The sequence below is a fragment of the Pelodiscus sinensis genome, chromosome 15, assembly GCF_049634645.1.
Source record: "Pelodiscus sinensis isolate JC-2024 chromosome 15, ASM4963464v1, whole genome shotgun sequence".
Lineage (NCBI taxonomy): Eukaryota > Metazoa > Chordata > Testudines > Trionychidae > Pelodiscus > Pelodiscus sinensis.
Window position 1 is genome coordinate 34,916,942 of NC_134725.1, and position 250,789 is coordinate 35,167,730.

The following is a 250,789-nucleotide window of genomic DNA, read 5'->3' on the forward strand; positions in this document are numbered from 1 at the left end:
GGGTGCTGCCTGGTTGGTCCAGTAGCACCGAGGGGCAGCGCTGCAAGGCCAACCCAGCAGCACCTCAGCTGTTCTGGCCCAGGCATGTCCGATTCGGCCGCTGCTGGTCAGTTTCAACAGCGGCTGAATCTGGACGCCAGTTCCGACTTACATACAAATTCAACTTAAGAACAAACCTACAGTCCCTATCTTGTACGTAACCCGGGGACTGCCTGTACTACAATACAAGTGTAGTAGTTAAAGAGACTTTCAGGCTTGTTTCAGGTTGAATTGAGAAGAATTGTGTTTATTGATGCATGCACCAACATGCCCCAAAATGTAAAGGAAATGACAATATCCACTTAAAGGAAGTAAAATTGAGTTAACATGATTTCATTATCTTTGCATATTACTTTCATTTTAATTCTAGAAAAATATTTTAAGAGCATACTGTAAATTTGGTACACAGGTACGAAACAGTTACTATTTAATCCAGAAACAAAACTAGAAAGAAAATATCAGTAGCATGATCTGGCATGCATAATATTGACAGAATGACAGTTCTTGCATTTCAGAGATGGTGAAAAGAATGCATTTGACTGCATTGCCATAGGCTGCTTCCAAGAGATTTTGTCTGAATGTAATGTAACCCCCCTTTTTCTCCCTGGGTTACTCGGGAGAAGGTCACACTCACATGTGTCTGGGCACCTGATGTTTTTAACATAAAGGAGATCCTGAGTACCCCAGTGGTGATGTTGTTTAGTTGGGGATTACCTATCCAGTCCCTTGCTCCTAAAGAATATACGGTAGCGGTACCTCCACCTGGCTAGCCCTATACACACTTAAGGGTGTGCCTTGAGAGCCTCCACAAATAAAATTACTTCAGCAATAATCTGGATCTAACTCCAAGACAAAAATTATAAATAATATATACCTAACTGATTAAATTAGAATTAACACACCTTTACTTAACAACTTAAAGAAACAGGGTTTAACAGATTAAAGTGAATAAAATCAATTAAAGTACACGGAAATAAAAGGAACTTATTTATCTGGCATTTGTACTGCCACCATTTATCCCACTCCAGAGTGTGCACTCCTCCAGACTCAAGAGTCCCAGACGTTTGCATGGGCAAGCTTGAAGGTCTGCAGCGGGAGTGGAAACAGCATTGTGCAGGTCCTGTGTGTGTACGAGTCCAATGTGAGCAGCCAACCACAAAATCTCTCTGCCACTGGAGCAGGCTCCACCAAATGCCAGCAGCTCTGGTTCACTGGGCTGGTCACACTACCTCTCTTTGGACCCAGAGTTAGTCAATATCTTTGAGGTCTGTCCCAAGCAGCACTTTCCCAAAGAGCCCAGTTACTCTCAGTTTCCTCCTGCATGCAGGTTTATGTAGCCTCTCAGCCACAGACACATCCAGAGTCTCTCCCCTCTAGGGATAATCATCAGCCTGCTACATCCAAGGTTTTCTGGCCCATGCTCTAGCCTGCAACACAACAGTTCCTAAACTGAACAAAGGCTCCCCCAGAGTAGCCTGGTTCCTCTCTCTCAAAAGAGAACCTCTCTCTCCCAAAATGCCTGGATGAGCCCCCGTTTCCTCCTTTTTCCTCAAGGGCTCATGGGAGTTGTACTTTCTAGGGCTAGATTGCAGTACAAAGGATCTTCCCAGAAAAAGTCAGAGGCCTCTTTAGTAAGGGGACTACAATAGCTATTTTAAAACATTTTCTGTAACAGTTTGGGTTAGTATATAAACAGTCTGTTAACATCCAGGTTGCTATCCCGAGCATTAAGTGATTGAGGTCCACTACAATTCCTCAGTGACTGCTCTTAAGGATATCGGACCCATAATAAGTGGTTCTCAGCTTTCTTACGAGAGAGATACTTCCTCTTAATCCCATACCTTCCTGCCAACTTCTAGTGCTTAATACATTATTTTTATTATGTTCTGCCTGTCCCTCTTGTATGATGTTTGTTTCCTCTCCTCTCACTTTGCAGTGTAGCTCTGTTGATCTCTGGCTACGTCTGGACTACATCCCTTTTTCGTAAAAGGGATGTAAATTAGACGTATCGCAATTGCTACTGAAACGGGGATTTAAATTTCCCCCGCTTCATTAGCATAAAAATGGCTGCCGCTTTTTTTCGGCACGGAGCTTTGCCAGAAAAAAGTGCCAGTCTAGACGCGGATCTTGCGGAAAATAAAGCTTTTTCCGAAAGATCCTTTATCCCTTATTTCACAGAGGGATCTTTCGGAAAAGGCTTTATTTTCCGCAAGATCCGCGTCTAGACAGGTACTTTTTTCCAGCAAAACTCCGTGCCAAAAAAAAGCGGCAGCCATTTTTATGCTAATGAAGCGGGGGAAATTTAAATCCCCGTTTCAGTAGCAATTGCGATACGTCTAATTTACATCCGTGTACTTTAATTAATTTACATCCCTTTTACAAAAAAGGTATGTAGTCTAGATGTAGCCCAGGAATATGATCCCTGCCAAACCTGAGTAAAATACCTACACAATAATGAACAAAAACAAAGCCATTTCTAAAACATAGCTGGTGAAGGAAACTGCTTACTTTTGACTTTTGTTGGTGAGAGACAAGCTTCCCACCCCTAGGGCAAGGTACTCCTAGGCTTTGTCTACACTGCTGGCTTTTGCTGGCAGAGAGTATGCAAATGAAGTGCTGGTTAGCATTTTGTCATGCTCCATTTGCATAATCTATTCAAGCCGGGGAGGCATAAGAATACTACGCAAAAAGGGGTTTTTTTGGACAAAAAGGAAACATCTACACTGCTTGTTTTTGCGCAAAAATTCCTTATGCAAAAATGGTTCATAGATTATACAAATAAGGAGCAACAAAATGCTAATCAGCACTTCATTTGCATACTCTGCCAGCAAAAGCTGGCAGTGTAAGCCTAGCCCTAGAGCAGAGGAAGATGTGAGGCTGTATGGTCCCATAAAAGGTATTACATCATCCATCTTGTTTCTCCAATATTCTGGGACTGATGCAATTGCACTGCATATGTATCTTTGACTCCTTTGTTCTTTTCTCCCTGACTAGGGATGTAAAATTTCAATTATTTGGCGAATCAAATACTCAATGCAATTTGCATCGACTATTTGATTAGTCGATAGGGCGCTTCCACCCTTGAAGTGTAGCAACAACCCCAGAGCTGTTGCCATATTTCAAAGGCAAATGTCCCCTACTGACCCCGTGCTCCCTGCAGCGTTCAAAGCGGCAGTGCCACATGGAACACAGGGTCAGCTGGGGACTCTTATACCACTCCTCATTCTTTTTTACCAGGCTGGGACAAGGGGTTGGGACACAGGCTCTGGTCTTGGGCCAAGGGATTTGGAGTATGGGAGAGGCTCTGGGCTGAACCTGGGGCAGGGAGTTGGGATGCTGAAGAGGATTCAGGGCTGGGGCAAGGGTTAAGGATATGGGCACTGCTTATTCAGGTGGCAATGCAGTGGGACTAAGGCATGCCAGGCTCACCCCCACCTTGGCTCTGCACTGCTCCTGAAAGCAGCAATTATGTCCAACAATGGCTCTAGGGGGAGAGGGACATTAACACCCCTTCCTTTACCTATCCCACCCTACACAGCAAGTAAGGGACCGCTCCAAGCAGAGAGCAGGAGCAGAATGGTGGGGGGAGGGGTGGGAACTGAAGTGCTGACTCCAGTCAGGTTCACCTTCTCAGAGGCTTCAGGATCCGCCAGGAGATCCTGATCTCCTGATTGGTGACCACTGCCATACAGTATCTCCTCCTTGGTTGGAATTCCATAAATTGTATACCAACTGCCACAGAGCACATCTATGTTAATGTTTTTGTAATTACGGATCAGTGGTGCAGTCCTATTAATAATAGGAAATGGTGGAAGTACTCATGTGGACCAGCCACCAGCATTTTCAGCCACCATAATGTCATCTAACTCCAAGGGTATGTAGATGTCAGAGTAAAGTGCCAGTGGTTGTCTAAACCAGCATTTTAACCATTACTGGCAGTACTGGGAGATTTTAAGAAAAATGCTCCTGGAGGTAAGGTCTTGGACAAAAACTACAGCGATCAAACAAGATTATTTTGCTGGTGACAACCACCACCTTTTTTATTACAGTTAATCTCAGAAATTTAAATAAGAATGTTTTCTAGGAGAAAATTGTGGTCCAGTAGGGAGACCACTAAGAATCTGATCTGATTGTCATTGGAAAAAATGTGGGAAAACTTCCATTAAATGTAGCACAAATTGAATTGGGTATAGGACTACAAATCAAGAAACCTTGCTTCTACTCCCAACTTTGCCAAGCAATTTACTGTTCTTCTTTAGACTTGTAACTTCACCATTATATGTCCGTCTTCATTAAAGCATTTGTGTTAGGGTTGCTAGATGGTTTCAACAAAAATGCTAGACACACTTGACATTACATCACAATCTACATTCCATCTTATTTAGAAAATACCAGACGTTTATATTTTCTCAATTTGTTTCCTGAATAGAAAGCTCAAACACTGGACTGTCCAGTTCAAAACTGGACACCAGGCAATGGTATTTTTTATTAGCTACAGATAGAAAAATCTCAAATATTACTACTAGACAGGGCTCCTAAAGTGTGCTCTGTGGAACCCTGAGGCTCCATGCAATGGGCCCAGGGGCTCCACGAGAAAATAGTGACCATTGTTTGGCCCTGTTATTTTGTTACTAATTTTATGAATTTTCTTGGAAAAAATAAATTAAGAAGTATACAAGAAATAAAAACAGAATTCCAAAACTTTGTCTATTTGGGTACCTATTGAATTAAAAGCCATGATATTTTAAGAGCATCACAAAAATTTCAAAATCCCATAGGGGCTCCATGGCTGAAAACGTTCAGGAAATCCAGCCATAAGCTATAGAAGCAGCCTACATCAATGGAGGGAGTTTTTCTGCTGGTGTAGGAACAGCACTTTTATGAGCAGCAGTAGCTCAGTTGATGAAGCATTCTGCTGACAGGGCTACTTCTGTCCTGAGGTTTAGACTGTCGTAGATACAGCTTTTGGCAGAGGATGGATTTTTCCACACCCTGACTGATGTAACTACATCAGCCTGAATTGTATGTGTAGGTCAGGCCATTTATACCCCTCTTCCATCTTTGCAGCCAGTTTATCCATCACCAGAATCAAATTACTGCTTTAGAAGCAAGGAGTTCACTCAATGGAGAACAAGGTTGTATTTAAACAGATGACGGGTGAAACTCCTCATACAAGCAAAGCTAAGGAAGGTATTCAGTACAGGGTATCCATTTGTCAGGTGGGTTGCAATATGGTTTTCATTGATGCTCTTTCTGGGTCTGCTGGTTTCCTCTTAATTTGCTCTCTGACAGTTCTCTTGGTTTCCCTATTACAGTTTCCTTGCTAACTGTTCTGATCCCAAAGTGGATTTTCTATTGGCCTTTCTTAAGACTCAAATTAGCTGCCATACATGCTTTTGGTTCCACCATTCCATCCCTTGACATGTTGTTTGATGTCAGAAGTGCACATAAAACAGGATATGGTGGTGCATATAGCTATGAAATTTGTGGCGGATTGTTTGCTTTTCCACAGTTTTACATTTTGAAACGTTTCCTTTGAGTGGGTTTCAGCAGCCACTTTGCTCTTAGTTGCTACAGCTTGTTACAAAGTGACACACATCATGCTTTCTTGTTCATTCTTGTCCTTTTCATTAATCTAAAAGAAAAGTCCTCAGACAAAAAGGTAAGGCCCTGCTCTGTACAGCGTAACAATCTCCTGCCATATAACCACTTTTCCATTCCCTCCTACAGTACTTTCCTCAAGGGAAGGATTCTTTCATCCCTACTTATTCTATAAACTCTTTCCTTTTGGTCTTAGTCTGTCCTTCTTCAGAATGCCAGGTTTCTCCTACATTTCCTGGGGGTAGCATCTTCATTAATCATTGTCAGACATTCATGTCCCCCAGGATTGCTCTTCTCCCAAGCAGTTATGTTTCAGGAAATTGTCAAGGATATTTCTATATGCAGAGATGATGTAGCCCTGTTGGTCTCAGGATATGAGACAAGTTGGGACAGGTAATATCTTTTACTAGATCAATTTATATTAGACAAGTTTTGAGCTATACAGGATATAAAGAGTTCTGTGTAAAATGGAAAATTTGTCTCTCTCTCTCACCAACAAAAGTTGGTCCAGTAAAATATATAACCTCACCCACTGTTGTAAGGATATTTGTCTCAAGCACAGCGCTTGAAACATTCTGTACCTTAGAAGAGTGCCTTATAATCCCCCTTTTCCTTGTATTCATTTAACCAGATCATGCTGCCTCACTGAACGGCATAGACCCATTTTGGATTTCTCAGAATGACCTCAAATGGGGTGGAACAACTAACATGCATGTGACAGGGAAGCAGTCATGTCATTTGAGGTCTCCTTGTTACAGAGACAGTCCTATGCTATTTACTTCCATTTGCAGAGTGAAAATCTCTGGGAAGGTTACATTGAGAGACTTCACATTAACAGTCAGTTCAGCCAGCAGGTAGGCTGTTCATTTTGGTTTGTCACCATGTCAACAGTCAGTCACATGTATCACATCTCAGATGGCCTATTAGAAGTCACCTCCTCAAGAGGGATCCCATTTTGACAATAAGGGATTCATACATCCCTCCACACGCACATTAAGATATTAACCCTGGCTTCAGTATTTTTGGGTTCATCTGTCCTGGACCATCCACTGGGATGTTATTCTAAAAATTAGTCTAATCACATTTACCTCATTAGGCATTTTTGCCACATTTTGTCTTACATTTCTGAAATGCTACATTCTTTACCTTGCTTTCTTAAAGAATGCCTTCAAATCATATTTCAGATTTTTTTGCCTAAATTATTACTACTGAAATGATTTAATAAGATTTACTTGTTAGCATGGCTGGGTGTTGAGTCAAAGTAGGGCTGGAGGAGGCAAGCCCACAGCCCCACCCCTTTTGTCCAGACCCTGCCGCACATAGGGATGTGGGACAGTGCTTGGCCCCAGCCTCTCCAGCACCAGAGCATCGGAAGAGCAGGTGATGTGTAGCCCCAGAGCACAGAGAGGGCAGGCATTCTGGGGGCAGAGTCTGGGGGAAGCCAAGCTGGCAGTGTGGGAGAGCAATGCCTTCCCTCGCCTAACATACCAGCTGCAGCTGCTTGTTATTCATCTTCTCAAAATAATCCAAACTGATCAGTTTCATTTTCTAGCTACCATCAGTTTTTACAGGATGAATAACTCCTCATTGTATTCCTTTTATTGTTAGAAGCCTGTTGCATCTCATCTTAAATTAATTTCCTGCAGACACTTATCCCACATACTGGACTAAGATTGTACTTAGTTCCCCATGGACTGCAGTAAGACTCATGTGCTTTAAGCTAAGAATATACCTAAGGGTTTTTTCTGAAAGCGCTTTGGAGGCGGTACCTTTTAACCTATGTTCATATAGCACCTACCAAAAAATCCTGATCCAGAATAGGCCATTGGAGGATTGCTTCAGTTACATGTATTTTTATCTTCTTCTCCAGACATGATCCTGGTGGTACTTGACAATCCCACTTTGTACTGCTTCTCAGCTGCTTTAGTCAGTGCAACAGTCTGTCCCCCACTTTGCCACTGCAGATTTGTGCCCACAACTCATTCTTGTAAGGGTGACATAGGTTTTTGCCCTTAAGGTACTTTTTGCACTGTAAAGGTTCTGTGGCATATTCAATATTCCAGCTACAGATTTCTATTTTACATTGTGATGGGAGCGAAGAATGGAAGGAAGAAAAGAAGCTTAATGTGTAGAAATCCCAAATTTAGTCTAAGATTACCAGGTGTACTTTTTATGATGTTTCAAACTAGAGACTAGAGGATTTCTCAAACACAGGAGTGTCTCATGATCCTGAAACTCTGCTGTTGCATTGGGCAATAGATCAAGTTTAATGATTCAATAGCCTCACATACAAACAGCACAGGGTTATGTGTAGGTTGCCAAGAACTGTCCAATCTTTGCATTCAGAAACACAAAGCATTGCCTGTGTGCGTAGGGGCATCAACAGCAGGGGGGCCCAGTTGCTAGGCTGCATACTTTCCAGAGCAGTAACACAATGAACATTCAGAGACAGCCCAACCACTGAACATTATGGATCAGGACAGTTCCTGATCAGGAACCACTGACAAGTCATCTCTCTGGCAACAAATACAGAACTCGCTTAGCAGGGAAACCAGTCTCTTGTTCTCAGGGAAGCAATTTAAGCCCGTATTCACAATGACTGCTGATGAACAGAGATGTTAACTCTGCTTTAACAGAGACCGATTCAGCTGATTTGTTTAAAAAAAACCGCACAAACACAAAAATATCCTGCTAGAAAGGAATTTGAGAGATCATCAAATCCAGTCCATGTTCTTAAGCAGGATCAAGTAAACCTAGACCATTCCTGACAAGTGTTTGTCTGACCCAGGGGTAAGCAATAAGCAGTCCATGGGCCAGATGTGCTTCAACAGAGTTAGTCCCTCACCGGCTCTCAGATAGATGCTTTATTTACCTGGGCATTCACAAGTATGGCCATTAGCAGCTCCTGTTGGTCACAATTCACCACTCTTGGCTAATGGGATCTTCAGGAAATGGGGGCCCCAGCCTGTACAAGAGCTAATCTTGGAGAATTGCATCTGGCCCATGGGTGGCATATTGCCCATCCCTATTCTACCTAAGGACTTATGCTTATCAGATAGTCGACTAATCAACTAGTCGATTTCCCCCTACCCTTGCTGCCTCTATCAGATAAAGGCAGCAAAGAGGTAGGGAAGAAAGGGTACTTCAAAGTGGCTGTGCTGTACAGCTGAGCCAGGGATCAGCTGTGTGGGGCTGTCCCAGAGGCATCCTGTGACTACAGATGGACTCAGCCGCTGCCTAGGGCACCACTGCTCGGGGTGCCCAATGGTGACGTCATGGGGGCGCCCGATGTTGACGTAAGTGCATTGACAGCCCTGCAGGCGAGGGCGCAGATTGTGTAGTCCACCTGGGGCAGCAGCTGCCGCAGCCAGCCTCAGACCACTCCTAGGCTGTTCCTTTAAAACGCCCAAGTGCCATGGAGCCTGAGGTCAGCTGAGGTCACCACGTGGCATTCAGCTGGTGCGTCAGTGAGGAACTCTGAGTTCCCTACTGACCCCCAGCTCCATGGCTTTGAAATGCACAAGAGCCCCAGTTGAGGAGTCTTGTACATTTCAAAGCAGGCACACACGTGCAGCCCTGAGTCAGCTGGACTTCCCACTAACCCCTGCTGCACCTGGAGTTCCGCATGCCAGTAGGGGCTCTTGTACATTTCAAAGGAGGAATCCAGAAGTGCCTATTGACTACTCAACTAGTAAATTAACGGCAATTTAACATCCTTAACTCTAACAGGTTCTTAGAGTGACAGCAAAATGCAGGACAATGTAGCACTTTAAAGACTAACAAGATGGTTTATTAGATGATGAGCTTTCGTGGGCCAGACCCACTTCCTCAGATCAAATAATGGAAGAAAACAGTCACAACCATATATACCAAAGGATACAATTTAAAAAAAATGAACACACATGAAAAGGACAAATCACATTACAGAACAGAAGGGGGATGGGGGGGGAGGGGGAAGGAAGGTGAATGCCAGTGAGTTAATGATATTAGAGGTGGGGAAGGGGAAATGTCAGGAGTTAGAGTGACAGGACTTCCATACTTAACTGTTCTTAAATTGGAAAGATTTTCTGAATATCTAACCCCCCCGTTGCTGCAGATTAAGGTAATTTTGTTGTTGTTCTTTCTGCAGTGGTCACAGAAGAGCAGATCACCATCCTCTTTATAACAGCCATTAGGACATCTTTATGACTTTGAGCACTTAGCAGGTTCTCCTTTTTCCTGGCATCTGAACATGTTCAGTTTTTTAAAACCTTGCCCTATAAGTCTGTAACCCACACATCTAGTGGGTGTGATTCACTGTCCCATGTAGTAGCACTTAGACCACATACACTGAAAGATAAGAATGAGTGAGCTCTACAGCCTCAGCTGAGAGCCAGATGGCTTAGATTGTAGATCAAGCTATAGAGGCTCCTACACTAAGCTCCAGAGATTCCCATGTTCAAATCTTCCTGCTGACGGTTAAAAATCAGATTTTTTTAAAACCTCTGATTGCTTTTTTCTCTCCTTTCTGGACTGTCTCTCATTTGTCCGTTTCTTTCCTAAAGCGTGGCATCCAAAACTGGACACAAAACACCAGCAGAGGCCTCACCACTGCCAAGCAGTGTGGGACAACTAGGTCTTGTATCTCACATACAAGAGGCCTGTGAATACAGCCCAGAATATAGAGCTTCCCACCCCACACCAACAGCATCACATGGTTGGTTCAGTTCCATATAGCAATTGAATGGAGTGCTTCTCTAGCAGTATTCACTAGTGTCAAATTGTTCCCTCCACATTATCTCTATATATTGGGCTACCTCGGACACAAACAATAGAATCAAACCTTTTCCTTGAGCAGATTCAGTAGCATTCAAGGTGTTAAAATGGTATCTTAGCAAGTCAGCCAAAAAACATCCCAATTAAGTAGGCTCAGCTGTACTAGTAGTAGTAGCCAGCATTAAAAATAAATTAACTTTTTGTGCAAGATCCCCAGATAAAGAACAAGAGGTTTCTTATTTAACAAAGAGTTACAAATAAGCACTTTCCCTATCATTCATTTATCACATTCTGAAATCAGGAATCAATACAACCTGCAGTATAGTAATATTCCATAACAGTAATGAAACTACTACACCCTTGAATTAATGCAAGAGAGTCAAATAAACCCTCAAATAGCATAGCCACTGCATGTCTTGCAGAATAACTACATTCCATGACACAAATAAAATCATTGCTGTGCATTAATCCTACCATAGGTAACAGAAGAAAACCTCTCTCTGCTACAGCACCTCTATTTCATAGGGCAACAACTCATTGATCTGTTGCAGCTTTATAGTATATCATCCCTGGGAGGGGTTCAACAAGGATTAACTTCCTAATGTGGGAATAAACATTCTTTTTCCTTCATGTGTTTGGCTATTTTTAATGATTGGATGTAGAAGAAATTCCATTGGCCAACGAGTTGCCTAAAAGTTGGTGGTAAATAATAAATGGTTAATAATAAATGCTTTGATGTTTGTTTTCTAAATTAATTACCAATCACTTCCAGGCTACCATGGGGCAACATTACAAAAGTTTCCCTGTTCTATCAGTAGAAGCACAGGTACAGCTGTGCTTAACTGAAAGCAAGAGGTGGCTGGGAAGAGTGTCTAAAATATAACACTGTAGCTTGATTAGCCTGTAGATAGGAAAATAAGGATCACAATCACAATCACTTCACTTTAGAGTTTAGAGCAAAATCACAATCACTTTAGAGTTTCACTGTTGTCACCATGCTCAACACAATGGCTGCTCAGAATTCTGTGGTGACAGAGACTCAAAGTATCTTGCTCTGCAAACACAAGCCCCTTCCATTTGAGTGAAAGGAAAGCTTCCATCATTTATCAGAAATGTGGGCTTATGGTATACAGTTGAACAACAGAGGGCAGTGATATTCTGCACAGAAGTTAGGTACTAGAAGAATACTTAAACATTTTTTATTTATAGACCTTTAACCCAAACTTGAATGTAATTAAATAATCACATTATTTTAAGCTAGATTTACCCCATATTGCTTAGGACCTTAACTCAATTAAGTTTTATTTTCCTTCATTTAAATCATTGTTCTGGAGTGGGCCTGGGGAAGAGGGGCTCACTATGCAGGCTGCCCTGGGAAGACAAGACAACCCCAGCCCTCTCTCTCACTGCAGCAGCTTAAGGCCAGGTGAGAAGTACCAGTCCAAGGCCACGGCAGCAGTCACAGCCAGGTGTGGGGTGCAGGTAGTAGACACACATACAAACTTTTAAATATATAGTAGATAGCTGTCCCTTTTTACACCCCTGTCCTATGCTCAGTGGATTTATAGCTGTCCCGGTCCCCATCTCTGGCTCCTTGTTATCTCTCTGTGGTCATTCTGTAGTATAACTTTTTCCTGTCAGAATCCTCCCTTTTCATTCTATGAGAAACAATAACATTTCAGGCACATCCCATTATCCTGGCACAACCAAACCCTAACCTTGTTTTAAGGTATAAGAGGAAGCTGCATTCCAAATTTGGTGATCCTCGTTCTTACCCTTTAGTTTAGGAGGAGTTCTTGAACAAACAAATTCACTGACAGACAGAGACAGGAACACATTTCTAAAATATATTGTAAGATTACAATATGGTGCACATATTCTCAAGTAGGGAGTCAGATTAGAAAATCGGGATAGTTTCCTCAGATATACCTTTACCCCAGCTCTTTCCATATTAACTGGATGTTAATGACCAGTAGTAAAATAGTTAAGGGTATTAAGGTTTTTGGTTTAAGAGTTAACCCAAACTGAGTTGTGCAATGGCAAATCATGCTATTGGTTGTCTTTCTGCAGGTTCAGGAAGGTAACACTGCATCAGGTCATGTTTGGAAGATTTCTTCACAATCTCGGGATTGGAATTTTTGTGAAACTCAAAGCTTAAATTCTGCAAAAACTAACTGATCCACTAGAGCAGTGCTCTTATTATGACTGACCCATCTATTGTTCTTTTGAGGTTGCAGTTGCTGTTCAATGTCATCTGGAGAACAGAGGCAGACTGGCAAAAAGGTATTATTTTTCCACTTTGGAAATGTGAAGGCAGAGAACTAGACTGTTCTAACTAGTGCAGCAGTACTCTTCTGACTGTCACGGGGAAGGGTTTTGTTTCCATCTTCTTATCCCAAACTTAAAAAGCAAGAGAAGATAACAAGAGGGCTTCACTCCTACAGTGGAGCAAAACTTCACGGTGCACCAGCTCATTGAGTAGGCATGAGAATTGAAGTGACTGGTTCGCATTGCAGTGGGGGATTCTCGGAGCTGCAGTTAACTCTCTTAACAAAGAATTGCTTTGGCTGATCTTGAAACCTACCACATCTCAGATAAGCTCTGTGGAATGCCCCATCTCCTATATGATAACTCCACAAGCTCATTTATGGGAGAAGAATCACCTTCTTACCAATTAAGTCAAGCATTCAACAAGGAAGAGCTGCCAGGCCAGAATTTTTCAGTGGCATCAGATTAGCTCAACCCAACAGTAAGTAAATGCATTTTGGACATTGGCCTTAATGACGAGAACTTCACCATTGTCCATTTTGATGATGACATTCTGCTGGTGATTGAATCTATGGCTGAGCCTGCTGCATCATTTAAAGCTCTGGAAAGCTCAGCAGCAAAAGTTGGTTTGAAAATTAATGGGTGATCAACTTGAAATTTCATCCAATCAGTGATTTTCATCATGTTGAGGGCTCTAGCATCTTAATGGACAAACCTCCAGTGTCGAGATTCAGGTATTTTACCCTCTTTTGCTCTGTTGTTGACAACAGAGGTGGTATTGAGAGAGAAATTGAAGCTTGTCCTGAGAAAGCCTCATCAGCAATGGAGCACCCCTTCAAGAATGTATTTAGCAAGCTGTAGAGATTGGCAGAGAGTTGAAGCAAATGATTCATCTAGCTTCAGTAGTCAGGAAGATGATCCTTGGGAATGAAATGTGGTTGCTCAAAGTGAAGATTGAAAAGAAATTGGACAACAGTCAGCTGAAGCCTCTTTGATGGAAAAGATAAAATACTATGAATTAAAGTCCAATTAAGAGAGCCATTTAATTAACAGGACTGGCTCTTTCAAACATTGGCCAATGCTCTTTGGCTGAAGATGCATTTGATGGCTTCTGTTCTGTCCTTGTGACAACATAAAAATTGACCAACTAACTAGCACCTAACCAGTATGATTCCAATCTCAGCTGGGTTGAATGGGTTAAGGATGGCGGGTATTGTGACACAAATTTCCTAGAGGCTCCAAGCCCATTTTGAAGATGCCTGAGCATTCAACCTTGCTGGGAAATAGCAAAGAAAACTTCTGATGCCTGCTCAGTTATTTATGGAATGTCTGCAGGTCATGCTGTTTGTTTGTTTCATGATACCTTCAGGTTGCATAATGTTTCCAGAGAAGATACAGATTGGATGTCTGTCTATCAGATGGCTAAAGGAAAATTTTACTGAGGTACTGGAAGCTGAGTCAGCCCCAGAGGAGAAAAAAGAGATTATGATACTACTATTAATGAGAATCTAAAACAGTTTTCAAGAAAATAGTGACATATTTGGGAGCACTTTGGAGATTATATTAATGGTTGACTATGGCCCACTAGGATCAAGACAATCACAGTCCAGAAAAATTGCATAGTTTGGATATTCTATCTTAACAACCATTACATCTTGTTTTCTCTCTCTCACACATTGATGGTGAATGCACGAAGTGAAACAGCCAGATTAGGAGCAAGGTAACTCTTCTGCTAGGTCTCCTTCACCCGACTCCCAGCATGATATGAGATAGATAAACAGTAAGTTTTGGGGAACTGGATGGCTAAGAGGCTTGCTAGTGGGCTAGAGAATAGTTCACATCTAGCATATCACTTCAAATTCTCAGCCACATTCATAGTGACTGATCACTGGGAAAATTTGCTGGCTCTTTGGTGGACCTGAAGACTAAACTCAGCCCTTAGCTTCCCACCAGCTCCAGTTTGACAGGCCACGCTGGCGCAGCTTGTGCAATTCAACATCCCGAACAGTCAGACTAACTTGACATTTACAGAAGGAACCAGGAGTTGTGTTTTAGTCCTTTGTTGGCTTTTCATGTCCCTGCCCAATGATCACTGCTAATCCACCCATGGGAAACAAACCTCAACATTAAAAATGCATATCCAATTGTGGACAACATCCGCTAGTATCTCTAGGAGTTGTAATGCTGAAGGTACGTTTGCTTTTCTTTGGGAAGTGATTTTGAACCCTTGTGGTCATTGTACAAAACACATGAAGTCTGAAAATGCTAAACTAACAGGATGTTTTTGACTAAAAGAAACTCTCAGCAAATTAGACCATGGGAAACTGGGTTGAGTTTACAGCCCTTTCTTCATCTTACAACTGCACAATCAGTACTTTGCATCTTAGTTTACAGCTCTCTTCCCTAGAAGGCTCAAGGTCTTGGGTCTTACAGGCATCTCCAGGAACGGTGTAGCATGTTAGATAACTGCACATCTTCTATTGCCATTTGCCCTTTCATGACTGTTTATTTGTATATAAGCACCAGCCATGTGTCCATCTGGATGTCCAGGAAGATTTTTCTACATTTTCCATTGTTTTCATGCTGTGTAGAAATAGGTGGACCTATAGTCAACTTTTAGATGTAGATTGAATAGAACTCTTCAGATTTGCTACTACATTTCTGTGAGCTAATAGGTTTAATTGGCTTGTTGGTTTTGTGTGCCCAGCCATACAAGTTCTTTTATGGTTTCCTTTTTGGAATGCACCAAAAGGTAATCCTAATATGGTGACTGAGGCTTTAATCTATTAGTAAGTTAAAATTAGAAACATATCTGCCCAAATTTCTGTAGTTGGGGGGCAGACAGAATTGCTGTGACCCTGGGCAAGATGAGGGGAGCTGGCTCTGTGCTCCCTGAAGGTGCAGGGCCTCAGGAGGAAGGGGCAGGGCTGAGGCTAGCCTCTCCCTCCCCATCCAGAATGCATCATCCAAGGCTACAGCTGCAATTTAAAGGACCCGGGGCTGCAGCCATGTTGCTGTCACAGTAGTGGTAGTGAGAGCAGGGGTCCTTATGAACCACTAGGCCCTGGGACAGGTGTCCCTTTGCTCCTGCCCCATCTGCAGGTCTGACCCTGATAGTATCTGAGCTCGTCGCTGTCATGCACCCTCACAACAGCCCTGTATGGTAGGGTAGTGATATTATTCACACTGGACAGATGGGGAACCAAGACAGCAGTTGAAGCTTAGATGCTGAAAGGTATCTAAGAGCCTTTAACTCAGTTTAAAATCCATGGGGGTTAAGTATCTAACATTTTACCTTTGGGATCTGAGTTTCCTACCTTCTCTAATGAACCTGGTTATGCAAAGTACTAGCCAAGAACCCCAACCAATAGATTAGCAGCTTCATGTCTAGCTAAAATGGTTTTTTACTAAAACATTTCCCAAGTTTTACAAAAAGTATTATTTTGTTTTCTCTGATTTTCACCCTACTTTTACATCATTCAAAAGTTTATAAAGTAACTTATTTTATTAAGACAATATAATATAGTGACTGAGACAGATGTATTTTGGTAATTCACGAGTCTGTGTGTATATGCAAAGCTGCCAGTTTAAGTAAGGCTTTCAATTAGTCTGGAAGAGACGCACAATGAGCAAATAAGCACACATGCAAGCTTTCAAGTGAGTGCATACACTGAACATACTGATAAATCTCACACCCACCACACAACCATTTCAAGCTGCCAGCAGATATTGGTTCAAAGATTTGACACAGTAAAATGGAAATAAACTGAACATTTGTATCAGAACACATTTAAGAACTATTAGAAAATTTAAAAAGGAATATTAAAAAATATTTTAAAAGAAAAAGGAGACAAGGAGTGTATGCGCTGTGTTGTGTAGTCCATTTATTAAATGTAAATATTAATAGACTAATAGTTCTAAGTTGACAACAGTAAACTTTATTCAAATGAAAGGTTTTATTTGGGAATTAGAGAGATACTGTTTTCTTAAACTCAGCACTGGCATTATGATTTGCATTCTGCTTTTGTTCTGCAATAAGCCATACTGAAGAGCAGAATTCAGAGAATTAATCTATTGAATACTTTGTTCCCGTCTTTCTTTCTACCAAAATAAACCCCAAAATTATTATTTTTTTGTGCACTCGTTTTCAGCTGGTTTTGTTGTTCTAGTAATAAAAACTGATACATTCCCAGGAAAAAATAAATAAAATAAAAACTGAAAACAAAGAGATCTACCTATAGACCATCCTGCCATTCTAGGTACCTGAGTAAATGGTAGATTACAGGAGGGTCTACAGAAATGGCTAACCCAAAATAGCTCATTATAGCTTGAGATTAGACCTTTCAAAGGGGTCTAAGACAAATTTTCCCTTTTGGAAAATTCTAGTTCTGATCACCAAGTGAAGGAGAAATTTCCCGTGTGGTAAGAGCTAACCAACACCAGCACACCTTCCATCACACAACTTATCACTGTGATAGAGTGTCCACAACTAATGAAAAGGGAATACCAAGGTACTTTTTTCCCCCTCAGTTGTAGGATTATGGGGCTATTTACCAATGTGTTTAAACAAAGGGAGAGCAAGTTGAGTTGAGATGTAGCAAAAAGAATGACTCTAGGAATATGTATTTTAGACACACAGTAGCCAAGAAAATCTAGCCAGTCCTTTAATGGAAGCATATGTGAGGACTTTTAATTATCAAAATGTTCAGCAGTAGATGCTGCAGAATTAGGAGTTATAGAATTTTATGTACATAATTCATTCCAATGAACAGCACTCACAACCTCCTAAATTATATGTGTAAGAAAGCATTGCCAAGTGACATCCATCTTACTTGTGAAGAGATTATGGAAACCCGTCAAAGAGCTTGGCTATACTAAAACTTTATATTCAATCTCTCAATCCCATTTCCTTGCACTTTGCTTTTTTCTACACTAAGGCTATGTCTATATTTACACAGAATTTAGATTTAAGATACACAACTTCAGCTACGTTGAGTCAACATACCTTAATTCAAACTTTGGTGGTGTCTCCACAGTGGGAGGTAGATGGGAGCAAAACCTCCTGTTGCCTTCCTTTACTCCTTATGATTCTGGAGTACTGGTGTCAATGGGGTCACCCTCAGTGTTTGATTTAGCAGGTCTTTACTAGACATGCTAAATCAAACTCTGGAAGATTGATTCTCAGAGTGTTGATCTTCTGGAAAGTGAAGACATAGCCAAAGCCTCATTTGTGTAATCTTCCATTTCATGAAAATCATGTTATACCTTTCACTGTTCCCAGTTTTTTGCTATTATCTCTCTGCTTTTTATGGGCTCCGATTACTAACAGTCCAAGCCTTTGCAGATGTGAACAGTATTACATTATATTCTTTCCTTTGACAAATTCCTGCCTCATGATGGAGCATGTCTCTCACTGCTCAACTGTAGAAGTAGCTGCAGTGCAGTACCCAGTTGGAGATGTGCAGAGCATGGTCACTTGCTAACTCCCAAATCCCTTTTTCATTTGTTTCTGGGTTATGGGAACATAGAATCATAGAACCATAAGGCTGGAAGACACCTCAGAAGGACATCAAGTCCAGCACCCTGCCCAAGGCAGGATCAATCTCAATTAAATCAACCCAGCCAGGGCTTTGTGTTTAAGTCTCGGCTTGACCTCTGGGGATAGAGAGACTCCACTACTTCCCTAGGTAACCCTTTCCAGTGCTTTACCACCCTCCTAGTGAAATAGTTTTTCCTAATATCCAACCTGGACCTCTCCCACCACAACTTGAGACTATTGCTTCTTGTTCTGCCATCCATCACTACTGTGAATAGCCTTTCTCCAGCCTATTTGGAACCTCTCTTAAGAAAGTTGAAGACTGCTATCAAATCCCCCCTCACTCTTCTCTTCCACAGACTAAATAGACCCAACTTCCTCAGCCTCTCTTTGTAGGTCATATGCTTCAGCCCCCTAGTCATTTTGGTCGTCCTCCGCTGGACCGTCTCCAATGCAACCACATCCCTCCTATAATTGGGGGCCCAGAACTGAACACAATACTCCAGATGGGGCCTCACCAGAGCCAGATAAAGAAGAATAATCACACCTTTGGATCTACTGGCAGTGCTCCTCTTAATGCAACCTAATATGCCATTAGCCTTCTTGGCTACAAGGGCACCCTGTTGACTCATATCTAGCTTCTCATCCACTGTAATCCCCAGGTCCTTTTCTGCAGAACTGCTACCTAGTCAGTTGGTCCCCAGCCTGTAACAATGCTTGGGATTCTTTCGTCCCAAGTGCAGGACTCTACACTTGTCCTTGTTGAACCTCATCAGATTTCTTGTGGCTCAATCCTCCAATTTGTCTAAGTCACTCTGGATTTATCCCTGCCCTCCAGCATATCTATCTCTCCCCCTAGCTGAGTGTCATCTGCAAACTTGCTGAGGGTGCTATCCATCCCCTCATCATTAATAAAGATGTTGAACAAAACCAGTTCCAGAACTGACCCTTGGGGCATTCCACTAGAAACAGACTGTCATCAAGCCGTTGATCACTAGCCGCTGGGCTCGACCTTCCAGCCAGCTTTCTAGCCATCTTACTGTCCATTTATCCAATCCACATTCCCTTAACTTGCTGGCAAGAATATTGTGGGAGACCATATCAAAAGACTTCTTAAAGTCTAAGTATATTACATCCACTGACAGCAGCAGGATGTTTCAAGAAAGGAAAATGAGAACCTCTTTCAGAAGCATCACTGGATCATTCAGGCAGCACCTTTCCAGTTTTCTTGGGCTTAGAGGACAGATGCTTGTGTGGTTAAAGGAACTGGACTTGGACTGCTATTCATTATAATACTATTGATTTCCTCATACTACTCTCTTATCTGTTCATACTTTAAGCCACTGGTGGGCAACCTGTGGCCTATTAGAATTCTGCATGCAGCCTGGGAGACATTTTATTTACTGTTGCCCACGTGCAGGCTTGCCAAATTCTGTTAGTTTCCTTCTATATAGTTTTTTTTTCCTTACTGTTATTGCTACAGTGACATGCACCTAAAGCAAAGGCATATGAAGTGAGGTGCACACGGATTGAACACAGCATGGACTGTGAGAGCCCTGTTCTCCCTCTGTATCCAGTCACAGTGCTGCTACAGTCCAATCAGTGCCCCCTTGCAAATTCTAAGCAGGCAAGAGCAATAAGCAAAGCTACTCTCTCACAGGAGACCATCTAGTTACAACAGTTTTGCAGATCACTGAAATAAAAGAAGGCCACATGAGTGGCCCCTCACTAGCCTAGGTTACCCATAACTTCTGTAAGCTCTTTGGTGCAGGGACAGTCTCTTACCATGTAAAGGTGATAGTGGGCCGTGTGTTACAACAGTATTACAAGTAGCAGGGATTGGGGAGTCTGTGTGATTTTATACAAATCATTTAACTTCTGTCCTGCATTTTGCTAGTCAATAAATCAGGGTCCTATCACAGATAATACGGGATATAATGAATCTTTGTAAAGGGCCTTCCCTGTTGTGGCATGAAGACTGACAGCTTCCAGCATGTCAGGGAACAGCATGCATGAAACACTAGAGGATAAAATAAGTTAAACAAAGATTACAGGGCAAGTGCAACTAATGAGCCAACTTTTGTCTTCAGCTGTGGCCCTAGCTCTAACCCAGGGTTTCTCAACTTTTTTTAAAAAAATAAAGTACCCCTTTAAAAACAAAACAAAAAAACAGTACCTACAGTTTTCAGAATTTTTTTTTTTCTACCAACACATTTGTTTAAACAACTTGATGAAATTTTTGGGTGTAAAAAGTACAAAATAAAATGCTGTAAAACTTAAAAATGCAGTTCTCAACATTCCAGTTGTGTTGCCATACCTTCCAGGCTTCTCTTAAGTATCCCAAGGGCCCTCATACTGCCGATTGAGACACACTGCTCTGACCCACCCCAATGCAAAGACTGTACTTAGTGCCACAATGGATCCAATCAGCAGTGGAGGACTCATAACAGTGAATTATATGAGGGGTGGTGTAAGAGGGGGGGCCCCCCCCAATATAAACAGCAGGCATGAAGTTAGAACTCCTGGCTGATTTGTTTACTTCAGCAATGACAGGGCTATTCAGTATCATCATTCCCATTTTTCTAGGAGACTTTCTATGGGAGCTGTTTTATCCCTCAAGAGGAGGGATGGAAAGGGTTGGGAATTTAGAAACAGGTCTCCCTCTCTATAGGACTTGAGTTGGTAGATGTCAACCACCACTAAAGGTCGGGGGGCGGGGAGAGAGAAGAGGGACAGCAACACTCACTACCTCTGTCACTCTCTATGTATTTATAGTGTGGTCAACTTACGGGAATATTACTTCTTCCAGGAAAGAAGATGTAGACCATTGTTAAGATTTCCCACAAGGCACCTAAATATTAAACTAGATCAGGACATCCATCTAAGACACTTTAGCAGGAGGCTGCCGGAAAAACCAATATAAGTGCTACAGATAAGTAACCTAACAAACACCTGGTGGTAATTACAGGACAGAGGCTTATATGCAGGCTCCAGCCCAAAGTAACAGATGTTGGGATAAGATTGCAAAACTGGAGGCCAAAGGGACACAACAGCAAAAAGGAATCTGGAGGGAGTACTAGGATTGTGTTTCTGGGGAGAGTAGACGGAGGAGAGAGATATACACAGGCCTTGCACAAGTATCTGAAGCAGTTTCCATGGATGGGTAAAATTTGGGGATGTTACACATGCTTCTTGATTGCTTTGCTTTCAAGAGACATTCCAGTTACCAGATACTACCATCATTCATCCCAGCAGGAAACAAACCACAGACCAGTTGATGGTACTCAGGGACTGCAACGTGGGCCCCATCTGGGAGTGGAAGAACCACACCTCTAGAGAGGTGATGGCCCAAGACAGGCTGGGGTGGGCAGCATGAACCACTATTAAAGGCCAGAAGGGGGCAGTTAGGCCAGTAACTGAAACAAACACACACCTAGGCTATGTCTACACTTGCAGCTTCTTGCGCAAGAATTTGCAGAGCATCCACATTGTCCACCTGCTCTTGTCCACCTGCTCTTGCACGAGGAAATTTATAGTACAGCATGGTAAGACAGGGCTCCTTGCACAAGAGTTACACTTTTAAAATCAGGTGTAAGCCCTCTTGTGCAGGAGCTTTTGCGCACGGCCATCAGAGCTTTCTTGCACAAGAACCCTTGCGGAAGATGTTCTTGTGCAAGAAGCAGCCAGTGGAGACATAGCCCTAAGGTATAACATGGCCTCTGGCTACAAAAGACTGAAAAAGGCAATTGAAATAAACCTGGACTCTGCTTCCAGGTTAAATTAGTGACAAAAAGAGACAGATAAGAGGAATCCCCTCCCTTCAGCTTCATTTAGTTCCTTCAGGCCACATTAAAAGATTTTTCTGGAACATTAGCTCGATACCACTCCACAGTTACATCTTGAACAAATGCAGAGAGACCATTCACCCGAGTTCCAGCACTTTTATTTTTCTCTTCAGAACATAAAAATCTTTTGTTTCAGATATTACAGGACAGAATCAGTCTTAGTAAGAACTACATCAAAGGCTGTATCTCACAACTATTAAAATGCAAAGATGAGGGATTCTAATTTATTCATTTACAAAGGCTCATCTCATTCTGTGCAAACACTTGGCAAACTACCTTAAAATGACTGAGTGCCTCTGAAAGGTGCTATTCCTTGTTAGCTATAGAAATAGAATAGAGTGAGCAGTAACATGCAAGCTTCCCATCTCCCTATTAGCTGCCAGCATGCTTGTAGATAGCTGGAACATGGTTAGGACAAAGAATAGTTTAGCCCCTACTTCTATTACAAGAATGTTAATTCAATTGCTGGCCTTGCAACTTAGACTTGGAGAGAGGTGATTGTCAGATACAGATATCTAGCCAGTGATATCAACTAGTTTCATAAAGGCTCCTGCACAAGTCTTAGATACAAGCTAGAATTAAGTTGATTTTCTTATCTTTTACTTTACTAATGCCATTTCCTTAGACAGTTTTACTGCCAACACCATTCTGTTTCATAGTTCTTTTGCTCAGGTTTCCCCAACCAACTCCTCCTTCCTTGATTAGAGATTTTCCCCCTCAATAGTGTGATCAGCTACAAAAGAAAAAACAAAAACACTGCACACTTAAAATTAAGTCATTTTCTAAAAAAGAATGCGAGGATACAGTGTTCTACACACAGCAAGCTTTCAGCAATAGGTAAGAGGATCCTAGCTGGTGTAAAAATATATTTTAAATAAAATAGATTTTCTATAGGAGAGTAAGCTACATTGTAGGTCTCTAATCCTTTAGGACTATTTTACAGCAGCCAGAGGTGCGAGTGTACAGTTTATATCCCACAGAAAGGTTCATTTACATCATGCTTCAGAAGACAGGGTCAAGTCTATAGAGCAAAGAACTGGATGCATCTGGTACATCAACAAAGAGTCACTTATTTTACATGTAAGAAAAATGTAACCTTCTTCCTAAAATTAAGCCTGACAATTAGTAAAGGCATGAAGCAGATTTAATGGAATTCTAACCTTACTCCTATGGACATGGCTACTATAACTCACTCATTTCTGAGCTGACCAAAAGAACAATTTAGCTTCATAAAAACCTAATGTTAGTTTCATTTTTTGGTTCTGCTTAGCAACTGGATAAGTCCCAGCTTCAGTTGCATTGGTTTTGGCCTAAACTGGTGAAAGAGCTGTAGCTGAATGCTGAACAGGAGCTTATCCAATGGCGAGGACAGCGTCACAAGATCCCCCTTACACAATCCAAGAAGGAGTAAGTCAGCATTTTTAAATGCTCCCGACAAGTCATCGGACATATTCAGGTCTTCATTTAAGGGAGACATTGTGAAGTATCAAGTTTAGTGTGTTCTAGAACAAAAAAAGCCAGATTTGAACCACCGCTTCCCTAAGGTTGCTTGCATATAGATGGCTGTAGGGCAAACTGGTTTCAATCCTTACTCACCAAAAACAAGAGGGATGTTAAAGGAAACTAAGCTATCCTAGGAAACGCGGGCAGGAGGTGCACCCAGTGTGGAGAGCTTATACTACATCATGACACCTCTCTGTACAGACTGCCTGTGGAGTGTTAGCAGCTCCTGAAGTGTACAGCAGCCTTAAGTGGTAGCAAGCTGGCAACTAGCCTGAAAGCTGCGAGTATTTGGGCCATCTATGAGAAGTGACAGTTTTCAGAGAGGGGGATGTGAACATGTGGCTTTCACACAACACACATCATTCTGCCTCACTCTGGGGACTCAGGTTCCTAGTGCCTGCACGACTGAAATATGCAGAGGGCAAATGTATAATGCATCTTATTCTGCGAGCAGAATAGGGTGACAGTGTTAATTTGAAACAGATACTAGTCTGTGCTATATTGTTGCTACTTAATTAGGAGGAATGCTTATAAATAATTATGGAGACAAGGGGGTGTGAGAAATTTTATTGGACCCACTTCTGTTGGCAAGACAGGCTTTCAAGTTTACCAATGCCTGAGGAAGAGCTCTGTGTAAGCTCAAAAGCTTGTCTGTCAGCAATAGAAGCTGGTCCAATAAAAGGTATTTACTGCCCCCATCTTGTGGCTCTAGTCACCTGGGGCCAACACGTCCATAACACTGCACATAAATAACTATGTTCAATTATTTCTATAGCATACTACTGTCACATTTCCTTGTACTTTTAAGCAGTTAGCACTGCACAAGACCACCTTCAAAGAGGACCGCATGTTAACTGTTTAACGTGTACTCCCTTATAGCAGTGGGCACCACATTAATTCTCACTACCATTTACATGGTTTATTATTTTTAAATACTTCAGTCTGTTTCATTGTCCATTCTAACTTCTCTATTACTACCCTAATTCTGCACTGGCAAAATGCTGCAGTATTTAAGTTGTACACAGTAAGTGGGATGGGGATGTTTACCTCTGAATCAAACTTGCCATTTAAATAAAAACTCTTTAAGAACATTTAACATCTTGGTTAGTAGGAAGAGGCTTAAAAAAAAAACCTTAAAAACTTTGGGTCACGACCCTTTAAGGATAAGATTCATTTTGTGTTTCAGATGTGTCTAAAACTGAACATAATCTAAGGAGAAAATAATGTGTAAAGTGGAATTTAGAGAAGGTAGGAAGGCAAAATGGTGTTTAAAGTCTGCCTATGATTAGCTATCTAATGCCGTGAAATGCTTTTAAAATACTGTAATTTCCCCATAACTGGCAGCTAGCTTTATGAATAGCTCAGAAAACAACTTCTAGCTGAGCCTCACAGGACTTGATATTTAGTGTTGAATCTAACATTCAGCTTGAGTCCCAAAACATGTGCTCGGTCACTCAGAAGTGGCATCAGTTGCAGTGAGGATGATCCACTTGTCTCAGCCTTCACTTGCCCCTTTTGCTCCGGCCTCTCCGAGGCGGCTTTCCTGTGCTGCCCGCTGGGGAACTTGCAGAAGATGCCACTGCAATGTTGATCTGTCCTCCCTGAATTTCCTGCCTGGTCTCAGCTGGGAGGTGGTTGATTTTCTGTTGTGTTTCTAAGTAGAACATGACATCCCGCAGCTGCTCCTGTATTTCTGTGATCTGCAGGTCCTTCTGCTCACAAGTTTCCTTGAGCACCTTCTCTTCCTCCTTTAGTTTGTTCTGCAGCAAGACCTGGTTGGCTCGCAAACATTTGTTCATTTCCTGCTCCTCCTCAAGTTCATTGGAGAGCTTGGCCACCTTGTTATTCAGCTGCATGCACCTTCCACACAAGAGAAGTGATTAGGACAAAGCAAATCAGACCATGCTAAAAAAAGGGAATAATGCTCACATAGTTACTTTACTTTCTACCAGTTCTGGAAGCATGCGAGCTGTCCTGAATTCACAGACCTTTCCTTGTACCACCACCACCCAGCACCTATCAATGCACACTGGCAGCAGGCTTGGGTCTTGGCAGCAAGCATGGCCAAGAGGTGGTGTTGCTTAAGCCAGGTCTACACTAGTGGGGGGAGGTTAAATTTAAGATATGCAACTCAAACTACACTAATTACAGCAGGAGGCAGATGGGAACACTTCTGTTGGCTTCCCTTACTCCTCAGAGAAGCAGGAGTATCAGCATCAAGGGGGCATCCTCTGAGTTTGATTTAATGGGTCTTCACTAGACCCACTAAATTGAATGCCAGAAGATCGATTGCAGCAGTATTAATCTTTCACTTAGTGAAGACATGGCCTAAGAGAAGAAGTGAAGTTCTGATGAGCAGCCACAATGGACTAATTATCAGAGGAATTAAGCTATTAGTGGTATTATATGAAAGTTTACAGAATCTCAGAAGTGTAGAGCTGGAAGAGGCCCAAGAAGGCAAGTCAAATCCTCTGTGCTGAAACAGGACCAAGTAAACCTAGCCCATTCCTGACAAGTGATCTCAAACACCTCAAAACCTGTTCCAGAGCTTCATTAGCTTTAGCATTAGAAAGTTGGATAGTTGGAAGCAAAGTCTCCCTTACCACAAATAAAGTCCATTATTTCTTGTCCTTGTCCAGTGGGCACAAAACAATTCATCAACTGCCTCTTTGACAGCCCTTAGAGTTGAAGGCACAGAAATCAGATCCCTGCTAAGACTTCTCATAACTAAAGGTGCCCAGTTTATTTACTCACAGATCAGGTTTTCTACATCTCTCATTTTTCTTGCCCTCTTCTGGACATTTGCCAATTTATCTATAACTTTCCTGAAGTGCAGTGCCCAAACTTGGGCACAGTATCAGCTGAGGGACCCTCACCAGTATTAAGGAGATCAGGACAATTACTGTTTATATTTTACATATGGTACTTTTGTTAATAAACTCTAGAATGATATTAGCCCTCTTCTCAGTTGCATCACATTCCTCTACAATCCCCACATCCCTCTTCACCACTACCGAGCCAGTTATTCCCCATTTTGTAGCAGTAGATTTGATTCTTTCTTCCTACGTGAAGTATTTTGCGTTGGTTTCATTGAATTGCATCTTGTTGGTTTCAGATCAGTTCCCCAATGTATCATTTTGAATTTTAATTGTCTTCTGAAGTGTTTGCAGCTGCCCCCTCCCTGGCTTGATATCATCAGTAAATGTTATAAGCATACTCTCCATGCCATTATCTAAGTCATTAACCTGAATATTGACCAGTAATGCAGCAGACAGCTTAATTTTTCCAGATTTCTTTTCCTTTATTTCTATATGGCAGGAAAATACTCTTGGGTTAAAACTGAGATCTAGGCATTAACTAGATGTTAGATACAACTGATATCCTGGCAGCAAGCTGTAGTGCAGAATAGAAGCTTCACGGGTTAACAATCTTGTCACATAGGTTTTCCCATCCAGCCTATAGTTTACTGGCAATGGGATCACCCATTTGTCTATAGAAACACATTATGGTACAGTGGCTGGAGCAGGACTCCAGCTTTGATACTGACTTCCAGGATTATTATGGGATAATCACAACCTTTGTGCCACAATTTAAATCAAGTGTGTATGACAAGGGTAATGCTTGTCTAACTTCCATGGATGACTGGCGCTGTGCAAGAGTGCCAGGGATCGCTACTGAGGAAGACACTGCTAGACATTAACTTAGGTGCTTCACAGTTTGTTTGAATAATGCATTGTTCAAGTGGAATGACTCCTTGCAACTGACTTCCTTCCTTCACAGGTTGTATTCCTGCTGTCTGCACAGCTGTCTGGCTTCCACTTAGGAGTGGGCTTGGAAGAAGAAAGGTTTAATGAACACTAAGCAGGCAAACTATGTGGAAAGAGCAGAAGCTTGAAAGCTGCTTTCAATGCTACAGCCACTTCAGCTATTTAAGACACCCACAGAGATGGGACATAGGATTTTTAAAGTTAGGGTCCTTACCATACCAGTTGAGGATATTGAATATTCATATTCAAGAAGTACTGAAAGCCTGATGAAAAGGGTTTTATAGGTCAGCTACAATTTGAGTCTTAAAGTTGCATGTATAAAAGAGTTAGGATACTTGTTAAAAATTACTTTTGTTTAGAGACAAACATACTTTCTTTCCAAGGATTGTTTCTCTTTAAGTAAGTTGTTCAGCTTGTGCTCCAAACTATCACATTTCTCAATGGTTTCTTTAAATTTAGTCTTCATGTTGTTAATCTGTAAAAACAAACAAGACATTTCAAACAGATCAAAGTCCTGTGCACTTTCATTATGAGAGTCACATTTTCTAGGGCATTTACTAAACTTTGACCAATTACTGAAATTGGGTGAGCAAAGAGTTCTAAAGCTTTAAACTAGCAGAAAAAAGCCTCATCCTCCTTTAAAAAAAAGAAAAAAAAAGAAAAAAAAAATCCCCCTATGTCAGTGATGGGCAACCTAGGCTAGTGAGTTGGCCACATGAATGGCCCTCCCATCTCAACAGGCCACCAGACCGTCATAAGCAAGATGTTCTCCCAGGATAGGGTAGTTTTGCTAACTGTGTTTGTGTACCTAAAATTTGTGGGGTGGCTGATTGAACAGCAGAAGCACTTTGGGTGGCTGATTGAACAGCAGAAGCACTTTGATTGGATGTAGAGGGAGTACATGGTTCTCTCAATGTTGTGTGCAATCAGCACGTACCTCACTTCATGTACTCTTGCATTAAAAGCATGTCACTAATACTGGTAGGAAAAAAAACTTACACAAATGAAAGCAAGCAGACTACCATCATACAAAATTGCCAATACTAAACAAAATGTCTTGTGGGCCACACATGGACAGCCTGAGGGCTGCATGCCCAACACTGCAGTAAATGCTGCTTGCCAGAAAAAAAATATAAGAATGAACAAAAACACTGACAAGAAGCTATGGCATTTGCTTTTAGAAAACCATGACTAAGCTTGTAGATAGCGTGGGGACACCACCAGTGGACACTAAATAAGCCTGTATCAAATCCCTAACTTGCTGGCTTCCCTTTTTGCTTTAAGTTTAGATTTAGAAAGCAAGTTAGCTTAGCGATTCACACTCAGCTGTTGATTTTGGCAGCTATTAGATTTTAAATAGATATAAAATTAAGATTTAAACCTACATCTTTAACTACAGTGGCAAAAAACTTTGAGATCTACCAACAGGAATAGAAAAAAAACCCAAAAAAAACCACGTACTGAAAGCTTGACGTGGTTTAGAATTATTTCCTGCCTGATCAGAATTTGAAGACAGACACACATTGGGATAGTTCCATTTCAGTATTTACTAAGCAGCTGCAGACCTCTGACATACAACAGTGGCCTCCTGACATTATCTCCCAATCAAACATAATACAACATTCTGAGTCTGGGTATAGGCCAGGGCAAGGATCTCAGAGCCAATTCTCCTGTCAAGAAGAAAAGGACCTCTCCCTCATACATCAGTGCAGTTCTCCAACACTAAAAGCACAGTAATGGCCTGGTTTTTCCAAGGTGCTGAGCAACTGCAACTCCTTCTAGAGTCAATGGGACCATGGGCATTCAGCACATTGAGAATCAGGTCAAGTGTTCAATTAAGATCAGAGAAGAAAAAGAAGCTTACTTCTTCAGCTGTATCCTTTTCTATTCGAACTATCTTGTTTTCCCAGTAGATGCGCTGAGATTCCAGCTGGCTTGTAAGCAAATACGAGTACTACAATCATAAGAGATGGGGAAAAAAAAAAAGCAGCATAGTTATGGCAGATTACCATCATTTCAAAGATGCCAATAAACCCAAAGGGCTCCAGAGGTCTAGGAGGCACTCTAAGCATTTCACAGAAGGGTACAAACTGCAGATTCAGTGCACAGACGATGGGGGTGGAGGGGGGGGGGGAATAAATTGTGAAGTCTTTACCGCACACTCATGGGGTTACCCCTGAGTTTTAGATGAGACATCACAATAGTATTTATCACACAGGAAAAGGACAGTAAAAGGGTAAGCCTTTAGCTTTTACCTTCAACAGGAACATGCACTTACCAATCACACCCATTATTTGCATTTGATCTCCTGAGGCAGCAGCTCAGCAGCCACGGACTGCAGCAGTTGCCAAAGCTTAAGTCAGCTGTTTACAGCAGCTCAGCTCTGGCAGCCATGATGGCTGATGCACAGCAGGAGGCGGCAGAGCAGGAGAGGCCTCCCTCCCTACACTAGGCTCAGGGAGGAAGGAGGTGCAAACAAGGAGGGTGCATGTACACTGTGAATGGCTGCTCCCCCTGCCCCCGTAATCACTCTTGCGAGGGTGGTACTAGGGCTGAGGCAGCACCTCCCCCTACCTTTCTCCCTCAATGGCAGCCAGACGGGGCTCTGTACTCTGTCCACGTGGCTACTTTTGCTGCCAGTGGCGCTGAGGCAGTGGCAGAAGGTGGTGCTTCACCCCCTTCGTAATGGTGGCCATGTGAGGGTGCAAGACACAATTGGGTAAAGAGGGGGTGCAAAGGAGGAGGGAGCACACATGCTGCCAACAGCCACTCCCCCTGTTCATGCAGCAATAATATCCATGCTCCCCAGGGGGGCAGCCTCATTCTGCGGAGTGATGGGGTGGGGGGGGGGGTCAGGGAGTGTTGGGATCACAGGGCAAGAAGGTGTTGGCATGGGCTGTAGGAGTCAGAGGTTAAAGGGTCAAAGGGCATAGGGCATAGGAATGGGAGGGGAGGGTTCAAAGGATGTTAGGCACTATGGTCCAAAGGCTGGGTTGGGGCTAGGCAGTCAAGTAACTTTGTATCTGAATACATGAATATTCTGAATTTACATAATGAATATGCAAATGAAATGTTGCCATTCCATCAAAAGAGTTTGGGAATGGGTTTGCCGGCATAAAAAAAGTTTGGGAACCATGTACTGAAAGATCCCTGAGTCAGTTGCTGTGTTTTCCATTTTCAGGTTTAACTCTACAATTGAAGAGGCATTTAAAACTCTAAAAAAAAGGATGAAGTGCAAATCTCATATGATCTGTATCTTTGGGGGAAGAACTGATCTTCAGAGATCAATAAATATCAGCCCAAAATACCTGAGTTCTGACCAGGAATGCTTATTACCAATGCTATTTTGGTGCTTAAACAAGGACTTACTGCTTTACATCTCATCTTTTCCTATTTGACTGTCTAGTAAATTTATAAACAAAGAGTCTGGTAGCATTTTAAAGACTAACAAAACATGCAGATGGTATCATGAGCTTTATAAATTTATAACGAGGATCTGCAAAATAATCTGATCATTTGCTTAGCTACACACTCACAAACCCCAAATTAGGATATAAAGTGCAGGATGAAGCAGGAAGACAAAACCCTTAAACATTTTTAATAATATCCAAGAGACTTTTTAGTCCTGTTTAGAGTTGATGTTTACATAGCCCATCACAAGTGTCTCTGAAGGAAGCTAAAATATTTACCTCTAGCTGTAAGGAATCGATCTTTTCCTCCTGACACATATCCCCCTCACACTCATATTGAACTATCTTCCCATCAGTTTTACTTGCAACCAGTCGATGGACGTAATTATCTAAAGAGAAAAAAGCAACAAAATCAAAAAGTTCCAATTTGAGAAGTCTCAGGTGTTACAACTTGACTGGAACTACAGGAAACACTTTAGACAGCACAGTTAATCATGCAATTTAATACCACAGAGTAATACCGAGGCAAAGAGGTTAGTAATTACTTCATGTATTACCCACATTTCACAGAATCTGCACCAACGCTAGCTAAGATAGTTATAAAAGTTCAGTCATGAGTCAGGGTGAAATGATCAGCAGACAGGAAGTTCTCAATTTCACCAACGCTACAGAGCTGCCCCATGGCATTATGGGTTTATGGCCTCTCTGATGCATCTGCAATGGCTTTACTAGAGAAGAGAGATGGTCCTGGAAGATGAGATATTAGCACTGTAACAACTCTCTTCATGTTAAGTTTATGACTAGGACAGAGTTAAAAATGCCACAGCAGAAAGATTCAGAGAATGATGTCCAAGCAAGCAAGGTTACTAGGAAGAGCAGAAGGGAGAGGTTTACCTCCAGCATAATCCCAAACTCTGTGGTTGGTTAACTGCATTGCATAAGTGTGTTGAGTCTCCTCAAAGTGCTTGTAAGCGTGCCGGCTCACATAGCGGCCACATCCAATGTGCCCACATATTAAACAAATCCAAAGGTTCTGTCAACAGAAAGAGATTTTGCACATATGTAAAAGTACCACTTGTCAACATGAAAAGGGTGCAAATGTAGCTTCAGAGGTTGGAGAAAGCACGTAGCAAGGACAACTGCTGGCATCCTCCCTCAACAGCACACTCTACTGCTTGTATTTCCAACCACCTACCTACAAAATCAAAAGACCAGAGGAGATTTTAACAGGTCATCTAATCAAGTACCCTGCACTCATGGCAGGACTGAGCTCCACCTAGATCAGGGCTGGGCAAGATGTGGCCCAAGGGACAGATCTGGCCTAACACTTTGATCTGGCCCTTGACTGCATCTGGCTGCTTTTTATTTATATCCTGCTGCCCATGCCACCAAATTTCCAGGCAAGGTGGGATCCTATTTAAATGGCTGCTGCCTCCAAGTTACAGTGCTACCCCAGCAGGGGCCTGAACCATGACCTTTTTAAATAGCTGTAGCAACTCTAGGCCAGCTGCAGTGCCAGGAGCTGTGAGCCTTTTGCTCTGTGTTTACTTTGAAAGCCTCCAGCCCCAGAGAACTGTGGGGGCAGGCTAGTTCCCAACCCCACCCCTTCCTCCCCAGGCCCAGCCCTTTCTGGGAGGGAGGGGATGGTTGTGAGCTGGCCCATGACCATATACCAAAATTCATTAAGTGGCCCCCTGTGAAAATTATTGCCCACCCCTGACCTAGATAAATCCTAGTATGTTTTTGTCTAACCTACTCTCAATCTCCAATGGTGGAGATTCCACAACCTCTCTAGGCAATTGATTCTAGTGTTTAATCACCCTGACAGCTAAGAAGCTTTTCTAATGTCCAACCTAAAATCTCACTTGCTGCAATTTAAGCCCATTGCTTCTTGTCCTATTTAACCGGTTAACTGATTAAACAAGATTTCTAACCCGCTAATTGCTCAGGGATATGGGGTGAAGGGCCGCTTAAGCTGGCTGGGACAGTGGTTAATGGGCAAGCATCACCCAGTAAGAATGATAATTAACAGTTAATCACTGGCATCCTGTGTCATATCCTCAAAAGTTAAGAACAATTCTTTTCTCTCCTCCTTGTAACAATCTTTTATTTGCTTGAAAGCTATTATTGTGCCCGCTCTCAGGCTTCCCTTTCCCAGACTAAACAAACCCAATTCTGTCAATCTTCTTATTTTTTTACTCTTCTCTGGACTTTCAGTTTGTTCACATCTTTCCTGAAATGAGATGCCCAGAACAGGACACCGAACTCCAGGTAAGGCCTAATTAGCCCATAATAGAGTGGAAAAATTCCTTCTTGTATCTTGCAACACTCTTGCTAATGCATTCCAGAATGATGCTTGCTCTTTTTGAAAGTGTCACGCTGGTAACTCATTTATCTTGTGGTCCACTATGACCCCTAGACCCATTTCTGCAGTACTCCTTCCTAGACAGTCACTTCCCATTTTGTATGGCTGTCTAGACTACAGGGTTTTTTCATAAAAAGTGTTTTTTCGAAAAAACTTCACCTCTGTCTAGACTGCTGCCGTGTTTTCTAAATTAAATCAAGAGAATACGGCGGTTTTTCTGACAACAACAACCTCTTTTTACAAGGAAGAATGCCTTTTTTCCCCCCAAAAAGGGCTCTTTTGAAAAAAAAAAAAAAAAAAAAAAAAAGCATTCTTGACAGCAAACAGGGTTGTTTTTTTTTTTTTTTTTTTTTTGGAAATAGTGAATCCAGACTGACTGGGTGCTTTCTTTTGAAAAAGCAGATCACTTTTTTGAAAAAAGTTGCGGCTCTCTAGACCAGTGGTTTCCAACCTTTTTACACCCAAGATCACTTTTTAAATGACAGAACAAGCCAAGATCTACCGCCCCACCCTCTATTCACCTCCTCTCCATCACTTGCTATCCCCAACCCTTACACTGCTGCTTCCCTCCCCCCCGCCCCAATTCTTCTGTAGGAAGAAGTTTTTCCAACCTTTGGCTTGTCTAGACTTGACCAAATGTCAGAAAACCCCCTTCTTTTGGAAGCCCTCTTATTCCTCGTGGAAAGAGGAATATAGGGGTTACCGAAAGAGCATGTTTGCTCTTCCACGAAAAGAAGCAGAAGAACAAACGCATCCCTGGATGCAGAAGAGTTTTTCTTGGGTATCTCCGGAATCCTGAAAAACTCCTGGGCTGCATCCAGACTGGCATGATTTTGCTCAAAAGTGGCTGCTTTTGCGCAAAATCTTGCTACCTATCTAGACTGGCCACGAGTATTTGCGCAAGAACACTGACTTTGTACAGTATAAAATCAGTGGTTCTTGCGCAAATACTCCAACGCTCCTGCTCAGGGATAAGCCCTCTTGAGCAAGTATTCTTGTGCAAGAGGGCCAGTGTAGACAGACAGGTTGATTTTTTGCGCAAGAAAGTGTCTACACTGGCGCGGATGCTTTTGCGCAAAATCGTCTGTGCCAGAAGAGATGCTCTCTTGCGCAAATACTTTTAACAGAAAAACTTCTCTGTTAAAAGTGTTTGCACAAAATCATGCCAGTCTAGACACAGTCCTGCAGTCTAGACGTAGCCTCGCTGGGTTGAGACAGGATGTGTAGGCTCCGGGGTGGGAATGAGGGATTTGGGTGTGGGAAGGGGTGAGAGGTGCAAGCTCTGGGAGGAAATCTGGATGCAGGAGGAAGTGGATAAGGGAATGCTGACTTGGGGAGGGAGTTCCAGGCTGGGCAGTGTTGGGCTCAGATGTAGGGTTAAGGTACTAAGTAGGCCACAGACTTCTTGATGTGAGGGTTCAGGAATTTGGGTTGGGGTATGTGAGGGGCTCAAGGGCAGGGGGTTCTGGTGTAGGATAGGCTGAGATGTAGAGTCTGGGAGAAAGGGGAGTGCAGGAGTGTCACAATGCTGTGGCTGGATGGGGGCTTGGCCCCAATTGGGGGTTTGTTGGTCAGGCTTCCTTTTCAAATAAAATACTATGTCAAACACAAAAAGTTTCTGCATTGTCTTTATTTATGAGATGGGCAGGGAACCTGTTTGGACAGGGTACCAGGGGGACAGGTTTCTGTGGCTGGGGATGGGAGAGGGGACAGGGAGCTGGAGAGAGGGGATAGGAAAGGGGGGAGGGGAGGAGTGGCGACAGAGGGTCTCCTGCTATCGCCTCCTCCCAGGATTCTCCCCCGCACGCCCCTGAGGAAGCCGGCACGTGCCTCCTGCAGCGCAGCCAAACCCCCGCAGGCGCCTGCCCCAGGGCCAAACTGCCTCTCCCGTGGCCAAGCCAACACCCCTCCCTTCCCCACCCGCAGCATGGCCAAAACCCTGTGGGTGCCTGCCCCAGGCCAAACCCCGGGGCTGACCCCCACTCCCACAGCGCAGGGAAACCCCTGCACTCAACTCACCCCTCCAGCACCAGGGAAGCTGCCGCACTCCTCCAGGCCCGATGCCCCCTCCCCCAGCACGCAACAGAACTGTAGTAGGGGAGCAGCCCACGCACTTCTGGAACCCTCGGAAGTGACGTGGGCTTCAGACAGGACCACCCCGCAGGAAGCCAGCACTACACTAGATGCAGTTAGTGGGGCTTCTCGAGGGTAGGAGGAAAATGGGGAGTGAGGGGGTGCCCGAATGCTTCACGGTCAATGGGTTTGTGACCACGGCTCTAGACAATCTTTTGAAAGAACCTTTCAAAAACTTTAGAAAAAAAGCGTGTAATCTAGATGTACCCAAAGTGTAAAACTGATTGTTCCTTCTTAAGTGGAATACTTTGCATTTGTCCTCACTAAATTTCATCCTATTTCAGTCCAATTCTACAGGTCATCCAGATCATTTTGAAAGTGTATGGTATGCATGTTGTGAACCACCTTGAAGGCTAATGGCAAAACAGCAGAAATACAGTATAAGCCTACTGAAAGAGGTCTCAATAAATCAGATGCAAGGGCAGCCAGAAGAGTGATCTTTAAACACAAGTGAGAATATGGAAAGCAATCTCTGAACATCTGCTATGCTTCTTAAAGGCCCTGGGAAGATTTTTCACACATTGGGATATCTTTGTGGGACAACATCCCATCACAATGCAAAGTGTGTGCATTAATCCAGCCAGAAGATGGATTAACAGCAGCATTAGGGATTTAGGAAATGACAAAAAGCACCATTGAGATGAAAAATAATACATCTGGATCCATCTCCCAGCCCACCAACTTACCTCTTGAACTCCACATTCAAAGCATTTATTTTCTTCCACAGGCTCGGGTGTTTGGCAGTACCTGCAGACAGGACACCTATAACCATAAAAATCAAGCAAACACTGTTAGATTCATGGAACTTGATGGTTACTGCTAAAACTGAGGAGTTTGTTGCTAACTAGACATGAAGACAGATGTGGCACCCTGGGATTTTGTGGGGTAGTCCCTCCAAAAAACCCCACAAGCCTTCTTTTGGCTTTTTCCTCACTAGTCTGACCTAAATTTGCTTCCCTCCTACACAAGCCAGCAATTCTCGCATTATTTATTCCTGTAAAATAGAATTCTTAAACTGAACTCAAGTCTTTTCCATGGAAAATGCAATACAAATTAACAAATGTCTGACATTTGTCCTCAACATTAAAAGAAAAATCATCCAACACCACACTTCTGGACAGTTATTTTGAACTGGTTATAACAATCCAGTTATTTTGGACTGGCTTATTTAGTACTTCCTTCAATTGATCATCATGATGATTTTGATCTCTGAAGAGAGCTGGAAAACACAAGGCTAGCACTTTCACACACCAGGAGTGGGGCTAGCCCCCTAGATCATCCATCTCACATTTCATGTTTAAATTTGTAATGCATCTTGATTTAGGTCTGTATCCCGCCTGTGGCTCTTGCGAGAATCAAGAACTATGTCAATAACTAGGTTATCACTAGTGGTCTGTGACAGTCTGGAAGATGGGCCATGGGCTTGGAACTCGTCCTCCCTGCAGTGGGGAGCTTGTGCAGATGCTCTAGCCCTGAGCACCCCCACTCTGCTGCAAGGTTGTTGGACCAGCACCGGCTTGCTGCTGTAGGGACGGTGGGAGGCGTGAGCTGGGGAAGTCGGGCCAGTCGAAGGAATGGCAGCTCATGGAACTGATTGCCTGGGATCTCCCCTGCTGCTCCCATTAGCTGAAATCAGGGCCAATGGGAGCAGCAGTGGGAGATGCATGGGAGCAGTGGAAGGCACAAAGCCAGGCAAGCGCCTTCTATCCCCCTCATCCCCAGAAACCTTTTCATCCCATCCCCCTCAGACTCCATACCCACAGTCCTCTCCCCGCACCTTCCGTTGCACCTGGACTCTCCACCTCACTCCTACATTCAACCTCCCTCCCAGTCAGATCCCCACACCCTCACCCCACTCTTACACCATCCCTCCTGGTCAGAACCTCCCAGCCTCCTCCTGCATCCTCCCTCCCAGCTAGATCCCTACCCCACTCCCTCCTATACCCATTTTGTCATCATGGGTTGGCTGGTGGTTTGAGAACCACTGATAGAGTGAGAAGCAACCTCCTGGTTGGAGGCCTGTCTCAGAATCACCTGGTTGGTTACATGTAGAATTTTCATTTCAAGGAAAGAAAAAGCTACCCTTCTCCCTACAGGCACTTCCTAGTTAGATACTCAATTTGAGACAGAACATAGATTGCCTTAAAACCTGCAACAGGGTTCCATGGAGAGTTGCACATTCTCATGGGAGGATCCTATGAGTATGCATTACTGAAGATATTCTAGTCTAGCAAAACAATGTAGTCAGAAAAAATAATAATGAAAGAGTATTAGTTTTACTGATGAGATGTTTTATGCTTTGATACTGTGCCAGGTTTTGGTTAAAAAGGAGCCAAGAGACGTGGATTAGTCAGTTTTTGGCAAAATCCCCTTTCTTTAAAATTTAAAGATTTTGTGATTGATGAGGCACCCAGCTATTTTTATAGACTAGTTATTAATTCAGTCTTGATGAAATTCTGTAAAGAATTCACTTTTGGACAAGACCAACCAACTCTGCTGAAACATGACCTGCAAAAAAAGGGTATGTGTGAAATGTTAACTGTAACAAAGGAACTATGCCTTTCTTTTCTGTAACATTTCAGGCAATCCCAGTTATTGCAACAAATGGCAACTAATTACTAGGAGGAATGCAAAATATGTATGATATATAAAAGTACTTTGTTCTCATTGGGAGATTCTCTGAAGAATTTGACTGCATTATCTAAATGGAATGCATAGAACAAATAAGAGCAAAAATACTCTAAAGGATTAAGGTTAAGTAATTAAAGGCAAGAATGCACAAGCTTTAAGATCTTTGGAAATCTTCAACAGCACACATTTATAATAATAAATGGCAGTTATGAACTACTTCACTCTTTAGTGAAAATCTAATAAATTTGGCACTTAATTTTGGGTGCAAGATTCCCTGCAAAGCCTCAAATGCTACGCCAGCATAAGTAACTGTAAAGGAATACAATTATGACTCGCTCCATCTCCGATTACTGCCTGGGCATATCACAGCCTCAGCCTCCACTGGATTGAGCAACAAAGGAGTGGCCAATATTCTGTCATGATCTTATGCTTCTATTCTTAGGTCCTACTCTCCCCTCACACTTTGTGTTTAGAAACTGGTAAGTAAGGGGTTCAGCTACAGTCAGCTGAGTACAACTTTAGTTCACACACAAAGTCTCTAGAAAAAACAATGTGGTAAAACCCAGCGATTATTATATGGTGGAACTGATGGCAGCTAGCCGTGCTGCATGCAAGGGATTGGTCTGAGTCTGAAGCTTGGTCCTGTACTCCCCAGTTAGAAACATGAGTGCATACCCTCTTGGTCTCAGTCTAGGCCATGATTTTTCCAGCTTGGTGCTATGACTGAAGCAGCCTCCTATTTCCCATTTGCCAGGAAACCTTATCGGCTTGAGACCCCTTTGCTTAGCATTACAGCAAAGAACTCTCTTTGGACTCTCTTTAGAGAGCAGGCCCAATTCTTTGTTGTTACTGTAATGTCTAATTTAGATTGCAATGGCCTGAGAGCAGAGTATTGGAAACATCAAAGATAGACATCTATGGCACAACACTTCTCCTACAGCCTCAAGTTATCCACATGTCACCAGAGCGGACACTGGTCAAATGTAGATAAGAAGCTGAGCCATATAAAAGTGAACAAACTATGGGGCCTCTGTGTCTGAAACAGTGATAACTGACATCTCTGTCCTAAGTATTTTTAGTTCTTCCGGATGCTCTGCAACAAGCTCAGGCCTTGAGGAGCCAGAGGGAGCTTTATCCAACTGTCCTAGCCAAGGACAGTTATCTTCTGCAACTCCTAACAGAGAAGGTGAAGATCACTTGAAGCAGCTCTCATCCCCTCATTAGAGACAACGAGCTGGTCCCATCAATATAGACAAGAGCTCGACCACACCTTCTTAAACACACCACTTTGAATCAGGGGAATAAAAAGCCTCTTACGTGGTGTCTTCCCAGCGCTGCAGACACTGGCTGTGAAAACTGTGGTTACACACCGTAGTAAGGATCCCGTTCACAGACTCATCCATTCTTTCCAGGCACACTGTGCACTTTGGAAGCTCCGTCAGATCCATTACGGGAAGGCTGGCTCCCTTCACAAGAAGAGGTGCACAAGCTTATTGCTGCACACACCATATTCTTCAGGTAAGTTATATTTTGCTACACAACTTCTTACTCCCTAGCCCCAGCAGTAGGGTAAATAAACTGTTTAATATTCCAGTAAGATGAAATGCAGACAAAAAAATTAACAGTGGTTAATCTCATTCACTATTTTTGATTATTCGTCTTACCCATGACAGTGCAAAACTAATACCCAGTTAGATGCAGGGCAGGACATTTCAATGACTTCTAAACATCTGAGACAAGCTATGCCAGAGATATGACTAGGAGCGAGGCCCTCAGTTCTACTCCCAGTTCTGGTACAGTCTGTGATCATGCACAAGTCACTTAATGATCCCTAGGGGGAAGCTAAAGCAGAGCAATTAACTTGTAACACCTCTCTGTGTTGGAATAAGGATGAGGGTGAAGCATCACTGTAAAGATACCAGTTTATAAATACGAAAAGAAATTAATTAGTTTGGGGAAATCCTTTGCTTAGCTCTAGTAGGCCCAACATTGATTCCAACTGCCTCAAAAGCACAGACGTGACATGGTAAATTTATCTGCACTAGGCCCAATTTTGGGAATCAGTAATATCTACTGCAAGAATGAAAAGTTTGGATCTGGAGAATTTTCAGTGATTGCTTATTAGGACTAAGCCCCATTAGTTCAACAATCAAAGGCAGAATTGGGTTAATGCAAGTAAGTATCCTCCAGGCCCACAGACCTACCTGCCCTGTCCACTCCCAGATAATCCTATTAAACCACTTGTAAAAATATCAGAAAAGGAAACTCACATCTTCTGATTTGAAGACTTCAGCCCTCTCCACATACACCAGCTGGCATACATCTTCCTCTATCGAGTTGAATTGTCGACCATTGCAAGCCATGTAAAAGCTATCAGCATCAGCCTATGCACAAACCAAAGGAAGACAGTTGAAGAGGATTTTCAAAGTACCATTATGCTACCAAAAATAAAGATATTTCAAACTCTCTCCTGCTAGTCAGGAACCTTTCATTTCCACATTGGTTTCAGCAGAATAGTTTTCTGCTTGAATTGTCAGGACAAACTGAAGTGCATTGAGGACAGCTATTAAGATTTTAATATTCAACAGCAAAAGACAATTTCTCTCTCTAGCATCAGTTTTGTCCCCAGATCCCAATTTCAGAATAGGTAGGAAGCAAATATTGTATCTTTACAAAAAGATGAAGGAAGAGGCTTGATGAAGATAGTGCTATTCAAAAACATACAACAGTCATGTAAGTGAAAAAGATGGCATGTAACTTAACTACTGAATTCATTTCACTCAAAAGCAGCTCAGACATTTGAGCCACTAATGCCAGAGTAGAAAGAGGCACTCCGAGACCTCAGGCCCAAAACTGTACCTGCCTTTGAATGACTAGCTAAGCCACTTTCTCAATGGCAACACCAGCGGGTGTTAAGATTTTAACATGCTGAAATATTCCAGTGAGTGATCCTAACATCAAGTGAGGTGAGCTAGATTTCTTTATCCCTCAGTGCTATGAATGATAAAATATAAAGTTATTCTTTCCAGTCTGTCCATGTGACTATTTCAAGTCACTTCATATATACAAGTCATACAGCTCCATAGAACAAAATTACGTAGTATAATTCAAATGTGCTTTTGCTGCATGCAGCAATTGCCTCTGAGGGCCTACTGAAGCAGAAATCAGCAGGTTGATAGACAAATGAGAAGTTGCCAAGTCAATTGATTCTAGACCTTTCTGCTAAATTAGTGCAAGGTTGCTCAGAAAACGTCTAGTGCAAACAAAGAAAGTGGATATCAAGTGGGTTTTTCTGCCTTTCTGGGTACATCTATAACATGTACACAATACATATAGGGATTTTATCCATGTGACAGGCATGGAGGAGAACTACAGTATTTGGTCAACTAGTGCACCTCACCCAGTTTTGAGAGAAGGAAAGCTTAATAGACAGTGTATGTTTAGGGGTCCTGTGGATCTTGACAAACACCCCACTCATGAGAACAGTGGACTAGATGTATTAAAGGGTGTTCTCAATTCTTAATTTATATTAAACTACTACTGCCACATTAATCAGGCTCTTTCTGCTGTGATCATGAAGATATCAGAGTAGTTTTATAGGCATGCTATGCACTTCTCCTCCATCCTTGTCTATTTACTAGAAGTACAACCATTTTTGAAGCACCAGCAATTTCACAACACTGTCTGCTGTGATGAAGTCAGGATAGAGAGACGCTTGCATAGCAACCATTCAAGATGCAGGCCTAATTCCAGGCCTGTTAGCCCCAGAGACACTTTAAAGGAAGCATGAATAAGATATTTCAATTTACACAAGAGCATAAGTTGTGTATGATTTCAGGCAACAAAGTAGACTACTAAAGCTGGATAACACCTTCAAATAGTATCTACAGAGCAGTATGCAAGCCAATTCTAAAGTACTTCCTACTAAGGCACAGGAGTCTCATATCTTAGGTTTTACCTGTGTACTAAACTTTATCAGCACCATATACTGATTTGGAGTGGAATCTCTGATGATTTTCATATGTTCTATTACTTCATAGAATGAGGCCACAAACTTCATAAGGTCATGACTGGTCATTGTAGCAGGGACTGTGAGAATACACAGCATAGCACTACGCCTTACATCTTCTTTTAAGGAAGTCATCTTACTAAGAAGACAATAATTAGACTGTCAAGCTGAGGTCAAGTTAGACATCCTATTATAAGACAATACCATTTTACAAAGACGTCAAAAGATAAGTCAGTGCTTCTTGGTTCAAATGGTTCTATTAACATTATTTTAAACACTAACCTCACTGCTTTGTAGCTATTTGCAAGCATTTAAGAATTAAGAGGTTGTGGTAACACGTATACATATGTCCAGGCAAGTTTTGTCATCTTCAGCAAACAGTTCATATGTGCAGCTCTGAAGAGACACACGAGCCCTTTAAAGGTACACCTGTAGTTCCAGGAAAGTAGTTGGAACTTGAAACCACAAATGCTCAAAATATTCCTAAGAACAAGTGAGCAACTGTTATCACTAAAAATGGAAAACGCATACAACATGTCATTGTGTCCTGGTAACTTTCACAATGAATACTGAGACTGAAATTTTCATTCTGCTTCCCAATGTATACAGTAGTGCTCTCTCAAAAACAAAAACCCAATACATTTGGAATGAACAGGTTTCCTATTTTCGCTGTAGCAATTTAAATCCTGGGATATCCTTCAACAAAGTCTTCTCAAACCCAGTCTTTGGCAGCCACTATTTTTAATTTCTCATCACTTCTAACTAGGTATGCTGACAGGAACTCCAGGCCCCAGGACAACACATTAAAGAGCCCCCTTCCCCCCCACACCCTTCACCTTCCTTGGCAGGGCACAAGCCAGCCCTCTCCTTGTCCAGAGAAAGAGGGTTGGTGGCAGAGCACCGCCACTCAAGAGTACCCTCTGGTCGGCCACTGTCCCATTTCTCACCTGCTTGGATGTGCCCCCTTCTCCTCTCTAACCCCCTCTCCCTCAACAGTCCTATGCCTCCCCGCCAGCTTCTCTTCCTACTCCTGCCTGCATCTTTCTGCACTTTTGCCTTCTCAGGCTGGTTCTCCCCCCCGCCCCCAGCCCTTACTCTTTGGAGTCCCATCTGTGGCTCTACCTCCAGAGCTTGGCTTCCTCACTCTTCCCAGTCCAGCTCTCCCCTCCCCACTTCTCCTAGCCTTGCTGCTCCACAGATCTGGGCAAGGGTTCAAAGCAGCAAGGAGCTCCTGCCCTCTCCTCCTGGTGGCTGCGCTGCCACCAACCCCATTCTGCTGACCTGATCAGAGCTTAAAGCAGCAGGGAGTTCCTGCTGCTCTTCCCCTGCATTGCCACCACCCCTCTGCTGATCTGAACCCGGGACTTAATTCAGCCAGGATCTCTGGGGGCTCACTACCTGGCTGCTGAATGGATCTGAGCTCCCCTCAAGTAAGGATTGCCGAGCGGCAGCCCCAAGTTCCCTTTAATTCCACTGGGCCCCTGTGCAATTGTGCCCTTTGCGCTGCCCCGCCCCCCCCACTCGCTTCTAACCTTGGCACAAACAAGCACTACCAGAAGTGACCTTACCCCATGGCTGAAAGTCCTGGACCTGCCTCAGATTCTACCATTACTACAGCTATAAAATTCAGATGGCACTTCAATTTTTTCTGGATGCGAGTATATTACACTACCAGGCTGTCACTGCTCTGCCAGTCCAAAGAGCAGCAGCTCCAATGGTTACTGGCTCACCCTTCTGGATGGCAGCTTAATTCAGTGGCACTGTTCCCACTAAGTTTATAATTAGTTAACCATGTCTTACTTTGTTTTGTACAGGTGCATAATGCCATGAACTATTTCAACTGATGGGTTCCCACTGAAGAAAGAAATCTGGTCAGGAAGTTGCTTAGATGGCGAGTCTGGAGCAGCTTCAACGCATTCTTTAGTTTGCCCATCACATTTACTTTTATCATCAACAGGTGAAGCCTCTGGAGTTTTTCTTCCTTCCATTGCAGCTTGTGTCTCATCTTTTTCAAATCAAAAGCTTTCAGATTACATGTCACGCAACAGAAAATGTAACCGTCATCTTAATGTACAACAGAGCCAGACATCAAATAGTTTCCCTCAAAACAGAATTAGACAATGTCTACAGAAAACAGCATTAGACAAGACTTTGCGCAGCTAAAAATACCCCCACCCACCACATGTTATAGAATAAAACTATGTCGTCAGGACAATTTTCCTTGGGAATTGTTTTGATATAGAATTTACCACAACCTAGTTTTCATATTTTTCCTCTATTCTGAAGTCAAATTTTCCCCAAGCTATAGAATTTTATATTAAACAATTGAGAGTTTCAGTACTGCCTACTAATCGCAGCAAGTAGGCAGTCGCTCAAGTGACTATAGGGAACACTGGTAAGCACAAGGATAGGGTATTCTGAGGCGCATGCACAACAGGTGTATTCTTTGCATTTACTGCCAAGAGGCTGGCCTGCTTTGCCTTGGCTTGCCTTGCCATGCCAAATAGGTTTGCCTACTGTCCCCAAAAAAGCTGGTTTAATATTTCATGCCCTTATTTATTACACAGTAGATTTTGGTCAGTGGACATTCCTGCATGCCCAGCAGTTGGGAAAGTCAGCCCAGTTATACATACTTCTGAGACACAACTTAAGCAACAAGGTGTAGCATAGCCACACAGATGTACCAGAGAAATAAACAGGTCTGAAATCCTCCTTTGAACGTTATGGAATAGGTACCTGGATTGGATTTTATGGTCTCTATGATTATATCTGTCATCTCTCTGCGACCAATATGCTGGTGAATAATTGCTGCTTTTTCCATAGGTGCCTTTCCTTCCAAGCAGGCTGCAGCTGAAGCCAATGACTTATCTTTGATTTCCTCATCAGACATTTCAGTGGCTAAGTGGAAACAATGATTAATGTAATTGCAATAGCTGCCCAGAAGCAGAAAAACAACTCTACCCAAGCAAGGGCAAAACAGACCTGTGTATCAACAGCAATTAGGGCATTATTAGCTTATTAAATTAATTATTGAAACTGCTTTTATTACTTCTTCTGGCCAGCAAAAACATGAATCAGAAAAGTATTGTTGAGAGTGTACTTTATTTCCAATACAATAAACATGTGGTCTGTCACTCTTTAAAGCAGGGCTACTCAACTTTGGAAGCCTCAAGGGCCACAGTGATACTCACAGCATATGCCAAGGGCCGCAACTTAAGTGTGATTGCATATGCATGCAAATAGCTTCTTTTACACTGGTGGACATGAATACAAAAATTAAGGCAAGACTACAAAACACACAGGCCCCATTTAAATCAGTTCTGCTGATATTAATACAATGCAATATTTATCTGATTTCCACCCATATGACAGCACTTTTAATGAGCAATGACAGTCCAGGAATTTAACTACTAAAAAGCATCTGAATAGAAAGCCATTATATTAACTACTTTTTTGTTTTGGCTTCACAACTGTCCAAGAATTTAACAGTCCATATCAACCTAACCTGCACTATAAACCCAAAATGCACCATGGGCAGCATGAAGCCTGAGGGCCAAGTGTTGAGTAGCCCTGATTTAACAGAATTTCTGTATCTACTTAAAGTTAAACAGATGTGAAGCTAAAAAAAGGTCAAAATAGGGTTAGATATCAGGAAGCATTAATTATGCCCCCATTGTACTTTAACTCTGGAGTCATATAACTGCCATCACTGCATATACATTACTGGCAGCATATCCAGATCAGATTTCACAAGAGATTTTAACTGGTAACAAAGGGAGTCTTGATTTATTATCTTTTATACAGGAAAATGGTTCCTTTTTAGATGACTTCATTTATCTGCCTTCACCCCCATGCACTGGGAAAATACTTTTAATAACTGTAGTAGGTGCCTGCTCTAAGAATCACTGAGGAGATGAGTATGGAGAGGGGCACCCCCCCCAACACACGGAGAGGGGCACCCCCCCACCCTCACACCCATTTGCAGCTACCTCAAATTTTAGTTTCTTCTGAGCAAAGTTTTGTTTTAGAAACTGCAAAACAAAGTGAAGCAGCTTTAAAAGCACGTGCAAATGCCCCTCCCTCGAAGGGCAGCGAGGCACCTGCTTTTGCACCCACCCCACCACCCTTCAGAGACGGGCCGACACCCCGCTCCCTCGCTCCACCCACCCAGACCGACACACGGGAGGGGGCGGGCGCCCTGCTCCCCGCCCCGCCCCGCCCAGCCCGACACACGGGAGGGGGCGGGCGCCCTGCTCCCCTCCCCGCCCCGCCCAGCCCGACACACGGGAGGGGGCGGGCGCCCTGCTCCCCGCCCCGCCCAGCCCGACACACGGGAGGGGGGGCGGGCTGGCGCCCCCCCCCCCAGGCCTCCTCGCTCCCCAGAAGGCGGCGCGGGGCCCCCCAGGCCTCCCTCCGGACTCACCGGCCGCGCTGTAGGGGAGGCCGGCGGGCGGCGCGGAGTGCTCGGCCAGCTCCAGGCGGATCACCACCAGGGACACGCTCATAGGGGCCAAGGGCCGGGCCGGCGGGGCCCGCGCGGGACCGTGCCGGGCGCAGCGCAACGCCGGGGATTATGAGCCGCTCGCTTCCGCCCCGAGACCTTTGCCCTCTGACGTGAAGGGGTCACGCAGGCGTACGCGGGAGGGGGCTGGTCACGTGAGACTCAAGCCGACGGCCCGCTGCCTGCTGGCGCCGCAGGTCAGAGGTCACCGGGGGTTTGGTACCTGCGCTCGCGGGCCTAGGCGCGTAGGGGGGGCGGGTAATGGGGGGCGGGGCGTTGGGAGGAGGCTGGGGGCAGGGCTGGTCGGGGGGGTGTTCGGGGGGCAGGGCGTTGGGGGGAGGCTGGGGGCAGGGCTGGTCGGGGGGGTGTTCGGGGGGCGGGGCGTTGGGGGGAGGCTGGGGGCAGGGCTGGTCGGGGGGGTGTTCGGGGGGCGGGGCATTGGGGGGAGGCTGGGGGCAGGGCTGGTCGGGGGGGTGTTCGGGGGGCAGGGCGTTGGGGGGAGGCTGGGGGCAGGGCTGGTCGGGGGGGTGTTCGGGGGGTGGGGCGTTGGGGGGAGGCTGGGGGCAGGGCTGGTCGGGGGGGTGAGGCTGGGGGCAGGGCTGGTCGGGGGGGTGTTCGGGGGGCGGGGCGTTGGGGTGAGGCTGGGGGCAGGGCTGGTCGGGGGGGGTGAGGCTGGGGGCAGGGCTGGTCGGGGGGGTGTTCGGGGGGCGGGGCGTTGGGGGGAGGCTGGGGGCAGGGCTGGTCGGGGGGGGTGTTCGGGGGGCGGGGCATTGGGGGGAGGCTGGGGGCAGGGCTGGTCGGGGGGGTGTTCGGGGGGTGGGGCGTTGGGGGGAGGCTGGGGGCAGGGCTGGTCGGGGGGGTGTTCGGGGGGCAGGGCGTTGGGGGGAGGCTGGGGGCAGGGCTGGTCGGGGGGGTGTTCGGGGGGCGGGGCGTTGGGGGGAGGCTGGGGGCAGGCCTGGTCGGGGGGGTGTTCGGGGGCAAGTCGGGAACAAGCCTGGGTTCCCTGGTGGGATGCTGGGTGCAAGGCGGGGCAGGGAGTGGAGAGGTCTTCCGTAGCGGGAGGAGCCCAGGGTTAACTTCTTGCCTGGGTTTAGCCTGGGCAAGGGCAGGACCAATCAGCATGACCGAGAGATGCTCAGACTAGGGATGTAATAGTGTAGTCGATTAACTGGTAAGCAGAAACGTACTGGTTAATGCTATAGGCTACACGCATTCCCTCCCCGCCTTCCCTAACCAGGACATTTTTTAGTGGGCTGGCCAGCAGCCCAGCTTGGACCTGGCTCATGTCAGGTCCCAGATCTAACCTGCTGTAGCTCTGCATTTAAAGTGTCTTAGGAGCTAGGCAGGCAACCAGTCTCAGTTCCAGCTTGCACCATGTCTGGTACCTAACTCCACTGCAGCTCTGCATTTAAAGTGTAATAGGTGCAAAAGGGCAGGCAGCCTGGCTCAGTTTCCCTCCCCCCTGGATAGGGGCTGCTGCCTCTATTAGAGGCAGCTGTGTGGGGCGACAGGCAGCCAGTCCATGGTGGGGGCTGGTTTTTAAACTGGCTCCTCATGGACTTGCTCCCATGTGGCACTCTGTGTTGCTGCTTCTGATACAGAGGTGGCAGATGGCTCCTCTGGAGTGGGGCCAGAATACACTGTCTGCCGTCCCCACCTCTGAGGATTATAAAATAGTCGAGTAACTGATAAGAATTCATGAGGTTAATTGACTATTCAGTTAACTGATATTTAACATCGATAGCTGAGACTATACAATGAAGGGGAAATTGTATCTACTGTTGCATCCCATTGATGGGGGGAAGGGGGTCTCTTGCTTGATTGAGATTCCTTCTCACATCTCCCATCTGTTTCCCATTGGTTAGAGCTGAAGGGCAATATGGTTTTCTGTCGGGCACCTATATGTTATATGTGCTCAGTGTTGTACAGGGTGCCTTTGAAAAGTGCACAATAAAACTGATATTAATAAAACTCAGTCCAGAGTGAAAGTCATGTTCTGCAAAGAGCTTAGTACAAATACTTATAATCCAAAGAAGAAGCCAGAGATCCCTAAATATGTACATCTAAAACATATTCCCTTCTTCACAGAGTTTTGCAGAATGGGCCTTAGGAGATTTATCCAAGTTTCTTATTTCCGATGTGCCAGAACATCAGGAATTCTAAAGCATGTACGATACAAGCCTCCAAGTTTGGTACAGTGGAGGCATTCTGGATCATGTCTCTATAAAGCTGTGATCTTTGACATGGGAGGAGTTCTTCTCCCTTCCCCTTACAGAGTGGCTGTAGGTGAGTATTTTTGACTGCACATATTGACTGGAGTAGCTGATCAGTGACCTCCTTGTGCATTTAATACAAGTATATTTCACATGTGTTTTATCATTCTCGCGGGTGGTTCCAATTCCCAGTGAACACTTATATACATTATAAAAATTAGTAGAATTGAAATAGTTTGCAGGTGGGAGGTCCGGGTTTGAATGGGGGTGAAAATTAAACTGTCCTGGATAGGGATGTGAAGAGGTGGGTAATTGACTGACTAATCATGTGGTAGATAATTTGTATCGACTACATGATTAGTCAATAAGGGAAGGTGCTCTGTCCTAGCTTGCGCCGGTCCAGGAGCTACCCCTGCTGTGGCTCTTCAGTTTAAATGTAGTAGGAACTGGGCATGCAGGCAGTCTAGATTCTACTACATTTAAACTGCAGAGCCATAGTGGGGGTAGCTCACGGATCCAGGACTGTCCAGTCCTGGATTGCGTTGGTCCAGGAATGCTGGAGCTCTGCATTTTAAATGCGGCGAGGAGTCCTGTGGCACCTTATAGACTAACTGAACTAACTTTCAGTTAGTCTATAAGGTGCCACAGGACTCCTCGCTGCTTTTGCAGATTCAGACTAACACGGCTACCCCTCTGATACTTGCATTTTAAATATAGTAAGAGCTGGGCAGCTTTGCGGCTGCCTTCCCTACCTCCTCACTGCTGCTGCTGCTTCTGACTTTTAAGCCAGATACCCCTGCATCAGCTCCTGTTTCCCCCCTTGCTGCCTCTTACCCAACTACCCAATAAGCCAGCAGTAGGCAAAAGCTTTGGACTTTGATCCGACTGCATTGGGCTTTGATCTGGCCCACGAGGCAACTACAACTCAGCCCCGCCCCTCCACACAGCTGCTGGAAAGGAGACACCACTGGGGATGAGGCTCCTTAACAGGAGTGCCTCCAGCCTCTGGGGCTGGCCCCAGACTGTATAGCTACAGTAGCGGCGCCTCCAGAGCCAGCCCTGGGCCAAGTGCCCACGGTAGCAGCACCTCCCAAGTCCAGCTCTGGGCTGCATGGCTGCGGTAGCGATGCCTTTGGGGCAGGTACCAGGCTGCATGACTGTGGTAGCAGTGCCTTTGGGGCCAGCCCCAGGCTGCCTAGCCGCAGTAGTGGCATCTCTGTGGCCAGCCCCAGGCTGTGGTAGCGATGCCTCCAGGGCTGGCACCAGTCTGCTTGACTGCGGTAGCGGCGCCTCTAAGGTTGGCACCGGGCTGCGGTAACGGCGCCTCCGGGGGTGGCACCAAGCCAAGCCATGTGGTCATGGCGGCTCCAGGGTGGCCTGTGGCTACAGTGTCTTCAGGGCCTGCCCCAAGCCACATATCTATGGCAGTGGCGCCTCCGGGGTAGCCTGTGGCTGTAGTACCTTGAGGCCAGCCCCAGGCCGTGTGGCTGCGGCAGTGATGCCTCTGAGGTGGCCTGTGGCCGCTGTGCCTTGGGACCAGCCCCAGACCATATGGCCGCGGCAGCTGTGTCTCCGGCCTCCAGGATCGTGTGGCCACGGCAGTGGGGCCTCTCGCTGGGGTGGCCGGGACAACATGGCTCCAGTCATTACTGCAAGAGGGCATGAAGCCAGGTTGGTTCCCCTCATGCCCAGAACCCCCACTCTGTGAGGCTTGGGCACCAGAGAAATGAAGTGTCTCAGTTGGGGGCCACATTAGTGAGTGTTGCGGGGTTTTGGAGGAGTTTTTTTGCTTCTCACTTGTGTGGTCCCCAACGTTTTTTAGTGGGTGAGTGACTGCTGACCCAAAAGGGGTTCCCCACCCCTGACATAAAGAAAACTTTTAAATCTTTTGTGTTGGACATAATTTTATTTTATTTAAAATGAAGTTTTATAAACTAAATGAGAAAGTTAAAATGCTTAATCTGTTTCATGATTTAAATTAAACTGTTCTTACTAGCTGCAGCTGGTTCAGAAAATATGGTCACTGTACCCAGCAGGGTAGTTCTCAACCCTGCCTCTTCTGCCCAAGACCCCACCCCTTCTGGGTTGGCTCGCGGCCACATCTGAAATTTGTGAAGTTTCCCCCCTTCCAAAATTATTGCCCAGCCCTGCGATAAGGCTAGGCTTATTGGGTAGTTGAATATTTGACTCATTGCTTACATTACTAGTCCTGTAGCACTTCCTACTACAATATAAATATGAACTAATTCTCTAGTGTAGAATTGAGGCACACTGGCAGGATGGCTGCAGGAAAGCTGTTACTGTATCTCTTCTGTGGGTGCAGAGGACGTCTGTTAGTTGGTCTGTCGGTTCAGCATCTTTTAAGAATGCTAATATTACCTCTTTTGTACTATAGTTCATAGTAATGCTAACTGGTGCTGAGGTATTTCAGTTCAACCAGTAAGGCTCAGATTTAGTCTCAGATATTTTAGTAGAAGTCATGGATAGATCACAAGAAATAAAAATTAATATCTCATGACGTGCCCATGACTTTTATTTTAGTCCAGGACCCCTGACTAAATTTAGCAGCTCCTGAGGTCCCTAGGTGCCACTGTCACGAGTGGCCTGGGGCTGATGACTTGCCTCTGCACTGGCCCTGGGGGCTGATTGCCCCAAGCCACCCACTGCTCCATAGCCCTTAGGACTTCTGCTTGGGTGCTTCCCAGAATCAGACACCTGAACAGTGTCTGGTGTGGCTAGCCCTGCCTGGACTGCTGCGTGGGTGCTCCATGGGGCCAGACACCTGGGGTCACCTGAGCTGCAGGTCGCCCTAGGGCCACAGCCAACAATGCTTGGATGCTCCCCAGGGCTAGCCACATTGGCTGCTGCCTGAGCATCCCGGGCACCTGGACTTTGGGCTACTTTAGTAGCAGTCAGTGCGGCTGACTGTAATGCCTTGGAGCTAGCTGCTCTGGTGGCCCTGACATCAGCTGCATCAAGTACTATAACTGCAAAAGTCAAAAAGTTACAGAAAATCACAGAATTTGTGACTTCCATGACACAATCACAGCCGTATCCATTAGAACTTTCCCATTCTTGACAACATTATAAGTACTGTCTCCTCACTCTGTTACCTTCTTTTATTTAGAATGGGAGGTGCGGAATCGTATTCCACCTGGCACTATCAAACAGGCCTTCATATCTGGAGGGATGAACAGGCCCTGGATGAGGTACATGAGAGGGGAACTGACATCTGCAGAGTTTTTGCAAGAATTTGGACAGCAGTGCTCTGAGATTGTAAGCGAAGCTTCCAGCTTTCCTACTTGATTCTTGCTGACCCCTCACAGGAGAACTGGGTCTCATTAAACTGCATAGAAATATAGTGCTAACAAAAGCGCAATTTTTAAAAGAGCCCTCTCTGTAGAAGGTTCTGTTACTGCTTCCACTGTTGCTTTATGTGCAGGGTTGCGGTGGGTGTGGATTTTCCTAAACCGACTTCTCATGCATTTAAGAGCCATAGGTGTTTGCTTTATCTGCCTATTTAGATTTTTACATTGCAGTCATTATTCTCATACTTTACTGGAGTACATTTTATTATGTGTACCAAGGCAAATGCAGATGTGCACCACCAGTAGAAACACCAACAGGCAGTGGGTGCTCTGCTGATCAGCTGGGCAGCATTTGAATCTCTCATGGTGGCTGCCCAAGTGCCCAGCTTAAAGGGAATACAGGTCGCCTTCCTTTAATCTTTTCCATCCACATGTAGACTTTTTTCCATCCATATGTGGAACAATTTTTTCTATGTGCTCCTAGGCATGTGCAAATGTGTACTACCAGTAGAAACAAAACCTGTCTGTGGGCATTTTGTTAATCAGCTGGGCATCATTTGAATCTCTCCTGGGTGGCCACACAAGCACGCAGCTTACAGGGAACCACTGGACCCTTCTGCTTTATTTATTTAAGTTTTTCTACTTTTCTACTTCCACTTCCATGAGAATTATTGCAGATATGTGGTATCTGTGTCTGATGAAAGGTCAGCAGGGAGAGAAAAGCATAAAAGTTTCACATTTGCTTCCATTTGCTAATGATGATCATTACTGGGTTTTCTCTCATTTCTTAGGCAAACTTCTCTGTTCCAGTGGACTCTTTTCTCTCTGAATTAACCAGCAGTCAGATGTCAAAACAGCTCCCCATTATGACTGAAGCATTAGCGTGTATCCGGGCAGAGGGTCTTAAGACAGCTGTTCTAAGCAACAACTTCTACCTTAACAGTGGGATGAGCTTTTTCCCCCTAGACCGAAACCAGTTTGATGTGGTAAGCCTAAACAGATTAAAAATGTGTTTGTGTAGCTAGATTTATAAAAAAAAACAACTCAGCAGAGTTCTGTAAGTGCAGGTACAAATTAAAGACTGCAAAACAGCAATAAATATACTGTGAGGTAGTGTAACACATGGTGTGACTTCAGCTACATATCTCTGTAGTGACTAGTCCATAGCAAGGTTCAGAGTGTGTTGCAGTCACTTGTGCATTTTGTGGATTCATTACAAACGGGCCCACAGTTAGCATACATTACATATATAATGCCTGTAAAAGACTTAGGAGATTGAAGACCCAATACACATTATTTTTAAAAGCCCCAAAGTTCATTTCATTTCAAAGGGGCCCAGAGAGCACTTCACACATAGCCCCACTGAAATGCTGTCATATCTAGGGACGTGGATAGCAGCCAACCAGGTACCCATCTCAGCAAGGAGGGAGGGAATATTAGCCAGGAGCACTGGGCAAGCCTTTGGTCTTATCAGAGGTTGAACAAGGCAAGCTGGTGCTGATTCAGCAACATATTTATTTGTATTTATTATATGTTTTTATTTTTTTATTGTATTTAGTTTAAGATGCTGCCACTTGGTGCTTTAGAATCTAAGCTTAAAATAGTGGGGAAGTTCTTGCTCTGCCACGGACTTACCAAGAAGGATGGATTTTAATACAAAGCATTTTAATTATTTTTGATGAATGTTCTCTCTCCTGTTCTATAAACTAACACAGATGCTAAGTGTGAGCAAGGAATGTGGACAGCGCTATGAAGTCTGAGCCCTCTGATATTAGATGTTAAATCTGTTCTATATGACATAATTAACCTTTTCTCTGCTATTGAGTAGTTGGTGGAATATTCAGTCATTGAATATTCCAGACAGAATAGCTTCATTTTCAGCTCTCAGATACACATTTTCTTATCATATACATAATTGGCTATTTACTTTGGGACTTTTCTTTTAAAATATAAGTAAATTATCAGATGTTTTGCTAATCTATTTTTAAATGTGGCTGAGTTTTCAGCAGATTCGAAACTATACAGTAAACAGTATACTCCCAGTTTCCTTGCATTTGCTTTAGTTACCAGGTGTCTCTTTGTTTTGCATATTAAGTGTGCAACAGTCATTGCTGCAGCCAGACTTAGAAACAATGCCAGTTTAAGTTGTACAAGATTTCACAAAATCTACCGTGAATAGAACTCTTTATATGTATATATTGAATCCTAACCACAGTGTTGATGTATATGGAGACCCAGATTATGAAACTGACTTCATAAACAGATAAATATAGTGTCCCTAGCCTGCCTGAGTGACACGCAACACTGAAGCAAATAGGATAGAGGAAAAGGAACTCTAAACTGTACAATTCTCTGGCTTTCAGTCCTCTAAGATGTTGTTTTATAAATAAGGAATTTCTTTTTAAAAATTTTCTGTTTAACAATACACTTTTCTCTATGTGCCAACTCACATTTTTGGACTGACAAGTCCAGAAATTCACTCATGACTTAGGCTTGTTGTGTAGACCTTACTGAGGAAGGAAAAAAAAATCATACATGAAAATAATCAGATTAATGTTTTTAAAAGTTATGGCTATTTAAAATCATTTTGTTAAAATCTGGATATTAAATAATTTTCTATTTACTTTTCCTTGTATGTGTTTTACTAGCAAAACTGGACTCTTTTAAGATACCTTTACTGTTACAATAATATATTATTTTGCTAAAGTGCCTTTCATCTCAAAGCATTCTCAAAACATTTTAATAGCAATATACCCTCTATATAGGATACACCTAGCTGTGAAATGTCACCCCCTCTGGAATGTGGTTGCTATTTAACAATGCATAGCACTATGAAGCAATAATTTAGGTCAGAAAATGAAGGAAAATGTCTGTGTATGTTGAAAGTACCCATCAGTGTGGTAGCTAAACTACTACTGTATCCTGTTGTAAGTGAAATATTTATGTAAAGTGTTTGACCTTGTCAAAATTAGAATTTGGTCAGGATATTGGGGTTAACATCTATACTGTTGTGAAAATTGACTTGAGTTTGATGATGAGCATAACAATCAAGACCTCAGTTTTGCATTTCAGCTGCAAGAAGAAACCTCCAGCAATTCAGCCTCACCTGCCTTTAGCACAATATCAAGCTATTGGGCTAGTATCGACTAGGAAAAGAGTATCACCTATGGAGCCACCTGTACCATGAGTATTCCCTGAAAGCCGCCCATCCAAGTACTGATGTGACCACGCTTAACTTGGTTGATCTGAGAAGATCACAGCTGAGGCACTATGTTTGCATAGGGGGAGGGATAGCTCAGTAGTTTGGGGTAGATGGAAGGGTAAGGAAGAAGAGAAGAGTGGCTAGTCCCATAGATAAAGGGGAAGACTTAATGGAGACAACACCAATAATGAGCATTAGGATTACAAGGGAAAATAGGAATGGTAAGGACTTGCAGCCAGAGGAAGCTAGAGATAGACCAGAGAATTGCACTATCACTAGGAAAAGGCAGGTCTATGTGATTGGGGACTCCTTATTGAGAAGAATAGATAGGCCTGTAACCAGAGCTGATCCAGAGAATAGAAGGGTGTGCTGTCTGCCAGGTGCTAAGATAAAAGATGTGGAACTGAGGTTGAAGAGAATTATTAAGGGAGCAGGAAGGAATCCATTGATCATCCTTCATGAAGGAACAAATGATACGGCTAGATTCTCGCTGGAACGAATTAAGGGAGATTATGCTAGGCTGGGGAGGATGCTCAAGGAAATTGAGGCTCAGGTGATCTTTAGTGGAATTCTGCCTGTTCCTAGAGAAGGGCAACTAAGATGTGACAGGATTTTGATGATCAATAGATGGCTTAGGCAGTGGTGCTATAAGGAGGGCTTTGGGATGTATGGTCACTGGGAGGCATTTATGGACAGAGGACTGTTCTCTAGAGATGGACTTCACCTTAGTAGGGAGGGAAATAGACTTCTAGGATGCAGGCTGGCTCAATTTATTAAGAGAGCTTTAAACTAGGAATTTGGGGGAGACGCCCAGGTAATCTCTGTGCCAGATTTTAACACTGAGAGGGAGGAAAACGAAGTAAGAAAGGATGTAGCTGGGGGTAGGAGAATGAACATGAGGAAGGGTGGGGTGGATACTAGTCTAATAGGTCATATTGGAGGTATAACATCTGTGCCAAATTGGGTAAAGAATGTGAATGAGGCCAAACAGCAAAAATTAAGATGTTTGTACAACAATGCGAGGAGCCTAGATAACAAAAAGGAGGAACTAGAGCTATTGGTCCAGGAAGTGAAACCAGATATTATAGGAATAACAGAAACATGGTAGAATACTAGGCATGACTGGAGTACAGGTATTGAAGGGTATGTGCTGTTTAGGAAAGACAGAAATAAGGGTAAAGGTGGTGGAGTCGCATTGTATATCAAAGATGAGGTAGATTGTAAAGAAATAAAAAGTGATGGAATGGAGAAGACAGAGTCTGTTTGGGCAAAAATCACATTGGGGAAGAAAACTATCAGATCCTCCCCTGGGATAGTGCTTGGGGAGAGTTATAGACCACCAGGATCCAATTTGGATATGGATAGAGACCTCTTTAATGTTTTTAATGAAGTAAATACTCATGGAAACTGTGTAATCATGGGAGATTTCAACTTTCCAGATATAGACTGGAGAACAAGTGCTAGTAATAATAATAGGGCTCAGATTTTCCTAGATGTGATAGCTGATGAATTCCTGCATCAAGTAGTTGCTGAACCAACAAGGGGGGATGCTATTTTAGATTTGGTTTTGGTGAGTAGCGAGGACCTCATAGATGAAATGGTTGTAGGAGACAACCTTGGCTCGAGTGATCATGAGCTAATTCAGTTTAAATTAAATGGAAGGATAAACAAAAATAAATCTGAGACTAGGGTTTTTTATTTCAAAAGGGCTAACTTTAGTAAATTAAGGAAATTAGTTAGGGAAGTTGATTGGACTAAAGAAATTATGGATCTTAAAGTGGAGGAGGCCTGGAATTATTTTAAGTTAAAGTTGCAGAAGCTGTCAGAAGCCTGTATCCCTAGAAAAGGGAAAAAATTTATAGGCAGGTGTGTTAGACCAAGCTGGATGAGCAAGCATCTCAGAGAGGTGATTAAGAAAAAGCAGAAAGCATATAAGGAGTGGAAAGTGGGAGGGATCAGTAAAGAAAGCTACCTTATTGAGGTTAGAGCATGTAGGGATAAAGTGAGAGAGGCTAAAATTCAGGTAGAGTTGGACCTTGCAAAGGGAATTAAAACCAATAGTAAAAGGTTTTATAGCCATATAAATAGGAAAAAAAAAAACAAAAAAAAGAAGTAGGGCCGCTAATTACTAAGAATGGAGTGGAGGTTAAGGATAATCTAGGAATGGCCCAATATTTGAACAAATACTTTGCTTCAGTCTTTAATGAGGCTAATGAAGAGCTTAGGGATAATGGTAAGTTAACAAATGGGACTAAAGATAAGGAGGTAGATATTACCATATCCGAGGTAAAAGCCAAACTTGAACAGCTTGATGGGAGTAAATTGGGGGGGCCCAGATAATCTTCATCCAAGAATATTAAAGGAACTGGCACATGAACTTGCAAGTCCATTAGGAATTTTTTTTAATAAATCTCTAAACTCAGGGGTTGTACCATTTGACTGGAGAATTGCTAATATAGTTCCGATTTTTAAGAAAGGGAAAAAAAGCGACCCGGGTAACTTTTGGCCTGTTAGTTTGACATCTGTAGTATGTAAGGTCCTGGAAAAATTTTTGAAGGAGAAAGTAGTTAGAGACATTGAGGCTAATGGCAATTGGGACAAATTACAACATGGTTTTGCAAAAGGTAGATCATGCCAAACCAACCTGATCTCCTTTTTTGAGAAAGTAACAGATTTTTTAGATAAAGGAAATGCAGTGGATCTAATGTACCTCGACTTTAGTAAGGCATTTGATACAGTACCACATGGGGAATTATTGGTTAAATTGGAAAAGATAGGGATTAATATGAAAGTTGAGAGGTGGATAAGCAACTGGTTAAAGGGGAGACTACAGCGGGTCATATTGAAAGGTGAACTGTCAGGTTGGAGGAAGGTTAATAGCGGAGTTCCTCAGGGATCAGTTTTGGGGCCAATTTTATTTAATCTTTTTATTGCTGATCTTGGCACCAAAAGTGGAAGTGTCCTAATAAAATTTGCGGATGACACAAAGTTGGGAGCTATTGCCAATTCAGAAAAGGATCGGGATATCATACAGGAAGATCTGGATGATCTTGTAAATTGGAGTGATAACAATAGGATGAAATTTAATAGTGAGAAGTGTAATGTTATGCATTTAGGGATTAATAACAAGAATTTTAGTTATAAGCTGGGGACACATCAGTTGGAAGTAACGGAGGAGGAGAAGGACCTCGGAGTCCTGGTTGATTATAGAATGACTATGAGCCGCCATTGTGACATGGCCGTGAAAAAGGCTAATATGATCTTGGGATGTATTAGGCAAGGTATTTCCAGTAGGGATAAGGAGGTGTTAGTGCCATTATACAAGGCATTGGTGAGACCCCATTTGGAATACTGTGTGCAGTTCTGGTCTCCCATGTTTAAGAAGGATGAATTCAAACTGGAACAGGTACAAAGAAGGGCCACTAGGATGATCCGAGGAATGGAAAACCTGTCTTATGAAAGGAGACTCAAGGAGCTTGGCTTGTTTACTTTAACCAAAAGAAGGCTGAGGAGAGACATGATTGCACTTTTTAAATATATTAGAGGGATAAATACCAGGGAGGGAGAGGAATTATTTAAGTTTAATAGCAATGTGGACACAAGAACAAATGGATATAAGCTGGCAAGTAGGAAGTTTAGACTTGAGATTAGACGAAGGTTTCTAACCATTAGAGGAGTGAGGTTCTGGAACGGCCTTCCAAGGGAAGTAGTGGGGGCAAAAGATCTATCTGGTTTCAAGATTAAACTAGATGGGTTTATGAAGGGGATGGTTTGATGAGATAACATGATCTTGGTAACTAATTGACCATTCATTATCAGTGGGAAATAGGTCAATGGAGGGATGATAGGAGTTACTATAGAGAACTTTCTGGGTGTCTGGCTGATGAGTCTTGCCCACATGCTCAGGGTTTAGCTGATCGCCATATTTGGGGTCGGGAAGGAATTTTCCTCCAGGGTAGATTGGCAGAGGCCCTGGAGGTTTTTCGCCTTCCTCTGTAGCATGGGGCACAGATCACAGCTGGAGGATTCTCTGCATCTTGGGGTCTTCAAAGTATTTGAAGGCTTCAATATCTGAGATATAGGTGAGAGGATTATTCTAGGAGGGGTGGGTGAGATTCTGTGGCCTGCACTGTGCAGGGGGTCAGACTAGATGATCATAATGGTCCCTTCTGACCTTAAAGTCTATGAGTCTATGAGTTTGAGCATTGGCCTGCCAAACCCAGGGTTGTGAGTTCAGTCCTTGCGGAGACCATTTAGGGATTTGGGGCAAAAATTGTCAGGGATGGTACTTGGTCCTGCTGTGATGGCAGGGGACTGGACTCGATGACCTTCAAGGTCCCTTCCAGTTCTAGGAGATAGGCAATCTCCATTAAATGATTTGTCAGGTCAGGTCATATCCTGTCTACCAGCACAGCTCTACCACTGTTGGGATCACAGAATCATAGATTGTGCATTAAACATTTAAATGTAATCACTGACCTCACTGTCATACATAGAATCATAGAACACTAGAACTGAAAAGGACCTCAAGAGGTCATTGAGTCCAGGACCAAGCACCATCTAGAATGATCATCCTTGATAGATGGCTATCCATCCTTTTTCTTAAATTTCTCCAGTGATGGAGATTCCATAACCTCCTTAGGCAATTTTTTCCAGTGCTTAACCACCCTGACAGGAAGTTATGTCCCACCTAACCCTCCCTTGCTGCAGTTTAAGCCTATTGCTTCTTTTCATCAGAAGCCAAAGAGAACAATTTTTCTCCCTCTTCCTTATAACACCTTTATAGATACTAGAAAACTGCTGTCATGTCCCCTCTAAGTCTTCTCTTTTCTAAATTAAACAAGCCCAATTATTTTAGTCTTCCCTCATAGGTCATGTTTTCTAGACCTTTAATCATTTTTGTTCATCTTCTCTGGACCTTCTCCAGTTTCTCCACATGTTTCTTGAAATGTGATGCCCGGAACTGGACACAGTACTCCAACTGAGACCTAATCACCACAGAGAAGAGCAGAAGAATGACTTCTCGTGTCTTGTTCACAACACTCCTATTAATGCATCCCCCAGACTCAAGTTTGCATTTTTTGCAACGGTGTCACACTGCTGACTAATATTTAGTTTGTGGTCCATTCTGACCCCTAGATCCCTGTCTGCAGTACTCCTTCCTAGACAGTCGCTTTCCATTCTGTATGTGTGAAATGGATTTTCCTTCCCAAGTGGAGTACTTGCATTTGTCCTTATTAAACTTCATCCTATTTACCTCAGACCACTTCTCCAGTTTGTCCAGATCATTTTGAATTATGACCCAATCCTCCAAAGCAATTGCAACCCATCCCAGGTTGGTATCATCTGCAGACATAATAAGCGTACCCTCTAAGCCATCATCTAAATCAGCAGTTCCCAACCACTGGTCCACAGACTGCTGCTGGTCCATGACCCACTGCTTGTTAGGCCACAGTGGCTGCCAAAGCTCAAGCCGGCTGTTCACAGCAGCTCAGCTCCAGCAGCCATGGTGGCTGAGGCATGGCAGGAGGGGATGCCTTCCTCCCTCCTCAGTAATGGTGGCCCAGCCAAGGCTCTGGACTCCCTCACCACACCCATGGGGTCACAAGATGCGCTTGGGGAGGGAGGCTGTGCATCGTCAATGGCTGCTCCCCTTTTCTGTGCAGCAGTTACAGCCATGCTCCCTAGGAGGCCAGCCTCACTCTGAGGAGTGTTGGGGGGGGCAAGGGTATTTTGAGTGAGAGCGTGGTAGGTTAATGGGGCAAGAGGCTGTTGGCATGAGCTATAGGGGTCAGAAGTTAAAGGGCATGTGGCGTAGAGGTGGGGGTCAAAGGGTGTTAGACTCTGAGGAGCAAGTGGCTGGATAGGGTAAGGCAGTCAGATAACATTTCATTTGCATGTTCTTCATTTGCATAATGAATATACAAATAAAATGTTAAAGGTCTGCCAAAGTCTGTGAATGGGTTTGCCAGTCCCCGGCATAAAAAAGGTTGGGAACCACTGATCTAAATCATTATATAAGAACATAAAAATGACCATACAGGTCAATCTAGCTCAGTATCTTGTGGCCAGTACCAGATGCCCCAGAAGGAGGAAACACAGCAGGTAATCCTCACGTGATCTGTCTCCTATCACCCATTTCCAGACAGAGCCTAGGGACACCATTCCTACCCATCCTGGCTAATAGCCATTGATGGACTTAACCTTCATTAATCTGTCTAGCTCTTTTTTGAACCCTGTTAAAGTCCTAGTCTTCACCACATCCTCTGGCAAAGAGTTCTACAAGTTGACTATGTGCTGAGTGAAGAAAAACTTCCTTTTCTTTGTATTAAACCTGCTGCTTATTAATTTCATTTGGTGACCGCTAGTTCTTATATTGTGGGAATAAGTAAAAAACTTTGCCTTATTTACTTTTTCTATACCAGTCATGATTTTATAGACCTCTATCATATCCCCCCTTACTCTCCTCTTTTCTAAGATGAAAAGTTAGTCTTTTTAATCTCTCTTCATATAGAACCCATTCCAAATCCCTAATCATTTTTGTTGCCCTTTTCTGAACCTTTTCTAATGCCAATGTATATTTTTTGAGAAGAGACCACATCTGTATACAGTATTCAAGATGTGGGCGTGCCATGGTTTTATATAGTGGCAATAAGATATTCTCTGTCTTATTCTCTATCCCTTTTTAAATGATTTCTAACATTGTTTGCTTTTTTGACAGCCGCTGAACACTGAGTGGATGTTTTCAGAGAACTATCCACAATGACTCCCAAGATCTCTCTCATGAGTAGTTGTAACTAAATTAGTCTCCATTATACTGTACATGTAGTTGGGATTATTTTTTCCAATGTACATTACTTTACATTTATCAACATTAAATTTTATTTGCCGTGTTGTTGCCAATCACTAAGTTTGGTGAGATATTTTTGAGGCTCTTCACAGTCTGCTTTGGTCTTAATTATCTTGAGCAGTTTGGTATTGTCTGCAAATTTTGCCACCTCACTCTACTCCTTTCTGTAGATCATTTATAAATAAGTTGAATAGGATTGGTGCCAGCACAGACCCTTGGGGGACACCATTGATTACCTCTCTCCACTCTGAAAACTTACCACTTATTCCTACCCTTTGTTTCCTGCCTTTTAACCAGTTATCAATACATGAAATGACCTTCCCTCTTATTCCATGACAACTTAATTTACTTAAGAGCCTTTGGTGAGGGACCTTTTTAAAAGCTTTCTGGAAATCTAAGTACAGGCAGTCCCCGGGTTACGAAAATCTGACTTAAGTCGGACCCCTAGTTACGAACGGGGGGGGGGAGGGCGCAGCTAGTGCGGGGTGCCTCCCCCACTGTCGCTGCCTCCGGCGGCACGGGGGGCCTTCCCCCCAGAAGACCAGGGAGACGCTGAGCTAGCCCCCCCCTCCAGCAGACCAGGGAGACGTGGAGCGGCTTTTCTCGCTGCGGAGAACGTGGGCGGCGGGACCGCGATGCGTCTCGGCGGTCTCGCCGCCCGCGTCCTCCGTGGCGAGAAAAGCCGCTCTGTGTATCCCTGGTCTGCTGGGGGGGGGGGGGGGCGCAGCTAGTGCCCCCTCCCTCGCCCCCCCCCCCCCCCCAGCAGACCAGGCTTTTTTTGCCGCTGGTCAGTTTCAGCAGCGGCTGAATCAGGACGCCTGGGGTAGAGCAGCTGGGGGGCTGCTGGGTTGGTCCCACAGCGCCGAGGTGCGGCGCTACTGACCTACTCAGCAGCGCCCCAGCTGCTCTGTCCCAGGCGTCCAGATTCAGCCGCTGTTGAAACTGATCAGCGGCTGATTCCAGGAAGCCCGGGGCAGAGGAGCTCTGCCTCGGGCTTCCTGTAGTCAGCCGCTGGTCAGTTTCAGCAGCGGCTGACTTGGGAACACTTGGGGCAGAGCAGCTGGGGTGCTGCTGGGTTGGTCCCGCCGTGCCAAGGGTCGGCGCTACCAGACCAACCCAGCAGCACTCCAGCTGCTCTGCCCCAGGCGTGTCCGATTCAGCCGCTGCTGCTCAGTTTCAACAGCGGCTGAATCTGGACGCCAGTTCCGACTTACATACAAATTCAACTTAAGAACAAACCTACGGTCCCTATCTTGTACGTAACCTGGGGACTGCCTGTATACTATATCTACTGGACCCCCCTTTTCCACACGTTTGTTGACCCCTTCAAAGAATTCGAGTAGATGAGTAAGGCATGATTTCCCTTTACAGAAACCATGTTGACTTTCCTCCAAAAAATTATGTTCATCTATGTGTCTGATGATTTTCTTCATTACTATAGTTTCAACTAATTTGCCCAGTACTGACGTTACATACACCGGTCTGTAATTGCCAGGATCCCTTCTAGAGTCCTTTTTAAATATTGTCGTCACATTAGGTGTCTTCTAGTCATTAGGTACGGAAGCTGATTTAAAGGATAGATTACAAACCCTAGTTAATAGTTTTGCAATTTCACATTTGAGTTCTTTCAGCACTCTTGGGTGAAAGCCATCTGGCCCTGGTGACTTGTTACTGTTAAGTTTATCAGTTTGTTCCAAAACCACCTCTAATGACACCTCAATCTGGTACAATGCCTCAGATTTGTCACCTAAAAAAAATGGCTCAGGTTTGGGAATCTCCCCAAAATCCTCAGCCATGAAGACCGAATCAAAGAATTCATTTAGCTTCCGTGCAATGTCTGATTGCTCCTTCAGCAAAGGGCCCCTTCATTGTTGAAGAAGATATTGAACAGAAATGTCACAAAACAGTCCCCTGTGCAACCCCACTTCTTATGCCCTTGCAGAATGACTGTGAACCATTAAGAACTACTCTCTGAGTATACTTGGATCTGGACTTTTTATACTCCGGTCATCTGAAGAAGTGGGTTGCGCCCACGAAAGCTCATGATATCATCTACGTGTTTTGTTAGTCTTTAAAGTGCTACTAGTCTATTTGTTGTTTTTTAGATTTTTCTCTGAGAATGGTTATCCAGCCAGTTATGCACCCACCTTATAGTAGCCCCATCTAGGTTGTACTTGCCTAGTTTATGGGAGACTGGAATGTATGCAGCAGATTCATGGTCCTTTGTTTCATTGATTGCACTTCATGCCAGTTACATGCTCATTCATACTTGTGTCCTCCATGTCCAAAACTTTGCTGATGTTCATGAATGAGAATTACAAGGGCTTTGTGCTTTTCATGTTGTCATAGGTAATTGAATCTTGCCGGGAAGGGATATGCAAACCAGACCCTCGTATCTATATGCTATGTTTGGAACGCTTGGGTGTTCAGCCAAATGAATCCATCTTCCTTGATGATATTGGGGAGAACTTGAAAGCAGCTGCCCAGCTTGGCATTGAGACTGTGAAGGTACAAAGCAGAACCCTCAGGGTTGAATGGGGACAGTTGTTGGTAAAACATTTATTGTCTGATTTATTTTGAGTTTTTAAAATCCAAATTCTGCATTTAATGTGAATGTGCTTAGTATTTTCACATAGCGGCATTAGATACAGATTGCCATGCTTCAGACATTGAACATGTCCATTGTCCTGTCTGACACCAGTAACCCAAATAATCACAGGGTTAATGCAGGGGGAATTGTGGATGCCAAGATTGCAGGGTTCCATGTTCAGACCTGCCACCAGCTCCTTGTAAGCTTTGGGCAAGTCACTCCTCCCAGTGCACTTCAGTTCTCCGTCTGCTAAACAGCAGTAATGTCATCTTCCAGACATGGGATTGTGAGGTTTCATTAACCAGCCCCGTGGAAGTTAGATAAACCTCATGTACATGTCTCCTGGGGGTTGTCTAACTTCCAAACCCCAGGGAGGAGGAGGCAGGGTAGAAGGTTAAGGACAGGACTCATTGATGGACTGAGTCCTGACCTCCTTCTGCCTGTCCCCGTGGGAAATCCCACAGTCATCACAGCCTGGGCTTGCAGTATGATCGTCCTCTCACCATTGGAATTGCTTCCCCTTCCCCTTGGACAGAAACCAGACAAAATGTAGGGGCTTAGTTCAGGGGAGAGAGGGCAGTGTTGGTGCTACCTTCAGTGTAGTGTCGTGGCAGATGTCACTTGAGTGTTGCATGGATGCGCCTGAAGAGCCCTGTCTCTGCCAGGAGATCAGGACCTTATTAGCTATTTACTGTACAACTTTTTCTCCCTGGTATCAGGTTGATGACCCAGAAACAGCTCTCAAAGAATTAGAAACCTACTTGGGCTTCCCTTTGCGGGGATTTGTTCCGCACACTAGCTTAGTGAGACCAACAATGGAAATCCCAAAAGATCCCCTACAGCAGTACCTTGAGGAGGTCCTAGGTGGCCCGAAAACAGGTATTTAAGCTTTTATACTTTACAACTTTAAAGGACACTTGTTCTGGGTCAGTTGGCTTTTCCTAGCATAAGATTGTAGCAGGGTGCTAGTGCAAGAGCACCTACTTAGGCCTTGCCCTGTCAGCTCCAATCAAAGGAAACAGATTGAGGCTGATGGAAAGGCCTGAGATTGGCAATACCTGCAGCCGGATGAGCCAAGGGCGATATAGGCTGGGAAAGAGATAGAAGTGGGGGTTGTCAGTAAGGGAGAGGTTAGTGAGGGAACTGGAGTCCTTCTAGCTGAGGACTGACTTGCTGCATAAGAGAGAAACAAAATCCTGTTAAAGACTGTAGATAGTTTGGTACTTGTGGTGGGACAAACTTGGGTGAATAGAGACATAGGTGTTGCATAACACTTGAGGCCTTTCTCAACCTAATTTGAGAGGGCAACCAGCACCTAAGTGGGGGAGAGGACTGGTCATGCATCCTGTTACAAAGACACATGGATTTTAAACAATATCAATAGTATTTACTTCTGCAAAGCCACTCGCACAACATCAGTGTCTTTCCAAGCTCTTTGTGAAAAGCTGAGCTGTTTAAAACATTATTAGCATTTACCTGGATAGTTAGAGGGAAAACCTACTCTATGACTGTCCTGCATACTGTGTGCATGCATCTACCTATACAGTGACTAGCTGTATTGTGTAATATTGTGCTCCCTAATCAAAAACTTTTAGGTATTGCATCTCTCTTAAGAGGCATCTGTTGTTTATATATGGTGGTTCTTCTCCAACACTTGTAAATTTGGTAATAGCAGGAGGCCACTTCTCTGCTAGAGGTTTCCAGCTGCTGCCTCAGCCACACAAGTATGACATTGCCATTTAGGAGTACAATATGAATACCTCATTAGATTAAGTTTTAAAGCAGCCATGTCAACGTTTAAGTCATGTTTTAATACAAGCAGTTATCTTAGCTGGACTATTAATGACTATTAAAATTATTTGAAGAGTAAGAATTAAATGTATCTGCTTTCCTTTTCATTATTCGTGCTTTCTATTTACTTGCATACTTTGTTCTGCTTAGACAGTGAAAATAGATCAGTTAACTTTGCTTTGATTTCTAGTCAGTTTCTTTTCTCTGTTTTCTTGCACTTTGTGGTTCTTTTTCTTGTGCAACTTTTGGCATTGCATGGGTAATGTTTAAGTACAGGCAGTCCCCGGGTTACGTACAAGATAGGGACTGTAGGTTTGTTCTTAAGTTGAATCTGTATGTAAGTCGGAACTGGCGTCCAGATTCAGCCGCTGCTGAAACTGATCAGTTTCAACAGCGGCTGAATCTGGACGCCAGTTCCGACTTACATACAGATTCAACTTAAGAACCCCAGGCATCCCCAAGTCAGCTGCTGCTGAAACTGATCAGCGGCTGATTCTAGGAAGCCCGGGGCAGGGGCTTCCTGTAGTCAGCCACTGGTCAGTTTCAGCAGCGGCTGACTTGGGGATGCCTGGGGCAGAGCAGCTGGGGTGCTGCTGGGTTGGTCCAGTAGCGCCGCCGCTCCTCGGCGCTACTGGACCAACCCAGCAGCACCCAGGCTGCTCTGCCCCAGGCGTCCTGATTCAGCCACTGCTGAAACTGACCAGCAGTGGCTGAATCAGGACGCCTGGGGCAGAGCAGCTGGGGTGCTGCTGGGTTGGTCCCGTAGCGCCCAGAGCGGCGCTACGGGACCAACCGGCAGCGCCCCAGCTGCTGTACCACAGGCGTCTGGAGCAAAGCCGCGGAGCACGGGGGCAGCGGGACAGCCCAGACACGTCTGGGCTGTCCGCTGCCCGCGTGCTCCGCCACTTTGCTTCCTCTCCGTGGTCTGCTGGAGACCAGGGAGACGGGCCCCATTCGTAACTGCAGATCCGACGTAAGTCGGATCCGCGTAACTCTGGGACTGCCTGTACATTTATAAAAAAAAACACCAAACCCTCTTTAAATTAAAAAAACATGAAAACGTTTCCTTTGACATTGGTCTGGAAAAACTTTATATATTGAATTTCTGCTTCCTGACAACCTTTTGAGTACCGCTTGGCACATCATTTTACAGAAACCCAGAATCCATTTGCGTGTCTAAACCAAGCCTGATATTTTTTTAAAGCTTCGTATTGATTTGGATTTTAAAAAGCAGTATTTTTAAAACCTTAAGATAGTGCCTGTTCATTGAGTCAACTTGCAACTAGTGCATAACTAATATTCTACTTTGCTTCTTCCTTCTACCATTCGTTTTCCAGAAACTCCCCTCTGTTTCAAGCCAGCAGAGGGCTATATTGTTAAATTAATGGTATCATTGACTTAGAGGCCATGCAGGTCATACTATGTATAATATATTGTATGAATCCAACAAAGACAGCATTGTTATTAAAATTTTACCGAGGTGCTTTTTATATGGTATTTTGAAACATGAGTCTCAAAGACTGAAGATCACATGTGAACAGTTTGTAAGAAAAAGGGATGATTTTCTAACTGCAATCAGACCCTGAAATCAAAGCATCAAATGGGTCTTTCCAGCATGTGTATTATCACCTTTAATAAAGATGTTGAAAATAGATACTAGTGAACAATTCTGTTGATTGAGACAACATAGAATGCCTCTTACGTGTTGGCTCTGCAGGAATAAAATGCAGTAAAAAATTATTTTTGTCACTAAAATCAGCAGCTGTGACTCTGAAAATGCACAAGGAGCAGATTTGCTGAGCCAGAAGGGACCATTTTTACACATTTTTTGAGCTGAAAATTGAGAAGAATTTGGGCTGTCAGTTATTACTGTAGTTTACAAACTCAGATTAATCAGATGACTGCTAATTAGTAGTTAAAATGATAGTGGAGTGTGTTAGTGAATAAAAGCCAAATGTGCTGCTAAGAGACAGGATCAGAGTTCATGAGCAAGCTTACACCTCTGTACTGAGGCCCATCTCTTGTGAGACAGGAATGGTGCAAAGCTGTGTGGAGTCCCCAGCTGACCCCAGATTCTGGGCATATGCCACAGCTGGAGTTCCCAGCTGACCCTAGGCTCTGCGTGGCATTTCAAAGCAGCAGCACAGCATGGAGCCTGGGATCAGCAGGGGATTTAGAATCCCCACTGACGCTAGGTTCCATGTGGGTGCTTCCGCTTTGAAATGCACAAGAGCCCCCACTAGGGACTCCTGTACATTTCAAAACTAGCAGGCCTGCATGCAGCCTGGAGTCAGTGGGACTTCCCGCTAGCCCCAGGCAGCACATGGAGTTCTGCATTCCTCCAGCAGGGGCTCTTATACATTTCAAAGGAGGAATGCGGAAGTGCCTATTGACTAGTTGAGTAGTCAACGGAAATTCCATCAACTACTTGATTAGTAAATTACTCGATTTTTAACATCCTTAGCCTGGTGATTTAGAATAATAGCTCCTATCCCTTGCTTTGGGAAACAATCTTTGTATAGAACTTTCTGATTGGGGAGGGGTGAGAGAAAGAGGAATACTGGGCAAAAAATATAGAGCAAAGGTCAAGCAGATTTCTGGCCCTCTGCCATCCTGGAGTGACCGTGATCACTGATCCCAGAACAATGGAGCAATGCTCAGGCTTCTGCTGAGGCAAAGGATAGTGTCTAGCTTTGTCCATTTTAGAGTGAAATTAAGCATGGAAAAGAGATGAGAAATAATTTTGGTTTCTGTTCTTTTCTCTACTTCCAACTTTAAGGTCCTCTGATAGTACGGCAGTTCAGTCATGGACAATCTAACCCAACTTACTATATCAAATTTGGGGATCGTCACTTAGTCCTGAGGAAGAAACCTCCTGGCAAACTACTTCCATCTGCTCATGCTGTGGAGAGGGAATACAGGTGAAAAGGCACAGTGTGCTATAGCAGCATTGCCAGTTCTGGCTGGTGTTTTCTGATTATTATAACATAGTTCCAAAGGAAAGGTGCACAACATATGGACAGTGCTGTTTTCCGGTCTCACCTTTCCTATTCTGAACCCTGCTGCATGAGAGTAGCTGTCAGTAGGAACCTGGAAGGCTTAGGACACAGGAAGGAGGGGAGGGGGCGCATATTTCTCTTATCACATTTAAGGAAGTGCTGCATGTGCTTCAAGAGGTGACCAGGTTCAATATCAGTTAATACCGCATCATGACTCAGCATGGCATTACAAGGCACTGTGTGGCAGGAGTTGTTCCCTTTGGATGATGCATAAATCTAAGCTCCACTAATTAGAGCCGTCATAGTGCATATTGCAAGCATTGGAGGGCGGTAACCTCTTTGAGTTAGTCTGCTTCCATCAAGGATCATTACATTCTGTTTTGTTAAACTCATTCTGCAACTGCAGTAGGACATAAGATGTCTTCACTTCATGATAATTCTGTGGATGTGTAGATTTCACAGTCATCAAGAAGCTGCCAGCTTCTTATTTACAGCATCATCTGAAAGTGAGAACAGATATTCACATGGCACTTTTGTATTAATTGCAATTATTTTTTTAATTTAATTGTGTGACTTTACTGCAATTAATCTACAGCCCTAATAGAAAGGGAACCATGCTAACATTTAGCATTCATCCCCACTTTATTACTGGCTTCCCTGCATACAGCACCTTTCACCTTGCAGGATCTCAATGCACTTTAGCATACACATATAGAAGAAATACTTCATCCCCCATTGAAATTCAGCCACCTCTGGAGTGGAACATAGCTCTTTAACAGCACAGAACATTACCTAACCAATATACTATAATTCTCTGTCTAAATGGTTAAGTGTATATGTGTTCCTCTTCCCCTCTGCTAGACTTGTCAGACTTGCATCTGAGTTTAAGGATTGAGTGAACTTGTAGACTCTAAAGTTTTACATTGTTTTGTTTTTGAATGCATTTATTTTTTGTACATAAGTCTACATTAATAAGTTCAACTTCTGTGATAAAGAGATTGCACTATAGTACTGTATTAAAATGCTATTTTATTTTTACATTGCAAATATAAAATAAACACTGTTCATTTTGTATTCTGTGTTATACTAGAAATCAATATATTTGAAAAGGTGATAAGCATTCAAAAATATATGAATGGTATTCTATTATTGTTTAACACTGGGGTTCCCAACCTTTTTCGGTCCCTGTACCTTCTTGGCTTTTAGTAAACCTTCCCGTACCCCCTATTCAATATGAAAGGAAATAAATTTTAGACTCTAGAATCCACAATTTTTTCCACTAACACTACTATTTTCGGAATATTTCAGTTAGGACAATCAAGTTATTTACCACATATTCCCCGTACCCTCTTGACAAGCTTCTCATACCCCCTGGGGGTACACGTACCACAGGTTGGGAACCCCTGGTTTAACAGCATGATTAATCTCAGTTAATCTTTTGAATCACTTGACAGCTCTCCTTTCTATGTGTCCATCTAGCTTGCTACATGTGTATGTTAGTGATTGATTGAAGGGAGCGTATTTTTTTGAAATCACAATATGGCAGGCAAAAGTTACCCATCTTTTACTTTCCTGACAAATTCTCTCTGGATTGTTTGTCCTGGCAGGATATTGAAGGCTCTTGCTGAGGCCGGAGTTCCTGTTCCTAAAGTACTTGCCCTATGTGAAGATTCAAGGTAACGTTTTTCCTCCAGTTTTCATCAAAAGTATGTAACAGTTGTTGGTAGATACTTCCACTCCCAGTTTAGAGCAGAGCAGAAGAGAAGGCAGCTCTCACACTCAAAGGTCACAGAAGCTGTGGAAGAACATAGCTAGATAGAACTGTTAATGTGGAAAGGAGCACCAAAGGTGCAGTAACTTCAATGATTGCATAATACCTGCATAGAAGTATTGAAATTAACCCAAAAAGAAAGAGCCCTGTCTTGGCTATTTGAGGAGGAGACATATAAAAGGCACAGTTTGTGGTGGTCGGTGGAGAATGTTTGATCTTACTACAGATATGCTGAAATATGGGGCATTTGTGTTTTAGATGGCCCTGCCTGCTTGTGGCCTCAAATGATTCACTAGCACTTTTTGCAGGAAAAGTGTTAACTAAGTGTTCTGACCAACTTTCCATTCAGCCTAGCAGTTGGGTATGTGTGAGACAGGGTTTGGTCACAGATGACCCTTTGGGGGTGCTTCCCGGGATGCTGACATGACCACTGCCACTCACCTTCCTGCTCTCTGGGGCTTCTCACCACCTGGTCCTGCTGGGCCAGTTCTGTTGGTCTCCCCCAGCCAAGGCCCCAAGCTGAGATCCCTGCCCCTCCACCCCCTGATAAGCAGTACAGACACTGAACCTCTTCAGGTCCAAGGAGAGTGCAGTTTAGGACCCAGCTTGCTGGGATACCACTCCCCCAGTGGAATCAGACCCCAAAGAATTAGGTAAGCCACTTTTATCAATGAAAGGTGGAATGTATACACAGGTTGTCCCCCCAGGTAACAATTACTTTCACTGGGTTTGATTAAAAAATAAAAATGATGTTATTAAGTTGAAGCAGTAGGATTTAAGTTGTAATAAGTGAAAACAGGCAGAGCAAAGAAGATTACAAATCAAAAGAAACAAAAATGCTTGGCTAATTCTACACTGAAACCTCAGAACACTCTTTAAACTCACCTTAAACCTCTTTTCCAGCTGCTTCTTCACACCAGGGCTGTCTCCTCACCCTGGGGTCTTCGGCTCCTTTCCTTCAGGTGCCGCCCAGCCAAAAGACCAAGTCCTCTGCTTTTCTATTCTTTTTGTTAAGGAATTAAGACTACCCCCTTCCAACCACTGCTCAGACTTAAAGACAAAAGAGATGGTTTAACAATCAAAGATAACACCTTCCGTGTCTCTCATTCATACGTTTGAAACCCACAAAGTATTCCCCACTCCATATGTCTAACTTTACACATAAAAATGATACACACAGCAAAGTAAGATAAACAGCACCAGCGGATCGTGACATGAAGATTGATGGGTTATATGAAATAATTTGCTCAAAGCACCTTTGAGTTATGTATATTCATGTCCATAAGTCCATTTCATAAAGCATTGGGGGAGGGTGTCCCATCACAGCATGGATTTGGTTTCCTACTCTAAACTGTAGCATTGCTCTGTGTTGGTTAAACAGTTGCCATTATGTGCTCTGGATCTTGCTGCAGTTCAGTGATGGATAATGCTTTACCTGTGCATTGCTTGCTCATACATCACTAATGCCTTTTGAAGATTAACTAATCATTATTGTGAAGCACTTTGAATTCTCCAGATGAAAGAGGGTTTAGAAGTGCAAAGCACCATAACATATTATTATTCAGCTTAGTTTGGGTGTGTCTTTATTATTTAATTTTTTCAGGTAGTTAAAATTGCTCTTAGGCTCTGAAAAGAAACTGTACAAGTACTGGAGCTCCCTGTATGATTCCCTTGGATGGTCCCAGATCAAATATGCTCAGATTCCAAGTAATAAGATTATTTTTCTAGCTGCCAGGCCTGCAAATTCACCCTGAGAGCTAAAGCTAAGTTCTTGTGGGCTTTCTCATGATCATCAACAAAGATTCTACAACTGGAACTTGGTTAACAATTCTTACAGGTTCTTGCATGAGAAGGAATAGAATCTCTTTTCCTTGACTTGGCTGACTTTGAAGGATTAATTGGTGTCAACAGTAAAACAAACTGGCTTCTGATCCTAAAACCAGCTCCTCTGTTGAGAAAGGTGTTATTCTTACATAATCCTGTTTCATTTTAATCTTAACTGTACTTTTGTTCTGTATTGATATTTACATACAGGAATATTCCACTGATCTGAGCAGGGCTGGCTCAAGCCATTCCTGCGCCCCGGGCAGCAGGCGCACGACGCATGCGCAGCTCCGCTCCTGGGTGCATGGCGCATGCGTGGCCCCGGCGCACTGCGCACCTTACAGCTGCCATCAGACGCCCCCCCATAGGTTGGCGCCCCGGGCAGCTGCCCGGCTAGCCTCCCTCTTAATCCAGCCCTGGATCTGAGATCTGTCTCTGAAATATCTGCTGTTTCAATCCCATCATTCTAGTATCATTGGCACCCCATTCTACCTGATGGAGTACTGTACTGGCCACATCTACAAGGACCCCTCTCTTCCTGGGCTGGAGCCTGGCCAGCGGAGGGCTATTTACATTGCTATGAACAAAGTCCTCTGTAAAATCCATAGCGTAGACCTCAAAGCGGCTGGACTGGAGGATTACGGGAAGCATGGTGAGAAGGAAATCTACTGTCATGCTCTTCCTGTGTGTTAGTTTTTAAAGGGACATGGTAGCATAAATTCTTAAAGCAGTAGTGGGAAAGGGGAGCTGTCCAACAGCATGATGGCTCCTCAGGCCAGACAAGGTTGCATAGAACAGATTTTAGGGATCTTCCAGAGGTCAGTGTTTTTGGAAATATTCTCTAGAGCAGTGATTCCCAACCTTTTTCGCATGGAGGAACCCCTAAAATAATTTTTCATATCCCGAGGAACCCCTACCTATGAAAACGTTTGCTTGGCCAGAAAAAGTTGACAGCGGGGAGCGCAATTCAATTACTGCTAAATTATTGTCAAGAAAATGTATGTGTAAAGAGCTGTTATATATGTGTATATATATACGTCAGCTTACATTGTAAGACTTTTTTTTTAATGTATTTATTCCACGATTTCTTGCGGAACCCCTGACGATGGTCTGCCCTGGTTGGGAAACACTGCTCTAGAGCTTCATTTCTTTGGCTCTACCTGCAGTCCTTTCTGCCAGTAACTTGTTTGCTACCGTCATGATTGGTCTTCCTTAGATCCTGTCCCACAGAGGTTCAACAGTACCCCCGGCAGAGTCGCTTTGGGGGGCCAAGGTGTCCTTGTGCAGCTGCACCAGGATTTGGCCTTTGTTGGAATTAGATTTTCGTTTAGAATCCCGATTATCTGTAACTAATCAGAATATCTAATCCACTCCCCTGCAAGGAAACAATAAGTGCCCAGCTAGAGAATTTATTGGGTCCTTAACCCATACCACAGGCATATCACTAGTACAGGAGGAGACTCCCTTCTTGAGACAGCAATAAAACATTACCTGAGTGACCATCTTATCATAAGCCACTACCATGATGCTCTCCTTATCTGCTCCTCCTAAAAGCTGCTAGCTGTAAGAAGAGGTGATATATTTCTGCTTCAACAGATTTACAGGACCAAAGGCAGCCTGAGCAGAACCAGGCAAATCTCCTGGGCCGCTGGGAATTCTGCCCAGTTATTCTGGGTCTGAATGTGGCCCAGGGCTGTAGCAAAGTGCTCTTTTAGAGAAGCATATGTATGTCTGGTTGGGTGGAAACAGGCTTTATTTTTGGCTGTTAGACCATTTTCGGATGCAGCTGTTTTGTGGTTATTTTCAAAGGCCTCCTTGTATTTGTAACTGTACCCCTGCTTTAGGTAACTATGTTCAACGGCAAGTTCAAACTTGGACCAAGCAGTATCGAGCCACGGAAACTCACGCTATTCCTGCCATGGAGAGACTCATTGAGTGGCTCCCATTGCATCTCCCCACAAGCCAGAAGACCACAGTTGTGCATGGAGATTTCAGGTACAGAAAACGTGCGATAATCCGGCACCTTTAGGACCCAGGGAGTGCCGGATTATCAGATATGCCAGACTATCGGAAGGGGGGGCTATCAGAGCTCTGGGATGGGGTGGAGGGGTTGCCACCCCAGACTCCTCATAGCCCCTCTTCCGATAGTCCAGCCCTGCCCCAGTCGTCCCTGATTCAGCTGCTGCTGGTCAGTTTCAGCAGCGGCTGAATCAGGGACGCCTGCAGCAGAGCAGCTGGAGTGCTGCCGGGTTGGTCTGGTAGCACCGACCCTTGGCGCTGCGAGACCAACCCGGCAGCACCCCAGCTGCTCTTGGGGATGCTTGGGGCAGAGCAGCTGGGGTGCTGCCTCAGCGCTACTGGACCAACCTGGCAGCACCCCAGCTGCTCTGCCCCAGGCGTCCCCAAGTCAGCCACTGCTGAAACTGATCAGCGGCTGACTCCAGGAAGCCCGAGGCAGAGCTGATCTGCCCCGGGCTTCCTGGAGTCAACCGCTGGTCAGTTTCAACAGCAGCTGAATCGGGACGCCTGGGACAGAGCAGCTGGGGCGCTGCCGGGTTGGTCCCCGCAGTGCTGCACCTCGGCGCTGAGGGGACCAACTCGGCAGCACCCCAGCTGCTCTGCTCCAGGTGTCCCCAAGTCAGCTGCTGCTGAAACTGATCAGGGGCTGATTCCAGGAAGCCGGGGCAGAGCAGCTCTGCCTTCCTGGAGTCAGCCGCTGGTCAGTTTCAGCAGCGGCTGAATCGGGGACAGCTGGGGTGCTGTCGGGCTGGTCCCGCATCCCCGAGGGGCAGCGCTTCGGGAGCCTACCCGGCGTCACTCCAGCTGCTCTGCCCCCGGCTTCTCCGATTCAGCCGCTGGTCAGTTTTAGCAGTGGCTGAATCAGGGAAGCTGGGGGGCAGAGCAGCTCCAATGGTCCGGCTGCCCAGAGCACTTCCGGGTTCCTGATGGTGCCGGACCATCAGGAGTGCCGGACCATCAAATGCCGGACCATCGGAGTTTTACTGTACTAGTGAGCTGCCAGTACTCATTTGGAAAAGTCTTAGAGAAGAAAAAAGGGGAATCACAGAAAAGCCCCCAGCACTATGGATAAATGCTTTTTAAAAGGAAGTTACAGCACTACTCTGCTCAGCACCCTGAGAGCTCACAAGAACCATGTTGTTGGGAGAAAGTCAAAATGGTTTCTGTAAAGGGAAATCATGCCTTACTAATCCACTAGAGTTTTTTGAAAGGGTCAACAAACATGTGGACAAGAGGGGGTCCAATGGATATAGTGTACTTAGATTTCCAAAAAGTCTTTGACAAGGTCCCTCACCCAAGGCTCCTAAGTAAAGTAAGTTGTCATGGGATAAGAAGGAAGATCCTTTCATGGATTGTTAACTGGTTAAAAGACTGGAAGTACATGGTGGGAATTAGTGATAAATTTTCAGAGTGGAGAGTAGTAATCAATGGGGTCCCCTAAAGGTCTGTCCTGGAACCAATCCAATGCAGCTTATTTATAGATGATCGAGAGAAAGGGGTAAACAGTGAGGTGGCTAAATTTGCAGACAATATCAAACTGCTCAAGATAATTAAGACCAAATCTGACTCTGAAGAGCTTCAAAAAGATCTCACCAAACTAAGTGATTGGACAACAAATGGCAAATGAAATTTAACGTTGATAAATTTCAAGTAAAGCACACTGGAAAAAATAATCCCAACTATACGTACAGTATGATGAGGACTAATTTAACAGCTACTACTCAAAAGAGAGATCTTGGAGTCATTGTGGATAGTTGTCTGAAAACATCCACTCAGTGTGCAGCGGCTGTCAAAAAATACAAATAGAATGTTAAAGCAAAATGCAGGACAATGTAGCACTTTAAAGACTAACAAGATGGTTTATTAGATGATGAGCTTTCGTGGGCCAGACCCACTTCCTCAGATCAAATAGTGGAAGAAAATAGTCGCAACCATATATACCAAAGGATACAATTAAAAAAAAGTGAACACATATGAAAAGGACAAATCACATTGCAGAACAGGAGGGAGATGTAGGGGGGGGGAAGGAAGGAAGGTAAGTGTCTGTGAATTGATGATATTAGAGGTGGGGAGAGTGGGATGTCTGTGAGCTAATGGTATTAGAGGTGATAATTGGGGAAGCTATCTTGGTAATGGGTAATGCCCACAAAACAGATATCAGACAAGATCACAAAGAAAAAACAGTTTCTTGCCATTTTAACCAGAAAGGACACTCTCTCAATGACTTAACCACCTGCATTCTGCTACAAAGACCTTTTACATCTGCACTTGAAAGGGAATCCTCTGAACTGTCATTCATGTTAAAATTCGACACTCTCCGGGAAGGAATGAACAAACACTCAAACTATCTTACCCATTACCAAGATAGCTTCCCCAATTATCACCTCTAATACCATTAGCTCACAGACAGAAAAGTTATTTACGTATTCCCACAATAAAAGCACTAGGGATCACCAAATGAAATTAATAGGCAGCAGGTTTAAAACAAACAAAAGGAATTTTTTCTTTACTCAGTCAACCTGTGGAACTCCTTGCCAGAGGATGTTCTGAAGGCTTTGCCTTAACAAGGTTAAAAAAAAAAAGCAGACAGATTAATGAAGGTTAAGTCCATCAGTGGCTATTAGCCAGGATGGGTAGAAATGGTGTCCCTAGCCTCTCTTTGTCTGGAAATGTGTGACAGGGCAGGGATCATGTGAGAATTACCTGTTGTGTTTGTTCTCTCTGGGGCATCTGGTATTGGCCACTGTGGGCAGACACGATACTGGGCTAGATGGTCCGTTGGTCTGATCCAGTATGGCCGTTCTTATGATCACATGCAGCTTTTCACTCCCCATTTCATCTGCCTAGTGCATCTGTAGCCATTTAAACCAGTGTGCAGTTTAGTGCAGAGGAATTTTAATCCAGTAGTCAGAGTAGGAAACTGGAAGTCAGGACACCTGTATTTTAGTCATAGCTTTGCTTTTGAAACAGCGGCTTGCATTCTCTTGGGCACAGCCACATTGCTGATCTCAGCTGAATTGAGACCTAACATTGTGGATTATAAAAGATTTTCTGATCCACTCTTAGCAGTTAGAGAAAGAACCTTGGGATGTGAAGTTTAAAACAGTGAGGCTGTGTCTACATTGGCATCCCTTTCCGGAAAAGGGATGCTAATGAGACACTTCGGAATTGCAAATCCGTGGGGGATTTAAATATCCCCCGCGGCATTTGCATTTACATGGCTGCCGCTTTTTTCCGGCTCGGGGTTTTTGCCGGAGAAAGGCGCCAGTGTAGACGCGATTCTCCGGAAAATAAGCCCTTTTCCGGAGGATCCCTTATTCCTACTTGAATAAGTTACTTGAAGGGATCCTCCGGAAAAGGGCTTATTTTCCGGAGAATCGCGTCTACACTGGCGCTTTTCTCCGGCAAAAACCCCGAGCCGGAAAAAAGCGGCAGCCATATAAATGCAAATGCCGCGGGAGATATTTAAATCCCCCACGGATTTGCAATTCCGAAGTGTCTCATTAGCATCCCTTTTCAGGAAAGGGATGCCAATGTAGACACAGCCTGAGTGTTTAACTAGATCTGTGTTTTTGATGGAGCCTTGCCTGACAGTGGCATTTAGTTTACCTGCTACCAGTATTACAAAGTAATTACCTTCAGTAATACCTTGGCTGCATGTGGGGAGGTCAAAATCCTGAGGGGTGAGAATTATTTTTATCCTGACCTAAAAACTGTGCATGGAGGAAGAACTTCATTTGTCTCATGGGTGGTAGACAAGCTTGCAGATAGGTGACAGGGGAGTGTTCATGTGAGGATTACGTGTTGTGTTCCCTCCTTCTGGAGCATCTGGCATTGGCTACTGTGGGCAGACAGGATACTGGGATAGACGGACTATTGATCTGACCTAGCATGGCCGTTCTTATGTTCTTGCAGATCTGGGCACCACATTTAAAAAGCAGTGGTGCATTGTCTAGGACTTGAGCGCGAGCTGGGAATCAGCTGATTCCTGGCTTGTGCCAGTCCCCTGCTACACCTCTGCCTAACCTGCGCGGCCCCCTCCTTCCCCCGAGATGGTGATGGGGGAAACTGGCTTTTAATCTGGCTTCCCCCAGAACTGGCTTCTGCTCCCCCCTTGCTGCCTCTGAGGCAGCAAGAGGGGGAAAGCAGCTAATCGAGTCACTACTCGACTACCCGATAATACTTATTTGGTAGTTGATCAATCGCTTACATCCCTAATCCATATGGCAGATCACTATCACAGTTTCCTTTGCCAATAAAACTCCTACGTGGAGTGGAGCAAGTAGGTTCTTTGCATCTCAGTAGGAGCGCTTCAAACTCCCGTATCATAGCCAAACTCCATGCAAACTTTTGGAAGACTCTACACCCCAGAAAAAGTCAACAGACAACTGTATGGGATCCTGAGCTACTAACAAATTATAAGCATTGAACATAAAATTACCAATAAATCCATTATGAAGCTGATCTGGAATATGTCATTTTCCAGTTGGCACATGCCATATTTTCTATTAATGATTTGAGACCCTAATCTGTCATCTTTTTTTTTTTTAAACCATATGTCAGTTCACAATCAGCCGGAAGGTTGAACAATATAAGCCTCTTCTGTGCACTTCCCAGGGCTGAGCTCTGACTTTTACAGCCCTCCAAAGGGAGCTAGTTATAGGGAATCACTCCCACAAATAGTACAGCACTCCAGGTCACTTGTTCAACTGAAACTAAATGAGTGTCAGGAAACCATCTCCTTGTAAGTTTTTTTTTTTTTTTTTTCTATTAGGACTTTTTTAACACCCTCTCCTCTCTGATCCAGGCTGGATAATCTGATTTTTCATCCAGAGGGTCCAGAAGTCCTTGCTGTTCTCGACTGGGAACTTTCTACCTTAGGAGATCCCATCTCAGATGTGGCATATAACTGCATGGCCCACTATCTACCTTCTCACTTTGATCTGCTGAAAGGTACAGTGTATCCTCCTGGGGAAGGCACAAATTGCTTCTTGTTTTGAATGACAACGAGTTGGAAAACATTGTTTAGAAACTGCCAAGATGTTGTCAAGGGTGCTCAGCTAGAAATGTGACTAAGTGCTCTGGAAAAGGACTCCCTTTCTTATCTCATCCCATCACTCCCACCTCTACCTTTTCTCACCTCATAAAAGAATCCTTTTCTCTCCTTAGTGTTGACATCTTCCGATACATGTAGTTGATTCTTATGGCCAACTGCGTAGCATCACTGAAATTATTTAGGCCCTCTAATCTTCTCAGCACTCAGTTCTGAAAAGTGCCATTTTGAGAGGGCTGGGAGGCTGGCTGCAGCTGTGCATACTGGGATGCTGCTTGCTTTTCTTCCTCTTCCCCTCACGATCAGGGAGTGAGGAGAAAGCACATGGTGTGCATGCATTCCTCTCACTGCCAGCTGGTGAGAGGAGGGGGGCAGAGAAGTAAGCGATGCTAACTATGTACTTTCCCCTTACGATCAGGGAGTGGGGGAAAGAGGAGCAAACAGCATTCCCCCACCCACCCTCCTGAAATGGTGTCTTTGTCAACCCTCTAGAATCCTAAACTTCTTTGTTACTGTTCTTTGAACTTCCTCCTGTTTGTCAATATCCTTTTGGTATGAAGGTGCTCAGAACGGAACACAGTGATCCTAACATTGTTCTGATTGTGGAGTCATTGAAAGAGCAATTGTTGCTATTCTGCTGTGTCATGTAATGTCTTTGTATTTAGCCCTAAAGCACCGTGGGACTAGGGATATACAGGTGATGGGGCCAGCACATGGAGAGTTTGAGGAAAACCTTAGTTTGCAGATTGTAAGTTCCACATCATAAAACAAACCAAAAAAAGTTTTGGTTCCCCTCTCCCCCCACACTGCTCTATCATCATCAGAAACAAAGTAATCTTAAAACTCTGGAAGTCATTTTCTGCAGAAATATAGCAAGGCAAAAAAAAATTTCGGTCTGAAATTCTGCAAGTCACACTTAAGACTGAAAGGATTTTTATCTCATTAAACCCCAGGAATGTAAAGGCTTTTAAAAGTAGTGGCATCAGTAGTGGTATTGCAGAGCCAGAGATTAGAAAGATCAAAAAGTTACTGTTGTGTAAAGTAGGAAGATTAACAGGAAAAATGGCCCCTGGTTAAATTCAAAACTGCCCAGACACATCCAAACTAGCTAGTGATTAATGGAGGAAATTGGTTCTGTATGTACTCAGAGTCCGTAGAAACCACCATGACTGGTAGTTGTTTTCTTCTTTTACAAGAAGAGTGGTTTTGGATAAAGGTATTGCAGTCACATGCTTCCTGCCTAGGAAAAAGCTAAATCACTAAAGACACTTGTCTGTTTCCTTCTGCCTATGTAAATTCAAATATTTGTTAGAGAAAGAGTCATTCACCCCATTTTAGCTTAATCTTAGGTAGGCTTGGATTCAGGCACATCAGAGTTTGGAACTAGACAGCAGAAAGGCCGAGCATATGTGACAGTCATGAAACTCATACTGTTTGAATCCCTTTGAGAACACTGCACGCTTACCCATTGTTATGCTGGATTCTCTTTCAGGTTTGAGGGAATGTGATGTAATCCAACTGGGAATTCCCACAGCAGAGGAATATTTTCGGATGTATTGTGAGCATATGCAAATCCCACCCATTGAGAACTGGAATTTCTACATGGCCTTTTCCTTTTTCAGAGTTGCTGCTATCCTGCAGGGCGTGTACAAACGCTCACTCACAGGTGAGAAAATGAAACAAGCCAGCCCCTGAATGTTCAATTGATGCCACATGTTTTAAGATGGAGGTTTATCTATCCTCTGTATGCTGCAGCTTTGAGAGTTGACAGGAATACACACGCTGTCCATCTACAACCCCACTGAAGAGATGTCAGTGCTGCACCTACTGTGGTATTGATTACAAAAGTGATCTCAGACTTTACAGATATCTATACAAACAACAAGGAGTCCTAGGGCACCTTGAAGACTAACAAATTGATTAGGGCATAAACTTTTGTGGGCTGCAGCTCGCTTCGTCAAAAGCGTGAAGTGGAAGCTTCAGTTTGGCAGGGACTTATACAAAGATGGGGGTGCTACATTGTATTAATGTCGCTAATTTAGTCAAACTGGAAGTGGCCAGTTTTCCCTCTAATTTTTTCCACCTATGTGCAGATTTTTTTCATCCATGTGCAGAATAAATTTTTATGTGCACTGAAGCATGTGTGAATGTGCACCACCAGTAGATACAAGAGTCCTAGCTGTGAGTGCTGTGCTTATCAGTTGGTTGGCATTTGAATCTCTCCTGAGTGACCACATATGCACAGCTTTACAGGGAACACTGGATGTGGCCTGTTTCCAACAGTTGATAAGAAGGTGAACATATCTGAAGGAGATGTCAGTACAGTAAAGGGCACCATAACTTTATATTTTAAGAAGCTCTGAAATTCTGGATCATAGAAGGCAATAGTGACTTACACAGTGGGTATGTCTACACTACAGAGTTTACTTCCACACTGCAGTCACATTCTTCAGAAAGTAAATCAAAAGAACAAATGTTTTTTCTGGCATTGGTAATCCTCTTTCTATGAGGAAGAAGCCTTTTTCCAAAATTGCTCTTTGGGAAAAAGGCGTGTGTGGACAGGGAGGAGGAGTTTTTTTCAGAAGAAGCCTCCAGGAAATAACACAGGTGCCCTGGTGGACACTCCATCCAAAGTAATCAAGACTCTATAGTTCCTGTGTCCTGGCCCTTCTTAAAGCTTCAGGCACCCTGGACAAGCCTTGTGGTAGGAAGCCACCTGAGAGCAGCACCTTACTGTGCTGCTCTCCCTGCCACAGGCCTTGCCACTCATGGCCCAGCCTCAAGGCCCCCGCAACCTGCCTGGCCTTTGCAGGGAGCAGTCCCAGGATCCACCCACGGGGACCAAGAGGCGCGCACCCTCCTGGTCCAGAGCAGAGATCCTGTTCCTCCTTGAGTGGTGGAGTGAGGAGAAAATATTGCAGGATCTTCTCTCCAAGCACCAAAATGCTGACATATTTGAGTGCATGGTCAAGTCCCCGGTGGAGCACGGACACCCACCATGGACCTTGGAATAGGTCTGGAGTAAAGTAAAAGAGCTCTGTCAGGGATATGTCCAGGCCAGAGAGTGCAGCTTGCGCTCAGGGGCAGGACCCACACTTGCCCCCTTAGCTGGAGCTGCACCAAATCCTGGGGGGTGGAGAAATGTGTCTCCCCCCATCATTGTGGACTCCAGCCTCGAGACCCCCGTCATCACCTGGCCAGAGGTCACAGCAGAGGAGGAGCAGGAAGACCAGAGCCAGCCAGAAGAGGAAGAGGAGACAAAGACCGTCACCCTGTCCTTGAAGTCGATGCCACAGGTTTAAAACATACGAAAGGAAGTTTCTTCACTCAGCACACAGTCAAGCTGAGGAACTCCTTGCCAGAGGATGTGGTGAAGGCTAGAACTTTAACAGGATTCCAAAAGGAGCTAGATAGATTCCTGGAGGTTAGGTCCATCCATGGCTATTAGCCAGAATGGGTAGGAATGGTGTCCCTAGCCTCTTTTTCTCTGGAGGTGGGTGATAGGAAAGGGATCATGTGAGGATTACCTGTTGTGATCCCTCCCTCTTGGGCATCTGGCACTGGCCACTGTCGGCAGACAGGATACTGGGCTAGATGGATCTTTGGTCTGACCCAGTACGGCCGTTCTTATGTTTGGTGGATCCCGATAGTGGACTACTCCATGCCAAACTGGTTGCACACTGACTGGTAGCTGTCTGGGGTGGCGAGCTTCTAGAGGGCGATGGCAATCTGCTTCTCCAGGGGAATGGCGGACTGCAGGTGGGTGTTGCGTCTCTGGAGGGCAGGGGCGAGCCAGGCACACAGCTCCAAAACGGTGGACTTCCGCATGCAGAAGTTTTAGAGCCACTGCTGGTCGTCCCACCACTCCATGACCAGCCAGTCCCACCAGTCCAAACTGGTGTCAAGCCTCCAGAAACACCTCTCCATCGTGGGGTGCAGTTGCCAGAGCAGAGCTCCCACTCCCAGGGAGAGGATACCCAGAATGAGCTTGGGGTCGAGCTTGTGCAGGACTGGGAAGGCAGCTGGCACAAAGTGCTGCAAAAACTGCAGCATGACCATGTGGGACCATTGCATGCTCAGGGACAGCTCTGGCTCCATGGCTCACAGGAAAAAGCTGTGAGGTCCACAAAAGCAGGGCAGCCACAGCAGGCACTGTGAGAGCTTTGCTGTCCCTCAGAGAGGTAGCAAGCACACAGCAGAAGCAGATAAATGGCTGTCCAGGGAGGTCCCTTTAAATGTGTGTCTCTGCAAGACTCCAGCGCCAGGACTCGGAAGCAACTGGTGACCTAAAGCCTGGTCTAAAGTGGTTCCGAGTGGCCTTTTATGAGAGAGAGAGAGAGTCCAGTCAGTCTGGACACTCTCTTTTGAAAAAGCGCATTGCTTTTTTTATGTGCTTCTTTGTGTGGACGCGCTCTTGCGCAAGAAGTTTTTTCAGAAGATCTCTTCCAAAAGAAGCCTCCAGACTAGATGTAGTCAGTGTGGCAGGGCAGGTGGGGGTGTGGGGAATGAAGCAAGTTCTTTTAGAAGGGCTAAGGTGGTATGTGACCACAGCATAGAGCTGGGCATTAGATCTGGGTTCAGATACCAGTTTTGTGTCTGAATCTCTTTGTGAAGCTGAGCAAGTCACTCAGGTAAGTTTACAGTCAGATGGAGCACTGGCTCTACCTTTTATAGACAAAGTACATACCAACAGAGCCTACCCTGCAAAAAGAACGTAATTGCAGGAGCATATCTTCTGCTTTGGCTCAGTCTGCAAGGCTCTGCCCCTTTGGGATTTGCCTTGATGATGATACTTGCATTTCAGTTGTGGGCACAAAAGGTTCCTTGAAGGAGTGATGGGGGACTTCATTCCTCACTGTTTGTGGAGTGTGACTGGGGGAAGGTTATTATTCAAAGAGAAGTAGTTAAGCCTAAGAACAGTATCACAGAACAAATCCTTGCATAGACCTCGGAAGGCTTTGGAATGGAGGTTAGCTGGAATGCCAGTGGGCTGTGTTTGCATAGATATGCATCCGTAATAAAGGAGTGGTTTCTGCAAACAAACACAGAGCTGGAGAGAACAATGTGTTTTACTACCTGTTGCTTTTTGCTGCATTGCAAAGCCTGATCTGGTTACTGAGCAGAGCTGCTAGGAGGTGCCTGATTGCTGCCCTTTACTCCAGAGTTGGCTGCTTTTCAGCTGGCCTGCATGTATATTGTGAGGGGCTTTGGGACTAGTATTAACCAAATCCTGAGCCACACCCAGCACCTGGCCAGTCATTATCAATGAAGCACATGCCAACCAAGTGGAAAATCAGGAAACACAACTCAAAGCTTGCCTAACTTACTGTGCCATGGAGGAAGGGAAGTGGGGTAACTGCTACTGCAGATCATGGATCAGTAAACAAGAGGAGAAATGTTTGATGGCTTTGCAAGAGCTCACAGAAGCAAAGCCCAGGACTTTTGTACATGTGCTAAAAATTTAGTACCCATACTGGGTATTCTTGCATGTTCAATTGGTACAAGGAAACTATGGAAAGTGATGGAAATGATTAAAAATAATGTGCAGCCAAGCCTGTTAGTCTAAAAGAGGATTCTGTAACCCCCTTCACTAGAGCACTATGCGTTCTCTGCCTGGGCTTAGCTCGTCCCGCTGCCAGAGAATGTGCCACTTGTTTTACTCATTCCAGGCTCACTAAAGGAGTATTTAGGGCTGATTCTAGGGACTTTGTCCTCCTCATAAATGATCTGGAGAAAGGGGTAAGCAGTGAGGTAGTAAAGTTTGCAGATGATACCAAACTGTTTAGGATAGTCAAGACAGAAGCAGACTGTGAGGGACTCCAAAAAGATCTCACCAAACTGAGTGATTGGGCAACAGAATGGCAAATGAAATTTAATGTGGATAAGTGTAAAGTAATGCACATCAGGAAAAATAACCCCAACTATACATACGGGGCTAATTTGGCTACGACAAATCAGGAAAGAGATCTTGGAGTTATCGTGGACAGTTCTCTTGAAAACTTCCACACAGAGTGCAACGGCGGTCAAAAAGGCAAATAGGATGCTAGGAATTATTAAGACAGAGATAGAAAATAAGATCCAGAATATCTTACTGCCCCTGTATAAAACTATGGTACGCCCACATCTTGAATACTGTGTACAGATGTGGTCTCCTCACCTCAAAAAAGATATTTTGGCCTTGGAAAGGGTTCAGAAAAGGGCAACTAAAATGATTAGGGGTTTGGAACGGGTCCCATATGAACAGAGGCTAAAGCGACTGGGACTTTTCAGTTTAGAAAAGAGGAGACTGAGGGGGGATATGATAGAGGTCTATAAAATCATGAGTGGTGTGGAGAGGGCTGATAAAGAAAAGTTATTAGTTCCCATAATAGAAGAACTAGAGGACACCAAATGAAATTAATTGGTAGCAGGTTTAAAACTAATAAAAGGAAGTTCTTCTTCACACAGCATGTAGTCAACCTGAGGAACTCCTTGCCAGAGGAGGCGGTGAAGGCTAGGACTATAATAGAGTTTAAAGAGAAGCTAGATAATTTCATGGAAGTTAGGTCCATAAAAGGCTATTAGCCAGGGGATAGAAATGGTGTCCCTGGCCTCTGTTTGTCAGAGGCTGGAGAGAGATGGCAGGAGACAAATCACTTGATCATTGTCTTCGGTCCACCCTCTCGGGGGCACCTGGTGCTGGCCACTATTGGCAGACAGGCTACTGGGCTAGATGGACCTTTGGTCTGACCCAGTACGGCTATTCTTATGTTCTTAGGCCAGCCCTGCTCAAACTTTACCCTAGGGAACAGATAGACTTGGTATTTAATCCGAAAAACTGTGACATCATCATATCCCTTACAAAATAATTCTCCTGCATCCTGCAGTGCCATCACTGAGCACTAGGGTATGCTGGTGTTTTGGGCTTTTGCTGGAGTGGTTTGCAATGTAGACTCTCTAAGAAGATGGTGATAATTAACCACCTTCATTTCATGCAGGTCAAGCAAGCTCAGCCACAGCTGAAAGTGGTGGAAAGCAGGCAGAGCGCATGGCCAACTTAGCATGGAACTTTGCTACCAAAGAAGGATTTCGAGTGTTTAAAGAATTTCCAGATGCAAAACCTTTAGCAAGACCTTACAGTACCTGCACCCAGCCTGAGGCATTCCCTAGGAGAAACTATGTCACCATGGCACCTTCTTCACCAGCTCACACTTCCAAAGCTCATCTGATTCTTTCTCCTAATGACCTTCCAAGGAGAGCCCAGGATCTTTACCACAAGTTGAAGAAATTCATGGATGTCAGTGTCTATCCTGCTGAGCAGGTTCTGAGAGATCATCAGGTTTCACAGACTAGATGGACTCCACATCCTCTTATAGAAGAGCTGAAGGTAAGTAATGTTTCTTGCTTAAAGTAGCAATGCCTCCGTAAGATGGTGTGTTGATTGTACATGTCAGCTCCCAGGGTGTGTCTGAGCCAGACTCTCAAATATCAGCTTCTGTTAGAAAATAGATCCAATACAGCAAGAGAGGGGAAGCTAAAGTGTGGCTTGCATGCCATCAGCTCAGTTCTAACTGCAGAATCTTTATTATGGGAGGCAGTGATTGAAGTGAGGAACCAGCTTCACTCCCAGATCCTAAGGAAAGTTTACAGGGCTGGGAATGAAATCATGGAGAGAGGCAGTAAATACAGAGGCCATATCATCATGTAATCTGACTGACTAAAGCAGCATTTTTCAGGGAAACATTTGTCCTGGGTGTCTTCTAGTCTTTTTCTTGTGTCTCCACCTTATGGATAAAAGCCAGCCCCAACTTCTGACTAAGTTGTCTGGCCTGCATGAGCTCATTGACTTGCTCTCTTAGAATCCTATTAACCTGCCTTTGTCCCTACACAGTTCCTGACGTTACCGGTGTTGTCTTCCGAAACATGTCACATTGACTGTCTCCTGAGTTTGCTCTGGAGCTGTGGGAGGAGGGTTGAGGGAGGGAGTTTTATCAGCACAATGTAACTGTAATCTTCACTTTTATACCAGAGGGCCTGAACCTCAGGAGGTTTGTCTTGGGGTGTGAGTCTGATCTCACACTGCTGTGTCCCCATTAAAAGGCATACACCTGTTATGGGGCAGAATCAGGCCCTTCAAGTCCAACTCATTCTTTACTCCAGTGCCATCTCTCTACTGTGACACTAGCATTTGTCCCTCTTATTGGCTGCAAGTGATGTTTCCATAGACCTGCTGGACTAAATTCCCCTCTGGTGTAACTCCATTGATCTCATTAGGCCAATGCCAAGCTGAGTCTGATGTAGGGATGCACATGAGTAACCAGTTAACTGTTTACCCGGTAAGCATCACCCTTACTGAGGGATGGTTATTCGTAACCGGTGCCTGGCCACACCTGTAGCTGTGATGCGGTGGGCCAGTTAACCAGTCAAACAGATAGTTTGTTAACATTTTAAACAGGATTTTACATCCCTAATCTGCATGACATTCAGTTTGTTTCTTCCTCACAGCTTTGGGTGTTTGTCAGTCTATGAGCGGGAAAGGCAAAATTTGGGCCTCAGATCTGCTCAGCAAATCCCAGCACTACTGAATTCTCATGCCCATTGAGGGGTCTTTTTGGGCAGAGAACTGGCCCCTTATACATGAGAAAAGAATTGTGCCCCAAGTGTCATGCTCCTCTATTCTTTAAGGACAAGGCGAAGTCTGAAGGACTCTGGAATCTTTTCTTACCCCTGGAGAATGACCCAGAAATGAAATATGGAGCTGGCCTCACAAACCAAGAGTATGCCCATTTGTGTGAGCTCATGGGAACTTCACTGTATGCACCTGAGGTACGTGCTTTAAGCCTTTGCTAAGTCATTGGAAGTGGCAGAGGGAAATCATGCAGTCCAAGTATGGGATTCTTAGCTAGACTTCCATTACTGGAATAGTTATAGGTTTCGCCTCTCCCTGCTGTACTGCTGCCTCCAGTACATGTCCCCCTCCACTCCCATTGCTCCTACCCTGGCACCTGGCTGTTTTGAACCAGAATGCTAATGCTGTTTTGCAGCGTGTATTTATGCTATTTGGGGAGAGCCCTGTACTGGCAAGAACGTGGCCCATTGTGTGCTGTGCTAGTCAACCTGGCACCAGCCCCTGATGGAATAACATTTGTGAGGTTTCCAGGATAGTATGCATCTATTTGTGGTGGCATCCTGTGCTGTTGAATTTACTTATAGCCATGCCTACACAGACTTTCTTGAGCTTTGCGTTACCTATGGCTTGGGGATAGGAGTTTTTTTCTCTGCTCCCGTATGCTTAAATAGGATACTCACCAAATACTTAAAGGAAGAGTTGGCTGCCGCACAGACCCCACACCCAAGGAGGTTGCCAGTAAGGAAACTTGGTCTGCCAACCCCAATGTGATATGCAGTCCTTCGATTTGTGTAGGTTTCCACTTAGTAGCTTTAAGATAACAAATTCAGCTGGGCTGTATGCCTTAAGGTTTGAGTCTCCAGGGCAATTGTAGATCATTTAATTGAGTAGAGGAGTGTGAATGACACACCAGGTGATTAAAATTAAAACCTGTATTTATAGTTGGCCAAAGTCAATAGGCCTTACACTTAAACCACTCTGCATTGACACTCGCATTCTAGGTTGGATTAATGACTCCAGGGTGTCAGTCCCCTGGCTGGGAAGAACAGGTTTAACCTTTTCTCTAAGGGTATCTGGATGGTGGATGGGCAGGCCTAACATCAGCTTGCTGCCCTTTTTATAATCAATTATAATAATGGCCCTTAATTAATGACCATTCAATTCATCTTGTTGCTATAATTACATATTTTCTGTTTTCTGACTGTTTAACATTAGGCATCATCTCAATTAATGTGTGTAAATGCCAAATCAAACACTATAGAGAGAACTTTTTTTCCCCAAAAACAATAACATTTGCTTTAAAACTCTTGTCAAAATCAGTTAAGACCAAATCATCTTAACATGACCTAAGGGGTCTGCCATAACTCATCTCCAAGACCAGATTGACTCTTCTGTGGGCCCAAGGTGGGGCCAGGAATAAGGGGTTCAGAATGTGGGAGGAAGCTCCAGTCTGGGCAGAAAGTTGGGATGTGAGAATGTGTGAGGCTCTGGCTGTGGGTGGGCGCTTTGGGGTGGGACCAGGGTTGAGAGGTTTGGGGTACGGGATAGGGCTTCAGGAGGGGGCACAAAGGTTTGGAGTATGGGAGGGGCTCGGGGGGTGTGGTGTTTGGGTGGGAGTTAGTTATGGGAGGGAACTCAGGGCTGGGGAAGGGGCTAGGATGCGGGATCAGGGCAGGAGTTAGGGTTAGGGAGGGAGCTGGGGCAGGGTGTTATGGGGCTGGGTGTTTACCTGAGACAGCTGCCCTTAGGTGGCACAGGCCTCAGGGAGCAGAAAGGGCAGGTGGCTCTGCGCACTCCCCTTCACTTGCCTGCAGACACTGCCCCCCACAGCTCCTAATGGCTGCAATTCCTGACCAATGGGAGCTGCCAGGGCAGAGCCTGCAGGTGAGGGAAGTGCACAGACAGAGCTCCTGCTAGTTGCACCTCTAAGCCGGTAAGGAGTGGAGGTAGCAGCATGTGGAATCACATCCCCCTTCCTACAAGACAGGCCTGGAACTTAGGGGCTTTAATGGCTGCTGCCCAGCCCGAAGGGGTCCTACAAAAAGATCTGCATTTTTGTTGGCCCAGAGATCTTTTTGCTGCATCTCCCTTAACCACGAACCTGGGCTCAAGCCCTTAATGCCCCCTTCTTAATCCAGCCCAGCTCATCTCTAACTGGCTCTTAAACTGGCTCACTTCACTGTATCATTTTACCAGGTCTCACTTGAGTATCATCAAGCCTACTTTAAGTAAATGGATTTTGGGGCACATTTACATTTCTGTGTGACATAAGCAGCCGTTATCTTTATAGGTTGCAGTAGCCCCAGGTGCCCATTGCTTCCCCTCAGCATTCTTCTCCCTGCTGGTTCAGAGACTTGTCTCTGGAGTGCAGCTTCCTTCCACTGCAAAGGCAAAATCTTGCCTGTAGCCCTGCCTTTGGAAACCAGCATGAGCTTGAGTTGTCTTCACTTTCCCCATGCTTTGGAATGGCTTTTGGCAGTCAGAAGTAGCTGTGCAGTTCAAGGCTGACCTACAAATTCCCTTCGCTAGCAAACATGCCTCTCCTGTGCTGACTGGGGCTTGGCTTTCCCCCTTTCAGATATTCAACTGCTCTGCCCCCGACACTGGGAACATGGAGGTGCTGGTTCGATATGGGACGGAAGAGCAGAAGGAACGCTGGCTGCAGCCTCTGTTGGATGGGAAGGTCCGCTCCTGCTTTGCAATGACTGAGCCACAGGTCAGTGTCACTCTCCCACGAGGCACACAATGGAGTATTGCAGAACCTCACCGACTGCACTTCTGTCTGTTCTCAGTGCTGGCAGTCATTATAGCCGCCAGCCAACGTTTTCAGATGTGGCTCATGATTTTAGGAGCTCAACTTGAGTCCTTCAAAGGGGCCTAGTTTTTAGAGGATGGGAGCTTAGCAATGTCTGAAAACCACATTGGTTTAAGGTTTCACTTGGAGCACTCAGAATCAATCCAGTAATCTTGGCCGCCTTGTTTCTTAAGCTGTGCTTTTGTGTGGCTAGTGGTAACTATGAAGTGTAACAATGTGTTTTCGTTAGATAGCTGTCTAGTTGTCAGTCTCAGCCAGCTGATGGCCCAACTGGTACAGGGGCTGGTCACCCATTTCCAAGGGAGCTATAAGTGCTCGGCATCTCCCAGACCTTGGCTGGAAGGCCGTTGTATGACCACCCAGGTTTGTTTTTAAAGGTGTTTGCTCACTCATTCAAGCTATGGCCCCCAGACTTCGGTGTATATTGGCAGGGATATGCTGAGCTCTGCCAGCTTCAGGAGATGACTTCTCTGTTCCCAAGTCACCTCGCTAGGATGTCTGAAACTTCTTTCTAGCCCCCCGCCGTGACAGAGATCAGATGGCAGATTCTGAACTGAAAATGTTTCTATTTAGGTTGCTTCATCTGATGCCACCAACATTGAGGCTTCAATCATAGAAGAAAAAGGTTTCTACATTCTAAATGGGCATAAATGGTGGATTTCAGGTACAGCCCAATACACACACACACACTGTCCTGTTCACAGGGCCATGTGCTCCCATGGCTGCCTGCTGTGGTGTGAAGTTGTCTTGTTGGACCTTTTCTCCAGTGTGCTGATCTAAAACAGTTGTTCTAGAAAAGGGCCCTGACCCTGACTTGCTCTCAACCCTTGCTTATGGCAAGTCAGATTCTGATCTCAATTACACCAGTGTAAATCCAGCATAATTTCACTGTCTAGAATGGAGTTACTGTGGATTTACACTCATGTAATGGAGAACAGAATTGCTATGTGGCCCCTTTGGGAAATGCTTTTGCTATAGTCTTCAGGTTTGTGTTAATTATTAGGAAAACATCCCCTTTGTGGGCAAGGTAAACAGAACACACAGAGTGTCTGGGATTGCTAATGGGATAGTGAGACTTTCACTCAAAGTTCAAATCTCACCTGGGTCAGCAGTGATTGCAAGCTGTTACCATCCACTGGCTGCTGGCTGTGCAATGAGTCAGGTGGTCTCAATTCAGTTCCTAGTATCTGGTAATGAGCACCTATACTGGCAGTTCCAGCGGGAAGCTGGAATGAGCCTTGTGGAGTCTTCTCCCCTCTAGGTCCTTGTCACAGGGAAGGTGGAATGATGTGGGAAAGCTTGAATTTTGCCTGGTACTGTTTTTATCCATAATTATGGTGGATAAAGAACTTGAGAGGCTTTATCAGAGCCCCAAGTTCTGATGTCAGTTCTCTCATCGCTTCTGTTAACTCTTGAAACAAACTATCAAACCAAATAATCTCATCCTAAATGAACTACTGCTACAATGGCTAGATTTGCTTTGCTCTGTTAAAGGGCTGAGTTAGAGACAGGCACCAAAAACCTGATGTGCCTTTGCTGCAGTCAGTCATGTGCTCGGGGATTGATTTGGCCTGAGTTTCTCAGCCAATCAGTCTAGGTTTCATTGTGTGTTTTCCTGGCAGGGGCTCTGGATCCTCGTTGCCAGCTCTGTGTGTTTATGGGGAAGACTGACCCTGAAGCCCAGCGCCACAAACAGCAGTCGATGCTATTAGTTCCCATGGACACTCCAGGCATAACAGTCACCAGGCCTCTTAGTGTGTTTGGTGAAGAAGATCCGCCAGGTGAGGCATGGAGCTAGCTCTGTTGCTAACTCTCACAACTTGACAGCTCTTCTTTCTCCACTAAATTCTTCTGGTTTGGAGCATGTTGTGGGTCCTCTGAGAATCTGGCCTTTCCTTCTGTGGGACCCCACTGTGGGACCCCACTGTGCTTTGCCTCTCAGTACCCTGTGGATTGGGCATTATAGCCCTCTGTGCTGTTGATCGGAAACTGGTGCCCAAAGCATGGAAATGACTTGCCTGAGGTCGTGGGGGTGGGGTAGCAGAGCTGGGACTAGAACCTAGGTCTCATGACTCCTAGTTCTTTACATCACTCTCACACTCTCCCGTTGTCTCTGGTGGAGAGTCAAACAGAGTTGTCAGTTTTTCAGAGCAGTGGACTCTTGAGACCTCTCCTGGTTCTGCCTCCAACTCAGAGTGGGTCAATCACGTGACTTCTTTGTGCCTCAGTTCAATAACAGCTTCCTCCCAAGGGGCATCAGTGCAGATTACTGACTGGATGTAAAGCTCGGGCAAAAGGGGTAGTGGAAATGGGCAGACCAGGGGTGTGAGAATTAAATCATTTACAGGTTATGTTGTGATGCTACCTCCTCTTAAAGCAAATGCTGGAATCCTGGGCTATATTCCCTGCTACTGCCCATAGCACATTGTTAAAATGTCCTAGTGTCATTAACGTCACATTGCTAGTTACTTAATTAAAACCCTGTATGTAGATGATCTTTTGAGCTATTGAGTCTTAAGTGATGTTTCCTGGCTCTTGACAAAAAGAAACCACAGCAAAACCTGTTTTTCCATCCATTTAGCATTGGATGCACTATCTTGTCCAGGATCTCTGCATGGGAAATTACAGGAAGTGGCACTAGTGGAGTGAGTTGGGAATAACAGGGAATTGGTTGGCTCTGGTAGGAGGAGGAGCTGAAAAGTGCTGAGAACAGACCTGGAAAAACCCTCCCATCCCCCTTTCTGCCTTGGCTTTGACTTTTTTGTTCAAGCCTCAGAAAGAAAACAGCAAACCTCAATGTTTGTGAATCCATTTGAGAGACCTGAGCTGTTGGATCACTTGCCTGCTTCTGGCCAATGAGACACAATTTCAGGGCTGTGTGGTCTCTAGAAGAGCCAGGAAGAGAGGAGTGGGGAGAAATTACATCCTGCACACGGGGATGTGTCCAGTGAATGACCCACTGAGCTCTGTGCATTCTTTCCCTGCCTTTGCAGCTGGCCATGGGGAGATCTTATTTGAAAATGTCCAAGTGCCCAAAGAAAATATACTGCTGGGACCTGGCCGAGGGTTTGAAATTGCACAAGGAAGACTAGGACCTGGACGGATCCACCACTGCATGAGGCTCATTGGCTATTCTGAACGGGCGCTGGCTCTCATGAAGGGGCGAGTGAGTATCGTGGCACCTTTAATCCATTGTAGCTGCATACCTTCCTGACACCCACAGCACCACTGGTAGCATAACAGGGGAGTGGGAAGCAATCCATTATCCAACCTTCTTTCAAAATCAAATCTTCATGCCCGTAGCAGTGAGAGCTCTTGTCAAATGTTAGAAGTCAAACCACAGTGAGTGATTAGTGGAATCCTTAGATCTCTAGCATGTAAGAGTTCAGAGCAAATAAATAGTTTACAAGAACAGCCTCACAAAACATAGACGATCAAATGGGTTTCCCTGCCTGCCTGGGTACTCTGTTGCCAAAGGGCTATTTCAGTCCACTGCTTAGCTCCTTCCCACAGGTGGGGATCATCTCTTATGATTAGAGATATAGACTCCCCCTGTTTGCAACTCTGGTCATCCAGATAATGCCCCCAGCACACCTTGAATCCTTCTCCTCTTTTTCCTTATAAGGGTTGAACTCTTCCTAACTCTGATTCTTTTCCTAATTGTCTCCAACATCCATATCCATTTTGAACATGTTCATAACAGCCACTAACTAGGCTTTCAGATCCCTGGACTGAGGCCCTGCAGTGTTCTCTGATACTCCAAGGCCAGTAGGCAACTGGGTCCCAGCACTGGCCACAGAACCTTTGTGGTCATCCAAAGCCTCCTTTTTAATCCCTTTTTCAGGCTCTACACTCTTCTGTTCCTCTGTCACACCCCACAGTGCTTCATTGTACCACAGGGAGGAGAGGTATCTGGTCCAGGTGGGTCCTGATAGTCTGGGAGTTGGGCAAGATATTAAAAACCTAATTGCAGGCTTTTGTGAAATGTCTTAATGCAGATAGTTTGAAGGCAGCTTTCAGTATCAACCTGGTAACTTCTGAGCACATGCTTCTCTACTGACCCTCCCTTCCAAGCATGTCTGCATGTGTTAGGTGGCACTGAGATGCAGGGAGATATACTTTCTGTTTCTAGAAGTATGGGGTTCTATCAGCACTCGTAATGCTCTTTTCTACTTTAGTAAGGATGTTCCTCGCTGATTTGCCTTTTTCCTTCCCTTGCTCTCAGAACCTTGCTGAATGTCTCTTTGCCTTTTTCAGTCTGTGGCAGTAATGGCAGGGGTCAGGTAGTCCCTCTGCTTGCAAAGGGAGTATTACACAGTGTACCTGCAGCTGTACAGTGTTGGCTGGTGATACTTTGGTGCTCACAAGCTAAACAGGGTGTAATCTAGTTAGTATTTGGCTGGCACGCTGTCCAGGAAGCACTGCAGGAATGGGGCTCAACAAGGAATCAATGCTAGGGGGTGCTGTGCTTCTTTCTGATGATCTGGAAACTTGAGATTCTGACAGCTATTACCCTCTTGGAAGGACTTGACTCCTGAGTCCTGGTTAATGCCATTTTAGGCAGGGTGTCAGTTTCCCTTCTCAGCAATTCCCTGGGCAATCTGAGACAGCATTCTTCACTTCCTGTCCCAAACTGCCACGTCATGTCACTGTGCCCTGCCAAATAGCAGCCACATTGCCTCCCAGAGCTGACTGCATCCCAGCAATGGGTGAAGTGTGTCCTTGTGTAGGTAGCTTGGAGGGCAGACAAGATGCCTGCTTCTCTGCAGATGTGAGATAGTATCACCAGCAAAACTCTCTCTCTCTTTGAGCTCAGAGGCCCTTAGCCATGTGTGCACCCGTTGCAGGTGACGTCTCGTGTGGCCTTTGGGAAACCCCTAGCTGAGCAGGGCACGATCCTGGAAGACATTGCCAAGTCCCGTGCCGAGATTGAGCAGGCCCGGCTTCTTGTCCTGAAGGCTGCCCTCCTCATGGATACAGTGGGGAACAAGGTGCGTGTCTGGGGCCTTCCAGAGGCTGAGTACATGTACAGTAAGGACTGCAGCGCTCGGCCCAGTGCCTAAGCCTTTCCACAGGTTCCTGATCAAACTGAGTTTGGGCCTCTCCTGCTTGGATGTTCGTGCCCCTCAGCATGGAGCTCAGCAGGACAAGCTCTCTGTGTGCAGGAGAGGCCCATGACTGGGATAACACCGAGGCTGTAGGCCTAGCCTGACGTATATTACCACAGTTATTTGGGGAGACCAAGACTTCAAGAGCAGGGGCTACAAGCTAGGATGGGGGGGTTGACCAGTCTGGCTGGTTGTGATGTATTTGATCCTGTTTCTATACAGACAGCTGCTTTAGAGATTGCCATGATCAAAATGGCGGTTCCATTGATGGCTCTGCGGGTCATTGATCGTGCTATCCAGGTGAGTGGGGAATCGTCATCCATCGTTGATTTCACTCCTATTCCAGGAGGTTGGGGTTTAGCCTAAACAAAGCAAACAGCTGATTTATGGCTCCATGGTTCTGCTTTCAGCTAGCTCCTGTAACTCATGGGGTTAGTCCTGTCCTTTAGGGATATCAGCTATCGGGTATTTAAATAGTTGTGTAAATGCATGAAATCTTTGCGGTTACATGACTATTCGATAGTCCCCAGGGGTGGGGCTGGCAGCCAGTGCACTCCTGGCCCCACTCCCGAGGAGCCCCCTGCCACTCCGTGATGCCGCCTCTGTCTCGGAGGCAGTGGCCCGGGGTGAGTTGGTCTGCAAGGGGAGCCAGTTTTAAAAACCAGCAGCACGGGCTGGCAGCAGCTGTCCATGGGGGTGTGGTGTCAGTGGATTGCAGAGCAGCTTATGTCCACAGGGAGCCCGGACCCCCTGCAGACTATGAAACACAGGCTTGCTGTGGACAGAGGCTGCTGCGGGAGATGTGGAACAGCCACTGTCCACACGGAGCTCGGTCCCCCCACAGACAGGGCTCTGATAGAGGCAGCAGCACTGGAGAGGGAGCAAGTGGCACTGCAGGTGCTGGGGGGAGGGAGGGGAACTGGCTTTTAAGAAGGCTACCCACAGCACTGGCCCCGGCTCTCTCCCCCGCTTTGCTGCTTCTAATACCGAGGCAGAAAGTGGCGGCGGGGGGAGGAAGTGGGTAGTTGACTAGATTAACAAGCTACGTTTATCAGTTAATTGTCTAGTTAGTCGACTGCTTGTTTGACATCCCTGCTGTCATGGTCTCTGGGATGAGGAAAGTGCTGCTAGAGCTCTTCCTCCTAGACATGAACCCTTGGGGTCAGGATTTAGGCACATTTGCAGGGGCTGGCATGGGGCTACATATTCTGTTACCTATGCGCTGTTCCTGTTCTTTGGGTCAAAACATGCCGTCCATCTCCAGAGTTGTCAGGCCAGAACCCGTGTGATAGGAAGCAAAGCTTCTCCAGCCTGTGACTTTTAGCACTACGGAAGCAGGAAGGCAAATGTTCCTGCTGTGCTCTGCTGCTCCCATCATGGCCCTGTTGTGCTTTTTCATGTTTCTATGGGTTTGTTGCAGGCCTTTGGAGCGGCTGGTCTCAGTAACGACTACCCTCTGGCACAGTTCTTTGCCTGGGCACGAGCCCTGCGTCTCGCTGATGGACCTGACGAAGTTCACAGGACAGCTGTCGCTAAATTGGAACTGAAACGTTAGCTCTGGCCTGTTGTCAAAACCAATCACTAGGAGGTGAAGAGGAATTCCCTCGGGATGTGTAAATCTGAGGGGGTTAGGCTGATTAACACAGTGTTTTTGTGGGTGGCAATAGCCCATTAATTTCAATGTCCTTGCAGATTGCCAGATCCCTTAAGGCAGAGGCAATGCACTCTCCAGTTGGCTTTAATTTTGGGCTCATTTGGTGGTGGAACAAAGTGGAGAAAGTGGATCCTTGAGCCACACAGAGTGACTTTGTTCTGGTCTGTGATGTCTGGCTGCACCCTCCCTGTGAATCTGAGCCCTGCTACTGGGCTTCCTGGGCTAGCAAGCGGTCAGTCTTCAAGGATGGAAAAGACAGAGGGTGCTTCTTGTCACCCAGCAGGAATCCCTTAAGGGGCCTGCTCCTGAAAGGCTCATTGATTTCAGTGAGTGTGAGAGCAGGCCCAAGATACCTGAGAGGCGCTGACTGGTTTGACAGGAACCTGCTCCTCCTTGGAAGGGATGGATGCCCAGGCTGGGCTGAAGTGGGAGGGGAATTGGGTGGCTCCTGAGGACTCTGCCAAAGAAACAAGCTCTAGGCCTGTGCTTTGCTGTTTGAGGGGCAAGTGGGTGATCATATACCACCTGAAGACACTTGATCACATGTCTGTAATTTGCACTGCTCTGGAAAGAAGAGAATCATGGAGGGAATCACACTGATTCTTCTGACACTAGTAATAAAAATAATGGATCCAGTTCCTTGTGTGTGCCGCAGTTGTGAGTCCTTACTTGCTGCAGGGCTGGTTTAATAGTGTCTCCAGAATATTTTATACCTTCCCCTGAGAAACAGCAGTTCTTCTTCGAGTGGTTGCTCATGTCCATTCAAATTAGGTGTGCGCACCGTGTGCACCACGTCTTCCGGAGCATTTTCCCTAGCGGTACCTGTCGCACCGGCAGGGCGCCCCTAGAGTGGTGCCACCATGGCGGGGCATAAGTACCCCTGCCAGCGCTGCCCCACCTCAGTTCCTTCTTACTGCCCGTGACGGTCGTTGGAGCGTGTCTCTCTCTTACATCAGTTAATGGTTCCCATTTCTCTTAGTGTGGTAGATAGTTCTAAATAGTTCAATTAGTTAGTTAGTGTCTCTTTGTTTTTTCCTTTTCCCCCTTCGGGGGTGAGGAATGCCAGGGCCGCAAGGCTTTAAGGCGTGCGCTGTCTGCGCAAAGTTCATGCCCAAAGGAGACCCTCACGACAGTTGTCTGAAGTGTCTGGGTGAGGCCATCTTACAGACGCCTGTAAGATCTGCAAGTCATTTAAGCCGCGCACTAAGAGGGAGAGAGACTCTCGTCTAACACTTCTCCTCGTGGAGGCAGCTTTACAGCTGGCACTGGCTGGGTACTCTGCGGTGCACAGTGCACCAGCATCCACGCGAGATGCCCTATCCCGAGACCGGGCCACAGCGTCGAGGGGCCAGCACCGGTCTCACTCTCCAGCACTGAAGAGGTCAAGAACATCTCGTGGTATGTCTCCGAGCCGGAAATCCAAGTTGAGCCTACGCCGCAGTGCTAAGTCACCGCTGCACATATCCTCATCCTCCACGGTGCGGCGTAAGCGAGCGGGACGTCCGCCCAGTGCTGGGCAGCTACCCTCACACCGCCCTTCCACACCGGATACCTTTGAGGTGGCGCAGGACCTTATTATCCTCACTACCTCCCCTTCGTCGTTGGTTGAGGCGGAAGGGTTGAGGTCACCTACACTGGAGGCCGTGTTGGCTCAGGCTTCACCTTCGCACCGGCATGACCGGACAGCTCCAGCCACTTATGCAGTGGGACCGTGCCCTGTGGGACCAGTACCGCTTGCCTCCTCGTTGGTGCTGGTCTCGATGCAGGCCGCCAGGCTTCACCCAGTGCCCGACTGGGCTTGACCGTCCTCAGTGCTGGGACCTCCCCCAGACCCCGTCTTGGCTGCACCGGTGCTGTACCAGTCTGGCCTTGTGGCAACGTCTACGGCACCGTCATCATCGACGCTGGCGCTGAGCAGCTTTCCAGGGGTGCCGTTCCAGTCGTCTGCACCGGGCCATTCAGCATCAGCCTCTTCAGCACCGATGCACGTTTTGGCACCGTCGCAGGCACCGGCATCGACCCTGTGGACCTTGCCGGTACTGCCATCGACGGTGACGTCGGCTTCCTCGGGGTTCGTCTCGCAACCGGTATGGGCTTCAGCAATGCAGCCATGCTCCGTATCGGCATTGCAACCAGCATTGGCACTGGGACCGGTTCTCCCGGTGCCGCAACCGGCTCCACACCGGGGCTTGTCCCTCTGGCACCAAGTCCACTCCTGGCACTGGGACAGGTTTTCTCGGTGCCACAATCGACTCCACTCCCGGCACCGGGACCAGTCTTCCCGGTGCCGGCACGCTCTCATCGGGCGCACACGGGCAAACCCGAGTCCATGGCCAGTTTTGCCCTTCCATTGGTGACAGGATATTCGTCATCTGTGCCTCCCTGGCCGGTGTCTGACTACTTGTTGGATTTGGATGCAGCATTGTTCAGGTCGGAGTCCTCAGGAGCTTCCTCGGCTCATAGATCCCGTTCCCGGCAACGACGTACACTTAAGGACACAAGGTCTACCCTACGGTCCTTGGGGATTCACACGCTGGCCCCTCAGCGTCATCAGCTGCCCTACAGGCAACAGGGGAGAATGCAGTCCCAGGTTCCCCGTGGGGATTACTAGAGACGCCATCCTCGTGCTCCCAGTGGGGGTGCTAAGGCAGCTGCGGGCCCCTCGTCCACAAGGAGTTGTCGACGTCGCCCGAGAGGGGACAACCCCCGTGAGGTTGGTCAAGGTCCCTCCCAGCAGCACAAGCACCAATTTTGACGGGCTGCTAGAGAGTCGCGCACCAGCCTCCCACCCTGGCCCCCCGTTTGGGGCCAGGTTATCCCGGTTTGCTCAGGCCTGGGCAGAAATCACGACCAATGCCTGGGTCCTAAGGATAGTCAGGAGTGGCTATACCATCCCTTTTCTGTGCTTGCCCCCTTCCAACTCGCCTGCCCCGTCCTTTTTCAGGGACACCTCTCACGAAGACACCCTCTGCCAGGAGGTGCTGGTGCTCCTCCAGAAGGGAGCTGTGGAGAGGGTCCCTTTCCATCTGGAGGGTAAGGGGTTTCACTCCCGATATTTCATTGTCCCGAAACCCAAGGGTGGGGTTCGTCCCATCTTAGATCTCAGGGACCTCAACAAGGCGGTCGTGAAATCCAAGTTCAGAGGGTAACCCTGGCTTCTGTCATTCTGATTTTACAGTTAGGAGACTGGTACGCAACTCTCGATCTCAAGGACGCTTACTTCCATGTGGCAATAAGACCCAGCCACAGGAGGTTTCTCCGTTTTATTGTTTCCTGATGCCACTTCCAATTTACAGTGCTCCCATTTGGCCTTTCAACAGCACCAAAGGTCTTTACAAAATGCATGGCAGTCGTAGCGGCATTCCTCCGCAAAAAAGGGGTATACGTGTTTCCCTACCTGGATCACTGGCTAATTCGTGGTCGTTCCTACGAACAAGTGGAGGCCCATGTGTCTCACAAGGGCCCTCTTTGTAAGGCAGGGACTCATGCTAACCGAGGAAAAGTCATCGTTGACTTTCTCTCAGCTCCTCAAATTCGTAGGTGCCCTCCTGGATGCCAGGGTGGCGAGAGCACTCCTCCCCAGAACCAGGTTCCTGGCCATAGTGGAGCTGGTCTCCAAACTAACTCGGTTCCCCATCACGACCGCTCAGGTCTGCTCAAGGTTGCTGGGTCACATTCCACCAGGGCACAGGTGTCCTCTGTAGCTTTTGGGGCGCAGGTTCCAATCACTGAAATCTGCAGGGCGGCCATGTGGTCGTCGCTTCATACCTTTACGGCGCACTACGCACTGGCGCAGCAGGCCAGGGAGGACACAGGGTTGGGCTCTGCAGTCCTCAGCTCTGTGTTGTAAATACGTTTGTTTATCTGTGTCACATTGCACTTTCTATAGTTTCTGTGTTCGCTTGGTTGAATAAATTTGTTTGGATTGTTCAACTTTCGTGGACTTCTCTTTCTGAGTACTCCGACCCCTCCTCCTTGAAGTGGGGCTGGCTTGGAAGTCACCTAATTTGAATGGACATGAGCAACCACTCGAAGAAGAAAAGAACGGTTACTTCCCTGTAACTGTTGTTCTTCGAGATGTGTTGCTCATTTCCATTTGACTCCCCCCTACCTCCCCTTCGTCAGAGTGTCCGGCAAGAAGGAACTGAGGTGGGGGAGCGCCGACAGGGGTACATATGCCCCGCTATAGCAGTGCCACTCCAGGGGGTGCCCTGCTGGCGCTATGGGTACTGCTAGGGAAAATGCTCCGGAAGACACGGTGCACGCGGTGCGCACACCTAATTCGAATGGACATGAGTAACACATCTCGAAGAACAACAGTTACAGGTAAGTAACAGTTCTTTTCTTCCAAATGGAGAGAGGTGTGTAAGCATGGCTGATTTCCCTTTATCTTTTGGGTGGTCTTGAGTGATTGGCAGGAGGCACAGCATATGCATGTGCTGCAGCTGGGCGAGGACCTACCTGCAGTGTGGATGTTGCCGTATAGTGGTGATCAGTGCTCCCTCGAATGTTTTCCATCGATGTGCGGATGTTTTCCATTCATGTGCAGAATAAGTTATGTGCACCGAGGGATGTGTGAATGTGCATCACCAGAAGAAACAAACCTAGCTGTGGATGCTTTGCTAACCAGATGGGCAGCATCTGAATTTCTTCTGAGTGGCTGGACAAGCACCCAGTTTACAGGGAACACTGGTGGTGACTTGGGTTCAGGTGGGCTTGGATTTGGGTAGCTAGGCTGAACCTCACTCCTAGCTGCAAAATAGACATACCCACAGGATGCCCAAAAATCTTCTCCCCATCACAGCTCACATACAGCCCTGGTGCAAAATGTGCTGACCAGGATCCTAGAGCATCCTGTGCACCCAAACACTCCCATGTAGTCACTAGGAAGTATAAAGGTAACCTGGTCAAAGCTGCTTCTATCCAGTGCTTCTGAAACAGTGCTGAAATTGCAACCAAACCATGTGTGGCATTATGTCATTTCTGTAGGCTAGAGGAGCTCTGAGGTGAGAGGATATATGGAATGGTGGCAGGAGATCAGTGAGAGGCCTCATGAAGTGGACAGAGAGGCTACAGAATTGTGTGATAGAGGCAATGCAGCCGCTGACATGCTCCTCCAGCCAGCTGTGCTGTTCCTGGCCCCAGCTCTGTAGATCAGTGGCTTCTGTGACAGGTCATTCTGCTGAGCTGGTGAGAACCTGGTATTCTGTAAAAACAACAGTGACAAGCCCTGAGAACAAGACCTCCCAGTTCCCCAGCAAGAAACTGTTGACAAGCAAGTGGCCAGTGGGGCCAAAAAAAGCAGTGCCTTAGGCAGCTACAGCAGGGGACACCACCTCACGAGGGGTACTCCAGGTGCTTACTCACACCAAATATGTCCCTGAACCATGGCACAAAGAGATGTCATTCTAGCTGTGGATTGTGGGACTGGCAGCAAATTGCATGGCCTTAGCTCAGCTGATACTTCTCAGAATCTAAGGATGGAATTCCAGCCATCTTGCATGCAGTTGGCTTTATATTCTCCACTTGACAGAATTGTGGCTCTCGGCCAATAGCTCACACGTACAGCCAGCTTGGACAACTATCCTGGAGAATGCTAGACTCTGTAGCAACACTGCAAGCTTTATGCTTAACTCATCCTTTTCCTGACCCTACCATGTTTTGGCTTTGGTTGGTACTAGATCCTGCAGAGCCCGCTGTGATATACCAAGGTACAGCTCAGTCCAGCAAATTACGAGTTTTTAATTACCTCACCAAGAAAAGTGTACCAACATTATTAGAGTGGTGTGTGGGGAGGCAGGTACTGTCTCTTCTCCCTCCCCCTCCCCCTCCTGAGGAGAATGCTTTGGCCAGTGAGTAAGGCACCCAACAATGGGTCTGTATGTATGAATTTAGTCTGCTTTTATGGTTCCTCAGAGAAGGTGTACAGAGAAAGCCCCAAACAGCCACTAGCCAAGAACACAGAATCCCAGTCTCCTGCCCCCAACCTGACAGCATCTCTTGTATTTACATAAGCAGAATGGCACCATACCCTGGATAGGTACTGCAGAGATAACACAGAGATAAAGCCTTCCTGGCAACAGCCACTGCTTATATCCACATCCACCCACAGTTATCAGCTGATAAGGGAAACTTGCAAAGTAGCACTCAAGCTTCTCCCATTAAATCAGGATTTGATGCTGTAGTTCAGCCTTTGGACTAATCTGGTGCACAGTCAGAGATGTGTAACCCAGCCCATCCTGTCTGAGACAGATAGGTCAGCAGGGGCTTCCCAGAGCTAAGAACAACTTGAGCTTGACTAACACTTGCTGAAATCAGAGGACAGTGTCATGGGGCTTGGCTTAAATCTGCAGGCTTCGAAGAGTGTCTGTGCAGCATTTAGAACAAGCTTCTCAGCCTGTCCCACAGATCCAGGTTAGTGAGGCTCAGTGCTCCAAAAATAGCAGTGTAGACAGTGCTTTGGGGTGGGGGCAAGGGCTGCAGTATTGGAGCTATTTCGCATGGGCAAGCTGCCCTAAGGATGGATCCCTTGCAGCAATCAGTAGGGCTCAGGAAAAAGGTGGAATCAACCTATGTGGCACAGGATCAATCAGGTCCTCCGTATTATCATTGTGCATATGCAATGATTTCATAGTAACATCAATCTAGTAAATAGTAATTTATTTCATCATTTTAATGTTCACAGAGAACTATTTTAAAAATTAAACAGAAGGACAGAATTTCCATTATTATTGAACATTACTGCAATTAGAACAGAAAGGAATGTATACATTGAGTGGTATTTGCTAAGGTTAGCAGCCAGGTGTTCAAAAATCAGTGATTTAGTATTACTTTAACAGTAACAGTCTGCAACAAATACACCAACAAATACTTGTGATATTCCTTTTACAGTCTTATTCAAACCTATTACCAAATTTTTCAAGCCCAATATAGGGATGTAAGTGACTAGTCAACTATCTGATAGTCAAGTAGAGATTCGACTAGTCACCCCCACTTGCTGTCTCTATCAGAGGCAGCAAGGGGGGGGGGGGAGTTGGAGCTGGTGCTGTTCCCCCAGCATCATCTCTGCAGGGGGAGGGGGAGCAGGAGAGGCAGAGGTGGCACAACAGGGAAACAGTGCAAGCAGGGACTAAAGTCCCCACTTTATCCGGTTCCCACTGCAGCGCTACAGGCTTTGAAATGTAACAAAAGCCCCAAGGGGCTCTTGCTACATTTCAAAAGCATAAGTGCGGCAGTGGGAACACGGGGCAAGCTGGACTGCTTGAGTCCCTGCACGCCCCACCCCCACCTCTGAGAGGCAGCTAGGGGGAACCATAAGCCAGTGCTGGGAGAGCCGGCTTAAAGGCCGGTTCCCCACAGCACTAGCTTTGGGGTACCACCTGGTCCCCTCCTTGCTGCCTCTATCACAGGCACCAGGAAGGACAGGTGAGGCTGCTGCAAAGCAGCTCCTGTCCACAAGGGTTCCAGTAGGGAGCTGGGCTCCCCTGCAGATGGGCTGCTGACGCCAAGCAGCCCCTGTTCATGGCAATAAGGATTAGCTCAGTAAGCACAATTTAACAGCCCTAGTCCCACACAATACATACTCTTTGGCTGTGCCAATGTAGACATAATCTTGTGCCAAAGTGTCCGCTTTTGCACAAAAACATGCTGCCTGTCTACACTTGTGGGGCGTTCTTGCGCAAGAACTATGACGCTCCCACTCAGGAATAAGCCCTCTTGTGCAACTGTTCTTGCGCAAGAGGCCAGCGTAGACAGGCAACATGAATTTCTTGTGCAAGAAAGCCCAATGGCTAAATTGGCCCTTGGATCTTTCTTGCGCAAGAGAGTGTCTACACTGGCACAGATGCTCTTGCGCAAAGGCACATGCCAGTGTAGATGCTCTCTTGCGTTAAAGAGTATTTGCACAAGATCATGCCAATGTAGATGTAGCCTTTGTGGGTACAGGGTCTTCAGGATCATGACTCGTAACATGGCAGAACAGCCTGGTTGCTGACTGGCCTTCACTAAGTGAACAAATACTGACTCAGCTGCATCACTGGCCTAGCTGAGCTACTGAGAATGCCTGAACTGCACCCCTAGGCAGCAAATGCAGGTGCCACTCTTTTGAAGCTATGCCATGACACATTTTAACTGCATTTCACATACATAATGTGAAATAAATATCACATCTTCTGACATGGCAATGATGCACTGTTTTACCAATACAATATTTGATACTTTCCTGTGTAGAAAATATTGATATGAACATTTTTAAATAGAAAAAAAAATCACTTCTTTCTAATGTGGTGCCCCTTACAGCCTGTTGAGTGCCAGGGCTGGGGAACCTTTTTTGGGTCAGGGCCACACCCAAAAGAAAAGCTAAAAAAAAACCCTAAAGAAAGAAAACAAAACAACCCTCACTGACATGGCTCCTGAGAAAGACTCTCCCCTCACACACCAGCGCCTGGAGCCCCAGCCTAGTAGATGTTTTGTGCCCCAGCCTTGCAGGTGGCCTGCACGGTGGAGCCAGTGTATCAAGAGAGACCATAACTGGACGCATGGGATGAAGCTTGTTCAGGCCAGCGGCCCCTAGACTTGGGGGACAGACCAGAGGTCCCGATCTGATAGGGGCCGTCCCGGGATTCAGGGTTGGTTTCCTATAACCAGGGCACCTAGCTCTCCCCCTCCACATTCGTGGCGCTTGCTCTCTGCTTGCCGGCGGCAGTGCCGGGCGACCCAGGCATGAAGAGTCGCCAGCTCGTAGCCAGCCCGGCCGGGGGCGGAGCCAGGCGAGCGGCGGCAGCTGGAGCGGGGCCACTGGCCGGAGCCAGCCCCTGCCCCGCGCACACGTGCTCCCGAGCCCGGACCCTCCCCCGGCCGCTGGGTGGGGCTCCGGCTGCTCCGCCGCGCCCCAGCTCCAGGCTGCGTTGGCGCCGCTCTGCGACTCCCCAGCGCCAGGATGCTGCGAGCGGCTGCGCTGGGCTCCAGGCTGTGGGGCCGGGCGGCTCCGGGCCGGCTCGGCTGCCGCTTCTCGGCCGCTGCCTCCGCCATCCCCACCCCCAACCCCTGCCCGGAGGTCGCCTACACCAAGGTAGGGAGCGGGGCGGGCGGGGTCCGGGCTGATCCGCCTCCTCCATCCCCTTCGCGCAGGAGAATCCGCCGGCCAGGCCCGCTCCGCAGTGGCGGGCTGGAGCGGGGCTGCAGCGACTCGCGGGGATGGGCGCCCGCTGCCGCAGCTGGGTAATGCCCGGACCTAGGTTTTACTGCAGGTCACATTTGGGGCTGGCCTAGCAGCTGGGCCCGGACTTTCCTGTGAGCTGAGCGCTTGGGCGGACACCCAGGAGAGGTTCAGATGCACCCAGCTGATTAGCCCAGCGCCCACCGCGGGCAGCCTGTGTGTCTACTGGTGGTGCACACCCCCGCATGTGTCGGTGCAAGCAAATTTTGTTCTGCACCCGGATGGGGGAAGAAAGGGAACATTGGCTGGGCCCCACTGGGATTCCCAGCCTGAGTGGGTGCAGTGGTCTTTCTGCTCCCCTGGACAGTCCCCATCTCGGGGAAATTTGGCACCTGCCCCAGCTGACCCTGGAGGCCTTTCTTTTCTTACAAGTCTGCTATGATCCCCAGAGCCTGGTGCCACAGTTCTGGTTGTGTGCTTAAAGTGCAGCCCTTAAAAGAACATCAGAGTGCCTTTAAAACGTGTTTGCCCTCCCCCCTGAGGTGGGCTTGGTGGGAAGAGCCTGTACTGATTTACATGGTAGTCTTGCCTGCCTGCCTCTACTAAAAACAATCCTTAGAAATGTTTTTTCCTTCGCAGTCAGCCTGGGCGCTCCCCTTGCAAGGGAGTCACTGCGTTTTTTCCCTGTGCAGCCACAAGCCTACTGTTGCTTTATTGTTCTGGTTGTTTTTAAAGCAATAACAATGCCCTGGGACCAGCCTGGCATTGCAACTTGCACTGTGGGATGGAATGAGTTCGCAGGTCCTGAAGTATTGTCAGTTCCCAGAGTGCCAGAAGTGGAGGATTACATAATACTTCACTTTTTTTGTAATTTGTCCTTTAGATAGGGTTGGGTAAATGCCAAGTGCAAAGCAAACTGAAACCTGCCTCCTATAGCAGAGACAAACTCCAAAATTATCTCTTTGCGTGGTGCTGGAAACACTGTGCCTCATAAAGCTAGGGGGACAGCACACAGCACTGTGAACTGACTGTCTTCTGGAACTGCTTAGTCTTTGTGGATTAATGTTATTTACCAAGGTGCTAACCTTTGTATTCCTGTATTTAGTCACCACAGATACACCCATGGGCACTGCCAAACCTCATTTTAGAAGCTGCCTTACATGCTTTCTTGATACCTGAGATTAGGTTGAACCACATTAATGCTGAACCTTGATATTTTCCCCCTTCCCCCTTTTTCTCATCTTTCATAATGAAAGTCAAGTCACTCTTGGTGGGCCTCAGGTCTGAGCCTGAAGCTGCCTTGGCTGGGTTGCAAATGCTACAAGGGAGAGATAATAAAGTCAGAATAATACCGTTTTCTTTATTGGTGATGAGCAGGAAACTGAACAAAGCCTTCAGGGAATTTAAATGTTCTGTCTTTTGCTGGGAAGCCTTCTTAAAAAAAAAAAAAAAAAAAAAAAAAAAACAGCCTTCCTCTATCCCAGGTTGTTATCCACTGTTTGTGTGTAAATTCTAGTCTTCTAAACTTCATTATGTCAATTGCTGTTACCAGTGCAAATGAATAAAGAGAAAACAAGCTAATCCATTGGCTAGGATTTAGCATGTTCCCTGGGTATGTGGTTTGTGGTGTTTTGTATAGACTTATCTTCTCCTCTTCCTTCATTAGTACCTCAGGGAATGCTGTTTGGTTAGCTTTAATGATGAAATATGAAAAATGACCAGGCCCAGAAAAGTATAAACTTGTAACTGCTGTGTCACTGTTCTTGAGTAACAGCTGTAGATAATGAGTTACTTCTGTAAGGGAATTGGGTTTGCTTTCTCTTATTATGCAATCTTGGTTTGATTAAAAATGCTGTGGTCTTTGCACTGAGACTTTGCTTTGGCTTCTCTCATGTCAGTTAACGTGACACGCTAGCATTGAGTTTCCTGTGCAAACTACATCCCACGTTGCGCTGATAAAGCTAAAGTAACAGCAGAGGGAAACCAGAATTATTTTTGTCCTTTTTAAAAAAAATGGTCACAGTTCCTCTGATCAGGGACTGCCTGGAAGAAATAGTGGCCCTAGTATAGTGCAGGCAGGCTCCTGAGTGGGGCTTCTGTATAATGTGCCAATCAGCCTTGCAAACTGATGTCTATGAAGATAGAGTGGATGAGGAAGAAACTGACCCAATAGGTCCTTGGTTGGCAGGAGCTGCCAAGAAAAATGTGGCCCTGTTTGTGGGGAGGTGGTGTGAAGGGACATCAGGAACGTGGGGGAATTGAGAGACTTAAGTGATGTACCCTAGTAAAATATGTCCTGAAATCTTCCTAAATGAAGTTTGTAATTCTGTGTCTGGCAACCTACTGAAGTGTACAGGTGCCAACTTGCTTTATAGTGCCACTAGGAGTTGCACGTGTTCGTCCTCGCTGACTAAATGCAAAATGAGTCTGTTTGACTGCTGCTTCTCTAGATCTAATGGGAATTATTTTGGGGGCCACGGGGATTTTTGTATGGAAAATTTGTTTATAAACTGTCTTAAATGGACAGTAAATCAGTAGACCAAGATCCAAGGAATCCCACTCTGAAGGGCATTGCAAAGTGGCCAGTATGGGAAATGCAGTGGAGAAATGGTTTGGCCTTCCTTAACATCTGGGGTTGACAGCTATAGGCTGTTCTAAGCCTCTAACAAACAAAGCAGCTGCGTTAAAGTATGTATGGCAGTGGCGTGTAAAAAGCCCTGATCAGGAGTGGGATTTCATAGTGTTACCTGTATGACACCTGCTGCAAGAGCAGAGTAGTCACAGTTCTTACCCTTTGAAACTTAGTCTAATTTGAGGCAAGATGGAACAAGTGAATGTGGCAAAGAGAAAGGGGCAGAGAGGATGAAAAGAGCTGTCTCGTGTTTGTTACACAACAGTCATAATAGGAAGAACCCACATGGCATGTAAGATCCAAATACCCCTGTCTATTCACAGTATGCAGGGGCTGGAGGCTTCTGAAACACTGAGGAAAGCATGAACTAAACTGAGAGCATGGTCCCTATTGAAAGAGGTGTGACCCTATTCCTACAGTCTACATGGGCCAACACACTATGGCGTTCATGCAGCTGAATAGGTAGAGGTTGCAAAACTTGGTAGCTGTGTTTTGGACTGGAGAGGTTGATCAACATATCACAGCAGTCAGGATGGAGAAGGAACTACGTAACCTTGTGTGTATTTTGGGAGTCCTAATCTGGGCATAGAATTGTAGGACTGGAAGGAATGCAATTAAGGTTAATAAGGGTGTGTTTTGTTGTCTTTTCTGGTGGCTTTTGTGTGTTCTGTTTGTCACTTGCCCTCTTCCCTGCCTCACTCTGCTCCTGTTTATGCTACTTGCACAAAATATGTAGGACTGAGGGAAGGAAAATGTGTTCTCCCCCCAATATGCAGAAGATCTTTCTGGTGGGTGCTGCTCCCTAGCTTGTCTCAGGCAGGAGGTATGCTATGCGCATGCCCATGGCTCTCCAGCAGAGATGGCTGGGTGAGATCTGTCCACAGTCCTTGTTCTAGTATCTAGGGGTCTGGAGGAGTTTTCCAGCTCACTCCCAAGGGTATATGCGTGGGCTGGGATGCCTGGAAAATGGTAGTTAAACAAATGGCTACATTACCATGGCAGAGTCTAGCACAGGGGAGTCAATTGTTATCGGGTTCCAGGGCCTGCCTCAGTCTTGTGAACCAGTCAGGCTCTCTTTCCCTAGAATGAGGGATTTGATGCTGTCCTCACTCAAGGATTGGCAAAGAACACCTCTCTCGCCCCGTATTGCTTGATCCAAAATGCCGTGAGATTATAAGGCTGAATGACTGCTTCTCAGAAACCCTTTGCACATGGCACATCTTTGCGGGCTTTTCTTTTTAACAGTAGCTCTTCTATGACTGTCTAGTTTTTTGCATGTTAAAAAGTGTGTGCTGAGCCACAAAACTTTAATCTGAACTGCTTAATGCATGGAGCTGTGCTTCCAACTTCCTGCTAAGTCTGGCACCAAACAATAGAACGTCCAGATTATATGGCTCTGGGGCCTGAATATCTCTCTCTCTCTCTCTCTCTCTCTCTCTTTTTTTTTATCACAGATTTTCATAAACAATGAATGGCATGATGCAGTCAGCAAGAAAACCTTCCCTTCTGTCAACCCAGCAACAGGGGAAGTTATCTGCCAGGTTGCTGAAGGAGACAAGGTAAACACTGTCCTTATAAGATTGTTTATAAGAACAGGTATTGATAGGTATTGATAAGTACCTGTCTCTTTATAACCCACTCCAGAAACATGTTTGCTTTCCACCCTGTATCCTGCAAGTGCCTGAACTCTGTTATATGGAAAACTACTACATTTACTGTATTAGGGATGCACTAGTGTACACGGGATGCTGGTGCTCATTATTTAATCTTCATGGTTACACTCAGCCCGCCTCTCCATGGGAGCCAGTGGTCCGCGGAGAGCCAATTGAAAACTCAGCTCCCTACGACCACCAGCTCCAGTCTGTCCCCCCAGTACGTTTCTGCCTCCCCTCCACATGTAAACTTGCAACTGCTGAATTTTTTCAGCAATTACACATTTACTTGAATGAATACTTTTTAACATCCCTGTATTGTATATAAAGCAGGGTCAGCATTGTTTTCCTGTTAATTTGGTTTCTACCCACCCCAAACCTCAATGAAACTCTCTAGTCTTGCTCTTAATCAAAGGTAGGAAGCCAAACAAATGGGGAGTGTAGTCGTCTGTCATATGATGCTTTACTGTTCTCTGCCCCACTCCCGAAAGGGGGTTGTTTTAAACCTTAGAAGACTGAAGCAGAAAGGTGAAGTAATGTGAGGCCACCAATGAGTAAGCATCGGAGCCTGGGTTGGAACTGCGGAGAGGTAGGGAAAAACGAGCTCTGCTCCCAATGTTGCAGTCAGGCTTTACAGAAAGTTCTTAGGCTAGGAAAGGACAGAAGCCAGCACTGCCTTATGCTAGGGGATTGTCTGTCTGACGTAGGTGCTGTAAAGCAGGCCTGGAGGTTTGGAGTAGTTCCAACGAACTGGAAGGGCTGGACATTTTCTCAGCAGAACAAAAGGGACCTGATCACTTCCAGCTTTCGTATTTCAGTGGTGCCTAAGGAGTAGGGATGTAAGAGGCTAGTCGACTAGTTGACCATCCGATAAGCATAAGCTTACCGGACAGTCGACTATTGATGCGACTAGTCGCTTCCCTCCCCCTTGCCGCTTCTATCTGAGAGAGGCAACAAGTGGGAGGAGAGCAGGAGCTGGTGCTGGAGGGAGCCAGCTTAAAAGCCGGTTCCCTCTCCCCCCTCTCTCCACGCAATGTCTCCGCAGGGGCAGGGGAGGAAGAGGCACAGCGGGAAATGGCGTGAGTGGGGACTGAAGTAGTCTCCGCTTGGGCAGCGTCTGCTGTGATTCTGCTTTTGATCCCCTGCTGGCCCCGCGGTCCTTGCAGCACCTCAGCCTTTGAAATGTACAGTACGTTTCAAAAGGAAGCCAGGCGCTCTCTGTGGGGCTTCGGCTTTTGAACTGTAGCAAGAGCCCAGCAGGCGGAGGCACCCTTATAGACTAATGCAGTGTTTCTCAAACTGTGCTCCTCAGAGTCCCAGGGCTACGCGAGACATCTCCAGGGGCTCCGTGAGGTTGACAAACTGGAAACATTGATAGGTACAATACATGCAATCAGTTAACTGCTGGGGCTCCGCATAAATTTTTATGCATGTAAAGGGCTCCGGAGCCCAAAAAGCTTGAGAACCAGTGGACTAATCGAATAGTCGATGGAAATCCCATAGACTATTCAATTAGTTAATTACTCTAAATTTAACATCCCTAGTAAGGAGCCTGATGCAGTACGTGCTGTAGAGACACAGACTAAACCAGAGACTCTTCCAAAGAGCTGCTAGCCCAGAAAGATGGGAGAAGATTTCTCTTCACTTTTACAAGTGGGCAAGACAAAGTGACTCACCCAAGATCACTTGGAGTTTAGGCAGGGCCGAGGACTGAACTCAGATCTCCTGACTTCCTATTCAGTGCCTTAAACACAGGCCCAGCCTTCCTGTCTAAGCTGGTCCTGTTGGAGGAAGGAGAAGAAATCACTTGGATTTCTGCATGGCCTGCAAGTTGGTTGCTTTGTTAGGTCAGCGCATGTGCCAAAAATGAGAGCTGACTTGAAACAATAAATAGCATGAAAAAACAGAGAGATCCTGGATTTTAAATTGAATCAGCTATGTTAACCCTAAACAAACTCCACTAAGGTGTCAGAAGTCAGCCCCCTTGCTCTCTCCAGAGGATCTAAAGTAAATATGAACATAGCAGAGACTGTCACTGAAATATGGCTCATGTAAACATACTTGATGTTTCCCAGGACAGCAGCCTTTATGTAGTAATGGTCGCTCGCCTGCTACAGCCATTCTTCTCAAACATAATTTCATAATGTTATCTCTGAATAGCATGCAGCCCTGGGAAGGCTACAGCTGGGTGGGTAAATAATGAGTCTGCAAAACCTCTGCAGGCTGGAATCCATCTGCAGTCGGCCAAAGGTCAACTGACATCAGGGCTGGGTTTTCATGTATGAATGACGCCTCCTGTGCTTATGAAGGAGATAATGGGAGCTCTCTGGTGTCCCTTGGATGGATGTTCTGTTCCCTCCCAATCTAGGGACCTTCTCAGCCAGTGCCTGGCAGCTGTATGTTGACAGGGGAGTTTTTTTTTAATTGCATTAAGTTCATGAATATGTGTCTGGTTGTGAATTCTCTACTGTAATGCCAGTGTTTGGCAGTGCTGATGAGGGATTATCCAATTCCTGGTATGGGACTTTTGCAGCTCCCCCCCCCCCCCCCCCCTTCTACAGCTCCCTTCAGATGAGCCAAAAGAAGGATAATCTGACCAGGGCTGTGCTACATACAGAATTCAGCCTCCCATCGCCCTGGGAGATGGGTCTGTTTGAACCCCAAGATGAACATCAGGCCGAGGAACCTAATGCAGAAACCAAGTGTACAGCTTATACCATGCACCAGGGACCCAGAAAGCCCTGACTCCAAATGCAGGCTGTTTTTCAGCTTCCTCTTTCTTTCCCCTGGATCAGTACCCAGTCACCTCTCTGATTTCTTGTAGCCTCTGGTCTGGAAAGCTGGTTCCCTCTGAGCACAGTCTCCTCCGTCCAGCCTCAGATAGCTGGTGGCGGAGGGGAGCACCATCCATTCAGCCTCTATGTCTGCCTTCCTCCTCAGGCGGATGTGGACAAGGCTGTGCAGGCGGCCAAGACAGCCTTCCAGCTGGGCTCGCCTTGGAGACGGATGGACGCCTCTCACCGGGGGAAGCTGCTGAACCGCCTTGCCGACCTGATTGAGAGAGATCGGGCGTACCTGGCTGTGCGTATCGTGCTCCCTGGGTGTGCTGTTTCTCCTCCCTGGGGGGCTGTTGTCTGACAAGAGTGCTGTGGGGGACACGGCTGGTCTGGTTCTGCTGGAAACAGAAGGGATTCTGGCAGTGGCACCAGAGGTAGTTCAGCTGTCTCCGAGGCCTTTTTGGGTGCTGCTGTTGACTTGAAGTGGCTACCGTTAGACACAGGGATTACAGTGCAGGGCAATGGCTCTCACCAACCCCACTGTAATAGCTGTTCTAGAGCCCGTGTCCAGAAGGAGGTGATGGCAGGGAGTGAGGCTCACCTGTGCTCTTGGCTGTGTATGTGAAAAGGAGCTGCCACATGGGGTGGGAGGAGCTGGTTGTTGCCGCCTTATGCACTGAGGGGCACGCAGGGTAAACAGGCAAGCCGCTCTTCTTGTTTGGTGATCCATTCCTGCCATCAGGCCTGACGGCTTGTTCCTTTTGTCATGGCAATGGCCCAGGCTTGGAGCCCTCTCATCCTGCAGATCCCACGGGGCCTTTCTCCGCCTCGACTGAGTGCTCAGTGCATGGAGCAGGAGAGACCTCAGCTAGAAGGGCCTTGCAGCCTAAAGGGCTGCCCTGCTTCTGCCCGGACAAAGACAAGGGAGCTAAGCTGTTTTCCCTGGGAGCAGACTTTCAGTCTCACTGACTAGAGTCTCACCTCATGCTGCTACTAGTGCAGTACATGCTGAAACAAACCCTCTAGCCCAGCCATGGGCCTGGCCTGTAGCCCCATTGCTTCCCCTCTTGCTTGCAGGCGTGAGGATATTGATCATAGCTACACAACTCTGTCTCATTCTGCCCCCTCCCTCGCCACTGTGATTTACATATCAGTGAGGAGAGAAAGAAATGACTGTCCAACTCTACCTTCAGCTGCTCCTGGGGGTGTCTAGTGCTAGGACGAGCTAAACGCAGAACCTGCGCAAAGAGCAAACTCAGAGTCTGGCTCATCTTTGGCTGTGGCTGGGAGTGAGAGCTGGGACTCTACAAATACAAGTTTGTATCTCTGTTTGTAGGAGCTGGAAACTCTGGATAATGGCAAACCGTACTCCATCTCCTACTTAGTGGACCTGGACATGGTAACAAAATGCATCAGGTAGGAGTTTGTTTTCTTCACACAAGAATGAGAGGAAGGCACAGCAGGAAGGGCGATGAAGTCTGGCATTTGATTGATCTGTGGGAGCTAGAGATCTGCAAATTCTGCCCTGGGGTGGGCATAATTGTCTGGGTGCTGCTGTAATAGGACGGGGCAAGCTGGTTAGATTTGGTCTGACCTGTGGCACTGGGTGTCCTGTGCTGCTGTTCTGTGGAAGGGTGAAATGCATCCCAAGCCAGTGTCTCTCGCTTTTAATCAATTCAGACAAGTTAGTGCTGTCAGTTGCTTCCTTAGCATGGCCCTGGAATGTACATCTCTAGATCTGGCTTTCCTTTAGCCACATACTAGCCCTGAAAGAGCCTATTGATGAATCTCAAAGATGTAGCGAGGGTGTTTTGTGTCCGGAGGCAAAAGCAAAATTTGTGCCCCTGCTGCTACCAGGGCCCTGAACCTGGAGCACGGCTGAGCCCGAGTCCGTGAGGAATGGGGGGGAAACTTGTATCACATCTTCCCCCACTCCTTATAGTTTGGGGCTGGATCCTGCATGCACTAAGCCTCTGGCTGAGATGGAGTAGGGCTGAGGGTGGAGAGGAGGCTCCAGCCAGTGGCAGTGGGTGGAGGAGGAGCAGGCGAGCTGAGGGATGATGGGAAGAAAGGGGAGAATAAATTGGTGCTCTCCTAGCATGGCACCCGGGGACAACTGCCCCTCCTCCTCCCCCACTGCCTCCTCTCTATGCCCCTGGCGAATCTGACACTTCTAGACTTGTTAAACTCAGTGTAATAGGCCACTGTGAGCCTGGCTGGATCTTAACAGTCTGTTTCTGTTGTTTTTATGCACAGCAAGGTGAGTCTGGTATCTAAAGACCTGTCTGTGTTAAGGTGCTGGCTAGAGGGAGGCTTCCTATGAGGAGTGTTTTACAGTGGCAGAATCTGGTCGTGGGGGCTGGTCCAGTGTTTGAGCTGAAGTGAGCTCAGCAGCATAGCTCAGCGGAATGCATGTTGCTAAAAGTGGCCTTGTCGAATGCTCAAGGAGTCCTTAATCAAGGAACATGAAACCTGCTCTTCCAGCCCTCACTGTGATAAGGTGCATGCCAGGGATATTTTTTTGGCTGTTAAAAAACAATCTTGCCAGACTAGTGGGTTTCCATAGTTAGAAGTGGGCGTGCCATGCTGGGAGCTAAAAAAGGCTCACTTTCCATGGAGCTTACAGTAATTACTGGGCCTAGGTGCCTTTGAAGGGGCTCTCCTCACACCTAACACACTGAATAGTTACAAGGTTTCAGGTAACCAGTGCTGTTGCTTTCCATTCAGGTCTCTTTAAAAATCAGTGTTTGAGAAGAAATGTTCTTAGCCGTGGTCCCTATCTGGATTCCAAATATAGCTGCATATGGTGCATCATGATCTAGAGCCAGATTTTTTTATAGCAGTGTCCGTTGACCCACATCTTCATTGTGCGTTGTTTTGTGTATCAGACAAGATCATATTGGCCCATGGGGGACAATGCCTCTGCAGTTCCTCTTACCGCTGCCTGGCGGAGTGTGAGTCCCTGTGTGAGATGTCAGGAAAGGTTTGCTCTTAGACTATGTCTGCACTGGGAAGATTTGGAGACAAAAGTACTGTCGACATGCAAAAGTGAAAATTGGTCAAAACAGGTTTTCTGCCTCCCATTGTTGACGTTTCACGGCCATATTGCTAGTTCCCCTGTCCACAGCTAGAGCAAAGCATTGTAGGTAAGCATCCCACAGCACAGTGTTGTGGGCAGGCAGAGCTGATCCCTGTGCTACTTCGGATTCCCTCTGACTTCTCCCACCGCATTCCCAGCTGCTGGGAGCAGCATCATGAATAGCTCTGTGAGCTCTCTGTGCTGAGGAATGTCAAAGCAGTACAGCCGTCCTTCCAGCCTTCCCCCTGCAGCAGCCGTCTGCCTGCTGCTGTGTTTCTAGCAGGGCAGAATGGCAGCATTTCATTGGTTTTTCTGTTTTAGTTTGTTCTCCAAAATGGAGCCGCTCTCTCAGCTGTTAGATACTTCCCAGAGCTTTGAAAGTGAAGGGGCACATGCCTGCTGGGCAACAAAGATCACAAAACAACTGAGCAAAACCATCAAGACAGGCATTGTGGGATACAGGTAGAAGCCAGTTTCCTTGATAAAATAAACATCAGCGTCCACACTGGCTCTTGGAGGGGGTTTTCTTTACAAAAGTTGCTTTGCACTGTAAACATTCTTACTCTTTGGTCACCAAGAGGCATTTTTGGGTGACTTAATGTGCCATTTAGACAAGGAGATACGTTGTCCAAAGCCAATGGCTAAAACAATGTGATTGTCAGGTACTACGCTGGCTGGGCTGACAAATATCATGGGAAAACCATTCCTCTTGATGGAGACTTCTTCACTTACACAAGACATGAGCCAGTAGGGATCTGTGGACAGATCATCCCGGTAAGTAAAATGTATCCTAGTGCTGCAGAAATGCACTTTGGCATAGAAGCTGACCTTAAAATGCAAGTTTCTGGCCTCTGCTAGGCAGAATTTCCCTTTAATGCTGAGAGGAATTATGCTAAGTGGGCCCTTTCTGTTGCTCTGGCAGAAGTGACACAGACTTGGTGTAATTATCAGTCAGTCTCTGTGTATTCAGCTGTGAATTATAACATTTTAACTCTTGTTTACGCTTACAGCTCAGATCTAACAGTTTGGAGAACAGAAACTGTTATCAAACCCTTTCTCTACTAGTCTTGTTAATAGAAGCCAGTTTAGGCAAAATATTAGAACAGTAAATAGCCTGTGTCTGATAGGGAAATGGAGCCCAGCTCATTCAAGTCTCATTTCCATTTGTATCTAGTCTTATTTCCATGAATTGCTGGTGGACATAAAATAGGGCATAAATATTAGGTTGTTGGAGCGAAGACATTTCTCCATGGATAGCATAACACGGATGTTAGAAGCCTGGCTGTGAGGCACTATGCTTTGTGTGCCCACTAATGAGGAGGAATTGGGTATAAACTTTTAATTCTGGAATCTTATCTGTTCATGAATTAAGTACAAGCCTTTTCATGGCAAACTCTTGCAGATGCACCGCAAACTAACTTGTGCCGAATTTGAACTAGGCCTGGTTTCCGGCAGTCAAGATTAAAGCTTTCAAAAATTAGACTTAAGCTTTGTAAATAGATGGCCCACCAAATCTCTGTGGCTCCATTCCACATCTGTGACATGGGAATAACACTCTTTGCTCCCTAGGGGTATTGAGACTAAACTAATCTTTTTGTAAAGTGCTGGGATCCTGTGGTGGGGTGTGTGATTACATATTCAGTAATTAAATGAATAAAAACTTCTAAGGCTAGGTCTACATTGCAATGTTAAATTAGAAAAAGATATGCAATTTGCAGCATGCAAATTGCATATCTTTTTCCAATTTACTTTCGAAAGAGGCACTTTCAAAATCTGACGTGTCTACATGGCGCCAAATTTCAAAAGAAAGTGCTCTTTCAACGCATCCCTTATTCCTCATAGAACAAGGTTTACAGGGATGGCCAAAAAGCATGTCCACTTTTTCAAAATTACAGGGATGGCCAAAAAGCATGTCCACTTTTTCAAAATTACAGGGATGGCCAAAAAGCATGTCCACTTTTTCAAAATTACAGGGATGGCCAAAAAGCATGTCCACTTTTTCAAAATTATTTTTTGAAAAAGCAGATGCGTTCCTTGGATGAGTTGCGGTATCCCAAAAAAGCAATGCAGTATAGATGTAGCCAAAGAGACCAGGCCAGAAATCAGGCCTATAATGCAGAATAATATAGGTAAGATTTCAGGAAGTTGTTTTAAGTGTCAATAAAAAGGCTTTACACCTTTTTTGTATAAAAATGTAAGCTTCTGCAGTTCCCCCTTACAAGTGCACAAATCAAGGGTAGAAATAGTGAAAGGAACCACAGATTTATAATCCAGGATTTTGTAAGACACAGATGGGAAGGGAAATAAACATGGGGCAGGATCCACAACTGGGGAAAGTGACTTCAATTGAGATGAGCCAACTACAGAAATGGGGGATCTGTCAGACTTTTATTTATGTCCAAAGAAAAGGGAGGGTCATTGTTTTCAAATTTAGCTTACAAGGTTTCCTTGTGCCTTACAGTGGAATTTCCCACTCCTGATGCTGGCGTGGAAAATCGGGCCTGCCTTGGCCACGGGGAATGTGGTTGTGATGAAAGTGGCTGAGCAAACACCCCTGACGGCTCTTTATATGTCCAATCTGATCAAAGAGGTGAGCAAAAAAGCTGGTTCTAGCCCAGCCTCCTACTTGCACATCAGTCAGGGGTTGTACAATGTGCTATGACTATGTAACATACCTGAGTAAGTTGGAGAAATCTATAGAATATGGTAGTGGAGGAACAGCTAGAGCAAAAAGTAGCTAGAGCAAGAGAGGAAAGATGTGGAGTTTTTTGTTGTTTTTAAAGAAATTCCAGTCTGTAGCCTAACTAGATGCCATTCCAGTCCCTGCACAATAGAGAGATGCTGCTTTTGTATGGGATGGGCGATTGCAGTTGACTTCAGTGGGCTAACTAATCAAAACTGAGTTGAGTGACTTGCTTCAGTTAACTTAGTGTGTGCTATAGCAAAGGCTTAAGAAGACTGCAGCATGGAAGATGTATGTGAGATGGAGAAGCATGTTAGAGAAGAAACTGGTGACCCAGGAGTGGATGGAGTAAACAGAACCGCTTTATTGCTCACGCATGTTTACCTTGGATGTCCAACACAATGTCTGAGTGGCAACAAATTGGCATTAATCAGACCCTTTTATCTATTTTAGTATGTTAATTCACATGTCTATCACTACTTTTCCTAAAACCTTATTTAGTAATGTTAATTCCCATAAAATGAATATTAATAAGCGAATAATGAATACAGTTATACTCACCTCTAATTACTATTTACATCATTTCTAATTAAATCAAAACTTTTCTGTACTACAAACTTTCTAAATCAACAGATTAGAGAGATTACAAGGAATTTGACCCTGAAGATATGTTATACAGCGCCAATAAGGATAAGCAAGAGACTTAACAAAATAAAGCAACTCCATACTTACCTGGTTTCTTAGGCTACAAGAATGAAGAGAAAGAACATGTTTGTACAGCAGAAAGGATAATACCGGTTTTGACTGGACTTTTAATCTATCTTCCTAAATGACACCCAAAAAAAAAGGAAAAAGAATGTTTAAAGTGTAATATTGTGGCTGACCCCTGAACCACTAATGTGGAGCCATTTCAGACCCCTATTAATTTTTACATATCCCAACACTGCCCTATTTTCTGGGGGCAGAGCTTTGGAGATTGGTGTTACTGACATGGTTACGGAGCCTCTTGATTTGTAAAGGGAATAATAAAGTAACTTGAGTTTTCTTTGGCTGGTGAACTTGCAGGCTGGATTCCCGCCAGGGGTGGTTAATATCATTCCTGGCTACGGGCCCACTGCAGGGGCTGCCATTGCATCCCACATGGAAGTAGATAAAGTGGCCTTCACTGGCTCCACTGAGGTAAGACACGGCATGACTGTATCCTTGTCAGCAATCTCATGGGAGTGACCATGTGTCTGTGTAAAATGTACTTTCTGTACCAAGTACTAAAAACCGGTTTGCCTTCATTTTAACAATGCAGCTGTCTTTAAGCACCAGGACTGATTTGTAACAAATTAAGCCTTACTCTGTTCAGATGGCCGTCTTGGAATGGTTCTTACAGAAGATTCCCTTTGGGCTGCACCTTTGAAGATACAGTCTAATCTCAGGCAGGCTTCTATGACTCAGCTAAAACTCCATAGTGAGCGGATTATAAGGAAACCGCTGTCAGACACCTAACACTAGTAATTCAGCCAGGTGATGAAATAAGGTCTAATGGGTGCCAAAATAAGGTCTAATGGGTGCCAAAATAAGGTCTAATGGGTGCCAAAATATATAGAGTGCTGGGAGATGCACACAGTTTTTAATTTCTGTATATCTCTGTAAAATTAAATCAATACAAGCAGAAAGGACACACTGGGTCAGACTGTTTGGTGATAGTAGCCAATGCCAGATGTCCCAGAGGTAATGAACAGAATGGGATGTTAAAATGAGTGTAATTGCATAAAATGTCAGCGGGTACATGTGGGGCAGCAGCCAGCTCCTTGGGAGCCAGCTTTTAAGTCGGTTCCCAGTGTGCACTGCCTGTCACCTGCCATACCACTCCCAGGGAGCCAGCTGCTGCTCTGCACTATATCAGAGGCAGCTGTGCAGGATAGTGGTCAGCTCCCTTGGAGCCAAGTGTAACTGTTCAGGTAACCAATAAGCTCATGCTTATCGGTTACTCTTGTAAACAGCTGCACTCTGATAGCCCTGGTAATCAGGTGATCCATTCTCATTCATAGCTTCTGATGAACAGAGGCTAAGGACATCATCCCCTGCCCATCCTGGCTAATAGCCATTGATGAACCTGTCCCCCATGAATGTATTCATGCTATTCATCTGTGTCCAGCTGTACTTGGTCAGAGGTTCTGATGCCTGTCATTACTGTTGATTTTTGTTACCACGAGGAGTTCCTTAATGAAATCGGAATGGAGTACAGTAACAGGATTTCTTTTTCTATTTATATTGTATATCCCCACACAAGCTAATTGAAAAGCATTAGGATAAAATAAGGCCCTTCTCTATAATGCTCTAGGGCATCAGAGCAACACAAAGTGGCTACAAAAGTTGCTCCGTATAGTGGTTCATAAACTTTTTTATAAGGTGACCCACCAAAGGTCCAAATTTTGGGGGCAAATCATAGGCCAGTGATATCCTCCACTGCCATCACCTTATTGCATCACTAAGGATGCTCTGATCTCCTATAGCAGCAGCTTATGTGCTGGCACCACAATGCTAATCCCAGATTGGCAGGAAGACCCTGTGGTGGGGAAAGGGAGTGGCCGGTGTTTGGTTTGGAATGACCCAGCCCTGCAGTGATAGCTCCTGTCCCACAGGACTGGGCACAGTTCCTCACTCTGGGTGTTTCAGTGAATGGAGTTGAAGTGCCATGCACTCAAATTTGGCCAGGTCACTGCCTCCATTGTGACAGGAACAGCTGTTGTGGGCTGAATGGAGAGCAGGCTTGTTCCATTCCTCTATCCACACCTTCTAGGGCTTCCACAACCAGCAGGAAACTTCCATCAGTTAACCTTTGGAAATAGGCTTCGTTTAATAGGCTGAGAGGTGGTTATTTCCTACTATTGATTCTTCTGTTGCCAATACAGGTTGGACATCGGATCCAGAAGGCTGCAGCAGAGAGTAACCTGAAGAGAGTGACGCTGGAGCTAGGAGGGAAGAGCCCAAATATCATCATGTCTGATGCTGATAGTAAGAACCAATTCAGTGTTATATTACAATTTGTAGCTCTTAAAATGACACTTTGCAGCCAGGATTTGGTAGGAGCGGCAAGTTTCCCTCAGAGCTGTGCGGTAGGCTTGGCCATGCAGCTGTTTAATGAACCCTGCCTAGCCAGGGACTCCGGGCTCTGCACTTAGAGCTCCCTGGCTGGGGGAGAAGCACTTGGGACACATCCCCTCCCTACTGGTTGAGAGAAACTCATTGCTCTGCCCTCAGCAGGGAGCTGCTGCTGTAGCTAAGAGAGAAGTGCCCCTCCCCCAGCCAGGCAGCTCCCTGGGCAGGGCTCATTATACAGCAGTGGGGGCATTTTACCTTGCAGCTTAGAGGGAATCTTGACTGACTGGAAGTTTCTAAGAGTTATTCCCTCATAAGCTCTTATACCAAGGGATTCTCTGGATTACTGTTGATGCCTCCAAGCTAATGTCATACACAGTGCATCTTGGGAGGAGTATCTTACACCAATTTGGTTACTTCATTATGTGCAAGGCTCAACAAATAATACAATCTACTCACCCGTGGCGAGTAAATTGAAACCTGGAAGAGCCGGGTTCGGGTGATCTGTGCATGCACAGATTGCCGGACAGCGTGGCTGGTGAGCAGGGCTCACCATGGTTCGGCGAGCCCTGATTATGTGTATCACCATTTCCTCACAAAACAATACACATCAAGGAGGGAACTAATTTATCTACAAATTATACTTGTTAGTTGTTTTCCTGTAGACCTCTCACATCCTTCATTGATTCTTCTGGGCTCTGTTTCATTATCATCTGTATTTAGTAGTGTTTCCTCCCGTTCTTTCCTCTACTACGTTTTGCTTCACTTCTGTGCTTGCCTCTTTTTAGCCTCTTGCATTTTTTTCTTAATTCTCTCTCCTATTTCCTCTTCCATGTGGATTGGTATATGTATCTGTATGCACCTCTTACTGGAGGAAGAAACTGGAGCACTCTGCAAATGGTAGGGGGGAAGGAAATTTCACTGGATCCAAAACAACTTTTCCAATTTGGTTAATTTCAGTTTGGGTAGAATCTGATTTAAATTAATTTGTCAGCATGTATACCCACATTCACAACCTTGCTAGAGCATCATACCCTTCCATTGAAGTGACTGCATGTAAGGAACTTTTAAGTCCTGATGATCTTGTTGTTGGCATGGGGAAGATTCTCCTCTTAGTCATCAGTTGAGTTTTTTGCCATCTCTTTTCTAGTGGACTGGGCTGTTGAGCAAGCCCACTTTGCCCTGTTCTTCAACCAAGGCCAATGCTGTTGTGCTGGATCCCGGACATACGTCCAAGAAGATATATATCATGAATTCATAGAGAGAAGCGTTGAGAGAGCCAAGTCCAGGGTGGTTGGAAACCCATTTGATTTTCAAACTGAACAGGGACCACAGGTGAGAGCATGATGCTTCAGTTTTACTTCTGTTAAGATGCTACTTGATTATGCTTTAAAACATGGAACTGTATCCATGAACCAGTAGGCTAGAATTGAAGGTAATTGGCAGTCACATGCCTAAATTGTGCTAAATGTTGCCCATTATCTAAATGAAATAGGGATGAATAAACTGCTTTAGATCATCACTTTGACCTCAGAATATTCCCTCTGAAATTATTAGATACAGCAATTTGGTTTAGGAATCTGTCTAAACACAGCATTGTTATTCCCTTAACTGCTTCCTAACTCCATGTAAAGATCTGGTGTATGTAGACCAAGATAGGCAGAGTCCTTTTCTTCCTCCATGAGTATCAAACTGACGTACAGTAATTACTCGTTTAACACGTGCCCACTTAACATGTTTTTGCAATAGCACCATTTTTTTGGGGGTGGGGGAGGATTTTTCAAATAACACGACCGTCCCCAAAATAACACGAAAATAATCAAGTAGCAGACTACTTCGAGCGGCAGTATAAGTTGGCGAAAACAGTGGTAATATGCATAAGCGGATGAAATCACATGGTCACAGCGCTCCTCCGCTCACTCACGTTTATCTTTGTGTTTTAACAAACCGCGGCAACTTGTGTTGCTAGATATCTAATGTTGACATTGATGACCCAGCACCAACAAAAAATTGACTTTGCCATCAGCACCTGAAATGCAACCTTCTCCTTTTCCATTATTTTTAACGGGAAAATTGACCCCGCATAGCACGTTTTCGCTTAGCACGAACATTTTCAGAAATGCATCTGTAGTGTTAAATGAGGAATTACTGTATTGCTATTCTTTTTTATTTTAGGTAGATGAAGAGCAGTTTAAGAAAATCCTTGGTTACATTAGCACTGGGAAGCAGGAAGGAGCCAAGCTACTCTGTGGTGGCAATCCTGCTGCAGACAGGGGCTATTTCATCCAGCCGACTATCTTTGGGGATGTGCAGGACAACATGACCATTGCTACAGAGGAGGTCAGAATGATTGCTTTGTAATTCTAATTTTCTGCCAGGTGGTGGTGGTGGTGGTTTACCTTCCTCCTCCTCCTCCTTGCTAGGGACTACAAGTATCAAAATTCCATAGATTGTTATCTGAACTCTTAACTCTTACAAGAATCAGAGGAAAAATGGACAAGCCATCATTCAGACATGTTTTTCATTTAGCTTTTTATGGCTAGAAGGGACCAATTTGATCATTTAGTCTGGTTTCCAGCATAATACAGGCTAGTGATCATCACCTAGTAGTTTCTGCATCAAGCCAGTAACTTCTGTTGGAGCTATAAGTTAGACCATGGTTTTTAATCTGCTCTGTTTTGATTTCACAGATATTTGGGCCAGTCATGCAGCTCTTGAAGTTCAAAACCATTGAGGAAGTCATTGAGAGAGCAAATAACTCGAAGTATGGTCTGGCGGCAGCAGTTTTCACAAAAGATCTTGACAAAGCAAACTACGTGTCCCAGGCATTGCGGGCTGGAACTGTCTGGTAAGTCTACACACAGGATCTCTGTTGTTAAATCCTTCATGGAGATTTTAAAATCTATGGCTTTCGCATTCCAGCTGCTTCCTTCATTAAATGTATAAACTGTGTATTATTGTACACCTCACTGTAGGTAAAAAAGTAAAAACATAAAATATCAAAAATATCAAACCCTCTCATAAAGTTCCCAGCCTACCTCTGGCAAAATGTGTACAGACTGATGTGTGAGCCTTGAGGCACAGACAAAAGGCTTGGTGGCCTTGGAACTAATAAACAGGCTCCAGCATTAGTTCCTTAGATGCAGTGGGGGAACCTTGCCAACTCCTGGCTACCAGACTCAACCACTGGAATTTAGAAGCTCTTAGTTCAACAGAGAGCTTTGTGCTGTCTTGACTCCTGCAGCAGAATACTTTTGGGGTATATAAAAATCAGTAGGGTCTGAAATGGCTCTGCATTAGTGGTTCAGGAGTCAGCCATAGCATTACCCTTTAAACAAGCTTTTTCTCTTTGTTTTGTAGTTTGGGAAGATAGATTAAGAGTCTGGTCAAAACCCAGTATTATCCTTTCTGCTGTATAAATGTGCTCTTTCTTTGTTCCTGTAGCCTTTATTCTTGAGCCAATGGAGTTGCTCTGTTTTGTTATGTCTCTTGCTTATCCGCATTGGCTCTGCATAACACATCTTCAGGGTTAAATTCCTTGTATCTCTGTAACCTGTGAGTTTGTAGCATAGGACAATGTTGATTCAATTGGAAATTATATAAATAGAAATTAGGATGGGTATAATTGTATTCATTATTTGCTTATTAATATTCACTTTATGGGAGTTAACATTACTAAATAAGGTTTTAGGAAAAATAGTGATAGGTGTGTAAATTAACATACTAAAGTAGATAAAAGGGTCTGATTAATGCCAATTTGTTGCCACTCGGACATTGTGTCGAACATCCGAGGTAAACGTGTGAGCAATAAAGCGGTTCCCGTTTACTCCATCCTCTCCTGAGTCGCCTGTTTCTTCTCTAACAAAAACAAAAAAGAGAGGTATGTCTAAGGTTGTCAGGGCTTTTAGTATATAGGTTTAAATAAACATCTTGAATTGTACTGTAGACAGAAACTGAATTTAGTGAAAACTCTGGAACACCAGCATCTCGTGTTCCCTTCCAGAAATGGCCTGGAGGAAGCAGGTAGTCAGTACTTAAAGTTTCAGGTAGGGAGAATTGTTGCTTGGTGTGCTCACAGGTAGGATACCTGAATTGGATTCCTGACCCTGTCTTGTTCTCTGGGTCAGCAGAGAATGAGGTTAGTACACAACCAGCAAAGGAATAATTGTTGTACCTTACATTCCCTCACCTCCCATTCTCCCTCTCTGACTCTGATGGATACTAAGTTTTGTCTCCCCTGAACCTGCTTGGCCAAAAGAGTGGTATGTGGGAGAGAATCCTGGTAGATGTAGACTACTTGTTGTAACTAAGTTTGAGGAAATGTTCATCCCTTAATTATGGAGACTTTCAAGAAAATCCTTGCTATTGTAGATACTTTGGAGCAACAAACTGTTTCTAAGGTTTGGTTTCCATTACAGGGTAAACTGTTACGATGTGTTTGGTGCTCAGGCCCCATTTGGTGGGTACAAAGCATCTGGGAATGGGCGAGAATTGGGGGAATATGGCTTGGAGGCATATACAGAAGTGAAAACGGTGAGTATCAATGAGTTTGTCCCAGGATATGGGACAGAGGTATGGGTTTTGTATCTTTTGACACTAGACTGCCAGAAAAAGGCAGTTGGCCCTCAGTTTTCAGTATCACAAACCTTTCTCTTTGAATATTTAATTATAATTGTAGTAGCTCTGAATGTTATGCTTCTAAAATAACAAGCCTTGTGGCACTTTGTTAGCATGTTTCATTAAAAAACGCCAGAGTATTTCACAAACAGTAAATAAACTTCACATACTTCTGTGAGGTGGGACAGCTAACCTTTGCCTCTGAGATAATTTTAGAGGTGAGGAAAAGTGACCTACCCAAAGTCTCATAGTGAGGCAAGGGTAGCACTTAGGATCTAGAATGCCTAACTAGTAGTTTATTGCCTTAATTAACACTATCTTCAAGAAACCTCTTAGGATCTGTTTATTTGCCTTGTGATTGTAAAGAATGAGTGGACTAGTTCTGACCTCTTTTAGGGAAGGAATTTAAACCTGCATTTCTGAAGAACATGTGCATTTTTGGAAGCTTGAATGTCAGTAGTCCATTTATAAACCAGCCACTGAATAGCTGGAGTGTAGTTTATTATTGGAATTGGAGACCTCCAAGTAGTGCTGACTATTTAAATGCCCTCTTCCATCCAAATCAAGATTGAATCAATGTGATACTGAAAGCAAGGAAATCTGAAAGTCCAGAAACGTACCAAAAGTGAGCTCCACTACAATGTAAAATCATGGTAAAACCCTACCACATGACTAATTAAAACAGTGACTGGCACTGGAGCCCCACACTTCCCACTCCTCCCTCTCGCTCCTTCCATGAATCTGCTGATTTAGACTCTGTCCCCAGCTGCTATGTCTGCCTCCCAGAGTTTGAATAGCTGATTCACCACATTCATGCTGTGAAAGGGAGGGGGAGGAGTGGGAATATAGCATGAATCAGCAGATTCATGGCACTCTGAAAGTGCTGGGAGGGAGGTGGAATTTGAGGCTACAATGCCCAGTATGTGAGGTTCATTGGGAGGAGGGCCCACAACAGACATAAACTAGTGTAGATGAGTGAGACATAAGGAATAATCAGTAATCAAAGACAACTTAATATCTCTTCCAGTTCTGTTTTGTGTGGTATTTATACTTCAACAATAGTATGACATTTAGGAGTAATGGGAAAGGAACAAAGTGATTCTTACTAACAATCAACATTCTTTCTAGGTAACAATCAAAGTTCCACAGAAGAACTCTTAAGGGACACACTAATTGCTCCATGCATCTGAAACCTTCTATGCAGTTGAAGTTTAACAGAGTGAGTTGGGAAAACTCTTCCGAGAGCAAGCAAACCTGAAGTCCATATGTGCAAAGCACATATAACTTTTTTTTAATGTTAAACAAAAATTCTTTAGAAAGTGCCTGTGGCAATTTCTTGTTCTCTGCTTGTCTGAAATTTCACTTAGCTTTAATTTTTTTTATACCAAATGTAATTCTCTGGGTAACCTCATTTGCATTTATCTGAAGAAACCAATGTACTTTTTTTGGAAGTCATTTGAGTGTTTTATGAAAATACCATTACTATAGATTGCCAATTGTTTATAACTGCTTTATGGAATATTTTTTTGGAATAAATCTATTTCCCTGACTTGAGAGTGTTATCACTGGCATGCATGAGCAGAATTTGGCCCTTTAACCTAGCAACAGACATTGTGTAACACTGTACCTTCCTAAACCATTGTTACTCTGAATGTATGACTTTTTGATTATCTACAGTAATTCAAATTAAGTCTAAATGTGTCGTCTTACAGAGTTCTGTGAAATTTCTTGTACTATGTACCTTTTCCTAATAAACATACTAGTGCATAACCTGTCAGACTACAGTAAAATTAAGCTTACATTTTGGTTTAGTCTATGGGTGATTATATTTTAAAACTGCTAACCCAAATTAAAATACATGGAGAACTTAATGTTCAGATACACAAGGCATAATCCTTGAAAATAGTATTGAATTTAGTATCACAGATTGAGTAAGTCCATGGAAAACAAAGCTGAGTGTCCTGGTTTAACATTAAACTCCGAGAAAACTCAGTCCAATACCTATAGGCTTCGTCTAGACTGGCATGATTTTGCGGAAATACTTTAACTGAAAAGTTTTTCCGTTAAAAGTATTTCTGCAAAAGAGCGTCTAGATTGGCAAGGATGCTTTTGCGCAAAAGTATCCATGCCAATCTAGACACGCTTTTGTTCAAGAAAGCTCCGATGGCCATTTTAGCCATCAAACTTTCTTGTGCAAAAAATTAAGGTGCCTGTCTACACTGGCCCTCTTGCGCAAGAATACTTGTGCAAGAGGGCTTATCAGAGTAGGAGCGTGAAAGTATTTGCACAAGAAACACTGATTTTATACATTACAAAGTCAGCGTTCTTGTGCAAATTCAAGCGGTCATTGTAGACAGCTGGCACGTTTTTGCGCTTTTGCGTAAAATCTTGCCAGTCTAGATGCACCCATACTGTTCATCTTTGGTTTTCAGCAAAAAATGCTAAAGAGCAGAATTCTCTACCAGAGAACGCTTAACCTTTATTTTGTACAGGTGATAGGGTAATATACTGCTGCCCCATGCTTAGAAAAAGTAATAACTTAACTTCAGAATTTCATTACAGAGGCTATTTCTTGATGCCAAGAAGTTTAATAGTTCAAAGTGGATATAATGCAACCTCTAAGAGGGCCTGTCAACCTTTTCAAACCAAAGAGCCAAACTACATCAAAATTCAGACTAAGTGGTCAACAATGAACCAGTATAAAAATGACCATTTGCATGACTGAAAATATCCAACTTAATATTATTGGCTTGATGATTAATAGCATAAACAGGGCTCGACAAATCGCTATATCTACTCGCCCGTGGCAAGAAGATTTCAGCCGGTCGCCCCGTTCACCGGTGCTGTGCTGTGTGGGGTTGGTGAGATGATCTCGCCATGGTTTGTCGAGCCCTAAGCATAAATGAAACATTGTTCTCACAGACTTTATTTAATGGGACTTCTGCTGCTGCTGCGGGTGCAGTTTGTGGATGTGGGGATGCAGAAATCAGGGTTGGGGTGGATGAGGGGCTCTGGGCAGGGGATGGTGTGAGAGATGCAGGAGACAAGCTGTAGATGGTGGGAAATGTATAGGGGGCATTCTGGGGCAGGATTATCTTACCTGCTGGGACTGGGTTGCTGCACCCAGCAGTGACTAGACGAAGGGCCAGGCCAGGATCACTAGCCAGATTGTGGCCTCATCTCCTACCCACACTGCAGCAGAAGGGGGCTGTCACTAGCCCTTCCTGTGGCCAGACGGAGACAGAACACTGTGGCTAGATGGGGGCTGGGCTCAAGTTGGGGCCTTGTTGGCCAAACTTCATTTTAAATAAAGTAAAATGTCAAACACAAAAGATTTGCTGAAACAAAAGACAGGACTATGCAGCATTTTAAAGACTAACAAGATGTTTTATTAGGTGATAAGCTTTCGTGGGCCAGACCCATAAAGACTAACAAGATGGTTTGTTTAGGTGATGAGCTTTCGTGGGCCAGACCCACTTTGATCTGAGGAAGTGGCTCTGGCCCCACGAAAGCTCATCACCTAATAAACCATCTTGTTAATCTTTAAAGTGCTGCATAGTCCTGGCAAAAGGTTTCAACATTGTCATCTTTATTTATGGCAGTGGTCAGGAACCTTTTTTGGATTGGGAGCCACTGACCCACAGAATTATCAGTCCAGGACCACACAAGTGAGAAGCAAAAGCCAAACCCTCACTGATGTGGCTCCCAACTGAAACACCTCACTCCCCTGCTCAAGCCCCGTGGTGGGGGAAGGGACAGGAAGGACAGAGGTTCAAGGCCTCAGGCCAATTAACTCTTCTGGGTTCCAGGGTTAATGGATTTTGTGGCCACCCCCTAGGCTCTGGAGTGGGGCCAAAAATGAGGGATTCAGTTTGTGGGATAGAGCTGCCAGTGAGTGGGTAGGGATGAGGGTGATGGTATGAGGTTGGGGTGGGAGGTAAGGTGCAGGGGCAAGCTGGGAGTAAGGTGTCTGGCTAGGGGGTAGGAGCAGGCTGGGATTGATAGGGTGTCTAGCCAATGGGGAGGTTCAGGAGTAAATGAAGGTGCACAAGCAGGCTGGGAATGGGGTGTCTGGGCAGGGGAGAGTGTGTAAGAGTAGGGATGTAAGAGACTAGTCAAACTATGATAAGCAACTTACCATCTAGTTGACTAGTGATGCCACTAGTCCTCTCCCCATTGCTGCCTCTATCAGAGAAATATAAAGGGGGGAGCCGTCTTAAAAGCCAGTTCCCCCCCAGCACTGTCTCTGCAAGGCACAGCGGGGACTGAAACAGTCTTTGCTTGTGCTGCTTCTGCTGCAAGTCTGCTTTTGAAATGTACAACAGCCCCATCAGGGCTCTTGAATATTTCAAAGGCTCAGGTCCCTGCAGGGCCAGCAAGGGAGTCCCCCAGTCCAAAGCTCCTTTCCAGGCTTGCTTTTGAAATGTACAAAAACCCCACTGGGCTCTTGCTACAGTTCAAAGGCCAAGGCACCCTTATAGACTAATCAAATAGTCAATGGAAATCCCATTGACTATTTGATTAATCTAAATTTAACATCCCTCTGAAAGAATGGGCTGGGCGTGTGGGGTCACAGTGGAGGGTATACATAAGGGGCCCAGGGATGTAGGGTCTGGGTGTGAGGGGCTGCAGGGGCACTTACTTGACTTTACACCCTGTGCCACTCAGCACGGTGTTCCAGGCATGGCCTACTGCTGCTCCCACTGGTTGGATTCCAGCCAATGGGAGCAGAAGGGAAAACCTCCAGGTAGCACACTCATGCACTGCTTCCCAGCCAGTGAAGGGAACTGGCAGCCACAGCACACTGAGTCATTTCCAGCTCTGCTATCTCGCAGGCTGGATCTGGCCAGGAGGCTCAGGGCTTTCTCTCCCTCCCCTTCCTACTCCACAGGAAGCCGGCACTGGTGCTACAATATTGCAGGAGCCTGCAAGACCAGAGCACAACTTCGTTGCTACAGGGGAAGCTAAGGGAGGGGCTGAGCTCAAGCTGTAAGAGAGCCATAGATTGTCAATCCTTGCTCTATGACATATTGCATTTCTGGCCTGAGCTAAATGGATGAAAAAATTGATTTTTTTAAATGGTTGCGTATGCTGCTGGTGAATGGCATTATACTGCCACCTCCAGGACACTCAAGTATTTCCATTCTAGTGGAGATTTGCACCTGACTGTAACCCCATGGGCGGTTGTTTAACTACAATTATTCACAAAATATTATGCTCTACACTGTTATTTTTCCTTTTCCCTGAAACTAGCTGGATGCCAACTGTACTGATGATTGTGGATGGTGAGGCCATGTTAAAGCTAGACACTACGGCTATGTCTACTTTGGCAAGATTTTGTGCAAATATTTAACGCAAGAGTTTTTGCGTTAAAAGTATTTGCGCAAGAGCGTCTACACTGGCATGTGCTTTTGCGTAGTGTAAGCATCCAAAGGCTGGAAACTTTAGTTCTTTAGCAAGATACTAATGTGTACAGGACCAAAAAGTAAATTCAAATTACAAAACTTGTTATTCATTCATAACTTACTTTTTTGGGGGGGAGGGGGAGAGTAGCAGTGAGGCAGAACTCATGAGCAAGATAGTCTTGTGTACTATTATTCCCCAAGTCCCTTTTATCAGTTGGTTATCTCATTGATTGCTAAAACTGGTCCCACTAGCAAACTGCCACAGCAATACAAAAATATTTTATTATAACACCATATGTTATGCTAATATTTGTAAGGGTGTGTGACATTCCTTTGTAAAATGAAATAAATGGAGATTTTTCCATTGATCTATTGTCTTTCAGATCAGATCTGCAGAACGCAAGAGTTTTTGCATTAAAGTATTTGCGCAAGAGCATCTACACTGGCATGTGCTTTTGCACAAACATCTATGCCAGTGTAGACGCTCTTCACAAGAAAGCTCTGATGGCCATTTTAGCCATCAGGCTTTCTTGCACAAGAAACTCATGTTGCCTGTCTACACTAGCCTCTTGCCCAACAACAGTTGCACAAGAGGGCTTATTCCTGAGCAGGAGCATCATAGTTCTTGTGCAAGAAGCACTGATTTCACAGAAAATCAGTGTTCATGTGCAAGAATTTCCCGCCAGTGTAGACAGGTAACATTTTTGCGTAGACACAGCCTGCTTGTTCGAATAGCCCTTAGTGCATGCTGCTTTGTGATCCACTAGGCCTTGCAAGTAGGTGCAACAGCAGCTTGAGATGCAGCTGTCTAGGGATGCCAATGTGCTTATCCAAGTCAATGTGTAACCACTGGAAAAAAAAGTCAGCAGTTACATATTTACATGCTAAAGAGGGTGTTGGCTCCCCAGCTCCAAGAGCTGGGGCAGAAGGGGACTGTGGTGTGGGAAGGTTGATGAGTACAGGCAGAGGACAAAAGATTGAGATATGTAGAGTAGGAGGGAAGAGGGTTGGGGCTCCACTGCCAGATGCAGATTATAGCCAGTAAGCTTACTAGCCAGCAGCCTGTTCCTGAATCAGCCTATTTGCCCAGCCCTTCCCCTGCAGGCTGCAACCATGTGCACTATTACTGAGCCCCTTATGCTCCCTGGTTACCTGTTATTGAAAGAAGCACCTCCCATTTGCCAGTTTCTGGCCAGAAGCTGGGCGAAGGGATTGCGCTGGGTTAGCAGGAGCGGCTCCTCCGAGCTCAGTTTATAAATCCAAACCACCTTGCACCTGTGTTTGAGCGGCGTGCGGCGGGGCAGGCAGCGACCGTGGGCCAGATCTGACGGGCCGTAAACAGCGCGCCCAGGCTAACGCGCTCAATGCTCACCCCGAGGCAGCCCTGGCCGGGGCCAGCACCGAGCGCCGGCGCAGCAGAAAAACCGTTGCCCGGGTAACGGGCGAGTCTGGGCCGGGAACCGCCAGGACACCCGCTAAGCCTGCGCCGGCCTCTCCGCCGGGCTCGGACCGGGCGACGGGGGCAGAGCCGGGCCCTGAGCCCTTCGGCGCCCCAAGCCGCCCTGCCTCCGCGCGCTCGTCACTGAACAAGGCAGCGGCCCAAGCTCAGGGCGCCTCTGCCCCGCCGGCTGGGTGAGGCCTAAGGAATTCGGCCCCTTGGCCTCGCCGCTACCCCACACCCAGCCTTACAAACACACCTCCGCTCACCCAGCATAAAATGGCCGCCGACGGTGCCCGCGCGCATTACATATTTATAGGGCTGAAATCCCGCGAGATCTCGGGGGGGGGGAGAACTTGCCCTCGTGCCACCCGTCTCGCGGGTGCAACCTCTTTCAGAATACTGTCGCGCAGAGGGCGGAGCCGAGATGGCTCGAGGGCGGAGCTACACGAGGTTGGTTTGCTTTCTGATTCCGCCACGCCTCTTCACCTTCTGCAATCCGTTCCTTTCCTCTACGTCATCAAAAAGCGCCGTACCTCGTGGAAGGCCCTCTAACGGGGGCCTTGGTGGTGGCTGTCGCCTTCTTAGACGGGGAATGCGGGCGCCTGTTGATTATATAATCACCGCGGAGGCGGCTTCAAAAACTCCCCCAGTGTTGTGGGGAGCTAGCGGTGGCCGCGGGTCCCCGAGCTGCGATGGCGCGGGTCGCGCTCTGAGTGATTCTGTGCGCTGCGCAGCCTGGCGGGGCTGCCCCGCACCAGGGCCCCGGCAATGTCTGGCTCCCAGGCGGCGCTGGCGGTAGCGGAGTGTCGGCTGCGGCGATTACCGGGTTAAGCGGCGGCCTCTGGCCCTCCCCGGACACGCCTCGCGGGCTCCTCCCAGCGCCCCCTTCCCCGAGCCCCCGACTCGGCCGAGCGGGGATGAGGCGGCGCAGCGGCACAAAGGCTCCCCGGGGGCTGCCCGTTGCCTAGTGCGGGCGCGGCCCGGCTTCCCCTCCCCGCATCCGGCTGCTCCGCGTCCCTCTGGTTCCCCCGTCACCGACTCCCCCTCCCCTTCCCGTGTCCTCCGAGCTCCCCCACCAGACAACGGCCCCGGGACCCTGCCCTGCCCCCCCCTCGCCCTGGGGAGCGGCAGGCGGGATTCCCCGCTCCCTCTCCACGCTCCGCCCGGGGCCCTGTGGGGGAGGATGTCGGAGGATCACGACATGGATAAAATGATTAAGGTAGGAAAGAGGCGCCGGAGCTCGGGGATCCCGACCCCTTCCCTGCCTTTAGAAAAGCCCTTTTCCATCATCCCTCCCGCCCCCGCCGCCTTTCTGCTCGGGGACCGCATCCCCTAAAACAGCTCGCGCCTTGGGGCCTTGGATTCCATGTCCAAAATCTCTTGGGATGGCGGGGTGGAGGTGGAAAGGGGAGTCGCCCACAATACTGGGTGCAGCCTCGGCAGGGAACATAAATCTATTTTGATTAATATTTTGGGGAATCTATCTGATACTGTTTTACTCCGACGTCTTGCAGTTGAGAAATCAGCACTCTATTTCAAGTCTTATTTCTCCTCCTTATTCCTTTCATCAGCATATTCTTTTACACATGCTGTCTCTCTGAAAACAAACTTCAGCCATCTGTGTCCTTTGATGCTGGGAATAAAGAGCTAAAATATTTAAATATTAGTTACTTTAATTATAGAGCTGTTAAACTTGGCAATGGAAATTTAACCAGCTGGCAGAATAACTACGTGTTATGGTTACTGTCTGATTATTGGTTTGAGTGTTGTTGGGGTAATAAATATGTAGGCACTCTGGTACTGCTATCAGTATAAAAACTTGTATCTGTGTCCCACAGATTGCAGGAGCAAGTCTCTAAAGTATTTTGTCTTGTAGTAGGCAAAACCTACTCATATGGTTTTGTAGACTCACTACTCAAATTGAAATGCAGGAAATCTGTCCACTTTAAAAGAAAATGCTGCTCCCCTTATGAAAATGAACTTGGTATGAGGCATATTTGCTTTTGGGAGAGGGCACAGAACAGCCTAAGAGTTATACAGCAAGAATTATTATAAGAACTTAATACTTTCTACTGAATCTTCCTGAGAAAATAGTGAAACTCAGTGAGACAAAATAAGAGTAAATATGTAGTGGAGGATTTCTGTAACTTTTCTGTCTCGCTCCAAAAGTTCACTACTGTCAATTAGAAGTTTAAAAAACAACAAATAGTCTGGTAGCACTTTAAAGACTAACAAAACATGTAGATGGGTGTCATGAGCTTTCATGGGCACAGCTCACTTCTTCAAATGACTGGCTGTAAGTTTGATTTCCTTCATAAATTCCTAATGACTCAGGAAGGGATTCTGTTATTAGCCTAGCACTTCATAATCTTATAAAAGTACTACTTTTGCTAATGAAGCCACAAAGAGGAAATAGACAAATTACAAAAAGGCACTAGAATTAAATATAAGTAGTACCTGGAGAAGGGGGAAGCATTTTGAATGTCGTCTCATTAACCTTCCACCATCCTTTTAAGACTTGTGTGGTTTCTTAGATGGCACACACAATGTGAGCCATTTAAGAGTTGTATAACTTTGTAACATTGGAGTCTGGATTTATTTGAAAATGTGTTGCTGGATCTTGCTTTTTATCAAATTCTAGCATGGCCATTTAGTCTGAGCATCAGGTTGGAAATATCTATATGCTTCTGAAACAGTACAGGCAAATACCAACAAGATACCTCATTCCTTGAGTTAATAAGCTGAGTATAGTGCAGTAGTTGTCCATCTGTCTGATTTGCATAATTATAATCCTATGGCACAGTTTGTAAGAGTAAGTGCATGCCTGGATGTCCTTTGTTTAAAAATCCACAACCCTTCAATGCATTCTGTGGTGTCCGCCAGCCATATACTTGGCTGCTTTTTTTCGGGGTAGCTAGGTAGGCGTGGATACTGTGAGGGCCTTTGGGGGTGAAAGACACAATATAAATTCACAATATAATTCAATTTTAATTAAAAGCATGAGGTTGAACTTCCCATTTATCAAACATGATTATTAAAGTTTGATTTCATTCCCATTGTTTCAAGTTCTGTGACGAAATGTGGAAGGGTATTGCTGTGCCAGCATAAACTGGCAGAAGTTGGAAAGTACATTAGAGCAATGTAAATCCACTCAAGTTTCGAAGAACAGGCATTACTCCAAATAAAATGTTAATTTTTGATGTTGAATAAGAGTGATTATTAAAAAAACCAAAAAAACCCTCCTCTGTAATTGTTCACTGGGTCTATGTGCAAAGTATTGGGGAAAATGAACTTGGGAGCACGTAGAATTTCCCATAAATAGTTGCTACATGTCCTCATTTGTGCTTAAGAACTGCTTGGTGAAGATGACTCAAAGGGGTTCTGCCATTCACTTGCCATTAGGAATGTTAAATATTGGTTAATTGAATAGTCAATTAACCTCATGTATTCTTATCAGTTACTCAACTGTTCTGTAATCCCTAGGAGTGACATGGCCCCACTCGCAAGGAGTCAACCTCCACTCTTCACTGCTGCCTCTGTATCAAAGACAGTAGCATGGGGTGTCAGCTGAGAGCTGGACCATGAGGGGAGCCAGTTTAAAAACCAGCTCCCCTTACAGATCAGCTGCTTGTTGCCTCATGCTGCTGCCTCTGATGGAGTTAGTATATAGTGTTTGGGGAAGGGTGCCTATACCATTATTTTTAGATGCCCTCTCTTACTGAATGGAACTCTTTGCCACAGAGAAACAGTAACAGACGGGGGAGGGAAATTGGGGAAATATATTGCAATGCAAGTGAATTCCAGGAAGCAGACTTAGTTCATCCTTAAACTCAAAACAGTCAAAGGCAAAACAATCCCACAGATATAGGGGAGAACATTTAATCTCAGAATACTGCTACATTCAGCCTCTTTGCAAAACAGGTATGAATGTTTGGAGGGATTTTAAGATACAACGTAGAACCTTTAAAATCTCTTCACTAGCAGCAGAAGCACTTTTATTTTGAGCATCTGCAGATTAGTTCCTGCTGACCTGGCAGTCACTTTACAAGTTCAGTTTCGCTACACTGTTACTCCACATTACCAGGCTTCACTAGCTGGAGATATAGATAGAAAAGGCAGCTATCTAGATGTGCCATCTCAGTTCCTCTAGAGCAGTGGTCTCCAGCCTTTTTAAGCACGAGATCACTTTTGAATTTAAGTGCAATCCAAGATCTACCTCATATATAAATACCCTTGCCCCGCTTCCTTCCTACCCCTTCTCCAAGGCCCTGCCACTGCTCCCTCCATCCTCACTCACTGTCATCAGCCTGCGACAGAGGATTGGGGCGCAGGCTCTGGTCTTGGATTAAGGGATCTGGAGTGTGAGAGGGGCTTTGAGCTGCTCTTGGGGTGGGCAGTTGGATGTAGGAGGGGGTTCTAGGTTCAGGCTTTGGGAGGTTTGGATGCAGGGGTGCTCAGAGCTAGGATAAGCGCTTGGGGTACAGGAGGGGGTTCATGACTGGGGTGGGAGTTTGGGATGTGGGCTCCATTTGGGCACTGCTGGTGGTTCCTGGGTGATGGTGCAGTGGGGCTAAGGCAGGCTCACCCGTGCCCTGGCCCTGAACCACTCCCTAAAGCAGCCAGCAAACTCCCTCCCTAGTCCTGTTGTGCCCCCTCTCTGCTCCATGGAGAAAGGATACAGAATGGGAGAGGGGGCACCTTGACATCAGCACCCCTCTTTTCCCTCCCCTGCCCTGCACAGAAAGCAGGAGACTCCCAGGGGGAGGGGCAGCTCCAAGTAAAGGACAAGAGATGTGCAGCAGTGGGGGTAAGGGGCAGCTGAAGTGTAGGCACTTGATAGCCTCTTGGCCAAACCCATCAAGATCACCGGTCAAAGGCTCCAAGATCTACCAGTAGTTCCTGATCGACTGGTTGGTGACCACTGCTCTAGAGAATCTGTAGGTTCTTTTCAGAAGCTTTAAGATAGCATTTATATAAGCTCATTGCTTTAGACTGCACCTTTCTCCTTTCCTGGTCTCTTTGTCCTATGTAAGGCAAAAAGAAATAGTTGTCTTGCTGGGCTCCTTTGAGGCAGGGTTTTTAATTCCTCCTTGCATCAAGGAAATTCTGGGTTATTCTTTGGACAGGGTTTATAGACATGGTGAATGTTATTGTTTGCCAGGGAATGTGCAGAGGAGTCATAGTGACCTGTAAGTCTTTATTTAAAGAAACCCTATCTATGCTTTGTCTTTCTAGAAGTAAAATGCATTTTTAACCACCTGCACTCATTATACAAATAATTGCTCACAGAATAAAACAATGGGATAAATCTGTTCCTTAATATATACCTTTCTAAAATCATTGCAACTGATAAATTGGTAAGAGAACTACACTTTGTCAGTATTATTACATGAAAACAGTAAACCATGTGGAAGACACCTACTCTAATTTTCTCCCATTTCTCTTACTGGTTATAACTGGGACATTTGAATGTTGCCTTTGTACTTTTGTTCATGCCACTTATTTAATTATTAGTAATTATTTAATTACTAAGTACTCCACAGATCATATGGAGAGAGAAGCTCCCTGTCCTAAGCAGCTTACAATATAATTGTAAATTCACATCTTCCCCTTTACTCTGGGAATTATTTTATCTTTGTAGTAGGAGGCTGTGCCCCCTGCTTTCTACATTCACCAACCCCACTCTCTCTGGGGGTAAGCAGCCCGGCATTCCCCCCGGCCACTGGGAGGGCACCAGACTGAGTCATAGCAGCCCTTGTCAGCCCCAGCTATCCCGCCTCCTGGCTGCTGGGCAGAACTGAGGCTACACTAGCCCCAGCTCTTTCCCCTTCCCGCTGTCCTTGACAGCCACGGCTCTCTTCCCTCAGCCACTGGTAGAAGTTTTAGCCAACACTCTATCTACACTAAGGCCTCCCCACATACACAACAAATGTCATGTCGAGGAACATGTTTAAGCATGATTGATATGCCTCAGGAACGTAGTGGTGTTTGGTCTTGTCTTTGGAACTGGTGTTTATGTATTGGCTACACTGTTTAATTTGTAGTGTAAGCATCCAAAGGCTGGAAACCTTAGTTCTTTAGCAAGATGCTAATGTGCACAGGTCCAAAAAGTAAATTCAAATTACAAAAGTTATTATTCATTCATAGCTTACTTTTTTTGGGGGGGAATAGCAGTGAGGCAGAACTCATGAGCAAGATAGTCTTGTGTACTATTATTCCCCAAGTCCCTTGTATCAGTTGATGGTTATCTCATTCAGATTGCTAAAACTGGTCCCACTAGCAAACTGCCACAGTAACACAAAAATATTTTATTATAACACCATGTTGTTATGCTAATATTTGAAAGGGTGTGTGACGTTCCTTTGTAAAATGAAATAAATGGAGATTTTTCAATTGATCTGTTGTCTTTTGGATCAGATCTGTAGAAATGTGCTTTTCAGAAATGTCTAGTTATTGTTTTTTTTCCTTTTTGAATAGGAAACCTCCATTTTAGAGGAGTATAATATTAACTGGACTCAGAAGCTGGGAGCTGGAATCAGTGGTCCGGTTAGGTAAGAGAGTACACATGCTGATTTGTGTATGCCAAATTATCCTGTTAGAGCAGCAAAGTAGTGAGTATATATTTTAAGTATGTTAATAATAGAAAGATGGGTAACTCAAGAAGTTTCTCTCAGTTATAAGGAAGTAGGAGAAATTTGTGATTATAACAAGTTCTTGACTCTGATGTAAGGTGCCATGTACATGGAGTGTATATGTGATTTGGGTACTCTGCTACTATTGGGGATGTTTGAAATAAAAGTAAACACATTTCATCTTATCACTCCTATTTTGCCCCATTGTTCACCTTTCTGTTTCTAAAATAAGCTAGGAATAAGTTATGTGCTTGGGCAAGATGGTCTTAGAAAAATTCTGTTCCAGCTTCTCTTTCTCTTTCTAAAACATCATTCAGCCAGCGCCATACCCCTCTAGGATATTGCCAGTTGGTTATTCAGGACTACTTGTCTTTTAGCTAATTTTACCAGCTTGTTTTTCATGTTATATGAAGCCAATGCAACTAGTCCAGTGTCTGTTATCAGAACTGCCTGAATCATTAATATTCTCACCACTGACATGCAAGAACTGGTCCCTGCCTGCGAAAAACTTATGACGACTCACCACTGGAGTGCCCCTTCAGGGATGGGTCTCCTCTAATGTCCCCTGCTGATAGTCATACTTGTCCACTTGCTTCTTGTGGCTCAGTCCTCTAGTAAAGTTACATTTAGTCCCCGACCCCTACAGCGTAATAAATTCAACTTGGGCATAACTCTTTGCCCCTATAGAGGAGGGAGCCATACTAGATTCTTTTAGCTGAAAATCTAACTCCTAATGCTACAGTCCTCCCTGCATTGTGTTAGTATAGGGAACCTTTCTCTAGACTCCAGTTCAGAGACTTCATGGTGAGTTACCAAGGCTTGTTCCCTTTGACTCTTGATCCTTCCTAGAATTCTCTTTACTGTGGTTTCTTTCAGGCCTCTTCCCCTAGGGTTCCCTTTGCCACTCTCTAGGTAATTCTTCACTCTAACAACCAAAGATGGACTAAAAAGAGGGACTCCTATTGCTGTATCCCTTTTACTTGCTGGGCTTCCTCCAATACTGAGGCCATGTCTCCATTTGCTGCACCAGAGATCGATCTCCTGTCACGTGATTTAGTGGGTCTAGTTAAGACCTGCTAAATTGAATGCTGAGGGCAGCTCCAGTCAATGCTGGTACTCCTCACAGTCATGAGGAGTAAGGGAAGACAATGGGAGCATTTACTCCTGTTGGCCTCCCACTGTGAAGACAGTGCCAAGATTGGGTTCAAGTAAGCCCCGTATTTTACGTATCTGGAGTTGTGTCCCTCGAGCCGCATCTAATGTACACATCTAATGTAGACTTGGCCTAACCACCCAGCTCCTCCCCCAGTTGGGCTTCATCTTGTTGCACTGATGAAGGTGCAGCCAGGTTTCTTAATTGAGCTTTGCTAGCTCCCGTTAATGCTTTTAATGTAAATGTGGAGAATATACCCCATCACAATCCTGGAAAACAAACTCCACTGCTTCCATCACTGGGAGGTTGAGAGGGAAAAACTGAGTTGGACCATCTCATCTATTTCCCTATCCAGGAAGGATAATTTCTTAGATTTTCTATCACTGTGTCCCATCTAATTTGAAATGTCCCTTTGTTCTTTATTTGTTTATATTTGATGGCTGCCAATTAGGCCCAAGATCTTTCCTCTGAAGCAGTCTAATAATTAATATTAATATACATCGCACAAATAATTTGTTTCAGTATGGCCAGTGACTTGTCAGAACAATGGCTTTGCATTGGAAACATTGTATGTATTATTGCTGATTCGACCCTGCATTCCAGGTGTTTGTCACTGAACTTTTAATAAAAAAACTACTGACCTAATAATTAACATACAATATATTGTACGGGATGAACCTCCCAAATTTAGGACTCTCTGGTCCAGCAACACTCATGGTCCGGCATGGCCATGGATGTTGCTGGACCAAAGAGCTCTGGAGGCTGGGAGCAGGAGTCAGCCAGGAGAACCAGGGGCTGGGGAGTCCTGGGTCCCACTGGGGAATCCCTGGTGTCAGTGAGGCTGGCAGCGGCAAGGCGGCTCAAGCTGGGGAACTCAATGACATCTCAGCATCTGTGGGGCTGAAGTGGCTGTTCAGCCCCAGCTCAGGAACCCTGCAATGGGCAGCAGGGCCTAATGATGGCTGGGGAGTCCCAACCTTGGCCAGGATACCTCGACAGCAGCAGATGGCCCTGGCTAGGGAATACCAGGAACCCACCAAGCAGTGAGGGCCGGAGGACCCTGGGGTACCCCCAGAGGGAGTGGGGTTGGTGGGAGCAGTCTGGTCTGGCAAGGGAACCCCCAACAACAGGGTGGGGAGCCCCATGGAGAGGAGGCCAGGAACAGAGCAGCAGCCAGCAGGGGAGTATTGTCCTCCCCTGGTCCGGCAAACTCCTGGATCCAGGACCGCTCAGGTCTCAAGGGTGCCAGACTATGGAGGCCCAACCTGTACTTGTAATCTACATAGCTATTGACAAGTTTCAGTCCTTGCCTTCTCTTGAAGCAAGATACACTGTGTATTGTTGAGAGTTTATGTTCTCTGTAAAATGTCCATATTTTGAGTATGTCTTGTGATTGTTGTGGAATTTGATAATGGCTTGTCATTCCTTTGAGGCTTTTTAGTCTAGTTTCTAAACAAGAATTAGAAATTGCATATTACAAATAGCCTACTTTAATCTTAGCTCCAATTTAATGGATTAATACCAGTAATTATAAATAAATAAGTTAATTAAAATATCTTTTTCACAATCCTGCTAATTGAATGATTTTGTTGCTATGATACTAGAGTCTGCGTGAAAAAATCTACTCAAGAACGATTTGCACTGAAAATTCTTCTTGATCGTCCAAAAGCTAGAAATGAGGTATAGTCCATTTTTTAAAAACCTGTGTAATTATTGAAATGTACAACATCTCTCCCCTTTTGCAAATTATTCCATTTATATTAAAAAGAGTTAGCTGAGGTACAATGTCTGTCAGCCATTGGCAAAATCCATTAAGATATAAAAAAAAGTGGTTTTTGAAATACCACTTGCAAAAAAGCTCTTTGCTTTTGACCCTCTGAGGTCCCTGTGTTTGGTTTCTACTGGGTACCATATACTGGTCTTGCTAGACATGCTAATCTGCTGTTTATGTACAAGTGCATTTCAGAAAGGTGTTTTATGAATTTACAGTGTCCTTCTTACTCTCTACTTGTAACATAATAGGAATAGTTTAGAGGTAACTTAAGTTCCAAACATCTTGCTCCTAGAATAATTAATGTAATAACTGTTCAAGTTGCATTCTAACTGGTTTAAGGGTTATTTGGCGTAGGAGATCTTAGATGAGCACTCTAGCTTAATTTGTGATTGACAATAAGAGGGGAAAAGCCATGTGCAATGCATGATCTTTAGATGTCTGTTAAAGGTTTTTATGATTTTGAGAACAGTTTTATGTTCTTTTGAAAAAAAAATTGGTTCAATCAAAGTAGATGTGATGTGTCAGGCAAACACTTTATCACTGTATGTTAAAATGTCGCTACACTTGCCAACCCTCCTGTCTCTGGGGGTAGACAGGCACAGCTCCTCCCCCCCGGCTGCTGAGGAGGGCTGGAGCTGTGCCAGCCCCTGCCTCTTGTGCCCCTGTACTGGCCACCAGGAAGGGTAATGCCAGGGCCGCACCGGCTCCAGCCTCTTGGACATGCTTCTCAGCCTCTCTGCCCCAGTCCCTCTCTTCCCCCTCCATCCCCAACCACCTCCCCAGTTGGGGTGTGTCTAAACTACATAGCTCCATTGATAGAGCCATATAGATTAGGCTGATCGGCAGAGGGAAATGAAGCTGCGATTTAAATAATCGCGGCTTCATTTAAATTTAAATGGCTGCCACGCTGAGGTGACAAACAGCTGATTAGCTGTTTGTCGGCTCAGCGCATTAGTCTGGATGCTCCCACGCCGACCTGAAAACCCTTTATCGACCTCCCCGTTATGCCTCGTAGGATGAGGTTTACCGGGGAGGTGGATAAAGGGCTTTCCTGTCGACAGGGGAGCATCCAGACTGCCCCGATCTGCCGACAAACAGTTGATCGGCTTCATTTCCCTTTGCCGAACAAACAAATCTTCATGGCTCTGTCAACGGAGCCATGTAGTCTAGACGTAGCCTTGTAGCCCCAATCTTTCTGGCCACCAGAGGAGAGCAGGGCCAAGCTAGTGACAGTGGGGATGGCATCAGTGGCTCCTCGCTGCTCTCCGGGGCCCCGATGCTTGGGAACCCAGCAAAGAACCGCTGCTTCTGCCTATCAGCACTGAGGCCACTACCTGCCAGGCACTCCAGCCTAAGATTACATTGCCAGCTTCCTGTGGGAGAGGGAAGAGGAGGAGACCCCGAAGCTCCACACTGGATTTGGCTTGCAGGGAAGCGCACATGCTGCTTTGGGGAGAGGAGGAGTGAGGTGGCGGGAAGAGCTGGGGCTTGGAGCTCCATGGCCCACACCCCACTCCTCTCCTTCCATTTCTACACCCACTCATCCTCTCTAACCTCTTTCCCTCCACACATGGCCCATCCTCCTCCTTCCATTCCTATCCCCACAGCCCTGCCTCCATTCCTACATCCATAAATCCTCCCTAGTCTCTCCCCACACTGTGTATTCCTATCTCCGTCTCTTTCCTCCATTCCTACAACCCAGTCCTTCCCTGGCCTTCCCTAACCCCTCCCTCACTGCACGCACATGCTGCCCATCCCCCTGCCGCCGTTCCTATATTCCCCTCACCCTCCATCCCCATATACAACCTATCCTCCCTCCCACAAATGGGCAACCTAACTAGCAAGGTAACAGCACCCAGGGATTGGCAGCTGCTCTGAACGCTGCTGGGCCTCCCCTTTGTGACACCTCAGGGGCAGTGGGTCAATGGGGAATTAACCCCCTGACTCAAGCCACACAGAGTCTGTTGGCAGCGTATGGGGGAGGGGGTTAACCGTTGGCCCATGTGGCATGGAGTCTGGATGGGGGGCAAAAGCCCAAGGGGGGTGGTGCGAAACGGGGAGGGTGTTAACTCCCTGGCTTGTGCCACACAAAGCCAGCGAGGTGGGGGTGCAAAACCCAAGTGTGGGGTTTAATACCCTGTTGGTGCGGAGCTGGGAGAGGGTGGATGAGGGGCGGGGGATGCAGACAGAGCTGAGGGAGCCTGGAGTGCCCTGTGTGTTGTGGGACTGGACTAGGAATCTCATTCGCAGGAGAAGGTTGAGGGCCAAGACACCTCCCTTCCCCTATCTGTAGCCAAAGACGCTCGGGGGACACAGGCACCTCTACAGGCTCCAAACTGTTCCAGGCTATGGTGCAACTCTACCCAGGGCCCGATCCTGCAGAGCCACCCTGGCTCACTGAGAGAGAAACAGAGGCCTCTCCTCCCTGTGTTCTCAAGTGGATCCCAGCTGTGACGCAAGTCGCCCAGTACTGAACGGACAGAAGCAGGCTGCGAAGTGGCTGCCACATGCGGAATAAAGCTGCCCTACTTCCTGACACTTGGCCCAGCCCAGCCATGCCACTGCCCGCTCCAAAGCAGCCTGAGGCGCCGTGGGACAGACAGCTCCCCCCCAAGCCTGTTCCCTACAGCCCCGCTTCTCCACAATGCAAGAGAGAGAGAGAGTTCTCTCACATTCAGCATAATTTTCTTTTGGTGGTGTCTCATTGAAAAGTATATCAATCTACATTCAGTTACAAGCAATAGTTTACAATTTTAATGCATTCTTCTCTAAAAAGAAAAAAAAGAGAGGTAAATTATGCAAGTTCCATATCTGCTACAAAACAAATTCTCATTAAATTTTCTGAAAAGGCTATGTGAAAACTACATCAAGGATCTGGTTTGATCTTTCAAACAGAGGGTATGTCTACACATCAAATTTAATTCAAAATAACAGCTGTTATTTCAAATTAACTTTAATAGCGTCTACACAGGCAAACTGCTATTTCGAAATAAATTCAAAATAGCGGAGCGGTTATTTCAAATTTGGTAAACCTCATTCTATGAGGAATAATGCCAAATTCGAAATAGCTAATTTGAAATAAGTGCTGTGTAGATGCTTATTTCGAAATAGGGGGCCTCCAGCCCTTCCCGGTTTCCCCTGATGGCCACTCTGGGCCAAACCAGGAAAACTCCTCTCCTCTCCTCTCCCCCAGCCCTGGAGCCCTTAAAAGGGTAGACTCTGGCCACAGTGCACGTATCAGAGCCAGGCCTGCCAGCAGTCGCTGCCCTTGACACAGCGGCCGCACAATGAGCCGGGCAGCCAGTGCCAGCCAGCTGTCCACCACACAGTCCCCCAGCTCCTAGGAGCCAGCCAGGGGCCAGAGACGCCGTGCGCCCTCCTGGACTAGTGTGGAGATCGTGGACCTTATTGAGGTTTGCGGGGAGGCCTCCAATGTCCATGATCTCCTAGACAGAGGAAAGCCGCCGTGTTCGGTCGCATAGCTGCCACCGTGACCACCAAAGGCCACATGTGCACCCAGGAGCAGGTGTGCCTGAAAATTAAAAAGAGTTGCAGCAGGCGTATGCCAGGACCACACAGGGCAGCTCCCCAACAGGGGCAGACACTTGTCCCTCTTTTGACGCCCTGGACTGCATAATGAGGGCAGGACAGTCCGTGCCACCCTGAGGGGCTCCGATCCAGGAACAGAGGGCCCTGACCAGGGCGCAGAGGAGGAGTCGCAGGAGCCACCATAGAGGGTGCCACGCCACCAGGACCCCCAAGCTGTCCCAGCAGTTGAGTCACTAGGATCAGCTGGGGAGGACAAAACATGTGAGTGCCATCACTATCCCCTTCCTGGCGGGGGGAGGGGGCGGGGAGGGAGACCAGGGACCGCGCGCATGGGCCTTGCTTACCACGGATCATGCAGAAACTTGTGCACGTGCGAGCATGGTCCGTGCCACCCCTGGGCAGGTGGCTTCAGCTGAGTGCCACACAGGGGCCGTGGCCTGATAGCCACATGCATGTGCGAAGAGACCTGACGTGCTCCTGACCCTGGGGCGGGACACAGCAGGATGCCTCCCTTCAAAACCCCCTCTACACAGAGGCAGGGGACATCTCCCTCACCTCACCCACACTATACACAGCACAGGGGCCTGGGTGCGGTCTCGGAGCAGCTCCCGCTCCCAGAGATAGCCGGACATTCCGACCATGGCCTCTGTGCAAGCACTGCAGCTCTGACGGTGCAGGGAACCGTCATCCTCACCTCACAGAGGGGGGCTGGGTATCATCCACTGTGTCCCTAGGGAAAACTGACCACTTCTCTTCTTTCTTCACAGCTGCACCAGCTGCGCGTGCAGGGCGCACCATCCCACCTGGGACATCCTCCTGCACCCGAGGGCTCAGCAGGTCCACCCGCACACTGCAGGGGTACCGAGACCAACAGCTGGGGACCCTGCGAGCCCTGCACTGCACTGTGGAGCAGTGGGTGCAGGATGACTGGGAGTTCTGGCAGGAGCTGCTTGCCCAGGGTTGCGCTATCTGTGCCCATCTGCAGACCCTGGTGCAGAGCATGTTGCCTCGTGCCGCTCCTCCTCTCACTCCTTCTCCCATTCCCGCCTCTCTCTCCTCAACCTCCACACTCTCCTCCCCATCCTCCCGGGGATGCCGAGGCCCCCACACCCGCCGTGTTGGGAGACAGTTGGCCCAGCGAGACTCTGACCTTTCCCTCCCCCTTGTTCCCCTTGCTTCCCCCTTCCAGTTTTCCCCCTCCCTTCTCCCACTCTTTCTCCTCCCCTCTCCCGCCTCCTTTCCCCAGTCTCCCCAGAGTTTCATACCCCCCCAGTTTTGTTAAATAAACACAGTTTATATTTTTGAAAATGTATTTTATTTAACATCAGGAAGAGGAGTTAGGGAGGGTAAGTGGAAGGACACGAGGGAGGAATGAGACACAAGCCCCCAGTGGGGCAGACCAGGGAGGCTCTGAGTGCTCCGCAGGATGGACACTCTCCCTCAGGGCCTCCTGGATACTGACAGCCCCCTGATGGACATCCCAGATGGCAGCCTGCAGCAAATGCAGCCAGGCTGATAGCAACATGTCCACGAGAAGCACCAGAGTGCCCAGGGGCAGCTCTGGCTCCATGTTGCCGAGTGCTATGGTGTGTCGAGCGAGGGCAACCAGAGCACTCCAAGACACAAATGCTTTGCTGTCTCTCAGCGAGGCAGGCAAGCAAGCAGGGACACCTGAAAACCGGCTGCCCGGGGGAGGAGAGGGGAGGAGGGAGTCCCTTTAAACACAGGCCTTAGATAGCCTCAGGCAACAGCCACACAAAGACACTTCTTGCCCTAACCCTGACCTGGTTCCGGCCAGCCTTAAATCCAAATCAATGTCCACTCAGTGTGGATGCGATATTTCGAAATAGCAAAATGCTATTTAGAAATGCATTTTGTGTGTAGACGCATTATTTCAAAATAGCTATTTCAAAATAACTATTTCGAAATAAGCTATTGTGAAATAACGCTATAGTATAGACATACCCTAAGAGCTTTACAATTAGTTGAAACTTGTCAACTTCCAGTATGACAGAATATTTGAAGAGAAGATGACTTTCCATGAGTCCTATTACATCTAGCCATAAAAGGAAACAGAGTATACCGTTTCAACTTTTATTGATGGACTTCCACATTTTTGTCACTACAAGCCATATTCTTATTGTTACAATAAGATCATTTATTAAAGAAAATATTAAAAACCTTTGAGTGGTTTATTAGTGTTGATTCCATAAGCTGTAATAATTCTTGTCATGTAAATGAACTGATAATATTGCCTTTTTGTCTTATTTATTTGAGTGTATTGTTTGCTTGATTGATCATATAAATGCTTTTAGGCATCATTTTGAAATAGAGTGGATTATATAATTTTAGCCTGTGGATAATTTTACATTGAAGCAGTTAAAAGGCATTTCGACTTATTGGCTCCTGTAATCTTAGGGAATATGGGAAAGAATTGAGCTGCTTGATGCATAACATTGTGTACAGTAATGTTTCTTACCTTCTCTTTAAGGTACGTCTGCACATGATGTGTGCAACACATCCAAATATTGTTCAAATTATTGGAGTTTATGCTAACAGTGTGCAGTTCCCTCATGAATCCAGTCCAAGGTAAGATTACATAGGGTGATTGATTCCCACAGCTTGCTTTCCATGTTTAGGCCCAGGTATAGTGGAGACTTTTTCTTTTAAATTAATAATGAACCTGAAAGGAGTCCCCAGCTGGGGCTTCAGTGCATGATATTACACTTCACATTTAGCTGTATCCAATTTTCTAATTGGAGTGCCCTGGACAGATACTGTATACATTGAATTTCATTTTCTGATTAAAGTTTGATTTCTTAGCTGCCTATTTCCAGTCACCATCTTGTTGAGTAATACCATAACTTGGGATGCATACATTGTCTGAGAGAAAATAGGCTTCTGTCCTGCTTTAATATATGTTTGACATATAAGAGCTTCAGAGTCAGCATTCTTTGAGTTTTCAATTGTCAAACCTACATTAAAACGGGGTAGACATTTTTCCTCTCTGACACTGATACTTTCCTTTTACATGTAGGCTCACAAATGAGATCCCTTTGTAAATAATTGGTCACTTGTGGTCAGGAGCTGGTTCAGAAATGCCAGTGTTGTTAATCATAAATCTTTATACTGAACTGCATTTGAGAAATAGTAATTCTGGCCTTGCAGAAGTCAAAATGTAGCCATGCCTAAAATCGATGCAGCAAAAACATAAACGTGAGTTTATGACTTTATATGACTTAGAGCAGAGATGAGCAGTAATTTTTGGCCGGAGGCCACTTCAGTAATTTGGAAGGGGCAGGACCAGAATGCTTCTGGGTTTCCACACCCCTAGACCATAATTGGTCTGGGAGTGGGGGAGCCCCTTTGCCCTCCCCTTCTCACTAGGTATCCATGCCCTTGGGAAGGCGGGAAGAGATTTCACACACTCCCCTGTCCCAGGCCCTGATTGGCCTGGGAGTAGGGGGAGCTCAAGAAGCCTCCTTCCACCCTATCACCCACCCTGCGGTTCAAAGTGTCACGTGCTGCTTGCAGGGGGGAGGAGATGTCACACGCTCCCCAGGCCCTGATTGGCTTGGGGGCAGGGGAGCTGTGTGAAGCTTCCCTTGCCCTGCTCCCGCCTTGCATGAGTGTATGGCACTTTGAAGTGCTGTGCGCTCCTCTCAGGATGGGTGGGGGGAGGGCGGAGGAAACTTCTCACAGCTCCCCCTGCACCCAGGCCAATCATGATTTGGGGGCGGGGGAATGCGTGACGTCTCTTCCTGCCCTGTGAGCAGCGCGTGATACTTTAAAGTGCTGTGTGCTGCTCGCAGGGCGGAAGGAAGCTTTGCGAGCACCCCTAACCCAGGCCCTAATTGGCTTGGGGGCGGGGGAGCTGCAGGGCCTCCGTGGGCTGGATCAACCCTCTTGGTGGGCTGGATCCAGCTCATGGAGGCTCTTTTGCCCACTCCTGACCTAGAGGAAAATGCTGGTATTAATATAAAACATGGGACTGCTGTCCCCCGTCTTTTGTTCTCAGGAGGATTGGCAATAAAATTCTAATTAAAACTAGGAGACACAATATGATATTCTGGCTGTAAAGATGGCTGTCCGCTTCCCGTTTGTAAATTGCTGTGAACTCCTATAGCTCTACATAAATAATCTCTAAAGTCATTCACTTCATCCGGAAAGCATGCAAGCCTAATGTGTAGTCTCCCGTGTGATAATACAATGCACTATTCAGTGAGTCAGATTATGCAGGGGACTAGTAGATATTGTATTTGACACTGTAAAAACCAAAATTATTACTACTAAAGTAGACAGAACAACACTATGAAACAATTAAGCCATCTCTCTTTTGGCTTGCATCACCAGCTGTAATATGTGAATTACTAGATTAGCAACTTTTGTTATATTTTGACCGTTTTTTTTAACAAAATGAAATGAAATGCTTTTAAACAGGGCTCGGCTTCTATTTGTAATGGAGATGATGGAAGGGGGAGAGCTATTTCACAGAATCAGCCAGCACCGGCACTTTACTGAGAAGCAAGCAAGCCAAGTAACAAAGCAGGCAAGTTAATTCCCATGTATAAGCAAAACCATGAACAATAATGGTTAAAATAGTTACAATTTCATGGGGGTGCGGGAGGAAAAAGGAAGCTAAAATAACCCTCCGTTCTGATCCAATGATCATTGCCTGCTTTGTTATAATCTGATAATACCAAAGTTCTGATAGAACTGAAGAATTTTTAAGGTTTTTTTGCTAGTCTTTCTGGGTTGAGATCTTTATACCTTTGAAGTCTTTCATATTGTTGGTTCTCCAATTACTTCATTCTCCTGAGCACTTCATGAGAGATCCCCCTCCTGGCTAGTCTCTCTGCCCTGTCCCTGGCTTTGTAGTTCTCAAAACATTAAATTCAAGAGAGCACCACAAAATGTCATCATGGGGAACAGATGGTCACTGGACTACTGTTTGGGTACCACTGCTAAATATCAGATAGTGGGAGATAGCAGATATACCATAAAGTATGTATATGGCCTTAGCATTTATTTTTCTCAAAGTCTGGAAAATTCCAGTGTTTTCTTTAAGCATTAAGGATTTGCTAATATCTTATGGAGGACCTAAAAATTAATTGAGTTCCAAGATAAATCAACCAGCATATGTAGCACATGTCTTCTATGTTCCTTTTGTCTCACTAGCCAGCTATAACACACTCAGCACCACGGTATCTTACCCCCTTCCTCCTCCACACGGCTTGTATTACTAAGGACTTTTGCGTCCATTAACTGCTTTGTTGCTTAGCAGTTCATCTACTTATCTCTGATCAGAGGGGCCAGAAGTGGTCAAGCTTGAAGGAGGAGCTCAGTGAGATGGCATTTCTGCAAGGATCCCCTTGGGAAATTCCCTGCATCACTCCTTCGGGGGGGTGCAGAAGGGGAATTGTTTCTTATTTCTCCCACCTTTTTGAGTTTTCTGTGGAGCCCACCAAGAAAAGCCCAGATTAATAAGAGGGCTGCAGAAAAAAAATAGAGTTAGGTTGTGGTCTCACCAGAGAACCACTGTGGGACAGGGAAAGCTTCTACTAGCAGCCACAGAAAAGGCAGATATTGCTGCAGAAATGTCTGAGTCCTTCCAAATGCTGAAGGGCACTTCTGTATGTGGGTATAGGAGATGCAGTCCTCCTCCCCTGGTTAGAGAGGATTATGACATTCCAATAGGGAGTTGCATGAATTGAGATGGAAGATAAAAGGAGCAAGATTAAATAAAAACACTAAACTACAAATATCCTGGTCCCTGAAAATGACCATAGTGGATTTAAAAAGAAAAAGCAGCCAGGGATACCACAGAATTGTTTTTAAATAAAATGCTTTAAAAGATTTTCCACCATGTGTTTGGCTCTTCAAGCTGCTGATATGATTGCATAGTGATATCTTGATGTGGTAATTGTGCTTCTGTTTGTGGGCTCCTAGAACATTTCAAGTGGAAATTAGGATTGTTAAAATGTGTTTAAGTAAATGTGAAGCCACTGAAAATTATGTGGCAGAGGGCAGGCACGCAGGGAGCTGGCTCCTGCCTCTCCCCCACCCCTGTGCTGCTGCTTCTGATACAGAGCCCAGGCTCATCAGTTATCTATGTACATGGTTATACTTCCGCATCCCTAATGGAGATGGGAACCCCTTTGGAAATTTTAGGCATAGTCTGTGGACCCTCAGGGTGCATCTACACTGCACCTTTAGCTTGAAATAAGATATGCAATTTGCGCTATGCAAATTGCATAGCTTATTTCAAGTCTATTGTGAAATAGGTTATTTCGAAATTTGGCTCTGTCTACACAGCACCATATTTCAAAATAAAGTGAATAAATGGTGAAGTAGCGCATCTGCTATATTTCGAAATTGTGGATGCATTCAAAAGACGTGAGGTAGACCTCTGGTATCCCGAAATAGCATTGCAGTGTAAACATGCTCTCAGGGATCTATGGACCAGAGGTTGAAAACCATTGCCTTATATTTGATACATTGTTTTTCATGAAGTGTTAACTGCAGTTACCTTTCTTGCTTTCCATTCTGTGCTATGGACCAGCCCGGAAATTAGATGAGTGCAGGATTGTTCTCTGCAGTAAATTTACTAGTGTTTTATGAAGTTTGATTTTGAAAGACAGCATGCTTTCTGATCAAGAGTCACCAGGAAGAACTCATCAAAAGTATTTTTATTTTTATGTTTTGATTTGATTTGATTTGATTAGTCATATGGATGGAATTCAGCTTATTTAGGTCCCAGTCTTACAACCAACCATGTTTGAAGTCCATTGATTTCAGTGGGACCACACACAGGCATAAAAGTTACTTCTGAATGTATTAGTGTCTACAAGACTGTGGTTTTAGAAACTGTTTTAAAGTGTTATTCTTATGTCTGGTATTTCCTGAATAATATCTGCAGCTAGAGAATTTTAACCCTGTGTTCCTACTTAATAAACCCTTGGTACAAATCTTTCCTGAGAACCCACATTTACACTTGTGCATTTGTTTCTGGGTTAAGTTAATAATATTAAAGATCTCTCACTGCACTGTTTTTTTTTAAAGCACTTGCCATCCTATCCGAACGCCTTAGGTGGGCAGAAGTCCTGTTGAAATCAATAAATTTCTCCCCAGATAAAGACTGTTTGGGCTTTAATTTTGTTTTATTTCCTTGATTTGATGTAAATATTTTAGTTCTTTTCCTTGTTTAAATTAAGTAACTTTCATATGTACAATCTATGGAGTTTTAAAACGAGGCAACAATGTAAAACTATCATCCTTTTGCTTGGAAGGACTAGTAATAGTTTTTATGTATTATATTATCATATGGAGCAGGTAAAATGTAGACAGTTCATTAACATGTTAAAGAATAAAGCTGCCTGAATGTTGACTCTTAAGTCATGAAAGCAAGAAACATTGGCTGAAATCAACCTTCATAGCTTAAGTCCTGAAATGAGAACTTCACTGTTGAAAGTTAAGCAGAGTGTAACTGCCTGAGTACATGCAAGCATGTGCGTGACACTGCTGATCAAGTACAGCAAATAAACAGACACTGTCATGATGAAACCTCAGTATTGAAAATGCATTGAAAATGCACCTGTCTCAGAGGAGTAGCCATGGTAGTTTGTATCTGCAAAAACAACTAGGAGTTCTGTGGCACCTTAAAGACCAACCAATTTATTTGGGCATAAACTTTCATGGGAAAGCTTTCGTGCACCACTTTGTCAGATGCATGTATTACATACCTGGTTAGTAATACTGTTCCAGATTATTAACAATTAAAATAAATTGAGTATTTATATAATTTGTTTTCCTTTTGTCTAAACTTAATGAAATGCATCTTGAATAGAATGGTCAAGTATGTCTACTTCTAGGCTGTTTTGCTTCTTGATTTCCATGCACTAGGGCAGGGTTCTGTTTGGGTTTCCAACCTTGTACAGGAATGTCTGGAGCTAAAATTGACATTTATTAAACATTTAACTTCTCCCTGAAAACATTTTGGACCTAACCTATGTTACAGTGACTCTTCAAAGTGCAAAAATACTGCCAAGGCAAAAAAAGGAGTTCTGTAACTGTAGCTGATTTATTGTGCCCTTTTTCAGATAGCTTTGGCTTTGCAGCACTGTCACTCATTAAACATTGCACATAGAGACCTCAAGCCTGAGAATCTCCTCTTCAAGGATAACTCTTTGGTAAGATGAGGACTTCATTTCTTCTTTGGTGAATTTTGTAACGTAGTTCAAAGATGAAGCTTAGAAAAGTAGAAAATAATAATAATACTTAGTTCTTGTATTGTGATTTTCATCAGGAGTTCTCAACATGCTTTACAAAGAAAAGTCATTGTGCGTAGAGATCAGTCCAATCTTTTGGTGATAGCACATGACTGACTCCTTCAGTGTCCTACTTTTCAATGCCCCAGTGAAATCCTTTGTGATTTGTTCAGAACAAGTCCTCACCACTGAGATCTTACCTAGGGCCAAATCCTGTGCCTAAGCATGAAAAGGTGATAAATGGGCCTTACATGAGAGATATTTTCAAGGGTTTGGATAGGACAGAATTCTTCCTACACCATGTTATCTGTCACTGCATATCCATCCCTCCCACCTCCAACACACACTTGAAAACTTACACCAGAGTGATGTTTTGACTTGAGCAGGGGTGGCTAAACTGCAGCTTGCAAGCCGTGTGGAGTTCTTTTACAGTTAGCGCAACTCCCAGAGCCCACTCCCTTCCCTGCCTAACAGATTGGTAGTGAGGGGAGCTCAGGGCTTCTGCCTTCTGTCAGGGCTTCAGACCTGTGGGGTGCACCTGCAGGACCCTCAAGCCTTGGCAGGGACCTCACATGGGACAGAAGCCTCAAATCTCACCAACTTTTCGCAGGGCGGAAGCCCCAAACCCTGAAAAGAGAGCCCAGACAGGGATGATGCCCTGAGCTGCAGCAGGTACACTCAGCTCTCAAGCATATGATTATTGTATTCAGCTCATAGGGTCGGTAAGTTTGGCCACCCCTGGTCTAGAGGATCTGTGTAGTTGTGGTATCTCTGTTAGTGGCCCGTCACATCCCTCCCACCCTGCACATACAATGGAACCACTGCAGTTTTATGAGTAGGGTCTGCCAGACAAGGGAGCTAAGATATACTTTGAGTTTGGATGATACAGGGTATTTGTTGCTCAAGTATATCAATTTGTGATGCTACGATAGCAGCCTTGCATCAGCGGGAAGAAAATAGCTAAAAAAGAGGAGGAAGCAACAGAGGAGTTAGATGAGAGTTGAATGCAAGAGAGAGGGAAGAACTCTGCTCTGTGAAGTGAACACATTCCAATACATCATGATTCCATAATAAAAATCCCTCCTGCTGCTTGTTTCAGGATGCTCCAGTTAAGTTGTGTGACTTTGGATTTGCCAAGATAGACCAAGGAGACTTGATGACGCCCCAGTTCACGCCGTACTATGTAGCACCTCAGGTAATACTTTTGCTATAGGGAAATAATACATGCCACATTTACTGGCCATGCCTTCATACACAGCCCAGTATAATACCCTTTTCCAGGCTTCTAAGGGACTCTTGGGAGGAGAGGGGGGTGATGTGTAAAAGGGAAGTCAAATCCCCCGGAGCCATTGATTCCCCTATGAGGGGCACGTACAATATATATACATTGCTAATGCTTAGATATATTTGCTATTTGTATAGGAGTAAGACATGACAAAGGTCAGGGCCTGTCACAGGTAATAACTTATAATAAGGAGACGAGGGGAAGTGAAACCAGTCTTCTGTTAAGTAGAGATATGGATAGATTCCACATCCTTTAAACTTGTGACCGGCTCAAGCAGGAAAGGAAAAAGGGAAGTATGGCTCGCCCATTGTTCAGCAAAAGTGAATGACTGTAAGACAGCTGTAACTGCAAAGTCAGCAAGTAGGCATTGTATTTAACCTCATTGGGAAAATTAACCTGACCTATAGGAATGCTAAACGTCAAAAATGAAGTAACCTATCATGTTAAGGCACCTAAACCAGGAAGGATGTGAACCCTATAAAAACCCCTGCATATGAGATGTTGGGGGTCGGCTCTGATCTGAACATTGAGTTCCTTAGCCGTACCTTGGTTGCAACCAATAAACTTGAGTTGGACCCAGCCTGAAAGTGTGACTCTCTTCTTGGGGTAAATCAGACTAGCCTCCAAGGGGACGAAACCAGCAATTTATGCAACAGGGGGAACCATGAATAAATAGATCATGTAGATAGCTTTTCAAGAGTAAGAGCCTACATCTACTGATTACAGCCAGGGACTGTGAGCTAAGGGCTCTAGAATCTGTTTCTAGCCTAGGGTACCTGGTAAGCATCCCCCTTACCAGATTTAAATTCAAGAAAGTTCAGCCTGAACAGTTTGTTTGGCAAAGATTCAAGCAGCTGAAAATTGAGTCCTATAGTGGAAAGTGTCAGGTAGCTTTAACTATAAGCATGTGGTTTAGATTTGTACTGTAATTTCTAATATGGATTCTTGCTTTTGTCTTCCCTGCAATAGGTCCTAGAGGCACAAAGACGACATCAGAAAGAGAAATCTGGTATTATCCCTACCTCACCAACACCCTACACTTATAACAAGGTAAACTTTTCAAAGAATCTTGAGTGTTTGCAGCTTTTAAGGAAAGTGCTTTTTCCTTATGCAGGTAGATACCATCATAGAAGTAACCATCACGCTACCCTGAAGTGGGAGAATTTGTGATTAGGAGCAATAAAAAGGTTCAAACTCTAGGTTTTGTGATACATAAAAGGAACCAGGTATCCCACACTGAATTTCATAGTGAAAAGTAACAACCTTAGGGGGAAATGCCACTTTCCCAAATGACCCTTTCTATAGCAGGAATGGAATAATTTGAAGGATAGAATTTTTGATTTGGCTACTTTATAATGTAACAAGTGTTTGAAAATAAAAAATAAATGAGCAGGTGATGCAATGGCAACACTATGGTTACTCTTTCTTGGGTAAATGGTGGTTCTGGTTTTATTAAGTGGTCTTGGAGAATTGTGTGCATGTGAGAATTATGATATGGAAGAAAGCAAAATATTGCTATAAAAATGCTATTCATTGCAACTTAGCTTAATAGTTCAAAATACATATGTCCCTGTTCATAATTGCTTTTTTCAATCATCAATTGTTATTTTAGGGCTAACATATTTCAGAGATGTTATGGATAGTGTCTGCTTGTTAACTGGGTTGTGCAGATAGCTATCTGAGATCTAGTGATAGGAGATATGCTTAATTTTAAAGCCTGCTAACTTGAGCTCTCGTTCATACTGTTTTCTTTTTTTAAGATTATAAATAGTTTTATTATACAATGGGAAACTACTTTAGTGTCTGTACCAGTAAGGGCTTCTCCTAAAAACCAAGTATACTTATGTGCATCTTTCCTTCCATTGTTAGTGGTGTTTTGGCCACTTAAGGTTTTCCTATGATGTTTGCAGCTATGACTGAAGAAAGCCTAGGGTTCTTAGGTTGTAAGGAAAAATGTTTACATTGATCATTCCCAAGGCTAACTTATCAGCTCAGCATATGCTGAAGGAGTCTTCAGTATACAGAGGTACATCTTAGTAGACTATATCGGAAATGGCAAAAGTGATCTCTGTTGCATTACCGCAGTGTCTTGCTTACTTCTTCCTTTTCAGGAGGAGTCACTGAAAAGTAGCTTGGGCAGAGTTGAGCAGGAAGACACCAGTACTTTCCAGACACTTACATAAATAATAGAATAGACAGAGCAGGTCTCCAACAGGAATTTCTTTCAGCGTAGTAATTTGCACACACTGGCACTTTCACACCTTCTCTCATCCATTTGCCATTGAACCTCAGTGATAGGAAAGAGGTCTCAAGTGCTTTTTGATAAGCTGTTAAAGTCACAACAAAGAAACATGGGTGCGCTTGAGTGGACTGCAGCAGGTAGACTATCCATAGTGGGTAATTTCTCTCTCTGTCGGCATAGAAGTGTCAAATGCAACTCTTGCAAGTCCTGAAAACGAAATACATTTTTGCTCTCATGTTCATACAGAGTTTTAAGACCGTTTGGTTCTTTTAATGGATTAAATCTGTACCGTAACAAAGTAGGGAAAGAGTCATGAGAACAGGAGTGAACTCCACAGTATATTCCTTTACTGACAAGGTTAACCAATTTGCTGCCAACGCGTTATTCCCCCTCACCCTGTTTACTGGTTGTCTTGTCCTGTAGAACAGCGGTTCCCAGCCACTGGTCCGCAAACCAGTGCCAGGCTGCAAACTGCTGGCTGCCAGGCCATGATGACTGCTCAAGGTCTGGCAGGTTGGCTATGGCAGCTGTGGTGGCAGAGGCAGGGGTGGGGGGCAGGAGCAGGAGGCACCTCCCTTCCTCCTCACCCATCTGTGATTAGGGAGATGCACTTGGGGAGGGAGGAGGTGTGGAGGAGGATGTGATCGTGCCACCTAGAGCTGCTTTCCCTGCCTATGTGGCTGATTTTGCTGAGGCAGCAGCAGGAGGAGATAGAGTAGAAGGTGCTTCCCTCCCTCCTTATCCCCTCAGTAATAGTGGCTGGCTGGGGCTCCACACCCCCCCCTTCTAACCATGAGGGGGCGTAAGACATGCTTGAGGTGGGAGAGTGCACACCACCAACAGCTGTTCCCTTGCCTGCACAGCAATGATGATCACGCTTCTTAGGGAGGCAGCCTTGCTCTGGGGAGTGCAGGGATGAGATGCGGGCAAAGGGTGTTGGATGAGGGCTGGTGGGGTCACTGGACAAGAGGATATTGCATGGGCTGTAGGAGTCAGGTTAAAGGGTCACAGGGCATGGAGCATAGAGTAGGGGGGTCAAAGGATGTTAGGCACTGGGGATCAAGGAGCTGGGTTGGGACTAGGTAAATAGGTATTTGCATCTTTGAATATTCATTTGCATAATGAATGTGCAAATATGCAAATAAAATGTTACCAGTCCACCAAAAGTTTGTGAATGGGTTTGTTGGTCTGTGGCATAAAAAAGGTTGGGAACCACTGCTGTAGAATCATACTGTCATATAGCAGCCTTTCTTGTAAATGATACTAATCACTTAATGAACTGTTCCAGCTCTTTCTTGAACAGCTTTCAGTCATGGGTTCATTAATTAGCTAGGAGTGGGTATAAACTGTTCTTACCTCTGTCTTTCTGCCAAGTATGACTCATTGCCACAGCCGCACCTAGCATATGCCCAACTCTCTGAAATGGACTGTGATAAATTCCCATTGCCTTTACGTGGTAATGCAGGGCCATTCTGATTATTTAACTATCCACCTTCATGAGTAATAAATGCTGCTTATGTCTTTTTGCTACAGAGTTTAATTGGAGGAAAAGCCCTTCGCTTGACCCTTTGAGTGTTTGCTGTTTGTTTTTTTTTAATGTTGTGTGTACTAGATTGTGTGTGTGTGTGTGTGTGTGTGTGTGTGTGTGTGTGTGTGTGTGTGTGAGAGAGAGAGAGAGAGAGAGAGAGAGAGAGAGATTTGGAGGGGGATATAAGTACCAAATTGTTTGTTAAAAGGTAGACTAAGGGTGTGTGTACACAGCAGGATTTAACTCGAAATAAGCTATGGAAATAAGCGTTGCATCACTTATTTTGAGTTTTGGTGCTGTCTACACAGCACTTATTCCGAAATAGAGCATTCTTCCTCCGACTTCCCTTACTCTTCATAAAACAAGGGTTACAGGAGTTGAAGTAAGAAGTCCTCCAGTTTGACAGTATTTTAACATTATGTCAAAATAACTGCCAGCTGTGTAGGCGCGGACTGTGTTATTTCGAAATAATGTTAGTTATGGCTACACAGTGCTTTGCCATAAATTGTGCCCCAAAAGTGATAATTTCCTTGCTTTCAGAGCTGTGACTTGTGGTCCCTGGGTGTCATTATTTATGTGATGCTGTGCGGATACCCTCCTTTTTACTCCAAACACCACAGTCGGACAATTCCAAAGGACATGCGGAAAAAGATCATGACAGGAAGTTTTGAGTTTCCAGAGGAAGAATGGAGCCAGATCTCAGAAATGGCAAAAGACATTGTGAGAAAGTGAGTCAGTTGAGGAAAATGTTATATTACTCTTTATTATTTATATCAAGAAATTGGAAAATCACTTAATATTTTGTCACTAAAGGCTCCATTTTCAAAAGGAAAAAATTGTCTGCTGTGTATAAAGCTGGAACATTGTTCATGCTGAATATGAAAAACAAAGGTTGGTAAATGTTTTCCCTTGTTTCTCTTTTTCTAAACCACTGTCTTCAAATTTTAACAGCTCCTACCCTTAAAATAGTTAGAGGTTGCATGGAGATTTTCCCTTTTACAGGAGTAATATGGCTAAATCCTCATGCAACACTTTTGGAAAAGTATAGCTCTTAGTGCCTAGTGCATGTCTATTTAGTCTAAAAGGAGAAGCTGCTCAGAAAAGAAAGCACTTAAGTACAGGGCAAAAAAATTTCTGATATGTATTTTATCAAAGGGACGCTGTCAGGGTCACATTCTGCCTAAAATTTGAGCAATAAAATCTGTTTATGCCTAAGATCCCAAAATAAGTATTTCCGTAGGTTTTTTTTTTTTTTAAGAAGTAGTGAAAGCTAGTTAAATAAATATTCCCTGAAATGATTGCAACTCAAACATTGTAGTCCTCTGGTATTGAATGACAACCAGAAAATGGAACTGATCAGAATCCAACTGCATTTTTTAAAGTGAAACTGGCTAGTTCCATCTTCACTGTTTAGTCAGATAAATTTTAAAAAACCATAAATAGTAAAAATCAAAATCAGTTTAATGTTTTAACCTGACATTGTCACCAGACACTAAAGCACTGTAAAAACTCCTGGAACTTAAAGCCATGGCATATTTTTGTCAATATCAGACAAACCTATTTATAGTGGTATAGAGAGAGTCCAGATTTGTTTTGACATACTAATTGCAGTTATGATTCCACTGAAACCATTGAGAATGAAATCAGTTTTTTCTATACTACAGCTTTACTCTAAGACCATTCCACTGCATTTCAAAATGGCCATAATTTGGATTCCACAGATTGTCCAAATTAGTGACACAGTCAGTTTTCTTTCATTCTCTTTAATAAACTATCGGAACACCTTTTCCTTCCAGGAAATATGTCAAACCCTGTATCTATGGCTTGACATGCAATAAGATATTTGCCTGTATAGGGATCCTCTTGGTTGAGAGAGGTTCTTAGTCTGTATGTGTGCTGTTTGCTTATTTAAAAAAAAACAAAACAGATTGTTATTCACATGAGCCTTTGCTCTGAAAGTCACATTCTGCCTCCAAGTGGCTGCTTGCGTCGTAGCATGTTTTAGCTGATTTGTGGCCTTAATCTTTACATGTGACTAAGTATATAAATTATCCCTTTTAAATCTAAAGTTAAAAATCCATATGGCTTAGGGCATTGAATCAAATCTGAAATGTAGGTCTGTTTGCCATCTATGTCTTGCATCTAAATCTACTGACTAGCCTGGGGTACTGCTGACACAGTTGTGAAAGTCCCCTACTTTTTCTTTCAAAATAGAACAATTCTGCTGTACAAGCAGATAATCAGTTTACAGTATAGTAGTGCAAGCAAGTTAATTGTGGCTTAATTTTACCTTATTGTTTTGTCAATTTCCAACTTAACCACTAATCTTTGATGATCAGTAACACCAATAATGTATCAGCCATAATACTGACAACTTATTTTTTATTAAACTGTTGTGCTTAATAGTGTGAGATTTAATTTACCCGCAGAATCTCTTCCAGACTGCTCTTTCTAGCAAATGTCTAGTGATTTTGTCTTTCTCTCCCTAACAATTCATAAGGTTTTCACATAATTTCATAATACAGCTCTTTTTTTTTTTTTTTACAAACCTGTCTGGGACTGTGTAGTCATTGCGTAATAGTACAAGTATGCTTTGATTGTTGTTACTAGTAAAAAGCAAAGAATAAGCAGATATCGGGCAGTATAGCCAGTACTAAAACGTAGGTAGAAATGGATAATTTATACTGTTGGCATGGGAGAACCAAGTATTCTGGGGGCTATGCCATCAGTGCCAGAGACAGAAGGGAAGCCTGTCCATTCATGTGTTAAGTATCAGAGGGGTAGCCGTGTTAGTCTGAATCTGCAAAAGCGACGAGGAGTCCTGTGGCACCTTATAGACTAACTGAAGTGCAGGAGCATAAGCTTTCGTGGGCAAAGACCCACTTCGTCAGATGCATGTCTGACATGCATCTGACGAAGTGGGTCTTTGCCCACGAAAGCTTATGCTCCTACACTTCAGTTAATCTATAAGGTGCCACAGGACTCCTCGTCATTCATGTGTTGTAAGCACGGCCATTAAAATAGTTGACTAAATTAATATATTACTGGAAAGCTCTTTATACTAAGTGTTGCTAATTCACCAGAGAGAGAAGTTGTCTCAGTTGCAGGGGTTTACATTATCCATCCTTTGCTGAGGAAATAGTGCTAAGAAGTTGCATTGTAAGAGATAAGTCTATTCAATAAACAAGTACCTAGCTTTGGAATTCTGCCTTACTCCTCTGTGCACAAAATCCTTGACTGAGAATGTTCCACTACCTGGCAAATCTGGAGGAGTGCATTTCCAAGGAATGTTGATCCTTTCTGCTTTGGGTATTTGTTAAAGGAAGAGAGATGCTCCTACTACAGGATCTGAAGGTACAAGTTAACTGAATGCAGTCATTACAGGATCCCTTTCTCAGTTTGTGTCACTGAAAATACTGTAACTAAGCAGTGCTAAAATAACTCTCCAAAAAGAATCACTGAAACAAAATGACTGACGAGGGAGCAAATCATTTTGTTAGCATTGTACTCCAAGGAAAACTCTTATCTCTAGGGATGGTAACTGCAAAATTCTGATTCTAGGGAGGGCAGCAGGTTGTGATCTAGAAAGAATAATGCATCTTTAAGGAATGATTTGTTTTCTTTCTCAGGCTGCTGAAGGTAAAGCCCGAGGAACGGCTGACTATAGAAGGAGTCCTGGATCATCCCTGGCTAAACTCCACTGAAGCGCTTGATAACATTTTGCCCTCTGCCCAACTGATGATGGACAAGGTTTAGATAACATTTTATCATTTCAAAAAGGTCAAGTCTAGAAAGGGGCCACATTGATGTTTAAGCATTCTTTTTTAAAACTGTCCTGCATATTAAGAGCTCAGAGATTGATGACCTTCATAAAGACAAGGAGAATTTTTCTTCAACCAAAAAGTTTCATTTAAAATTGGGCTAGAAAGAAAATGCTTATCAGCTGTAAAGAGCAAAGCTGACCTAGTGAGGCTTAGTAAGAGATGGACAGTTGTAGTAAATATGACCTATTTGGCCCCTTCTGCCTCTAGGAGCTTTGCTCACTTCAGTATTGCATCCTTTTCCTCCTTTGTTTACCCTGGATCTGCTGCTGAGGGTTGATTGGCAATTGGGTCAGCTGTGTGGTCTTTCAGTGATTTACGTGGAAAACCCATTTGCACAAAGCTGATTGTACACTCTGGTGTCTAAGAGTGTGGAGGTTAGAGATGGAAAAGGACCATTAGATGTAGTCCATGCCTTTGCAAGGTCAGGATATTCTCCCCACTTGGTCATTGTGCAGTACTGAATTGGTCTTATGTAGCACAAGCCTGATTTTATTGTGCATCTCTGAAATGTGTACAGGATTTGTAGGTACTGTTTTTGTTCTGGCTTATATTGGCCTTTTATACACAAAGGAATTAATTAAAACTTTGTGTAACTTTTTCCATTCCAGGCAATGGTTGCTGGGATACAGCAGGCTCATGCAGAGCAGCTTGCTAACATGAGAATCCAAGACCTCAAAGTCAGCCTCAAACCCCTACACTCTGTCAACAACCCAATTCTGCGCAAGAGGAAATTGCTAGGGTAACTTTCTTAACATTTTTAATGGTTTTTTTTCCCAATCTAATCATTCCTAAGTGTCTGAAGCCATGGTGCTTCAGTCGTTTAACACTTAAACCTCTGTTAAGGTTTGTTGACTGAAATTCCTAAAATGTCTGGTTGGTTAGCTAGTTCCTATTTCCTGTGCTGAAGCATCTGAAGTCAAAACTAATAATGATAATCCATGTATGGCATGCTGTGTTTTCACAGTTCCTGCCAACACCTCTGTGAGGTAGGAAAATGGTGGCGTTATCCTCATCTTGTATATCGTGAAACTGTGGCAGGTAGGAGCAGCAAAATGACACCCAACAAGTCAGAGGCAGAGCCCAGTTTTGACCTCTCATATTTGAGTTCTGATCCTATTCTTATTTTTCTAGGCCAGGGGTTCTCAAACTTTGAGTCACGGCTTATAAAGGTAAGCCGCTAGCTGGCCACGAGATGCTTTGTTTATATGAGCATTCATGGGTATGGCCGCTCTCAGCTCCTAGTGGCTTGAGTTCACCATTCCTGGCCAATGGGAGCTGCAGCTGTTTTCTGCAGCTCCCATTGACCAGGAATCATATACTGCAGCCTCTGGGAGCTGCAAGCAGCCATGTCGGAAGACACTCAGGTAAACAAAGCATACAAGCCACAACCCAAAGTTGGAAAACTCCTGCTTTGGATCATGCTGTTAATCTTTACTAAATAGTTTTTGTCACCGTAATCTTTAGCCCTGTTTATTCCTTTTTGCCTTAATCAGATCCTTGATTTTAAAAAAATCTTTTGCATTCTCCTGGCAAAGGAACATTATCAGTACATAGTGAAATACATCAACATTGCAGGGCACAGGATGAGTCTGAAATCTAGTCTGAAGAAGAATCTTTCTTAGTTCTGGACTTCAAAAAGCTATTGGTCAGTCCTGCATATATTTTATAGTTAGAGCTAAATAGCAGCACAAAAGTTCAAAGATTCATATCACAGCAGGGCACAGGCTATCCAATAAGTTTCTGTACTGCATTGGAGACAACTTTCTATTTCAGAAGGTTGAAAAAGCTACCAGAGGAGAAGCTGTTCTGGATTTGGTTTTAACAAATAGGGAGGAACTAGTTGAGAACTTGAAAGTGGAAGACAGTATAGGGGACAGTGATCATGAAATAATAGAGTTCATGATCTTAAGGAAAGGTAGAAGGGAGACCAGCACAATTGAGGTAATGGATTTCAGGAAGGCAGATTTTGATAAGCTCAGAGAACTTGTAGGTAAGGTCCCATGGGAAGCAAGAGTGAAGGGAAAAACAACCGAGGAGAGTTGGAAGTATTTCAAAGGGACATTGTTAAGGGCCCAAAAGCAAACAATTGCGCTGTGTAGGAAAGATAGAAAATATGGCAAAAGACCAGCTTGGCTTAACAAGGAGATATTGCATGATCTCAAAATAAAAAAGGAGTCATATAAAAAATGGAAACGAGGACAAATAACAAAGGATGAATATAGGCAAGCAACACGGGAATGCAGGGGCGAGATTAGAAAGGCAAAGGCACAAAATGAGATCAAACTAGCTACAGGCATAAAAGGAAACAAGAAGACCTTTTATAAATACATTAAAAGCAAGAGGAAGACCAAGGACAGGGTAGGCCCACTGCTTAGTGAGGAGGGAGAAGCAGTAACAGGAAACTTGGAAATGGCAGAGATGCTCAATGACTTCTTTGTTTCGGTCTTCACCGAGAAGTCTGGAGGTGTGCCTAATGTAGTGAATACAAGCAGAGAGAGGGTAAGTTTAGAAGATAGGATACACAAAGAACAAGTTAAAAATCACTTAGGAAAGTGAGATGTCAGCAAGTCACCAGGTCCTGATGAAATGCATCCCAGGATACTCAAGGAGCTGATAGAGGAGGTATCTGAGCCTTTAGCTATGTTTTTTGAAAAATCATGGCAGACAGGGGAGATTCCAGAAGACTGGAAAAGGGCAAATATTGTGCCCATCTATAAAAAGGGGAATAAGAACAACCCAGGAAACTACAGAACGGTCAGTTTAACGTCTGTCCCAGGGAAGATAATGGAGCAGGTAATTAAGGAAATCATATGCAAACACTTGGAAGGTAATAAAGTGATAGGGAATAGCCAGCATGGGTTTGTGAAGAACAAGTCATGCCAAACTAATCTGTTAGATTTCTTTGATAGGATAACGAGCCTTGTGGATAAGGGAGAAGCGGTGGATGTCATATACCTAGACTTTAGTAAGGCATTTGATACGGTCTCGCATGATATTCTTATTGATAAACTAGGCAAATATAACTTAGATAGGGCCACGATAAGGTGGGTGCATAATTGGCTGGATAACCGTAGTCAGAGAGTTGTTGTTAACGGTTCTAAATCCTGCTGGAAAGGGATAACAAGTGGAGTTCCTCAAGGGTCTGTTTTGGGACCCGTACAGTTCAATATCTTCATCAATGATGTAGATATTGGGATAGAGAGTACGCTTATTAAGTTTGCAGATGATACCAAACTGGGTGGGGTTGCAACTTCTTTGGAGGATAGGGACATAATTCAAAATGACCTTAGCAAGTTAGAGAAATGGTCAGAGGTAAACAGGATGAGGTTTAATAAAGAGAAATGCAAAGTGCTCCACTTAGGAAGGAACAATCAGTTCCATACATACAAGATAGGAAGCGACTGTCTAGGAAGGAGCATGGCGGAAAGGGATCTAGGGGTCATAGTGGACCACAAGTTGAATATGAGTCAACAGTGTGATGCTGTTGCAAAAAAAGCAAATATGATTCTAGGTTGTATCAACAGGTGTGTTGTAAGCAAAACTCGTGAAGTCATTCTGCCGCTCTACTCTGCACTAGTTAGGCCTCAGCTGGAGTACTGGGTCCAGTTCTGGGCGCCACATTTCAAGAAAGATGTGGAGAAATTGGAAAGGGTACAGAGAAGAGCGACAAGAATGATTAAAGGTTTAGAGAACATGACCTATGAAGCCAGGCTTCATGAACTGGGCTTGTTTAGTTTGGAAAAAAGAAGATTAAGGGGGGACATGATAGCGGTTTTCAAATATCTAAAAGGGTGTCACAAGGAGGAAGGAGAAAATTTGTTCCTCTTGGTTTCTGAGGACAGGACAAGGAGTAATGGGCTTAAAGTGCAGCAGGGGAGGTTTAGATTGGACATTAGGAAAAAATTCCTAACTGTCAGGGTGGTCAAATATTGGAATAAATTGCCAAGGGAGGTGGTGGAATCTCCCTCTCTGGAGATATTTAAGAACAGGTTAGATAGACATCTGTCAGGGATGGTGTAGACGGAGCGTGGTCCTGCCTTGAGGGCAGGGGGCTGGACTCGATGACCTCTTGAGGTCCCTTCCAGTCCTATTATTCTATGATTCTATATTATTTGATTCCAAGTCCAGGATATTGAACTTCCCTAAAATTATTCCTAGAACAGAGCTTTTATGAAAAATATCCCATCTTGATTTCAGAATTATAAGTAATGTAGAGTCCACCATAACCCTTGGTAAATAGTTCCAGTGGTTGATTGCCATGAATGTTTAAAAATGTCTGAATTTGTTTACCTTCACCTTCCAGTCATTGAATCATGTAATATCTTTCTCTGCTAGATTGAAGAGCCCATAAATATTTGTTTCACATGTAGATACTTACTGTAATCAAGTCACCTCTTAACTTCTGGTTTAAGCTAGCTATATAGAGCTCTTTGAATCTTTCCCTGTAAGGCATGTTTTGTATCATTTAATCACTTTCATGGCTTTTCTCAGAACCTTCTCCAATTTATCAATATCCTTCTTAAACTGTGAACTGGACACTGTGTTCCAGCGGTGGTCTCATCAGTGCCAAATACAGAGGTAAAATAATCTCTCTACTCTACTCTAACTCAAGAGTCCCCTGTATATGCATCCCAGGATCACAGTAGCTCTTTTTGGCCACAGAATCATGCTGGGAGTGTGTGTTTGGCTTTTTATCTGTCATGACTCCCAAATCTTTTTCAGGGTAATTGCTTCCCATCCCCATCCTGTAGGTATTGATTACATTCTTTATTTCTAGATGTTACATTTACATTTGGTTGTATTACATTTTTGCTTGTGCACAGTTTATTAAGTGATTCAGATTGCTCGGAATCAGAGACTTGTCCACTACGTTATTTACCACTCCCCTAATTTTTGTCATCTGCACACTTTATCAGTGATAATCTTATGTTTTCTTCCAGGTCATTGATACTGTTAAATAGTGTAGGCCAACTACTGATTCCTGCATGGGCCCACTAGAAACATTCCCACTCAATGACCGTTCCTTGTTTACAGTTACATTTTAAGACATGCTATATTAATTTTATACCATTCTTTTTCATGTGGTACCAAGTCAAAATATATTATGCCAACATTATTTTCTTTGTCAACCAAACTAATAATCTCATTAAAAACAAGTTCGCTTGAGAGGCTATATTTTTTATAAACTCACGTTGATTTGATTAATTATGTTAGCCACCTTTAATTCATGATTAGTACAGTTCCTTATCAGCCTCTGCATCTTGCCCAGGGTTGATGTTAGGTCTGTTAGCCCCTATAATTATCCAGTTTCCCCTTTTTAAAAATTAGCACATTAGTTTCTTTCAGAACTTCCCCAGTGCGCCCACGCTTACTGAAAATCAACATTAATGACCCAGGAAGCTCCTCAGCCAGTTCTTTTAAAATTATTTGAATCAAGATTTTCTGGAATTGCTGATTTAAAAATGTCTAATTTTGCCAGCTTCAGTTTTACATCTTCCAGAGAGATTAATGCAAGGGAATGAGTGTAAACATCACTGTATGATGAGAACATATAATATTTCCCCCCTCCCCAGGTACACCACAGAAATATTTCTGCCATTTCTACATTATTGATAATTCTATTATTCTAGTAAATTACCATTACCAGTATATCTTTTGTTTACAGTATATACTTAAAACTCATTATTATTCTTAACACTGTTGGCCATAGATGTCTCCTTGTGTCCCTTAGCTTCCCATATGAATTTTCTGCAATTCCTAACTTTTGATTTGTATTCATTACTGTCAATCAGCTTACCCCCTTCTTCCATGTGTTGTCTAATTTTTATTTATATGTTTGATATGTTGTATTAGGAATTTATGGACAGGGCTTCAGAGGCACTTCACAATCTACTAAAGCCTTCAAATTTAAGCTTAACAAGACAAAAGTGTTCTTTTGAACACATTTGACACCACTTAAAATGAGAGAGATTCAAATTAAGGCTAATAATCAAACTGTGTGAGCTACAGAACAGGTAATACACCTAAAATTCAAAAATGAGAAGAAACAGACTAACTATATCTTGTTATGGTATTTTGGCTAAAATAACTTTCCATGTGAGTAACACGCAGATGGAGTGTAAATACCAAGTTCAGTTTCTTCAATGTACTGTTAATTGGGAATATATATATATATATATATATATATATATATATATATATATATTTGCTGTGATTAGAAACAAAGTATCTACTCTTTTTTTTTCTTTTTTCCCAAATAGTGTTTGTATTCAGGTAGTTGGGATCTTTTATTACATTGTATTATGGCATTTTGTTTGGAAAAATAATTGAATTTTTGTTTTTTAAAAAATCTTTAGTTTTAAATATATTGAAGGGAATATCAAGTGGGGCTCTGAAGGGATCAGTCCTGGGTCCAATTCTGTTCAATGTGTCAGTCAATGATATAGATAATGGCATGGAAAGTACATTAGGTTTGCATATGAGTGACAGCTTTGTGGATCTCAGCCTGACAGAGCTGGGATACTCAACGGGTAGTCATGAGGGAGCCGCCCAGTAGTGCCAGCATGGGTGGGAGAAGAACGGATTTGTGGGGCAGCTGGTTCATGGCCTGGCTTGGAGTGCCCAGGACTTCTCTGCCACAGCCACCTTCTAGTCAGTGCTGGCCGCGACCACTGAAGCAGCTGGTCCTCTACGTGGCCCCACCAGCTGAGCTGCATAGCAGCCGACAGAGCTGGAACTGGGGCCACTGTGATGCTGCCTCAGTACGGACAGTCTCACCGTGGCTCTGGCTCCAGCTGCAGTGTGTCTGGGTGCCCACCATGCTGCTCACCCTGCTGCTGCGTGGTAAAATGGATGGGAAGAGAAATTTTGTGTGCACTCATTTAAGCATGCTGCAGTTTCATTTTTTCCCCCTGGCTGGAGGCTGCTGACATGAGGGTTAAAAGCCCACAGCCTTATCCTGTGCTGTCATTGTTTTTTGACAAGAAAGCTCAGTCCATATTTTAGGTTATATTTTGCAATTCCTGGATACTACTTGCCTGTCAGTGGTATAAAAAACGTTGGGAGCCACTGGACTCGATGATCTCTCAAGGTCCCTTCCACTCCTATATCATTTATAGTTAGACTGGAACAATCCTAGCTATAGGAAATTGATTAGAGCAGGACAGCTAATCAGGGCTTTAAGATTTGTTCCAGGTTCTGTCTGATTGACTGGGCAAACCACTTAATCTTGCTCTGTTGCAGTTTACTCCTCTGAAAATTGGGATATTTACTTACCTCCTAGGACAGTTGCACATGTTATTTGATCTTCTGATCTAACATGCCATCATAAGGCATAGCATTATGCCAGAACTTTGATAAATCTATTTCCTTTTACAGGTTTTCATATCCCGTAAGAGAAATATGCCTGGGTTCAGAATTCTGAATTGAATAATGGATACAATCCAACTTCTTTCCAAATTCAACTGCTAGTGATTTTCTTCTTCTTAGATTTGGCTTTTGGTTAGATGGCTGTATTGTGTTCAGACTGTAATAATGTTCCTTCTCACTCCAATCTGTTACAGTACTAAGCCGAAGGATGGTGTCTATATCCATGATCCTGAAAATGGAAGCGACGATTCTAATGTGGCACTGGAAAAGCTCAGAGATGTGATTGCACAGTGTATCCTGCCACAGGCTGGTAAAGGTCACTGCTTTTAAGAGCGCTAATGAGCGTTTACCCTGGTTCCTGTTTACCTCCTGTCTTAGCAGTGAAGGAGCATGTCCAGCCTTTCTATTTGATATAGCCAGTCTTAGGAGATAGAGAGCTCATTGTCTGACACAGAGTCCTAAAGGGGCTTGCTTTATAGCTATAAACAAACAAGTTTCCTTGTAGGAAAGCCCAACAGTCTTTGAAATTGTCCCTTTTTATCAGCTGTGAACACAACTCTGACACACATATGAATCCATGCCTCTTTGCCCTAGAATGAGTATCTCTATGGCACCTTATATAAGAAACTGAATTGCAGAAGATTGAGCCATATGCATAACTTTGGTGCAACCCTTTGCTGATTTATGTGTGTAAGGCTGTCTAGCTAAAAGAGCCTTCCAGTGCTTGGGTATCATACATGCCACTGTAGGGGATCTGCGGAGATTGTCAGTTGTGTGGCCATTTAAAGGAAAGCATCACCCTATTGGTCAAAAGGCAGGAAAAGATAGTAGATAGATCTACAAAGCCTGGGTTGCTGCTCAGAGCACTTCCAGGATTTTTCTTGACACACAGTACATTGGACTCCAGGCAGAAGGAGGGATTGAGATGTAGAGACGATCACTGCTGAACTTTCCAATTACAAGAATAGGATTACTCTTTGAAACTCTTTGTAAGTTTGATACCTATGTAATAAAGTGTTAACGCTTTGTTTTAGAAGTGCCATGTGGTGCTATTAAAGTGGCTTTCAAAACAAAGTCTCTGTTCCCAGAACCAGTAAGCAGAAGAAAAAGCTAGGAGCATCCTTTGTTTAAGGCGTCAGGAAAGCTGAGCATGTCTATGACAGATCTGTTTTATCTTGTCTTTCATTTAAATAGGAGAGAATGAAGATGAGAAACTGAATGAAGTAATGCAGGAAGCATGGAAATATAATAGGGAGTGTAAGTTACTGCGAGACACTCTACAGAGCTTCAGCTGGAATGGTAAGCGGCACCTTCTCTTAAGACAGAAATTGGTGTCTTATGCAGGGCATGTTTTGAAACTCTTAATAAATCAAATTCAGCCTTAGAGGGCCCCACATGGTTTCAGTTCTGCCAGCAGGATCCTCAATTAAATGTTTTTTAAAACCTATCTAAAATTTGTTTGAGGCTAAGGGTAAAATTGTGAAAAAGTACCTAAGCTCTATTGATGTTTGAATGTGGGTTAGGTTTCTGAGTCACTTGGGTGCTTTTGAAAATGTTATTGTCAAGGATCAAAGCATCAGTTTGTATTCAGCCTATTATTACTATCTGCTTTCCACCCTGCTCCACATTGAAACTGACTTGCTTTTTCTTTAATTTTAGGCAGAGGGTTCACCGATAAGGTGGACCGGCTGAAGCTGGCAGAAATAGTGAAACAAGTTATCGAAGAGCAGACAAACTCTCATGATTCACAATAGCTAGAGCTTTTAATTTTTTTTTTACCATTTGAGAGTTATTCTTTACATGTAAAATATTTTTATGTAAATTAATAAATCATAATTATTTCATTAAATTTCCACACTGCTTGAAAATGCTGTATAGTTGTAGATACAAAAATCATTGGTACTGTAATATTTTTTTAAAACTCAGTTCCTCAAGTTATATATGAACACTCACATGTTCTGTTAATTCATGAGTCCCTTGCTTGGAGCAAATTATATTGTTAAAGGCTGTTTGTTTTCTTATAATCAGCTGCAGAAGTAGCCTTCCATCTGCTATACAGTCAGCTGCAATGACTAAGTATGTGAATGAGACAACCACAGTTTCTTAGCCTTTTACTCAGTAAGTATTTGAAGCAAGTGCTGTGTAACAAACTTCATGGACACTTTTTCAGTTAAAACCTGCAGCATTGTAGGGACAGCAGAATAACCTTCACTTCTGCCAGATAACCTAAGAGCCACTATTTAGCATTACAAAGGAGATGTGAACTCAAATCCATACACTTGCTATAATTTTCAGTTCTGATTGATAATTCTGTATCTTTTCACCAGCTCCACCTCTTCTTCCTGGCTTCACCAGGACTGGGCTGTTCAGTAAGAGATTCCCCTTCATTTTGAAACAGCAGGGGAACACTTTAGTGATTTATGCTTAGTATTTTTATTTTAATGGGGATAGCTCCTTCAGGCAGCAATGCATGGGTGGTTGTTTGTTTTTCCCCAGATGAATAAATGAGCCTGAAGGGTTTTTTCCACCACTTTCCCATTTTCCTTCTGGAATATATAACCCCACAGAAGCATAGAATCCAGCTTTTCCTCCTGCGTGGAAGGGTTCAACCCTTGTCTAATCACAATGCTGCTCTGCAAGTTGGCTAGCAGTCCCCCATCTGTGTCCATCATTGGAGTCCAAGCATATCAACACTCTGATTTTCTCAAGCTTCATCTGCCTAGGAAGGGTTAGAGCTGCCTCCAACTCAAGTCCCCATGGTGCAGCATATTATGAAGGCTATCAAGGGCAAATCCATACACTAGCCTAAAACTTTGGCTCAAAAGTTTAAAAAGAAAAAGATGCTTTTTATTTAAAAAAATCTGTAAATATATCTAGTTTTCTATCTTCTGATACTTTCCTTTCTTTTGAGACTCGTGGAAGGCTTTTTATAGAGATATTTTTGGTACCATACATGTGCAGACATGGAGAACGTAAGGTCTGCAGACAAAAGTGCCAATTCCAGGGCTATTAGGAGTAATTGCTCTTGAACTTTGTTACATTTGATAGCTCATTAGTCTTGGATTTACTTTTAACAACCTGAGCCATAAATCTCCCAGTGTACTCATTATGGCAGTTGGGCCACATTCAGTCTTTTTTTAAAATTAGATTTCCTCTTAAGTCTTTGCTTTGACTGGCTTTGCCTTGTCTGAGACTTTTTGTATGAATTTGTAAACAGTAACTTAGTTTTTCCTACAAGGCATTGTTTCAGTTTGCACTCTTTTCCAGTGCAGACATTATCTGTGTGTTGGCTGTCTTTTGATCTTTTTCAACAGAACTTCCACTGCTTAAGCTTTAAACTGCCTGATTATTGCAATTTTAGGAGAGAGTCCTTACTTAACTAGCACCTTCCCTGACTGCAATGGGAGATTTTTGCCTAAGTAAGAATCGTACCCGTAAGCTCTACATAGAATACTTCTGCACTGACCCATACTAATGAGAGAGGTAGTGAACTAGCAGGCAATGAATAATGGTTTTATGTTTCCATGATGGAAATCTAATTTTGTGGGAAAGTGAACTTAATCTCTGGCTAATTCTGGTCGGTTACTTTTCTGCCCCATAAAACTACATGAGATGGGAATACCTTGCACAGTTGTGCTCCATAAACATGGATACTGAAGCAGTCCTTCATAAAAAGAGATGACCTCTTCTGACTGAGGCATAAGTACAATACAGTAGAAGAAATGAGCATTCTTCACTTCTCTATAGTAGCAGCTGCAAGACCTCGGGCTTGTACACCTTTCCTTTGCACTAATCGCCAGCTTGTGTCAACATCCATAGTCTTTTAAATAGTCAAGTTTTTTTAAACTTTCCCTCAAAGTCTGTTTTTCCTGGGACAGCTTAATTGTCAATTTTTAAGCATGGTGCATAGAGAATTGAAGAAGGAATTTGTGTTGAAATTTTTATTGGAATTATTGCTAATACCCCACAAACTGCTTTGGAGCTTTATCTTGTAAGCCAGGAAGCCCAAATCTTGCCCAATTAGGCATCACAGAGGCCTCTTTCCAGGAGCCCAAGGCCACGTGGTTGTCCTCCTCTTTAATATGGAATGCTAACCAACAAAATATACTGGTTCCAGAATGCCATGCCAACCAATTTCTGTTTTGTCAGCAAGATGGAATAGAGCATGCAGGGATCTCTTCTCTCATGCATATTGCATATTTAACTAGGCTTGCCATGTGCAAGTCCATTGGCCAAACTTTGGGCACTTCTGCCTTACCCAGTGACCTGGTATTTTCATCTTGCTTTGTTTTGGAAATGAAACCAAGATGAGATTCCCCAAAACCCTTTTGGTGCTGCTATTGTGTACCCATCTCTAAGAAATCACTTCAAACAGTTCCCACAAGACAAAATATCCATTTTACCAAAAGCCTTAGTGTGTGTGGTAGCAACTACTACTAGGAGAAATCCAAACCAGGGCTAGAAAATGGCAATGAAAACCTAGAACTGGCTTATCAATTACTGAGCATTGTGATTTGAGTTCCCTCCTCCATTTATCTGTTTTAATGTAGATAAAAAACAGAATGGATTCATGCCATTAGTAATTGCAAGATGGGTAAATTCAAACCTGACTTAGAATTGTTTCAGTATTTTAACAGAACAAGTTTAGAGGAGGAGAAGTCAACTTTTCAAGTCTGTGGTGGAAAAACTGCCTTGTGTAAGTTTTCTTTGATTATATTGTCCATGTACTAATGAGAATAGACTAATTTTTTAAATGTGTGTAGGAAGGAAAGAATTAAAATGACACTAGTTGAAACAGAAGATCAAATGGTTTTATAAAACTGATTAAAAATGATAATTTTGCTTTTTAAAAATTGCCACGTTTTTAATTCAAAATTAAATACACCGATATTATTTAAATATTTTAAAGTCAATTTTTATGTTTTCTGCCCTATATTTGTATTTCTTAGTGGATGAAACTGCCACTATTTTTATCTTCTGTATGCATATTTTTATTTTGCAATATACTTCACCAGTCCTCGTTAGCAGACTGTAATAGTTTTGATATCTTGAAAGTGTCTGATGAATGGAATCCCAAAAAAGAACCCTTCTTTATAAAAAGATAAAGGATAAAGGAAGCTATTTTGGGTGGGATCCTTTTGGTTTGTAAATAAAACTAAAATGAATCTTTGCCTGAAATTTCCTGACCTTTAGGGTTTTTTAAACATATAGATGGCTTATCTTGTGACTTGACTATTTGGGGCTATTAAAAAAAAAAAAAAAGATTAGAATAACTTTTCTAAAAAGAGACCGCATTGGTGTGGAAATAGCAAGATGTAAGTTTTGATATCATTACCTCGTTTATCCTTTGGAACTCTTTCTTGGAGCCCTTCATATGCTATGTTTAAGTTCCGTGTATTAAGAATATTTTCATTTCTCCTGTTCAGTGCTATCTGTAATATTTTAGTTCATTTTGGATCAGTATTAGATTGTAAATATTATTCATCAGTGTACATAAAAATGATTTTACTAAACGTATAAGGTATCTGGCTTTTTTGTTTGGATCAGGGCAGAATTGAAATCCTTCTAGGCCAAAGGGGAGAAGTGGACTATCCTGTGGTCAATGCCGAGAACAAATGGTTTCTTTTTTCTGACTATAAGTCATCTGGCCTCTCTGCTTCGGTTTTACCTGCATGTAGTAGAAGGGAATAGTTTAATCCCTTTGTACCTTACAAGAGTGCTGGAAGGCCTAACTTACTCATGTTTTTAAAGTGTTTTAAGGTAAAATGTCACATTTAAGGGCATATTACACAACTGGGCTAGACAAAGCCTCAGACAAAGAGATACAAATACAGATAGTCTCTTGCTGACAGTAGACAAGGTAACCTACATCTCTTTAGTAACTATGGCTAGGTCTACTCTACACCCCTCTGTAGGATGTAAATAAAGCACATTGAAAGTGCAAATCAAGCGGGGATTTAAATATCCTGCGCTTCATTTGCATAATCACGTTCTGGCGCTGTTTCGAACAAGCACCATTTTGAAACAAACTGTGGTTGAGACGTGGTTCTGCCAACAGTGGGGTGATTTTTCAACATATCCTGTACTCAAAAAATGAGGAGTTAGGTGGCAGCATTACGATCAATAAAAATACAGAATAGCCCCATCCTCTCAGAGTTACAAACACATCAGGAACTGAAGTTCATAACCCTGAACAAAGAGTTACAGTTGTTTTTATACAATTTACATCATCAACAGCCCCTTGATTTAATGCAGCTTTGAAACTTAACCGTGCAGCAGAAACATGCAGGTTGGTTGGTTGATTTTTGTAGCTTACACTTACACACACCACAGTATCTGCTTTTTTTTTCTTGTTTCTGTTGCTGCCTGATGGTGCTCTTCTGGTTCCAAATGAGGTGTGTGGTTCATGGCTCAGTTTGTAACTCTGAGGTTCTACTAAAAGGGTCTCAAACTTACAGGCCAATCACAGCTGGAGTGATTACACAATCAGGCCCTAGAGTCCTAACAGGTCAGGTCAGGGGTACCAGTCCCTTACCTGCCCATAAGCCTGCTATCTGACCCCCCCTCCCATGGTGCACCACCTCAAGCACACAGCTTTGAGGATCACCAGGGGAGAGTGGCTTGGTGCCATGCAGTGACAACAGTTGCACCCCCGTGGCAGGAGCTGCTGATGGAGCAGAGCACACTGGGCAAGTGCACTCACTCTACTGAGCATCACTTCCTCCGTGGCTCCTGCCGTTGCAGGTGGGCATGGCTGTTGCTGCCGTATGGCACTGGGTCCACACAGGCATCCCCACAGCTGCATGCTTGGGAGGATGGACTGCTATGCAGGGAGAGAGCAGAGCAATGGCAGGAAGGAGAGTTGTTTTGGGCCAGTAATGGATTGGGAGTCCCGGGCCAGATTGCGTAATCATTTCAGCTGCAACTGGCTGAAGGCCAGGAGTTTGAAACCCCTGTTCTAATGTATATCTTACTGTAGAGAAAGTTGATATATTTCTACTATGGTAACTAGGACTCCATTTAATATTTTAAAACTCATGTCTCCTTTTACATTTGGTGATCCCATGCTGTACGGATATTCTTGGAAGCAGAAACTAGTTATTCTTATTTTCTTAGAGTTGTATAAAAGGAAAACTTCCTAAGGCACTGCATTAAAGAAAATGGAACAAGCCAAGGAAAGCATTGCATGGTTTGAGTTCGCTTTGCTGAGATTTCTAGATGGAATGTGAACGAGGAGTTCCGTGCACCAAATAGCTGGAATGATGTTGCTTTTATAAGAACCTTACACAAAATGGGAACTGTCCCGAGATTTCTCATAGAATTTTGTTCAACCTTTCAGCAAAGGAACCTATACTATAAGACTGGTAGCCTCTTGGGCAGTTAAGTATCTCTTATGTCACAGTGTTACAGTCTGCATTAGATATCATTCTGCTATCTTCAGGATCCTGGTAGAATATGGCAGGAAGTCTAGAAAACAGTGACTATCCAAAGGTATGTTCTAATTGTCCTTGATGCTACACCTTGACACAAACCCGACTAAAAGCTCATCAGTAAAAAATTCTTAATACATTTCTGCACTCCTGAAATTGACAGGGAGTAAAAGGGAGGATTCAGTTCTAAGAGCTCCACACCCAGGAAACCAACTACCAAATGGGACCAAACCCCCTTCCCCCCTACTAATGTGTCTTACCCTGTGTAAGAATTTTACATAGGTAAAGCTCGTAATGTTAGGTCAGCCCTCCTTATCAATGAAAGAGAGAGATGCACAGTGGTTGTTCTCCCCAGATAACAATTATTTACACTGGACTTGATAATAAAAACTTTTGTTTATTAAGTATAAAAACAGGATTTAAGTGGTTGCAAGTGAAAACAAATCCAAGTCACTAAGTTAAAATAAACAGATAAGCTAATTCAAATCCATTAAGAAACTTGTTACAGGCAAATTCTTACCTTCATGGTGGTTCTTCATATTTCTACCTTCACATTCAAGAATGATACATACACAAAAATAGGATATACAGATCTAGCAGCCTGTGACATTAAAATAGATTACATGAGTTATTCAAAGCATCTTTGAATTATGCATATTGATACTCATAAGCCAATTCTCATAAAGCATAGGGGCGGGGGGTTGCATAACCCAGTATACGCTAGCTAGCAGAGAGTCTATATGAGTCCTTATTTACACTTACAGATGCAACATATCCCATTAGCATCAATTACAAAACCTTCCTGCTCCTCTCTGCATAGGGGAACACATGGCTGCATTCTAAGCCCTTCTGAGCTTCCTGCTGTAGAATGTTCACATTCAAAGATGTACAAAGAGAAACAGACACTGTCTGGGCCATTCCATTGCAGCAAAAATTTTGGGAGTAACATTTTAAAACTCTTTTCCTCTTCACAGCACAGGAGCCTATGTTTCCTTTCACAATAGAGAGATGTGTTAGTGTTTCAGTGCTGTATAATACAGCCAGATAGGCGGCTCCCTGGCTGGCCTGCTGCTTTGTTGGATGTAGTATTGCCCTGTCAGACAGAGAGCACCCGAGAAAATACAGAGGTGACACGCCCATAAAAATGTATGTGAAAGTTGGCAGGCAGCTATGGTACTCCAGGCAGATCTAGCTGGTGATACGCAAGGAGAATGTGGGGAAGATAACTTGACCATTAAAATGTTTAGAGGCAAGAAGTTTGTAAGGGGGTACGGGCAGTGGCTAGAATTGGAAAGAGGGACATTACCTGTGTCTTTTTACGATGCAGGACTGTACTAGGTGAAGGAGCTGCTCTGTGATTTAATTACTGCTGAGTTAACACCCCCCACCAATTACCTTGTCTGCACCAGTTTGGGCAGCAGCGACCATAAATCGGATCCAGAGAGCATTCAGTTTAGTCCAGTGTTAATACTGATGAGTCTGATGGCAAGGGATGCAGTGCTGGGACAAGGGCTGCTCCTCAGACTGGGTATCTCCGTGGTGCTACTGGGGCCTCTTGTGCCCAGCACAGACGGTCGTTCTCCTCCACTGCCAGGGTTTGCTTCCTATGAAGTGATAGTTCCAAGGAAGCTAGCGCCAAAGGAAGGCAGCACCACTCAGGATGAGGTGTCCTATGTCATCAAGGCAGAAGGAAAGAACCGCGTTGTTCACCTAAAGCAGAAGAAAGGATTCCTAGTAAAAAATTTCCCAGTCTTCACTTACGATAATAAAGGTCAACTGAGGGTAGAGCAGCCCCATATTCCAGAGGATTGCTACTATCATGGACATGTGGAAGGTACCCCAGAGTCACTTGCGGCCCTCAACATTTGTTCTGGACTCAGAGGGTTTCTCCAGATTGGGAGCTTAAGCTATGGCATTGAACCTGTGGAGAATTCCTTTACCTTCCAGCACCTTCTGTATCGATCTGATGAGACGGAATCCATGCCTGAGACATGTGGATTGACAGCCACAGAAATAAAATATAAAGCTTCTGAAATGGAGAGTAGACTCATTCCCAAAGCGGAAGCATTTCATCCTTGGTCGCATACTAAGTATCTGGAGCTTTTTATAGTGGTGGACAATCTGCGGTTTGAATATTCGGACAGAAATATATCTAACATTTCGATGCAAGTTGTTGACGTCGTCAATATGATAGATGAGCTTTTTTATGCTCTTCGTCTTCGCATACTACTCACTGGCCTAGAGATTTGGACAGAAAACAACCCTATCACAATTACACACAATATAAATGAGGTTCTTTCCGATTTTAACGTTTGGAGAAAACGTCATCTTTATCCACGGGCATCACATGATGTAGCACACCTGTTTGTATATTTGAACTTTGGAGCAAATATTGGAAAAGCGTACTTGGGTGGTGTCTGTGATAAGCAACGGGCAGCAGGTGTCGAAGCATTCATGCATGGCCCTTCCAAAGAGTTTGCAGTGCTGGTGGCCCATGAGCTGGGACATAATATTGGTATGAAACATGATGACAGAGACTGTGTGTGTGTCAATGACAGTACCTGCATCATGAATGCGCATCGTACCCAAGTCCATCAATTCAGTAACTGCAGTGCTAGAGACTATTATGATCTAATAGTGTCAGGGAAAGCACACTGTCTGAATAACATTCCAGACATTGAAAAACTATTTCATCTGCAGCATTGTGGCAACTTAATAGTAGACCCAGGGGAAGAGTGTGATTGTGGCTCCAAAACACAATGTAAAAAGGACCCTTGCTGTGATCACACATGCCAATTGAAGCCAGAGGCTCTTTGTGCTGTTGGACAGTGCTGTCGCAATTGTAAGTTTCTTCCAGAAGGAAGAACATGCAGACGGAAGAGAGGTGAATGTGACCTGCCTGAGTATTGCAATGGGACGTCTCCGTGGTGCCAAGAGAATGTTTATGTGCAAGACGGGACTTCATGTAGTGATGATGGCTACTGTTTTCATGGGTACTGCTCCACTCACAATTTACAGTGTCAGTACCTCTTTGGCAAAGCAGCAAGGGCGGCTCCAGAAAGTTGCTTCAAAGAAGTGAACACAAAAGGGGATCGGTTTGGCAACTGTGGGGGAGATGGAGGAGAATTTAAGTTTGAGAAATGTAAACTGGAAAACGTATTGTGTGGAAGGGTGCAGTGTGTGAATATAAAAAGGATACCTCGGTGGGAGGATCATACGACCATAATTCAAACTCCGGTGGACAATCTCTGGTGCTGGGGTACAGACTTTCACTTGGGGATGGAGCTCTATGATAATGGTGTAGTAGAAGATGGCACCAAGTGTGACACAAACAAGATTTGTTTTAATCATACATGTGTCAATGAGACACAAGTGCTGACATCAAACTGTACTGCAAAGAAGTGTAGTGGAAGAGGGGTTTGCAACAGTAACGGGAACTGTCACTGTAATAATGGCTGGGCCCCCCCGAACTGTCAGTTTGCTGGTTTTGGAGGGAGCATTGACAGCGGACCCCCACCACTTACCAAAATTGGCCTCTTTAACTTTATCGGTACTATTTTGGGCATAACCATTGCTGCTGCTATCATCACAGCAGGTATTGCTGTCATCCTTAAAAAGCCTGCATCAAAAATGATTCGCAGAGCAGCTGAAAGAATTGGGCAAAGAAATCCAACTACCAGGAGCCAATAGAAAAAAAAGAGTCAGAATTAGCTTCCAAAAACCAGCGCAAAGTGGGAAGTCTGTTGTTTCTCAGAGCAGCTGTGGAAATTTCTAGGGATCCCTGCGAGAGAATCAATGGGTATGGATGATTACTTTCAGTAGGACTCATGTACATTTACTTTACAGATGCACACACACACATGCGCACACACTTTGGATGATTTGTTCTGGGTTTTTTTTAAATATTTAAATAAATTTGGTCTTGGAATCAACAGCGAAATGGTCATTGAATTTTAAAAAGGGGATTTAAATCTATTAACTTCCTCCTCCAACCAGGCCCTAAGTAATTCACAACTTGTCTGTGCCAAGGTTTGAAACTGAGCTCTGACTGGAATGCAGGACCCTCGCTTCCCACTTCATTGCCAATGTGTCTTTTTAAGAAATATTGTTGAAGTTACTTAAAACCTGGCAGAGGAGGGGATGAGATCCAACTGGGACTTTTAAAAACTAAGTATTTAGGGCTAAGGTTTTGCCATTTTTTTCTTTACAACCCCCTGGTTTTCCCCTCAGCAGACTGGAAATATTGTCCCCTTCAGCAAAAGTCATCTTTCCAAGTGGTTGCCATCTCTCCTTTTTTTCAGTGAGATAGAAGCCCCAGGCAGCCCTCGGTTAAGATGGCTGCCATTTCTCTATAGGCTGTGATGAAAGATCGTAGGCAGTCTTTCACAGAAATGGACATTGTCCAAGTCCCCCGTTGTTACCCGTGCGGCTAAAGTTCTGCTGCCCAGAGGAAAGGGGGTGGCCTCATATTCTGTGAGGCAGTGGAAAGGGGCACTGTGAAAAAAGTTTGTGGAGTGGGGGGAAAGGGAAGACCATCGGTATAGGTGCATGCACGTGGCAGAATACGATGAGTGAAGGAAGAAGCCAAAGAGGGTTTCCAGAGAGTGTCAGAGGGGAGGTGGGTTATTGATAAAAGCAACGGCTAGAGAGGGATAAATAGCAGTGACTCCCATCCTACCCCACCCCAGGGTATAGGAGAGGGCAAGTGGAGTTCCCTCCAAACAGCAAACAGTGTGGGAGAGGGCAATTCAGTTTGAATTTTGAATCCCACAGAAAATCACTCAATGGTCTGAAGGCAGACCAGGAAAAAAAAGTAGTTTTGTTTTGATTCATGACTCTTCAAAGTGACAGTCACAAGCCTCTATTTCAGGCTTCCCCAGCCCTCCCTGCCATGTGTCAGAATAGGAGCTGCTGGCAGCCATCCAGCGCCCCATTCTCCAAATTGTCCCTTTCCAGCACATCAAAGTGTTTTGCCAAGCACGCATACCTCAATTTTCTTAAGGAAAAGGCAGCAGTGGATGACTGACAGCCATGAATGGTTGGGATGTGTGGTCTGGGATTTTACAGGAATTAGGGCGATGCTAAATGCTAGATACCATTTAATTTCTGTCCTATGGTTGTGTCCCATATGCCAGGTGCAGCAATATTTTACCCGCGACATAACGAGGACGTCTGTGAATGGTAGCTTGAATAGCTACATCAGTGCCTCTCAGAGATGACTCATGAACAGGGCATAGCTAGGCTTTCATGGCGCTGGGTTCTGGCATCACTTGGAAAAGTGTCACCTAGCCCTTTGACGGCCAGGGTATTCTGAACAGGCAAGCCCTAAAATCTGTCTCTGCACAAGCCCCACCTGGCGGCATTCTAAGTCCTCCTCTACCCAGAGCCGTGGGCCGTAGAATGTTCACATTCAAAGAGGAACCAAAACAATCAACCGCCATCCTGGCTATTCCAAGGCAGCAGGAATTTCCAGGTTTCAATATAACCTGTTTTTGGTTTTGTCTGTTTAAAAGTCTGAATTTCCTTGCATACAGAGGTTTGAAGGTGGGGCTGTGCTTCCTTAGATGGGCTTCTTGGCAGACCTGTTGTACTCGTCATTGCCCAGCTGGTGAGCCCTTAATGTGACAAAAGAGAGATGGGTGAGGCCCACAGAGATAGGGGTGTGAATGGGAGCCAGCCCTCTTGACGCTGATCTGGGGTGTCAAGTATAAAGGGAGAAGTTCACTGTCTATACTCTCTAAAGCTCAGAGAGACAGTTGTCAGAGGTCATGGGTAACAGTTGGGAGTGGAGAGAAAGGCATTACCTGTTGCTTTTTAACATGTTGGGCTGTACTGGGTGAAGGAGCCGCTCTGCTGAGTTAACACTCTACCAAGATTTCCCTTCTCTGCACCAGTTTGGGCAGCACGACCATAAATCGAATCCAGAGCGGATTAGCGTTCATGCTGAAGTGTCTGAGATGGCAAGGGATGCAGTGCTGGGACAAGGGCTGCTCCTCAGACTGGGTATCTCCGTGGTGCTACTGGGGCCTCTCGTGCCCAGCACAGACGGTCGTTCTCCTCCACCGCCAGGGTTTGCTTCCTATGAAGTGATAGTTCCAAGGAAGCTAGCGCCAAAGGAAGCCAGTGCCCCCAAGGACGAGGTGTCCTATGCCATCAAGGCAGAAGGAAAGATCCACATTGTTCACCTAAAGCAGAAGAAAGGATTCCTAGTAAAAAATTTCCCAGTCTTCACTTATGATGATAGAGGTCAACTGAAGGTAGATCAGCCCCATATTCCAGACGATTGCTACTATCATGGGTATGTGGAAGATACCCCTGAGTCACTTGCGGCCCTCAACATTTGTTCTGGACTCAGAGGCTTTTTCCAGATTGGGAGCTTAAGCTATGGCATTGAACCTGTGGAGAATTCCTTTACCTTCCAGCACCTTCTGTATCGATCTGAGGAGATGGAACCCATGCCTGTGACGTGTGACGTAACTGACAGAGAAAGCAAACGTCCAGCAGCTTTAATGGAGAGTAAGAAGGATTTAACAGGGAAAGACCTGACTATAAGATTCAGACACACCAAGTATATTGAGCTCTTTATAGTGGGTGACAAAAACCTGTTTGACCATCATGGGAAAAATCAAACCAATGTGACATATTTTGTTGTTGACACAGTCAATATGGTAGATAGTCATTTTCAACCTTTAAAAATACGTGTCCTTCTGATTGGGCTAGAAATCTGGACACAAAGCAACCTCATTAGAATTCCTCAAGACATTAGGTTGCTTCTTCAAGGTTTTAATGACTGGAGAAGACTTAATCTTGCCCAACGTGTGAAACATGATGTTGCACACCTATTTATTTATAAAAATTTTGGAAAATTAGTTGGTAGGGCATATGTAAGTGGGATCTGTGAAAACTATTATGGAGCAGCAGTTGAAGCCTACATTTATAAGGGGCCAATACTCTTTTCAAAAGTTGTCTGTCATGAACTGGGTCATAATCTTGGCATGGAGCATGATCAAGAAGGCTGTATGTGTGGCAATCAAAAAAGCTGCATTATGAGTGAAGGAAATTCAAAAACAAGTCTATTCAGTAACTGCAGTAAAGAAGATTTTTTATACCTAATGGATCAAGGAAAAGGAAACTGTTTGTATAACGTCCCTGGACCTCACAAACTTTTTACCATCCAGCGCTGTGGTAACAAAGTAGTGGACCAGGGAGAAGAGTGTGATTGTGGGGACCGGATACAATGCAGAAAGGATCCCTGTTGCCATCACAATTGCACGCTGAAGCGAGGAGCTGTTTGTTCTGTTGGACAGTGCTGTCGAAAATGTAAGTTTCTTCCATCAGGAAAAACATGTAGAGCAATTTCAGATGAGTGTGACCTGCCTGAATATTGCAATGGGATTTTTGAATGGTGTCCTGAAGATGTGTATGAGCAGGACGGAAATCCATGCAGTGACAACGGCTACTGTTATAAAGGGAAATGTGCCACCCATAATTTACAGTGTGAAAGTATCTTTGGAAAAGGAGCTAAGGCTGCTCCCAAAATGTGCTTCAATGAGCTGAATTTAAAAGCTGATCGGTTTGGCAACTGTGGGGGTGACGGGAAAGAAACTGAGTTTGCGAAATGTGACTTAAACAACAGCTTGTGTGGGAGACTGCAGTGTGTGAATGTGAAAACCATTCCTGTTTTGGAGGAGTATGAAACTATTATTCAAACACCTGTGGTTAATGGGTGGTGCTGGGGCATAGATGCAGGGATAGATATCATTGATATCGGGATGGTGATAGATGGCACAATGTGCGGCAAAACAAATCTGTGTCTGAATCGGACATGTACTGCTGCTTCAATGATCAAAAAAGCTTGCAATGAGAATATACATTGTAGTGGAAAAGGAGTTTGCAACAATAATAAAAACTGTCACTGTATATGGGGTTGGGCCCCTCCAAACTGTCAGTTCCATGGCTTTGGAGGAAGTATTGACAGTGGCCCTCCCCCATCTAAGCTGCATTATGAAATCTGGTGGGTATATTGGGCAATATTTGGTCTGGGTCTCCTCCTTCTCATTGGTCTTATTGCTGCTGCCATAAGATTTAGGAAGCGTATCCCATCATTTCTGCGTTGTACATCATTCAAGAGGGCTCAACCAAAAAGTCATCTTTCAGAGAAGAATATAAAGAACTCTGCAGAAAGAAACCAACATCACTGAAATGCAAAATGGAAAGGCCATAATGTAGCAGTTTCCACTGCTGCCTTAAGTTTCCACTGCTGTCCTAGCCTTGAACCAGTTTACTAGTTACAAATTCTTAGCATTCACATTATATCTCCTGTAAGGAATACCTAGACTTTAATAGGTTTGGTTTGGGTATAAATAAAGATAATATGTAAAGCCAAATAAACATGAAAGTTTTAGTTTTCAGCTCAGCACAGGATTTGAACAAAAATTATAATGAAACAGGTTCTTATTAAATTGAGTGGCTGGAAGATCACCCTGCAAATTACTTATTTAAATTCATGAATAGTTTTTAAAATACTCAGCTGAGACTCTGGGTTCTTTCATATAATTTACAAGATAGGTGACCCAAGAGGCCCAGCAAAACTACTTATCTCTATAAAACTACACCTCTATCAATACTAGCAGCTTGCAAAAGCCAGGTACTTCTCCAGAGATTGATCTACCAGGGTTTGATTTTGCGAGTCGAGTAAGAACCCCCTAAATGATGCCCTCACTGATGGCATCCCCGTCAACCCCCCCGATATGCCATGGAATCATGAGGAGTAAGGGAAGTCAAGGGGAGAATTTGGTTTGTTGATAGTGGGAGAATCAATAGTGTTGTTAGCTAGTTTTAAACACCTGTTTTCCCAGTGTAGATCAATCCACTGAGAGTGAACTACTCCTCCAGCCTATTACTTTCTCTGCCCTCTTCTATGGCTTTGGAAAATCGCTGACCATCTCTACCTCACTTGCCACTCTCAGAATCTCTGTCTGTAAAATGGAAACAATAATACTGATGTGCCTACAGCACAAGAGTGGAGGCTGTGGTGATAAATGAGTTAATTGATTTTAAGGTGACTGTGATCAGCTACTCTGACCTGCTGCATAATACAGGGCAGAGAAGTTTACCAAACAATTCTGAATGAAGTCCATAAATTGTTTGAGCTAGGGTGTGTCACCCAGTCATGATTTACAGTAGGGATGGGGAGCCTTTTTTGGATCGGAAGCCATAGACCCACAGAAAAATCAGTCGGGGACCATGCACACACAAAAAACAAACAAAACAACACAACAACTCCCCTCTCCAAACCAAAAACAAAACCAGACCCCTCATTGACGTGGCCCCGGACTCCCCACATTCTGCTTGCACACCAGAGCCAAGGCAGGCCCAGACTAGTAGATTTTGTGTGCTCCAGCCTCACAGAAGGAAAGCTGAGGGCAAGTTTAGGTTCCCCACCTCTGACTTACAGGCTTCAAGTGAGGTGGAAACAGGGCAACCAACAGACAGGCTGGGCCCCTGGGCAAGACAGTGGAGGGCCCAGTTTTGCACCCCTAAAAGGGGCAAGGCGGGTGTTTTGCCTCCCCCAGCAAGTCCTTCAGTGGTGCCTAGAGTGTACTGCTCAGGGCTCTGGCAGTGATTTAAGGACCTGTGGTTTTTGGCAACTGCTATAGTAGCAGCAGCTATGGTGAGGCCCTTAAAATGACCAGACCCTGGGGCAGCTGAAAAATATTCCAATGGTTAATTAAAGTGCAAAATATAACGGGGTTATTTCTCTGCACCTGTTTACCTTCAACTTTCAGCTGTTTCATCTTATTTTACCATTGTCTGTGTAAGTGCTTTCTCCTCTGAAATCCTCTCCCTCTGCAATTTCTGATAGGCCACAATCAAGTCACCACTCAACCTCCTTTTGGATAAGCTAAATAAATCAAGCTGCTTCAGTCTCACTCTATGGTAGGCTTTTCAGGCCTGTTATCATTCCTGGTAAAGCGGTTTCCTGTGTAAGTGCTAAAATTCACAAACATATGCAGTAACCCAGTGACTACTCTCCTCACACCTCTAACTTATTTGGAAACATGTCCTTGAAAACCCTTTTAAATATTAAAACAACAAGAAGTCCTGTGGCACCTTAAAAACTAACAGATTTATTTGGGCATTTGTTTTTACCTATGAAAGTTTATGCCCAAATAAATCTGTGAGTCTTCTCGTTGCTCCTGCAGATACAGATTCACATGGCTTCTCCTCTGAGACTTTTAAATGTTTTACCCAGTGGTTTTCAAACTACCGTCGTGAAAAGTTGCGCCCTGGGTCTTATGGCTGCGGGGGGATCAGGTATCCTGGCAATGCAGACTGTGCTGCACCCCAGAAGTAGCTGGCAGCAGGCCCAGCTCCTAGGTATGGGTGGGGAAAGAGCACACAGGGCTCTATGCACTAGCCCCCGTGCCCTGAGCACTAGCTACTTGCTCCCATTGGCTGCTGACTGGAAGCCACTCAAAGTAAGCCCCTTTGCCCCAGACCTGATACCCTCAAAGCCGGAGTCCCCTCCTACATCCCAAAGCTCTCATTCTCAGCCTCACTCCGGAGCCCACGGTGATCTCCAACCTTTTTAACCACAAGATTACCTTTTCAATTTAAGTGCAATGTAAGATCTACCTCAAACCCAAATACCCTTCCCGGGCTTCCTTCCCAACTTCTCTGAGGCCCCACCCCTGCTGGGCATTTCATAACTTTGATAGCGTCTTGGCCAAACCAGTCAGGATCACCTGACAGAAGCTTCAAGATCTACTGGTAGATCTCAATTGACTAGTTGATGACCGGTAGTCACATGATGTTTGATCATGGCATCAACAATTTTCTTCAACTGGATCATGAGACTAAACATGTGAAAACTGCTGACCTAGTTACTTCCTCCAGCCTTAGCAGCTGGGCTCTGCATCTCACTCAATGGGAGGCCAGGCACAGCTTGTAGGTACCTGCAACCCTTTTTCATATATGTTCTCAGACTGCCCCAGAACATTATTGTAGGGTAAACTAAGGCAGCCCTAAATGTGCTAGTAGGCCTCTAAACAGCATGACTCCATCCTGGGATCAACCCTGAAAACACCACAGTCAGGATAAGAGCTGCAGGCAGTAAAAAACCCTGGGCACCATAGCAACCACGTTCTAAAACACTCGAACAGGGTCCCAGTTGGTAACATAACACATTTTGCTTAAAATAACATTCATAAAATTTGCTTAAATTGTCTTGCTTCACTCCTAAATAATAAGCCTAAAAACCAAGCGCTGCACCAACTCAAGGCCATACCCGCCTGCAATAAAAAAATCATCATCTATGCAAACTAAAATGTTATTACTGTTTTGCTGACATGTTTTGGCATTTAAACAATAACCACCTGTATATTAATTAATAAGTTGTTACTTTGCAATGGGCGGAGATATTATGTAATCTTTAGTAGTTCTATTGGCTTATGTGCTCATTTCGTCTTGCTGCTAAACCTATCAAATCATTTTTCCTCCGTCCACCTGCTAACTATATAACCTATTGTATTGTGTTAATTAACCAGTGTTCACCAGGGTAACCCCTGAGTGTCACTCCATTAGCTGGTGTATAATAAATCCTCTGCTTGTTTTCACCTGCATCCAGAGTGTCCTGGATTATTTCCAGCAATTATCATGCTGTTGTGCTCCGAAATCCTAGCGTTAGCACCCTGCATGCAGAGCAATGTGATTGCAGTGGGAAAGATTCTTTCTGATTGAAGGGGAGGGGAATAAAAGCCCCACACACAAGCCCATCCAAAAAGTGATGCAGCAGCTCTGAATAGTAAATGTTTGCTAGCAAGAAAGTCAGAAACATCACTGATAGAAATGTAGCCGTGTTAGTCTGGGGTAGCTGAAGCAAAATGCAGGACAATGTAGCACTTTAAAGACTAACAAGATGGTTTATTAGATGATGAGCTTTCATGGGCCAGACCCACTTCCTCAGATCATTTGGGCTGTCTGGACGCCCTGTTCTTAGTGGGACACTCATGTATTTAAGCCCCTCTGCAGGCATGCTGACTTTTTTTTTTTAATGGGCAAATTTCTCTCTCTCCTCTAGTGTTGGTGGTGCCTGTTGCACTCTGGATCCATTCTTACCTGCTATCTGCACAAGCACAGTAAGTGATAGGACATATAGCTCAGTGGTAGAGCATTTGACTGTAGATCAAGAGGTCCCTGTTTCAAATCCAGGTGCTCCCTAGCTTTGTTATTTTTTAAATAGGAATCAAGTTTAAAACAAAGAAAAGGAAGTATTTCTTCATGCAATGCACAGTCAATCTGTGGAACTCCTTGCTAGAGGATGTTGTGAAGGCCAAGATTTAACGGGGCTCAATAAATAGGGTAGAAGTGATGTTGCTAGCCTCTGTTTGTCAGAAGTTGGGAATGGGCGATAGGGGTAGGATCATCCCTGTTCTGTTCAGTCCCTTTTAGAGCACCTGGCATTGGCCACTGTCAGCAGACAGGATACTGGACTAGATGGACCTTTGGTTGGACCCAGGCTGGCTATTCTTATGTTGTTAGCAATGAGTGGAGGGAGTGTGCAGTGGCTGGTGATGGGGTTTGGCATGCAGGGCTGATGGCAAGGCACAGAGGCATTATGAGGGGCTGGCTGCCTCCTCTGCTGGTCTTTCAGCACAGCCCTACTGGAGGGGCGGGCAATTATTTTCACAGAGTGGCCACTTTATGAATTCTGGTTAAAGTTGTGGTCCATCCCCCCAGAAAGGATGGGGGGCCTCTGGCTGCAGGGTGGGCCTGGGCTACAGAGAGAGACAAAGGGAGTGTGTGAGCAAGAAAGAGAGACTCTGTGTGTGTGAGGCAGACTTTGTGACACAGATTGTGTGCAGCAGTGTGTATGTGACAATGTGTGTGGCATAGAGACAGTATGGCCCTGACTGGGTGTGTGTGACAGTGACAGAGCGTGTGTGTGTGTGCTGACTGCTGCTGGGTAAGTTTCTGAGAGAAGGCACATTCTGTCTCTTTAAGAGAAATCTGTCCTGATCTGTTGTTTTCCCTCACCCCCACTCTGCATTCCTCTGTGTCACTTACCATCCCTAGTCAAACTCCCCTTTCTCCTCTCTGCACAGGTAGCAGGAGAATTCTGGGAGCAGCTGCCCTTTAGTCTTTTACTAGCTGGACTTACCGAGCGTTGCTCGGGAAACCAGAGGGACAACATTTAGGAAATTTAGGCAAGGAGGGGACCCTGAGTCAGGGGACCCCCAGAGCCACAGACCCTGGGGGCAGATGGCTCCTGGCCCACACCTGTCCCTGGGAGAGCAGCAGGACCCTCCTCCCCCCAGGACCGAGCAGCCAGCCCCCAGGAGAACAGTACACAGCCATGCGGCCAGTAGCAAGGGGACTTCTCTTTGCAAGGTTGGATCAGGGATCCACCTGCCCTGTCTTGGTAAGCAAAAGCGAAGAGCCCCCCTCACAGTATAAACAGCAGCCGGCTGGCTTCACAGTAGTGTCACGCATCGAGGGTTTAACCGTCCCTCCGCCCTGCGCTGTAGCAGGCACATGGATTCCTTCTGCTTGAATAAGCCCAGCGAGCTGAGCAGAAAGGCTGGCCGGCTTTCGTTTTGGTTTTCGGAGGGGGAGGATGGCAGGTGGGGAGCGACCCCGGGTGAAGGGGAGGTTACATGCAGGAGGGGGTGCCCCAGCTCGCACCTGGGGCTGCAGGTGATGCTGGGGGCAGGACGGGTGCCTGAGCCATTGTGCGCATGGGGGTGGTGGCACTGTGTGCCAGCAGAGGGGGGGGGCAGTGGAGAGAGTCAGTTATGTAACCTCACAGGTGGGAGGAGGCAAGTCCAGGGAGGCTACACACGGAAGGGGCGCCCCAGCTCCTGCCCGGGGCTGCAGGTCCTGCGAGGGGCAGGGCGGGACCCCAATTGGGTCCAAAAGTACCTTAAAACTATCTCCTAGATGAAAGGTTATCCCATGGAAAGTTTGGTTGCGGAACCTCTTAAAGCATCCAAGTTATTAGAGCACAAACTCACAAACATTCTCCTTTATCTATTAGATAGGTGGGTACTTGGACAGATGTGGTGGAAGAAAATCAGATTCTCTGTCTATGTGGGGCACAGACTGGCAGTTTGGGAGATGGCAGGGGAAGGGTGGGGAGGAGCGGGGCGCTGTCCGTGTGGGGCACAGGCTGGCAGTTTGGGAGGTGGCGGGGAAGAGGGAGGGTGGCAGCATTCAAAAGAGCCAACCCTGCTCCCCCTTCTCTCTCCCCCCCCCCCCTTGTATTTGGCCCGGTGCCGGTTTTAACCGTCAGCGACCTTTTCCACCCAGCTGCCCGCCGGTTTGCACACTGGCTGAGGCGCGCCTGCACTGCGAGGGTGGTCCTCCGCACGCTGCCTCTGCGCAAGTGCCACAGGCCCAGAACAGCGGCAGCCTGGCAGCGCATTGCCGCCAGCGGAGCTAGTGCAAGGGGGGGGGGAGTGGGGCCTCTGTCACACCCTCCCACAGTACCTTAAAATGTTCTCCTGGAGCAAAGCTTATCCCATGCAAAGTTTGGTTGCGGTAGCTCTTATAGGGTCCAAGTTATTGGAGCAGAAACATACAAACATTCTCCTTTATAGATTAGACTAGCCAATTAGCCCATCATAAGATGGGATTTTCAGGTCTGTCCTCCATGTCAGTCTTCTCTCCTGAGCCTCCGATCTCTTGCTCTGTGTCTCTTTCTTTCTTTCTCCTCCTCCTACTGCCTCACCCCCTCTCTCTCAGCTCTCTTCTGCCTCCTGCCTCTCTCTCCGTCTCTCTTTTTCTCTTCTCCTCCCCCTTCTGCCTCTCACTTGGGGGACTGCGAAGCCCAAACGGCCGTTGGGCTCTGTAGTCCCTGTGCTGCATAGGGGGTGTGGAGCCCAAATGGTCGCTTATGCCACTTGCTCCCGTGTGGCAGCCCAGCTGAGTGGTGCAGAAGTCAGCCGAGAGCCACAGCAGGAGGCAAAGGGGGGTGGAGCGGTGACGTTCACAGCCAGGGGTTGAGGCCTGGAGCCGCTGTCACACCGCACGTCACCGCCCCGCCCCCTTTGCCTCCCGCCGTGGCACTCGGCTGACTTCTGCGCCGCTCAGCTGGGCCGCCATGGGGCTGTTTGGGCTCCCCCGCGGCAGCCTGGCTGAGCAGTGCAGAAGTCAGCCAAGTGCCACGGCTGGGCTACTATATATATATGATATGATAGGAGGGAAGGTTGCTGAAAGGGTGGGGTCTCTGAGGGAAGGGGCAGGGTCTCTGGCAGAAGGGTGATTGGCCCTCAGGCAGAAGGGGTGTAGCTGGACCTCCACCACCGATGCCCCTTCCTTCCCCCACTGCCGCTGGCTGAGTCAACATCCCAGGAAAGCCCAAGTTCCTCCCGCCCAGGGTGCTGGGCAGGACGAGCCAAGCCCTGCATGTGCCAAAGCCCCACACTCCGCTGTCACAGGGAAGTGTCTCCACCCCTCAGTGAAGCTCTGGAGTAGTGTGGGAGGGAGCAATTTCCAGCCTGTTCACACCCTGAACCTGCAGGCTCCACAGCAGCCCTCAGGCAGGGACTTAGTACCCTCTTCACCCCCTTCCCAGGGGTGACGTGGGGATACACGAGGGGGTCGCATGCATTCCCCAGAGAGCCAGTCTGGCAGCAGGCCCCTCCCCAACGGTCACTCACCAGCAGTGCTACAGTGGGGGGAAAAATCATAGCAAGATGGCCCCAGCTTGTGCTGCTCTCTGAACTTGCTGCACCACTTCCCGTGGTGAGTGAAGGGGCGGTCCCACCATTTCCTGGGATTGGCGCAGCCCAAGACAAAGCTTTCCTGTTGGACCTTCCCTGCCACAGTGCTACCAGAGATGGGGGGGGAGGGGACAGTGTATGGACCCCTGAAGGGTCAGGCAAGCAGCCATCGGGAGTCTAGCAGGACCTGTGCCGGCAGCAGTGTTGCGGCGGGGAAAGTTCAGCAAGGCGGCCTTGCTGGAAGCTGTGCAGTATGGTCAGAGGAAGGGGAGGGGGGCATGAGCAAAGCAAGGGTGCGGGAGGGGCTTGAGGCAGAGGTGGGGTTCTTCTGGCCCTTTCCCGGGCTGGGGGGCATGTGGCTTGTGTCCCCCTGGAACCTCTTCACCAGTTGTCTTTGCCCACCCCTTTCCAGGCGGGTCCCGCTCCCAGGGAATGTGGGGCTGCTCCATCCCTGAGGCACCCTCCTCTGCTGAGCCATCATCCTGGCTAGGTTCACTGAAGTCCCTGTGGTCAGGTTCCTGGGATCCTGGTACACGATGTATCCTCAGGGCGTAACTGCTTCCTATAACTGCAATAGCTAGGGGACTGGAGGTGGCTGGGTTATGCTGCTGGCCAGCAGCAGCCTGGAAATGTTAGCTACCTTTTAACAGTACATGGGTAGGAGGGGATTAGCTGCTTCCAGCTACATGGGAGCAGTCATGGAGTGGGGGGGGGGGGAGGGACGACGACAGATTAGCTCTTCCAAATCAGCCCTTCTCACCTTTTCTTCCCTGTGGCCAAAAGCAGCTCCCCATCCCTTCCATTGCATGAAGTGCTGCTGCTGGCCGTATTCTAGTGTAAATCCTGGCAGAAATCTGGGGAGCAGGTCATGTGCCCCTTTGTGCTCCTCCCCATGTTGCCCCAGGAGGATGCTGTACCAGATACCAGGAGAAGTAGGGTCCATCCTGAGGGCCCAACCAGGCCTGGAGGGCAAGAGCACCAGGCAGGAAATGCTGGGTCAGTCCATCACATCCCTCCCGTGGGGGAAAGGTGTCTGGGAGTGTGTGTGTGAGACCTCTCCCTGTTTGAACCCTAAAGCCTTAAAGATGAGAAGGTAAAGAAAAATAATCCAGCTAGGAAGTACAGGTTGGACCTCCCAGGTCCGGCATCACTGGGATCTGACTGGTACTGAAAGAGGGAGTTTGTCAGACCAGGGGAGTTCAGTCCCTCTGCCAGGCTCTCCTGCCCGTGGGCCACTAGGCTCCCAGCTCCCTGGCCAGCTCTGGGACTCCATTGCCCCAGGACCACTGGAACTCAGCTGCTCCGCGGCTACCAGGGCTCTGCTGCTCTGGGGCTGCCAAGCTCCATAGCCAGCGATGGGCCACCGGGGTTCTTCTTCTCTGGGCCACTGGAGCTCTGCAGACAGCCCCAGAGTTGCCGGCACTCTGCAGCCCCAAGGCTGCCCCGGGGTCAGGGCCAGATTACGGTCTTTGTAGGCCCTAGACACTCTTCTCATTATAGGCCTTTAAATTAGATGAGGCTGATAAGGGGATGTAAGGAGATGTTGCTGCTGCAACTGTATAGTTTGATTTAGCAGGTTTTTTTCTTACTTGCAAGTCCCTTATTAATTTTTTTTAGGCCCTAAATTTGTTCATAGGCCCTATGGAACTGTGCCTATAGTGCCTAATGGATAATCTGACCCTGCCCAGGGTGCCAGAACTCCACTGCCCCAAGCCGAGGCTCTCCAGTCCAGGGGCTCTCTGATCCAGCAATATCCATGGTCATGCCAGACTATGGATGTTGCCAGACCAGAGTCCCGGACCAGAGAGGTTCAACCGGTATTTCTTTTTAATAGGACCTCTGTCAACTTGATGTTACTAGCCTGTTTGTACACTTGATTGCCATTGAACTCATTCAGGGCACATCTAAACTACATTCCTTTTTCAAAAGAGGAATGCAAATGAAGCCGATCAAAAATTCAAATGAAAAACCCCTTTTTCGAAAAAATGAGGTGTACAGGTTTTTTTGAAAAAGGGTGGGTTTTTTTCAAAAAGACCTGTCTAGACTGTGGTTTCTTCTTCGAAAAATCCTTTTTCAAAAAAGCGCTCTTGTGGATTATGCAAATGAAGGGCAAGATTTGTAAATCTGCGCTTCATTTGAATTTTCGATCAGCGTCATTTACATTCCTCTTTCAAAAGAGGAATCTAATTTAAACATAGCCTTAAATATGAGTAATTTTACCAGGTGTGCCAAATTCAGCACAGGGAAATATGGTCCCACTACAGACAGTCCCTGGGTTACGTACAAGATAGGGACTGTAGGTTTGTTCTTAAGTTGAATCTGTATGTAAGTCGGAACTGGCGTCCAGATTCAGCCGCTGCTGAAACTGACCGCCAGTTCTGATTTACATACAGAATCAATTTAAGAACCCCAAGCGTCCCCAAGTCAGCTGCTGCTGAAACTGATCAGCAGCTGATTCCAGGAAGCCTGGGGCAGAGCAACTCTGCCTCGGGCTTCCTGTAGTCAGCGCTGGTCAGTTTCAGCAGCGGCTAAATCAGGACGCCTGGGGCAGAGCAGCTGGGGTGCTGCTGGGTTGCTCCAGTAGCGCCGCTCCTCGGCACTACTGGACCAACCCAGCAGCACCCCATCTGCTCTGCACCAGGCGTCCTGATTCAGCCGCTGCTGAAACTGACCAGCAGCGGCTGAATCAGGACCAGAGCAGCTGGGGTGTTGCTGGGTTGGTCCAGTAGCGCCCAGAGCAGTGCTGCAGGACCAACCGGCAGCACCCCAGCTGCTCTGCCACAGGCGTCCGGAGAAAAGCCTAGTCTGCTGGGGAGGGGGCGTACTAGCTGCGCCCCCCCCACCCCAGCAGACCAGGAAGACACGGGCGGCGGACCGAGACGCACCATGGTCCCGCCGCCTGGGTCCTCCACGGCTTTGCTCCCAGTCTCCCTGGTCTGCTGGAGACCAGTAGACCAGGGATACTGGGAGCAAAGCCCCTGAGGACGCCGGCAGCGGGACAGCCGTGGGGCGTCTGGGCTGTCCCGCTGCCGGCTTCCCCCGCGGCTTTGCAAAGCCCCGGGGAAGCCGGCAGCAGAGCAGCCCAGGTGCGCCTGGGGTGCCCCACTGCCCGAGCCCCCCCGCGGCTTTGCAAAGCCTTGGGGAAGCCGGCAGCGGAGCAGCCCAGGCGCACCTGGGCTGCCTCGCTGCCCGAGCCCCCCCGCAGCTTTGCAAAGCCGCGGGAGGGCTCGGGCAGCGGGGCAACCTAGGCGCGCCTGGACTGCTCCGCTGCCGGCTTCCCCGAGGCTTTGCAAAGCCGTGGGGGGGGGGGCTCGGGCCCCTCCGCGGCTTTGCTCTGTGTCTTCCTGGTCTGCAGACCAGGGAGACGCAGAGAAAGCCCCAGAGTACACGGGGGCAGGACCGCGAGGTCCCGCAGTCCGTGTACTCCGGGGCAGCCCCGTTCGTAACTGCGGATCCGACATAAGTCGGATCCGCATAAGTCGGGGACTGCCTGTAGTACTGTCATGTCTTCTTTATACAGGGCAGACTTCACGGTTCTGTTTATACTGTGCCACCTAGTGGCTATATATAATATAATTTTAGCATGCCATTCCAGACATCTAACCTGTTTAGAAACGAGTAGTTCTATGGCTTCTTAGAGGCTAACAAATGATATAGATATAGATATAGATATAGATATAGATATAGATATAGATATACGGTATCATGAGATTTTGTGGGCACAACCCTCTTCTTCAGACTCCAGGTCATCTGAAGTGCGTTTTGCCCACAAAGCTTATGATGCTCTACATATTTTTCTCAATATTTAAGGGGTCACAAGACTACTCGTTATTAAAGTTACAGACTAACATGGCTACATGGCTACCCCTCTGAGACTTTTGAATACCTCAGGCATCTATCTGCAGCTTTAGCCAACTAAATAAATTTGGAAATTTGGCCCTCCGTGACCATTTAACTAGCCTGCAGGGAACAATGGTATAAATATTATAGTGGTGCTCAAATCCAGAGACACTCCAGTGAATAAAGAGGAATCGTATGTCAGTGATAAATTAACCAATTTAATTTCAGACCTTTGCCTTCCTAGGGCCTGTACCCACCACCCATGTATATTCCTGATAATTTTTTTGCTGTCTTTCTCCAGTGGGCAGTTAAGATGGAGTGACCCAGTGCCGCAGCTGAAGAACCTCTACACGTGCATCCAGTTGCTGGATTGGGGTCTTGGTTTTGGAACAGAGCTATATATATATTGGGTATTGGAGCTGCTTGCACTTTGACAGAATCCAGCTAGAAAATTCTAATGTAGTCCATTAGCACTTCCACTGTAGGAGGGATAGTAGATGCAATGATTGCAAAAGAATAGTGGATTTTGGGATATGGTGAAGAAGCCAAGAAAGTTGACTCACAACTGTTTGGATCTGACAAATCAGTAATTTGCTTTAACTAAAAACATGTTTTTCTGCTGTAATTTGTTGAAATATGGCTTGGAACCAAGCATTGTCTATCTACTTTCATCTTTTTGAATTGTCAATGTCAGTGTGTCACAAAGAAAGAAAAGTCAGAAACAGTCCACCCAGAACTAACCAGTGGAAATGGTGCAGTCTAGTGTTCAGAGCACAGACCTGGAGCCAGATCTCTGCACAAATCTTGACATTGATTTGCTACATTGTCTTGATCACAGCTCTTAGCCGCTCTGCACCTTGGTTTCCACATCTAAGTCTTTTTCCACATCTTTTTTACCTTTCAAGGTGTTATGAGGACACATTTATTAGTTTGTGCAGTATTTTAGTCCTGATACTAAATAAATACCACTCCACTGCCATAGCTTGTGTGTATGTTTGTGCTGCACTGTCCTGAAATGGATATAATCAAATCTGCACATATGTGTGCCACTGATGCTATAGTGCTCCCTGTGAAGGGTGATTCTCCTTTAGTCCAAATAGAAGGGGCCTGTGATTGTGGAAGTGAAATGTGTAAGAAAAAGAGGTACTAAGGTAACAGTGATGGGCCAGTGTTAAAAATGTAGCTAGATATCCTGCTGTTGCTGTAAAATTCAGCATATAGATAACAGTGAAGTCATAGTTAAATCTGGATTTGCCAGAAATTTGGGGTGTGTGTGTGAGGAAACAAGAAATTCACAGTTCTCAAAAGTCCTTTCTCTCTCTTATGGGATAGTACGCATTACAGATGAAATATTAGCCTAACGTGTGTTTACTAGATCTTGTTATCTTTTACCCACAGTTTTAATGCACATCAGCCTAACCATTTATTAGGATGGTGTTATACTTCCTCCCCGTTAGGAAGGATGTTGTCACCGTGTGCCTGACCTAACCTGTGCACCCCAGCCTTCCCGTGCTTGGCCGTAGTCTTTTTCAGAGTCCTTTTACTAGACCAAGACTCCTCATGCACCCAGAGGGAAGGGAGACCAGGGCCCACCCTCACTCCAGGTCTCAGCCCAGGACCCTAAGAAAAGGTACAATGGCTACCTGTTTGGCCACTGGGGCTGTACCACAACTCACCGTCCCACGGGCTTTCCTTTGCCCTGTCCTGGGCTCCTTCCTTTCCTCTTGTCGGGCTTCGCTGTCCCTGTCATGACTTTGGTCCTGTCGTCAGTTGTTCTGGCAGGTTCTTCCCCCGACTCCTGTCCCTCTCTCCCTTCTTACTCATCAGTGCTCTCCTCCTCCTCGTCCGGGACGCTGCCTCCTTGTTCCTCCTGGGCGCCCTCTTTTTCAAAGCTGATGCCCTCTTCTTGGGATGCCGGCACATGCGCTGTCCTGTCTCTCGGTGCAGCAGTCTGGGGAATCACCGTACATGTGCGTGCCGTGGCCACCGAGCACGCCCGGCACAGCCGCTTGCCTTCCCCGGCGCTGGGGCCAAGCGCCATTTCGGTGTGGGTCTTTCTCCATCCAACCCCACCACCCCGTCACAGATGGTAACATGGAAAATACCAGCATTCCAGTGGTTAGTGTTACTACATGTAGGAAGGTTTGGAGTTTCTTAGTCTGGAAATGGCATGGGTTCAATGACAGCTTTTCTTCTGTAGTTGAAAATGAATCAGAGACTGACTTCCTGCTGTGTGTGGACGCCCTCTTGCACAAGAAGTTTTTGCAGAAGATCTCTTCTGATAAGAGCTTCATGTGCAAGAAGCTTTCAGACTAGAAGTAGCCTAACTAACACATCACTCCTGATGTATCAGGTTGCCACCCTCTGACATTACCTAAATCCACCCATGACCCTGACCATGGAGTTGAATCACTATCTGTCATGTTGTCAGCTTAGACCCTGAACCTGGGTTGGTATGTATGTTATTTGTGGAGAGGCAGTTGGTACCAAGGTGTTTCTTAATGAGGTGTTCTGTTATGACCATGCTGGATTGTGCTCATGGCCTGTGCCTACTATTTTTAAGTATGAGTATTTCTGTAATATCAGACCTGTTCCTGACAACTCCTGCCTCTCGCTCACAAATTCTCTTTGCTTTTTATTAGCAAAGTTTTGACCATTGCTGTCTAGGCCTCAGGCCTCATACCTGGCTTGTGATACATGAACTTATGTTACAGACCTTGCCTGCAGAAGATGGGGAGCTGCTCCAGCCTCCACCCGTTAAAATTAACCAGAACATCACCCTTAAAGGTGATGGTTACCAGTTAACCTTTCACATCCCTAGTCCCCAGGTCACCATCTGAACAATGGATATAACTGAACTTACCTCACAGGCATAGATGCTGGCAGGATGCTGCTACATCCCTTCACTGAAGGGGTTTTATCTTATAGAGCAGGGAACCTTTTTTGGGGTCAGGGGCCACTGATACACAGAAAAATCATTAGTGGGCTGTACACAAGTGAGAAGCAAAAACAAAAACAAAAAAACCCAAACCCTCACTGACATGGCCCCCAACTGAGAAGGAGAAAGACATTCCACACATTACCCTTGCACACCAAAGCCTGGGGTAAGGGGGCAAGCCGGTAGATTTTGTGTGCTCCAGCCCCACAGGGGAGTGGCGGAGGCTCCTCAATGGTGGGGTGAGGGAGCCCCAAGCCTCAGGGGCCAGATCCAGGAAAGCTGGGAGCCAGGCCCTAGGTTCTCCACCCTTCATATAGAAGGTGTACAGTTGAGTTCAATGGCTCTCAGCACCTCCACTATATAAATTGTTCCCACATCCTTGTTCATAGGGATGTAGTTGGGAGTTATTAGCTAATGTCTGTAAGATGCTTTGAAGATGCTCTGGAGATGTGCTACATAACACTATTACACATGGACTACAGGTCAAATCTTGCTCACTGTACTAATGCAGTGAAAAAACCCTATTGACTTAAATGGGGTTACTCACCTACCGAGTGTGATTTGGTCTTTAGGGCAGAAATGAATCAAATTAGTTTGTTTGGTATCAGAGCCAAATGATGCTCAAAACAGTAATTGAACGATGTCAATGATGAAAATTAACTACTGTTTTCAAAGTCATTACTGTGTTAATTTGAAATCAAGGAAATCTATTTTAGAAAAACGTGATGTAACTTCAATGGGTTTAGAAGGCATAGGGATGAAACTGGCTAGTGATTTTTTAACCTGACAGTATGACTTTAAAGTTTAATGCATTTAGTTGCCAGCGTTGGACTCATCTGAATTTTTGCATGGCGGTAGAAGGGCATGATTTATAAATAGTCACCTTGTCTTTATTGTGCATTTGTAATTACAAATATCTGATAATCACTGAGGTAAGAAAAACACTTCCTGGTTATCTACTCTTATGAAAAAGGTCTTTTTGGAGCTGTAAAGGGTTTCTGACCTACAATTCCCAGCAAATTCTGGGGATGTTTTCATAAGGAAAAAACTGTACAGAATGGCTTATAAAGGTAAAATAATCCATGAAAAATCCATAAAAACTATAAAATAAATTATGATCTTCACAGAAAGCAGCTGATTTCCATCTGGATGTGCTCAGGTTTTGTTAGCCTTATCCTAGCTCTGTGTGTCTATTACTCACAAAACAGTTCAGAACAAGCAAGTGAGCTGATTGGCTCTGTATGCTGCCTCTCAGGCTGCCCATTCCTTCCTTGCTCGGCGGAGCGTTGTCACAACACCGTGGATGTAGATACAGTGGCGTCTTGGGTGCTGGCATGAAACGTGCTGGCATAGTGCTTCTTCTGGGAACGTAAGAGAGGTGTCTGAGTGTCGACGTCACGGCAAGCTTTGCGTTTCATGCAGCGAAACATGTGCTGGGTCCACCCATAAACGATGCAGTTCAGCAGCCCCTGAGAAGCCGCTGTTAGAGCCTAGGAGAGAACCCAGAGCATAAATCCCTCTTCAGCCAGTGCAGAATGGAAACCATGCACTTTTGCAATTTCCTGCACATCGGATTTACTCACTTTTCTAATCCAACCCCCCATGGTTCCCCAAGTAAGTGTGCTCTGGCCAGCCAGTGGAAGGAAGGGATGGCTTGTTGCCTGAGCCTCCCTCCCTCATGGTCTGGCCAGCCGGGGAAGACTGAGTATGATTTCCCGCCGCTTCCCACGCTCCCAACCTTTCTGCTGGCTGGAGTATGGGACAAGGAGCTCAGGCAGGGAGCTGCTCCTGCCTTCCCCTGGCCAGTGGTTTGTACAGAACAGCTCCCTGTGTAGGACTATACCATGTAGGGAGAATTTAGGATTACTGAGCATGCTCAATAGCTCTGCTGAAGCCCCTGCCCTTCCTATGTCTATGTTTCTGCTGACTACATTTTACAAGGGGCATATAAAGGGGGCAAAACAGAGGAAGTGGCCAGGGTCTGAAATGTACTGGCCTGGGGGAATCAAGCCACTTTAGTGTGAGGCAGAAGAGGAGTCTAGGGGGGAAAAGCAGGAAGGGAGGAGTAGGAGCTTGTGTTCTGCTCAGGGTGGAGACACTGCCAGCCTCTGAGCAGGGTTTTTGCCCCACACAGAGAGGGGCAGAGGGGGTAACAGCTACCACAGTGGGATGAGCCACCTGCTGAGTGTGCAAAGGCAGAAGTGGGGCAGAGTGGGGGTTTTACCCCTCTTTGGATGCTATGTAGAAGCCCAGGGCTGCTTCCTGGCAGGGTTTTTAAAGGTACAGCTGTCCTAATTAATTGGCTCTCACTGCTGGCCCTCCACAGCCCCTCTCTATCTGCACTGCTATGCAGACAGGAGACAGAATGCTGTAAAAATCCGACATGCAGTTTGAAGGAGCGTGTCACACATTTGGAGTATTTAAAAGACTCTTATTAGTCCTCATCCTCCCCCCCCCCCCGCTTCCTGGTCCCTAGCCCTGAGTGTCTAGGACAGACAAGTTCACAAGTCTTGTGGAAGGGGGAAAGGAATGGTTAACATAGTCTATCTTGATTTTGTTAAGTTCTTCATACTAATGTACCCTAAATGAAGCTACAATAAGGTGGGTGCAAAACAGGTTGGAAAATAGTGCCCTGGGTGTAGTTATCAGTAGTTTACAGTCATGTTGGAAGGGCATAATGAGTGGTGTCCTGTAGGGACCAGTTCTAGATACACTTCTGTTTAAAATCTTCATTGATGCTTTAGATAATGGCTTTGAGACAGGGGTGAGTTGGGGGGAGACATGAGTGCTCCCCCAAAAATGCCTGGGCAGGAGCAGTCACAGGAGCCAAGAGAGTTGGAGCTGCCTTGCTGCGCTTCTTTGCTGCTGCTGCCAGTATGTAAGGGGATGAGGCAGACCAAGGACAGAGCAGGAGAGGGGACGAGCAGATGTGCGGGTTGTCCTGGCCCTTGCCCAGCCCTCAGGGTCTCCCCTCACCAGTCCGCCCTCTCTGCTTGGAGAGTGCACTTAGAAAGGCAGTGAATGATGATAACACATTGGGGCTACGTCTACACTGGCATGATTTTCCAAAAATGCTTTTAACAGAAAACTTTTCCGTTAAAAGCATTTTTGGAAAAGCACGTCTGGATTGGCAGGATGCTTTTCCGCAAAAGCCATTTTCGCGATCAGGGCTTTTTTGCGGAAAACAAATCTGAGCTGTTTACACTGGCCCTTTTGCACAAAAGTCTTTTGGAAAAAGATTTTTGCCCGAACGGGAGCAGCATAGTATTTCCGGAAAAGCACTGACAATCTTACATGAGATTGTCAGTGCTTTTCCGGAAATTCAAGCAGCCAGTGTAGACAGCTGGCAAGTTTTTCTGCAAAAGCAGATGATTTTGCGGAAAATCTTGCCAGTCTAGACACAGCCTGGGAGGGGTTTGCAAGTGCTTTGGACCAAAAGCTAAATATCAATCAACCACGCAAAACTCTTGCAAAAAAAGCCAATCTCAGCATTGTAAGCAAGACACAAGAAGTAATTTGTGTGCTTCACTCTGCGCCGATTAAGGCTCAACTGGAGCCCTGGGTGTGATGACTGAAACATGATAACAATCATGGGTCTATAGGAATGTGCTAGATGCTGGTATTAGTGTTTTACAATTACAGTTTCCTACACTTCATACGCATGTACCTGCTCTCTGTAGGACTTTGCTACTTCTCGTAGCAATATCTTACAGCAGCATTTCCTTATGATCCTACAAATTAGTAACTACTACTGGTAGCACAGTCCTACAGGGAACAGCTCTGTACAAACCGCTGTCTGGAGCACAGTTACTTGGGACACCATGGGGTGTGTGTACGTTTGTACCCTTTCAGTCCATATTTACCAAAAAAATCACACACATACCTGATAAATTCCTGCTTTCGGGCCTGGATATTTATGATTTTAAATGACCCTCCTCACACTAAGGCAGGCCTCACTCCGTGAGGTGCTAGAGGAACGCTGTGCTGCCGGAGTTGCTTTCTTTTGAGCAATTGCTCGCTTTTGTCCTGATCACTCCTGGTTATAAAAGCTCCATTGGTTCTTTTCACAAATGGAGAACTGTTAACTCTGATGTCCTGGTCAAATGTCAGTCAGGGAATTAATGCTGTCTCGCTGAGTTTTCTCTGGACCTTCAGTCGGAGACAGGATTCTTCATATAAGGAGGTTTAGGTTGGACATTAGTAAAAACTTCCTAACTGTCAGGGTGGTGAAATGAATTGCCTAGGGAGGTTGTGGAATCTCCATCTCTGGAGATATTTAAGAGCAGGTTAGACAGACACCTATCAGGGATGGTCTAGACAAGGGGTTCCCAACCTGGGGTACATGTACCCCCAGGGGGTACGAGAAGTTTGTCAAAGGGGCATGGGGAATATTTGGTAAATAACTAGATTATCCTAATTGAAATATTCCAAAAGTAGTAGTGTTAGTGAAAAAAAGTTGTGGATTCTGGAGTCTAGAATTTATTTCCTTTCATATTGAATAGGGGGTACAGGACGGTTTACTAAAAGCCAAAGGGATACGGGGACCGAAAAAGGTTGGGAACCCCTGGTTTAGATGGTTCTCGGCCCTGCCATGAGGGCAGGGGACTGGACTTGATGACCTCTCGAGGTCTCTTCCAGTTTAGTATTCTATGATTCTATATCTTCCTGCCCTGAGGTGCAGCATGGTGATGTTCTGGGCTAGGAAACAGCTGTTGGGTTCTACTTCAGGGGCAGCTGCCATTCAGTAGAGGGGAAATGATTCCTAGATATAGTTTATGATCAGGATGAGTCTGCAAAAGTGCTTTGGGGAATATAAAAGGGAAGAAAAGGACAACAGAAATGTAAGATAATCATTATCTGGCCCTAAGAGATTCAACAAGTGGCAGCTTTGTTCATAAAACTGTGCTTTCATTTTTCTTTATGAGGTTTTAGTCTGTCTGCATTCCTGGATGACACATGAATTTTGGAATTTTTTAGTGCCCTATGCTTACTGCAGCTTCAAGATACAGCCCTCTAAGAAAACTACTGGTTAACAGCATCATAAACCAAGGTTTTACATTCAGGTTCTATAGAAACTCAAAGAGTAGTATTCAAGTTGTTTATATCAGGGTCTACATTTGGCCCTGCATTACAAGGGTTTTTAATGCCTCACAAGTCCATTTATGGACCTAGAATAATATAAGATCTGATCTTTTCTAAGTATTTCCAGCACCTAGATGCCCTAATACATAAGGAGCCCAGCTTCTTCTGTTTGGTTCCTGAGACCTTGCAAAGCATGTAAAGAACAAACATAAGGATGACTACAGACATCCTTCCCTAGTTCCATCCATAAATTGGACAAAGGCTCCTCTGCGCATGGTCTGCAGGGGAAGAAGCAGACTGTACATTTTGTTTGGCGTACTTGAGCCAACAGTGTGATGCTGTTGCAAAAAAAGCAAACATGATTCTGGGAGGCATTAACAGGAGCATTGTGACCAAGACACAAGAAGTCATTCTTCTGCTCTACTCTGCGCTGATTAGGCCTCAGTTGGAGTATTGTGTCCAGTTCTGGGCACCATGTTTCAAGAAAGATGTGGAGAAATTGGAGAAGGTCCAGAGAAGAGCAACAAAAATGATTAAAGATCTAGAAAACATGAGCTATGAGGGAAGACTGAAAGAATTGGGCTAGTTTAGTTTGGAAAGGAGAAGACTGAGGGGACATGAGAGCAGTTTTCAAGTATCTAAAAGGGAGCTACAAGGAGGAGTGAGGAAAAATTGTTCTCCTTGGCCTCTGAGGATAGGACAAGAAGCAATGGGCTTAAACAGCAGCAAAGAAGGTTTAGGTTGAACATTAGGAAAAACTTCCTAACTGTCATGGTGATTAAACACTGGAATAAATTGCCCAGGGAGGTTGTAGAATCTCCATCTCTGGGGATATTTAAGAGCAGGTTAGACAGACATTTACCAAGGATGGTCTAGTCAGTATTTGGTCCTGCTGTGAAGGCCGGGGACTGGACTGGATGACCTTTTGAAGTCCCTTCCAGTTCCAGTGTTATATGATTCTACAGAACCAACCAAAAACTCACATGACCAAAAAAGGAGAGAAGAGAAGTTCTGAAAAGGTTCAAACTGGAGTACTTTACCTGAAGAATATAAAGAGCCATGTAGATTCTGCTGTTCACTGATACAGTCAACTTCACTATTCCAAGGATAACGGCTGTGAAAAAGGATTGATAAAGTGATATTGCTTTAGCCTTCATTATTTTCAGTTACCATGCCAACTGGCCAGAACACAAGCATGGAAACTGGCAGATATAACATAGCTCTCTACAAACCTGGGCCCCAACAACAGAAGAAAGCAATAGGGTAGAACACTACTCGTTGTTCCACTATTTTTATCATTGCCCACTGCTGATCGCCCAGGAATCCTGTTGAGTTTATGAACCTTTTGTACAAAGCTCGGGCTTTGATGAGAAGAACCTAGAAAAGAAAATGCAACTGTATAATTCATTGTGTCTCATGTACAGGCTGATTTAAGAAGTGTACATCAAAGCCATGTACAGGAATTGTGCTGCTTGGTTGTTCTTTGTGGGGTACTTATTTAATCTAAGAAATAGCTGCAAAATAGACACTGCCGTGCCAAATCTGAGCAAGAGTCCATTTAGTTTGGTGTCCTGCCTTCATCAGTGGCCAGCAAGATACTTCTGAAGAAAGTATCATGGACAACTAATGGCATAACTCATCTATGAGAGAAGTGGTGGCTGATGTATGTTTTAGTGCATGACAGCAGATGTCAGTTATGATTTTATTCTAGCAGCAGCTAATACAGCTGGCATGGAGGGGCAGGAGGCTGGACAAGGTGAGGGAGTTGGCTCTGCACTTCTGGAAAGGGAAGGGCTTGTGATGGAAGAGGTGGGGCTTGGGGAGCCAGCCCAGGAGCACCACTAAACTGCGCTGTGCACCCCATGCTGGCCCTCTAACCCCATCCGGACCATGTAGCTAAGGGCTCTGTAGCATGCTGTGCAGCGATTTAAAGGATCTGGAGCTCTGGCCAGTTGCCACAGTAACAGAAGCAGCAGCCAGGCATCCAAGGCCCTTTTGAATCACCAGGCCACAGGGTAACCTCCCCCTTTGCCTTTTCCTCCCTCTCCCGCAGCTGGCAGGCCTCATAGCTGGACTCCAGGAAACAGTGAATCATTCCTAACATGTTTTAAAACAAATTATCCCTCTTTTGAATGCAATTCAAGACTGAAGCCTTGCCCATTTGCGATCATTACATATCCTCTGGTACATGTGTTAACCCTGGTATCCCAGCCCAGTTCTCAATCATATATATTGTGCCTGTAATTTCAGTTGGATTCAATAGTTTTCTCCACTTTCTCCCTTATGCTGTTGTATAACGTTGCTGTATGCTGTTAAATAGTTGCTGCCTTCCACTTCAGAGGAGTGCACATTTCTGAGCTGGGTGGAGTAATTCCTGTGCCCAAAAGGGATAGGATTTTTGGTTGGAACATCTACAGATAGCCAGTGGGAAGAGGACAGTCACACACAAACTAAATAAAATGTGTTTTTATTTTAGTAAATTATAAATTGCTCCTCACAATGACATGTAGGCAAATCACAAACAAAAGCCAGCATCTGTTTATAACTACCCATAGGGTGAAGCAATACAATCCAGCGTCAGAGGAGGTTAGGAGAAAGGAAAAGAAAATGTCTCTATAATTCTGACCTGGTCAGGCAAAGGCCTGGCCCAGAATAATAATAACAACAATGCCTACATCTTATATAGAGCTTTATATCTGCAGATCTCAAGCGCTTACAAAGGAGGTCAGTATCACTATTATTTTATAGATGAAGAAACTGAGGCACGGAGTGGCAGTGGCAGTGCCTAGAGTCCTCTACTGAAGGGGGTGAATCTAGGGCAGAGGTGGGCAATAATTTTTGATGGGGGGCCACTCCAAGAATTTGGAAAGTGGTTGAGGGCTGCATTCTCCCATGATATTAATGGAGGAGGTGCAGGATCTGGGATGGGGATAGGGTGCAGAAGGGAGTTTGGGGTGAGGGACTGGGGTGCAGGAAGGAGAACGGGGTCTAGGAGGGAGTTTGGGTGAAGGAGGCAGGTGGTGACCTAGGTCAGGGGGCTAGGATGCAGGATTTTGGGATGTGACCTAAGCTAGGAGGGGCTTGTGAACGGGGGCAGAGGACTGGGATGCCAGATCTGGGATGGGGTATTGGTGCAGGAGGGGGCAGAAGGTTTGGGTATGTGGGGCAGAGAGTTGGGGAAGGGAGGCACTGGGGTGCCAGAGTTAGGTTCTGGGTGGAGCTGGCTTGGTGCTCCACGTGGCTCTGCTCTGGTATGAGAAGGAGGGGAAGGGGGAAGGCGTTCTACACTGCCCTTGCTCCCGGCAAAAATTCTTGGCTCATCTTGGCTGGAAACTGAGAGATTGGCCAACGGCAGCTAAGAGATTTTGCTGGGGGGCGGGAACAGTATGAGACTTCTCCTTCCCCAGCCCTCCAGAGCAGAGAACAGCTGGATTTGAACTGATCTCTGCCTAAGGGTTCCAGCGAGGGGGCCACTGGCCATATCTGGTGGCTTGGGGGGCCAGATCTGGCCCACTGGAAGCCCCTTGCCCACGCTGATCTAGGGACTGCTGAGATGATTGCCTGGCAATTTGCCGGTGGCAGCTGGAGCCTTGGGCCCTTTAAATCACTATCAGAGCCCCATGCAGTGCTAAGAGCTGGGTGAGGGGGTGCAACTTGGTCCTGGCAGTGCTGAGGGCTGGCTGCCCCCAGACTCACTCCTTCTACCCAAGGTCTTGGCCTTTCCAGGAGCTTGGAACCACCCTCCCCCTTCTTTCCCCGGGGGCCTGGCAAGCTGTGTTCCCAGTAAGCTGTGTGCTTGAGTGGTCACTTAGGAGAGATTCAAATGCCACCCAGCTAATTAACAGAGCACCCGCAGCTAGATGTGTTGTTTCTGCTGGTGGTGCACATACACACATGCCTTCATACACATAACAAAATTTATTCCACACACTGATTGAAAAAATCTGCACATGGATGGAAAAGAGTAGAGGGAACATTGCTGGCAAGTCTGTTGCCTCTCCTCTCCCCCCCTCACCCGCCGGTCACTCTCATCCTTGGCATCTGCAACTCACTGTTTGAGGAACAGGAACAATATTTCTTACCATAATGGCGATGAAGCTGATCAAGAAGGCGATCAGGAAGACTCCAATGCCATAGAAATACATCACAAAACAAACAGAACCGCAGTGGTTTTGCAGTTGGCCAATGAGCATGGCAGTTTCTGTGTGCATCAAGAGACACCTGCCGCCAGAAAGGGGACAAAAGACAGCCTGAGTGTTTACTTCTGGTGACTCCTTTCATCAGTCTCAGAGGAAGCCAGGTGCTCTAGGAGCAGCTTACCCATGTTTCTGGCTGAAGTTCTGGTAGCAATTATGGGTGTTGCCCAGACAAAACACAGGAACCATTAAGAGGAAAGGGATCAAGCTGAGGGGAGAAAATAACAATAGCTCAGTCACAACAAGCAGCCCTCCTATCCTTGCCCTCTTTTCTGCCACTACTGAGATGTTGTTTTGCTTTTTATTGAGAACATCTTGAAATAGTAGTTTTCTAGAACTTAAATGTTAATGCTTACAGCTTCTGAGTGGCACACGATATGGCATAATGTATGGCATAACATAGGGGTGGTATAACATACGGGTAATGGGAGGAATTATACCTGGTTAGCTGAGAACAAAATTTGTTTCAATGTATTTTCAGATTCTATTACTGAGTACCTCAACAGGACACTTTCATACTACTGTTAGCATTGATAATACTTTATGTCTTCAAAAAACTTTAGAAGCATTAATTAATCCTTCTAAGACCGGCAAGGGACGACAGTAACCATTTAATGGCCATCCAGGGTTTCGTGGCTATCACCCTGTTGCACACCATGGCTGCTTTAATGTCATGGTGATAGTGAAACTACAACCTTGCTCCTACAAAAGGAGACTCTTCATTAGCTATAGTGTCAGAGGGGCCCAATGACATGCAAGTGAGCAAAGTCCTGGTTCCATGCTTTGGAGGGAAGACATATATACACACGTACACTCTCATGTGTGCATAAAGTTGGCTCATTGCAGTTTGAGTCAATACAGCTCACTTGAATGGAGCTCAAAGAATTTACAGCTGAGGATCTGTCTGTAAATTTTGTCAGCCCAGGATATCATGATTGCCAAGTCATGGGATTCACAATCAAGTTTTAATAAGAATTGTTTCTAAACAAAGAACAGTTTGGGTCTAAAACACTCAACTTTACTGTAAACATCCAGCACTAAAGCCTACCTGGACAAAATTGTTGCTATTCGGCCAATGCGATTTGCATAATCTAAAACCTGTAATGATGAAAAAGCTTAGTTACATGATTATTCCTTATATATCTGTACAACTGTAACCCACGTGCCTGCTGCAGGTAGTATACTACTCCATGTAGTGGCTCTTAGACCACTTACAGAGAGAGAGATTGGGGCTACGTCTAGACTGCAGGCTGCTTTCGGAAGAAGCTTTTCTGGAAGAGATCTTTCGGAAAAAGGCTTCTTCCTCGTAGAAAGAGGATTACCAATGTTGGAAAAAACCCTCTGTTCTATCGATTTTTTTTTTTTAAAGAACATGATTGCAGTGTGAACATAAGTGAAGTTTTTTCAGAAAAAAAAAAAAACCCGGCCATTTTCCCAAAAAAACTCTTTAGTGTCGAGTTTGCTCTGCAACCTTAGTTCTCATCTACACTAGGGAGTTATTTTGAAATAACCCCCCTTATTTCAAAATAATAAGTGGAGCATCCATACTAACAAGCCTGTTATTTTTAAATAATGGACTGGTTATTTTGAAATCTGTACTCCTGCTTTCCTCGGGGAATAAGCTTATTTTGAAATAGTTATTTTGGTAGTTATTATTTCAAATGTGTTTATTTTGAAATACTTTCCTAGTGTAGACATGTGCTTAGCTGAAGGCCAGCTGTCTTTTAACTTAAGCAGTATAGGCTCATGCACTAAGCTCCAGAGATCCCAGGTGTGTTTCTGCCTGTCAAGGATACACAACCACCATTTAGTTACATTTTAGCCAGCCTCATCAAAACAGGCATTCTGAAGAGCTCAGTGCATGAATTGGACACAAAGCTGCAAATTTTGGTTGGACAAATTAATCACAGGACACAATCTTTAATTCTTAGAGACTCCAAAATAATCCTGGGAAATGACTGGAGGGAAAATACCAGATGACTATTGCAAATTTAAAAGTCAGCCAACATTTTGGCATGTTGAGAGCACTAGTCCCTCATGACAACTCCTGCATTCTGCTCCAGGATGATTCCCACTTAAACATTTTCCTTCAGAAAAGTCCTTGGAGAAGGGGCATACAACCATGTGCCTGTCAGAGAACTTTGACTGCTCTGAAAAATGTTACAGAGAAAATGGGCCAAATTCAAAGTTCGGTAACATAAAGTTTAAACAACACATCTGTAAATGGGCATCAACTGTACAAGTGAATGTAAATTGAAAAGAAGAAATGGAAGGCAGGATTGCACCAGGAAAAATCACAATCAGGTGTACATACAATAAAGCTGAGGGGTGCTTTATTTTTAAGCTTCCTGAATTTCCTGCCTTAGTTGTTCTTTTCCTTCTATAGGCCCATCCTTTCACCCTTCTAGCTCTCATTCACAGGGCCAAAACATGGCTCTAGTGAAATCAACAGGAGGTCTGTTCCACCAACTTTCATGGACATACCAACACATGAATTTCCTGACACTTGAAGATTTGTCCCTTGTGTCACTTTATCATGTCACGTTAAGGAAAGGACAAGCCATATGGATGCATGTTTAGATTTGATGCTCTTTTCCTTAGGAAGACTATGTGAATGTGAGACTTGGGTGTTCCAGAGACAGCTATTTGCTTATGCTTGCCAGATGCTGTAATAAATATTATGGTGAGAATCCATGAAAAGGGCCAGAAAACAAATTAGAGCATCTCATGATATGTGGACTAACATTTTCCTCCTTTGCAGAATGAGTCATTTTTTAATACTCAGCATACTCTGAACCAAATTCCCCTTTATTCCCAGGACTCGGTACTTGCCCAAAACAGAAGGAAGTTATGAATAATAAGACTTAGAAACCTTCTAAGATCAAAATGTTTTAAACATTCATTAATCTCCATATCAAACCTCTGAGAGAGGTAAATATTTGAAATCAGCTTCTCCTGGCTTTCAGTACTGTGTTCAGATCACCTTTCTTTGGTCATGCTTACAACATGTGGTTCACCACCAGCTCATGGGAAATAACTTTTTATTGAAACAAACTGAAAGGTGCACATTGCAATGGAAATTAGTTTGGGGGGTTGTGCAGTTGCTTCTTCCTCCAATTTATTGACTGGCTGCTCCTCCAAAGCTAGAGGATTCCAGTTTCCAGAAGCAAACCAGAAGAGTAACAAAGTCCTGATGAGATCTTTGCATGCAGGTTATTTATTTTGTGCAGCATAACTTGGCACAATCCTGCAACAGTATAATGAAGCTCTGAGGGAAAGCACAAACAATTGTGACTATGAGGGACTCTACTAACTAGGAATTATATTGTGAGTGCTGGCACTGGTCTGCCTTTAGGAAAGGTAAACTGGTCCCACTCTGCAAAGACACAACACAATCCTGTGCTGCAGACATGGAAAAGCAGTACCACAAGTAAAAATCCTCAAACAAGAAACTGTGTTTTGAATAATACTTTGCACATTTTGAGCACCACTCTTCTGAGCTCTGAAAGCTCATTACACATGAGGCTCACAACACTTTTGTGGACAGATCAGCATTCCCATTTTATAGTTGGAAAAACTGAGGCACATGAATACATCCTCAAAGTGTGCTTTCCCCTTTAAGATAAAGAATTTAACTGGCATCACTCTTTCCTCTTCTCCTATGACAGTCTGTGTGCCTGTCAGGATGGCTAAAATCAATTATTAAAAAAAACAGATTTTTTTTTATTTAAATAATATTTTTTTTAGATCATCTATAAAATACTAACAATCAGCTATTGCTTCTTATAAGTTCTTTCAATATCTGTTTCTCAGCAGATTATCATATGCAAAGACAGACGCAGGCTGGATAAGACTGTTTTTGTTCTGTGCTTATGTGGTGCTGGACCTGGTCCAAGCACGGCAGAGTTAGTTAAGACATTGTCTTAAAACAGAGAGACCATATAGGAAAAGACAGAGCATAAAAAGCAACAGTGGAGTAGCCTGGAAAGAAAATGGGAATGAAAAATGGAAAACATTATTCAGCACACACACAGCTTCCTAAATTCCTCCACCTTTTTGCCATAGAAAAGCTGACATGGCTCCAGGGTGTAAAAGAGACCCTATCTGAGAATATTTTCAAAAAATTTATTCCCCAGGTAAAATAGGAAAATGTGTCAAGTGTAAGCAGTGCAAGAATATGTTGCAGGACCTAGCTGAAAGAATGAAACATCATAAAGAAAACTGCTCACTGGGAGAAAATGATGTGGATGAAGATGTGGAAATGTTTGAAGAACAGTGCGGATCAAATCTGTAGATAAAGATTGATTCACCAGCCAATCACAGAGAGAGTCTGCAGAACTAGACTTTATCCACAGATTTGATATCTAACCCTGGGCCTAAATAAAGACATTACAAAGACAATTTCTCCTGCCATTGACATTTGCATTTCTACCTCAAAAGCTATGGGACACATCTAGCCCACTTAATTAGCCTAATTAACATGGGTCCTACAATTGACGGGTACTTCTGCTACTATTCATCTGATGAAGAGGGTATTGCCCACGAAATCTCATGATTATATAGATTTTGGTTAGTCTCTAAGGGCATGTCTACACTAGGAAATTATTTCAAAATAACTTATTTCTAAATAACTCCTGAAATAACTTTCAAAATAGTGTGGCCACACTACAGGGAAGCCTTGAAATTAGTCTGAGGTAGGCTCCTTAATGTGGACGCACTACCTTGACTTAGAGCCCCAGGAAGCACTGGGGGGAAATTACTTTGAATGACCTCTGGGGAGTAGTTATTTTGAAATAGCAGCAGTGGAGCGTCCACACAACTGATATTTCAAAATAACTATTTCAAAATAAGCATTATTCCTCGTGGAAATCAGGAGTTATTATTTCAAAATAATCAGCCCCTTATTTTGAAATAACTGGCTTGGTAGTGTGGACGTGCCACTTGTTATTTTAAAATAAAGGGAGTTATTTCAAAATGACTTCCTAGTGTAGACCAAGTCGAAGGTGCCACCGGACTACTTGTCTTTTTTATTGCAATATCTAGCAATCCTTGGGCTGATCACAAAAACCACTTGGAAATTGTGCTGCCAAAACTCAGAGAGACAGGCCTACCTATAAAAGCCTCTATTTGTAAAACACAAGCAGCCAGAGTTCCTTATTTGGAACACTGAGCAGAAGGAAGTCAAATATCCTCTGGTAAATGTTCTCTTTAATCTTTTACATTCTTGTGCATATTTTTCCCATCTATGTGCAGAATAATATTTAAGTGCACTGAGGCACATGAGAATGTGCACCACCCACAGAAACAAAAAAACCTAGCTGCGGGCACTCCGCTAATCAGCTGGGTAGCACTGGAATGGCTCCTGAGTAGCCACACAAGAGCATAGCTTATAGAGAACACTGGTTCTGATCCCCTAAAAAGTGATGACCTAGAAGTTGAGACCATTGTAAATTGGCCCCTGCCTCATATCATGGAACAGGTCCAACTTTCATAAGTCTGGTAAACTATTCCAGACACTTTGTGTGTGGGTTCAGTGACTTTGCATCTGTAGTCACTGATCTATATAAAAAGACTAAACCTGACAAAGTCATTTGGACAAAGGCATACTAGGAAGGCTTTGATAAGGTAAAGGAAAGCTTGTCTGAAAAGCCTGTTCTAGCTAGTCCAGATTCTGACAAAATGTTTGACCGAGGTGAACACTTAAGGATGTCATAGTGCAGTAGATTAACCGATTAACCAATAAACAAAAGCTTAATGCTAGAGACTATATGCATTTCCCCTCCGCCAGTAAATTTTTTAGCAGCCTGGTCATCTGTCTGCTCAGTCCTGGCTAATACCAGGTCTGGGAACTATCTCTGCTGTGACTGCATTTAAAGTGTATTAGGAGCCAGGCAGGCAGGCAGCACGGCTCAGTTCCAGCTCGTGTTGGGTCCAGGAGCTCAGTCCCCCTTCCTGGACAGGGGCTGCAGCCACCCCGTGCTGCTGCATCTGTATCAGAGGCAGCAGCGGGGAGGCAACAGGCAACTGATCTGTGAGCGGAAGTTGGTTTTTAAACTGGCTCCTCTCGGGGATTAGCTCCCGCCTTGAACCCCACGCTGCTGACTCCTCAGGCGTAGGGCTGGGAGTGCCCTGGCTGCCAGTCTCACCCCCTCAGACTATAGAATAGTCGAGTAACTGATAAGAATTCATGAGGTTAACTGACTATTCAATTAACTGATATTTAACATCCCTAGTGCTGACACATTAGACATGGTTTTAGGTGTTGTGCTGATGCAATCAGGGGAGACTAACAAGAGCAAAATATTGATACCCACCAAACAGAATTGTTGTGTTTTTGGAAGGCTGTGCTATAGTGTAATTAAACTTTACCTTTTTAACAGAAAGTGCAAGGTCCTAACAGATCATTCACCATCTGGTTAAACAACACTGAAGACTCAAATTCCAAGCTTCTGCGCTGGAGCCTGATACACCAAGAATTTGATATTGAAATTGTGTCTATGAAAGTTTAAGGAAAACATGGTAGTAGATGACCTGTTCATAGGGGCATGAGGGGTCAAATGCCATGGACTGGTAAGGATGGCCAGCAGCCAGTGTGGGGAGTAGTGGGGGGACTAGCAGGGCGGGGGCCATGGCACCTGCAGCAGGGGTCTGCCCCCCATTCCCTCACCAGAAACAGTGAGGGAGAGTAGAGTAAGGGGGCCCCAGATGCTTTCCTCACCTGGCTGTACCACTCTGGGAGAGGGGGCAAGACTGCCCTGCAGGGAGCAAATGAGCTGGGGTCATCTGGCTCTGCTTTCCCTACCACTGCCAATGAGTGCAGGGAGGAATGGACCCCTGCTGCCAGTCCCAGCGTTCCAGCACCACTAGTACCCCAGGGCCTCCTCAGGGGAAGAAAGAAGCAGGGAGAGAGCAGAGCAAAAGTAGAGCGAGGTGGAGCTTGAGGCAAAGGGGGGGTTGTGATCGCCCTTCCTCAGGCTGGGAAGGTTACCAGGCTGGTCCCCCCACTCCGTTCCCTTCTCACCAGTCTCCTCTGCTTATCTGCTTATCAGGCCACCTAACCTGCTGACCCCAGACACCAGTGGTTAACCCTCGGGCAGCTTTGTTATAATGGAGCTGCGACTGTCTGTACCTCTCTATTCACCCCTTGCACACTATGCCTTATGAGGTATTACGGCAAAATTGCATGCAGTCACAAGATTTCACTGTAGGGTATTACTAAGACAGGTGCCAAGGCTGGGAAGTGGCTAAACCATTTCCTCAGAGACAAAAGACAACCAGATGCCTCAGCCACAGGTGTAAAAAGACTAAATGGTCCCTTACCTGCTCAAATGCCCATTCTATGGCTGGAAAGAAGTGTTGGGTGAAAAATCTACATCTTAGCAAACAAACAGCATGGGATTCTTATCCACAGAGACTATTTGGCTCCTAAAGTTCACCTGGAGAAGCTTCTTGAACCAGGGAAAGGCCAAGAAGAAGGGATAGCAGACCCCCAAAATGGCATCTCCCTTTCTCTATGCCCAAGACGTTCACAACATCCAAAGAATAAAGGAAACAGCATGGGACTGGGGGAAGGATCCCAAATGAAAAATGTTCTCCTGAAATGTGTTTTGAGAGACGGCTTTTAATTCATCCATATTTGTTAAGTTAGGCATTAGTTACATTTTACATTTATTTTTTCTCTAAACTCTTCTTTGACTTTTATGACTCATTACTTGCATTCCTGTAAAATCTCTCTCTTTGCAGCTAATAAACTTGTTTATATTTTGTCTAAACCAGTGTGTTTGAGCTGAAGAGTTTAGGAAACTCCATTTGGGACAACAGAATTTGTGCATATCATTTCTGATGAATAAAATGCCCAACTTTATATGAGCTGGCATTGTCCAGGAGGGAGCTGAGCAGTACAAGACAGACATTTCTGGGGAAAGTCTGGGACTGGGAGTTTGCTGATGTTGCCTTGCAGTGTAAATCCAAACTGGTTGGCTGCAGCACTCACAATGTAACTGGGAATAATTTAAATGCTGGAGGCTGTGAAAGAGCAGATCAGGACTGTTAATGACCACTGCAAAACCAGTGTAAAAGGCAGCCCAGTTAGAGAGCTGAGGGAACACAGCTGCTTGTCAAACCAGATTGTGTCCTGAATATATCACATCTTCAGAATCTGTCTTTTTCAGAAACGTGTAGGCAGGGAAGAAGGGAGAAGACTGAGCTCCTTTGGTTTTTAGGGAAAAAAGAGACCCTTAGGTTATGAAAAACTTCCTGTCAGAGTGATTAAGCACTGGAATAAATTGCCTAGGGAGGTTGTGGAATCTCCATCTCTGGAGATATTTAACAGCAGGTTAGACAGACATCTATCTGAGATGGTCTAGAGATGGTACAGGGTCCTGCCATGAGGGCAGAGGACTGGACTCGATGACCTCTCGAGGTCCCTTCCAGTTGCAGTGCTCTATGATTCTATGAATCTATGATGGAGTAGTAGTGAGATCAATCCAGGTGGATTGAGCCCTAAATCTGAAATAAAGGATTGGAGATGACTGCAAGTCACAAGACTGAGACCTAAATTTCATATAATCCCAGAGTTTGGGCGGCTGATTATTAGAAATAAAAGGTTTGAAAAGAAACTGGGATCTGAACATAAGGACTAATGAAGAAAGAAAAATAATGCCCTCATGAGCTAGTCCAAAATCTAAGAACGGAAGTTCTTAAAAGTGTCAAGTTTGCTGCTCTCCAATAGAGACACAAAATGGGAGCCCTCTAAGGAATTTAACACTATGTTGTATAGGGTGAAGTCTATGCGAAGTCTCAACTAAGAAGTGGAATGAAATGCAGAAATATAGCTAGTGTGTTTACTGAGATGAGCCAAAGAAGGTATATAAAGAAATTGTTGTTCGGTAACAATATGCCACAAGGAATTCTCAGACAAATAGCAGTGACTCAGAGTGCAGCCAAGTGCGAACAAGGAAACTGCTCTGAACAGAAAGATTTTGGTCACAGGGTGTGTGAAGTGTTTATTTAGCTTGCACGCAAAGTGTGTTTTTCTGAGGACTATATCCTTGTTTCTCTGTTCCTGGGGTCACGCGTGATCTTGAAGAGTCATTTTTAAAGGCTAATGACGATAGTAGGACCCCTTCTCCACAGAGCTAATCTGTCCCGCACAAAGTATGAATAGTACTTTAAATGCCAATTCACTTCCATCACACTGCTCACCTGAAGCTCTTAAAGCACTTCACAGAAATAACTCACTCCTGTGAGATAGCCAGTAAGTATTATCCCCATATTACAGGTGTGGAAACTGAAGCATCAAGGCATTATGGTCAATCTCTGAGCCTTTTTCCATGCTCATGCCCAAGTTGCCTCCCCAGCATTCTGGCTTGTCAAGACTTATTGCTTTCCTGAAAACCCCTCCGGAAGGGTCATTTCTTCTGCAATGCCCACTAGAAGTAGGTTAGCGACAATAATAATCTACTCAGGGCCAGAGGCTCAGCTGGTGTCAAAAGTACAGTGACTTTAAGAGAGCTATGGGCATATATATCAGCTGAGAGTCTAGCCCTCCTGGTTATTTTATGAGACCCATTGGGCAGCTTGTCTTCTCTGTTTTGGACTGGGGCAGCAGTGGTGGCTGGAGCCCCAGGTTCTTTAAATAATCACCCGAGTCTGGACAGCACACTCCAGGTGGTGCTGAAGGACTGGCTGATGGAGGCTGACCCCAGCCCTGCCCCTTCTACCTGAGGCTCCTCCCTTTCGAGAGTTCAGAGCTGCATCCCTCCCCCCCTCCAATTTTGTCCAGAGCACAGCAAGTCTGTCAGACGCTCTGGGCACAGGCACCGGCTCAGACAGAATCAGAGGCAGGATCAGGGCCTTAGAGCATAAGCTCTTTATGGCAAGCATTGTTGTTGAGTTTATTCTTGTATAACACCATGCACAACATTAGTTCTTAACACACAATAAATAATATAAAAAATTATCCAGGTAGCACTCACGTGGGGGGGTATGCTGTACAGGTTCTGATTGTATTTCACCTTTAAATCCATGTACAGATGCCAAGTATAGTTGACAGTGTACAGAAAGGACGCTACATAAAATATCTGAAAAATAAAAACAGGCCATATGTAATTCCATCAAATTATCGTTTGTACCTTAGCCCCTTTTAGCTCCAATGAACCCAGAGCCCTTGAGAAAACAACACCGTGCAAGTGATAAAAACGAGTCCTGAGAGAGGGAAACACAAAGCGCTCAAGAGAAATTCAGAGTGCTGAGCCTGGTAGAAATGCCTAGAGAGCCAGACACAAAAATCAGTACCTGCCAAAAATTAAGAGGCGATTCTGGCCCTCCCTCTGAACTTGCAGGCTGCTCCAGCTGCAGTAAAGGAGCTACAAAGGGTGGAGGGGGAGGGAAGGAGAGAATTTTCTGGAGCAGCACAGGGCTGGAGTAAGCAACCCAGCATTGCTTCCTTCAGAGGCCCCCAGTGAAGGGGCTAAGCTGGCGGGCACAGGCACTGACTTCCTCAGTTCCTGGGGTGTGCTCAGCCCCTCTGCCCAGGGCCTTCCCCTTTCCACCCTGCTCCCACTCCTCCCCTTCCCCAAACCCACCTCCACACTTCCTCAAATCCACCCCCTTGTCTCATCTCTTCCTGCACCCTCTTCTTGCCCCTGTTCTTCCCCCTTCCTCAGCACCATGGGAGGCACTGGGAGAGAGGGAAATGAGCAATCAGCAGAGTCACCACTGGGGGTGCTGAACACCCACTGTATTTTCCATGGATGCACCAGCCCCAGCGCCCATGCAGAGTTGGTGCCTGTGGCTGGGAACGGAGCTGGGATCAGAAGACCACATGCCCATCACATTCCAGCACTATGGGCACAGCTCACAGGCACCTGAGGGGACCCTGTCTTACATCAGAGCAGCTCCCCAACAGTTACATCAGGGGCCAATCTGATCCAACTCCCCAGCAGTACAAAATTGAGACAGTACAAAGATGGCTGAAACCCATGTTGGTCCTCCTGTCCCTAAGCTATGCCTTCTACGTTGTCTCTCTCATGAGACAGCACAGACTGCCACTTAATTTGCTTCCATTACACTGTGTGTGTGTGTGTGAGTGTGAGAGAGAGAGAGAGAGGGAGAGAGGAATGCCTGTAGTCTGTAACATTAACCTATAAGCTTTTGCTTATCGGTTAGTTGACTCTATTACATCCCTACATGGGAGACCATTGAAGAAATACAAGAAACTGGGTTTCTTGCTTCATGAGATATGTCTATGCAGCAACTAGTTACCCACAGCTGGCCCATTTGACTCAGGCATGTGGGGCACTGGATTTAGGGGTGTTTTATTGCAGATGTCTGGGCTTGGCCTGTGGCTCAGGCTCCAGGACTGTGTGGAAGGGCCGGGACCCAGAGCTTGGACTGCAGCCTAAGTCCAGAAATCTGCACTGCAATCAAATATCCATGCGCTCTGAGCCCCATGAGCCAGCGTCAGCTGGAACAGGTCAGCCATTGGTTATTCTTTGCTGTGCAGACAGCCCCACTGCAAACACAAATGTTTTTAGCTATCGGTAGGGAGATCAAAAGAAGTGACGATTACTTAAGATGTGCTTGCAGTGACCCTCTGGCTCATTGTAGGATTTTTAAAGGAACCATTGCCTTCTCAGTGCCTTCCATGGGGAGCTCAACGCTCACTACAAACATAACCCATTTACCTATCTTCCAGCCCCAAGGGAGCTAAGAAAATGTTATTACCCTCATTGTGCAGGTGGTGGTGCTAAGGCACACACTCTTAGCGAAGGCCTCTCACTGAGCCTTTGGTATAGCCATGACAACCTAGGCTAGTAAGTAGGCCGCACGAGTGGCCTTCCTTTATCTCAGTGGGCTGCAAGATTGTCATAACGACAGTCTCCCAGGGTAGGGTAGTTTTGCTAACTGCGTTGATATACTTAGATCTTGCAGGAGGTGTTGATTGAACTGTAGCAGCGCTGTGATTGGATGCAAAGGGAGCACATGGCTCTCCCAGTCAGTGCTGTGTGCAGTCAGCATGCACCTCACTTCACCTGCCCTTGCTTTGTGTGTGTGACATTTTAGCAGTACCAGTAGGAAAAAAACTGCTTTATGGATGGAAACCAGCAGAATCTGGCAACCATGTGCATGGACAAGGATAGACAAAATATCTCACAGGCCACACGTGGAACCCTGGTGGGCTGCATGTGGCTCACAGACCACAGGTTACCCCCCACTGCTTTGGCAGAACCAGGAAATCAGCCCTGCTCTCCTAGCTCCCAGCACTCAGCTTCTGTGGTGTCGAAGATAATCCAGCAGGCAGGCCATGGTCCCCATCGGAGCCTGGCATAGAGAAATAAAGCTGGAGTGTAGGAGAAAGCAGGAGCTCTTTGTTTATCCCTTTTCAGTTGTTACTTATAATCATTCTGTGATTTTCCATTGTGCAAGCCAAACAGAGTGGAATCTACCAGGATTGTGATTAGGTCATTAGAACTTAATTGGGGAGACGGCAGATGAAGTGTGCAATTACAGCATGTTGCCCTCTCTGTGGGTTATTGCCGCATGGAATCCAGGGTTACAATGAGAAAGGGGCAGCTGAGGAGAAAGCATGTAACTTTGTCATTTCATTTGTTCAGCTAAGTGCTGGGGACTGCAGGGGAGGAAATCCTCAAGGAAAAGGAAACAAAGTGTGGTCCAAACTCATTTGTGGTCAATCATAGATTGAAACTCCCAACCTGTAACTCCACTGACCACAGTGAAGTTATGCTGAGATAAACATAGCCTTGCATTTGGAGAGAGGACCTATGATTTCTATAATTTATAGGGGAACATTTTAACCTGCATGGACACTCAGTCATGGATTTAAAAGTAGCCTGAACACAAAGGAATTTCACTACCCAATTACAGAAAGAGAATGTTGAATTGGAATTCATTTACAAATTTGGTATTGCTATCCTGGGCTTGAATAAAGACATTAATTGGTTATCACACTAGAAAGCCAATTTTCCCTGCCTTTGATATTTGCATTTTCACATTAAAAGCTGAAAATGGGACACCTCCAGCCCGCTTAATTGGCTTCATTAGCACTGGTCCTACAATTGACAGATAACTCTTTTGCTATTATATATATCTTAGATTCTGTTATTTCCACTCCAACTCATCTGATTAAGTGGTTTTTATCCATGATCCTATATATTTTTGTTAGTTTCTAAGGCATCACAGGACTACTCATTTTTAAAGTTACAGACTAACATGGCTACCCCTCTACGATTTGTATTATCTTCCATTTAAGAAAGTAGTAGAAACTCTATGAGCCCCACTGGTAAAGCAGAGCATAATTAAGATGCTTGTTTTTGTGTGAAAACACAAACAGTTCTAGACAGGTTCAAACAGTATCATAATAGAGAAACAAGCCAGTGAAAAATAATACCAGAATTATTCCTGATAACGCTGTGTTCCGAGAAAACTAATGAAATCATGGAAATGGGAAGAGGCTAGGTCACTCAAGAGACTGATAATGGATTTAGTCTTAGAGCCTTTAACTTTTAGATTGACATTTCAAATTTGGGGAGAATGGTCAAGACACAATTCTGGCACAGTCTTCCTGTGTGACTTTGGGCAAGCTGTGTCAGCACTGTGTCTCAGTTTTCTGTCTGTAAAATGGGGATCCTACTTCTCTATCTCATGGGATGTCGTGCGGGCCTCAAAGTGATGAGCACCGTTGAAAAATGAATAATCTAGTATAGGTTGATCGTGACTGAGAATGCTTTTACCATTTGACAGCTGTTCAGTGGTTGATATGATGAAATGTGTATGGTCTCCGTCTGGCTTTAACCATTCCTATAACTGGCATTAACTGAGCTTCTGGTTCTCAAGAGAAATGCCGAAGAGTGAATGGGCCATGCAATCTAAAATCCTTTTATTTTTGTTGGTAATCCTTCCAGGTCACATGGTGAGGCAGCAGGAGGGACCTTGCACTGCTGTCCCTTTGCACTTATTCTAAGAACAGTAATAAATAACCATCTGTTGCCCATCTCTGCTCCTAATACACTTTATAAGCATTTATCTGTGCCAAGGAGCATTCTGACAAAAGGAATGTAATGTTGTTGTCGTTTACTGCATGCCTACAAAATGCAGCACCCCTGAGATTCTTGGAATAAGGACAGGGAAGGGATTGGAACAGGACCATTGATGGGGGAGGGGAGAAGGGGCAACTGTCCAGGAGCTGGCGATTCAAAGGGGTCTGGGACTCCCAGCCACTGCTACGGTGGCAGTGGTGGCAGCTGGAGTCCCAGGCTATTTAAATTGCCGCCAGAGCCTTGAACAGCACACTCTGGGCAGCGCTAAGGACCGGTATTGGGGGTACATAGTCCAGAAGCCTCTTCTGCCCAAGGCCCCACCCCTTCCAAGAGCATGGAGCCACAACACACCCACCTGACCTAAGGGGCTGGCAAGTCTGTCGGCCTCTGCAATGGAAGTGTGGATGATGGAAAGTTTACTTTACACCTCTCTGCTGAGGTGCTGTTCAAGCTGTCTCCTATGTGCCTGAGTTCTTGCTCCTCCTCTTCCTGCCCAGCGCCTTATCACACATCCCACCCATGTGAGGCAGGGGTTGCTATGGCAAGCACTTGAGTTGTTTTAATTCTGTCCTAGAGTAAATAGCAGGAACAAATCTTGCCAGAGTGCAAGTTGGATCTGCCAGACCTACATACTCTCCCATCAGACAGGCATTGCCTTTGTCCTTTCCTGGGTACAGGCTTGGGGGGACTAGTGAGTGCCGTATAGCCCCCTTCCCTGGCTACCTTCACCTATGTAACCATAAGTGTTCAGGATAATGATTCACGCGTGGTCACTGCATTCAGGAGGTGGCAGCAGTAGCCTAAACATCTAAACAGGAGCTCCCCCACTGCCATCTCTCACGTTGGGGCTAGCCAGGTGCTGATGGATCCCTCTCATCAGGACCCCAGACTTGCTGTACCTGATTGCCCTGCAAGTCTGTGTCATCCAGCGTCTTGCCTCCTGCACTGGCCAAGACTTCATGCTTCCAAGGAACACCAGCCTCCCCCATTTTGCAGCTATTCTTTTAGGTTCCATTTCCTCCAGTTTCTTGCAGAGGCTCCCAAGCTGCTTTGCCGTAGACCGGGGAGGCAGACAGGGCCACCCCCTGAATTCAGTGGGGCCAGAACTTTGCCTCAAGCTCACAGTCTCCTTCATTGCCCTTCAATCACAAAGGGAGGTGTCTCTGAAGTCACTGCCAAACCCACATCTCCTGTGACGCCAAACAGCACCTGGATGCCAGGCAAACTTGTATTCCAACCTTTACTGGAGTAAACAGAACCAGACAAACAGCAGGCATTGTCACTCCTCAAATAGGTATGTGCCAAGGCAATCTAATTCCAGCTCTCTTTGAGCCAGATCTGGACGATGGGATCCTCACACCACTCATAAGAACGATGGCCTCATGATAGTTTTCCAACAGCAAACTTACCTATGTGGCCCATGAACAGGACCTCCTCATACAACCTTCAAGTTGACTATATCCTCATTGTCAAGAATTATCACCATGCCTTCCCTAATGACTGAATTGCACACAAAACCTTTTGTTCCTTACCGCAAGGTGAACACATATCACTGTTTTTACAGCAGCGCAAGAGGAGCTAGAAAGATCAGAGATAAGCTAGAAGTGGCATAGCTGCTACCTAATACAGTACTTGGTGTCATGAGTAATAAGAATTACCCATGTGTACTGAGGTTTAAAAAAAATCCAGCACAAAACTGTGCCACAAAAACCTGGCAACCAAATATAAAGCAATGTGAGCACTCTCACATACTGTACATTGAGTTACTCTCCTGCCCTCTCCACCAGATATAGGTGACCGTATTTCCCTGTGTTGAATACGGGACACCATGTAAAATTACTCTTATTCAAGCAAGTTCAATGTAAATCAATTGGAACTACGCAGTACAAACATATAAAATAACATGAAGTAGACTGAGCCCCTGTTAAAAAGGAATGCAGTGTTGCTGGAGTCTTTTTATTTGCCTTCTTATCTCTAAGGTTTGCCTAGAGAGAGGTGACACACTCATTCCCGTACACCTCTCTCATCTGGGAATGGGGGTGACTGACCGACCTGACCCAACCCTCCCTACCGGGTGCCCTCTACCTGCCAGGCCTCACTGGGTCCCCAGGATGTACCCCCCTCTCCTGGTACCTGGTGCCACACTGTCTCACAGCAACATGTGAGGGGCATACAGGGTCACAGGCCCCCAGATTTCAGTTGGGGTGGCGAGCAGCAGCCTCTGGGCGCAGCGCAGGAGGGAATCGGTGGGATCTGCTTGGGGGGGCATAGTGGTGGGGAGGACGTGGTTTTCCAGAGGTCGTCTCTTCCTCTCCCCCACTCCTCTGTGGATAGAAGCAGCCTGTCCCTTGTCACCCAAAGATGTAGGAAGGCAGCTCACACCTCCAGGCTGCTGCTGGCCTCCAACCCAACCCAGCTGCCCCCTGTCCCCTGGCTACAGCACAGGCAGGAAGGGGTTGAGGCCTGAGGGTGCATTGAGCACCAGAGCCCAGGGACCCCGGCTGCAGGGGCTTCAGCCAACCAGGCCAGAGAGGTGGCTCAGCAGGGGAGGGTGCCTAGGGACAGAGCAGTCCCGTGCTCCCTGGGGCAGGACCTAGGGTGGGGGCAGCTTATGAAGGGGGGGTGAAGTGCCCTTGTCTAGGGGCCTACAGGCTGGAAATCACTTCCTCCTCGCAACTCCAGAGCTCAGCTGAGGGGCAGAGACGTTTTCCCGCGCCAGGGCTTTGGCACATGCAGGGCTTGGCTCCTCCTGGCCAGTGCCCTGGGCCATAGCGTCTTGAGCTTTCCCTGGGTGCCAGCCCAGCCAGAGGCAGTGGGGGGAGGAAGGGGCCTGCCAGCCAGGCTGGGGGTGAGCTGAATGATGGGACCAGCGGCTGGGTCTCTGCAGGGGGGCTAAGAAGGAGCAGCAGGGCTGGGTGGGGAGGGGGAGGGTGAATAGGCACAGAAGGGAGAGGACAGTGAGAGGGGAAGCATGTAAAAGGCCAATGGGAGGGCAGCAGAGGTGACATAACCAGCCACCCCCTCCTTGTGCTCACCAGCCAGCACTGGCTGGAAATGGAGCAGGGTGGGGGGAGAGGAGAGGAGCCTGCTGACAGACCAGCAAGGAGAGCGGCCACCCTCTGAACACTGCAACTTTCCCTGATCACCAGACTTGCACACTCCCCTCATTGTCAGTCACTGAACATGTGGCTTACAAACTAGAACAAGCCCTAGTCACGTCTGGATGGCAATATAGCAGTTAAAGAAGTGAAAACCTATTAGGTCATTTTTTCCACCACCCCAGAGATTAATGTAACATTGCTGCTTACAGTATGTTGCCTTCTCCTGTTCTAGAAGGCACAACCTACTAGCCCTGTGTCCAGAGAACTGCACTCTAATGGACACTGCTAGGGAGGACATAACAGAAGCTTTATGGTTTTCAGCCTTTGCAGGTTGTTTTTTTAAAGCCAATTACTTGACTCTATATTCTATATTAGACATAAAACTGAACTCCTGGCAGCTTGTGACCAAAGATCCCATGGCACTGCCTGTAGGAGCCATGGCAGTAACACTGTGCCTTGCCCAAACGGAAGATCAAGTAATTAAAAGCTGTCTCCCTGGATTCGCCCTGTAGTTTCAATGGGATTTCTGTGTTCTTCACTTCTCACCGTATCATGGTGGCCTTGCATTGCTGAGTGTGGTTAGCCAACTGAAGTGATGGGTGAATTGATTTCTATCAATTCCTGATGTCATCCTCACACAACCCAGCGATTCCTTTATGTAACTCACAGAGACAGTGTGAGAGTTAGTTATTGTAGATGAAGTTCTTTGCCTTAGCACTGACACAAGCCAGCGTGGGAGTTGGGAGCTCCTTGGGACAGAGATGAAGGATTTATCAACTCTAGGCACTGAAGTGAAGCAATTTCATGACCACCACTCTTGCCTCTGGAGCACAGTGGTTTTCACAGCTAACAGGCTGCCTCTCCACAGTTATAACAGATCAGTCAGTCCTTTCTCTTTCTCAACCCCAAATCCAGTGTGCTCGGGGGTCCCACAGAAAGGGGTCTCTGGAACAGGCAAGAACACCCCATGTGCAGCTACCCAAATCTTTGCATCTGCTCCCCTCCCTGGAGTGCAAGCACATCAGCTCCTCTGCATCTGGGGATTTTCCTGGCCATGCAGGCAGAGGCAGGGTTTGTCCCACTAAAAGGCACTATTGTACTTCCCAGAAGAGGTGACAGTAAGCAGGTGCACCCTATTGCACAGCTCCAACAAGAGCTGATTGAGCTGTGGCAAAAGCCAGCAGGGAGCTATTTAAAGAGTTGGCAGGAACCCCGGTTGTGATAGGACAGTGCCTGTGAGAAATTTTAAGCTACTTTCACCACTGCTTCCCACTTAAGCTCCTTCAGCTCAGTTCATCTTTAATATGACCAGACCTGCTTGAAATAGCCTCAATGTCCTAAAGACAAAGTACTTCCTAAATTTTCTCCCTTCCTTACAGCACAAGCCATTCCAAAGCCCTATTGCCATTGCGGGGCAATGGGTTTCTGCACGGATCCATTGCTACCATCCCCACAGCCTGCCTGCAGCCCCTCACACATTTCCTCTCCTTTTGGTCATTACCTGGTATGCTTCAGGCAGCTACAAATTGAGTCTGGCCGGAGGAAACCCTAATGATGCCACGGCAACCCGACAAGACAAAGAGAACTGTCAGGAAAATGCTTCCACTTCACTGAGGCTCCTGCACATGAATTCAGCACAGAATAGGACATACAGCTGACCTTGAGAGTGTATCACGAGCACAGCAGCGCATAGAGTAATCCAGTGGGACTGCTTGGGAGACTATTGGTAGAAGGGTAACAGGAACAAATCCCATGGGGGCTACTCATATGAATAAGATTTACAGGGCTAGGCCCGAGGGGAATACCAGGGTTTGTTTGTTCTTTTACAGGAAGGAGAAGCATGGAAATACAGCAGTACAGTCACAGAGGCAGCTTTGGGTACCTGCTCATCAGAAGATGAGATCAATTCATTTGACAAAGACAACAGAATACTCCCCAAGAGTGACCCTAAAATGCTATCTGTCTCTAAGCCTTGTCTACACTATGCAGAAAATCTATACTGCCCCATTGATCTACCGGAGTTCGCTTTAGCAGATCTAGTTAAGACCTGCTAAATCAAACTCAGAAGGTGCCCCCATTGGCACCGGTACTCCTACTCCTCATAAGCAGGAGTGGCCCGTGAGCCTAGGCAGACTAGGTGGTCGCGTAGGGTGCTGCCGGCCCTGGTGCCTGATGATGACGTCATGGGGCGCCAGGGTGCCCCGTGATTACATCACGGCCATTGACGGCCGTGCAGGCGGGGGTGCTGATCGTGTCTTCCACCTGGGGTGCCAGCTGCCACAGCCGGCCTCGGGCCGCCCCTGCCCATAAGGAGTAAGGGAAGCTGATGGGAACATTTGCTCCCATTAGTCTCCTGTTGTGTAGATGGCACAGAAACGTAATGTCAGATATGTCAAGTCCAGCTACGTAATTTAAGGCCTAGTCTACACTACATCGGAAGGTCGAAGTAAGATATGCAACGCCAGCAACATAGTTGCATATCTCACTTTGACCTTCCAAAGTAGTGTAGGCCAGGCCTTAAAGACTTTGCCTTTGTGAGATAGGCCTATACAAATATCATTTTACAGACCAGACACAGGGTTCTTACCTATTAAGGCCACTCAGCAAGTCACTGTCAGAGCCAGGATCAGAGCCCAGGATCACTGTGTCCTGTGCAAAGCAACCTGACCTCACAAGCTGATAACCCAAAGTTACTCACCTGACCAGTTGTTTGAAGATTATAGCAGACAACATCTTGATTTGTGCTGGGGGTGGTATAGAGAAGTGCTCCAATGAGCCAGCACATCCCCAAAAACAGGTCAGAGAGGCTCAGGTAGAAGAGAGGACGCACCTAGAAAATTTGAATTGATCATTTTGCGTGGTGAGCATTGTATGGTCAGCTACAATGAGGATTTCATTTTCACCATCCTTTCCTGATATACTTGTGTGCCAAGCCAGCCTTATAATGCGGCTGTCGCTACATGGAGGAAGTTGGATTGACTTGTGTACTCAGTACAGGTTTGCAATAGAAGCACCCAGATTTAATTATCTTGGGCCGCATTTGCAACTGCCCAATAACCTGAGAGCTGCTTCAAATCTAGCTCTGAAAATTCAAAATCTATGGTTTAATACCATACATTCCTTTTGGTGTGTTATTAGTAACACCCAGGGTGACAAACACAGAAATATTTTGAAAAATCAGATGTTTTTCTGACAATGGGTGTTTGTTTCTCTGCTGCATAGCATAGCTTGGAAAATGGAATATCACTTTAGTTAGCCAATTTCAAGTTCTCATGCACTAGCACAAGAGTCATCCATTTGAACAGGGCCACCCCAAGGGTTGTTTTACACCTTTGGAGAATTATGACTTAACCCCCTCCCCTCTCCCACACACATACATTCAATAACTTGGGAGAAGCAGCAGGGGAGCCTATGCTAAAGCCCCTTCATGGCCAGCTCTGCCTGGCACAGAGAGGAAGAAGCGCTGCGTGCTGCTGTTCCCCCTCTCTTCCCCATCTCTGGTTGGAGGAACAGCAGTGCGGGGAAGTGTTCGCCTGCAGGCTTATTCCTGCCTCTCCCACTGGCCAGGTTTTTGACACATCTTAAGAGACTGATTCATTCGCCTATATGGTTAGGCCAGTCCTGCATTTGAGTTGTAAACACTGCAGGGAAAGATTTTCTTGTTTAAAAATGCTGAACACATTTTCACTGACATAGTAAGTTGTAGGTGAAACTAGGCCTACAGGCAGTCCCAGGGTTACGTACAAGATAGGGACTATAGGTTTGTTCTTAAGTTGAATTTGTATGTAAGTCGGAACTGGCTCCAGATTCAGCCGCTGCTGAAACTGATCAGCGGCTGACTACAGGAAGCCCTAGGCAGAGTTGCTCTGCCCCCGGCTTCCTGGAATCAGCTGCTGATCAGTTTCAACAGTGGCTGAATCTGGACTCCTGGGACAGAACAGCTGGGGCACTGCCGGGTAGGTCCCCGCAGGACCAACCCAGCAGCACCCCAGCTGCTCTACCCCAGGCATCCCGCAACAAAAGCCTGGTCTGCTGGGGGGGGGGCGCACTAGCTGTGCCCCCTCCCTCCCAGCAGACCAGGGAGACCCGAGCAAAGCCGCGGAGGCGCATAGGTCCCGCCGCCTCTGCGACTTTGCTCCTGTCTCCCTGCTGTGCTGGGGGAGTTCCCCCCAGCACAGCAGGAAGACCTGAGCAAAGCCGCACAGGCGGCGGGGTCCCCCGCCTCTGCGGCTTTGCTCCTGTCTCCCTGCTGTGTACAGGGGACTGCCTGTATTATCTAGGTGCCTATATGTGGATTTCAGTGCCTAACTTTCAGCATTCAGGAGTGAAAAAATTAGTCTTTTTTTTTAAGAATTTTTAAAATTAAGCAAAACATGCAAACATTTATATAAGTTTTAGATTTGGGAAACCTTATTTATTTCTTGGAACCTACTTGTGGGCTGAATTTGGTCAGACATTGCTTTTGAATTGAAAATAAATGTGCACATCACTATATTTGCTTGAACTTGTCTTTTTCCTGACCTGTTGATTTAGTCAGTGCAGCAGCAATAAAAATCTACTAGCAGGCTGTTTTATCCGTACTTATTAGTTACAGATAGTGAAATCTGTTTAAGCTCTTTCTAAGGTATATTTTTCCTTCAGGTTTTATAGAGTGGCTGAGACTGCAAATTTTTATTTTTATCTTAAGATCTCTATTTTTATTAGCACAGTGCATTGACCCGTCACCTCAGCAAACCTATGAATCAAATTTTGTATTGCTAAGTATCTTGAGCTAGTTTCCCATCATTAGGTTCATTGCATTTATTAATCCCTCTTAAAACATTTTTGAAACATTTCCAACCATTTCTCCATGCAGAACCAAGCAGGTGTACAGCAGTGTAGCATTCTATGCATGATTGATACTATGGGTATATTAAAAACAAATCTGGAAGAAGGCCGATGATCAATTTTAATGGGTGGACAGATGACCCAAGTCTGTACAAGTGTAGCAAAACTCAACTATTTATCAAGCGGGTTATCTAGGTAAAGGCATATACAAGGAAGTTGGAGGAGTAGGTGATGCTGTGGTTAACATGGAAGGCAAGCCAGTTATTTCCTTCAGGAAGAAAATCCAAATCATTTATAAACTGAAGGAAATAAATGTAATGGCTCAAAATTGCTGGTTAGCTGAACAAAATGTATAGCCACTTTATATATGTTTAGACTAGGCTGGGGACACTTTAAAGCACATCTGTTTGCATAAAAACCCTTGGCTGTGTCTAGACTGGCCAGTTTTTCCGGAAAATGAGCCGCTTTTCCGGAAAAACTTGCCAGCTGTCTACACTGGCCACTTGAATTTCCACAAAAGCACTGATGATGATCTCATGTAAGATTGTCAGTGTTCTTGCAGAAACAGTATGCTGCTCCCGTTTGGGCAAAAGTCCTTTTGCACAAAACTTTTGTGCAAAGGGTCAGTGTAGACAGCTCAGATTTGTTTTCCACAAAAAAGCCCCAATTGCAAAAATGGCGATCAGGGCTTTTTTGTGGAAAAGCGCGTCTAGATTGGCACGGACACTTTTCTGCAAAAAGTGCTTTTGCAGAAAAGCGTCCATGCCAATCTAGACGCTCTGTTCCGAAAATGCTTTTAACGGAAAACTTAGACATCTAGACGTAGCCCTTGTTTCTTCAATGCTGTACCCATAGAGGCACCAGGGTTTAGCTCTGCTTATATTTTTGAGTCACCCTGTTCTTTTTATCACAAAACAGGCAAAATTGTTTTGTTAGCATGTCATGCCTTAAACACAATTTAGTTAATGTAGAGGATTTTCTGGATTCTGTAGATCCAGAAAATGTGTTTCAACAATGAAACATTCAGCTGCCAGTTCTATAGTGTGGAAAGATAGGTACCTATGATTCCCATACCTTTCAATAACTGGGAAAAAAATCTTCCTATTAAACATATTACTCTTTAAATATCAGGGAATAATCTGATCCTGACAAGCATCAGGAAGGATTCTCCCTATGGCTTTCATTTACAGAACTGTACAACCAGTGGGGGAAGTGGGAGCATACTGAGATACGCAGCTTTTGCTGAAGCATCAGGAATTAACTACCATGCCAGGAATTAACTTTCATACAAGTCTCGAAGCCTGCTGCACAGTTGCCAATGCTGTGTTCTGATGTAATCAAACTAATGATGTCACTGTTCTTGAAATAAGACACTTTTTGACACAGGTGGGGTAGTCTAATCACCTCTAGCCATTCATGTTGAAATACATGGGCTCCCTAGAGCCAGTGCCTCCAATCCTAGCAGGGATAACCCAGCCATCATTCTTCCAAGGTAAATCAATTTGAGTTCCAGGAAGTTGATTCTGTGTTTAGGGTAGGCTTTTTCTATGAGGTCTTATATACCGAGGCCCTATCTGCTCTTTGTGGATAAGTCCCCTATTTTGTAAGTCCCCTAAGTTTACAGTGGACTCTGCAGCTCACACACACTATGTTCCATAGGAGTTTTGGGTGTGTGGGACTCATAATATGTGACATACTTTGGAGATGAGGAAGATACAGAACTAGAAAACTTTGATAAATTATAACAGAATACTGGTTTAGAAGTACAGCTCACCTAATTTCTGACACAAAATACTATTCAGTCGCCCTCAACTTTCCATTAACTTTGAAGTTCTTGAATATTATTAGTGCACATTCTTGTGAAAAGCAAATGTTATGCAAACATTTTAATTGACAGTGAATTGTAAATTATTTCTGACTGGAACATTTGCAATTTACAGTTTACTGGTTACTTCCAGTGGTCATTCAGTCAGCAAAATGAAACACCATCTGACGTGCATAATTAATTAAACCATGGGAATTCTGAAGTTTGAATCTCAAATATTTGCAGTAAATATTTTGAGGCTATTCATATTTGGTAGAAAAGCGAAGCATAAATCAATGTATCTTTTTGAATCATGAGTTAATCTAAGGGTTTACAATCTGCTAAATCATCAGAAAAGGAAGTTCAATGAACAAATTGTTGTGAAACATTTGTTCAGCTGCAGTCATGATAATGCTTATAGTTTTACATGTAATTATATTTGGTCAGAGGTGCGGAATCCTCACAAAAGTCAATGGAAGTTGAATGTGGGTATCTGAGTGCAGAATTTGACACAATAATACTCATATCCTTTGACATGCTCCTATATGCTCTTAATCCTCGCAACTATTTTCCTTCATCTTCTGAAGTAGTTTTAGTCTTGTTTCTATTTAGCCAGACTGAAAAAAATCCATGTGAGAGGCAAAGTGACTGTTCCCCAAAAAGAGTCAGTGTCAGAGTGAAGTGTTGGAATGAAGGCTTCTTGGTTCTCAGTCTTTGACTTAGACTATATAGGCACAATTTAGCATTATCCACTTACATACATGTTATGGGGAAGGATTAAAAATCATTGAAAGCACATGTGCTTCATGAAGCAGTGCATAATTACAGCAAAACATATACCTGTGAGTTGTTTATTCATCTACCCCACAGTATTAAGCATTTGGTTTGTTCTGGTAATAATAAAAACAGTGTGCCTAAGAAGTCAAAGCCGTCACAGTGGAGAACTCATGCCCACACATCTGTTTTGTTACATAAAACATGATTTATCCTCAGGGTAGTAAACATTCAGACTTAAAAAATGAAAGGCAGAATCCTTACCTCTGGGGATCTCACCACATTTTGGAAGACAGCATAGGCAATAATTGAGCTGGAACCTATAACACTGAGAAAATGAAGAGCAGGTCTGTTGGAGAGTGCTACTTTGGATTTTGTTTCACTTGATCTGTGTATGTCTGGGTTGTTATTCTCTTTTTTATGTTCTTTCTAGAAGATTGACCTGGCCTTTCTTGGGTTCTTTACTCAATTAATTGTTGAGCTTTGGAAAATAAAATGAAAAGGTCCCTGCTTCATGTAAATCATTGCTCTGGGGTGGGGGTGGGGATAAGGGGTTCCGTTTGCAGGCTGCCCCAGGGACAGAGAATTAGCTCAGTCCTTTTTCACCACAGCAGCTTGGGGCCAGGTGAGAAGTGCCTCCTCTTGGCTGCTGTAGCTCCAGCGGGCACAGCCGGGAGAGAGTGCATGTCCGTCCGCTAGGGGACAGACACACAGGCAGACAGATAAACTTACTCAAATATTCAGTAGATTAATAAGAAGACAATAATCAATAATAAATTCCTGTCTTGAGTTCCAATGAAGGAGATTTAAAGGGAATAATACACCTTCAAGCAAGCTACAGGGAAGGCTCTCATTCCTGACATTTGCTTACTAGTTTCAAACAATATACTGTACCTTAAAGTGGCCATGACAAACTGTATCCATTGTATAGAGGAATAAACCTGGGGGGTACATAAAAAAGCGGGTGGTAAGTGCAGCTGTAACCATACTCTCCATTCCCATTCTCTATCTCTAATAAAAATGGCTAAATTGTCCAAACTCGATCATAAATACAGAGGGGCAGGGCACACCCTGGGTGCTTGATGGAAAACCTCAAAGCCATGTCTCTACCTTAAAACTGAAAGAACCAGCTCCAAATTTCTCTTAAGAAGGTTTTCTTTACTGAGGGCTAGGTTATGCAAGGTGCCGTGTCATCACAGAGGCTCGACATGAGCTGCATGGCTCCAGAGCGCAGATGGAAAATTAGAGAAGGAGGGATTAGAAAGATGGAGAGAGGGGAGAAGGAAGGATGGTAGCAGGCGAAGGCGATGTTTTGCTATCGCCAGAGGAAGCATTGGGCGGAATGGGTAGAGAGGGAGCTAAGAGGGGACGGCGGGGTAGAGGGATTGGGTCGGTGAGAGGGAGGCTGTATGAGTTGGCAGGGACATCGGAGGGGACGGATGGAGAGACTAAGGGATAGAAGAGGTGAGATCCGAGGAATGGGTAGCTGGAGCGCACGGACGGTGCGGGCTGGCCAGGGGCTCAGAGGGCTGGGTGGGTGGTGAGACCAAGGAATGGGTAGCTAGTGCTGGCTCTGGGCTAGGCTCGCTGGCGGAGTCCTAGGGTCTCGCCCACTCACCTCCTGCCAGTCCCGGTCCAGCCGGGTGACATTGAGCCCGGCTGTCTGCGCTGCGAGAGCCATCGGGCGCCGGCAGCCCCTTGCCCGGGGCACTGCGCTCAGTGCTCCAGCCGGAGCCCCTGCCCGGCTCCTCCTCCCGGTCCGGCTAGTCCTGCCCCTGGCCGCCGCGCAGCTTCCCCACCCAGCTGAGCACGGGCAGCCCGGGGCAGGGCAGGGCAGAGCAGAAGGGGAGGGCAGAGGGAATGCGGGAGACTGGGAGGGCGGAGAAGAGACAGCGCAGAAGCCCGAGCCGCTCGGAATGGACTGGGAAGTGAAGCCACCCCTGTTACATGGGCAGCTCTCCCCCTCTGTCGCATAAGCACCTGCCGCTGCGGCAGCCGGTCCCTTTGGATGTGTCTGTGTGAACGCTCCCCTTCTCCGTTCCTCTGCTCAATTCCTTCGAGAGTCATCCTTCGCATTTTCTTGTCCCCCTTCCCCCCCATTTTCCGTCCCTTCCTCTGCGCTCATGGGAAAGTGTTCTTCAGTCTGCATTAGTTCAGGAAGGCTTCATGCAAAAGTAGCTCCTGCATCTTGCTCCGCAAATGGGCCGGATTGGGACCACCGTGCACGAAGGGACAGCAGTACCGAAGCCAGCAGAGCCCTTTCCTGCAGTCAAGGATAATGGAGAGCCCGGAGCAGTCACCGGCAGAGAACGGCGCTGGAGAAAAAACCAAGCCAGCGGCTTGTGGAAATGTGCTCGTAGAACGGAACCTATTCCGGGAGCAGCGTGAATACTAAGCGTTCAGGGGACAAGTACAGCTTAAAATCGAAGCAGGCTGCGTTACTTAGCGGACTAGAAGTAATAATGATAATGGGGTGGAAAATTCCCTCTAAGGAATTGGAAATCATGGGAGTTTTAGTCTGTGGAAATTCCTCTGAATTGGGAGAGGAGACCGTTTGCACTGGAATGGGTTCCCTAGGGAAGTAGTGGAGTCTCCATCCCTAGAGGTGTTTAAGTCTCGGCTTGACAAAGCCCTGGCCGGGTTGATTTAGTTGGGATTGGTCCTGCCTAGAGCAGGGGGCTGGACTTGATGACCTTCTGAGGTCTCTTCCAGCTCTATGGTTCTATGTTTGCTAGTAATTTATATAATTGGGCTCCTTACATTGTGGTAAGTGTTCGAGGGCAAGCATCTGCGTACACAAAGGGTCCAGCCCAATGGTGGGCAACCTGGCCCATCAGGGTTCTATGTGTGGCCGGTGAGACATTTTATTTACCATTGCCCATGCATGGGGTTGCCAGATTCTGCTGGTTTCTCTGCTGTGTAGGTTTTTTCCTGCCGATATTATTCAAGTGACACACACACAAAGGGAGGGCAGAGTGAGGTGAAGTGCGAGCTGCCTGCACACAACACTGACCATGAGACCCTTGCGCTCTCTCTGCATCCAGTCACAGCTGCTACCCTTCAGTCATCAAACCCCACAAATCCTAGGTGCGCAAGCACAGTTAGCAAAACAGCCCTTCCCTGGAAGACTGCCTTGGTTACAACAGTGTTGCAGCCCAGTGAGATGAAGGAGGGCCTCTCATGTGGCCTACTCACTAGCATAGGTTGCCTGTTGCTAGTCTTCCCTAGGTTGCTCCTTGGTAATCCAGCCCAGGTTGCCTATAGCTAGTCTAGCCTAGGTTGCTCACTGCTAGGCTAGCCCAATGGAGTCCTGAGCCTGACTCAAATCTCCTGGCATTGCTGCACTAATAATGATAATTCTCAAGACATCGGGGCACCCCTTGGTCATTGGTGTGGTATGTTAGGCCCAACACAGTGTAACTGCCACTGGGATTAAGGCAACTAAATACATTTGAGAGTCTAGGCCAAAGCTCCCTGTCTCCTCTATTCTGCATGGATTATCAATCTGCAGCAAGGCTGATCCGCCAGCACTTCCTCCAAAACATGAATTATATTGGTTTAAATCCTTCTTCTACCAAGGGCAAGTGGTATTTATGCCCATTTCAAGGGCTGTTCACATTTTACACCTTCTTTATAGGAACAAGTCAGCATTGCAAGAGTGGGGCTACTGTTCCCAAAGGGCTAGTCTACATGAGAAACAGTACATTGGTGCTGTTGGAGTGTATTTACAGTGTTCTCCTGTGGGCATAATAAATCCATGTCTACAAGTGGTACCTAGGTTAGTAGGAGAAGCTCTGCCACCAACATAGGGCTATCCACCTAGGCACTATTGGTGTAACTTATATACCCCTGAGTATATTAAGTTATTCCAAAGTAAGAGGTAGTGTAAACCTGGGCTAAGATTTGGGCCTATTTTGTATCTACAAAAGATTACAGAGTTACTCTCTGGACTCCTACCTTTGCATTATAAAATGGATTTTGATGGATGTTTTATGGGATAGAGAAGTGGTACAAAAGAGCTGATCAGTAACTGAAATTCTCACAAGTGTCCTCACCTGATCTGTACCATTGAAGAATAAAGATACAAGGCACAACAAAGAACATGATTCTCCATAATTAATATAGAGCTATGGAAAACATTGAGGAACTATGGAAAATATTGAACATGAAATTCACCCATAATCAGAAAGACTGCCCAAGGCCCTTTGCTCGTTTAAATCCTATGGTGCCTTTATAGGATATAAACAGTGTGCAGACCTTGTGCTGTTTCTCTGCACAGGAGTAAGTTTCACCTATTGAGAATAGAAAGAAATAGTCAGCTCAATCATAGATCATGTAGTCACTCTGGGGAAGATTGATGCTGCCACGATCAATCTTCTGGAGTTCAATTTAGTTGGTCTAGAAAAGACCCACTAAATCAAACTCAGAAGGCACACCTGTCAGCAGCCTGTACTCCTGCATTTGCTCCCATCAGCCTCCTGCATTTGCAAGTTTCGATGGCAGGGAAACTTGAATCAAGGTACATTGACTCCTGCTATGTAATTAATTCGACCTTCCCCTTTAGAGTAGACCTGACCTTAGTAAACATTATGAGGACTGAGGCTGGAGGGGGACCATAAAATTATCAATAGAAAGATTTCAGATCCCATTACCAATATTCTGAGTCATCTTGTTCTCTACTGTTAGCAATCTGAGTTTATCATATTCTATTGCCCAATGATAACAGTCAATAACATCAGATCACATTTATTGGACCAATTTTCCTTTACCAAGGTGGATCTTGCATATTTATGCTAATGAAAGAGTGGGTTACTGGCCAGGCACAAGAAATTGCAGTTATGGGGGGGGGGGAGTAAATGAGACTTGTAGCTGCAGAGATCACAGCTAAAAAGAAAGCTTTTGTTGGCCATGCAGTGTTTCTATAAGGCAGAAATCAAGAATTATACTGCTTTATTCCATATGTGTAAAGTTATAGTTAATTTTCCATAAGTTAATTACCACAGATCTGTTAAAAAAAATCATGCTCTGTGTTCCTAATCATGTTGAAGGTTACTAATGCTGAAGTAATATTTAAGACATCATTTACTTTTCACTGTTAATGCTGTTTGATCGTTTTTTTTGCATTTCACTTGGTGAAAACAGAATGGTCAGTTTTAGTTAGTGGCTTTCATGCCCTAATAGAGTGCTGCAGTGTTTGAGTGACAAACACTGCAAGAGGATTTGAAATCCAAAACAAATACTTTTAAAATTTCAAATCTTTTTTTAGAGAGAAAAATTAGGAATCTCCAGTAATATAAGGATGGATATGGATAGGATATTTGCTAGAAGTCTTGGGAATTTGAAAATACCTCTGACAAGCACATAGATTCATAGATTACTAGACTGGAAGAGACCTCTAGAGGTCATCAGGTCCAGACTCATGCAGTCACAGCAGGACCAAGCACCATCTAGACCAGTGTTTCTCAATCAGTGGTTTGAGTATCCTTAGGGGTACTTGAGAGAAGTCTGGGGAGTAGTCAACACAACTGAAATGTGGAGAAAACTGAATTTTTGTTTTTTAAGTTTTACAGCGCTTTATTATTTTTGTACTTTTTACACCCAAAAATTTTATCGCCCACTCAGCTACAATTAAGCTGTTTAAACAAATGTGTTGCACTGGTAGAAAAAAAATGTGTGTGTCTGAAAACTAGGTACCAGGGGGTACTTGTAATTGTTTTTTTTTTAAATAGGGTACTTTTTTTTTTGTTTGAAAAAGGGGTACTCTATAAAAAAATGGTTAAGATACACTGAACTAGACTATTTCTGACAGGTGTTTGTCTAACCTGCTCTTAAATATCCCCAACGATGGAGATTTCACAACCCCCCTAGGCAAATTATTCCTGTGCTTAGCCACCCTGACAGGAAGTTTTTCCTAATGTCTAACCTAAAACTACTATGCTGCAGTTCAAGCCCATTGCTTGTGGTTCTATCATTAGTGGTTAAGAAGAATGATTTATCTCCCTCCTCCTTGTAACATCAGAGCCCCACCTCTCCAGCTCATAGATGAAGCTGCTCCAGGGCTGGCCTTACCATGAGGCAAACTGAGGCGGCCGCCTCAGGTACCAGACTGTGGTGGGGTGGGGCGCCACTAGGACCCAGTGTGTAGAAAATTGTGTCTTCTGCTGGTGCATATGTATTCTCTCTGCTCTAGATGCACAGAGATGGTGGAGTGCTGTGCTAGAGGAAGGAGAGCACAAGAGACATAACAGACAGGCAGGAGAAAAGGTGGCATGGGGGCAACTTTTAAGCTCCTTGCCTCAGGTGCCAAAACGTTGTGGGCCAGCCATGAGCTACTCCAAAGGAAAGAGGGGGATCATACATCCATGTTAGAGAATCTGATAGAAGATGTAAAGTGGGCAGCTGGCTCCTCATATTTTATTCCAGTATTCTATAACAGCTAAAAATGGCTTGGTGGTACAGTGTACTGGAGCGTCCACCTAATTTGCAGTACTGAGACTTAATGTACTAACAGAGAGTGTTCACTATATGCCTGATGGTCACTTTGGGTTTATGCTGGAGATGAGTTGCAGTTAGCTTAATGAGATTAATATGTGTCTTATGGGACTCCCAGGAAATGAATGAACCAGTGTCTTACCCTATCATTATAGTCAGAAAAGCCACTAGAGAGAAATGGGGCTGTCATTTGCACTCATTCAGTTTGAGCTCTAGGAACAATTTAAACAGTTAATAAAACATTTTACTAAGTTCAAGTGACTCATTTTTCTTGGCCTTTTGTATTATGGAGAGTTGCTAGACAAAGGTGTTCTTTGTCTCCATTATTGTTCATAAGTTCATTGAGCATAAGTAGAGTTTTCAGGGGTGGAACCATAGAATCAAAGTAACATGAAAAGAATACAAATTGGACAGATGGCCATAAGATTCTGCTATGTGCTGAGCCATCATCCTATGATATAAAGTTATGTGACAATGCAGGTTTGGGGAGTATTATTTAGGATAATTGTACACAGGATGCAGGTGAGGCATGAAAGTAAAGGCTGAGAAGTTTCATAATCTTACATACAATTATATCAAACTGTGTTAATACACCCTGCCCTGTCTTTCTACTAACACAGAAAGTGAGTGATCTTTTCTCCAGTAAAGAGCGCATTTGCACTTCCACAAAAAAAGCGGAAGATCAGACATGTTCTCTGGACATGGTGGAGTTTTTCTGATATACTTCTGGTATCCCAGAAAAACCCCACAGTGTAGATGAACCCCTATTGATGTTATATATCATCACATCATTAGAAATATCACATGATAGCAGACTTTCTGGGGTTCATGTTTAGTGTTCATGTATATTTTTAATGATGTAAAAGGAAGTGCCAGACAAAAGAAAAAATGTTAAAATGAAATTAAGACTAAAAATATACATTAGTATTTGAAGAATAAAAACATGACAGGGATGCCCAAGTCTCAGCATTATAAACCAAGAAAATTAAGTGTAAACACATGATGCAAAGAAATTGAAATAAATTAAGGTAAAGAAAGGCCAACAAGGCACCTAAACAACCTTAACTGTGTCTTCTAGTGATGCCACAAGGCAAAAAAAAAAAAGTGTTTTTAAAAATAAATTTAATCTAAACCAGGGCCATAAATATCTGAGTCAGAATGAAGGTTATTGGATGACATGACCTGTTTTAATACAAAAGTAATAATAAGCTACTCTGTTGGGGTATGTCTAGACTACATGGCTCCGTCAGCGGAGCCATGTAGATTTGTTTGTTCATCAAAGGGAAATGAAGCTGCGATATAAATAATCGCGGCTTCGTTTACATTTAAATGGCTGCCCTGCTCTGCTGATCAGCTGTGTGTCGGCAGATCGGGGCAGTCTGGACGCTCCCCTGCTGACATGAAAGCCCTTTATCGACCTCCCTGGTAAACCTCATCCTATGAGGCATAACGGGGAGGTCGATAAAGGGCTTTCAGGTTGGCGCGGGAGCGTCCAGACTAGCGCACTGAGCCGACAAACAGCTGATCAGCTGTTTGTCGGCTCAGCGTGGCAGCCATTTAAATTTAAATGAAGCCGTGATTATTTAAATCGCGGCTTCATTTCCCTTTGCCGATCAGCCTAATCTACATGGCTCCATCGATGGAGCCATGTAATTTAGACATACCCTTGCAGAGTGGCAGAAGAGAATTGGCTTCTAGAGCACAGGCTGGAAGAAACAAAGCCTCTCAGAGATAACTGATCTGCCCTGGAGGAAGGGTGCATCAGAGGTGGTAGAGACAAGAGTTGCAAAACACCTGACAAACAAAAGGACCCACAGCCCAGACTACCAGAAGAGGGTCACCCACAGAAGAAATGTGAACATGAGGACAAAGCAGAGGACAAGATCAGCAAGTGATGGTGAAATTGAGTTGAGTAGCATGCACTGGGGAATAAGGAAGAGAAACAGGTGGTGAGAAAGAAAAAGAAGGGAAGCCAATCCGGGATGAAGAGATGATGAAGATAGTGAGGGGGACAGATCCTAAGGAAAAATGGGAATGAGGCACAGGAGTTGCCTTTCTCTACATCAGTTATTTTCAAAGTGTAGTCCACAGACCACTACATTGCCTTGCAGATGGGCCATGGCTTAAGGCTCAGCCTACCACATCCCTCCCTGCAGCAGGGAGACCATGCTGGTGCTCCAGCTCTGAGGCCTCCCCCCCATAAGGTTGGAGCGCCAGTGCCAATTTCCTGCTGGAGAGGGGAGAAATCCCCGAGCCTCACCTTTCCTTGCCACTCCCCTGCCCTGCTTCCACACCCCCCACCCTCTGCCTGCTCCTGCACCCTTCCTCCCAGACCTCACCCCCTCCTGCACTCAAACTCCCTGTGAGACCCTCCACTCCCAGCCTGCTCCAGCACCTTACCACCCACACCTTCACCCTCACCCACTCCTGCAGCCCCATACTAACCCACTTCCTGGCAGCCCTCTCCCACATACTGATACCCTCATTTTTGGCCTCGTCCCAGAACTTAGGGGCCTCATAAAATTTACTAACTCCAGGACCTCAAAAGAGTTAACCTGCCTGTGGAAAGCTCTGAACCTAGGTCCTCCCTGCTTCCTCCCCCTGCCCCTCCATGGAGCTGGAGCACCAGGGAAGTGAAGTATCTCAGTTGAGGGCCACATCAGTGAAGACTGGGGTTTTTTGTTTTGTTGGGGGTGGGGAGAGAAGGTTAGCTTCTTTTGTGTGGCCTCCCAATTGATTTTTCTATGGATCAGTGGCCTCTAACCCAAAAAAGGTTCCCCACCCCTACTAAATAAAGACAATGTTGAAACCTTTTGTTTTGGGCATAACTTAATAATGTACTTTATTTTAAATGAAGTTTGGTAAATGAACATGATCAAGTTGAAGCACCTAATCTGTTTAATTATTTTGATTTTTACTAATATTATTTCCTTTATCAATTATATATGTCCCTTTATGTTATAGCTTCAGTAGCCTAATATGAATAATTTAGTATTTAAGGTATTTAGAGCTAAGCAAAGGCATTTTGTCATCATGGGTGGTGGTTTGCTTTGAGTGGGATGGGCTGCAGGCCAAAGAGTTTGAGAACTGAGAACCACTACTCTAAATACATTGGTGGGTAGATACCAGGGATGTGAAGAGTTATTTAAGTGAAAGGACAGTGTTGACACAAGAACAAATAGATATAAACTGGCCATGAACAAATTCAAATTGGAAATGAGGAGGTTCCTAACCACGAGAGGGCTGAGGTTCTGGAACAACCTCCCAATAGGAGTTGTGTGGGCAAAGTTCTTTATTAGTTTTAAGAGTGAGTTGCACAAATGTATGAATTACACGAGAGGGTTGCTTGTGAAGGTAGGGCTCAAAAGCCCTGGGTCTCACTCTTGGTTTATATCTTGTATTCCTAAACCTCATGCTTCAGGGTTTAGATGGCCACTGTCAGGCATCAGGAAGGGATATATTTGCCCCCTTTCTCCCCCAGTGTATGTTGTAAGTTTTTGTTTTGATTTCTTCTTCAGCAGCATCACTGATGGAGATAGGACACTGGGAAGTAGGCCAGGTTTCTGAGGTGGCACCAAGCGTCCTCTCTTTTAGGTGCTTGACTGTCTGTTTCTTATTCTGGATAACTGATTGCCATAGATGGGGCTGGACAGCAATTTTGAAGTTGGCAGTGATTCAGGGAGAGGATTTTCTTCCTTTGCCATTGTGAGGACAGGTCACTTGCCAGGATTATCTGGTATATCTCACTTATTTCCTTGCCATTGCAGGAGCTCCCGGGAGGACTGACAGAATTGCCTAGGGTTACCATACGTTCGGTTTTTCCTGGACATGTCCTCCTTTTCACTTATTAAATCTCCATCCAGCTGGGCTTTTTAAATGGCTAAAAATGTCTGGGATTTTGCCCTGCAAAGGTGAACGGGGAGGGAGGTGGGGCACATGACTGTCAAACTGAAAGTTCGGAGCTGCTCTGCGCATGTGTCCTCAGGGCCTGGCAGGAAAAGCACAGCGGCGACAGCTTGTGAAACCCAGGGCAGGTCTGATGTGGCCAGGGTGGACTCCTCACACAGAATCACCACATAACTTAATGGGACAGAGGGTAATGTCCCCAGCTCTGTGGAAGGGGAAAAGCACTGGGTTAGAGCAGGGAGACTGGGGGTGCCCTGACTCTGGGGGAGGGGAAGGATATTGGTTAGAAGACAGGGGCTGGTGGGTGCCTGGCTCTGGGGGAGGGGTGGGTACATTGGGTTAGAGCAGAAGGTTCTGGGGGGTATCTGGCTCTGGGGGAGGGGAGGGGCATTGGGTTTGAGCGGGAAGGCTGGGGGTGCCTGAGGGTGTCTGGCTCTGGGGGAGGGGTGGGTTAGAGCAGGGGAAACTGGGGGTGCCTGGTTCTGGGGGAGGTGTGGGTGCATTGGGTTAGAGCAGGAGGACCGGGGTGCCTGTTTCTGGGGAAGGGCATTGGGCTAGAGTGGGGGGAACTGGGGGTGCCTGGCTCTGGGGGAAGGGCGGATTAGAGCAGGAGGAATGGGGATCCTGGCTCTGGGGCAGGGGTGGATGCATTGGGTTAGAACAGGGGGCTCTGAGGGATAACTGGCTCTGGGGGAGGGGAGGGGCATTGGGTTTGAAGGGGAGGGCAGGGGCACTGGGTTAGAGCAGGGAATTGGGCGTTAGGACTTCTGGCTTCTTTCCTTTCCCAAAGGTGGGCAGTGGGTCTGTTGGTTAGATTTGGGGTTCCAGTCTCAGCTCTGTGAGGACTGGTGCTTGGTGGGGCGAGCAGGGGAGAGGAAGAGATTCTGGAAAGCAGGATTCCTAGGTTCCTTTTCTAGCCATGCCACTTCTCCCCTTGGTGCCTTTAACTTGAGGCCCCAGAACAGGCCCAGCCAGCAGCTTCCCTAGTCCCCACTCTCTCCTCCTGATCCTGCAGCAGCCCGGGCTGCCGGCTGGTTGGACATACCGCTGAAGCCTGCATCTTGGGGCAGTGTGGTGGGGAAGCGGGAGCCTGGCATGCAGTGTCCCCTCACATCATAAGCACCAGTGGGAGCAGCGGCAGCCCCGGCAGCAGTAAGGCAGCAGCAAGGCAGCAGCCAGAGCCATGAACTTGGTGTGCGCGGAAACAAGTTTGCTGGCTCACGAGCCCGGACTCCTGTGCGAGTGGAGCTGACACCGCAGCGGCACCAGGTGTCCAGTGTTTTGAAAGTTCAAATAGGGTCATCCTAGAATTGCCAGCCTCTAGGCAAGCTCCATGGTCCCAGAAGGGGCCAGGCTTTGGGCTGAAGGGGCAGGGTTAGGGCTAACTTCACTCTGCCAGCCCTTTCACGCCACATGGCATGCACTGCCCAGGGCTCCGGCAGCAATTTAAAGGGCCTAGGGCTCCAGCTGCCACCGTAATGGCAGCTGGGAGCCAGGGATATTAGCTATCGCGTAATTAAATAGTCATGTAACCAACCACATGACATTGTAGTGGTCACACAACCATATGAGAGTCCCTGGGGGATGGGATTGGCAGCCAGTAGCCCCACTCCCGGCAAGCCCCCTTTCACCCCACGCTGCTGCCCCTGCCTGAGAGGCAGTAGCAGGGTGCCAGGTGGGAACTGATCCATGAGGGGAGCCAATTTAAAGACCTGCGCTGCGACCTGCCAGATAGAGGTAACAAAGTGGGGTGGCAGAGCCTGTCTGCGGGGTGGCCCCAGCTCCCTGGCTAGTGATACTCCCCCTGGCAGGAGCCACTCAATGCCACCACGTCCCGCCCCCGCAAGGCTCTCCCAAGTCCGCCCGCAGCCTGCGCAATAAATGCTGCCTCCGTCGGCCGGGTCGCCCATTACAGGGCTGAACCCACCAGCCTCTGCTTAGCTTCCCCAAGCCCGCCCCCGGCCTTTACAGCCCCGCCCCCGGCGAGCCTCCGAGATGCGCGTGCGCCGTGCTCCGCCTCCCGCGACCCCCGCCAGCGAGTAACGCGCGGGCGCGGTGGTTGGCGCAGGCGCCTCCCGTCCTCAGCCTCGCTATGAGCCCAGGCGGCGTGAGGCGAGTCCGCGGGGCGCCGCTCGTCCTGCAGGGGGCGCCTCCCGAGCTATCGGGGCCTAAGCGGGTGTGGTCGGGCCCCCTCCCCGCATGAGCCGCGGTCCCGCCCCGAGGGTGGCGGGCGGTTGGGCCAGGGCCGCCGTTGGACGAGATGCGCTGGGCGGGGCTACTCCCCCTCCGCGTGCCTGCAGGTCGCGCGCCTGCTCCAGAGCTCGCGGCGATTCCGCCCACCCCGGCGCAGCCGCTGGACCCGGGGGGGAGGGGGGGCGCGAGGTAACCTCCTCCGCGGCAGCCGCGTGAGAAACCGTCGTGCGCGCGCAGTCTCACATGGTAACAGCACATTGAGCGGGGCAGGAAGCTCAGGCGCTGGGGCCACAAGTGGGGCCCAGGTTGTCTGGATCCGACCCCTGAGGCTCGGGGACTCCCAGCACTGCAGGGCTGGAGCACACAAAATCAGGCTGCCCCAGGCTTTGGTGTGGGAGGGAAATTGGGGCAGTGTCTTCAGTCAGGGACCACGTTAGTGAGGGTTCCCCCCCCCTAGTTCTCACTTTTGTGTGGCCCCCAATTGATTTTTCTATGGGTCAGTGGTCCCCACTCAAAAAAGGTTCCCACCCCTGACATAAGAATAACAACTTGCTAGGGCACCAAAATCTGCTGCTTCAAATACAATTATCTGTGGAAAAGATATGTAAAAATATAGAGGAAGGGCTTGTAACATTGCATATTATTCTAGTTGCCCAGCTGTTTCCCTTATAAGACTGTATGTGCATTTACAAGTTCTGCCATTTGGGCTGAACTTTTCCACGAAGAGCATCTTCTTCAGCTTGACTTGTGGAAAATTTAAGCCGAAACACTTATTTCTCAGAATGAGGCTTATAAATCAAAGTTGTTTGAGCCATGTTGTTTCTGAAATGTTCCAAAAGTCTGCCACGGTGATGGGATTGGGAGCTGAAGGAGGCTAAACTGGGAATGATAGGTAGTCAGTAGAAGCTGGAAGAGGCAGGAGGAAAAGCAGAAGGCTACTGAGAACAAATAAGGCTCTGATGGAAATTGGATCTAGGACCCAATGTATAGTAGGAGGTGGGTGAAAATGGGGGTGAAGAAAGATCTGAGAAAGCACTAGGGTGCAGGAGAATACTGGGACTTGCCAGGGAAGCACTGAGACTGGGATGAGACTCCTAAAGAGCAGAGACTAGAAAAAGGAGTCAGCAGTGGAGCAGAAAGAGGTAAATTTGGGGTAAAAAATTCTGTACCCACTAGACCCGATTTCTCTCGGCGTCTAGGATAGAAGTCAAGATTTCTGGATCTCACTCACGATTCCTTGCTGTCAACAAATATCTGAAACTCACTGGCAAAGTGTATCTTTCACTCTAGTGCAGGTCCACAGAAAAGAGGACAGCCTATTAATTGCTGTCACTTACTATGTCTGTATAGTGGACATAATGGGTTCTCTCTAAGGATGTTAAGGACTAGTCCAGTCAACTAGTCGATTCCTCCCCCTGTTGCTGCTTCTATCAGACAGAGGCAGCAAAGAGGGGGTACTTCAAAGCAGCAGCACTGCACGAACCATGTTCCCGGGCTCCATGCAGAGCTGCTGCTTTGAAACACCATTGAAACAGCTAAGCTCGGGCTCTGTGCAGCACTGCCCCTTTGAAATGCTGCTGCAGTGTTTCAAAGAGGCAATACCACATGGAGCCCAAGGTCAGCTCCGTATGGCGCTGCCCCTTTGAAACTCCGAGGCAGTGTGTCAGAGGGGCAGCACTGCACAGCTGATCCCCGGCTCAGCTCTAAGGTGCTGCCCCCCTTTGACAAGCTGCCACAATGTTTCAAAGCGTCAGCTGGGGACTCCCCAGCTGATCCCAGGCTCCATTTCCGCAGAACCCAGGATCAGCAGAACTCAGGAGTCCCCAGCTGACAACAGATTCCAGGGAAATGCCACGTGGAACTCCGGGTCAGCTGGGGAGTCCCAGCAGATCCTGGGTTCTGCAGAAATGCTGTGCGAAACCCAGGACCCTAGACTCTGCATGGCATTTCAAAGCAGCACAGCCGCATAAAGCCTAGGTCAGTGTGGGACTCTGAGGCTATGTCTACACTACAGGGTTTTTCTGGGATACCAGAGGTCCCAGAAAAAACTCCACTGTGTCCAGGAAATGTGTGTGCTCTTCCATGTTTTTTGCAG

The 250,789-nt window shown here is 45.4% G+C and overlaps 7 protein-coding genes and 1 long non-coding RNA gene across 11 annotated transcripts; 6 read left to right on the forward strand and 2 right to left on the reverse strand.

Moving 5' to 3' along the window:
• The first annotated feature begins 13,373 nt into the window (after positions 1-13,373).
• Positions 13,374-35,915, forward strand: LOC142818521 (uncharacterized). Its single transcript, XR_012896025.1, has 3 exons — positions 13,374-14,853; positions 32,942-32,995; positions 35,507-35,915. It is a non-coding gene; the product is annotated as an uncharacterized LOC142818521 (long non-coding RNA).
• On the reverse strand, positions 22,126-46,418 carry BRAP (BRCA1 associated protein). The gene is made up of 12 exons (XM_075898735.1): positions 46,286-46,418; positions 44,599-44,760; positions 43,663-43,867; positions 41,812-42,001; positions 40,124-40,237; positions 39,171-39,319; positions 35,909-35,984; positions 31,619-31,757; positions 31,004-31,113; positions 29,179-29,268; positions 27,686-27,789; positions 22,126-25,407 (listed from the first exon to the last, which is right to left on the reverse strand). The coding sequence occupies exons 1-12, from the start codon at positions 46,365-46,367 to the stop codon at positions 25,050-25,052; spliced, it is 1,779 nt and encodes a 592-aa protein (XP_075754850.1). The 5' UTR covers positions 46,368-46,418; the 3' UTR covers positions 22,126-25,049.
• A 4-nt stretch (positions 46,419-46,422) lies between these two features.
• Positions 46,423-98,804, forward strand: ACAD10 (acyl-CoA dehydrogenase family member 10). Of its 3 annotated transcripts, none has more exons than XM_075898733.1 (21): positions 46,423-46,560; positions 48,452-48,649; positions 51,704-51,852; positions 52,676-52,870; positions 64,286-64,444; positions 65,246-65,405; positions 69,097-69,238; positions 70,924-70,992; positions 73,382-73,563; positions 74,756-74,906; positions 79,738-79,883; positions 81,476-81,649; positions 86,961-87,349; positions 88,648-88,788; positions 91,170-91,307; positions 91,980-92,070; positions 93,029-93,187; positions 94,400-94,572; positions 96,254-96,397; positions 96,737-96,814; positions 97,935-98,804. In XM_075898733.1, the coding sequence occupies exons 2-21, from the start codon at positions 48,463-48,465 to the stop codon at positions 98,067-98,069; spliced, it is 3,162 nt and encodes a 1,053-aa protein (XP_075754848.1). In that variant the 5' UTR covers positions 46,423-46,560; positions 48,452-48,462; the 3' UTR covers positions 98,070-98,804. The 3 variants fall into 3 exon arrangements, with proteins under 3 accessions (XP_075754848.1, XP_075754847.1, XP_075754849.1); XM_075898732.1 differs by lacking the exon at positions 46,423-46,560 and adding an exon at positions 47,340-47,534; XM_075898734.1 differs by lacking the exon at positions 46,423-46,560 and having other exon boundaries at positions 48,508-48,649; positions 51,704-51,785.
• An 8,208-nt stretch (positions 98,805-107,012) lies between these two features.
• Positions 107,013-129,630, forward strand: ALDH2 (aldehyde dehydrogenase 2 family member). The gene is made up of 13 exons (XM_075898738.1): positions 107,013-107,238; positions 111,412-111,516; positions 114,550-114,690; positions 115,723-115,802; positions 118,128-118,239; positions 119,927-120,055; positions 121,214-121,327; positions 123,055-123,157; positions 124,392-124,576; positions 125,417-125,581; positions 125,932-126,089; positions 127,660-127,774; positions 128,987-129,630. The coding sequence occupies exons 1-13, from the start codon at positions 107,107-107,109 to the stop codon at positions 129,017-129,019; spliced, it is 1,572 nt and encodes a 523-aa protein (XP_075754853.1). The 5' UTR covers positions 107,013-107,106; the 3' UTR covers positions 129,020-129,630.
• Positions 129,631-135,171: 5,541 nt separating this feature from the next.
• MAPKAPK5 (MAPK activated protein kinase 5) lies at positions 135,172-177,846 on the forward strand. Of its 2 annotated transcripts, none has more exons than XM_075898739.1 (14): positions 135,172-135,923; positions 141,182-141,255; positions 144,094-144,169; positions 150,304-150,401; positions 152,253-152,361; positions 155,912-156,001; positions 157,179-157,274; positions 158,334-158,414; positions 161,675-161,862; positions 164,764-164,884; positions 165,567-165,697; positions 172,521-172,642; positions 173,521-173,625; positions 173,986-177,846. In XM_075898739.1, exons 1-14 carry the CDS (start codon positions 135,888-135,890, stop codon positions 174,078-174,080), a joined length of 1,422 nt encoding a protein of 473 aa, XP_075754854.1. In that variant the 5' UTR covers positions 135,172-135,887; the 3' UTR covers positions 174,081-177,846. The 2 variants fall into 2 exon arrangements, with proteins under 2 accessions (XP_075754854.1, XP_075754855.1); XM_075898740.1 differs by having other exon boundaries at positions 135,174-135,923; positions 172,521-172,636.
• A 145-nt stretch (positions 177,847-177,991) lies between these two features.
• On the forward strand, positions 177,992-185,704 carry LOC102444800 (disintegrin and metalloproteinase domain-containing protein 20-like). Its single transcript, XM_006114434.3, has one exon. The coding sequence runs from the start codon at positions 181,230-181,232 to the stop codon at positions 183,444-183,446; it is 2,217 nt and encodes a 738-aa protein (XP_006114496.2). The 5' UTR covers positions 177,992-181,229; the 3' UTR covers positions 183,447-185,704.
• A 9-nt stretch (positions 185,705-185,713) lies between these two features.
• LOC102445040 (disintegrin and metalloproteinase domain-containing protein 9-like) lies at positions 185,714-200,357 on the forward strand. The gene is made up of 3 exons (XM_075898737.1): positions 185,714-187,076; positions 191,839-191,896; positions 199,623-200,357. Exons 1-3 carry the CDS (start codon positions 185,714-185,716, stop codon positions 199,753-199,755), a joined length of 1,554 nt encoding a protein of 517 aa, XP_075754852.1. The 3' UTR covers positions 199,756-200,357.
• Positions 200,358-203,418: 3,061 nt separating this feature from the next.
• Positions 203,419-237,927, reverse strand: TMEM116 (transmembrane protein 116). The gene is made up of 11 exons (XM_006121773.4): positions 237,722-237,927; positions 236,998-237,044; positions 236,368-236,431; positions 231,397-231,528; positions 221,515-221,619; positions 212,586-212,635; positions 211,662-211,745; positions 211,424-211,562; positions 208,574-208,718; positions 208,382-208,455; positions 203,419-203,749 (listed from the first exon to the last, which is right to left on the reverse strand). Exons 1-11 carry the CDS (start codon positions 237,782-237,784, stop codon positions 203,549-203,551), a joined length of 1,104 nt encoding a protein of 367 aa, XP_006121835.2. The 5' UTR covers positions 237,785-237,927; the 3' UTR covers positions 203,419-203,548.
• Positions 237,928-250,789: the final 12,862 nt, after the last annotated feature.

Bases quoted from the DNA above. Each gene is read 5' to 3' on its own strand.
- ACAD10 (XM_075898733.1), top strand. From the start codon at position 48,463: ATGGGCCTTAGGAGATTTATCCAAGTTTCTTATTTCCGATGTGCCAGA. The intron at 73,564-74,755 runs GTGAGAAGGAAA...CCCCTGCTTTAG, and splicing joins GGAGGATTACGGGAAGCATG to GTAACTATGTTCAACGGCAA. The intron at 93,188-94,399 runs GTGAGGCATGGA...CTGCCTTTGCAG, and splicing joins TGGTGAAGAAGATCCGCCAG to CTGGCCATGGGGAGATCTTA.
- LOC102445040 (XM_075898737.1), top strand. From the start codon at position 185,714: ATGGCAAGGGATGCAGTGCTGGGACAAGGGCTGCTCCTCAGACTGGGT. The intron at 187,077-191,838 runs GTAAGTTTCTTC...TCTCTCCTCTAG, and splicing joins TGGACAGTGCTGTCGAAAAT to TGTTGGTGGTGCCTGTTGCA. The intron at 191,897-199,622 runs GTAAGTGATAGG...GTCTTTCTCCAG, and splicing joins CTGCTATCTGCACAAGCACA to TGGGCAGTTAAGATGGAGTG.
- ALDH2 (XM_075898738.1), top strand. From the start codon at position 107,107: ATGCTGCGAGCGGCTGCGCTGGGCTCCAGGCTGTGGGGCCGGGCGGCT. The intron at 124,577-125,416 runs GTGAGAGCATGA...TTTTTATTTTAG, and splicing joins AAACTGAACAGGGACCACAG to GTAGATGAAGAGCAGTTTAA. The intron at 127,775-128,986 runs GTGAGTATCAAT...CATTCTTTCTAG, and splicing joins CATATACAGAAGTGAAAACG to GTAACAATCAAAGTTCCACA.
- BRAP (XM_075898735.1), bottom strand. From the start codon at position 46,367: ATGAGCGTGTCCCTGGTGGTGATCCGCCTGGAGCTGGCCGAGCACTCC. The intron at 42,002-43,662 runs GTAAGACATGGT...TTGTCTTCTTAG, and splicing joins ATGCACCTGTACAAAACAAA to TAAGATGACTTCCTTAAAAG. The intron at 31,758-35,908 runs GTAAGTTGGTGG...TTCTGTTGACAG, and splicing joins TTGAATGTGGAGTTCAAGAG to AACCTTTGGATTTGTTTAAT.
- LOC102444800 (XM_006114434.3), top strand. From the start codon at position 181,230: ATGAGTCTGATGGCAAGGGATGCAGTGCTGGGACAAGGGCTGCTCCTC.
- MAPKAPK5 (XM_075898739.1), top strand. From the start codon at position 135,888: ATGTCGGAGGATCACGACATGGATAAAATGATTAAG. The intron at 141,256-144,093 runs GTAAGAGAGTAC...CTATGATACTAG, and splicing joins GGAATCAGTGGTCCGGTTAG to AGTCTGCGTGAAAAAATCTA. The intron at 165,698-172,520 runs GTAACTTTCTTA...AATCTGTTACAG, and splicing joins CGCAAGAGGAAATTGCTAGG to TACTAAGCCGAAGGATGGTG.
- TMEM116 (XM_006121773.4), bottom strand. From the start codon at position 237,784: ATGGCTCTCGCAGCGCAGACAGCCGGGCTCAATGTCACCCGGCTGGAC. The intron at 211,563-211,661 runs GTAAGCTGCTCC...TTCTGGCGGCAG, and splicing joins AACTTCAGCCAGAAACATGG to GTGTCTCTTGATGCACACAG. The intron at 203,750-208,381 runs GTAAAGTACTCC...GTTCTCTCCTAG, and splicing joins TGGCTCTTTATATTCTTCAG to GCTCTAACAGCGGCTTCTCA.